Source organism: Dipodomys spectabilis, unplaced genomic scaffold (genome assembly GCF_019054845.1).
Source record: "Dipodomys spectabilis isolate Male_0828 unplaced genomic scaffold, ASM1905484v1 ptg000432l, whole genome shotgun sequence".
NCBI lineage: Eukaryota > Metazoa > Chordata > Mammalia > Rodentia > Heteromyidae > Dipodomys > Dipodomys spectabilis.
This window is the reverse complement of record NW_024871109.1, coordinates 376,362-596,957: the sequence shown is the minus strand read 5'-3', so window position 1 is coordinate 596,957 and position 220,596 is coordinate 376,362. Positions and strand designations below refer to the sequence as shown.

Below are 220,596 nucleotides of genomic sequence, written 5' to 3'. Positions count from 1 at the left end.
GGCCTAGGGGCACCCAGCAGGACAGAGGCCGCAGACAGCAGCAGCCATGTTCCCAGCATGGGGGGGGGGATCTGGAGAGGACAGAGCCCCCGCCCACTCCATCTGAGGGCGCTTAGTGTCCATCTCGGGCTGGACAGAGAACGGAGACTGAGAACTTCTGCAGGCAGAAGGCGCACCACACTGTGGCCGTCCCACATCACAAGCACAAAGACAGCAAACACCAAGATCGACTTCAAACAGAGGCCAGATTTCAGAGCCCTACCTGTCAGTGAAAGCAGCACAGCACTGGCGTGAGCTGCGCAGGTGCCCGGGCTGACTTGCTTCTAGACAGTGGCAGCGCTGCATGCCACTGGGGAGAGTCAGGGCCTCCAAAACCCCAGCGCCCCAGTGCTGGGTAGCTGTGCTGTCTGGGCTCGGGTAGGGAAGGGACTGAAGGCAACCCTGCAGCAGGAGAATTCTCCAGAGCCATCAGTGGCACTAGGATTTCTAGTTTCTCCCCAGGTCTACAGGTACCGGGATAAGCTTTGGAAAGTTCTGTCATTGGTACTGAGCATGCTCACAATGTAGCAAAAGGGGTCTTAGGACCCCGGCCTGGCCTTGATCCTCAGCTCCATCAGGGCTGCTGGAGTGTGAGAGTGAACTCTGCCTCCAGATCCTGTGTTCAGAGACCCCCGTGACAGCCCACCCAGCTGCCCTGTCAGCCATCCCTGACCGCACTGAGATGTGGCCTCACTGACTACATTTCTTGGCTTCTAGTGCCGCCTGCTGGTACTTTGTGGATCTATACCTCCTCTCCAAATGTAGATTGCAGGCAGGACTCCAGCCAAACTTGGGCCACCGTGAGTGGGAGATAGGGGTGTGTCAGCCTCAAGGTGGGCCTCAGTTTTTATGGGTTACTGACAGACACGGCGTGACGACTCTAGCATGGACTGCAGCCTGGTGGGAAGCTGGCAGATACCTCTCCTGTGGGGGCCGCTCACATGACTGCACCTGGGGGAACGGGGACTCTTCTGCACAGGGGTGCCTGGCAGATGGTTGGGGGGAGCCTGGGGAGAGGTGCAGGCTCGTGCTTCCGCAAACCCCTTAAGTCTGAGCGTGCAGGCCCGGGCCCCGCTGGGAAGGACACTGTCCCTTGCCAGTTGTGAGCCCTAGCCGCAGCCCTGACAGCGGACTCCGTGAGCTGGTCTGGGCAGCTGTGTCCTACCGGGGTGCAGGTTCTGTAGGGGTGCTGACCTTGTGGCTTGGGCAGGGTGGGCTCAGCAGGGGCACACAGCCCGGGGCAGACCGCCCTGCGCTTGGTCACGTCTCTGCCTTCCTGTGCCTGCTTCTCCACCCCACCCCCATTACCCAGCCTACGCTCTGAGCACTGGCCTGGTACTATGCTGGTCTCACCAGGAGCCAGGAGGCAGGGCCCACAGCCCAAATTCAGTGGTGTAAGGGGCTTGCTGCCCGAGGCTCTTGGCGGTCCATGCCCCGGGTGGAAGAGGGCGGCTCTCGGGTGACCCCTCACTGACCCCCAGCAGAGGGCTGCTGTGACCAGGGAGACCGGCCAGAAGCTGGCAAGGCCCAGCTCAAGTGTACAGGGCAAAGCCTGCACGGGGTCTGCAGGGGAACCTGCAGGACAGGCTTTGGGACTGACCCCAAGGGGGGGGGCAGTGAGGACGAGGGCTCCTTTCCCTCCCTGCTCCCAGCCACCCTCTGTGACTCCAGAAACCGTCTTGGGAGCAGGAGGCAGGCAGTGCTTCCCAGGACACAGGGCCCGTGGGGACGCAGAGAGCAGGCCCCAGCTCACCGAAGTCCTGGCTGGGGCAGACTGGTCCTGGGAGATGGGGACTCGGCTTGGTTTTCCTTCTAGACCACAGGACCGGAGGAATCCCAGGAGGCTACAGCCACGCCCTCCGCTCACACTCAGGGTCAGGCCTGCCTTACTGCTTGCCTGGCAAGCCTCACCCCACCCCCTCCTGCCAGACCCCACACCCAGCGCTGTGTGAAGAGCCGCAGGAAGTGTGAAGACGTGCAGCACTGTAAGCCGGTCCCCACTGGCCTGGTGGCATGTGACAGGAAGGCCCGCCCGCAGCCCACAGGGGTCACGGGGCCACTGGAGCTCAGGCATCACAGGACCATCACATGCAGTCTGTCTCCAGTGGTCTGTCTGGTGGTCTTTGTGCTTGTTCTGGGGCGCTGTCCCTGACCTTTTTTAGTTCAAGGCTAGCACTCTACCACTTGAGCCACAGTTCTACTTCTGGCTTTTCTGGTGGTTAATTGGAGATAAGGGTCTCATGGAGCTGGGTGCCGGTGGCTCACACTGTAATCCTGGCTACTGAGGAGGCTGAGATCAGAGGATCGCGGTTCAAAGCCAGCCTGGGCAGGAAAGTCTGTGAAACATCTCCAATAAAACACTAGAAAACCGGAAGTGGCGCTGTGGCTCAAGTGGCAGAGCACTAGCCTTGAGCTGAAGACTTCAGGGACAGCGCCCAGGCCCAGAGATCAAACCCCATGACAGACAAAAAAACAAAACAAACAAACAACACAACAACAACAAAAAAGAGTCACATGGACTTTCTTGCTCTGGCTGGTATTGAACTGCTGTCCTCAGATCTCATCCTCCTCAGTGGCTAGGATTGCAGGCGTGAGCGCCCTTGCAAGCTGTCTTTAAAGTTCATTTGTTGATCCTTTCAAAGGGCCAACTTTGGGTTTCTGACTGCAGTCAGTTTTCCACTTCGCTGGCATTAACTTGTTTTTGCTTCTTGCTTTGGGCCTCCTTTGCTATTCTTTCTCTAGCTTGCCAAACTCTAACCTGTTGATTTTATTTTTTTTCAGCATTTAAAAGCGTTAACTTCCTTCAAAGACTGTTTTAACTGTATCTGTCAAATTTTGACATACTTTCACTTTAATAGGTAGTTCTTTTTCAAGTCATTTTTCCTTCCACCTGTGTGCCCATGGCTCTGGGAGACATGGTTGATTCTGTATTGCTTTGAAATAGGGTCTTGCTACGGCCCAGGGCTGGCTTTGGACTCACAATGTTTCCCAAGTGCTAGGAGTACAGGCACTAATCACCATACTTGGCTTGATTCCAGTATTTGTGCTCTCTGCGGGTGCTACTGACCTGTTGAGCGTTCTTCAGTGGCTACTAAGGGTGATTTGTCTGCCAGTATCCTCTTGACCTCTGTCCTTCTGACTTCGGTGCAGCTGTTACTGAGAGGGGTGGTCAAGATGCCAAGCATGCTCGAGTCAGGTGGCTCCACCTTCTCCCAGCCCACCCTTCACTGTCTCCAGTGGTGCCTGAGGGTGTGAAGCCCACTCTGAATGTCATCAGGACACTTGTCTGCACACGGTGTCTGCCCCATCCTTCTCCCACGTCTGTGCCTCTGTCGATGGCATGATGCTGTGCTCCCCTTCCTGCCTCTGTCTTCTGAATCCCAGGATGACAGGTGCGCATCACCATGCGTGGCTAGCGTTGCTTCTGGTGCAGCGTGATAATCTGCCTCTGTGTACTTGCACAGAGGTATGTTCACACACCTCCTGCCTGTTCCCAGGGGGCAAATGCACACAGTGCTGGTGCTGAGACCCAGGACTGCGGCTTGTGCGGCCCCTCCACTCACCTCCCTCCCTCCATACTCCACTCACCTCCCTCCATCTAATCCACTCACCTCCTTCCATCTAATCTACTCACCTCCCTCCCTCCATACTCCACTCACCTCCCTCCCTCCATACTCCACTCACCTCCCTCCCTCCATACTCCACTCACCTCCTTCCATCCACACTCCACTCACCTCCTTCCATCCATACTCCACTCACCTCCCTCCATCTAATCCCCTCACCTCTCTCCCTCCATACTCCACTCACCTCCTTCCATCCATACTCCACTCACCTCCCTCCATCCATACTCCACTCACCTCCCTCCATCTAATCCCCTCACCTCTCTCCCTCCATACTCCACTCACCTCCTTCCATCCATACTCCACTCACCTCCCTCCATCCATACTCCACTCACCTCCCTCCCTCCATACTCCACTCACCTCCTTCCATCCATACTCCACTCACCTCCTTCCATTCATACTCCACTCACCTCCCTCCCTCCATACTCCACTCACCTCCCTCCATCTAATCCACTCACCTCCCTCCCTCCATACTCCACTCACCTCCTTCCATCCACACTCCACTCACCTCCTTCCATCCACACTCCACTCACCTCCTTCCATCCACACTCCACTCACCTCCATCCACACTCCACTCACCTCCTTCCATCCACACTCCACTCACCTCCCTCCCTCCATACTCCACTCACCTCCCTCCCTCCATACTCCACTCACCTCCCTCCATCCACACTCCACTCACCTCCTTCCATCCATACTCCACTCACCTCCCTCCATCCATACTCCACTCACCTCCTTCCATCCATACTCCACTCACCTCCCTCCATCTAATCCACTCACCTCCTTCCATCCATACTCCACTCACCTCCCTCCATCCACACTCCACTCACCTCCCTCCATCCACACTCCACTCACCTCCTCCCATCCACACTCCACTCACCTCCTTCCATCCACACTCCACTCACCTCCTTCCATCCACACTCCACTCACCTCCTTCCATCCACACTCCACTCACCTCCTTCCATCCACACTCCACTCACCTCCTTCCATCCATACTCCACTCACCTCCCTCCCTCCATACTCCACTCACCTCCCTCCATCCACACTCCACTCACCTCCCTCCATCCATACTCCACTCACCTCCCTCCATCCACACTCCACTCACCTCCCTCCATCCACACTCCACTCACCTCCCTCCCTCCATACTCCACTCACCTCCTTCCATCCATACTCCACTCACCTCCTTCCATCCATACTCCACTCACCTCCCTCCATCCACACTCCACTCACCTCCCTCCATCTAATCCACTCACCTCCCTCCATCCACACTCCACTCACCTCCCTCCATCTCTGCTCCCTCCAACCCACCCATGCACCCCTCATCTGCGCCCCGACCCACCCACGTACCCCTCATCTACACCCGTCTCCCATTCATCCTGCCACCTACGCTCTCTCAGGCCTTGCCTACTTGCTGACTGCCCTACCTTACCTGACTGGACATAGTGCTCTCTCCATTTTCCATACCAATGGATGCTTTCTGGTCTTGGTCTCAACTGCACTTCTCAGGGAGTCCCTCCTCACTGTGCATACTATCAACGTCTTATGCACTTACTCCCATGTGAATTGTCCTTGTGGAATGATTAAGACTGTGTGTGTCATGTCTCTATGGGTATTGGACACACTGGGCACTTGTGGCCTGTTCTTGGCGCTCCCAATGGACAGGGATGGTTGTGATAGTGACCTCTGGACAGCTCAGATACTCTTCCCTCATATAAAGCAGAGGAACGGTCCTGCTGAAGCTTGGGGTGGAGTGGACAGAGCCGCTGACCAGACGGCCCAGGGAAGTGGCAAGAACTACACTGAATGATCACTTGGTTGGCTATCCCTTCAATCTGGCAGAGCACCAGTGCTACATACTCCTTCTGTGACCGCCATGTCCTGGCGTCTGTGCAGCTCCCTTCCCACTGTGGTTTCATTTGCTCCGAGGTGCTCATTTTCAGCATACAGCCTGGAGACAAAGGCTTCTATCTACTCTGTTTTTCTGTATACTCATGTGTTCTGGTGTTCACGTTTTGCTACAGCTGTGTTGGTCACAGGCTGATGTGTGCTTGGAACACTTGGAACACTGCGCCCCTGACTGCAGTGATGTGATTTCCTTGTCCAGGCTGTTGGCATTTCTGTGAGCCTGGCCATCACTGACCTGGGGGTCACTTCTCTTCCGCACGGAGAAAGCCAGCCTGAACCCACAAGACCAAAGCTGCCTGCAGAACTGACAAGACAGTGACACCTTGTGGGGAGTGGAAGGAATAGCTCCTGAGGTCACATATCTGCGAGTTGCGTAACATGTAAAGGCATTCAATTCAAAAGGCATAATGACAGTCGTATGTGGGAAGAAAAGCTTTATTGCAGCAGAAAAGTATCTCCTTTGAAAAGCGGTGGCTGGTGGGAACCTTGGAGGGCCACGCTGCAGACCTCAGTCAGGAGACCCCAAAATGCTCCACGGCAGCGTGGCATTCCCAAGGGCTTCAGAGCGGTGGGGTCCACATTCAATGGGAAATCAGCTGAAGGACACAGACATCCACAAAATGCCCAGTGCAAGTAAAAACATCCTGCTTTACAAGGTCTGAGACTTTCCTTCACGCCACGCTGCCTGGTGAATGGAGTCCTGAGCACAGCACACATCGGACAGATGGCATTGCATCTGCTGTACAATGCACACAAAACCAACCGGGCCCCACAGAAACTCCTCCCTTTCCCCCAGGGAGCCTGCTCCTAGATGCCTTGGGGCAGCCATCCAGGACGCTTTTCTAGTGCACATCCAGCTGTGGGCATGCAACCAAGAGAACTCAGTGAGCATCAGAGATGCGCGCTCCACAGGACAGCTCATTTCTATGGACAGAAATTGTTTTGAGTGTGGCTTTACAAATATAAAAGGCTGGAACTGAAAAGACACATTACCTAACAGCAGTGCCTTTGGAAGATGGTTTACATTCATGGCTGCAATGGGATTATGTTTGTGCACATGAAGAGCTTGCTCCTTATCCACAGGACTCACTGCAAGTGTCCGTGAGGCAAGGCCGTGACCACTGTGGGCTGCGCGTAGGCGGTCCCCTGCAGAGGGTGGGTGCAAGCACACGGGACACCTCCAGCGCCCACGTGATCTTGTGTAGAAAGGCATGGCTTTCCCCAGTACGTCACCACAGAAGGAGCTGCAGAAGTGAACCACTGACACACTTCAGATGGTGCTGGAGGAGGGCCGGGTGAGGCCCCAGCAGCACCCGTCCCCACGCTACCCAGCGCAGGGCATCCTGCCTGGGCCCTGCACCCTCAGGAGGACAGTTTGGAGTAGCTGGGGGGGGACAGTTTTCGCTTCAGGTATTTGAGCACGTAGAGTGGAAGGCAGCTGACGACAGTAATGGCTGACACTTTCCACAAGAAGGTCATGGTCGTGATGAAGGCAGCGTCTGTCAGGAGGTGAAGGAGACTGAGCGTCAGTCACAGAGCTACACACCAGACTGCAGGCCAGCTGCCCACGTGCCCAGGCCACGTGCCGCAGCACTGCCACACTGGGGCTGCAGGCACACTCGGAGCCTGGAGCTGTCTCCACGCTAGCAGCACAGCAGTAATGGCTGCACACGCGGGTGTCACCATGCACTCTCAGCAGGCTCTAACCACAGTCTGGAAGACACTATCGTGCAGGAGGAACTGGAGAGCTGGCCTGGCTGTGCAGGTGCTCTTTGTAAGGCAGACCTTTATGGACTTGGGGCAGCAGGGGCAGGAGGCAGCTCCTGGCCTAGGACACAAATGCTCAGACATGCCTAGGTTTTGCTTTTGTTGACTGCACTGGGGCTTGAACTCAGGGCCCTCTACCACTTGGGCCACACCTCCAGCCTTTTTTTGCATTGTTTCTCAGACAGGGTCTAGACTGAAGTCCTTCTAGCGCTCCACGTAGCTGGTATCACAGGTGTGCAGCCCACCGCCACACCCCACTTACTTTGCTAACGTTTGTCCAGGCTGTCCTTCTGCACGGCAGTCCTTCTGACTGCTGCCTCTGGAGTCCCTGAGAGGGCAGGCAGGCCACCCCATCCCACTTCAGGCAAACCTGTCCTAAAGTAAGTGCTCTGCTGGCCCATCCCCCGGCACTCTCTGTTCACATGCTCATGAATCCGCTGGTGTGGAGAGCTATTTCAACGAGCCCCATGAGAAGAGACACGTGAAAAACCCAACATCAGTACAGTTTATTCTGCATACCGCAGAAAGCCTTTAACTCAGAAGATGGAAGAAAAAAGACCCTGACTAGGAGTTATCTAGACTGGTATAAAAATCAAGGATGCGAGGAAACAAGTGCTGTCTCTACTGGGGACAGGGCCCATAGAGGACAGGTCACAGATTACACCAGGGTTTGCCAGAAGCTGGCCCACTTCAACTTGAGTGGCCCAAGTGTTTCGGGAGGGAGAGCCTGGACCCCAAGCCCATTCACTTGGGTGGCGGCAGAGCGAGAGCTCGTGGCCATCAGCTGGAAGTGGCTGGAGGAAGATTTTTTAAAAATCAGTTAAACATATTTGTCAACACTGTTTTCCTGAATTTCTAGACTCTTAAAAAAAATAATATCACCTACCTAAGAAAGCGCCAAAAGATACTCTGCCTATACCTGTTCCAAGAGAAAACAGGAATAAGGAAATGAAGAATAAGGAGACATCAGGACATTTCAAGTGGTTAGCTACCCACTAAAGATATGCATTAAAAAGGAATAAAAGTGTCTGTGAAGTGTGGCTCTAACCCCTTCATGTCCACCACCACCTAATCTCTGACTTAGAAGCCAGCACTCAGATGCCCCACGGACCCCCTCAGGATGTGGAGCGCCTGGGGCAGGCGCGCTGGTCTACGAGGCCCACCCACTGCCGGGCCACACAATGCCACACGATGCCACTTTAACACTTTGTGATACGCAGTCGAAGGAAAGAAACGTGCTATTAAAATGAAGTGCCTTAAAAATAAATAAACGCTTCTCTGCATCTAGTGGATCATTTCACGACCATACAGGAGCGTAGCTGTGCTGTTCCAATCTGAAAGCAGCTTTTTCCTACTTGCCATCAGCATGTGTTGTGTGAGGTCCCTTGAATGCGTAACTGACTTCTGTGTCTCACCTACATGCTCAGACCCGGGTGTGGTCAGACTGGCCACAGCTCTGGAGCTCTGTGCTGTACCACAACTGCAGCCCACGAACCCCAAAGTAAGCAAACCATCCACTGTGCAGGGATGATGACGCCTGACCACACGCGGGACAACTGTCTAGGACGGTGCCTCACCACACACACACACACACACACACACACGCGTGACAACTGTCTAGGACGGTGCTTCACCACACACACACACACACGTGACAACTGTCTAGGACGGTGCCTCACCACACACACACACACACACACGTGACAACTGTCTAGGACGGTGCCTCACCACACACACACACACACACACGTGACAACTGTCTAGGACGGTGCTTCACCACACACACACACACACACACACACACGCGTGACAACTGTCTAGGACAGCGCCTCACCACACACACACACACACACGCGTGACAACTGTCTAGAACAGCGCCTCACCACACACACACACACACACGCGCGCGTGACAACTGTCTAGGACGGTGCCTCACCACACACACACACACACACACGCGTGACAACTGTCTAGAACAGCGCCTCACCACACACACACACACGCGCGTGTGACAACTGTCTAGGACGGCACCTCACCACACACACACACACGCGTGTGACAACTGTCTAGGACGGTGCCTCACCACACACACACACACACGCGTGACAACTGTCTAGAACAGCGCCTCACCACACACACACACACACACACGCGTGACAACTGTCTAGGATGGCGCCTCACCACACACACACACACACACACACACGTGACAACTGTCTAGGACAGCGCCTCACCACACACACACACGCGTGACAACTGTCTAGGACGGTGCCTCACCACACACACACACGCGTGACAACTGTCTAGGACGGTGCCTCACCACACACACACACACACGTGACAACTGTCTAGGACGGCGCCTCACCACACACACACACACACACACACACACACACACATGACAACTGTCTAGGACGGCGCCTCACCACACACACACACACACACACACACACACGCGTGACAACTGTCTAGGACGGTGCCTCACCACACACACACACACACGTGACAACTGTCTAGAACAGCGCCTCACCACACACACACACACACACACAGGCGTGACAACTGTAGAACGGTGCCTCACCACACACACACACACACATGACAACTGTCTAGGACAGTGCCTCACCACACACACACGCATGACAACTGTCTAGAACAGCGCCTCACCACACACACACACACACACGTGCGTGACAACTGTCTAGAACGGTGCCTCACCACACACACACACACACACGCATGACAACTGTCTAGAACAGCGCCTCACCACACACACACACACGTGACAACTGTCTAGGACGGTGCTTCACCACACACACACACACACGTGACAACTGTCTAGGACGGTGCCTCACCACACACACACACACACACACACGCGTGACAACTGTCTAGAACAGCGCCTCACCACACACACACGCGCGCGTGACAACTGTCTAGGACGGTGCCTCACCACACACACACACACGCGTGACAACTGTCTAGAACAGCGCCTCACCACACACACACACACACACACACGCGCGTGACAACTGTCTAGGACGGTGCCTCACCACACACACACACACGCGTGACAACTGTCTAGAACAGCGCCTCACCACACACACACACACACACACACACGCGCGCGTGACAACTGTCTAGGACGGTGCCTCACCCCCCCCACACACGCGCGTGACAACTGTCTAGGACGGTGCCTCACCCCCCCCACACACGCGCGTGACAACTGTCTAGGATGGCGCCTCACCACACACACACACACACACGCGTGACAACTGTCTAGGATGGCGCCTCACCACACACACACACACACACACGTGACAACTGTCTAGGACAGCGCCTCACCACACACACACACACACGCGTGACAACTGTCTAGGACGGTGCCTCACCACACACACACACACGTGACAACTGTCTAGGACGGCGCCTCACCACACACACACACACACACACACACGACAACTGTCTAGGACGGTGCCTCACCACACACACACACACACACACACACGACAACTGTCTAGGACGGCGCCTCACCACACACACACACACACACACACACGTGACAACTGTCTAGGACAGCGCCTCACCACACACACACACACGCGTGACAACTGTCTAGGATGGCGCCTCACCACACACACACACACACGCATGACAACTGTCTAGAACAGCGCCTCACCACACACACACGCGCGCGTGACAACTGTCTAGGACGGTGCCTCACCACACACACACACACACGCATGATAACTGTCTAGAACAGCGCCTCACCACACACACACACACACGTGCGTGACAACTGTCTAGAACGCTGCCTTACCACACACACACACACGTGACAACTGTCTAGGACGGCGCCTCACCACACACACACACACACACACAGGCGTGACAACTGTCTAGGACGGTGCCTCACCACACACACACACACACACGCATGACAACTGTCTAGAACAGCGCCTCACCACACACACACACACACGTGCGTGACAACTGTCTAGAACAGTGCCTCACCACACACACACACACATGACAACTGTCTAGGACGGCGCCTCACCACACACACACACAGGCGTGACAACTGTCTAGAACGGTGCCTCACCACACACACACACACGTGACAACTGTCTAGGACGGCGCCTCACCACACACACACACGCGCGTGTGACAACTGTCTAGGATGGTGCCTCACCACACACACACACACACGCGTGACAACTGTCTAGAACAGCGCCTCACCACACACACACGCGCGTGACAACTGTCTAGGACGGTGCCTCACCACACACACGCACACACACACACACACAGGCGTGACAACTGTCTAGAACAGCGCCTCACCACACACACACACACGCGCGCGACAACTGTCTAGGACGGCGCCTCACCACACACACGCACACACACACACACACAGGCGTGACAACTGTCTAGAACAGCGCCTCACCACACACACACGCGCGCGTGACAACTGTCTAGGACGGTGCCTCACCCCCCCGCCACACGCGTGTGACAACTGTCTAGGACGGTGCCTCACCACACACACACACACACAAACGCGTGACAAATGTCTAGGATGGCGCCTCACCACACACACACACACACACACGTGACAACTGTCTAGGACAGCGCCTCACCACACACACACACGCGTGACAACTGTCTAGGACGGTGCCTCACCACACACACACACACACACACGTGACAACTGTCTAGGACGGCGCCTCACCACACACACACACACACACGCGCGCATGACAACTGTCTAGAACAGCGCCTCACCACACACACACACACGTGCGTGACAACTGTCTAGAACGGTGCCTCACCACACACACACACACACACGCATGACAACTGTCTAGAACAGCGCCTCACCACACACACACACACACACACACACGTGACAACTGTCTAGGACGGTGCTTCACCACACACACACACACACGTGACAACTGTCTAGGATGGTGCCTCACCACACACACACACACACACACACACGCGTGACAACTGTCTAGAACAGCGCCTCACCACACACACACGCGCGCGTGACAACTGTCTAGGACGGCGCCTCACCACACACACACACGCGCGTGACAACTGTCTAGGACGGCGCCTCACCACACACACACACACACGCGCGCGTGACAACTGTCTAGGACGGTGCCTCACCCCCCCCACACACGCGTGTGACAACTGTCTAGGACGGTGCCTCACCCCCCCCCCACACACACACGTGACAACTGTCTAGGATGGCGCCTCACCACACACACACACACACACACGTGACAACTGTCTAGGACAGCGCCTCACCACACACACACACACACACACATGACAACTGTCTAGGACGGCGCCTCACCACACACACACACACACACACACACATACACACATGCGTGACAACTGTCTAGGACGGTGCCTCACCACACACACACACACACGTGACAACTGTCTAGGACGGCGCCTCACCACACACACACACACACACACACACGTGACAACTGTCTAGGACGGCGCCTCACCACACACACACACGTGCGTGACAACTGTCTAGAACAGCGCCTCACCACACACACACACACACACACACGCGTGACAACTTTCTAGGACAGTGCCTTACCACACACACACACGCGTGTGACAACTGTCTAGGACAGTGCCTCACCACACACACACACACACACACACGCGTGACAACTTTCTAGGACAGTGCCTTACCACACACACACACGCGTGTGACAACTGTCTAGGACGGTGCCTCACCACACACACACACACACACACACGCGTGACAACTGTCTAGGACAGTGCCTCACCACACACACACACACACACACACACACGCGTGACAACTGTCTAGGACAGTGCCTTACCACACACACACACGCGTGTGACAACTGTCTAGGACAGTGCCTCACCACACACACACACACACACGCGCGCGACAACTGTCTAGGATGGCGCCTCACCACACACACACACACACACACGCGTGACAACTGTCTAGGACAGTGCCTTACCACACACACACACACGCGTGTGACAACTGTCTAGGACGGTGCCTCACCACACACACACACACACGCGTGCGACAACTGTCTAGAACAGCGCCTCACCACACACACACACACACACACGCGTGACAACTTTCTAGGACAGTGCCTTACCACACACACACACGCGTGTGACAACTGTCTAGGACGGTGCCTCACCACACACACACACACACACACACGCGTGACAACTGTCTAGGACAGTGCCTCACCACACACACACACACACACACGTGACAACTGTCTAGGACAGTGCCTTACCACACACACACACACACGCGCGCGACAACTGTCTAGGATGGCGCCTCACCACACACACACACACACACACACACGCGTGACAACTGTCTAGGACGGTGCCTCACCACACACACACGCGCGCGTGACAACTGTCTAGGACGGTGCCTCACCCCCCCCCACACACACACGTGACAACTGTCTAGAACGGTGCCTCACCACACACACACACGCGCGCGTGACAACTGTCTAGGACGGTGCCTCACCACATACACACACACACGTGACAACTGTCTAGGACGGTGCCTCACCACACACACACGTGACAACTGTCTAGGACAGTGCCTCACCCCCCCCCACACACATGACAACTGTCTAGAACGGTGCCTCACCACACACACACACACGCGCGCGTGACAACTGTCTAGGAAGGTGCCTCACCACATACACACACACACACGTGACAACTGTCTAGGACGGTGTCTCACCACACACACACGCGTGACAACTGTCTAGGACGGTGTCTCACCACACACACACACGTGACAACTGTCTAGGATGGTGCCTCACCCCCCCCCCACACACACGCATGACAACTGTCTAGGACAGCGCCTCACCACACACACACACATGCGTGACAACTGTCTAGGATGGTGCCTCACCACATACACACACACGCGTGACAACTGTCTAGGACGGTGCCTCAGCACACACACACACACACACACACACACACACGTGACAACTGTCTAGGACGGTGTCTCACCACACACATGCGTGTGACAACTGTCTAGGACGGTGCCTCACCACACACACACACACACACGTGACAACTGTCTAGGACGGTGTCTCACCACACACATGCGTGTGACAACTGTCTAGGACGGTGCCTCACTGACAACTGCCAAGAATAGTGATGCGCTCTTGTCATGGTGATGGAAGACAGCTCAGGGGTGAGGTGCCACAGTTTGTCTTTTGACAATCTGAACCTATCTTAGCTCAGGAAGAGTACTGGCTCTAGGCTCAGGCTAGGGGACCACATGCCAATGTGTACCATGGATGCAGGCTGTATTCACGTTAACCAGGGATGCAGGTGGCATTAACAAGTACCATGGATGTAGGCTGTATTCACATGAACCAGGGACGCAGGCAGCATTCACACATACCAGGGATGCAGGCAGCATTCATGGGTACCAGGGATGTAGGCTGCATTCACGTGTACCAGGGATGTAGGCTGTATTCATGTGTACCAGGGATGCAGGCAGCATTCACGTGTGCCAGGGATGTAGGCTGTATTCACATGAACCAGGGACGCAGGCAGCATTCACATATACCAGGGATGCAGGCAGCATTCATGGGTACCAGGGATGTAGGCTGCATTCACGTGTACCAGGGATGCAGGCAGCATTCACACATACCAGGGATGTAGGCTGTATTCATGTGTACCAGGGATGCAGGCAGCATTCACGTGTACCAGGGATGTAGGCTGTATTCACATGAACCAGGGACGCAGGCAGCATTCACACATACCAGGGACGCAGGCAGCATTCATGGGTACCAGGGACGCAGGCTGTATTTACTCATACCAGGAATGTAGGCTATATTCACGTGTACCAGGGATGTAGGCTGTATTTACTCGTACTAGGGATGTAGGCAGCATTCACGTGTACCAGGGATGTAGGCTGTATTCACGTGTACCAGGGATGTAGGCTGTATTTACTCGTACCAGGGATGCAGGCAGCATTCACGTGTACCAGGGATGTAGGCTGTATTCACGTGTACCAGGGATGTAGGCTGTATTCACGCATACCAGGGATGCAGGCAGCATTCACGTGTACCAGGGATGCAGGCAGCATTCACGGGTACCAGGGATGTAGGCTGTATTCACGTGTACCAGGGATGCAGGCAGCATTCACGGGTACCAGGGATGTAGGCTGTATTCACGTGTACCAGGGGTGTAGGCTGTATTCACGTGTACCAGGGATGTAGGCTATATTCACGTGTACCAGGGATGCAGGCAGCATTCACGCGTACCAGGGATGTAGGCTGTATTCACGTGTACCAGGGATGTAGGCTGCTTTCACGTGTACCAGGGATGTAGGCTGTATTCACGCGTACCAGGGATGTAGGCTGTATTCACGCGTACCAGGGATGTAGGCTGCATTCACGGGTACCAGGGATGTAGGCTGCATTCACGTGTACCAGGGATGTAGGCTGCATTCACGGGTACCAGGGATGTAGGCTGCATTCACGGGTACCAGGGATGTAGGCAGCATTCACGTGTACCAGGGATGTAGGCTGTATTCATGTGTACCAGGGATGTAGGCAGCATTCACGTGTACCAGGGATGTAGGCTGTATTCACGTGTACCAGGGATGTAGGCTGTATTCACGTGTACCAGGGATGTAGGCTGCATTCACGTGTACCAGGGATGTAGGCTGTATTCACGTGTACCAGGGATGTAGGCTGTATTCACACATACCAGGGATGCAGGCAGCATTCACACATACCAGGGATGCAGGCAGCATTCACGCGTACCAGAGATGTAGGCTGCATTATGCCTCCTTTCTTTTCTTGCCCAGGAGATGGGGAGTTGGCCACACTCCATGAACCAAGAGGCCAGATGTGAAATGACTCACACAAGAGCGTCTTTTCTCTTTGTATATGTTAAAAAACCCTACGAACCATACTATAAGGAAGCACATTAACCAACTTGGCGATGACTTGGGGTCATCTGACTAACGGATGATGACATAAGCTTTGTCATTCCTCATCTTAACCAGGTGAGCGAGGGAATGGGGTGTGCGAAGGGAAGTCCTGGAATGGTGGAGTCAGAGTATTTCCGGTATGTGGGCAGAGACCAGATGGACTCTAACGGACATGCAGAGGCTGGCCAGGCCACGCAGGGAGCCCTGGCCTCTGCGGGGAAGCAGTGGCACAGGTCGCATGGAGTCGGAACCTCTTTGACTAATCCCCTCTCCACTGTAGACAACAGTGCGAATGGGGGGGGGGATAGTGACAACATTCTCACCCCATGTCCAGCACCCACCTGGCACCTCTCCCATGGTTCTCTTTCTAGGAACCGGGCTCAGGGAGCTCAAGTCCAGATGCAGTTCAAGCGCAGCTGGTGTCAGAGTGGGCCGGGCTGGTCAGGAAGACAGCGCAGACCCTATGGTGTGGAACATAGTGCTCCCCCTCACTAAGGGGTGCTTGGCCAGGCTGCTGAAGCAAGTATGTCCCAGTGCAGACAGCCCAGGGGAAGAAGCAGAGCACAGGTGTCTCTCTGTGCCCAGGCTGCCTGTCCAAAGTGCCTGCCATGGAGCAGTTATCTGCTTCCGTGGTGATGGAGCAGTGATCTGCTTTCATTGTCAAAGTACAAACAGCACAGCTGGTGTGGGAAGCATTCTTGGAAACAAATACAACTCTAACATCTTTATAAAAGGCAAGATGGTAAAGATCCTAATTCTGTAAGTCACTGTAAGTCACTGCAAGGATTTTATCTGTCACAAAAATATGCTTTCCTGTTATGAAACTTTCTAATACGGACTCTATTCTGTTCTGGGAGCTCAAACAATGTTTTAAGAAGTAGCAATAACAAATGTTAGATAAGGACTCAAAAAACTGTGAAACAACTTACCAAAATACTCATTAAGAAAAGCAAGAGAGGCCACATAGCAGCCCAGACTGAGGAACTCTGCCACAACCATCAGCCAGTGCCAGGTCCTGATGGTCAGTGCCACCATAAGCAGCTCGGTCAGGATCAGCGCGGTGAAGGAGATGGCCACTACATGGACAAACTCTGACTCGAAGAGCACCAGCGCCCCATACATGAGAATGCCACCTGGAAGACAGCAGGCAGAGTGGCCTGTTACAAGTCAGCTTTTCCCACCAACTGGAAGCCAGCAAGAAAAAGGAACACGGAAACGAGCCATTCTTAACACCTAAGACAGGGATCAGGCACACACGCTTCTCATGGACAGACATGGGTTTGGGGTAAAATAAGATGTGCACTTGCTTCACCCAGGTGTGCCCAGCAGAGGCTCACCAACTCTTCAATATCTGCAGAAAGAGCCACAGTGCCACTTGGACTGGTGTCAACGAAGAGGAGGCGTTTCATGGAATCCCTGCCATGTCCCCTAACTCTGTCTGCAACAGCCTTTCGCTTTCTAGAATTCCAGCAGAGTGGTAATGCCTTCTGGTTTTGTAATTCAGACTTCCCAAAGCCTTGCTATCATCATTCTATGAAAGAAAACCATTGTGCAGGGACACAAAGTAAAAGGTGCTTGCTACAGTTTCCTCGACTAACCTTTAATTAAAAACGGGCCAGTTTTTAGCTAATAGGTATCAAAGAAAACATACCAATGTGCCTTGTGAGAGTATCAATTTACAAGATAAAAAAAGAAGGCTTTCACTGTATTTGATGTTGTTATAATTTGTGGAGGGGAAGGGAAAAAACAATTCGTTTAACTAGGGATACAAGTGAACCCATTGCAACAATGAGACAAACAAGTCTTATGCCAAAAAACGAACTTTACAACTTTGGTGGGGGCGGGAGAGCAGGGGGGGAGGGGATGGGCAGGGGAAACAAAGGAGGAGGCTACAATGCTTGATAAGAAATGTACTCATTATCTTGCCCATGTAATTGTAACCCCTCTGTACAGTATTTTCACAATAAAAAAGAAAAAGAAGAAAAAAGAAGGCAACATTTAACTGATGATGAGATTTTAAGCTGGAATTTAAGCTGGAGGTGCAAATGCTATTGCTAAGACAAGAAAACAAAAAACAAAAACCAATCGACCAAAACTCCACAAACAACCCACTGGTTCAGTGAAGTCAGGACCCGCCTTACCTTGGTAGATGCTGATCAGAACCCAGATGAGGAAGGTTTTGAAGGACAGGGATCTTCCCTAGGAACAAACAGTAGAACCATCTCCTCAGCAGAGCAGACTGCCACCTGACTCTCAGGTTCCCAAGGAACAAGATGCTTCTCAAAAGCCTTAGGGCCTGACACCATGAACTGTCCCACTGATCTTATGGCCACTTCAGATAAGCCTGGGCCCTGCAGATGCTGTATAGCAGTGCCCATAGTTGGCTAAGATCTGCTGACGCTCAAGCCATGGCAATATGTTCCTTGGTGTGCTAGTAACTGAGGAAGTTATGTCTATAGATGAACAACTAACCAGGAGTAACCTAGATTTCCTTTGTGATAAGAATAATCTCCTTTTATTTCCTGCTCCCCCCCCAAGGTAACAGCTCTTCTGTAAAAAGGAGGCATGCCAATTACAGTAAAAAATGAGTTTCCGTTCAGGAAAAGCTGTCATGGAAGTAAATCATACAGAGACAGAATGGCTTCTTATGCACTAGGCTTTGCTTTTCCAAGTGAACCCAGGTTTGCATTAGTGGGCCAGATAAAAACGGTCCTGGTCTTCCGTTGGCCTTCCTTTACAGTGCACTAATGGAATTCCAGTGCAAGGAGACCAGTCACAGCTATACCACCTATACTCTGAGCGCTGGAGAACTGTCAGGTGATTTACACCGGGGGAGGCCCTATAGTAATGGGTTAGGACAGGCCAGGTGAGAGGCCACCAGAGCCTTGAGTTCATGCCGTCACCTCTGCTCTCAGCAGTATAGCCTCTAATCAGGCAGACACTCCATGGGAGGAGACCTGGGGCATGGGGCTTCCCTGGAGTCCTGTGCAGTCTGGGGAGAGTCCCTCAGGGTGGGTACACTGACAAGTGCCATCACAGGGGCCCAGGACATACTGCAGGAACGTGTGGTGGTAATGCCATCCTGAGTCCAGACTTGAGTCCCTGGATCAAGCCTGGAAGCTGGTAGGATGCTTATATGTATGCTGAACACCCTTGCTATGGTCCTGAGGAGGTTAGCAAAGGCAGGGGACTGAGCTGTAACCCTATGCAACCTTCCAGTTAGGCATTTACCTTGGACATGAGTGAATCCCAGTGGAGTGGCTCTGAGTCCTAGTCTCTGCTACATGGGAATGTATGGGTACTCAAATACACTGCAGCTTATTAAAAGAAATAGAAAAATGTCCACATGTTCCACCAACATAGCTTAAGCAGGGTCTTTTCATATCTATTTTCCAAGTGCATGTCTCAGACTGGCCAGTAGTGGGTGTTTGGTCTTTGGCTATAAAATTTAACTATAATTAAATACGTGGCTCATTTTACTTCAGGAATTAAAAGGAATTTAACTTTAATCTCTTGATGTAAGAGATAAGCGGTTTACTCTGTAGTCAGATTTGCTGGAGGTCGGCTGCGTATGTGAAATAATTATCAATGTGGTTGTTGGAAGTTAAAGCAGTGTCTGTGCCCTGTCTTGTTGGGAGTGCAAACACAGCAGATGTTTGCTGAAGGCACACATGGAGTCTGCACACAGGTGACTCCTGTCTCCAGTGGACTGCAGATCAATAAAAGAAAACACAACAGAATGAATATTAAAACCAAAAATAAAATAATTTAAGAAAAATAAGCCTAAGTGACTGGCTCCTGAGTGTGGATGCTTATTAATGGGTCTGACTTTAGCTCGGAGAGGAGAAATCTCACATTTAAGACGCAAATACTTTATTCATGGAAGCAATTTATCTACCATGAATTCCAGGGAACTCATAAAGCTGCTCTTCTCAGACCCAAATGTCTGTTGCTCATCTCAGACAGGGTCTTGCTTACTTGTTCAGGTACCAACCACTGGTCTCTCTAATAGGGACTGCTGTTTAAAGGGATTCTGAGTCAGTCTACTCCCATACTCTAGTCTGCCTTCCATACTCTACTCCTTGGCTCCTGACTAAATATGTATGCATCAGTTTCCTCCTCTATCAAGTAGAAATGATAATGGTATATACTTCATGTTGATTGCATAAGCCATAAAACGAAACATGCACACTACTAGAAATAAATCCTATCATTAATATACATTACTGGAAAGCAAATTTTGAATACGTATCCCTCAAAATGTAAAAAATGAAATTAATAATTTTAGGAAAGGCTAGTCTAACTTGAGATGAATAAAATTGTTAATAATGTTAAGTACCACACTGTGGTAAATGCACATGCAGATTGCAGTGGCATGCACACTGGCTGTTGCTATGATCACATATAAGCAAATGGGTAACACATGCAGGACACAGTGACATGCACTTCAGCATGCATCTATGATCACACACAGGTAAGTTACAGGTATGCTGTGGTAACATGTAGATTGCAATGATATGAAGCTGATGTGTATCAGGTAACTTATGTATAGGCTTTGGCGACATGCATGTTGGCATATATCTGATCACACATAAGCAGATCATACTCAAGCTATAGTAACATATGTGTAAGTACAGCGACAAGCTCATAGGCATGTGTCTATAGTTACACAAAAGCTGAATACAAACATCTGTGGGCAACACTTGTGTTGAGGACAGTGACATGAAATGGTATGTATACATGATCATATGTGGGCAGATGGTTTATAACCATGATCACACATGAGCAGATGCACACATAATCATGCATGGACAGATATGTTCTGTACACAGGATCAGATATGTGTCACTAGTGCTGGGACCAGGTGGGACATTCCCCTTCTTGGGGCACTGGGCTCCCTCTGCCCTGCTTATAACCATGTGTCTCATCTGTTCTCTTCTAGCCTACTTCCTCCCTCAACTTACTTTCTCTAATTCCTTCCAAGATTGCTTTTCGCAAATCCCTAATTGTAATAATTTGGGGGTAGCAGTTTGAAGCAGAAGTAATATATAGGGTTGACAAAAAAATGAGAGGAAGTGAATAGAAACTCACCAAAGGGTGAGACTGATGCTCACGGCAGTGCCGCAGAAAGAGCCCTTGTAAGTGAACTGGTCACTCTGTCACTCCCTTGACCCCTCAGATAAAAACTAGAAATGGCCTGATGGTGGCTTGGTACCCATGTTATTCTGCACTTAGCTGGAGGTAGGGACACACTGTAGTTGAGGAAATCTCAAAACTTACGAAGGAAAAGACTGCAGTTCTACAAGACACAACAGTACTAACCTGAAGAAGGCAATTCTTCCTGGGTATGGCCATTTTTAACCTTTGTTTTGAGAGAATTCAGGCCAGCCCCTGGCTGGCTAGGAGGCTGCAGACTCAGACATTTAGCAGTGACTGACCCATGTGGGCATCACGTCACTACACCTGCCACCAGTTATCCATAGTGTGTTCCAGGTCCTAACAAGTATCCCTCACTGACAAAGACAGGGGCTAGTAGCACCTGGCCAGCTCCTCATCCTTCATTTTCAAGGACTGGACACTCCTTAAAACCACCAGTCAGTGGGGCTTGTGGACTGTTCCTTAGTCTTGGGCTGCCTTCTAACAAAAGGACAGTTGGAAAAGACACTGTGGAATTGACATCATTTCTCTAAAGAGCTCTGTTGCACTGATAATGTGAACTGATTTGTCTGCTGAGGTAGCACCTGCTGGAGTCTCCACTATGAAGCTGTGGTTTTGTTTGTAACTAATGATCGAAATTGGTGGGAGTTTTTAGCTGCCTCTTTGTCCATCTCATTCCTTCACACTTATCAGTAAGGAAGAACTTTATATTAAAATGGACTTACTGGGCTGGGAAGGTGGCTCAGTGGTAGAGTGCTTGCCTTGCATGCATGAGGTCCTGGGTTCGATTCCTCAGCACCACATAAGCAAAAAGAAAAAAGCCGGAAGTGGCGCTGTGGCTCAAGTGGTAGAGCGCTAGCCTTGAGCTGAAGAGCTGAGGGACAGCACCCAGGCCCAGAGTTCAGGCCCCACAACTGGACCTCCCCCAAAAAATAAAAATAAAAAAAAATAAAATGGACTTACTAAGATTCTTATGCATTCTGTTGCTGATCTGATCTCATTCTGGCAACTAATAGCTCTCTTTCTAGTGGGATCCTGTGTGCTATTTAAACACCATCATTACTTTTGGTTTCTGGGCAATTCTTTACTTTCTGGCAATATCAGGTCTCCATGCCTGGTCCTGAACAAGCCCCTCCTCCAGGGGCCTAACTCCATTGAGGGTGGGGGGAAAGGAATAGTGCAGATCCTCTAACTAGAGATTGGAGACCCAGTTCTTTTTATGGCTACGGATGCCCAGATGCTCTCAGGCACTGACCTAGAACATGCACGTGGCTAAGTGAGGTCCACATGTGCCCATGCTTGTCTTCTCCCTACCATCTGTGTGTCAAACAGGCACACAAAACCAGGAGGAATAGTATCCTCTCTTTAGGGTACCAAAATATCTGAATGTGGAAGACCTTAACAAAAATGGAGATGTAGACATGGATGAGCCACAACTCAACCAGATGTACACATGTCCCTCATGTCCAAATGGCGTCAGGCTAAGTGACAGCCAATGTGCTGATTCCATCGACTGTACTCGTTCCCTGAGTACCTACTTTGTCAGGCACTTTCAACCCTACAAATACCTTGTTACCAGTGGAATTTATGTATCTATAGAGATGCTGGTAAGCACAACCTAAACCCTTATAAGCACTAAGACGCACATGTTTTAGCTTTCTTCTCTAATCCATGTGTGCATCTCAGCCCTGCTGCCTAACGCAGCGACCTAGCACTGTGTCCCCTGGGTCAGCACATGTGCAGTGAAACTGGTGATCTAGTTCTATGTCACCTGGGGCAGTGACACTGGTGATCTAGTGCTAGGTTTTCTTGGCAGTGACACTGGTGATCTAGTTCTAGGTTTTCTAGGGCAGTGACACTGGTGATCTAGTTCTTTGTTACCTGGGACAGTCTAGTTCTAGGTTTTCTGTGGCAGTGACAGTGGTGATCTAGTGCTAGGTTTTCTGGGGCAGTGACAGTGGTGATCTAGTTCTATGTCACCTGGGGCAGCACATGGGCAGTGACACTGATCCTTGCGTTCTGACATGGAAGGCTTGTTTCCATCTGCTACTTATGAGGTGGGATTAAGCCACATTTGCAGAGGACTGGGAAGGAGGAAAGGCATAAACTACTGCAATTATCTTCAATAACTTCCTGCAGTTTTTTTTTTTTTTACATTCCATGAACTCCAAACGGTTGCATCGTTTTAGGAACTAGATCAAAAGTATGTCTTATAGCTGTAATATGTGTAATAATCTTTCCTGGAAGTCAAAATGATATATCAGTATGATAATAACACTTGACATTTATAATCTGTCTTATGCTCTATTGCTATTTTGGTCCCAAGAGAAGTGTGTGGACATACTGAACTTCTTATAACAGATTTAAAGGTCTTACTTCATCAGATTCTTCAATAACGCCATGAAATCTAAAAGGTAACATGAAGCATCCAGCAACTCTGGCTAGTTAGTGGACAGTTGGGCTAGAGTACAGTCTGGTATTGGCCAGCTGCACTCCAGTATGGTTAGATTAGAGGTCAGCTGGGGCAGTACGCTAATCTTAATGGCCAGCTGAGTACACAGAAGGCTGTTAGTAGTCATCTGGACAAAGTATAGTCTGGTAGTTAGTGATCAGCTGGATTGGCATCGAGTTTTAATACCTCATCTAATTTTTTTTTCACCTCACCATATTTTCACAGCTTTAAAAATCTGATTGATACTTCAGGTGATCAATTATAAACCTGCACTGAATTGAGGGTTAGTAGATTTTGTTCTCAGGGCTGACTCAGTGAATACTAGCCACAGTTTGTACTGGGAGAAGTAAGATTTTTGTTTACCTGGGGTCCTTATAGGTTGTATGCTTTTAAAAATATGCTTCCACATAAAGACATGATAAACTTAAAAGCCCCCGCAGAATCTTCTACTCTTAATACAGTATCGTTTCAAGCTGAGTGGGCAGGGTTGGCTTGGCAGAGTTATGGGAAAAGATTCTTCTTCAAAATATCTGCACACAGCTGTGTGTCTCAGCAAGAGACTGATTGTCAGCCACTTTTCACATGTGATTCTGAATCCACAACCAGAGACTGAGGTGGAAAGGAAGTACTGAGTCAGTAACTCAATGGACTCCTATTTTAGAAACACTGCACTCTGCAGTGAGCGGAAGAAAAGCTGTCCCTTCAGAAGGGACATAACTAGCTACGTACATCTACAGTTGGCCAGCACCCTTGATAGGAAATCAAGGCTTGGGCTCTTCTAGCTACCGGGGAAGCCTGGAAGTCTGTTTGCTAAAATATTATATCATAAATATTATAAATATTATATCATAAATATTATAAATATTATATCATAAATATTCCACAATGGTTCCGTGTATCCTTTAAAATACTGAATTTATGCATGATATGAGCATTCTACTGCAAAACATTTGAGAGTAATTTTGTTTTCTGCAACGCTTCCTTCTTTGAGGTGTAGCTCAAAATGGAAATTTCAAAATTAACTGGAAGAAGAAATGAGGAGAGATCAGACTTATTCAAAATGCACATGTTTTCTCATTCTTGCCTAACCCAGAGGCCAGTCCTGGGGTCATACCTTGGTGAGGTCTTTGTAGAGTTCTGGGTATAGCATTGCCATTTCCGGCTTCACATCTTGGTCCAATACTAAAGAGAACACTGGGAACATGGTGTAGATAGTTGCATACCTTAGAAATCAAGAAGACTCAGTTAGGTCAAGCCTGGTAAGTGCCTAGAGCACAACCACGAATATACAAATAACACTAGAATTACAGGCATGTCACAGTTTCGAAAACCAAAACAAAATCTCATAAAAACAAAAACATGTTGGCAACCAAGTAGGAAAATCAGATATTTATACTAACAGCACAGTGGTGTAAATACCACCACACTTATTTTATTTTCTATAAGGTACAGATGCTATAGGGAAAAAAAATCCATTCAGAAATGGATTTTCCTTAGGACACTTTCCACACCTAGATCGCTGTGGACGCACAGACAGCTGCCAGTCCAACAGTGAGCCCTCCAGCGCTCTCCACAGCCATGCCCTCCTCCCCGCTTGCCCGTCACGGGCCTCCCCTCCACCTTTGTCATCTTAGGGTTACTGTTCCAGTAACCTTTGGGGACTGGCTTTCGACTTAATGCAGGTCCCTAGAGATCATGCAGGCTGTGGGTGTAGTGAGGATGCCCTCCTCTATCTGTGGGGCAGCCTAAGCGGTTGGACCATGTTATTACAAATTAAACCGTCATTATCCAGAAGATAGCTTAACACTTATTCTGGCCAGGAATGACAAATGGGACAATATGGTAGGGACATGTTTAATTTCTTTTTTCCCCTTAGTATCTATGATTTGTTGAGTTCTGTGCTAACAACTTGACACTTGTAGTCCACACAGTGCCTCTCCAAGCTCCATATTACATTTTCCTATTAGAGGAGGAAACCAGGGCTCAGGCTGCGTGTGTCCAGTGACTATAGGAGGCAGTGTACACCCGAGTCTGGGACCTGAGGCTCTCTTTTTCTTCACTGTACTATAATGCAGTTAGCAGAATAATGGCTTCCCAGATACCTACGGTCTTCCTGCAGTATGATTCTGTATCATGACTAAGCTGCGATGAGAGGTTGCCACGGCTTACTTGGATGAGCCTGACCTGACTACATGGACTTTTAAGAGAGGGAAATGCCACCGTGGAAGAACAACAGACATGCAGCTTTTGCTCTGAGAAGGGGGGTGGAGGTGGAAGGAGGTGGGAGCTCCAGGGAGGACATGCAGCATCCATCACTGGTTCTGAGTTGGGACCTCTTCTGTCACGAAAGCGGGACATGTGATACTCTGTCTTTTGCTACAGTTTGGGGGGATTCTGGGGATTCAGGGAGCTGCAGGAAGAGAGCATTTAGGATGCATTTACCTGCCTGGAGCAAGGCTGGATGTGGCAGAGGAGGACTTAGGAGGCACCTGCCTGCCTGTTCTCAGCTGGCCGGGAGAGAGGAAGGGGTTGTGTGGAAGTGTGGATGGCAGCACCCTGATAAGTCTACCTGGCTGAGGCCTGGGCTACTGCTCTTGTAAACTGCCCCTGAACCCTCTTCTCACATGCAGAATGGGGCAAGGAGAAGGGAGACCGATGCTCCGAGCAGAGCAGGCAACACTCAGTGGTTGTGGCCGTTATTTTCTTCGGTTTGAGGTGAGTGAACAAGCTTTACAGAACATGGAAGAAGAGTGGTGGAGAGCAGCTTTTATTCATGCCAAACCATTAACACTGACTGTAACTCTAGGCAAAACCACAGAGGATAAGGAAAGGGAGATTCCACGTTATTCATTGGAGAAATTCCTCTTTTGCAGACTTGGTGGGCAGGACTGCCTCAGCTGTGGTCACGGCTCCTGCCTTGCGCTTCACTTACTGCCTGTGAACAGGTGTCACCACTCCTCGTGAGCTGCGACTAGGTCATCTCGGGCATCGAGGTGGCTGGTCCCACCCCCCTATGAAGCGGTGTGGGCTCAGGCGGCTTGCAGCTGTGGCCTGCAGGTGGCACCCTCAGCACCAACTGGCCTCTGGCCCCTGCTTATTATGCCATAGGACCCTTTTACCAAATCACAGTCAGACATGATGCAGTTCCCGACACAAAGCATGGTCTCTCCATGAAACAAAATCTGCTCTGAGAATTATTTGAATATTACTTAACATTCTACACGTTTTTCCAAAATAAAATCCTCTTGTATATGATGCTGCAAGGCACCCCAAGTGCCACACTTGACTTACCCCACCATGAGGAATCCCTGGTATAGGGGGACAGATGCAAAGTAGAAGACTGAAGAAAACACAGCCTTAGAAGAGAGAACACCGGAGATTAAAAACAAAGTGCTGTCAGTCACACTCATACCCCTCTGCGTACAGCCTCTCCCAAGTGCCTGGCGCTGACACTTATTCCAGCCTGGCTGTACCAGCAAGCCACGTAGACACAGATTCTCCCCCACTGTCTCAGTCTGCTCTGGTCCTGGAGCTTGTACTCAGGGCTGGGTGCTGTTCCTCACCCTTTTTTTTGCTCAAGGCTAGCATTCTACCACTTGAGTCATGGCTCCATTTTTGGCTTTTTGGTAGTTAAGTGGAGATTAAAGAGTCTCGGGGACTTTCCTGCCTGAGCTGGCTTCAAACCATGATCCTCAGACCTCAGCTTCCTGAGTAGCCAGGGTTACAGGAGTGAGCCACTGGCACCCGGTGAGACCATTACCTTTACTGGGATATGGGGCACAAGCTGGGTACCTGCATGGTGGAGATGATGAGGCCCCTGTGCATGACAAACTGGCCAAGTGCTGCAGACCTCTTGTAGCTGTTCCGTCCATGTACCATGAGCAGCCTGCCAATGTGTCTGAACTGCGTGATGGAGAAGTCCGCTGCCAGCGAGGCCTGCTTCCCCTCCTGCAACAGAACAATAGAGACCTCTACAAAACACTGCATGCTGAGAGCCTCACACTCCAAACCTGTGTCAGAGCTTGGTCTGAATTAGAAGGGCAGGCTGCTCTTTCTGCACAACACTGGAAGCTTCACAGGGCTCATCCACCGCAGTGGCACAAACAAGGAAGGTGGAAGAGCCTACACTGGAACTCATGCACTTGTCCAAGGGTGTCTGAACATGGACATCAGTCGTTTCTCACAAATGCTCTAGAGAAGAATGACTCTAGCATTCTACTAGCAACACAAGGATTAAGTAGTGAAATAGTGTGGTACTGACCACAGGGCTGCTCACTCCCACCTGAGACCCCAGGCTTCTTCAGAACCATCTCCACAAACCTCAATAAGCACACAACTGTCCTCCTGTTTCTCACAGTTGTTGTAAGGCCCCAGAGAACAGAACAGCCAAGGAAATGCCAAACTCAAGTTGGGCTACTTTCCCAGGTCTTGTAGTATTGTTTTTGGTTTGAGCGACTCTAAAGATAACAATCAAGGCTGGCAAGAATAGAAGCCTCCACCACAGCTTGGCTGGAAGGAGACAGGGACACCGAGGCAGAGAATCGGGCATGGGAAGCAGGGAGAGGAGCTCAGGAGCTATGGAAGCAAAGAGGGGTGTGCTGGGGACCCGAGCACAGGTGAGAATGCGAAGCTACCATAAGACTTCCAAGAACAGGGGGAGGCTGGGGTTAAGGCATGAGTGCACATTTCCTACATTTTATAGGTGACCACTGGGCACAGAGTGAGGCCTTCTGCAAGGGTTCTGATGTCTCTGCTGTACCAGGGTTATGGGCTCAGGGCCCGTCAGGGTAGGGTTCTTTCCTGGGTGCTGACCAGCTACATGGGTGTGTGTGTAATGTGCACAGACAAAGGCCAACGCTACCTTTCCTTCGATCCCAATTCCACAGTCGGCTGCCTGGATCATGCTCACATCGTTTCCTCCGTCACCTGAGACGCAGAAAGGTTGGAATGAAGGAAAACATGTTTCTTTTCTACTACCCAAGGGCTATTTAGAAAACTCAAAGTAATGTATACACAAGAATCTATTTTAGAGATGATAGGCAGGAGGCTGGCCATGCCTAACATTTCACTCGCTATCGTTGAGCTCTGGAGGACGCCGCAGGGGACCAGGCGGGCTCGGCAGTGGCGCGGGCACACCCCACTCCCATGGAAGGCTGGGTAGGCTCACCAATGGCACAGGTACGCCTCCCCGTGTGCTGACGGAGCAGGGTCACGATGTGGGCTTTCTGAGTAGGCGAGCAGCGGCAGCACACCACAGCAGGGCACTGGCAAGCCAACTCTACAAACTCGTGCTCATAGTACTTCAGGCAGACCTGGAAGACAAGCCTTGTGTCTACTATCACCAAAAGGCTCTGGAATCCAGCAGCGGGGGTGGGGCAGCCATGCAGAGGCTGCCCTGGCCTTTTCTGAGTGCCACCTGTGACTGCTCCCTCCCCCTTTGTGGCACCTCTCTCCTATCCTAAGCTCATTCCCACACTGGGGAATGTGGGATGGGGAAACAAGGCCGGCTGTGCTTAGCCCTGGAAGGAAGGCATGTGCCAGGCAAAGAGCAGCTCAGACCAAGGCTAGGTGGGCCCAGTCAGGGGCCAGGAGACATCCTGAGAAGGATGACGTGACTGAGAAGATTCATGGCTTCCTCTCTGGAACAAGTGCGTAGGCCATTTCACAAAACTTCCCCAACTAGACTGTGTTCTTAGAATGACCTCACCTCTCCTTCTCAGCACTTGGTCTGATCTGTGACATCAACAATTCAAGGGGCTGGGCAGCTCCTGATTCCCCAGCTGATTGGGGAAATCCAAATCCCAAAGCTCTGTATACAGTCTGACGGCTTCCCAAGACCTCTAGGATTTCTGCCCTAGCTAATAAGGACAGGTTCTCAGACTCTTAGACAATCTAACAGCCACGCTACTGACAGTAGGAGAGTGCTATTTCCCCAGCAGTCAGCTCTGCTCCTTTAGACCCCTACATGTAGAGGACCCTTTACTAGGAGCTGTGCCACACTTCCCCCCAGCCATAGCTGGCACCCGACCAGGGTCTGCCACTGCTGCTTGTGTTCTTCTTTATTTTCTTTTTGGCTTCTGGGACAAAGAACTCCCACGCCATGTTTACATATCCCCTTTAGGACCTCTTCACACACATTTGCCTTGACGGTCCTTCCCAGTTACGTTCTTTTTTGGGGGGTGAGGGACAGGGAAGGGGCAGTACTGTGGTTTTGTACTCAGGCCTTCTGCTCTGGCTTGGCTTTTTTGCTAAGGCTGGTGCTCCCCCACTTGACTACATCTTCACTTCCAGTGCTTTTGCTGGCTAGTTGGAGGTAAGAGTCTCTTGGGTTTGTCTTCTTGGGCTGCCTTGGAACTGAGCTCCTCAGATCTCTGTCTCCTGAGTAGCTAGGATTACAAGCATGAGCCACTAGTGTGCCTGACTTAATTTGAAAAGTCCTTATTCCCCATAATGTATGTTAAAAGACTTTTTTTTTGCTAGTTACCTCAACCTTTTGAGCAACCTGACAGATATACTATAGCAAACTAAGTGTCATTTATCTTTATCACTGAACATCAATCCAATGAAATCATGACTCGAATCTACTAGAAGAATGATAGCTGAGGACCGAGAATGAACACCTCCCCCTGAACAGCAGAAACCAAACAGATACTACCTGACTTTTGAAGAACCAAACTGCAGTACTACAAATGATATGATTTGGAGACACAGTAATGAGTAGCAAAATATGAGCCTCAAGATCTTCAGCAGATGTTAGGGACAAGAAGAAGGGAAGTAGGGAACTAGGGCAGGAGGAGTCTGGCTGCTTAAACTGTATCCTGGTAAAACTTTGCCGCAGATAGGCAGCAAATACAAGTCATACCAACTGAAATGGTGGAGCAAAGAAGATGTCCCTACCTGGAGAAGGAGACCCAATGCCTCACAGCCCTCTGTGGGTGCTGTGGAGAGAAAGGCAGCACAGGCCTCCAACACTCTCTGGTTACGAGTGACAAGGTACCCACTCTAGTCCAGGCAGGTGCCCTCTGATGGCCCTGTCAAGGACTCTACTGGTCACAATCTCACAGGTATTGAGGAAACACTCCCCTGCTCACGAAGCCTTATGGGGAAGGAATTCTGAACATCATGGAATCAACCTTTGTATCCACTCAAAATACCAGATGGAATGCTCCATAAGCTGAGCTCCAATGTGATTTTGTCACGGATGCTGAGGTAGTTAAGATGGCAATGATATCTTTACTGCTTCCTCAGAGAGGCCTTCTGGCTCGCTCCTGGGTCTGGGCTGCCTCAGCGACTTGCTTACGTAGGTCAGGGTGGAAGTGGGTGCAAGTTCTGGGACAGACACAGCTCATCATCATAAGAAGCCTCAGTCTCTGCCCAGGCTTCTAGGCATGGGGCTCTGGGGAAGGTCTGTGATGATTAGGCCAGAGTCCTGTGCAGAAGCAGTGGATGGGGATTCTTAGCAGCCTGTCACCTTCATCCCCATTGGGTGTCCTACCAGTATTTGAAACAAAGAATGAAGTTACTCTGGGCATTTGTACCCAGAATCTTCCAACAGCCAGAATGAAGCCCTGGGAGAGTCTCTGACCTCCAACCTTGTGTTTCTTGTGGTCCTTCTAGGACTTCCATGCTCCCAGGTGTCTAGAGTCAAAAGGATAAGATTTGACTACAGCAATGCACTGTTCCCTGCCCCCAGCAGCTCAATATGCTTGCTGCATGGAAACAAGGACTGCAAAAGGGTGAGGCTGCTATTAACAAGGACCAGTGACCCAGAACCAGTGTTGGCCCTGAATCACTGCAGTCAACCAACCTCCGAACAGGAAGGGGCAGAGAGAGGGTCACTCAGACTTGGCCAGGACACCTCCTCAGGCCTAGCTTCTAGCATAATCACACATGTCAGTAGTGAGTAGAGAAATCTCCCAGATAGTGAGGACAGCTCAGGCTGCCTGATAAATGTGTTTCACTCAAGAAACACTGGCTACAGTGTGAAGGCTCACAGCCATGGTCTAAGCTGCTCAGGAGACAGACTTCGGGAGGATGATGATGTGAGGCCAGGTAGACAGTTAGTGAGAACCTATTTCAACCCACAGAAGCTGGTGGTGTGCACTTGTCATGCCCAGCTACATGAGAAGTATCAACAGGAGGACTGCTAGCCTGGGTATTTGAAAATAAAAAAGGGCAGGGGGCATGGCTTAAATAGTAGTATACTTGACTAGGGCCCTGAATTCAAATCCTAGTACAGCCAATTAAAAAAAAAATCCTGGGGGCTGGGAAGGTAGCTCAGTGGTAGAGCACTTGCCTTGCATGCCTGAGGCCCTGGGTTCGATTCCTCAGTACCACATAAGAAAAAAGAAAAAAGCCGGAAGTGGCGCTGTGGCTCAAGTGGTAGAGCGCTAGCCTTGAGCTGAAGAGCTTAGGGACAGTGCCCAGGCCCAGAGTTCAGGCCCCACGACCAGACCCCTTCCCCCTCACCCCCCCCCCCAAAAAAAAAGTCCTGGTCTTCTGGCATGGGAAGATAGACAGGGAGACACATGATCGGGCAGAGACAAGTCTTAGAAGATAGATGGGCAGACAATTGCTATGTTATGGACTGGCCTTACCTCAGGAGACAGACATACAGACACAGAGACAGAGACAGACACAGAGACAAGCCTTACCACAGGAGGCAGAAACATGCTCAGTGGGCGACCAGCCTCACTCCAGAAAGGAGACAGACCGAGGCGTGGACAGATGGACAGACAGACACATACACATGCAGCCCACTTACCTCCAACGAGTCCCCAGGTATGACCAGGGCACAATCGTGCTTCCTTCTAAACGCATTCAGCTCTAAATGGGCCCCTCCCCGACTGGTCACCTTCAGGGGGAAGAGCAGTGCAAATTAAAACCCCCTCTAAATGAGTGGCACAGACGGACAGGATGCTGCTGGAAGAGAAGTCCTATAATAAGGTCCTTTCAAATTTCTTCTCAGTGCTCCTCAATCTCCAGCATGCTAGGAAGCAGAAAACTCACAGAGCAAAGTGGGATACACAGGCACCACACACAGGAAATTTATAGAAAAGGCAACCACTGTTGCACAGCCGGGGAGGGTTACTGCTGTTACAAGTACATTCCCTTAAAAGAGAGCTAGACTGCCGTGGTGCTGGTGGCTTAGGTCTTTAATCCTAGCTGATTGGGGTTCAAGGTCAACCTGGGCAGAAAAGTGAGACCCCATACTCAACCCTCAACAGCTAGGCTGTCATCACAAACTATGTGGAAAGTGAGAGGCGGCAAGCTGAGAAGACTGGGGTTGCAGGCCAGTAGGGTTCAGAAAAGTCTTCAATTCCATCTCCCAGGAAGAGAGCTGGACAAGACAACCCAGCAACTACAGGAAGCCTAAGTACGTTAAGTACATGCCCTAGCAAAAAGTGAGACCCTATCCTACAAACACAAACAAACAAAAAGCTACAGAGTATCGGCCGGGGCATGGCTAACCAGTGAAGTGCCAGCACAGTAAGTGCGAGGTCCTCAGTTCTAACCCTAATACTGCCAGCCAAACAAATAACTGAGAGAGAATGACTGAGACATTTCTTGTGCTTTATGTGAGACAATGATTTACTAAGGTGATCGGCAGGGTAGGTGGATCATTGGTCTCTGGAGTTGTGACCACAGCCCCAGAGCATTCTACTTCGTAAATCAGAATGTCAGGGCCCAAGGAAGTTGAGTTTCTCTTACCACATGGGTTAGACAGGGTTTTAGTTACACACCCTTTTATAAAAAGCAGTTCAATAGACGTGCTTCTGCCACATGAACATGGTTTCTACTTTTTCCACTGGTTTTGTTTGGTTTTGAAGGACAAAGCAGTTCAAGAGAGAATGACTGAGTTGGAATACTAAAAGGTCAGGAGACTGAATGAAATGCTGTGTTAAAATGAAATGATGTCAAAAGCCCAATGGCTGGTTTTTGACATTCTTTCAGTGGAGATTTTATGGGGTATAAAAGAAATGCTATGGGAGCTGAAATAAGTTAAAATTTTCATGTGGTCCAATTAATTTCAGACTCATCTTTAAATAGGTAGGTTTTATGGTGATAAATTTAATTTGTGGTGCTATAACTCTGAAAGTCATCAAAAATTGATCGGAAGTTTTATCAGAAGCATTAATAATTTAATTGCAAATAGTAGTCTTCAGGGCCTAATTAGTGATTCTGATGGTTTAAAATAAATACATTTACATGGAAATGGTGTTGCAATAACCACTGCTGTAGGTGCAAGTGCTTCCTTCCTGCAGCACAGAAATGTGGCGTCTGCTCACCCATCAGTCAAGACTCAAGGAACTCTAGTCAGAGCTAATACATACAGTAAGCACAGGATTTTAGATCCTATCTCTCCCTGTCTTTGCACCAGTTAAGGAAGATGGTTTAATCTGGAATGCCAGTAGATAAAAACCACGATCTGGTTCTGGCACTGTTGCATTCATCTTACACCTAAGACAAAATATAGTCTTAAAAAACAGTAGACACACCCATCCCAGCTATTCAGGAGACAGAGATTGGAAGGCTAGTTTAAGAAAAAAAGTTAGCCAACAAGCCAGACATGGTGGTTCAAGTCCAAGACTTGATCTCAGGCCAAAAGCATGAGACTCTTATCTAATGAAGGGCTATGGTTACACCTCAAGTGGTAGGTAGGGAGCCTGTCTAGCAAGCATGAGGTTCTGAGTTCAGACTCCAGTGTTGCCAAAAAAAACAAGTGCATACACATTTTTGTAAGTTGAATAGAAAATGTTTACAGCATATCTATTAACAAGTAGTAATAATAATACTAATACATAAAAGCCAAATAATATTCAATTTGAAGTTTGTTCATGCTATCAAAGAGGCCTATAAAAACCACATTTAATGTAACTGAACCAATTACTGGAACGTACTCTTATACTCTGAGAAAATTTCAGTGCTACTTTTAAAAACATTATTTAATAGTTAACAAATAGCTGTATATACATCATATCAACTATACCTATGGTTGTATATAGAAAAATCACATTTTAATTTAAGATGAAACACGAAGTCCAAGTGATTTAGAAACATACTTACTGGTCTGAAAACATGAATGTCCTGTGTTCTTGACACCAGATGTGAACTTTTGGCAATGCAAGTAGCTGTCTCCAGTTTATCTCCTGTTAGCATCCATATCTATGAGAGGATTTAAACAATGAACTTTAGCACTACAACTGCACTATTCTTCAGTGTAAAAGGGTCTGCCTGTGAACAGATACTCCCATATCTGTGTTCACACAGACACACAGATAAACCAAGTGCTGTCCATCCATAAATGGCAAACCTCGAATCATTCTTAAAAAAGGAGGGGATCCTGATACACGGAGGGCAGGGGTGGACGTTGAAGACCACGAAGGCCAGTGAGACCACCCAGACACAGAAAGACCACCTAACTCTACTTAACTGAGGTACCCAGGAAAGCCAAGACTGTAAGGACAGAAAGTGGGAGATGGGCACCCGGGAGGAACAGGGAAGTAGATGCTCCACAGGGTCAGTTTTCGTTTGCAAAACTGGACAGTTCTGAGGATGGGTGGCAGTGATGGCTGCAGACCAGTGAGTGTGTCCTGAACGGGACAAAACAGTAAGTTTTGCTTTGCATTTCATACTGCAATAAAGAGTGTCCATACTGATTTATCTGGGGAAAACAGACAGGAACAGTGGGACATGTGGACACAGCCACTTAGAGCTGGGCTCACAACTCACAGCGAGGCCCAGGCAGCTGCTGGGCAACGTCTGACATCAATCTCTGCAGATGCCAAAAGGCACTATGTACTCAGCCCTCCATCCAACTCACAGGTTTTGGAAGGCAGAGCATGGAGCAGGGAGAATCAGAAGCCTGTTTTACCTTGGTAGAGTTACAGGTGGAAAATGGAGTTCCAGTGTGTCAATGGCCTACAGTTAAGCCAAAGTTATTGATATTGAATAGGTCAAATAATGTTATTTTTACACTAAAAAACTGAATATACCATAGCTAAGATATTAAACCAACCTAGATGCCCCTCAGTAGAAGAATGGATCAAGAAAATGTGGTGTATATACACAATGGAATTCTAGGCTCCCATCAGAAAGAATGACATCGCCCAATTCATAAGGAAATGGAAAGACTTGGAAAAAAATCATATTAAGTAAGCCAGACCCAAAGAAACATAGATCCTAAGGTTTCCCTCATTTGTAATAATTAGTATATATCCAGGATAGTCCGAGCAGATGAGCAGAACAGCTCAACAGCTATGTACATATGACCATATAAGATGATGCTAAGCGAAATGAACTCCAAAACATGGAAAGAAGAGGTTTTTCTTTTTCTTTTTTTTTGTTGGGCGTGGGGCTTGAACTCTATCACTTGAGTCACAGTACCACTTCCGGTTTTCTAGTGGTTTATTGGAGATAAGAGTCTCATGGACTTTCCTGCCGGGACTTGCTTTGAACTGTGATTCTCGCATCTGAGACATTTCTGCCCATGCTGGCTTCAAAGGGTAGATCCCAGCCCCTTGATTAGTTAGGATTACAGGTACAAGCCTATACTAAGGCTCACTTGTAAAATTAAATAAGCCTGGCTTATTCTTTTTTTAATTTTTTGTCAATCATGGGGCTTGAACTCTGGGCCTGGGCACTGTCCCTCAGCTCTTCAGCTCAAGGCAAGCGCTCTACCACTTGAGCTACAGCGCTACTTCTGATTACCTGAGTGGTTTATTGGAGATAAGAATCTCACAGATTTTACTGCATGGGCTGGCTTTGAACTGTGATCCTCAGATCTCATCCTCCTGAGTAGCTAGGGTTACAGGTGTGGGCCACAGGCACCTGGCTGGCTTATTCTTTTTTTTTGTCGGTCGTGGGGCTTGAACTCTGGGCCTGGGCGCTCTCCCTGCACTCTTCAGCTCAAGGCGAGCGCTCTACCGCTAGAGCCACAGCGCCATTTCCGGTTTTCTAGTGGTTTATTGGAGATAAAAGTCTCATGGATGTTCCTGCCCGGGCTGGTTTTGAACCATGATCCTCAGATCTCAGTCTCCTGAGTAGCTAGGATTACAGGTGTGAGCCACCAGTGCCCAGCTATTCTTAGCTGTTGTTTTTAATATACTATGTGATTTATTTTTTCTTTTGTGTTTTTTTTTTCCTGTAGTTTAGTCCCTGTTGTCACTGTATTTGATTTTGGTGCCCTGGGTTGTATATACATTTATCTGAATTAAGGAAGGGACAGGGAACAACAAAATGGCGAGACAAAGGACAAGGGGGGAGCCAATGCAACAGCGACACCCACAAGACAGCATGTTGGAATGGACCTGCACACCTTGAGGGGCTGGGGAGAGGGAAACTGGGAGGAAAATGAGGTGGGGGCAACAAGCTCGACAAGAAATGTACTCACTACCTTATGTATGCAACTATAACTTCTCTGTATATCACCTTGACAGTAAAATTAAAAAACCTGAATAGACATGAACATACACACATTTACATACCTACACCATAAAAGAATAAAACAGCATTTAATACATAGTGAAATATTTATGTTATACAGTAGCAGAACTTTTCCAGTAATATTCTCATTACCACTTGACTCAGACTCCTTACCTACTGTACAGAAGGACCCACTTTTGGGGACATGAGACAGAAGAGCCCAGTCACACTCATCATTCCCTCAGGAACAGTCAGCTGTGCTGGGCTCCATATCTGAGTACTCCCACTCTGTGTTGTCATTAGCATATTCCAATCAGCATTACCACACCCCAAACAATCAGAAGTCACTATGGCAAGGCCAGACAGCACTGTCACTGCTGAGCTAACTAAGGCACATAAAATCTGGCTCACCTTCCACTTGAGAGCAGCATCTAGTCAGTTCTGTGAGGTGCAGAGATGAGGTCTAGTCCTTTAGATGGAAGTCTGACACCATTTAATACTCAATCACTATAAATACCTACAGCTTCGTACCAGGACCCTGACTTCCTTAAGACCTAACATTTGCCTTTGTCCATGAGCAGGAGCTCCAGGGTACAGGTGAAGCTGCACACCCAGGATCCAGCAGTGAACGAAGCTCACTGAGTCCTCCTACTCTACGTAGGATAAAGAGCTCACAGGTCAGCCTGGACTGCTACAGGACAACGTTCACGCTCCACCTCGATGGAGACTGAGAGAAAATAAAGAACATGTGGCTGAACCACAGCCTGAGCACACCAGCCAGGGCTTCTAGGCCTCAGGCCTCCCCTCAGGGATGCGGGCATCCTAGAGCCCTGCCTCAGAAGGACAATGCTGTCCTGAGCACACCAGCCAGGGCCTCTAGGCCTCAGGCCTCCCCTCAGGGATGCGGGCGTCCTGGAGCAGAGCCCTGCCTCAGAAGGACAATGCTGTCCTGAGCACACCAGCCAGGGCCTCTAGGCCTCAGGCCTCCCCTCAGGGATGCGGGCGTCCTGGAGCAGAGCCCTGCCTCAGAAGGACAATGCTGTCCTGAGCACACCAGCCAGGGCCTCTAGGCCTCAGGCCTCCCCTCAGGGATGCGGACATCCTGGAGCCCTGCCTCAGAAGGACAATGCTGTCCTGAGCACCCCAGCCAGGGCCTCTAGGCCTCAGGCCTCCCCTCAGGGATGCGGGCGTCCTGGAGCCCTGCCTCAGAAGGACAATGCTGTCCTGAGCACCCCAGCCAGGGCCTCTAGGCCTCAGGCCTCCCCTCAGGGATGCGGGCGTCCCGGAGCCCTGCCTCAGAAGGACAATGCTGTCCTGAGCACCCCAGCCAGGGCCTCTAGGCCTCAGGCCTCCTCTCAGGGATGCGGGCGTCCTGGAGCCCTGCCTCAGAAGGACAATGCTGTCCTGTGCACACCAGCCAGGGCCTCTAGGCCTCAGGCCTCCCCTCAGGGATGCGGGCATCCTGGAGCAGAGCCCTGCCTCAGAAGGACAATGCTGTCCTGAGCGGACAGGGCCCAGGGGGTGGGAGAGGAAGGCAGAAGGAAGTCTGAAGGAGGGCCACAGGATACCCTTGGAGGTGCACTAGGAAAGAGGGTGGGAAGGTGGGGAGTAGGATGCAGCTTCACTTACGAAGCTCTGTTCAGCTTCCCATCTCACGGGAGTGTCCTGAGAACAAGTGGTTGCAGCTCTGAGGGTGGAGCACCAGGCACTACCTTGATTCCAGCGTTCCGCAGCATCTCCAACGTGGGTCTGACATCGGCCTGCAGCTGGTCCTCCACCCCAGTGAGGCAGAGCAGCTCCATCTCCCTCTCCAGGCTTTCCACCACCGCAGCCACCTTCAGCGCCCGATCGTGGATGCTCAGTTTGGCTTGACTGTATCGGCTCTAGGGGGAAGGGAGACACCGTGAGGATGGTGTCAGCTCTAGGACAGAGGGATGTACTGTGCATGTGCTCTGCTGGGCGCGCACAATCATTTCCTGGGTGGCAATTCACAATGCAGGTTGAATATCACTACATCTGAAAATCTGTAATGCTCCAATGTTAGGCGCACTGGCGTGAAACTCTAAAAGTCTCATAATTTGGGGCATTTCAGATTTCGGATTTTGAGGCTAGGGGTGCTAAACTAGTCTATGAAAATATCCCCCAATCTATGTACCAGACAAGTGTGAACCATTTCTGCTCTAAGCATGTTGAGGAGAGAAGGATGCTTGGCCCACACAAAGGACATGAAAACCCGTGGTTTCTACACACACACACTCCCTTCCCTGGAACTGGAGTGGGCGGGGCCACGGAGTTGCATGTGGCAGCAGCGGCAGCAGCCCCACCACTGCAGGGTGGACTAGAAGGACACACTTCTGTGTGGGGAAAGTGAGTCTGAGAATGGCTGACGGAAGCTGCTTACCTCAAAGTCCTGATACTGCTCTTCTGTTAGTGTCCTTTTTGCCACCACAAGGGTGCGAAGCCCCTCCCGTGCCATGTTCCCACACTGAAAGAGGAAGGACCAAGTCATCCTTTATTCCCACAAAACGAGGAGACGCTGGTGGAGTTTCAAGTCCTATCAAGCACTGCTGTCCTGTCCTCATCTCCCCAGAGGCCCCTGGGCTCCACCAGACAACAGACCGCACAACACAGCTGCATGTCACCTCTCCTCGAGGAGGAGACCCAGCACAGAGACGGAGGGACGAAGGGCGAGCAAACACAGTCGCGGGGCTCACTGGGCACTACGTGGAAAATGAACTATACAACTTGTGGGGCAGGAGAAGAGGGAAAAACAGAGAGTGATGGAATGGGTGACACTGTCCAAAAAGAACTTTACCTGACCTACGCAACTGTATATCAACTTGATAACAATAACAAATTAATGAAAAAAAGGATTCATAGGCAAAGCACACAGCACACAGCGGTTAGACAAACCTTTAGCAGAGTGCTGTTCCAGAAATATGGCCATCTTGCCATCTTGACTCTCTGGAGCTGGGACAGCTGTACCTGCCTAGCACACAACAAGCTTGGCTTCAGAGAGCGACAACAAGTTGTGAATGTGGATAAAGTAAGGAAACTGAAAGTAGCTGGGCAGGAAAGAGGCCTGGCGGGGCTGGCAAATGCCTTCCGGGGGATGCAGCTGTGAGGAGACAGGATTGCTTATGAGGCGGAAGAAGGTGGCGGTGGAAGCCTCCTGGAAGCCGCATGGGTGAGGACGGCTAGGTGGGGTGCAAGGTCTCCGTGGGGCACAGGAGAGGGTGGAAGGTCTGTGGATATACAGATCAGGAAGTAGAAGGGGTGGCACAGGCTGTAGATCAGTGAGCTAATATGGAGGATGTGAGAACCATGCTGGCATGTAGTTATATTCCCCTACAGAGGAAAACACTTAACTTGTTGCCCCAGACTTACCAAGAAACTGCCCCAACAGGGCTGTTTAGGGACCAGGTTTGTGTGCTGTCTAATACCAGAGTCTGGCAGAAAGTAAGAGCCACACAACTTTGCTCTTGTTGCTGTATTTTGCTGTCTGTGGAATCAGGCTGCTCATGTGATATGGGATCATCACTACCCTTGTATGGGCAGAGACTGGGGGTGAGGCATGGGGGACCCAGACAGACCCTGAGCCCCATGCACCTGGCTATGTGGTTCAGGACTAACTAGGCAGGGAAGGAAGAATCAAGTCTGATGAGCCTTGATTCATGTGGGAAGAAAACAGAAGTGAGTTTGGTAGGTGTGTGAAAGAAAAATGCTAATCACATTCATAGTAAGGGAATGCATTGTAGTGATGACAGAGAAGCAAAGCTCAACAGTTTAGGGGAGCGATGGTGTGAAGGCACAGGCTACCTCTGGCACAGGGCTGGTTGTAGACTGGGGTAAACCTGCTTGGGGCCGTTGGAAACCTGTTACAAGATCTAACTTGCACTGTCCAGTGAGACCCATTCCACTGCTGAACACATGACCTTCACTTGAAATGTTACCACACATCCCTACAGGGCGGACCCCTGCCTCTTCACAGACACGGGCCAGGTTTTAGGAAACCTGCAGGAACACACGTGAACAACCGTCTAAGTGGTTCTCCTACACCTGCCTTGCTACGCTTTTTAATAAAGTCTATGACAGCATCATAACAAAGACACCGGTGAAGGGTCAGAAGGGTTATCTACGAAAGGAAAATAATAGAAAGCTGAGAAAATACGTATACATAGGATTTTTAATGAAGCTATCTTTGTGAAAACAATCTGACATTATCTGTCTGTTTATTGATTTGACCTCATAAAGATAAATAAATTAAACCAGTATTTTATAATTAATTCCATGTCATTGTGACCATTCCTGTCTCTGATGAATTCAAAACGCCTGGAGGGTGGTATTGACTCTAATGCGACATCATCCTGAACAAGCGTGGTCACCGTGCTGACAGGTTATCACTGAGGCCTAAGGTGAGACAGAGCTCAGAGCACAGTAGTAACTCGGGCACCTGTTTACAATGACAACTGAGCTTACTTTTATTCTTAAGTCTAACTATCGACACAAAAACTCAACAATAAATAGACTCTCCCGAGGCTGAACAGAAATCACATTCATTTAGGGAGTACTTAATATAGGGAATGCTTGTATTTGTACCACATTTCTAGATCTAAAAAGAAAAAAATTACTATTAGATTAATATTTGAATTAAAATCTTTTTTTTGGGGGGGGGGGTCAGTCGTGGGGCTTGAACTCTTGGTCTGGGTGCTATCTCTGAGCTCTTCAGCTCATGGCTAGCGCTCGACCACTTGAGCCACAGTGCCACTTCCGAATTCTTCTGTTTATGTGGTGGTGAGGCATCGAACCCAGGACCTCATGCATGCAAGGCAAGCACTCTACCACTGAGCCACCGTCCCAGCCCTGAATTAAAACCTTAAAAATGTTTTTAATTGGGTTTACAAAACCAATATGAAAGTAAAGTATAACTTTGGTTATTTATGCATGTAGTTTTATTGTAGAATTCTCTAGTGAATGATGGATAATGCTATTTCAGTATTAATAAAATACAGACATACACATTCAGCCATGAAAAGTGGCAGTTATTTCTGTAGGAAGCAAACTGTTTATAATTAACTAAAACTTCCTACTTTATGAAAAGAACTATTAAGTACTTAACATAATTTAGTGGAAAATAATGCACCCAGATAACCTATCAGTTTCTGATATTAAATTTCAATGACTTAACTTACTCCAGAGATACTAGTATATACAAATGGGGGAAAATGCTACTTTGTCACTCTTCAGTACATTTCGTGAAACATCTGGCACAATGCCGAGAAAACTCACTCACCTCCTCCTCTAGCCAATCGTTGTACTGGACAATGGTGGACATGGCAACATCAGCACCTTTCATATAAAAAGTGATTTCTGCTGAGGACTCGTCCTGTGGTGGAGGGAAAACAGACACAGGACCAGCTGGGCTGCATCATTCCGTACAAGCAACTGCTGGCCTAATAGAAAAGGAACTGGAAAAAGGGATTCCTGGGGAGTAGCTTCTGCTGTAACTTGAATATTTTTCTGTATGAATGGCATAATAATAATAATAAAGATCAGTGTACTCCTATGCTTTGTGTGTGTGCATGTGTGTGTGTGCTGCTCCTGGAGTGCTTTCCTTAAGATTTTTTTTTTTGCTGTTCATGGGGCTTGAACTCTGGGCCTAGGTGCTGTCCCTGAGCTCTTCAGCTCAAGGTGAGTGCTCTACCAGTTGAGCCATACCCCACTTCCAGTTTTCTGGTGCTTAACTGGAGATAAAAATCTCATAGACTTTCCTGCCTGGGTTGGCTTTGAACCGTGATCCTCAGATCTCAGCTTCCTAAGTAGCTAGGATTATAGGCGTGAACCACCAGCACCAGGTTCAAAACCCTTTTCTTTTAGGGTTTCATATAATTTCATTTTCCCTCAAGAGTTCTTATCATTTCATTCAAATCTAAGTCCCAGTGAAATGCTCCATGTACAAATTCATCATGCAGTAAGAACTAGCTTTTCCTTTCCTTCACATGCCTGTGAAAGCCTGTGAGACTCTTATCTCCAATTGAGTACCTTTTTTTTTCCTACGTGAACAGGCTGAGCAGGACCTGACTGACATGGTCCGGGAGGCCTACCCTGACAATGATGCCCATCCGCTTGCTCTCAGAGGTGAAGGGGAACACCTGAAGGATGCAGTAGGTCAGGACTTGGCCACCAGGTGTCTTCAGCTGCACAGAGGTGAGGTCCCTGCTGATGAGAGTGAGCCCGACACTCTCTGTCCAGCGTACCAGCGCGACCTGAGGAGACCACAGTGCATGAGGCCTGATGTCCTAGGACATGGGGGCGGGGGGGGGGGGGGGGGGATCCAGTCACACAGCGCACCAGTACACAGAGAACTCGTCAAGGTGTGGTGGACACAGAAGCATAGAGCCTTAGACCTTCTGTTGCCTATTTCCCCAGAACCAGAAGGCTAATCCCAGGAAGGGAGCACACACTATCCACACAGAAGCCTACACTCGTCAGTTTATACTCCAGGATTCTACAGGTTCTGTCAAAGGCCAACAGTTTGAATCTGTTATCCTGACATTTTTCCTAACCTAAGAGATAAATTAGTGTTTGACTAATCGACATTACATTAATGTACCTACACAAAATAGCTGCAAATATAAAGGAGACAAGATAGCAAAAGAGACATCCAGCTATGCTCTGAGCACTGAGCTGTGAGTCTGACAACAGCAACTTGGTGTCTAGCTATTGATTTTGCCAAGATTTGCTTTTCCTCTTCTGTGAAATGGAAAACACACTTAAAAGCTGAGATGATGTAAGCCAATTCCCTGGCAATACAGATACTCAAAGAAATAGGAACTACTCTTATTTACATTTGTTATTGAAACTTAATCATTAGTGAAGGAATAACTTACTTTTATTTTAAAATGTAGCTGCATTGTTATTATTAAGGTGTTGTGCAGAGGGGTTACCATTTCATGACTCAGCTAGTGATTCAAGTCATTTTGGACAATCCATCTCCCTGCCCACAAGTTACATCACTCATGTTCCACAGTGTCTACTGACCACCATGACTGTGCTCATTCACCCGCCCACCATCACGGCCCCACGTCCTCCCTCCAAAGAAGCCAAATCAAAAACAACACCTTCATGACCACCACTAACAAAAAAACGTTTCCATTTCTAGGAATTCATTTTGATAAACAGTATTTCAAATGTTCAGAGGAGATACACCTTTGGATTCTCCCCATAAGAGTATGGTCTGTGTGTGAATGCCTACAGGTCTATACAGTTCTGTACAGGTTATCATATCCATTATCATATCTAAACAGGTTATCACATCCAGTTCTACTTTCTATTTAGCTTCCACATGAGAGAAAACATGTGCCGTTTGTCTCTCTGAGCTTGGCTTACCTCACTTACCCTGGTTTGTTCTAGGTCCATCCATTTCCCTGGAAATATTATGCTAATGACTGTATAAAAGTTCATTGTGTATAGGTACCACATTTTTTGGATCCACTCATCTACTGTAGGGCATCTAGACTGTTTCCATAACTTGACTATTGTGAAAAGTGCAATATGGAGGTGTGTCTTTATTGTATCCTGACTAGTGATGTTTTGGGTAGATGATCAAGAGTGGTATGGCTTAGTCACTGGGGGTAGCTCTATGTTTAGTTTCTTCAGAAACTTCCAAACTGTATGGTTGTTCTTGTTTACATTTCCACCAGCAGTTCAAAAGTTTTTTTTTTTTTTTCCTCCCCACATCACCCCAGCATTTGCTGTTGTTTGAATTATTGATGTTGGCCAATCTAACTGTGGTGAGATGGAATCTCAATTTTCTCCCTCCTCCCTTCCTCCCTCTCCTCCTTCCTTCCTTCTTTTTTTTTTTCTCTTTTGATCCTGGGGTTTAAACTCAGGGCCAGGGCACTGTCCCTGAGCTTCTTTGTGCTCAAGGCTAGTACTCTAACACTTGAGCCACAGCGCCACTTCCAGCTCTTTCTGTAGTTTATTGGAGATAGGAGTCTCATGGACTTTTTTGTCTAGGCTGGCGTGCAACTGAGATCTTCAGATCTCAGCTCCTGAGTAGCTAGGATTATAGGCGTGGGCCACCAGTACCTGGCTCAAAGTTGTTTTGATTTGTATTTCCTTTATGGCCAGGGATGTTGAGCATTTCCTCATGTGTTTATTTGCCATTCTTACTTCTTTGGAATAATTTTTAAGTTAGTAACATTTTAAGACAATAAGCATTTTCTGGGAAAAAAGGTTTTTAAAAGATACTTCATTCCAGGTCATTAGTTACAACATGATATAATAATATCAGGTAAAAGAACATCACTCAAGGTGCCTATGTGACCTACCCACAGAAGCTGGGCGCCAGTGGCTCACGCCTGTAATTCCTAGCTACTCAGGAGGCTGAGCACCATATGAGGATCATGGTCCAAAGCCAGCAGAGGCAGGGAAGTCTATGAGACTCTTATCTCCAATAAACCACACACAAAATTGGAAGTGGAGCTGTGGCTCAAGTGGTAGAGCCCTTGCCTCAAGCTGAAGAGCTGAGGGACAGCGCCCAGGCCCCATGATCAAAAAAAAAAAAAAGCTCCCACAGGGAACCAGGGACTGTGTAAGTCACCACAGCCTAGCAAGATCCAAACCTCCTTCCGTGGTGTCCTGAGGCTGGATCTGTCACTTGCCAGGAATATGACGTTCCCAGGAACTGGCTTGCCTGTCAGTGCAGAGCCTTCCTTTCTAAGGTGAGCAGGTGAGCTCATCTTTGCTTCAAGTTTCACCGCCATCTATACACTCATATTTTATCCTGGGTTTCGGTAATCCAAACCATTTCAAGGACATTGTAAATTCAATCTAATTAAATTCTATCTAGCTATTGTGAGCTCAATCTTACTGCATTGTGAAATTCGCATGAGGGTAAGTATATGCCCTTAGGGAGACTGTACAAAATTCCCAGCAGCTCTGGCTCAGAGCCTGGTCAGTTGGGTAGGATATGGCTGCAAGGAGCCGTACTCAACTCTGTTTCTTCACCTGTACCAAGACCATGACTGGGGACACCATTCAGGCCCCTGCAAGAAAAACAGAAAGCCCTGTAGACTCCTGGTGGGATGTCCAGCACTTTCTAGTTGTCACTGAGTGTACCCTGCTATAGATGCCACTTTTGCATGTTCTCCTAGACAGAGCAGCATTCACTTTTAAAGTCAGTTTTCTAAGTACCTAGCCATAAACTCAGGGGCAGAATGCTTCTAGAAGACTTGCAGAATCTTGGCTAGATAGCTGTTTTCTCACTTTAAACGCTAAGAGTCCCCAGCGTGTGTGGTGAGTGGCACCTTGGGGCACAGCTCCTGTCTTCCCAGGGCATTCAGGCTACAGGTGGGGCCTGGTGTCCAGGGCTATGGCCATGCCATGGGCAGGCCAGGAAGCTCACTGCTTCCTTCTCTAGGCTACTAATGGCGCGATCCTCAGTGTACACCTCACACGCCACACCGGCTCCCTACGGGCTTTCACTTCCTAAACAGCTCTCAGGGTCTTGTAAAGAAGACTCCAGTAAGTGTGGGGATTGTTTTAGAATGGGCAGTTTAAAGTTAGTACAGTTACAAATTATATGTATAATTTTTTTTGGGGGGGTCTGGTCACGGGGCCTGAACTCTGGGCCTGGGCATTGTCCCTTAGCTCTTCAGCTCAAGGCTAGCGCTCTACCACTTGAGCCACAGTGCCACTTCCGCTTTTTTCTTTTTGCTTATGTGGTGCTGAGGAATCGAACCCAGGGCCTCATGCATGCAAGGCAAGCGCTCTACCACTGAGCCATCTTCCCAGCCCCTATACGTATAATTTTCAGATACTTAAAAAGAAGTTGGCATACTGCAGTTTGTCTCTAAGTGACCTAAAACAGTTCTAGAATACCATAATTGAAAATGGAATTATAATGACCTGACATTTTCATTTGTTACAAAATCAGAAATGTATTTCTTTAAAAGAAGGAATAAGGGATAAGGACTCAGACAACTTTCCTCAACCGACGTCCTTCCTCTGTGCTCAGAAAGTGAAATGAAGTGTTGTTTGCAGTTTCAGAGCAGTAAACAACTAGCCCTGATCTACATAAGAGAGGCCTTCACCCACCACGTGACCCAAGCCTCCAATCAGAACCAGAAACCCTCACAAGCTGTGCTCCACCGAGGGGCAGAGTGCGGGCATCTCCACTGCCACCTCATCAGCCTCTGTGCTGTCTCTGGTCCTGCTCCCCACTGGCTTATTCCGCAATCCTACTTGCTGGACACAATTCAAACATCTGCTTTTTCAAGCAGCAGTAACCGTGTACAGCACCTGAATTTCTCTTCATCCCAAACTTATTTCAAAATACAAATTTCATTTAAATTAATAAATAAAACTGTAGCTATCAGGTATCAGAATGCCAAGTCAAGAATAATTATCTTGTCATGAACAACACTGTGAAATAATTAGCTTTCATATTTAGAAACCCAGTGATCTTCTTCCCTAGCGCTGAAGGTAAGGCCAGAGCACCCAGACGTACCTACCCAGCATCTGCACATACTCCAGGCTACGGGCCATGGGACAGTACAGCCACACATCACAGTACTGGCTTAAAAATTATAGTCTAGGCAGGGCGCTGGTGGATCACGCCTGTAATCCTAGCTACTCAGGAGGCTGAGATCTGAGGATCGCGGTTCAAAGCCAGCCCGGGCAGGAGAGACCTTGAGACTCCTATCTCCAATAAACCACCAGAAAACCGGAAGTGGCGCTGTAGCTCAAGTGGTAGAGTGCTCGCCTTGAGCTGAAGAGCTGAGGGACAGTGCCCAGGCCCAGAGTTCAAGCCCCATGACCAAAAAAAAAAAAAAAAAAAAAATTATAGTCTAGTACATCACATTGTTGCAATGGGTCCAAAACTAACTTTACAACTTGGGCACGGGGATGGGGATGGGGATAGAGAGAGAGAGAGAGAGGGAGAGAGGGAGAGAAGGAGAGAGGGAGAGAGAGAGAGAGAGAGGGAGAGAGAGAGAGAGAGAGGAGAGAGAGGTGTGTGTGTGTGTGTGTGTGTGTGTGTGTGTGTGTACTGGCTTAAAAATTATAGTCTAGTACATCTTTTTGTGGCAATGGGTCCAAAATGAACTTTACAACTTGGGTGCGGGAAGGGGGGGGGGTAGGAGAAACGGGAGATGGGAAGGGATAACAAAGAAGATGGCAACGAAATGTACTCATTACCTTGCTCATGTAATTGTAACTCCTCTGTACAGTATTTTCACAAAAAAAAAAAAAAAAAAAAATCACACAACAGCTAAAAAAACCAAAAATGAGTCTAGGAAAACTGACCACACAACATGTTCTCTGAGTTATCTATAACTGGAGAATTAAAATGTGTCCTTACATAGATAATACCTCACTATTTAAAACTTCTTATCAAATTGGGAAATGCACTCAACAAGTTAGAATATGGAATTTAAAGAGATACAGCAGAACATCAAGCAAAAATAAATACAAGGTCTTGATCTTGGATCTGCATTCCAACTAAGCCAGACCACATCTGACGACCTTCAACCGCTCTGCTGTAGTTTAAGGGTGCACACACTCTGGAAGACAGCCAGAATTTGACTCATAAACTTGAGGTCACCATTCTGAACATGTAATGGTTGCCTTTCCATTTTGTGAAAAATACTTGGAATGAACCTTTGGACTTATATTCGTTTTGATGGTCTCTGAAAGATCTCTTGCCTTCCTCCTAGAAGAAAACACACAAACAGTAACAAATGGAATGCCTTATGCTTATCAAAACCTGAGAGAAAGTGAAGTGTAGACATTTTCTACTTGTAAGAACAATCATGAAGAAGAGGGATGTGAGGGCTAGAACACTGCATGTGTGACTCACTGACTACGCAGAAGTGTGTGCCTTTGAGATATGAGAATATGAAGCTGGCTGTATGTACTCCAAGTTTTAAGGTTGCTACCACCTCAGCACAGGTGGTCTGGTACTTATGAGGACTACGTGCTACATGCTTAACAGTGTGTCACAGAGGAGCTGGAATTAGAACTCTTCTCTAGTCTCCAGGGTGTTATAAGAGACTAATACACTATGAGCCTAAAATCATCTACCAGTGATCCAGTACTATAATTTAGAGTCAGCTACATGCTCCAAATTACAGTACTGAAGAAGACATGTGGATGTCAGCATAGCTGATCTCTGTCTAGAGGGGAGCAGAACACATTTCTGCCATTTCCAACCCAGGATCAAAGTGAAACTTGCCGTGGTTTTTCCCAATACAACTTCTTTATAAGCTGCAAATGATCTAATACTCCAAGGTTAATTTTCAATTTACATAGTGAAAGGTTACTATTACATTGTGACCTGTAAATTGCATCTTTCCACGAATACCCTATCATCTCCTGGTGCCCCACTGCAGTCAGGACGGAGGCTTTCTATATTTGGTGACTCACATCTGTTTATTATTTAGCTTATGCTTGGTTTCACAGCCCTTTGGAACCAGCAGCTTATAACAAAAATCAGTTTATACCCAATCCAGTTTTCTATCCTTTTTTGGGGAGTGGGGGGCCAGTTGTAGAGCTTAAAACTCAGGGCTTGGGTGCTGTCCCTGAGCTCTTTTTGCTCAAGGCTAGCACTCTACCACTTTTGAGCCACAATGCCATTTCCAGTTTCCTAAAAGTCTCACAGACTTTCCTGCCTGGGCTAGCTTTGAACCACAATCCTAAGATCTCCTGAGTAGCTAGGATTACAGGCGTGAGCCAGTGCCCAGTTATCATCCAACTGTTTAAATCAGCAATCATCCCGAGGATTCTCTCTATAAAGCCAACTCTGATTAAAAAAAAAAAGTAATGGTCAAGATTTTCAAAAGACAGATGCTTACTATCCAGAAGTAACTTGCTTAGTGTTGGGCAGAGTTCTTTAAAATACTGCAGCACCTTCACTGCATCTGCTGTTAATTCCTACCTGTGTGTTCATTCAGGCAAACAAGACTAGGTGCCCCACTGAGGACAGCTGACACCTGTGGCCAGCAGCTCTACAAGTCTGGAGCTCGGAAGTCCTATCTCATGGTCTGGGGAGGAGGCAGTGGGAGGCTGAGTAGTGAAGGAAACCCCTCAAAGATTTTTCTAGTGATTTGAAAATAGCTGTACTATTCTTTGAGAAGACTCTTACATATAACTTGCATCGAGGAACAGTAAATACAGCAATGAAAGCAAAGAGAGTTGTAGTGGCATCCACAGTCTGATTCCGTTTTCCTCCAAGGTGGTCAGGCAATTACAAAATGTATACATACTTTCAGGGCTAGCAATGAAACTCATTAGTATAATATATGCCTAATGTGTTCAAGATCCTGTGTTAAACCTTTCCCTTAAGGAGGAAAATAAAAATAATGAAGTACACACACTTTCTAAAACACATCAGCTCCTGGCAAAGAGGCCAACATCATTACCAAACAGATGATGGTTCTTCCAGCCATATGTGCAGCAAACGGGAGCCCCACACAGATCCAGGAAAGCCCAGCCGCCCTAGAGCGGCCCCTTCTGGCCTCACGCCCACTATGCAGGGCAGAAAGCAGAATAATGAACATCAGGAGCAGCCCAGGGTACACTCACATGCAGCAGCAGTCAGAGGAAGAGGAGCGCGGCAACTCTCAGATAAATCAGAAGAGTTCCCGTTTCCAGTGCTTTTAAGGTAGGAGGTTAGTAGAACTCTCACGTCATGAGCACAAGTGCCCATGGCAAGTGTTCTCAGCAGGTCCTGATGTGGGTGGGGACTTCTAAATGCTGGATTCACTCTGGGTCTAGGGCGAAGGAGGCTTTCTCCCTGCATGTTGCTAGTCTGCCTTTGCATTTTTTCAAACGCAAAATTTACATCAACTGAAAGAAGTAGAAATGTGTTTGCAAATTAAAACCACTGGCTGCCGACAGAGCCTGTGCACAGGGGGTGAGGATGGCGCTGGCTTTGAGGTGGCCTTGTAGATTCACCTACACAGACCAGATCCACAAGCAGCTTAACGCTAACTAACTCAAGCCCAACTTCCGGCAACAAGTGAAGTTGAGGTACTGCCCAAACACGCTAGGTAAATTTTAAAAAATCTTTCTATGCTGTCTACACATGAGAAAAACAGAGGACAGGTGATGAGGGCAAGGCGGAAGGGGTCATGTTACTTGACTTTCCAAGCCTGAAGCTGCGGGTTTTCATTGTCACTTCTACTTTTAAGCTTGACTTGGTCCCATTTGTGAATGGAGCCCCTGGACTTCTATCCAGAAGTTCCTGCCTATGCCAATGAGTTCTGGTGTTTCCCCTTTCTTAATTCACATTTGAAGTCCCTATAGATAAGAATGCTTCACACTTTTAAGTTCACACATCTAGAAAAAGACCTCAATACTTCATAGTGCTAAGGAAGGTCTGTGTCTAGTCTCATCTTCTAGTCTCAGTGATTAATCACCACTTTCCTGCCAGTCAAACAGAGGCCAGACTTCCTATGGTGAAAAGATAAGATGGTGGAGAATACTACAGGAAATCGTCTACCAGGTCTGAACAAAAGAGGAGTTCAGGACCTTGACTCTGCACGGCTGGCTGGGATAAAGCCTGTACCATAGCTATCAAAGGTGAGAAGTTAAAGGACCACAACCTTAGGGACTCCTACCTAGTTCTACCAACAAGATGCTACTGAACGGTCCACAATGAGATCCCTATCACCTGCTGTGCGTGACGACTCTGGCGTCCTTCACCACGACAGCTGCTAGACTGCACACCAGACTAACTGCCAAATGTCAGAGAGAACCACTTAGGCCACTACTGTAAAGTAACTGTGAAAAAAGAACACAGTGCTTTAGAGAAATTCTGATCATTTACTTGGCAGTACTGTTGATACTGTCCTGTATAGTCTTAGAAACCTCACATTTTAAGTCTTGCTTCTTTTTCAATTGATGAGGCTGTTATTTTCTCCTTCGTTGACTTGTTTCACTCACTAGAAGAAAATCATGTTAACCTCAACTCTTCAGAGATACTCCTTAAAAGCAGAAGTTCATTCTCTATTTCTAGTGTATTTTGACTCCTGTTAAAAGCATTGGGAATGTCTGATTTTCAAGTGGCCACATACAGCCTGCAGAAATTTCCCGAGTCTGTAGAGTCACAGGTGGCTATAGAGTTCCTGTGCATGCTTGGGTAAGGATCACTGGGTTGGGTTTTGTTTGGTTCTGTGCTGGTCCTGGTCCTGGGGCTTGAAATCAGAGACTGGGCACTGCTCCCAAGCTTCTGTGCTCTACGACTAGTAGTGTTCTACCACTTTAAGCTTTTCTGATTAACTGGAGAGGTAAGTCTTACTATGTTGTCTGCCGGGCTAGCTTCGAACCACAATCCTTAGATCTCGGCCTCCTGAATAGCCAGGATTACAGGCGTGAGCCACAGGTGCATGGGCTCTTGGCTTTTTCCTTTCCCTTTCTTCCCTCCCTCCTTTGGTTCCTCCCTACCTCTTCTAGGTCACTTAGCCACCACTAAGTATCTTTTCTGTCACAGGCACTCCATTTGCCCGTCACACTTTTCCATGCTGTATAACCAGGCAGGAAAGCATATCCCAGAGTTCTATCTTACAGGGGAAATGAGATCCAGGGAAAGATGATTACTTTTCCTCTATAATTTCATTATCAGAAATTTCTGTGCTACTACTAGTCTTGAAAAGCTTGACAGAAATCCTCTAAGGATACTTTTCTTTTTCCATGTACTTTACAAATCATAACCTAGTCAATGACATCTCATCATTTTTGATTGTGGTTATTACAATCATCATTATAATTTAATAGAATTATTAACTTAAAATGCAATTTGATCATCTGGAAAAACTGCTAATCAATATTCACAGACAGGCAATGTAGTATTTATTCCCTAGTGGTCTTGAAGGTCACAGAGTGAAGGCTTCATGTCATGACAATGATTTGCTTCTCACAAATATATTGACAAAACCTCACAATTAGTCTTGCTTCAATAGATACACACAATAAAATGAATTTAAAAATAAAGCACACAAAATAGTAGTAGAAGGGGTGACTATAACCAAAGACCACTATATGCACGTAAGGAAGTATCACAAGAAAACTCAATATACACTAATAAAAGATAGAGCACACTACAACCACCAGGGCTTATGTCTGTAAATCTGAAAACAGTGCTGTCAACCATTTAACTAACGTTCTTCTGTTCTTAAAAAAAAATCCACTTGTGGTTTGTCATTATTTTCAGTTGATTCTTGCACACACATGCTGGAATAAGGCCAGTAATAGCTACATCTTAGAATATTATTTAATGCAGAAAATGCAGCCAAAGAAAGGGAGGGAATGCTGCTAACGAATGGCTAGTTTACAGGAGTAAACAGTCATTAATAATCATGGACAATCAATCTTTTTGCACCACAAGTAGCAGAGGTCATCCTTTGCCTTGACCACCTGCATTGATGACTTCTGTATTCTGAGGTTATGAGTTTATGTTCTTTTACGGTTGCTCATCATCCGAGTTTTAGCATGGGCTTTCTGTAAATGCACTGGACATGTACTTAAAACAGTGAAAAAGAGTGGCTTTTAATTCTGTGAAGGAATTTCCAGAGGACAGTTAACATTTGCTCAGCTGGAGTTTACTATGCTGAGCTTGTAGAGATAAATTGACAGGGTAGCAGAACTTTCTACTCTCTTAGAGAAAATGAAATATTGATCACTTATCATAAGAGACAATGACCAGGGCATAAGTAGGTTCTACTTCATGAATACAGAATCAGTGATTTTTACACTTGGACATCATCACCACCACTTTCTCTACCTTCAAATATCCCAAATATAGCACAGGTAACAGACCACTGGAAGTATTTAGTGCTTGTATCTCATAGGACTCTATTCAAAATTAATTACCTCAGATTTCCAATACTTGTTATAATAAAACTCAGCTGTGCACACGTGTAGGTAAGAGAAAAGGTCCTTTTGCTTTGAAGAAAATGAGAATCAAAGCTGCTCACATAAGGGAGAGCAGCAACTGTGATATTACAGACTCAAAAACCAGGGTACTCCACTTAGCAAATTACACTCTTTCTCAGAGTAAGATGGTACAGGTACCTCAGACCAATGGGGGCTATGGGGGATAGAGTGGTTGCACAATGTACAAAACCAGGGTCCTCAAATCACATTCTTTGAATGCAACTGCATAACGCAGAGCCACGAGCTAGGAGGGTGATAAGAATGGCGCTGATGAGGATTACATAAAACTAAAGACTCTTAAATGATAATGCTGCTTATTAACCATGTATGTTGTGATAGGTCAAAGCTGAGGTTAAACAGGAAACATCAATTGAACCATTTCCCTAAATAAAGCTCTAGGGTGCAATATTCTGAGCACTTTATTCAATAAAAAATGCTTTTAGAATGGTACTTTGGTGATTGGGAAGCACTGCTGTCATCTGTCAACCCAACAGCAGCAAAGTTCAATATGCTCTGCAATGGGCCATTCTGATGATTTTCCTGAGGCCCTGGGTCTGAACATATCACATCGATATTGTTCTTTAAAAATTATGATAAAGTCAATTGTTTTCATCCTTAAACTTAAACTATGTGTTATGATTCTGCGCAGATATCTACTGTTTGCTACCTTTAATTGTTCCAATTTCCGAACAAGTCCAAAAGTCAAATATAAGATCAACAGTTTTTCTGTTATAATTTCTCTAAACCCTTAGCTATCTTTGAATCAATGAAATCTCTCTGCTATGAATCCTTGTGTGAAGATTTAAGAGACATCATGAAAGAACTGTAAAAACCCCAGAGACTTTAAATAAAATTCACACTTCTTTTGGCATATTCAGAAGTAGCAAGTACTTCCTTTTCAACATGTAATCATATGGAATGTTGAGGATTTCTGGAACGCATAGTACAATAGAAGAAACAGTGTATCTCAGCCTTTCTATAAGAGAAAAGGAAAAGTACCTCCTTTTCCTTCCAAGAAGCAGCTACCAATGCCCTGTATGCATCTGTGTCAATATTTGGAAAGCCTAGAAGTTGGTAGTTTGTAAGTCATGCCAATCTTTCTTTTTTTTGGTAGGTCGTGGGGCTTGAACTCTGGGCTTGGGTGCTGTCCCTCAGCTCTTCAGCTCAAGGCGAGCGCTCTACCGCTTGAGCCACAGTGCCACTTTCGGTTTTATAGTCGTTTATTGGAACTAAAAGCCTCATGTACTTTCCTTGCCAGGGCTGGCTTTGAACCGTGATCCTCAAATCTCAGCCTCCTGAGTAGCCAGGATTACAGGCATGAGCCACTGGCGCCTGGCTAGTCATGCCAATCTTAACTACACATCTTGTAAGTTTTAGATTGTTGAATTGTGTATTATAGGTTCCCTACCAATATATAAAAATTTTTGACACACCCTGATTCTACCAGTCATACCAGCATGGCTATGAGAGATGTGTACATATTTACCAGCCAGCAAAATCTGTTGGTGAAGGTGGTGTAGGGAGCCTAAAGACAATACCCAGCAACTAAATGACGGAGACAAAGAGTACTACAATGAGTACCTGAGCCAAAAATGGAGCTCTACCTTCTGCATTGCCCGTTTTACTAGAAACAAGTTCTATTGTAGGATTCATGAAAACGGCCAATAGTTTAACTAATCCAAATTTTCAGATTTTGTCTGTTTTCTGAAAAGAGAGGAGTGTAAGTGTGACTCAAAAGAAGGAACAACATCAAGGCAAACTCCTTCTACACTGTGGGAACAGCCTTGCCACAGCAGAAGAACCAGGTCCTACTTGAAGTAATTCTTAGTGGCCCCTTCTTCCGCTAAGCCTGTTTTTAGATGACCACACATTCACTTCCTTTCTACCAGAAGATCAGTAGCTCCATTTCTCCTGCAGCCTGAGATCCATGAGGTCAGGAAATAGTTACTCTGACATATCAAATACAACACGATAGAGGAGATATCAGATAGAAACAACTTAAAAGAGGAAAGGTTTGTTTGGTCGCTCGTGTCAGAGGGCCGGCGTCTGCCTGCTCCCCGGTCGTGAGCGGCCGTGTGGTGGAGGCCCATGGAGGATGAGGCTGTGCACCTCAGGGCCGGCTGTAAGCAGAGACAGCGAAAGGACCAGTCACAACCTCCAAAGGCCCATCTCCTAGTGACCACGTTCACCACGAGGCCCTGCCTCCCAGTTTCTCTAACCTTCTACAGAAGATCCAGCTGGGGACCAAGCATTCAACATATAACATAAACATGTAAAGTTTCAAAATAAGAAAAGATAAGGCTAGTGTCCATCTCATAATGCAAAAAACATTTAGTCCATCTCCTAAGTCTCCTAAATCTTAATAGGTCCAGAGTGTAGAAGAAGTGCTATTTAAGGTGACATGGTAGAGAGAAAAATACCAAGGTCCAAGTGGAAAGACAAATGAGTGAGGGCCGGGAAATGGGCCAGATAGAACAGAGCTGTGAAAACCAGTGGCTGAAGCCATTCTCATAGTGAGACACTTAAAATGTGCTGAGAAAAAGAGATAGTCGAGAATGGGAACAAGATGGCGACGGGGCAGTAGGGAAACGCCACAGCTCTCTCCAACCAAAAAGAGAGTTCGAGTTCCAACCTTTAATCTCCCCAAGAGACCGACAACAACAAAAAGACGAACACTCAGAGAAAAACCAGAGGTGGAAAATAACAAAAAAAAGAAAGAGAGGAAAAGAAGAATTTCAGAACAGAGAAGAGCGAAGACCCCTCCCCCAACCTTTACTGGCCGCGCGGCAGTGCGCCAAGCCGCCGGCCAGCCGGCCCGGCGGGGGCTGCCGGAGCCACAGAGACACAGGGGGCTGCTTGCAGATCACCAGGTACCGGATTGCAGAACAGCGGATCGCCAGGAACAGAGAAACCTACCAGCCGGGAGTCTCCAGGAGGATCCCACCCCACCCATCACTCTCCACCGGAGCGGAGAGGCTCCATCCCGCCAAAGCCGCCCGGCACCAGCAGCGCCACAAAGGGACCTGTCCGCAGACCACCCGCCCAATCGCGATGGCAACTACCCGGCGGGGGGGCCGCCCAACCCAGCCCGCAACCACCCCAACTGAACTCGGATTGCAACAACAACTGACAACTGACGGACTGCAACAACAACTGACAACCTACAGGGTGAGTACCCATCAGGGGACAGGGAATCCATCAAGGGAGACCAGAGCTGGAGGGAATCCCCAGACCCTGACCTAGACTCCCTACCCCAACACCCGGACCACAGGACCCACTAAAACTGGGAACTGTTCGAGAGCTCCACCAGCCGGTGGAGCACACTCTGCTGGCCAGGCCAGAGCAAGAGCGCCCCTGGAAGGGAGCTTAAATGCTCAAGCCAGGAACAGTACCCCTGGGTCAAGACTACCAACAGTAGAAGAAATCTAAACTGTGTCCTCCAGGCTGCATAACCAAGGTGGTATACACATTAGCACAGGCCTAACGAGCGCGCTCCAGGCTGGGGCCGGAACCAGGCCAGGGGACCGGCGCCTGAACAAAGCAAAAAGGGTCAGAAGTGGGGCTGTGGCTCAAATGGTAGGGTGCCAGCCCTGAGCTGAAGAGCTGAGGGACAGCACCCAAACCTAGAGTTCAAGCCCACAACCAGCCCAAAACAAACAAACAAAAACACATCAGGAGCCCATAGCAGACTCCAGTATTTGGGAGAGTGCATCCAGAGCATCTGATCTTCCCAAGAGCACCCGCAGGAGCAAACACAAGCAGTCTAGGCTGCTCAACCCTTCCAAAGGCGGGAATTGCTACAGCAGAGAGCTGAGAATCCTAAGTGAATAGCAGCTGGAAATAGGCTCCCAACAGAGTCCAGATCAGGCACAGACTCTCTCTACCAATACAGAATCAGCAACCAAGCAAAGACAGACACACCAAAACAAGATTGAAGAGCAGTCTCCTGAACCCCCATGCGAAAATCACAGAGAAAAATCACAAGGTTTACCACTACCCAGGACAGCAAGCTCACCTCAAAAGCCAGCAGCCACGCAGGGGAGAGCCCCAGTGGGAGCAAAGCAGGAATGGAAGACAAAAACTACATCCAAGGGTTGCTGGAGGCAATGACTCAAGAAATAAAGCGAGAAATGGATCAGAAATTGAAAGAGCACAAGGATGAACTATCAAAAGATATACAGGATATCAAACAAAAATTGGATGCAAAAATAGAAGCTGCACAAACCTCAGTAAGAAGTGAGATAAACGCCAAATTAGAGGTAATGCATACTGATCTCACCTCATTGAGAGGTGAGATCAGTACTCTGAGAACCAACATTGAATCCATAAAGGGATCCATTTCCACCATGCAAACCACAATAGAAGCCACGGTCAACAGAGTGAATGAAATGGAAGGTAGAGTGTCAGATACAGAAGACAGAATACACCAACTGGACCAAAAAGTGACAGATATGGAAAAATCACTCAAATTAAACCAAAGGGAAATTCAAGAGCAAGCAGATAATGCTAAAAAATTTAACCTTCGCATAATCGGAGTGGACGAAGGTGAGGAATTCCAGAGCAAGGGAATGCAACACCTATTTAACAAGATAGTCAATGAAAATTTTCCCCACCTCAAAAACGACCATCTTAACTACATCACAAAAGCTTATCGAACACCCAACAAGCAAGATCCCAGGAGAAACACTTCTAGGCACATAATAGTAACAATGATGGATCTGAATAATAAGGAAACAATCCTGCATGCAGCAAAAATGAAGAAGGAGCTATACTACAACGGGAAAAAAATTAGAATCACTGCAGATCTCTCCACACAAACAATGAATGCAAGAAAAGCCTGGGAAAGCACCATACGAGCCCTGAGAGCCAATAACTGCCAACCCAGACTGATATACCCGGCAAAGCTAGCATTCACATTCGATGGAGAACTGAAAACTTTTAATAGCAAAGAAAAACTAAATGAATACATAAACATTAAGCCAGCATTACAAAGAATTCTAAGAGGGGGGACACAACCTGAAGAAAGCAACCAGGAACTGGGACCTGCCCCAAACAGGCATTACTCAAAGTCTAACTGAGCAAGCACAGGAGGAAAGGAAAGAAGAAAAACTTAGGAAAACGGAATGGCAGGGACAACAATGCATCTCTCTATACTTTCTCTTAATATAAATGGGCTGAATTCGCCAATTAAAAGAAAACGAACTGAGGACTGGATCAGAAAACAAGACCCATCCATCTGTTGCCTTCAGGAGACCCACCTCTCAGCCAAACATACAAACAAACTCAGAGTGAAGGGGTGGAAAAGGATCTACCAATCAAATTCCCCCAATAAGAAAGCAGGTGTAGCTATCCTGATATCTGACAAAATAAACTTTTCATTAAAATCAGTACAGAAAGACAAGGACGGACACTACATATTAATAAAGGGAACAATCCAAGAGGAGGATATAACCATCATCAACTTATATGCCCCAAATATTGGTGCACCCAGATATGTTAAACAAATGCTCTCAAACTTACAGAATAAAATAGATCCCAATACGATAATACTAGGAGACTTTAACACGCCACTCTCACCAAAGGACAGGTCTACCAACCAGAGGATTGGCAAAGAAGCTACCGAATTAAGTGAGGCCATACTTCAAGCGGAATTAACTGACATCTACCGAGTATTTCACCCTAAAACAACACAGTACACATTCTTCTCAGCAGCTCATGGAACTTTCTCCAAAATAGACCATATCATAGTTCATGCAAGGAACTTAAGCAAATACAAAGGGATCGACATAATCCCCTGTATCCTATCTGACCACAGTGGAATCAAGCTAGCTCTCAATAACAAAGCATACCGCAGAAATTTCTCTAATACATGGAAATTGAACAGCACACTCCTTAACAAGGCCTGGGTAACAGAAGAGATCAGAGAAGAAATAAAGCATTTCCTACAACTCAATGAAAATGAAAACACCTCACAAAGAAACTTGTGGGACACAGCAAAAGCAGTCCTGAGGGGCAAATTTATTGCCCTCAGTGCCCACATCAAGAGAATGGAGACAGACCAAGTAAATAATCTCATGTTGCAACTAAAACAGCTAGAAAAACAAGAAAAAATGGGACCTAAAGCTACTAGACGAAGCCAGATAACCAAATTGAGAGCAGAGATTAACCAATTAGAAAATCAGAAAACCATAACCAAAATAAACCAAACAAAAAGCTGGTTCTTTGAAAAAATAAACAAAATTGATGGCCCGTTGGCAAGATTAATTAAAAAAAGAAGAGAGGAAACCCATATTAATAGGATTAGGGATGCCACGGGAAACATCACAACACGTACCCAAGATATCCAAACAATTCTAACAGACTACTTTCAAAAGCTATACTCTCTAAAGGAAGAAAATCTGGCGGAAATGGATGCATTTTTAGAGAAATACAAGTTACCCAAACTGAGCAAAGAAGAAGTTAACCAATTAAATAAGCCAATATCCTATAATGAGATACAGGAAGCTATCAAAAGTCTTCCAACAAAAAAAAGCCCAGGACCAGATGGATTCACAGCAGAATTCTATAAGACCTTTAAAGAAGAACTAATACCCATACTCCTCAAGCTCTTCAGAGAAACAGAGAAGGAGGGAGCTATCCCAAACTCATTCTACGAAGCCAATATCACACTCATCCCCAAACCAGGCAAAGACCCAACCAAAAAGGAGAATTACAGGCCAATCTCCTTGATGAACACAGATGCAAAGATCCTTAACAAGATTCTAGCTAACAGAATCCAGAAACACATAAAAAAAATAATACACTATGATCAGGTAGGCTTCATCCCAGAGACACAGGGATGGTTTAACATACGTAAGTCAATAAATGTAATCCAGCATATCAACAGAGCCAAGGTCAAGAATCACATGATTATCGCCACAGATGCAGAAAAGGCCTTTGATAAAATTCAACATTCATTCATGCTAAAAGCTCTGGAGAAAATAGGAATAGAAGGAACATTTCTAAAAACAATAAAAGCCATTTATGACAGACCAATAGCCAATATTATACTTAATGGGGAAAAGCTACAACCAATCCTCCTAAAAACAGGAACAAGGCAAGGATGTCCACTGTCTCCACTCCTCTTCAACATAGTCCTAGAACCCTTAGCCAGGGCAATAAGGCAAGAAAAAGACATTAAAGGGATCCGCATAGGGAAAGAAGAAGTGAAACTATCCCTTTTTGCAGACGACATGATACTATACCTCCACGATCCCAAAAACTCCATCCCCAAACTTTTAGAAATCATAAGTCACTTCGGCAAAATAGCAGGATACAAAATAAACCCACAAAAATCAGTTGCCTTCCTATACACTGATAACGCACAGGAAGAGAGGGAAATAAAGGGAGCAACCCCATTCACAATAACCTCCCAAAAAATAAAATATTTAGGAATTAACCTAACCAAAGATGTAAAAGAACTATTTAATGAGAACTATAAAAAGTTAAAGAAAGAAATTGCAGAAGACACTAGGAAATGGAAAGACCTCCCATGCTCCTGGATAGGCCGACTTAATATAGTAAAGATGGTGATACTTCCAAAACTAATATACAAATTCAATGCAATTCCTATTAAAATCCCAATGTACATCACTGAAATACAGAAAACAGTCCAAAAATTTATATGGAACAACAAAAGACCTAGAATAGCCAAAACAATTCTAGGGGATAAAGACAATATGGGAGGGCTATCCATGCCGAACTTCAAACTCTACTACAGAGCTATAATCACAAAGACAGCATGGTACTGGCACAAAAACAGACCCGAAGACCAATGGAACAGAATAGAAGATCCAGATATAAATCCACAGGCCTACAGCCAGCTGATATTCGACAAAGGAGCCAAAGACGTACAATGGAAGAAACACAGTCTCTTCAACCGCTGGTGCTGGGAAAACTGGGCAGCCACATGCAGAAAACTAAAAGTGGACCCCAGCCTATCACCATGCACCAACATCAACTCAAAATGGATTAAAGACCTTAACATTAAACCTGAATCTCTGAAACTACTGCAGGACAGAGTAGGAGAGACACTTGAACTAATAGGCACAGGAAGGAACTTCCTGAACAGAGTCCCAGGGTCACAACAAGTTGGAGAGAGACTCGACAAATGGGACTACCTTAAAATAAAAAGCTTCTGCACAGCTAAATCTATCGCAACTAAGCTAGAAAGACAACCAACTAATTGGGAAAAAATATTTACCAGCAATATATCAGACAAGGGGTTAACATCCTGTATATACAGGGAACTCAAGAAACTAATCCCTCCCAAACCTAACAAACCAATTACTAAATGGGCAAGGGAACTAAAGAGGGACTTCTCAAATGAAGAAATAAAAATGGCAAAGAAACACATGAGGAAATGTTCATCATCCCTGGTGGTGAAGGAAATGCAAATAAAGACAACCCTGAGATACCACCTTACCCCAGTCAGAATGTCCCACATCCACAAATCAGCCAACGACAAATGCTGGAGGGGATGTGGAGAAAGAGGAACCCTATTACACTGCTGGTGGGAATGTACACTTATACAACCACTTTGGAAAGCAGTCTGGAGGGTCCTTAGAAAGCTAAAGATTGACCTCCCTTACGACCCAGTCATACCACTTCTAGGCATCTACCCTGAACAACAGGAACCAATATACAAGGACACGTGCACCTCCATGTTTATTGCAGCACTGTTCGCAATAGCTAGGATATGGAAACAACCTAGGTGTCCCACCACAGATGAATGGATCCAAAAATTGTGGTATCTATACACAATGGAATATTATGCAGCCATTAGAAATGACAAAATAATGGCATTTGCAGGGAAATGGATGGAGCTAGAAGGAATCATGTTGAGCGAGGTAAGCCAAGAACGAAGAGACAAACGGTACATGGTCTCCCTCATAAGTGGATGCTAAATCCAAAAGGTTAGGTGATACGACAAAACTAACAGGACTTAAGAAACAAAGAACTCCCGCTCATCTGGTTGAACCACTACTAAATATTCTCATGCTGCTGATCACAAATATGGTATATAACATGTGAACACTGTTATATATTACAGACTGTGGTAGACAATTTGCTCCAGGGAAGTTAGAATGAACTTGTGACTTTGAAATTATGTAATCATTTAATCACAATCAAAAAAAAAGAACCTCGGGGAAGGGAGGGAGGGAGGGGATGGTAGGGGGAAAACAATGGAGGGGGTAACAATGTTCAAGAGGAAGTGTACTCATAACCTCACTCATGTAACTGTAACCCTCTGTATAGTAGCTTTACAATAAAAAAAAAAAAAAAAAAAAAAAAAACCCTCACCAAAACAGAAGTTCCAGATGAAAAAAATAAATAAATAAAAAAAAAAAAAAGAGATAGTCAACTAACAGGTTCCACAAAACAGGGGACAGCCAATTAAAGAAGCCTGACAAAAACACATAAACCATACATCTGACCCTGTACTGTATTCAAACTGCTGTGTTTCTCAGGCTGCCTGCCTGCCTGCCTGCCTGCCTGCCTGCCTGCCTTCCATATCTCTCTTGTATTTTTATCCTAATAACCCTTTGTTTCTCCTATTCTCCTGTATTTATTTATTAATTTATTTTTGATGATCTTTCAGTAGTTGTACAAAGGTGTTTGTTTCAGTTAAACATGTCAATTTATGAGTATAGTAATTTTGATTAATGTTACCTTTCCACTTTCCTCCCCCTCTCCCTCCCTCCTTCCCTGTTGGTCGGTCGGTCTGTCTTCCCTAGGAAGGGATTCTGGTCTCCCATCATCATCCTTGCAGCCTCTGTTCTTAGAGGACAGTCATACGCAACTTTCATGAGCCTTAGCCCTCAGCTAAGGCTCAGCTAGAAGCTGGGACACTGCCCTGTGTCCTCACTCCAAAGAAAAGCAATCCTTGTGGCTCTTAAGCTGAACTGAAATCCATAGAGATCACACAGTTTGCGCTATGAAAATAACCTGAAACAAGATCCCTTAAGCAAGGCCAACTGACCTCATCGGGGCTGGATGCCTGGTAGGTTCGGTTCTCATCACTGAAGTCTTGATCAGCTTCGGCAAACTCTGTCTCCTCGGTGACACCAGCCCGAGCCTCATAGACAGGGGTCACATTGTGGCAAAGGGCAATGGCTTTCACTGCTTCATGGATTCGACTGCTGACACTTTTCCTAACTTTGGGGGTTGAAGCCTGGGTTCTTCTCAGTGGAGCTGAACTAGGGTTGTTACTGCCTGCTGGAGGATGCACCTTTAAAACAGAGCATGATGTAATTAGAGGCCAGGCCAAACAAGGTGGTCAGTGCAAGATTACTAGGTAGCTAGAGATAAGAAAACTACTACAGGTAAAATAAAACTAAAAGCAGGACAGAATTGTAAATATTCCAATAATACCATAAATAAATCCAACTTGTAATAATTTCTGAACTTAAATGATCTAGTTTATAGCTAACAATACCCAGATCCAGCAGCAGTGTTTTCCAAAGAAAACTTGTCCTATTTCAGTTATGTTTAGGTAAAGACCTGTTCATGACGCACGCGTGCATCTGGCTCCACTGGGCTCAGCTGGCTGTGTGGGTGAACTGTCACCCTCCAGTGGTGGCTTTCTCTTCTTTACGTCCTACCTAAGCAGGTGTCAGACAGCACTTCCCACTTCTGAGACTCACAACAGTCCTTAGAAAGCAGACTAGGGCCAGAGCCAGTAAGCCTGGGAGGGGTCAGCTTGGTGTTCAGTTGTATTGGCTCACATGATGCCCACCCAGCAGAAGAGGGGCTCAGCCATTTCCTCTCCTGCATCCTGTTGCATTCACTCATGCAAGTAAATTTCACACAAATGCCACTGAAGATGATGCATTCTACTACCAAATGTGTCTAGTGGGGAAATATAATCAGGTTAGAAAAGTTTTGTGTGAAGCTGGGAGCCAGTGGCTCACACTTACAATCCTAACTACTCAAGAGGCTGAGATCTGAGGATCACTGTTTGAAGCCAGCAGGGCAAGAAAGTCTGTAACACTCTTATTTCCAATTAAACACCAAAAAAGCTGGAAGTGGACCTTGGCTCAAGTGGTAGAGTACTAGACTTGAATGAAAGCTCAGTAATAGCACCCAGGCACACAAGTTCCAAGTCCTACGGATGGAACCAAAAAAAAAAGGAAAAAAAAAATCTGTGCTACCTTACAGCAGACCTACTAGACATCCATTCTAATAATAAACAGAATACAAATAAGGAAAAACATCAATTTCATATCTAAAGCACTCTATGATTAGCCTATAGACAGCATTTAGTAAGGATGATCTTTAAATTTTTCTTACGGTATAAGTATTAAGTATTTGTTGTCTCTATATAATAATTTTTTTCTGCTTTTAATTTTTTTCCTGGTAAAATAATAATTTACTTATAGCTATTAAAATCATATTCCTAGATAATATAAATTAACTTTAAAAACAGTTATTATCTGGTACTATTTCAATCTTGACAAAGATTCCTAAGAGAAGGGAGACTTTATTTGTTCTACTTTTTAGTTTTTTCTTCTATTAATAAATATTTTAAGCCTGGGGATGTAAGTCAATGCTTACCAAGTATGTATGTGTAGGGCACTGGGTCTGAACCCCTGCACTACAAAAAATATACATAAATGTTCTATATTATAAAAAAAAACTCCATACCTTAATGCATCACATCCACATGAGACACTCAGTGGTGTTGGTGCATATAGATATACGCTTATACAAGAACAAACATGACGTATAATAAAATATATAAACACATAAAAGAATGATTTCATGTGGCAACATCTCAGAAATAAAGTATATGACAGAATAGTATCAAACATAGAAGAGAAAGTCATTAAGATATTAAATACATTATTACAACTTTCTACACTGGGAAAGTATATTTTAGTTGAAGCAGCATCAAATCTGAAAGAGATTACTGTAACGTGTGTAGCTGCCATCACGGGCCTGGGGCTGAAGTGCTGGCCTGACACCAGGGTAAGCTCTCGCACACTGAGGCCATGTGGATCTTCACTAAAGCAGTGGCGAGTACCATATTCAAAGCAAACTAGCAAAAAGACAGAGAAGCAGCCTGAGAAGGTGAACAATTCCTGACAGATTACAATGCTGGACTTGGCATTTTATACAGGTTTAAAATGCTATTAAATTGCTAGGCTTAATGATTCTGACACAGATCTAAATTATGACAGTTTGCTAAAAGAAGTCAAATAAATGAGGGGGGGGGGGGGGAAACTCCACTATTTGTGGCCAGGACCATATCAATTATCAATTGGATCTAAACATAGTTCCTGCCCTGTCAGGAACATGGACAGTTAGGAGTGAATCACTCATGCAGCATGTCTGTTTGTAAACTTCTGCAGATGAACTCTAAGCTGTATCCTAATGTTTAAAGCAAAACAAATAATCCTTGGTCCTGTAATCTCAAACAGCTATAGTAAGATGGTAACGCCTTTTTTTAAAAGTTCTACTTACTAAGAGCATGTAATTATTTACAGGTAAAATAATGGAGGATTTGTGATTTACGTTAAAATAACCTAGGCAGAGAGAGACTGGCCATGAAGCAAGCTGCCTGCCATGCGCCATGCACACTCCAGCAACTCTGCTGGAGCTGAGTGAAAATTCCATGACTGCTCACAGCACAGCAGCACAGCATCTACTTATGTTACTGAAAAAGAAGAGAGAATGCACTGTTGGAAAGTTGAAGAAAGTGTTATTACAGAGAAAAGCAAAAGGATTGTTTTTATTGTTTAAACAACTCACTAAGCAAACGTCTATGAATAATATATGTCCAGCATGTCTTCTATAACCACACTAATGTAGAAATGTTTAGGCAATGCTGCTTCTTGATTGAGATGTTAGTAGTGATCACTCAAGGAAGCATAGAAACAGCTAACGTTATCAGAGGAGATTGCTACTGCACACATGCTCGGCTCAGAAGCACATTCATGTACCTGGGAATAGGAATTCAGGACATGGCTCTGGATCTCATCCATGGTGTCAGTTCCATAGGAGACGGTGCCCAGATGTAGTCGCTTGAATACCATCTCATTCCGAGTGAGGGTGCCTGTGAGAGTCAACAGCAACAGTGAACGGGCAGCATGCGCAATGCTGGCCGCTGCTTACGTGTGTGCAGTGTGTGTGCAACCAGGAAGCTGGGGCCCCTGCTGGAAGACGGAGTGCTCACAGAACGTTCTTTGCTATCATGCCCATTTGGGTCCTGAGGACAAGAAGTTTTCTGCCTGGTACAGCCCATTCCCCCTTAACAGTCTTTTTCTTCCCCCTTTCTTCCTGGTCCTGGGGCTTGAACTAGGCCTGGGCACTGTCCCTTCTTTTGCTCAAGACTATTTTTCTACCACTTGGCCCACAGTACCACTTCCAGCTTTTTTTCAGTAGTTTTTTGGAGAGAAGGGTCTAGTGGGCTTTCTTGCTGGGGCTTGCTTCCAATGTGATCCTCAAATCTCAGCCTCTTGTGTAGTAGTACGAGGCATGAGCCACTAGTGCCTAGCTCCTTAACAGGCATGCTGTAGTTATACAAAGAAAGCCTGGACTTGGCTTGGCAGCCAGACTTACTATTTGGCACAAATGTAACTTCTGCCTGCTATGAAAGAGAGGCATAAAATAGAAAACAGCCACTATAACTTCATAATCATGGTATAGCACACTGTAAGAGAAAGATAATAAGTAGCAGCAAATTAACATGACCTACCTGTTTTAGAAATTGTAGTTTGATAACAGGAGTTTTAGTAGAAGGAACAGATGTTCCAAATGTACCCAACCCTTAGTGTGCATTTGTACCATTTGGAACAATAGGAAATCAATCTACCAAATAGGAGATAGTTTTCTTGGGTGAGTTTCTAAAAAGAGAGCTATGGGGGTGTGCTGTTGAAGGTTTGCTCCTGAGCAACACAAGGATGGGCAGGTAAAGCTATCTAACTTACTGTACATATACAAATACAGGACAACACAGAAACAGTTCATTGCCCATGCATATGAGCGTAAGGTACTGCTTGAATCTTGCCCGCCCCCGTCCCCCCTTGGAGCTCCTGCACTTGACTCAGAGAATAGATAACAAAGATTCTACTGACACTGATATAGTGGTATGTGTGATGACCACTAAGTGTGAATACATACAGCAGTATAATAATTTTAACGAAGGCCAGGATTTTTACATGGTCACAAAATGCCCGTTACTACACTAGTTTTTATTTTCTTTGACATATGTGATATGGAAAACATACACAACTAAGCCCATATAGGTCAGTTAGGATTTGTGTGAGAGTGAAAACAGGCCATTGGCCAGGAACTTTCCACTAGAACACAACCCTCTTCAAAAAAAGGGGTCTATATTATGTAATTATAATTTGAGACCCTTCTGATAAATGCTTTTACAATGGATATGATACATTAAAGTATTACAAATCCCTAAAAGTAGCTATTGCTCATTAATTTTATAAATTTTACTTTTGCAGAGTTCTATGCAGCCCCTTCAAAGCGGCTAAACCTTAAGTAGAGGACCCTTAAGTTTCAAAGAAGCAGAAAGGAAACAATCACAATTATATAAGGACTGGTTAAATAAAGGTGAATTAACTTTAATTAGCAACTATCTAGCTTCCAAATAAAATAGGGAATACTTATAAAAATAAGCAGTTTATATAACAAGGAGCTGAGATGAAAAAATGAGCATTCTATTATCTAAAATCATACATTAAATTGTAGAAAAATAAAGCATTCACCTCTGGGTGTGAAGGTTTCACCCAGTGAAACCTTTTCCTAAAATCCACTTAACAAATATATTACACATATTAAAATATTTTTCTTTTTAGATTACTTGGTCTAACTTGCAATCCTTTTTAAGACTTCATATGCTGAGCATGAAGCAGGGCAGCTCATGACAGGCAAGTTAGGAGTAAATTCTACATCAGTCTGAAGTAGGGCTCTCATTAATACTACTTGTGTCAACCTAACTTTGGTTTTTTGTTTTGTTTGGTCGTGGGGCTTGAAGTCAAGGCCAGAGGGTATTGTTTCTGAGCTTTTTCTTTGTTAAAGGATAGCACTCTACCTCTTGATTCACAGTCACAGCTCTTACTTCTGGGTTTTTGGTGGTTAACTGGAGATAAGAGTCTCACAACTTACTTGTCCCTTACTTGTCCCAAATGGCTTCAATCCTCAGATTTCAGCCTCTTGAGTAGCTAGGATTATAGGCATGAGCCACCAGTGTCTGACCAACTCAACTTAACATTTTATTAATGAGCCATTTTATACGTAAACCTATCAAAGTAGCACTACCAGCTAAGGACGAATTCTTCAACCTATGAACTTTGGGGCATCACAGCCAGTGTCCTATAGCAAAGTCTGTGGACTATAATAAAGCTGCCGCTGGTTACGCTCCAGGGGTCAAGTGAAGGAAGGGTCAGTTTGAGAGAACTAATCCACACTCTTATTCACACTTCTAGACACACTGGTACTCACTACTTCTGGTAGTTAATATGTTTCCCCTAGATTCTTTTCCTATAAAACTGAATACAATGTCAAATGGATTAGATTCAAAAATGAAAGCCAAACTGATGGCTGCTTTGTCCTGACCCAATTACTTCCAAACTTACGTCCATAATTTCTCAACAGCATTAAATTTGTAGAGCTACATTTATTGTTAGAAACACAAGCACATTCATTTTTTTACATTTTCCAATCATTTATAAATTAAAAGAAAAGGGATTTTTAAGTACAGGAATGTTGTTTCTACCATAAAGGCAAGAGAGCAAATACTCAGGGCCAAAAATGAGGCAAAGCAAGGGAAAAAAAAGAAAAAAGACACAGAGGCACAGCCATCAGCCAGTCAGGTCCATTAGCTGATATGAGCTTGCCAAACTTAGAGGACTGCAGCAGCAGAGGGGTGCACAGACATGGTAACCAGGCCCTGCACAAAACCTGGGCAACCTGAAGATGAAGGGTTCAAAAGGCATTCATGGCGGAACAACCAGAAGCATCGTATAGTATATAACCGAGTCATCTGAAGAAACTTCCCAGAATTTATTTCTGATATGTACTTTACAAAATTGAGGTAATACAAGAAAGAAGAAATTTAGCACAAGGGTACACACCTGAGTAATGCTGCAATTGTTCTGACACTATGTTTTCCTGTTACTGTGAGCTTTTGTGAGAGATGAATTATTCACTGAGGTGAGCCATTCGTGTGTGCAGCACAGGCTGACGTGCGCAGAGACTGTGTACTGTAAATACTGTTGATAAATAAGCTCAGGACTGTTGGACCACTCCCACTGGGCTCCAGCCTCTGACCTCGGGCTTCCTTCCCTTCTAGCTCTTCATCCACTAACCTACGCTGTCCAGGCCATCAGTATCTCATTCCTCTTCACAGAATCAAGCCAGGGCTCAATCTAATTATTGCAAGTCGTTTCAAGTCATCTGATGGCAAAACAGGAACTCCTAATTCTTAGGCACATTTCGGCCCCATTAAACTACCTATAACGGAGCATATCCAAAGTAGGACACATTGCTTTATTACAAAAATTTATGGTGCTATAAAAATCTGACTTATGTAACTGTAACCCCTTTGTACATCACCGTTACAACAAAAAATACACTAAATAAACACAGCCGGTTGTAAAGGAAATTGCCAAGGGGAAAAAAAATCAAATGATGGAAATTTTTTACCTGGATGTTAGATCATGTATCTCTGAGTCACACGAGAAAATGGCATAGTAAACATGAATTCCGTGTACTATCTGCCTCATTAAAGGCAACTTCAAACAAAGATATCTCAGATACATGGAGGAAAAGTTAGCAGGCCGGGACAAGGGCAGAAGATGCTACAGCCTGCGTTACACAGCTATGCAGTTTTGGTTCATATAGTAATTATATCACTTATCTGGGGCATCATTTTTTCCAGAGATTACTGGAGAAATACCTGATATTTCCAAATGCAGTAAGTTCATAGTCAACATATATTCTCTAAAATCAAAGATACTTCCTTATAATCATTCCATTCAGATAATTTCTAAATAGTAAATCAAGAGTTCTAAAGTACACCACTTTAGCTAACTGTCCTTTTATTTGGTCCTAGCCCGAGTTGTCATTAGAATTGTATTTAAGATATGAGTTTCCTAACTTTACAATGTCATTATATTTTGATCCTTGGAGAAATCTTGGAAATAATTTTACACATGCACAAAGACCCCTGGAAGATGCTAAAGCACCAGTTATATTGTTGTATATATACAGTTAGTTGAAAATACTTTAAATGATATATGAAGCTTAGGTCTGAACTATTTCATCCTCCTTTCTGATCATATATTTTTATAGAGCTCTGTTTTTAGATCCTTAAAAACCCTTTATTCGGTTACTAAGTTGAAGCCAGAGAGATTACAAAGACAATTCAGAACAGTTTCTTAAGAATGAGCAATTTAAAAGGCTATAATTTTGGTTGTTAAATTTAGGTCTGAGTTAATTTTTATGTAAGATGCTCATTTTTTTTTTTAATACATAGATATCCAGTTAGTCCAGCACCATTTCTTTTTAAAGTCTGTCCCTTTCCCACAAAACTCTCTTGGCATCCTTGTTAAAAGATAAGTTGACCATCAATATTAGGATTTGTTTATGGCCTCTAATTGTATTCTATCAATCTGTGTCTATCTTTATATGATTCCACACTATTCTTAATGAATATGTTTAGTAGTCAGTTTAAACGTGGAGAAATGTAATTCTTTTAGTTTTATTCTTTTACAGGATGGTTTTAATTGTTCTGGGTCCCTCCCAGTATCTCTATGTGATTTACAGGAGGCCAATTTTTGCAAAGAAGGTAACCAGGATTTTACTAGGTATCATATATAACCTGTAGATACATTTGGGGAGCTTTCTTGCTGTCTTAACAATAAAAAATATTTTATGACAGTATTATAAATGGAATTGTTGTCTTCTTTTAGTTCCTTGTTATACACAGAACTGTGTTATTTTTGTATGTGGATCTTGCTTTCTTAGTAACCTTGCTTACTACTACATTTTTAAGAGATATCTCAGGACCATGCCTCATAGAACAGCTATATTTTCTACAAAACAGGCATGCCACCTCCTGTGTCATATCTAACTGTCCTGGCTAGAACTCAGCATTATGTGCAAAAGCAGACAATCCAAATGTCCATCGAATCACAAATGGATAAAGTTTGGTGTCTGTTTGTGTGTCTGTAAGGAATATGTGTGTGTATGCATGTATTTATTTATTTATTTTTGTTGGTCCTATAGCTTGAACTCTGGGCCTGGTGTTGTGCTGAAGCTTCTGTGTTCAAGTCTAGCAGTCTATCACCTGAGCCACAGCTCCTCTTCCAGCTTTTTTGGTGTTTAATAGAAATAAAGAATCTCATGGAATTTCTTGCCTGGCCTGGCTTCAAACCACGGTCCTCAGATCACAGCCTCAGATCACAGCCTCCTGAGTAGCTAGGATTACAGGTGGGTGGAAGACTCTGGTGCTTGGATGGAATGGTATTTGACAGTTTAAAAAAAAAAAAAAAATATATATATATATATAAAGCACTGACATATGTTATAACTTGGATCTACCTTAAAAACATTCTATTAAATGAAAGAAACCACAAACCTAATTATTGAATTAGTTATTATGAAGCAGTAACTAATGGGTGGCTCAGTGGTAGAGTGCTTGCCTAGCAAGTAAGTCTAAGGCCTTGACTTCAAACCCCAGAATTGCCCAAAAAACGATAACAGAAAGTTATTTTCCAGTATTTTTCATGAGTTCAACCAGTTAATGATTTCTACAGCTTTTGTCATTGTAATATGACAGAATTAACACACCTCAACGAGAAACTGTAAGAACCAGAGGAACTTGAGAACTAGATTAAAAAGGAGCCATCAAATCAGAGAATGATATGAAGTCGTTCGGGAAAGTCCTACAGGGATCACTCTCAAGGTGGCAGCGATGTAACCTGTAAGTGGACCGGGGCTGAGTGGAAGGGACACTGGGAAGCCTCTGAACAGCCTCTGAACAGATGCTACGGGGCTGTGTTTGGCCTTCCTCCCAAACTCCACCAGCCATAATAAAAGAGCAGGCAGGTGATTTCAAAACGTAAACAAAGGCAACTCGGCCTGCTTGCTCAGAACAGCACCATTTCTTATGAAGACTCTACGAGGAGAGCAGTAGCTGTGCATAATCAATGCTTACATGAAGACCAAACTTCCTTAGGCTTTATCACAACAAATGCAAACAAAACTATCCAAGTAATAAGATTTCAGTTTTTGCCAAACTTTAAGTATTGGTCATTACAACTGAGACCCACAGGAAACGAACTTTACAACTTTGGGTGGGGGGTACGGTGGGGAGGAGTGTGGGAGTAACAATGATCAACAAATAATGTACTCATTGTCTTACTCATGTAACTGTAACCCCTCTGTACAGCATCTTTACAATAAAATTTAAAAAATGGACATTTGTTATTGTGGAGTCATATATTATACTTCCTATAAAGCAGCTTGCCCGAAAGATTATAATTCTCAGTACTGTATTTGTTCAGTTACCACATGTGTGAAGTATTCCAATCAGTCCAAATACATCAAAATGTTAATTATACCACTCACATCTAAGTACACACTGTAAAGAACGACGGCTCATCCTTGCTATAACTAAATACCCCAGACATCATAACCATGCAGGAGAAACTACAGTGGTCCTGTGGTGTTGAAAATATTAACGAACCTTTCTAAATCTTACCTGTGAGATCTGCAGGCCACGGATGCACCACCTAACACATACACCCTACTCTGCTACCCTTACAACTACGAAAATATTATTTCCCTCAGATGATGCTGTCCTATGAAATTCACATATAATTCAAGTCTGAACAATAGGGCATTTGGGTAGGAAATGCTATAAATAAAATGTAGGTCCTAAAAATACCTGTTGTTTAGTGGGTGTTTGTAGTAATAGCTTTGTTCTACAGGAAGACAAAAACTCCCTAACAAAGGAATTAATGTATTGCTTTAATAAGCTGCACCCGAGTTAAGTTTTAAAATTTATGAGTTCTCTGCAGCATTGTTCTTTAAACAATGGCATTGTCAAATGCAACCATGAGAAGATTAAAGTTCTCCCAGCAGATTAAGTACAAATTATCTGTCCTCCTGTTTCAGCATCATTTGTTCATTTATCACATAACGTCTAGCATTCCTGGTCAGTGTCAATACGCTCTGCATCCTTGCAGCTAACAGATGTCTACTCTTGTCGAATGAATTGCTTTATGTTTCACGCACTGCTGGCCGCAGATGTGTCACTATAGCAACATCATTAATTTCAGATCTTACTGGAAACGTGCACTCCAATCAAACCTAATTATACCACATAGCTTTCTTGTCCACAAGAAGGAAACCATAATGCAATTATTGGGACATTTCATTTTCTATTCTGCTGTGGCAAATGAGAGGGCCACTGTGATGGACGCTTCATGTCAAAAAGCTTATTAATGAAGCACAAACCCAATTTACAATCATATGAAGGACCACCTTACAATTATGTTGGTAATGTAAGGCTCCTCAGACAACAGCTCATTCTGGATCACTTCTCTGAGAACTCAGGCCAGTTAGGAGAAGCATGAAAACTGCTAGGTTCCTGGTTCCCCTTCTGATCCCCAGAGTCAGAATTCTTCATGCTGACAGCCAGCCAGCCACGACTAGAACCTGTCTGGACTGGGGACGCCAGGGGATGGCTAACACCTGACAGGCCTCTGAGATATACACTCAGAGGCATGTAAAGAGCAAATTTAACTATGCAATTAAAATATGACATACTAGGTGGAAAGAAGTAATGATTTATGGTTCTGGAATGTAGTATCATGCCGTCAATAACAAGTGTGTACTGTCTCAACTGGACACAAAAGGGGCAAGGCAGGCTGTGTGATTTTTCTGAGATTTCTATTTCTATGTTTGTCTGATGCCCCATTATCTAGATCTCAAATGGAAGAAACTCTTTGTACTGCTGAGGGATCTTACCGAGATCATAAGTAGTTCAAGGGGCAGTCAGGATTCAATTCTATGTCTATCTGATGTCAAAAAGTCAGACACTGTGAAACATCTGTGTTTTCATAGAACAAAATAAGAAAGTGTTGCTTAGCCATTTGCAGTAAGAGGATGGTTCTATGAGCTGGTCAGTGTGGGCTTCAGGAGAGGCCGTGGCACCACCTCTGTGGTCCTAAAGAGCCGGTCCAGATCCTTTCTCTGGCAGGAGTAGTGGAAGGTCCGGTTCTGAGACCAGGTGGTAAATCTAGAGTTCCCTGGGAGACATACCAGAGCCACAGAGAAAGGCTATAGCCAGCATGTCTAAATGTGCATGGGTTGACACATGGTCCACCGTGTGATTACTGAAAAAAGTCCCAAACAATATTCCAGTCCAAACAATTTAGAAACCCCACACAGGCTGTCTTTAGAAAAGCAATGACGCACATCAGGTTCTTATCAGTATCTACTGTACAGTTTTGTATAACTCTTCTCAAATCTCACTTACCAATTACTTGGTTCAAGAAGCACATTTTGCCTCACGATCCTAGGCAAAGACTACCTACTCTACCCTGATGGAACTCAAATGCTACAGCAAACAAGAGGAAACGGTAATTAAGGAGAATCCCATTATATGCAAAATAATTTGCATTAAATGCAAAATAATTAAACATTCTGAGGGTGAATACTGTCATGAAATGTTTACTTCTAAATGACATTAGACAGAGACACAGAAAGAGAAAGAACTAACTACTTGGGCTCTCTATAGCTCTTAGTACACACTTATTTGAAATGAAGATAAAAGAACGCGTCAGTACCATAGTCGAAATGCAACTGTGGATGCTGCCTCACCAGGGCCTTGAGTAAGCACCCTGGATGCATTGTGTCCATCCCATAAGAGGATATGGTGGTCAGCCAGTCCCTGGTGTGACATCTGTACTTGGGGCCCACATAGCACAGGGCCTGTGCCTTCAGAAAGAGCAATGCTGGAGGCTGGGCTCCTGAGCTCCAGCCCACAACAGGACAGAGGCCTTAGCCTCTCCTCCGACTTATCAGGAGGGTCTCAGACCACTGGTAGTGATGGTAGAGGGTCACTGATGTTCAACAGTGAGCTGGGGTTGGAATTATCAGACAAAGATTTTGACGAAACCACCAGAGAACATTTCAATTAAAAACCTACAAATTTTCTTAAAACAAATGAAAATATAGAAAATTTCAGCAAATTGAAATGAAACCAAATGGAAATGATAGGCTGAGACAAACGCCTTAATGCACAGGCTTACTGGTAAAAGGGAGACAGTAGTTTAAGGGTCAGTAGATTCAGAATAAACCAACCGTAGGCCCCAGGCTGATCCACAAGAAGAAAAGTCAGCAACAACAAGTAGAACTGTAGAACCGTAGGGCCTGGCAATAAAGACACAGCACACTTAGCACTGGAGTCTGAGAAGCGGAGAAGGATGGTGGCTTGAAAACAAATGTGTTCAGAGAAATGATAGTTGAAAGCCTCCAAATCTGATTTAAAAAACAAAAACAAAATAACCAAATTTATAGCCCAACAACTTAGCTAATCCAAAATTGGAAAAATCTCCAGCGAGCTAGGCTCAGAGACATCATAACTGAATTTTGAAAAGCTAACAAAAAGAGAAGCTCTTGAAGGCAGCCAGACAAGTGGTACATTCTCAAAGGGGACAGAGTGACAGCTTTCCAATCTGAACCATGAAGCCAGAGGAGATATATGTCCAAGAACTGAAACGAAAAACACCTGTCAAACCCCACATCCAGTACACATGAAAAAATACTTAGGACAGATTCATGCAATCACATACACCAAGTACTTCCTTGATGCGATAGAATGCCTGTTCTCTAATTATGATGCAATGTTATTACAGTGTTCCTAAGTTTTATCTATTTATGCTACTGTATGCTGTTGCTGTACTTCTGCTCTGTTTGTATTTAGAAATGCATTAGATTTTTCTATACACTAGATCATTGGTAACCATAAACATGTGGTTGGTAAGGAGACCACTGTTGAGGAAAAACTTGAGTTGGATGCTTAGAATTCAGTATTGTACTAAAGATACTTGATTCATTTTTCCCACAATGCTGCCCAACTTCCACTAAAGACGTGGCCTTTCGATAAATCTACGCTTTTCCCTTCATCACTTAAATTACTCACATTAACTTTTGCTTTATTTTGGACATCATTTGACTTTTGGGAGACATCCTTTCATTAAGGGCAGAAAAATACTCAGCAGATCACACAATGATTTAAACATCTGCCAATAATGTGGAATGGATAGAGTTTCATAGCAACTGCTTAGTGTAATACACATGTGGGAATTGAAACTTCTTAAATTTTTTAAAAAATTAAAAATGATTATTTTTTTACCACACTCGGTCAAAAATCACATGTAATAAATCTGTGAATAAAGTGGCTTACTCTACTGGTTTTGTTAAAATGACCTAATATTCATTTGTATTAAAAATCACTTATTAGATTTCCCATGTATGCTGTTCACTACGTAAAGTTGTTTTCCTTTTGCTCTTTTATTCATTTCTGATATGCTGTTACACGTCGATTCCTGAGGACCTTCCTTTTTTGATCAGGTTTCTCTATCTGCTGAAGAAGACAAACTGTAAGGAAATCAGAACAAAAATTCCTAAATTGAACTACAGTCACAAATTCACCATGAGAGCTGACATTTACAAAAATATCCATTTACTGAGTCTTCTGTTTCATTTCTTAGTAGTCTGCCCTTTCTGGTCCTCAAGATCTTGTCCACATGTTTGACAAGTGTGTAAGTTAATGTGAGTTGGAAGGCTTATTCTCAACTTAGACCTTAGGCAGCTGTTTTGATATTTTAATCTGCAACCTGCCATTCTACTGGTTTGTTAGGTTTAGTACTTATCAGCTGATTGCTTTGTCTGATTGTCACATCTGTTCTTCTTCTAGTTGTATACCTTATTTCGATTTCCTCTTTTACTGCCATGTCATAAGCTTCTATGATAAATATTAAATTACAGTGTTGTGAACTCTACCTTCTTCTATAGTAAGAGTTTTTCCAAGATTTAATTATTAAAAATTATGTTGAATCTTGTTTTGAGATATATTTACTTAATCATGTTATATACATATTTTTTCATTTCTAGTTACTTAACAAAGGAATTTAAGTCACATATCAATAAATCAATGAGGAATTTTAACTTTTGCCTACGGCTTTTATTAGAGTAGATTCTTTTTATTTGTCCTATATTTGGTATGTTCCTAACTTGTAAGAATTATTTGACTGAAAGAGAAAATACAATATAAGGACAAGTATTTTGAGCACAAAGCTGTAGGGTAGGATGGTTGAAATAAAGCTCTTTAGAAGAATGTGATTGTTAAATCTGCATGTCTTTTAATGGTTACAAGGATCATCCTTTAAGCTGGGCACTGGTTGGCTCATGCCTGTAATATTAGCTACTCAGGAGGCTGAGATCTGAGAATTGCAGTTCAAAACCAGCCTGGACAGGAGAGTTAGAAAATACCTGTTGGATTATAGAACATTCAAAATACAAAGGTAAATAGCTAAGTTCCAGGAGCATAACATTTTGCTAACTCTGAGGATATTACACACATTAGAAGATGAAGTTATGTGAGCAGTTTTCAAAGACAGCTTTACAGTTTCGTTTTCAAACCGTAAGTGTGAACTCAACAGTTTATGATGACACCCACATCCATGTGTGGGCAAGTGCAACTAGAGTATTTTTGATTGGGTGTCATATGGCAAGCAAACGAGAGCACTACCTGTTTTGTCTGTCAGTAAGTATACCAGACGTCCCAGCTCCTCTGGTATGGTGCTGGTACGAACAACCGTGCCAGGGATACTCTCGTCTTTCATAATCATCCATCCGTATGCTGCCTTGCCCATGTCCAAGTTCACACGCAGACTGCCAAGTAAGAACATTGCTATCGTTAGTGCTTCTAATCCATATGATATAAGCACACTCATAGTATCATGTAAACAAACATATCTTATATGCATTCTTAAGTTTCATGCAAATTAGGAAGTTTGATTTCAGACCTTTGTTGTTGTTGATGTTGTTGGATGTAGGGACTGAACTCAGGGCCTACGCACTGTCCCTGAGCTTTGCTGAGCCACAGCTCCACTTCGAGTTTTCTCTTTCCTGCCCAAGCTGGATATAAACTGAGATCTTCAGATCCCAGTCTCTTGAATAGCTAGGATTACATGCGTGAGCACTAGCACCTGGTGATTTCAGACTTTTAAGATACTTAAATTTGCGGGTATTTAACAAATGGTTTTACATCCCAGATATTTTAAGGTGACAGGAAAGTGTGAGCTCCTTCCCCCTGCATGTGTTATAGAAACAGAGGAAGTAAGATTCTAAGTTCCCCCTTAAGCCCCAAAGGACTATAAGCTCAAAGGACAGTGGAATAAACATGCTTAAGGAAATAAAGTAAGGGTTATGGCAAGTAAATACAAAAAATGGGTCTTAAAGTTTATCTATTTATTTTGAATGTCTCATGTGAGTTGAATGTCGATACCCAGAAATAAGTAGGATGTGACAGGATCAATGCAGAGCTGTGTCTCTGCTTTCTAGTTATCTTTAATATTCATCCTTTATGCTGTATGATAAGACTGTAATTTAAAACACACAATGGATCATTCTACCTGAGACAACTCTGAAATAATCCCACCTAAAGTATGGAATGAAATAGATGACCTCCAGGAGAATTTTCCAGGCCTAGTAAAAGGCAGCGACATGGCACCACATACCAAAATTGTATCATCCTGCAAGTGAGCATGGTACAATTCTTCCCTATATATCATTTGGAAAATACTGTCTCTAGTTTAATGCCATAAAAACCAGCAGATACATATACCACTGAGAGGATTTGCTGAGAATCAAATTTTGGGACCTACTGATATGGCTTAGTCTATTAATAAATACATGTGTAAAAAAATCCTTAGAAATCATAATCAGTGAAGTATATATGTTAAAGAGCATTAAATATTTATAACTTGTGCCTTACCTGTCCAGAATTTACATCTTTAAAAAAACATAAAAACTAAAGTCTTTATTAAAGATAGTGGCTTACACCTGTAATCCTAGCTACTTAGGAGGCTGAGATGTAAACATTGCAGTTTGAAGCCAGCCAGGGGCAGAGAGAGGCCCTTATCTCCTACTGACTAGCAAAAAGATGGAAGTTGAAGCACAGATCAGATGGTAGAGCACCAGCCCAATTCCAGTGACAACAACCCTAAAATGCACATGGGAGCAAAAAAACCCCTAAATAGCCCTAACAATCATGAACAAAAAGAACAATGCTAGAGGTATTCCAATACCTGACCTCAAATTATTTCACAAGGCCACAGTAACACAAACTAGCCTGGCACTGAACAAAAACAGACTGGTAGACCAATGGAGTAGAATGCAAGACCCCGAAACAAAACCACACAACTAGTTATCTGATTCTTGACAAAGATGTCAAAAACATACAGTGGAGAAAAGACAGTCTTTTGAATAAATGGTGCCGGGAAAACTAAATGTCCACATGTAGGTGAGTAGAGCCCCTCTCTCACCCTGTGCAAAAGTCAAATTCAAAAACAGAGTGAAAGCAAGAGGCCCTGGGTGTTAGTAGCAATTAAAGAAACATCTTCAAGGTCCCTTTATACTCAACCATGAGCAATTTTTTGCTTAATAAAATAATTTCTGTTGTTAAAGAAAGCATCATTAGGGTACAAAAATAAATAGAACAAGCACCCACAGAAAGGTAAAAAACAGTAACATGTGTATTTCCTTAACTAAAATAATAATCCTATACAGAGAGTGGCAGTGTCACATGTACTGGTAGTCATATAGTATATTTTGATCAAGTATTAATGAAGTATCTGCTTTTTCATGCGAAAAGTCTGTAAGATGCTTATTTCAAATACTAAGCTAATAGAATAATTTTTATCACTATGCTTAACTTCCTTCTTAGCAATGCCCTAATTTATTTTATTTTATTTTTTGGCCTGTCCTAGGGCTTGAACTCAGGGCTTTGGCACTCTCCCTGAACCTCTTTGGGCTCAAGTCTAGCACTCTATCAGTTGAGCCACAGTGCTACTTCCAGCTTTTTCTGAGAAGTTTATTGGAGAAAAGGGTCTCATGGACTTTCCTATCTGGGTTGGCTTGCAAACTGTGACCTTCAAATTTCAGCATCCTGAGTAGCTAGAATTACAGGCATAAGCCACTGGCACCAGATGCAATGCCCTAATTTTGAAGAATTTCAAAACCTAGACCTCTATGCAACTGTTAAATATCAACTGAGTCACGATCTGTGGTTCCACAAAATATAGTCAAGTCTCACATTTAAAGGTTTGTGCAAACAGGTTAGTGGGGAATAAACATGAGGGCCCTTGAAGTTCATCTACTGCTTATACAGGAACTGTGAAACTGTTGTTGACCCACCCATTCCAGGTAAATGGAGGCTATTTCTGATGATTAAATGAACATTTATGACCTTTGCTGCTAGTAAATAGGAAAATGAATCACCTTGGGCCAACTGTGTGCTCACGGATGTTATCAATAAGAGCATTAAAAATCCAGTTTTTGCTATGGGAAGACATGAACTAAATTTTAGGATTTATGATTGCCTTAATGGTAGTTTCCTGTCTAAATATTTTAATCCTATAGTTACAAAAAGGACTGAGGAAGTAATTTGAGCCAAATAAAGCTGAAGTGCAGTTACCTAAGATACACAATATGATCCCATTTAGGCCCCAGGATGCTGGCTATATTCAAGCTCTAATTTGTTACAATTAAACCTCACCACTGATCACTGCCAGGTGAGCCAGTCCCCGCTCCAGCATAAGATATGCACACAATTTTCCTCAGGGAATGAATCTACCGAAATAATGCACATGCAGAGTCTGATCTGAGCAAAAGAAAACAGAAGTAATTTTCATCGGAAAAAGTCATCAAAACCTTTTCTTGTAAATTACAAAGCCAAATGGATACAGATATGCTACTTTATAAGAAGTCTTCTTAGTGTTGTTGGGTGGTACCACACATTATGTCATTTCCCTGTGTGAGCCACGCCTGCACGGCATGGAGGGGGCACCGCATCTCCAGAACTAACAGGTCCTGCTGCCTGTTGGGTAGATGACCGTCAGTGGAACAAATGCCTTTAACAAACAGAACAGTGGAGGACAACACGCTCACTCCCTTGCCTTACAGGGCAAACAAACAACATCTATTCTTCTCATCATCCTTTCTAGTCTAATCCAGTTTGGTGCTTAAATTCTTAGGCCGAGCAGTAAGGCAAGAGGAAGAAATAAAAGGAGTACCAATAGGAAAGGAAGAAGTCAAACTACTCCTATTTGCAGAGGAAATGATTCCATACTTACAAAGACCCTAACGACTCTACCAGAAATCTTTATATTTGATAAACACTTTCAGCAGATACAAGTGCAATATACAAAAATCAATAGCTTAAAAAAAACACCAACAGTGAACACGCAGAGGAAGACATCAGGAAAATAATCCCACTCACACAGTTCAAAAAGAATAAAACATCGAAGAATAAACCAAACTAAGGAAGTGAAAGACTTCTATGGTTAAAAAAAAGTAGAAAACACTGAAGAAAGAAATTAAAGAAGACATTACAAGATGGAAAGATCATCCACTTTTTACAGACTGGCAGAATTAATATTGTCAAAAGGCTCTATTACTGATAGTGATCTACAGAACCATTATAATTCCCATCACCATTGCAATGACATTTTTCACAGAAATTTTAAAAAATCCTAAAATATACATGGAAGCACACACACAAAAAAAACAACCCTAAATAGCCCAAACAATCATGAACAAAAAGAACAATGCTGGAGGTATCCTGATGCCTGACTTCAAATTATATTACAAGACCATAGTAACAAAAATCAGCCTCGTACTGAACAAAAACAAGATACATAGACTAAGGATTAGAATGTGAGACCCAGAAATAAAACCACATTACTATAGTTATCTGATTCTTGATAAAGATGTCAAAAACATACAATGGAGAGAAGATAGTCTCCTTAATAAATGGTGCTGGGAAACCTAGATGTCCACATGCTGGTGACTGAAACTATAGTCCTCTCTCTCTCACCCTGTGCAAAAGTCAATTCAAAATGAATTAAAAACCCTAATGTAAGATCTGAGGGCTTGTGGGTATGATTCAAGTAGTAGAATATCAACGCATTTGGCTCTGAGTTCAAACCTATTGCTGTCATTGTTTCCTATGACACAATTATACAGGGAAAATTCAACATACTCTGATTAAGTGCCAAATCCATAAATTCATATATTTAATAAAATATTTTTTGCTAAGCACTATGGCTCATAGCTGTAAATCTAGCTACTTCAGAAAGCTGAGTGCTGAGGACTACAGTTGGCCACTAGCCTGGGCAGGAAAGTCTGGGAGAGTTCTCTCCAATTAACCAGCAAAAAGCAGGAAGTAGTTCAAGTAGGAGAGCGGTAGCCTTGGGCACAAAAGCTCTGGGACAGTACCCAGGCCCTGAGTTCAAGCCCAAGGACAGGCACAAAAAAAAAAAAAATTAAAAATTAAAAAAAATATATTTTCTTTATTCCAGCAATAAAGAGATATTAAATAGGACTTTAAAATACTTACAATGGTATTTTAAAATATCAAGTATTTAAGAATTGCTCTAATAAGAATGGTCATTCATTTCTGTGGGGAAATGTTAATTAAGGACCTAAATTAAATTAAGAACTATGCCAAATTCATGACCAAGAAGGGTCCAAGCACTCTTGAAGAATACAAGGAAAGCCTTGTGTCAAATAATGACTTATCACAAAGGTATGTTTATGACAGGCTGCTATTTGGTCAGGAATAGACAAGCAGGCCACAGAAACAAAATCAAGTTCTCCAGACAGGCCTCAGGTGACAGAGGTGACAACAATCCCCTAGGGAAGAGTCTTTCTATGAAGGATGCTGAGATAATAAATATAGGGGGAAAATGGGGTCTGGAAACTCTAACCACATATCACATTAAAAAAACTTTCACATCACTAACTAAAAGTTTAAGTTATTCTAAAATCTGGATTTATTCTAAATTTATTTAGAATTAATATATGAAGAGCTGAGGATTAATTAGAAAGTACAAAGAGAAAATGGAAAAAATATTTTGTAAAAGATAAACAAGACAATCTTCACGTGGCCTAGAGACAAGCTCTAGTAGTCACAAAACCTCATTTTTTTAAATAAAAAAGAAACTGATAATGGATAACAAAAAGATTTTCTTCATATAAAAACAGACAATATAAATGACAGAAAAAGTTTAAAGGAACCCTCTAAAGCACGTGTTCCAACTTAACTCCGCAACATAAGAGCGCGTACTGACGTTGAACATCCGGGCTTACATGCTGGATGGCTGTTATATGGAGCTTTAGAGAGGGACAGAGAATGGTATAATAAAACCAGATTGTTCAGTCCTCTCTCTCTCTGTCATAACATTTCCAATGTGTTTAAAACCTAGAAAAGATGCTTTATCTCTCATATGGGTTCCCTACATAATCTTAGAAAGTTCTAATTTCTCTGGGTTCAAAAGGATAGAAAAAGGAGTACCTTAGCCAATCTGCTATTGAATGCCTTTTTTTCCCCTCTCGAACAGAGAAAACACTATACATGTGTATCTTCACATATATAGCTATAACGTATATAGTGACATATCTGAAAATAACAAACACATCTCATAGGGAAAAAAAAGTTACATAGCTCAGTGGTTGAGTGTGGGCCTAGCATCCATGGAAAAAAAAAGCAGCATAAACTTCTTAATGATTTTGCCTTTGTATGTTTCTTCTGGGGGAAGGGTTTGAGTAGGTCAGAAATAACACTATTTTAGATATTTTGTCCTCCCTGTGAAGAGAGAGAAGGAGCAAGGGAATAAAGGGAGATGAGAAGACTGCCCCAAAGCAGAAGGATAAAAATCAGACTGTCCGACTAAACTGCAGGAACCACGACAGCTCATGTTGCAGTATGCAACCAAGTCCACGGAATGGCACGCCATGCCTCACATCTGGAAGACAATCAAATACCCTCCTGGCCAGTGACAGCTCAAGGCCTTTCTAAGAACATACCATCAGGTACCAGTGCATAAAACAGAATGTGTTCCTCTAACAGTCAACTGTTCACTACGTCTAAGGATTAACTCTCGCTGCAAAGTTAAGTCAACATGAGGCAGCTGTGTTCTCTGAGAAGGCTGAGCGGATCTTTGATTAATGGACCTACTCTATCTCCTCTTCAGTAAAATGCTGTGCAGCCATATTCCACGCCTTCTCTCTAATATATGTCCATACTTTCCAAATAGTGAGTATCCCTTTACTATCTCTTAAAATTTCCAAATTTCCCCAAAATAATCAATTCTGAATACCACTCCTAGGTGTAACAAAGTTGAAAATACTATTTTCACTTAGCATTCTATGTAGAAGATGATGTAGTGAAGATGCTTGTCTTCAGAACCCATAAAAGGTCTTGGAAAGTTCACGGGACGTGAAAGTAACGGGAGGAAATTCCTAAGAACGTTGTGCAATCAACCTTCAGAAGTTTTTTCTGTGTCCCGCGGAGTGCCAGGCGCTCTCGACAGCCTGGCCTCCTCGAGGAGGCTCTGAGCAGGGTGCCTGCCGACTGTTTCTCAAGCCAGGGCTCTGGGCATGCCACTGGCAAGCCTCCCACAGGCATGCTCTAGCGCCTGACATACTAAAAAAATGTGTCTCAGAATGGGCACCATTATCTCTGTCAAACACATTTTTGCCACTATTGCTTGTATATGCCTCCTTTGAAGTGAAAAATCTATTTGATAAGACCATTTTCAGATTATCGACTAAAATACGGAATGTGCACAAAAGAGGTGATGCTACACAGGCCCCACGTGACTGAACTTCAGGTACGCTCTGAAGAATTAATTCTCTTGGTGGTTTTTGTTAAAAAACCACGCACAGAATTTAGGGAATATATGGTCATTTTAGAACAACAAAAGTGATTTAACCTCAAGGAAAATATAATAATAAAGTAGTTTAACAAAATTATATAAAACTCAAAATAATATTAATATACAGAAATTTTTATTAAATAGCTTAATTTTCGTAAACTTGAAGTTTTTAACAGTGTTAGAACAACAGGGGAAAATATTTTACTTTCTAGATTGCATACTTTCAAAAGTTCAAAAGTGTTTTTAGGAAATGCTGAGATGTATGGTTCTCCTTATTTTATGTTGACTTGCAAGAAGGAAAACAATGCAATGTAAACCTCAATTCACTAAATCAGTATCCTATACTTTTCACATTTCCAGTTCTCATTCCTTCTGCTACATCTGTATAATTGCATTCTCAGTGAAAAAACAAGGTAAAGTTACACTGAAACAACAAGAGATATGTGGGAGCTAAGTACAAGAGTTACATAATTCTGTCTAGTAACTCTGCACTTGACTAAGTGTGCTAAATATACAATTCTCACTGAAAAACCTGAGTAACCCAGACTTGTACATAGCCCCTTATCGTCCCCATTTTTGTAAGGACATATTTAAAAAGGATACAAAGACTGAAAAGGGGGAATGTGTTATTATGTGTATATATATGTATGTGTTTGTACCGATAAGCCTATAAACATCTAAAAGATCCTATATAATTTACCTAGATTATGACTTATTTTCTTGTATCAGGTATTTTCCATATTTATTACAAACATATCTATGAAAACAATGGAAATCAGATTTAGCAAAATTGGTATCATGGATTTACTTTTATAACTAATTAAGTTTCCCTACTAAATGGATAATGGAAAAAGGGTCTCTTCATATTATTATTTTACTACAGAAGAGATGACTGGAGAAAGTCAATAAACTATGGTAAAAACCCTAATGGAAGCAGTGCAGAAATCAGAAAGAGTAAGGTTCAGAAGCCTTCAGGAAAGTAACGTAACAGAATACTCCTTAACTGAAAAGAATAAACTAAAAGAACATAATTAATAAAAGCAAGAGAGAAGTAATTGTGATTTACCAAAAAAAAGGGACAGGACAAGGAGATGACCCTCTCAACAGAGGTGGGCGCTAGCACCTTGTACCGGCAGATGGAAGAAGGGCCAGAGAGGGAGGTGCACAGCACCAGGCAGTGCACAGCTGCAGCTGGCATGACCCTCTCTCTCCTCCTCTGCCCAGAACATGTTCCTCACATCTCCTCTGGTGGCCTTCATTCTCAAGCTCACAGCTAAACCACTACCAATCTACAAAAGCCCTTTCTCCTGAGCCCCACGGCTTCTCTGAATAGCAGGGCTCACCCAGGCATACGTACTTCACGGGTCTGTGTGTGCATTTTCCTTACACCAGCAGTGCCCAGAGCACCAGCTGCTGACTACTCTCTGACCATAGCACTCACCATATGCTACCTGCGTTACTTAGGTTGCTTATGTACAAATAAAAAGTAGTTAAGACTAAACAGGAATAATACTATGGAGCTGGGAAGGTGGCTCAGTGGTAGAGCGCTTGCCTTGCATGCCTGAGGCCCTAGGTTCGATTCCTTAGCACCACATAAGCAAAAAGAAAAAAGCCGGAAGTGGCGCTGTGGCTCAAGTGGTAGAGTGATAGCCTAGAGCTGAGGGACAGTGCCCAGGCCCAGAGTTCAGGCCCCACAACCAGATCTCCCTCTCCCCCCCACCCCACAAAAAGGAATAATACTACATCCTAAGTCTTATTTCAAACAATAATCTGTGAGATGATCGTTCGTATGTGACACTTGCATTGCTCAAAGCCCCTCTTGTCTTGGATACAGACTCTCCTGGATGTGCAGGAGGAAGCCTTGCTACGAGTACTCTCTGCTATATGGACGATGGGAGAAGTCCAGAGCCCAGAGGCGGCTGGCTGCAAGCCTAACTACAAATAGGAGGGAAAATAAAAGTAAAAGGCTGAGCAGTATGCACGCAGAATGGGAAACAGAACAGGCTAGAGTTAAAATTTTTTAAGGTCCTTACATTGCCTGAAAGAAAAGCCAAGATAAAGATAACTTTAAACTTAATAAAATTTTTAGGGAAACGATCAGAATAGAAATACAGGGACTAGTTCAGGTTAATAGAAAAAACTATAATTAAAAAGTTAGAAGCCAAGTGTGGTAGTATACTGCTGTAATCCCAGGACTCAGGAGACTGAGAGAGGACTGGGAAGGTGGCTCAGTGATAGAGTGCTTGCCTTGCATGCCTGAGGCCCTGAGTTCGATTCCTCAGCACCACATAAGCAAAAAGAAAAAAGCCGGAAGTGGCACTGTGGCTCAAGTGGTAGAGCGCTAGCCTTGAGCTGAAGAGCTGAGGGACAGAGCCCAGGCCCAGAGTTCAGGCCCCATGACCGGACCCAAAAAAAAAAAAAAAAAAAGAGACTGAGAGACTTTTGGGGACAAAGACTATGCTACAGAGCTCACTTGTGGCACTCACAGATGTGCTTGTGTGACAATTACAAAAATCTGCCTACTCTTACTTTCCCAAAGCAGGCAGGCCCTGGAGCGTCTCTGCATACCATACCATCTGACCCTGGCACTCATGCTTGAAGCCAATAGGCCAACGAGACCCCACAGTCTTGGGGCCTAATGGAGGGAAGAAGTGGTCAACAGAGACAGTGCATGGATCACAGACTACTACGAAGGCTGATAGGACACAGCCTGGTGCTGCCTGGTGGGCTCTAATAGCCTCTCTGAGGAGGTACTCAGATGAACTCGGAGTGACAGGAAGGGACTAATTATGGGTGCCTAGAATCTAGTCAAGAAGCAGTCAGTGTTCCAGGAGAGAAGAAAAGAGGCATCCTGGGCCAGACCATCAGGTAAAGCCTGCCGCTAGTGAGAGCAGCACTCCGAGGCCAGTGTAAAGAAGTGACAAAGGTCACATAGCAGTGACTCAGAAACAGCAAGGACCCCAGCAACACTGTTACCTTAACTAGCATTACAGATGGCGGGTATTCTAGAGTCAGACTTTACTCAGGACTCCTGAAGTTTTCATCATTTTTATGAAACATTTTCATCATGGACTGAAGTATTTCATTTAAAACTATCATTCCTGAAAACACATGCAATGGATTGTTGGATGTTTACATGCTAAGTCAGTTACTAAAAGACATCTAATAACTATGTTCTAACTTCTAGTTATAGAGGGCATAATTTTGAAAAGTGGTTCATATTTAAAGACTGCCTTATTCAGTATTTTATGTAACTTGAAAGATGTATTAGATCTTCCTTTTAATGTAAGTAATTTCTGTTGGTTTTGTTTTTTGAAGCAACAGCTTAGGCTGTTTTTGAACTCTAGATCCTCTGGATTCTTCCTCCTGGGTACAATCCTAGCAATACACCCAGCTTTTAGAGATTCTAAAGCCCTAGAAACATCAGCAACCAATTAAAATTACTTTTTCGATTAAATTTATGTTTTAACAAGAAGTATTTCCCACTTGTTGGAGATGACAGTGCTAACGCACCTTCACCCTACCAGGTGAAGCATGATGTCTCTAATAAAGTTGAGTGTAACCCATCAACCTTTCTAAAGAACGGGTCCTCACACCCAGCGCCCTTCTGAACACTTCTTTCACAACTCAGAAAGCAAAGTTTCAACAAAACCATTCACTATGAATCCAGAGGGTTTTTTAACATCTAATTCTTTTTTTTTTTTTTTTTTTAACTGTATTTTTTTGTCTTTTCTTTTTTGGTACTGGGGATCGAACCCAGGACGTTGCACTTGCTAGGCAAGCGCTTTGCCACTGAGCTACATCCCAGCCCAACATCTAATTCTTAAACTTACCTTATGGGAATGATGTAGGAAAAGAGGAGGAGGAACCGGAAGAGATTGCGGTACCACGGGCCTGCGAATCCCTGCAAGGTTACCATAACAACAGAGAGAACAACTAAAGCCAGAAACAGTGCCTTCGTCAGCTGATTGAGCTCAAGGTCCAGCAAACCAACCTAAAAACGAAAGCAAAATAGAAATACAGTAGTATACATCCAAGCTGGCTGTCTCTAATGTTACAAATAGTATTACACGATAATTCTTAAGGACTATATTAACCTTCATTATAACGAAATGCAAAACTATATTTTTCTCCTGAGAAACTTCTTATAGACTTAGGCAGAATTTCTAGAACATCTTCAGTAAGAACACACAATTCACTACTTGAGCTGAAGTAGATTCATGATGCTGTCACTGCCACCTGGAACCCAAGATTAAGAGTAGCAGGCCCACAGTGGGGTGTGCACTGCTTCTTGAGGGCCTCGCCTGGAAACGGCTCTTTCAGGAGCAAAGCGCCATGTCAGACCAGTGTGTCCTGTTGTCACTGGTATATCTCTGCACATCCCCCTTCAAGTTTAATTCAGACTGAGGTTCCCAAGCACCAGGACAGAGTGCATGCTAGCCTCTCCTGCCAGAGTCTTTGTAAGGATTTCTGATGAGCAAAGAGACCACACAGAATGGTAAACTTCTAATAAAGGCATGCTTGATTTCATAACCCTCTCCTCATCAGGTTCTCCAGGAACAACACGCTACGCTCAGAGTCACCCTGTGGTTGAAAATGATGGAGGGGAAATCATGTCAGTAAGAAGCAGCTCATTTTTGGTTGTTCTTTGTAAGAGTGAGCATTGGCCACATAAAACAGCCCTTGCTTTATGAGAACAGGCTCTCCTAATGCATGGAACTCCAGCTGGGCTCCGGCAGTCTCTGCGGATGATCCTGATTGCTGTTTCACACTGAAAGCCCCCAGTGCCACATAATGTGTGGGGTGGAGATGTGTGGGAGGCTGAGTGCTGCGGGAAGCTGAAATCTGTAAGCTCAGCTCAGAGCACTGGGGCTCGTGGGTCCCTGACGTCACTCACTCCTGTGTGGGCTCTGCTTCCTGGCTGTGTGACCCTGGACTGGCTGGGCCCCAATCTCCTTAATGTCAAAGAGGGATCACAGCAATTTCTTCCTCACAGGACTCTGGAGGCAGAAGTACGAGGTAGTGCTGTTGTGGTCACATGCACTGGGATCCCATTTCTCTGGTGACTAGTTATATGACCCCAAGCCTTGCTGTCCAGGTCTGTCAAATGTACTAATCCTGAGCAAGAGTGGCTGGGGGAGGTGGTGGCTGCAGCCATTGGTACAGCATGGCCTGGGAACAGGGTGTGTCCTGATTAGGAAACACCAACCACAGACTGAGTCCTGTCAAGCAAGGCATCTCCCTGAACCTCCGCTTGCCCTCATCTGGTACAACTTATTGGGAGAGAACACACCAGAGAACACACTCCTACATCAGGGCTGGAGGTGTGACGCAAATGATAAAGTACCTGTAAGGCCGAGCTCAAACCCCACCACAGACAAAAATAATTAATAACAATAATAACCCAAGACACCCTTGAAAAAACTTGAGGTAATATATACTCTTAACTCATCAATTTAAAAAGCTATTAGCGAAGCTAATATCCAGTATTTATAGTGCCTTCTGAAAACCTAACTTTGAACAACAGAAAGCTGCCTTTCCCACAACTCATAATTTTCTCTTCTATCTGTTCTGATGACTATTTGCCATGAACTCTCGAGAAACCATGACAAGCTTGAGTTAGAAAGGAAAACAAAATGTTTTCTAGAGTTTGTAACAAAAATTAAACTGTAATTTTAAAACTGTAAAATTTTAACTGTAAAATAAAGCAACATTACATGGCTATGATATTTTGTGCTAAATTATAAAGTTACAACAATGAGTTAATATTAAATTCTCTTTTTAGATTTTTACAATGTTTATATTAAATTCTTTTACCTGTAAGAAAGTCAGTGAAGAAGGAAAAATAAAATGAACACAAGTAATATATGTCGAGAGAGAGAGAAGGAGGGGGGGAGAGGGAGAGAGGGAGAGGGAGAGAGAGAGAGAGAGAGAGAGAGAGAGAGAGAGAGAGAGAGAGAGAGAGAGCATGAATTACACAATGAAAGTTTTCTTTGTTGACCAGGCTGTTTCAAATCTCCGTCTTGAAGCTGGTAACTATAAGCACACCGTGGCTTCAAAACACCATAGAAACAAGTCATCTTAACAAGGACCCCTTGTCAGCTGGTGTGTGTACCGTGCGGGTTCCACGGGAACACTGCTGGGTCAGCGAGGGCTGGGAGCACAGGGCTCCCCGGCCAGACCTTGTCCAGCTCATCCATGTGTAGTCTCACTGTCCACTTTATGTCCTCTCATTACCACTCAAGACTCCTAAGACTTCAAACTAAGCATGGGTTTTATCCAGAATATCTCCTTGTCTCTAGTGTGACCATAAGCAGGACACAGCTACTACTACTCTGCCCAGGCACAGAGCAGCACTTACAATAGCTCGTTTCCAACCGAAACCCTTTCAAGCCTGCCTTTCTTCCAAAGCACAAGTTGCTTTCTAATCCTCAGCCCTGTCCTGACTGCCTTGTCCCCCTCAGGAACATCTACAGGCCCAGCCCCATCACTGGACTCCCTCCCTCACCCTTCTCTACCTCCAGGTCTTGCACCTCAACAGTAAACCTTCCACTTCCCTAGAGAAAGAAACTCTATTCAACCCATTCTGAAAATTCCTCTCCTGTGCCGAGACTGTGCCTCCCCTGAGAGCAGGGCAGCCCCAGCCCGGCGCTGATTTATCAGCTCCATTTAAACAGCAACACAAGGAGGACAAATATCGTACAAGCTCCGCCACTTCACTACTACATGGTTTATGCTTGAATTATTGTGAAAAATAGGTTCTGGATTAAAATGAAGAAAAATTAAGCCAGGGAAGTAGAGCATGTTTCAAAGACCCGATCTTTCTGCTGTGACAAAAGCAGTCTAAGTTTCAGGCCCCACTGAGGATCAGATGAAGTCATTATTCATTCAGTCAGGGAAAAGGGACTCAATTACCTCAACCTAAAGATGCTATCAATGAATGCAAAGTGCATATTTTACTCTATTCATCCAAATCCCATTAAAAAGTGAAAGGAATGATTTAATCTGGCCTTCCAGAGTTGGTCTTTTTTTTTTTGTAATAAAATAAAAGAATTACTGTCTTGCAAAATGCATAACAACTACCTCACACTTTTATACTCTGCATCATAGCAGCAAAAGACCCAAAGCTGGGACAAATCCACTCGGAAATGAATACAAAGTTTCCTTTGCAAAAAAATGCCACATCAGAGAATGGAAACATTAAAAGCAGCCCACTGCACATGGATATTCAGATAATTCAAGGCATTAATACCTTTCTAATTGACCAAGATGGATGTAGTCAACTGTGGACCAGTGAATACCACAATTCTGAAGCCAAGTAAAATGATTTTTCTCAACCCTTTTAACTCGAAGCGAGTGATGACAACTTTTTAGTGATGAACTGTTCCTGGTGTCCTTCCAGGTGGCCTGTGCTGCAAGATGGCTGCTCTTCCCACAACAGAAGGGTACGCAGGCTATATTGTATATAATACAATCAGGACGCTGTGGTCAATTCTGACGAAGCATGATGAGGAGAAATTGTGCATTTCAACATTTGCTAGTCTTTTTTTTTTTTTTTTTTAACCATTTCTAGTTAACAATACAAAGTTAGCAGATCTCATAAAGTGGCAAGTTTTGACATGAATCTCTGCATTCTTTTAAGAGTTTCTTAAAGACCTAAACAGACCACAAACAATTCACTATGATTTTAGAGATAAAATATATTATTAATCACTTGAAGTAATTATGATTGCCTAAGAAAAGATAAATACACTAGGAAGCAATTTTCAACATTTATTGTAATTTCCTATATTAGTAAAGCAAATTTTCTTCTACTTGTCATAATATTTGTTTTATTTGAAACAACTGTGATAACAAAATTAAATACGCTACTGGAAATTTTAATCTCCAAGGGAAAATTTGTGCATAATGTCTAAGACAACCACAATGGCTCTGTAAAGGGGCTGTTCTAGGATAATGAACACAATAATTGCCTGTATAATCTAAAATGCTACTAATGGCAACGATCACAAATCCATTTAGCTCCTCTTTAATTTATGTACCAAGTTTTAAATAGCTAATGGTTCTCAGTAAAATAATGGTTTATACCAACAATAACGGGTAAATACGGTGTTCTCCTGCTTAATCAAGAAAAGATCAGTCAGGGTTCCCCTTCTTCTTTTTAAATGAACTCATGGACAAATGAGAATGAGACCTTATCTCCGTAACATAGTACCACTCTCATCCATCTCAAACTTAAAACTCTCTGCATACTACCAAAGTTCCTAAGAAATCAATGTACTCACCTAACTGAAACAAAAGTCTGATGTTATAAAACCTTTGGCCCATAAAATACGAAGCATAAATATCACTAGTGATTATGTCATTCTTGGATTAAAAGGATGTACACTTTAAAATACTCTTATCTGTCTCCTAGGTCTCTCAGTACTTACTCTTACATGGAAGCATTTTAGAATAGCAAAATGACAAGATACAATATTACAAAGAGCTAATTCAGACCCTTTCAAAAAACTACATATTATTTTAAAATGTCCTATATCTCCCTGTGGACACAACACAGTTTGAACAAGAAAGAAGCCCTTAAACCAAATCAACCCACTCAAGATTCCTCCACATCAAAAGGCGGTTGTTACATGACAGACTGCTTAAGGAAGGAACCATCATTGTTAATGTCTGTTTATCTTTTCCCAGATGAACTGTTCATGGGTCAACGCTAAAGTTCTTCATTCAGAATGAGGAACACTGATATTGGGATAACAACACGAGATTCTTACAAAAAGCATATATTCCTTTTCAATATCATTGAAGAACTCAGTTCTGTATTTTCACTTTTAGAACAATCCTAAGAAATAAGAAAAAAATGATTTTCAGATCTTTCATTTCCTTCAGAGGGAGTAGGAAAGGCCTTTTTCACTTTCTCCATTTATTTTAGTATTTGAAAATCCTGTTTTACAAAACTAAATCCTTGCTAAAATTTTAAAAAACAAATAGGTGAAACTTGTACAGTACTTCTAAGTCTTACACGAATAACTTTAAAGGAAGTTTTAATACCATATAACCTTTTTCCTTCTTCTTTGGTGTATTCATATAGTCATTCTGGATATGAGCTACTAAGTCTTAACTGTCCACAGCAAGGCAGCTGGCTGCATATTCAAGATGTGCCCACTAGTGCTTGCTACCACATCACTGATAGAGGAAGAAAAGTTTCTTTGGGCATTATACTCAATCAGTTCAATATTCTGTGCTTTAAAAGCTCTCTAAGTTAGAGATTTAGCATGACTAGGCTTAAGTTACAACATATTAACTAAAAATTTAAAAACCAAAATCTGTATTTAAACAATACACATTTTAAAATATATTATGAAAGAATACTTCATCATCTACATTCTTCACTGACCAACAAATTTTGCTTGATAATTCTTCACTTAGAATTTATGGATTTTCCTTCCTGTCTTGCTATGGTTATTATATACAATGAATTTTCTTGACTATTTCACATTTACAAAGAAAATGGGGCCCTGAGGTTTGAACTCTGGACTTGGGTGCCATCACTGAGCTCCTTTTGCTTAAGGCTAGCATTCTCTGGCTTTTTCTGTGATTTAACTGGAGATAAGAGTCTGTGAGACTTTCCTGCCTGGGCTGGTTTCAAATTATGATTCCCCACCTCAGCCTCCTGACTAGCTAGGATTATAGGTGTGAGCCACTGGCACGCCACATCGTATTTTTTTATATAAGCTAAAAAGTATCAGCACAAGGATCAGCTATGAAACAAAGGAGTAAAACTACTTTCCATACCAAAGGTAGAACACACAGGACAAGAGGAGCTTCTGACAGAGCCTCACACGAGGTGACATAGACAAAGCTCTGCGCCGCTCCAGGTGTACAGACAGCAGTGTCTGGGGGAATGACTGCTGGAACCTGCAGACACATCCCCCGCTGGCTCAGAGGTGCTGGCCTTCCTCATGCTAGCTCTAGAATCGCCTGAGACATATCCACTTGCCAGCACATCGTAAGTGTTGGTGTTGCCTGAAAGAAGCACAAGTCATACACATGTGTGCATGCCTTTTCAAAATGTGTGCCAACTTTGTTCATGTTGGATAACCTGGTGCTGCCAACTTCTGACAGCCTTTACTGATGTCAAGACTTTTATTACAATATGATTACTAATCAAAACCCACCAGATATAAGGTAATAAAGTGGCTAAGAACATTGGTAAGCTGAAACTTAATAATTATAATTCATTCAAATATTCTCATCTGTGACATATCAAAACTATACTTAAAACAAAAATGAGCCAGGAGCCTGTGGCTCATACCTGTAATCCTAGCTACTCAGGAGGCTGAGATCTGAGGATCGTGGTTCAAAGCCAACCCGGGCAGGAACCTCCATGAGACTCTTATCTCCAATAAACCACCAGAAAATTGGAAGTGGCACTGTGGCTCAAGTGGTAGAGCACTTGCTTTGAGCTGAAGAGCTGAGGGGCAGTGCCCAGGCCCAGAGTTCAAGCCCCATGGGCAACAACAACAACAACAACAAGAGGAATGAAGGGAAAGTAACTTAAAAAGAGATCATATACTATTGGGAAATTTGAGTTTTACTTTACACAAACGATATTAAAATCCATTATTATGATAGGAGGAATGAATATGAAAAATACGTTATATTCGTGTATGAAAATATTATAGTGAAATCTTACTATACATAATTAACATATGCTAATAAAATCCACCACTGACTGCTAAAATAAGCCCGTAATGTTCTAAAGCATGTCATCCCAGATCTAGATGATAATATTCCACATAGTTTATTTGGAATAAAAGTAGGGGCGACTCAACCAAAGAACGGCTCTTGTTCCACAAGTGTGCTCTGCTAAGCTGAGCACCTCTCTCGCTGAGGTCTCATGGGCACCCCATGCTCTAGAACCTGGAGCCGGCGTGTGGCGTGACCAGCAGAGGGAGCTCCAGGCTGAAGCACGGTCTTCCTGGGCCAGCCCCATGCTCTAGATGTGGAAGAAAGAACCTGGAGTGTGGCATGTATGGCACGGCATGGCATGGTGTGATGAAGACCTAAGGCCTCGCCAGCAGAGGGAGCTCCAGGCCGATGCATTGTCTTCCTGAAATCTGCTCTCAAAGAGAACCAGCTCCATCTAATTCAGACAATTCAGTACCTTAAATTAAAAGAGATTTGTTTGTGCCAGAGAGCTACCACGATAGCTTTTTTTGTCGCACAGAATTCTGGACAACATTTACAGTCCTTAACATCTTGGATAAGAAGGAATTTAAGATGTTGTAGGAGTCAGCACAGTAACACTGTACTACCAAGACTTTTTGAAGATTTAAACTTAAGTCTATAAAATTGCAACCATAGCGTGGTAAATGATTTGAATGTCCTGAATAGAAGCTGTCAATTTTAAATGGTTTTACAAAGACCACTCTCTTATTTATTTATTTAATTTTTTTTTGGGGGGGGGGGGGGTTTCCAGTAGTGGGGCCTGAACTCTGGGTCTCAGCTCTTCAGCTCAAGGACAGCGCTCTACCACTTGAGTCACAGTGCCACTTCCAGTTTTCTAGTAGTTAATTGGAGATGAGTCTCACGGCCTTTCCTGCCTGGCTGGCTTTGAACCGTGGTCCTCAGAACTCAGCCTCCGGAGTAGCTGGGATTACAGGCGTGAGCCACCGGCATCTGATAAAAGGAAGGTTCTTACCAGGAGCCTTCAGAGACGCAGGAAGAAGAGACCATGGCTTTCTTTAAAGTTATTTAAATTATTTCACCTTTTTTAAATAGCCCAACTGAAGAAATTATACTATTGGACACGTTTTTAATTTTGGAAGGTGTGTTTATGTCTCTCCTTATTACCCCTGAATGTTGCAAGTCCTTTATTTTAAATACCTTAGAGACTGCAGTGGGGTTGGATGAGGTGGGTGGAAGGATGACACATCCTTAAAATATACTCTTAGATGTCCGTTTAAATATATTTTAAGAAAGGCCTCTAAGTGATATTACCTAATAGGAAATAGTCTTGGGTATAGTTAGCCTTCTAATGCCACGGCATCCTGAAATCCTCAAGTACAATGTCTGTCTTCCTTTGAGAGAACACTGGACTCTTCAGTCAGCTAACGTAACTAGTTGGCACTTTTGGAATGGTCAGAAGATGCGATATTGAAGGGACTGCAAGTGCTCAGGAGAGGTTGGATTCACAAAAGACACGTGGAGCTGCCCCCTCCCCGGGGTCAAGTCCTTACCTGCCCACCCAAGTGCAGATGGTCAAGCAGCCTGAGCTGACATCCAGGCGAGATCCCCCTCATCAGTGCCCACCTGGACATGGTCACTTAGGAAACTGCGTGGTTGGAGAAGGTGCCTTTCTACCTGATTATTTTCCTCATACACTTGTTAGGAAAGAGAGTGGTTACATCTTTGTGAGTAAAAAGAACATTAACTTCGTAAGAGGAAGTCTTTGTAATATAATCAGTTTTATAGTGGTCACTTTCAAAACATGGACATCTATATTCTTTTTCTGACATACTGACAAGTAGAACATATCTAGTAGTTGTGCAAGGAAACTTACTAAGCACACCATTGTAAAAGGTTTTATGTAATAGTTTCCTAAAAGTCTGGTTTGACACTATGCATAGCACTCAAAGTAGCTAATCCTTCTGAGTAACAGTGCCTTTGGAAATAACAACAAAATGAACTACAAAGTATATAAAAGAGGAAATGCACAGGATGAGGTGAAATGACCCAAAGGTAGCCATCACGTCAAAGAGCATGTCCACACTGCCTCCCATGTTCCCTGCAGGCTGTGTCCACCTGTGTGATACATAGACCATTGAAGATTTCTTCCCCATTTTCCAGGTACCAGGCACCTATCACTAGGTTAAAATGATCAAGAGTGCTTTTAAATCAAAAGCCATTTTCTGACTCAAAGATGTATGACCAAAATGTTTACTGGAACCCAAGCTAGGACTGTTTTATTTAGTTCATCAAGTTCCCGGCAATTGAATTCATATGTACTGTTTATAATTACATTAAAGACAAGATATAAAAAAAAAGTGGCCAGCAGTTGAGGCCCCTCAGAATTACCATCATCTAGACCGAAGTCACTAGGTTCAGCCCAGTTTCTGCCCCACCCCCACATCAGCTTAACTAGCGATTAACAACAAGTTAATAGGAGGTAAACATTTTAATTTTTAAGACAGTGCATCAGAACATCAGATGCAAATAGCAAAGAAAGAGAAAAAAGAATGAAACTTAGTATATTCTTTTAATACTTAACTTTGAATTGGTATTTTAATTTTCAGAGTCTGAGGACTCTGATTTTCATTATTTTGTAAGGAAAGCGTAATTCAGAAAATTTGCTGAAAAATTTAAATGATACGGCAATATGGTTAAATAAACTTTTCATCTTGCTTAATCACTCTTTTATTATTAAACTGTCTTGAGAGCTGCATTATTGGTATCTTGGCAAAATGTAACACTATTTTAAACCATCTAAAATTTTTGTCTCACTTTATGTCTTCAGAGACATTTTATGAACCATTTCATACTCAATGGCTTGTAAGCAATCCCAAGAGTTGGGGATTGTGTGAAAAGTTGCTCAGATTGACAGATAAAGTGAAAAGGTCTGTATTAATTTCCAAATAAAGAAATGCATGGCGTGGTATCTCACGATGATTATACTCTAAAGTACCAATTAGAACGCATCAGAAACTAGAGCAAGTTGACACTCTACAATAAAGCAAATAATTTCCAGTTGGAGGGGCAGAAAATGTTAATATGCGATGTTCAAGACTACAAGAATCTTTGTAAAGGAAGTAGCTAATAAGGTTTAATGATGCATGTCAGGAAGCCACAGTATGTAGGGAAACACAGCTGGCTTCATTTTGTAAACTATTTGATATACACATCTTTCTCTTTCACGATTATCAGCTGTGCCAGTGCCACAGGGAACAGTTAGGCTTCAAATCAGGGTATTCTTCCTGTTCTCTAAATTACAAGTAAAATACATTAATATAACATAGTGCTACAGGCAGTGCCCTGACAAAAGCTTATCAGCTTAGGAAAGAGGATTAAAGAAGTCTTCTGCAAAATGTCTCCGAAACAATCTCACCAGTCTAAATAGGCTACTAAGCACCAGAACCATTAAAGCAAATCATAAAAAAGACAAACCACTTGGCTTCAGTGAATCAATCACCTTCACAAAACAGTTGCTATTTTTATACTTCAGGTATTAAAGCACTTCTGTTGGTGACTCCCCTCTGTCCTTGCACCCCTTCTGCAGGGTGCACGGCAGGCTCGCAAGAAGCACCTCCAAAAGGCAGTATGTGTCTTGCTCCCAACAGGCTCAGTTATGAGAGGCTGAAATGTGCAGGTGACAGCAATTAGCAGCAGATGACAGAGGCACTTTGAATTTGTACCAGATGGCAGCGAAGGGTCACTGGAAGCCAGCAAACCTTCCACAAGGAAACTGTTGTGTTAGGCAACCATCAAACTCAAAAGCTCTTAGAAACAAATTAATTATTCACCCACTAGAAGACAACTGCTAGGTCATAGCACTAATATCCAAATGCTGTTAAGGCACTGGAAGCGCACTTATTTTAAATGTAATTACACATAGTAGCTGTTAAAAATGAGCATGCCACATGACGAAAAGCTTGCCCTAACCCGAAAGAGCTAAAATCCTAGTAATTAGCAAATTGTCTTACACCAAAATAGAGTCAACAGGTTATAATGTCCTGACCCTAGAAGCAGCCCTATTCCCAGCAGGAACCTGTTCGGAAACCTCATAAGCAACTAGGCTGAAACGGTAGGTCGGAACACGACAGGAACATCAAGACCTGCCAGGACCAACAGCAGATGCCAGGACCAAGGGCAGACAAAGCACAGCTCACTCTTCTAGCCACAGCAACCTAGGAAAAGGCCTTAGAATCTGAGAGGGGGTTTGCCAACGCTTCCAGCTCAGAAGTGAAGTGTTATGATACTGTAGTTAGGCTTCAACAGAGAAGAGGAGAACTGGTAAGATTTACAGGAAGACTGCAGCCTTCCGATGGGGATGCAGATGGGCTAGTTCAGTATTGATTTCACCCATTTTTGTTTTATACAGAGGAAAAATGCTTGAGAAAGCAAAAACAGGAAATGGGTAACTCACTTCGACAAGATTATTCCACCCAAATAACTAATAATTAGCACATATCACTTAATTTTTGGTTTACATTGCTTAACAAATTTAGATGATTCACTTGTTTTCCCTTTATGACCTTAGCAACTTACAACCCAATAGCCCATCACAGTTTGCAAAGCGCCCTCACACATCTGTTACTTAGCCTTCCTGGCTTCATTCCAGCTTATTGTTTCTGACCAACGTCTCAGGGCCTGGGGTGTGACACAGACGTGGCTCCTAGCAGCTCCCAGCACCTCCTCTAGCTCCGTTTCCTTACCCATTGCTAAAAGTCAGCCAACACAGACACGCATTAGGACTGATACTAGTTTTACTCTCATTATCAGATGTGATGATCATCACATTATTAACTACCCAGGTTTTCAGTAGGCTCATGAGACAAAGGCTATATGAATCTTATTTACTACTTAAATGTGGCAAAAAAAAAAAGACCAGACTAAATAAAGCGACTTTGTGTTGTAATCCAGTGGGCTACAGGAAGAAGCAACTAGCAAAACCTCTCCTCCTCTGCCTGGCTCCCTTCCACTTGAGGAGAGCAGACTTTGACCAGAACACGCTCCACTGCACACCATGTCTGAGAAGGACTGAGATCTAGGTACCAAGGGCCACTCAGCTGGCCCTGTAAGAGGCCACAGCAGTGTACTGACATGGCCGGGAAACCATGCAGGCTTTCCAGGCTTTCAGAAGAGGCTGTCTGTTACAGCATGCACTAGAAGATCAACTGCCTCATAACACAGTGCTCTCAAGCAAACAGCAAGGTTAGAAATATATCCCCCTAAAGGATAATCATATAATGTACAGGACAAAAATTCTAAATGATAAAAAAAAAGTGAAGGAATATGTTTGAATAAGCTCTGGCCCTATTAAACAATGATGCACTGCAGGTAATCTACTTTTTCTTTAATCTCCTCTCAAAACAAGTATAAGAAATGGCACTATGATTAAAATCTAAATGAATTAATTCCTCAAAGACCACTGGAGTCCCAGTAGCATACAGAGCCATACAATCTTCCTACCACTCTGTCACCACAAGTCACCCTCGGGCCACATCCCCAGTAGCCTGGTGACAGGAGACAGGTCTGAGCCCCAGCACCAACTGGGGACACTCAGCATAGACTGGTGTGTCTTTAAATCTATGACTCGCTTTAGTGTGTGCTGGCACGGGGGCGGCTGGGCCGCACCAGCCAGCCTCTGCCTGTGCCCTCAAGGGCCACCGCAACTCTAGACACTTTCACATAAAACACCCTCAAAAGTCAGGCCAATTAGCAACACAGGCCCTTCCTCACATCTGATACATGGTTTTTACAATTCAGGAGGTGTTCGGGAGCCCTTCTCCAGAGGTCTCTTTCCTAATCTAGGCGTGCAATATACTCATAATAACTGCTACTTTAAATGTCAACTGCTGCATTTTTATTCTTATTAGGTAGGAAAAAGTGCACCTTTCTCCTTTGGTCTTTTACCTTTGCTTTTTGTTTAAAGCTATGAAAACTGCCTCTGCATCTTATGACACTGCAAGTATTTCCCCTTTTGATGGCCATTCAATTGTAAAGACAGCTTCATCACCAGGACATATTAGTCCTTAGTAGAAAGAAGAGGAGGGAGACATCCTTCCTGCTGTTCCAACTCTGTAGTAGGATGGGGAGAGAGAGTCCTGTCTAGACTAGACTGTGTCTGTCTAACAAGTTGTCTCCACCATGGTCTGGAAGAACAAAGCACCAACTGAGTCCCAGTGCTCAGGGTCAGCTGCATCCTTCAGGAAACAGCAGCAATGCGAACCATGGCAAGCTAGGGCCAGGCACTAGACTCTTTCGTTACTGGGACCCTGGTCTGGTTGCACAAGACTCAAGCAGTAACCGCCCCACACAGGAAGTTGACAACACAACACACACCACTCTGACTAAGAGTGTGTGTGAGATTACTTTGGAGTTGGCTGCTAACTTTATTAAAAAGTAGAAAACAAAAAACAAAAAGAACAGCTAGCCAGACAAAGTGAGTCTTGAGATGACAAGTGTTTGGTACCTGAACACTCCCGGATCTGTGGTTACAACACAAAGGACAGGAGCCTAATCTCTTACAGGACAACCTGTCTAGAAATGAAAAGCTCTCCTGCCATTTAAAAAAAAAAAATTGTAGCCCCCAAACAAATGGGATTTTTAGCAGCAAACAAAAAAATCAAAGTATTAAAAGTGAAAGAGCATTAAAAATTTTCAAATAAGCCAAACTAAATTCAGCCTACAAATAAACCAAAGTTGTATGAAACTTTTACAGAGAAAAATCACAAAACATTAATGAAAAGGACACATAATATTCATTGATTGCAGATTATAAGAGTTAATCCTCTCCAAAGTTCTATAGCGATTAAATGCAATCCAAATCAAACTGCCCACAGAAATCAAAGTCTTAGCACAGAAAAGGATTAATAGACCAATGCAAGAAGAGGGTCCGAGGCACACCCACTGTGCATGAGCACGTGACCTGCAGAGCTGCACTGGGCCTGGGGCCTCTGTGTGTGTGTGTGGGGGGGGGGGGGCGCGGGGCGGGGAGATGAACTAACCACTGGGGAAGAGGGCAAGTGTGAAGTGTGACCGCTGTTCAAACCACGGGTAAAAACAACTCTACAGACAAGTAAACATAAAAACTTGGAGCACATAAAAGCACATTATCTTCATGACCTGAGGGTAGAGATATTTTCTCAAATCACAACAGGAAAAGAAGACTGCCATACTGAATCACATCAGAGCCAAGAAAGGACTGCTGCTCATGAATACCATGAAGAGAGGTGGCTCACATTTGTAATTCTAGCTACTTAGGAGGCTAAGATCTGGAGGATTACAGTTTGAAGCCTACCAGGAGGAAAAAGTCTGAGAAACTCTCTCTCCAAAATAATCAGCAAAAAGCTGGACTGTAGGCAAGGCTCTCATGGTAAATACCAACCAAGGAAGCAAGCCAAACAAGCCAAAACCCAGGTACCAAGGGGTAAAAAAAAATCACCATGAAGAAAAGAAGACTAGCAAAAGAATAGGAATTAATTATACATATAAGCCAACAAAGTATTTATACTCAGATGTACATGGAACTCCTACAGAACAGTAGGCAAAAACCTAACATTTCACAGACAAATGTACTAAATATGGTATAGGTAATAATCAAGCTAAGCCACCCAGACAGCAGGCCAGTAAACACAACCTCACCACATCAGGACTGGGCACTAACAAGAGTACTCCCATACCCAGATCTCTCAAATAAAAAATTCCAGTTTTCAAGACTATTGTCAACATGGAGTGGGTTGAGATGGATCTTCTCCATTTCTCCCTACTTGGACTATTTTACTAAAATACATCCTTGCTGAACTTTCACCTTGAGAGACTCTCCTTTTTTGAGACAGATCTTGAAATTCTTTTCACATCTCAAGGACCTGTGGTTTTGTGTGGAAACTAAGAAGTTGTTCTCCAGCTGACACTGTCTGAGAAACAAAGGAGAGATTGTGTTTAGAGGGCAAAAGTGAGAACTGAGACCTACAACAGAGGGATAGCTGAGAAGTGTGGCAAGCCAGAAAGCTGACAGGGAAATATTAGGAAAACAGGTTTCAGCCCAGGCACTGTGTGTCCTGGGGGAGGGAAAGGCAAGCCTACCATGACAAGTCAGCATTGGACCAGACCGGAGTGGAAGGCGAGTGCTCCCTTGGGGAGGACCTCCTGCTTGAGACTGAGGTTACATTAGTTGTGTGCATGTAGCCTAAAACCACGCTGCACTCAAAGATGTAAACCAGCTGCAGCCCAGGGGATTCCATGTCACCCACCCATAGCATGTAGGTGGAAGACCTCTCAGCAGGGGGCCATGGAGTGGGAGAGGGTTGGGGTAAGTTCTACTGTAAGATGCAACTCAAAAGGTGGTTTTACTGGGCTTGTGAATAAGATAGTCACGCACTGCCTCCCTGCCTCTAAAAAAAAGCATCTGACAAAAGGCAAACTGCTTCTCAGACAGGAATGCCTTCTTACCACCATTAAGAGAACAGCCAAGAGCCACAGATGACCCACCACCAAGCCTCAGGAGACAAGAGGGAGCTAATGGGCAACCAGCCCATACCTGTGACTTGAGACTGTGCAGCAGTTTTCTCATCCCTTCCCTGAATTCTCCCTACATAACCTGAGGCCAATGCCTGTGCCTCAAAAGATGGCTGAAGATATACTTAACTACCCTCTTTCCAGGGCCATGTAATCAGTCTCCTGTCTCTATTCTTCACTGGCCTCTATTCTGTATTTGGGGGAAGAGCGGTTGGACCAAACATGGGACTACAGGGTTTAGGCCTAGGGTCTGAAAACCCAGTGAAGAAAAAGCACCTGACTATGACCAATTGATAGAGCCCAGGAGGTTTCACCTTGCTTAGGAAATAAACACACAGTCCTTGACCCCTGCTGGGAGAGAGCTCAGCCTAAAGAAGTTGCCAGGTGGTCAGTCAGGTCACATTCAGCTGCTTGCAAGTAGCCATCACCTGGGTAGGGGCCTTGATTACAAGAGCTGCCCCCGACATTAAAAAAAAAAAAAATCAGGTCATTTTGGTAGCTTTCAAGCTGCCTGTAAACAGGCAGACTCTACTACTGAGCCACCCAGGCTTCTCAAACGCCAACCCAGGAACCCAGGAAGCACTCAGCCACCCACAGGGTTTGAGGGAAGGACTGCCAGCAGAGCACAGGGAGACTGGAATTCTGACTTGGGAGGGTTGAGGGCATGGGGGCAGATGATCAGGGAGAAAGGAGGAGTTCAGTGCCCACCTTTCTGGTTCCTGACAATCACTGTGGCTGAGCACTTTGAGCAAGCACCTCTCACCTCACACTTGTCACAGGGGTGAAACACGACATGCCATCTGGAAGAAGGAGACCTGCAGACAGGGAACCTGAGCTCCTCAGCTCTCTGCCACTGGTACACAACTCAACATGCCATTTGTTCACCTTGTTATCAGGCACACGGCCCCAAACTTACTCTGGGCTGCTGCAAAGACAGAAACAAGGAAACCCTGTAGAGCAATTAAAAACTTGCTTCTCCACAGACTAAAAAGCACTGGATGATCAGTAGTGGCTTCTAGAACATAAAGGAAGCTTCTCAGGTGAAAGCAGCACCAAAGTGGCTACGCCTTGCTCATGCTACCTTCAACTCACATATCACACCAATCCATACAAAAGAAAATAAAAGATTCCAGTTCATTCTCATCCATAGTGGTTCTGGGAAATCCATCCTGGTGACCGAGTAAAAGTCTGCATACAGGGCTATCCCTGGTCTAGGAAGAACGTGCACGAATTGCTCCCATTACAAAGTCCTGTCTAAACACTTTAAACATTTTGCAAGTTACACACACACACACACACACACACACACACACACACACACACACACACACACACACACACACACAATTTTTGTTATTGTAATGTTTGAGGAAACTGGGTGGGGAGGAAGAGAGAATGTTAGATGGTAATACCAATTTACACCATGGGAGAATGATATGAAAACAAAACTCACCGAAAGCTCTTAAATAATAAGGAGAATTAGAGATGTGGAAAGTGAGAAAAAGCAAAGAGTCAATTGCTTAAAGTATTGCATATAACTGTGTTAAATGCCACAGCAAAATTCTTTTGAACAACTAACATACTTTAAACAATGAACAACTAACAGGTCCCCAATGTGTTGGTACTGTGGAAGGGCAAAGAGAGGTGAAGGAAGATGAATATAGTCAACATATGCTATAGACATGTATGAACTTGGAACAAAGAAGCTTATTGAGATTGGTTTGGGACAGGGAAACGAGAGGGTTGAGTGATAGAGACAGAAAGGCTGAATCTGTTCAAAGTTTATTGCATTCATGTATGGATATGGCAAACTGAACCCTCTAGTACAACTAATGGATGCAAAAAAGTCAATGCTCAACAAAACGAACACCAGAAAATGAGTACTTACAAGGGGGGAGCATGCCAAGGAGAAGGGGTAGACGAATGAAGGGAAGGGGAGAATGCAGTCAAGAATGCAAAGTACACAGTACAAAATGTTTTAAAAGGTGGTAGGGGAACAGGATGCTGAAAGGGGTGACATTGAGCAAGATGCGTTGTATTCACAAACTGCTTCGTTAAATGGCAACTGCTTTGTACAACTACTTAAAGATAATTAATAAAAGAAAAAATAAAAATTACTATCAAGATTCCTTTAAAAAATCTATTTAGAAGCTCAAAAATCTGAGCACTACCAGCCTCCAGTTTTCTTCCCTTGATGCTGGTATTGAGACTTGACTCAGGACCTGGGTACTCTCCCTTGACATTCAAGGCTGATACGTTACCACTTGAGACACAACTTCACTTCCGGCTTCTTAGTGATTAATAAGAACTAAGAGCATGACTGAATCTCCTGCCTTAGCTGGCTTCAAACTCAATTCTCAACTTACTATATAAGTAGGATTACAGGTGTGAGCTACCAGCCTCTAATGCAGTGATTTTTTTTTAAAATTAATGTTTTAAAATTGCTAGCTCTCTGCTTCTGAACATTTAGGACATTCAGGCAATGCGGTCTTCTAAATTTTCTACATGTAAAATACAGAGTGCTATAATATCACTGATATATCATAAAAGTTGACTAAGTAATTCACTAACGGTTCAAAGGGCTCTACTGAGATGGAGCTAGGATCCGAAGCCATGTGAAGAGGTCTCACTGTTCTTTCTTCTAAACTCTCTCCTTTCGGTGGAGCCATCAGAATCATACCTACACATCAGCAAAGTGAGGAGAATTCCATGTCTCAGAAGACAATCACAAGAGACTAATGCTGGTTTATATTCAATTTACTAAAATAAACTTAGCTTATAGCTAGATATTAGGATTACACCTGTAATTCTAACCTAAGGAGGCAGAGATCTGGAGAACTGGCCTAAGTGGTAAATCACCAGCTAAGAAAGCATAATGCCCTGAGTCTAACTCCAATATCACCAATAAGATAAAACGTACTATAAAAACATAACATTCTAGTTTTATCCAGTAAAGTGATAGTAAGAAATATTTAACATGCAGGACACCTGCATTATTAATTGGCTAACAATACAGCTTGATCTACACAGACAACATCACACAATAGTCAGAAGCAGGCAGGCCAAGGACAAGCAAAGGCTCCATTCTCCAAGAATAACAGACAAGAAAGAAGTACATTTTGGTTTGAAAAGCAATATTACAACATGAACCAAATAACAAATGGACACATTTTTTATACTCGTAAACTGTATTCATGTTAATGGGGAAATAACCACTCCTTATTCACTGCTAGAACTTATACAAAGATGTTTTGAGCAATGTAAATTTTACTTTACAAAAAAGGTACACATTCTGAGTCCCTTTTTTCTTTTCACTAATGTACTAAATTTAGCTTTAGGGAACTAGGGTGTGGTTCAGTGGCAGAATGCATACATAGCATACTGTATGAGATGCTAGATTTAACTTTCAACATTACAAAAACAATAAAACAACTGAATAGGCAGTTATAGCATATCATTCCAATGAAATTATACAAGTAACACAGACACTGAAAAATGTCTAGGAATCCATTTGTCTTTGTTTCAGTGAATGAACACCCACAAATTGCCTTTAAAATGGCTATGATTCTTTACACAAAAAGCCACAGTTCAGGAGTGTCTTGGAAGAGGCCTGGCACTGACTAGAGTGTAAGGATGCTTTGGCCTAGCCTCTTCCTGGCATCTAGAGGCCTCAGCAGTGGCTGCCTGCCAGCCAACGTGGCACTGCTCACTTGGCCTGCAGGAAAGAGATGAGCACCAGCATTTGCCTTCATCCGAAGGAGAGAAAATGCATCATCTGAGACCCAGATTAATTTCAGAGCAGTCATTTTTCATTATATTGTCTGAAATTAAAAACATATTAAATTGATCCATTATGAAAATTCTGTTCTCTATATTGTGCTTCAGATCATGTCTGTATCTTAAGGCTATAGAACAATTTTTGTAATTGTAATAACGAAACAAATTATTGGCTTTAACTTAAGAAAACTTAAGTTGCTTGAATGACTAAATATTCAAGCAACACAAAACATCTCTCACTAAATTGTAGCATGTACAACTTGCTCATTTCCACAGGTTAATGAACTTCATGTAGCAATGCTATATTGTGATCTTCCCATTTCTAACTTTTATATCTTTATTTTGAAGTGGTAGAAGAATCCCTGACACAGATTAGTAATGACAAAAGTCTATGCAATACAGTGTGATAAATTAACATTATTGCAATAAAAAAAAATGAGAGAGAGCAGGGTGCAGGTGGTTCATGCCTATAATCCCAGTTATTTAGGAGGCTAAGATCTGACAGAGTAGACTAAACGTGCGCCTGTACATCCATACATCTACCTACCCACTTACCCATTCACTCAACCAACCATCTACTTATTCACCTGTCTGTGTATCATTTTCCTCCTTATACGTATATCCATGCATGTATCCATGCATGTATCCATGCATGTATCCATCCATCCATCCATCCATCCATCCATCCATCCATCCATCCATCCATCCATCTGTACATTCATTTACTTTGTCTGCTCCTAGAGCCTGGAAACAAGACATCTCAACAGCAATGAGCACATTCAACTTCCAGAACCTGAATTCTACATATCATTCTTTCCTGAAAGGAACCTAGTCTGATCCCAGGGCTAATGCAAAGAAACTACAAGATGAGTCTGGTACACCAATTGATGAACAAAGTATTCAGAATAATAATTCATTGTAATCGGACAAAAAGCCAGCTGCACAGAGTTCCTACAAGCCAAAGAAGAGACAATATGAGCATCAATAAAGTAGCAGACTTTGCAAGTCTCTGAACAAAGAGTAAACCACAAGCCACCCCAAAGGCAGAACGGGCAGAGTCTGTACACAACCGGTACCTGGAACAGAGCAGGCACTCTGTAAACACCCACCGCCCTGGAGACCCCACGATCCTGCATGGCAGTTCCAGTTTCTAACTTTTTTTTTTTTTTTTTGGTCCAGTTGTGGGGCCTGAACTCTGGGCCTGGGCGCTGTCCCTCAGCTCTTCAGCTCAAGGCTAGCACTCTACCACTTGAGCCACAGCGCCACTTCCGGCTTTTTTTTTTTCTTTTTGCTTATGTGGTGCTGAGGAATCGAACCCAGGGCCTCAGGCATGCAAGGCAAGCACTCTACCACTGAGCCAACTTCCCAGCCCTCCAGTTTCTAACTTTTATAAAGGTATGTCCACCTTCTCCACAAACCAAGTGAACTAACTTCCTGTTATGTCTTCTTTTAACTCTTTGTGCAGCTCTTAAACATCTACTGTGTGAGCAGTGTGGAAGACAAGAATGAGTTCCTGTCTTTGGGGCATTTAAAACTTTGGTGGGAGGCAGTGACAATCAATGAAACAGCTGATAAGAGCTGCCTCATGTTTTCAGGCAGCGTTTACTATCACCTGTCTTGGGATGAATGGGAGGAGAATGAAGGGGGAGAAGAAGGAGGGGGACTAAGGGGAAAGGAAGCGAGAGGAAGGGAAGAAGGAGTGGAGGGAAAGTGGGAAGGAAGAACAGGGCTTGTGGAACACAATGATGATGCTACTATTTATCAACAGCTATTTTAGAACAGTTTCAGGTAGGAACAAAAAAAAAGTCTTTAATCTGTATTTCCAAACCATGACTCTGGTTGGGATGTGGAGAACAAAGTGAGAGGCAAGCACCAATCTGTTCTACTGTTTGGGTAGGAGACGCTACAGCCCAAGTTAGGAACATGGACTCAGATGAGGCCTCCAGGAAGAAGGGAAGGAGTTGATGTGTATGAAAGGGGTGTGTGATTTGTGCTACCACAGGGAGAAGTAGGGGCATTATGGAGGACAGTCAGTGATTCCACAAAAGGTTCTGCAAAAGTGTTTTCAAGGTGAAGACATACAAGGTCAAATGGTTTCAGTAGAAAAGGAGGGGGAGAAGAAAGAGAAGGCAGCCCCAGACACAGGTCCAGAGAGCAAAAGCCCCTACAGTGGAACAAGGAGGAGACACATGTAGTCCAGTGACTGCCCAATGTTGGGTGTTGCCAACTGGAGGACAAAGAGAATGAACACCCAGGTAAACTGAGACCAGCTGTGCTGGCCACTCATGGAACATATTCATTTAGCAAGTATTTATTGAGACTAATATTCTTCTTGTGTATGTGCACTTGGTACCTGGGTACTGTCCTGGAGCATTTTTGCTTAAAGCTAGCAATCGACCACTTGAGCCACTCCGTGGACCGACTACTCTCTTTTTGGTGGTTAGTTTTAAGGAGTCTTATGGACTTTCCTGCCCAGGCTGACTTTGAACTATGATGCTCAGATTTCAACCTCTTGAGTAGCTAGGATTACAGGTGTGAACCACCAGGAAAAAACTGGCATTTTAAACTTGGCTTGAATTTAAAAATTTAAAGTTGTTACTTCCTATTGAAGATGCTACTGCCAAAAAAGGGACTTACATTGTAAGCTGCATATGCATTCTCAAAGTTCTATGGAAATCATCTATATGATGTCAGTTTAAATCCTTAAACTATGAATTTAAGTCCTTTTAATAAAATTCTCCTTGTTTCAAAACAAGCAAATATGCTTGAGCTCTATTTGCTTCAAAAACCTAGGCAAAAAATGATGGTAACAGTTCTCTGATTTAAAAATTTAGGAGTTTTACAAGTAAATGAGCAAATTCACAAGTGCCCTGAGACACCACCCTCCTTGGTTTTCTATGAGTCTTCCCTCTTGGAACAGAACATGAGCCCAGGGAGCTTGGTAACTGTACCAGGTCCTTAGCGGGCAGACACCACCGGGCCCCTGAAGGAGCCTGGAGCCTCGTGCCCCGCCTGCAGATCCAGGCCAGCCGCACCCTCAGGGTTAATTTGTATGCCCAAACCAAACTCTCACAACACCTAACACCCAATGAAAGGAGGCTGCCAACTGATGGCACTTCTAACTGGTTTTGAGCATCTGCAGAACAAACTAGGTCGTGTTCCTCATGCACACCACCTCATTTTAATTCTCTCAGCAACGTGGCAGGGAGGTGTCTGTAGCATGCTATGAGGGACATTATGGTGGGATAGGGCAGGCAGCAGCCCAGCAACCAGGTCCAGAGCTCTTTCCACAGGCCACCTGGCCACAGAAAAGGTTTCAACTACTTTTTACTCCACTGTGTAAATTGAAGGCTCTGCTCACTGAGACAGGAGGCAAGTCAGTCTTCACTCACATTGAAGATGAAAAAACACACTTTGTAGTTGAATGTAGCTATAGTGTGGCCACACAATCAAAGGCAGTCACATCGGGGCGTAACCCAAAAGGTGAAGATGCATCTTGCCTATGTGTTGCAGGAAAACTTCACTGACAGCTTGTTTAATTGCTAATTTGTTTTTGAGCCATGAAATACTATGATGTTAATATTCATAACTGTTATCCAAAAAGGCATTCCAAGAATCTTTTGCCTGTGCAGACTGACTACATACTATATTCTACAACATGCAGCTCATAAGAACATACACTTGAGATGGAAAGTGTATTACCAAAGAGGGCAAATATCAGAAAACAAAAATAATACTATGATTGTATGAAACCACAAGAAAAGTAAACTACTCTATTGTAACATTTTAATATAGAAAAACAGAACTCTTAAATTATTAATAAATGGTTCTTTTAAAATAATAAAGCTATTCTCCTAAACTGCCTTGATATTTCAACATGCAAAGTATACTACTATTCTATTGTCTAAAAATGCCTTTGCAATAATTCAAGTAGTGAGAAGTGGCTCTAATTCATGTAATGGCACATGTCACCTGTCTCTCTATCAATGAGACATTTGAAAGCATCTTTTTATTAAAAACACAAATCAATATGCTCCAGGGATTACAATAACTGCTTGAAGCAATTTGTATTATCATTTTATCCTTGATGCTCTTGCTCTGAGCAACTTATTATTATGAACGGCGTGAAAATGGCAACCTGTCACAATTGATTTTTCTTAAACTCCTGTAAGAATTTTCCCTCCGTAAATGTAATCAAGTATCATCTTATTAAATATGTCTTCAGCTAGGTTTTATAAAGCAGTCCATTACTCAAGCTGCACTCCTTGTAATTTAAACTTTCACTAAATATCACTGTAAAATTGCTTAGCAATAAAAACTTTTGATTTGTTCACAGTTTTTAAAGAAAACTTCCAACTCTGATTAGAGCTCAACCCCTCAGTAAGCACCAAGATGAGAGAAAAGTATCTGACCCTGAGCTTTAAGACTTTATTTTTATCGTAGAATTTTCATCCATCCAACAAAATTACAGGATTTATGTTTAATCTGTCTGAATAAAACATGTCACACTTAAAAATTCCAGTAATCTCAGAAAAAGATACAAAGATGTATTTTTTCCAATAAAATGGAATTATTTAATTTCAAGAAGCAGTTTTTAAGAACAGATCTACAAGAATGAGTCAAAATATGACAATAGCCAGTTATAGTCTAACATATATACACAAGAATTTTTTCCATCTTAGCTAATAGTGACAAGAGCAGAGAGAGTTTCTCTACTTGGTGTGTGTTGTGGTCCCAGGTATTGACTCAGGATGCCCAGGGCCTGTGCAGATACACAGTCATCACACAGTTGCAATGCAGGTAATGCCAGCCCAGGGAGTCAACTTTACAGTCAGGGCCAACAACAGCAAGTGTCACAGACCCAAGCTCAGTATCACTTAGCAGCCAGACAAAATTCTTTTAACTTTTAAAAAGCACAATTAGCGAGCAATATGCATCCATAGCCACACACAGAAAAGGACAAGTCAAGAGCTTATTAGGCCTTGCAGTGGTCACGATTCTCCTTAGTTCTTATATGTTTGAAAACAATATATCACAATAACTATTTTTTTAAGAAAGCTTCTAGACAAGAACAAGGCAGCCAAAATGCAGAGAAAAAGGTGAATTAGCCAAAAGATTTCTGGAGACATTAGCTAAAGCAAATAAAGTTTAAGATTATTGTATAACGCAACTGGTGAAACGATTATCTATTATTCATCTGTTCAGCGCTAGAGGGTTAAAAACCACGAACACTAGTCCTCAAGAACCCTCTAGTGTAGAGGGGAAAATGGCAACCCTGACCTAAGCAAAATGAGAAAAGGGGCCAACGGGAGTCATTGTCTCCCAGGGAGGGAGAGGTGAGAGGAGCACACTGGAATAGCCTTCGTGAGGTAAGGGTCCCTCCGAGTAAGACCCGGGGTTGCTAGTGGGACTTGTGAGCACGAGGACAGTGGAGAGCTTCAGGGAGAGCCACCGGGGCTGGAGACTTAGGGTGCTGAGAACACACTTCCACTTGCTGTCATCATGTCCACCCAGATGGGCTCGGTTGAGAACAGTCTCATCAGCTACTAGGCCTGGCCTTTGCTGGGAACTGCCCGGTGGGTTTCAAGTTTCGGGCAGATCTACAGAATGCCAATATATTAGAGAGTATCTGCTCCTTTAGCCATTCTTGTATTATTTAACAGCCTAGCTAGTAACTCCCTGAAGAAGGGCTGCCTGCACCGTAGGAGACCTGTGAAATGACACTGTGGTTGTCGTGAAGTAGCAAGCAGAGATGAGCCCACAACAGTGAACTCAGGGGAGAAGAAGCAAGTCTGAACAAGCTTGAAAAGAGAAGAACACTAACACAGCATCTCTAACTGCCTGTGTAGTCGTTGAGGAGTGTATGAAAGATAAACTCCTAGACAAACTGGAACACATGAAATGATAGCTGCTTAACCCTTACATAGGGGTTGCTGTACCCTTGAAATGGTGGTAGAAAAATACACTTTGAAAGAAAGGAAATCAGCTCCTCCAAATGTGCACTCACTTTTAAGACCCTATCTCAACAAAAAAGCTGGGTAAAGTAGCATATACTTTTCACCCAGCTACTGTGGAAGCATAAATAGGAGGATGGACAAAAGGAAAGACTCTATATTAAAAATCACAATATATAAGTAAATACTTCAGTATGTTAACTGAAACATGATTCAGGGGAGAACTCAGATGGTCTAATTCCTTAGAAGGGTTCATGCCCAAGCCAACAAAATAAATACCAGGAAGCCAGTACCTGAAGAGGAGATGGGGGTCAAGGGGAGAAGGGTAGACGAATGAAGAGGGGGAACTGCTGTCACACGACAAGTTCTAATGGCAGTGCAGGGACTGTTAGCAGAAAATACAAATATATGATCTTATTCTCAACAATCACATGTGGGTACTGTTGGCATTTTATGGATAAGGAGATTAAGAATTTGAATTAAGCCATTGTAAAGTACATAGTGGGGGGGAAGCCTGGGTTCCTATCCAGACAGCAGTACCCAAGGGCCAGATTTTTCCCCACAGTACTAAGCCTTGAACTCATGGCCTTGTTTGCTTGGCTAGTGCTCTACCACTTGAGCCATGCCACCAGTATGTTTTAATTACAGTATGTTTCATTACAGAGTCTCAAAAACTTTTCTGTCCAAGCTGGCTTAGAACCCAAATCCTCCATATCTCAGCTTCTTGAGTCACTAGGCTTATAGGAGTGAGCCACTGGAACCCAAAATTCTTAACCAAGACCTTAAACAAGAGAACACTTAATTTTTCTGAACCAAAACTATGTAAAAAGCTCAAGGAACCAAAAAATAAAGGCTATGCATGGAGAATGACTAAAAGAAAAACAACAGGAAATCAGTTAAGCTGTAAAATAAGGTGGAACAATATAGCTTTTAAGATTTTAAATGTAATGTTTAAAATTAAATTTACCCTAAAATGTCATAAACATAAAAGTATTGATTATACAAAAGTCCTTGAATCTGCATGTCCATCAGAATATTCTATTTGCTCATCTGAGAATCAGCAACACACTTCACGTGCACGTTTTGTGAAGTGCACTGCCCGTGTGCATGGGTGAGTGAGCCTGCCAATGCCCCTCACAGACAGACAGCAGGTGTGGGTTGTTCTACTGTACCACAGACCCAATGCAGAGGGCTGGTGATGTTTTCCTAATTTTTGAAGGGCTAACTGTAAAATAGGATTTAGCTGAAGATAATGCCATCCATATCTTTTTAAGGGATTATTTCATTTCTAATGTTTTGAAACAAACTTTTGAGTACAAGTCAAATCTTTATAAGTACCTACTCGCTGAGATGTGAATCCATATGAATACTGTCCTTAAATACACAGATTATATTTATATATAAAATAAAAATGAATAAAGTAGTAAAGAAACTTCTCATTAACTTATATTAGAACATACTGTGACTTTATGTTTTATATATACACTATGTTCCTGCGGTAGTTATATGCAATATACATATATATATTCCTATTAGCTTTTGTTGTCATTTAACTTATAAATTCATGCAGACTGCATAACTCTAGAATATAGTCAAATAGTCTCTAAGATTTAAATTTGTTCTTATACAAAGGCGAAATAAATAAAACTGCTTTAATAATATAATATCAAGGAAAGTATAAAAAATTAATAATTTATTTTAAAAATAAAGTATTAACATAAAGAATGCAAATTATAAAATAAATGGAAAATGAGAAATTGGAGACCTACAATTAACTGTCAAATTATAGGCAAATCATACATCGAACAATGCAAACTTAAGACACAAAAAACTGTGATTAGGCTGGAGGAGATAAATTTGGAAATTCATCACTATGAAAATGTTGATTTATAAACACAGAGAACTCATATCCTAATCACTGGCATTTCTGAGTGTTTCATATTATCTATTAAGTACTTGGATGAGCTATTCAGCACTACATAGACTTTCTTAATGACGAAAAAAAAATCAAGTTCATTAAAGCAGTCATTCCTTGAACTAGCCTACCTTATTTTTTGGATTGGATGTGTTCATTACACTTCGAGTCTCTTTTCCAGTATAAATGACAACACCTATTACAGTACCTGCAAAAAACATGAAAGCGGTCCTTGTAGAAATACTTTAAAGGAAAGCAAAGAGATAACACTTTCTATTTAAATGTCTTAGCAGAAAGCTTATTACACTATACAAAGTCATATACATTTATCTATGTAATTTTGCTACTTCAAGAAAATCTTTTCTTTGTTGTTGATGCTGGGTTTTGTTGTTTGTTGTTGTTGGTTGTGGGTCTTGAACTCTGGGCCTGGGCACTGTCCCTGAGAGCAAATGCTCTACCACTTGAGCCACAGCGCCACTCCCAGTTTTCTTGTGGTTTATTGGAGATAAGAGTCTCACGGACTTTCCTGCCCCTTTCCTGCCCGGGCTGGCTTTGAATCGCGATCCTCAGATCTCAGCTTCGTGAGTAGTGAGGACAACAGGCATGAGCCACCATCGCCCAGCATTAAGAAAATCTTATTTCAACCTTTAAAATAACTTTAGAACAAGTCAAATGATTTGTCAAATAATACAAATTTATCCATAGGTTAACATGAGAAAATTCACTATTCTTCCTGACGATAGGAGTGAAATGGTACTGAAAGAGTTAACTCATGGCTGATGTTACCTAGAGAGACTGTGTACTGGCTCCTCTAACTGAAAGTGAGCTCACCAGAACCGGTGAGGAATCTGTGGCTGCTTCAGATGCATATTACCAAGATGACGTCTGAATGTAAAAAACAGTATTTGAATTCATATTTAGATAATCATCTATGTATATTTGGGATAGTCTGGTTTCTCATTTTGCATGTAAAAACGACCTAATTTTAAACTGATGAGAATGACAAAATACCCTTAGATTGGCCCACAGGTTGGAAAAGTCAGGGCACTCGTATCTGGACTGCCAAAATTAAAACTATGGCATGGGTCTCTCTAGAAATATAGCCACTCACAGTTTATATTCTTAACTTTTTTTTTTTTTTTTTTTTGTCAGTCACGGGCCTGAACTCTGGGCCTGGATGCTATCCCTCAGCTCTTCAGCTCAAGGCTAGCGCTCGACCACTTGAGCCACAGCGCAACTTCTGGCTTTTTCTGCTTATGTGGTGCTGAGGAATTGAACCCAGGGCCTCATGCATGCAAGGCAAGCACTCTACCACTGAGCCACCTTCCCAGCCCCTATTCTTAACTCTTGTCCCTAAGTTTTTTAGATTTTGAAGGCAAAAGCACAAAGTGAGAAAGACTACATAAACCACTGAAATGAATAACTATAGAAAATAACTCTAAAAACAGTTACAAATTTACATAAAAACTCATCGAGGGGAAGATGCAAGATGATCCTGTCTCAAAAACAAACAAAAAAACAACAAAAAATTCTTTGTTGTCACATTATTTAAAATTGAAATTTAGCAAATTGCATGTCAAATTGAAATAAACATAAAAATTATCTCTTGGCTTGACATGAGTACTGACAGCTGCACATTACATACTGTTTACCCTCTAGCAAGCTTAGAAAGGTGGAAGGCACCAGCTAGTGTTCTTCAGCAGTGGTGTGTCTGAGGTTACACCCTTCTGTTGTGACTGTGCACGCACCACAGCTTCTGTCTGCTGAATTTCTGGTGAGTGTGGTTATCCCACATGGGTGTGGAAGATTCAATTACACAAGTGCTGCTTTAGGTGCTATGATCTACACAAAGGTCCAAGATGAAGTAGTACATTTAGTGTACAGAAAAATAGCTGTGTAATGAGGTGACACTATTTAAAAAACTTCTAAAAATTTTGTATCATAAAATTATTTCAATCTTCAAGCAAGATGAAATATTAAAACTGGTTAGATGCCAGTAGCTTACGCCTATAAATTCCAGTGAAGAGGCTGAGATCTGAGGATCAAGGTTTGAAGCCACCCAGGGCAGGAATATCTGTGAAGACTCTTATCTTACCACCAAAAATCCAGAAGTGGGGCTATGGCTCAAGTCATAGAACACTAGCATTAAGTAAAAAGCTCAGGGACAGCGGGGCACTGGTGGCTCACACCTGTAATCCTAGCTACTCAGGGGGGTGAGATCTGAGGATCAAGGTTCAAAGCCAGACCCGGCAGGAAAGTCCGTGAGACTCTTATCTCCAATTAACCATTAGTAAACTGAAAGTGGTGCTGTGGCTCAAGTTGTAGAGCACTCGCCTTGAGCTGAAGAGCTCAGGTACAGTGCCCAGGCCAAGTTCAAGTCCCATGACTGCCCATCCAAAAAAGCTCAGGGATAGAGCCCAGACCCTGAGTTCAAGGCCCACCCAGGACTGGTACAAACAAATAATTAAATGTTAAATATGACTACTAATATTTTCTTCCTATTTTTTCAGTTTAATGCAATCAAAATATGAAAGTACTACTAAAGTTCAAGAATCACAGTAACAAGGCACATTCATATATGTATATATACATATATATATACATGTATGTATACATATATATATATATATATATATATATTTTTTTTTTTTTTTTTTTGGTTCTAGTCGTGGGGCCTGAACTCTGCACCTGGGCGCTGTCCCTCAGCTCTTCAGCTCAAGGCCAGCGCTCTACCACTTGAGCCACAGCACCACTTCCGGCTTTTTTCTTTTTGCTTATGTGGTGCTGAGGAATCGAACCCAGGGCCTCATGCATGCAAGGCAAGCGCTCTACCACTGAGCCACCTTCCCAGCCCCTCCAATATTTTTTTAATAGTAGCAGAATCAACAAGTCTCAGAGAAGTCATCAAAATTATCAAGCTCAAAACCCCTGTCCCCAAAGCCAAAGTAGATAAGGAACAATATCGATTCTAGGCTGATAATAAAATTTATAGTTCCCAAATTAAGTGTAAGAAGCAGAAAAATTAAACAGAAGCACAGTACACATAATGAGATTTAACATGAGTTTGATTCTACAGCTGTCCATCTATTAACATGTGCTGAAGATGCTCATACTTATTTTCCCACTGATACGTCACTAAATGACTACCCACTATGATTGCCAAGGGTGTTCCTGTTCTGAGTCTGGCTAACATTGCTAGAACTAGTACAGGACTCACGAGATACGCTCCATTCTTTTGGACAAAATGTATGTATTTATAGACTACTACAGGTTAAATGACTAAAAAACCCCTGCATAAAGAAATGCAGCGTGAGGGTATAATGACTGTACTCAAAGTATATATTGTATACATACATGAAAAGGTCACAATGAAATCTATCATTTTATACAATTAAAGAATGTTCTGAGACCATATACTTGCCTATGTCAGTCTTCAAAACAAATTACAGAACAGTTTTTAAACTGACACACACAAGGATAATAAGATATTACACATTCTCAGATTATACCAGATAATACAAAACCAAACACAATTTAGATTTCCAAGTAAATTAATACATATCTATGTATAGAATTAAGCTCCCCTCAGCTTGGCTTCAGCCCTGGGGGCTTCTACATTAAAATTAATTCAGAAACATGTATATTAAAACCATAACCACAAAAAATTCTAACACGTAAATATCATGCCACAAAATCCCTTACAGTGATGGTAATATAATATCTATAATTAATTCAAAATGTCTGTATCAAGGCAATGTTTTTCACTGAGTGCTGATAACTCATGACTGTGATCCTACATCGGGAGAAAGTTTAGGTCTGAGGACTAATATTCAAAACCAGCTCTGGCAGAAAAGCCCAAGAGACTCTATCTTCAGTAAACCAACTAAATGGCTAGACTGCTGGCCAGGCTCAAGTGGTAGAGTGTCAGCCATGAGCAAGAACTCAAGGCACTGGCTCCTCCATATAAGAAAATACTTTGTTTTAAAGAAAGAAAACATTTTAAAAGACCTGTAACTACTTAATCTAGAAAACCAGTGGTCCATATTTGCATACTTCAAGTTGAGTATAATTGGTTGAAAAAAGAACATAAAAAGACCCAGACATTGGCAGGAAAAAACTTCTTCACGCTTGTCTTAGGGTCACAGTTCACGGTCATGTTTATGGGTAAAGATAAACATGATTTTAAAAAAGCTTGCATCTTACAAATACTCAAACACCATCTAGACATGAAAGTTAACCTTCCTGAGGGGATAATCTACAATAATCTATGTCCCCTCTGAGAAGACCAAACAGCCTGGTAGATTTAATGCTACATGGCATAAATAATAAGAAAGGGCTGCAACATGGAAAATGTCTTAGAATGCTTAAGTCATTAATGTCTCTTCATAAGGTATGCAGCTAGCAGCTGTTGTATGACAAGCTCATCCAGAGATAAAAGGTTGGAGAGAAAGCATTTTCGGGAAATTATGTGGTGTCTCAGAAGCATGGAGCTCAGATTGCTCTGTCTCTTTGGATGATTCTTGAATAAAAACTATACATAATAGCTGGGGCTAGCGGCTCATACTTGTAACACTCAGAAGGCTGAGATCTGAGTTCAAAGCCAGCCCAGACAGGGAAGTCTATGAGACTTAACCACCAAAAAGCTGGAATTGGAACTGTAGTTGAAGGGGCAGAGTGCCAGCTTCAAACAAAGCAGCCCAATCTCTGAGTTCAAATCCCAGGATCAGCACAGACACACAAAACTATACATACTATACTAAAGCCAGAAAATGTTGTTTCTGCCCAAAACTTGAGCTTCTGTACCCCAAATTCCAGGTGTTTTCTGATGAACTATTCTTATAAGTTCTGATGAACTATTCTTAGCAAGTTCTGATGAACTATTCTTAGTAGGTTCTGATGAACTACTCTTAGTAAGTTCTGAGGGCCAAGCTTTCAAGGAAGCTAGGAGGAAGATGCCAGGGTTCTGTCCGTGGACATGGAAAGACAACTCTGGTATAGCGCTTCATCTTAGGGGCAAGACTCAAAGTGACCTTAACACCCTGGCAATTCATAGATGTTGGCAGTGCAAATGCCAACCGCGACACAAAGAAAGCTTAAGGACGAGACTGTAAGCCTATCTAATACTGCAGGTTTCCTCAGAGAAGCCTGGACCACATCTATAAAGCTAAGTTTGTATAGCAAACTACACTTCTGTGTGATATATAGAGCAGGTATGTATCCTGATGTCTTTCTAACCAAACTATAAGCTGCCTAATGGCAGGCTCCATTACTATTTCATCCCAGACAGAGCCTTTAGAGGAGGGCAGGTATTCTGCTCAAAACCACTGTGAGAATGCGAGGTCCTAGGATAGAAAGTAACCAGCACTGGGCGACACTGAGAAAACAGGCAATCCTAGAGTGACCCAGCACGTCCACGTCTCACCAGCTTCACTGCCCTCTCATCATATGCCCTGTACCATCATCAACATCAACTGACCTCTGCCAGGACTCCCTCTGAACACCATCATTAATGTCAGTGTTGACACTGTGACCTTGACAGGGCGATGATCACATGTCCAATACATTCCACAGAAATTTCTTGAAAAACCTTTTTTCCTCAACCACTGGAAATACTCCACAATCTTCCAATTTCCCTTAGGTGTAATTCTGAATCTTTACCCTGACCTTAAGGCCTTAGGATCTATTTCTGCTGCCTGCAAGGTCTCCTCTCACTCTTTTCTCATCACCCATCCAGCCTGGTTCCTGTTTGTCAGATAAGTAAGAATTGCTAAGAGCCACCTAATGTTACCACCGGCCTCCCTAGCTCTGCGGTGGCGTCTCTCGTGAAAGCTGCGTGCCTCGGGCTCTCAGGGACATCTGAGAAGGCTGTTTAGAGTACCTGGGCAGCATCAAGCATCCTCTATCTGTGGGAAGTCGCATTGAAGGAGAACTTCTTTCTCACCTGAGGCAACCACAGTGCTAGCCCACAATGTGTTTTCTATGCTGAGACTTTCATGAATGGGAGGGTCACTGTCTTCCTGTTCAGGGAAGAAAAAAAAATTAGAAAATTAACAATTTTATAACTCTTTGTTTTGTTTAAATCTCTGGAGTCCTAAGAAGAAATGTGTCCACGTTCTAGATATAACAATTCAAGCAGTAAAAGGTTACTGCAAATGTGAGTTTTAAGAGGAAAGAGAAGCTGAGCAGCAGTGGCTCATGTCTGTAATCCTAGCTACTCAGGAGGCTGAGATCTTAAGATCAAGGTTCAAAGCCAGACTGGCAGGAAGTCTGTGAGACTCGTATCTACAATTAAGCACCAAAAAAGCTTAAAGTGCAGTTGTGTGTGGCTCAAGTGACAAAGCAAAAAGAGTTCAGAGAAATTTAATTTTCTATTTCCCTTCTCTCCCCTCTTCATAATGGTACTGGGACCTGAACTCCAAGCCTCACTTTCTCCTTCAGCATTTTGCTCATTGTTGATGTTCTACCACTTGAGCCACCTTTCCACTTTTGGCTTTTTTCTGGTTATTAGGAGATAAAAGTCTCTTATTAGAGTTGTCTGTCCAGGCTGATTCTGAATCAGGATCTTCAAATTTCAGCCTCTTGGGTAGCTAGGGTTACAGGCGTGGGGCATTAGTCTCCTACTTAAATGTTTTTTGATCAAATTTAATTTTCAAAAGTGGTTTGACCCATTGCTTCATCTTATATATCCGAATAGAAACCCAGTGGTTATCAAGCTTCTTGCACTCCAGGAATTGTATTCAGATTGCAAATAGTTTTTCCAGTGCCAAGAAAGAGGGAGTTCCTCGAGGACCTGAATAAATATCAGCCCTTAAGTCTCAGAATGTATGGATATGTAAACTATAACATTATTGTTCAAAATAAAAATAATGACCCTGAGAACATTGACTATTTAGTTTACCTCTGCCTTTGTTACATGCTATGTAGGCAGAAGAGTCATTTAGACATGGATTCAGTATTAGTTACATGATATGTAAACAGAGAAGTCATTCACACATGCATTCAGTATCTTAAGACACACCATGCATAAACAGCACACATCCAAGATCTCAATAGATATCATGCCTATGCTAACATGTATTGTACATTTTAACAGACAGCATGCCTACGTTAGTATGAGAGATATTTTTTAAAGTTTTTAAAGTTTTTGTGTTTTTTTTGTTGTTGTTGTTGGGCTTGGGCTTGAACTCTGGGCTTGGGCCCTGTCTCTGTGCTCTTCAGCTCAAGGCGAGTGCTCTACCGCTTGAGCCACAGCACCACTTCCGGCTTTCTAGTGGTTTATTGGAGTTAAGAGTCATGGACTTTGCTGCCCTGGCTGGCTTTGAACCGTGATCCTCAGATCTCAGCCTCCTGAGTAGCTAGGATTACAGGCATGAGCCACCGGTGCCCGGCTTAAAGTTTTTTTTGGAGGGAAATACTTTTTCCAAACTCAGGTCCTCACACTGAGCTTTGATCCACCTACTACAGGCTTCCTATCATTGCTGGGCTCACAGGTGCATTCCACTGCAACCAAATGCCCGTTAGTCAAAGTCTCAAAGCCTTTGGCATTTCTCCAGGCCAGCACGGTACTGCCTTCCCTACCCATTCAGTCTCCCACATAGCTTAGGATGACAAGCACCTTCACTGTACCCAGATATGTACTGCAAAGGTTTCTGGTGATTTTTCAGTCTGAGATAGCCTGAAATGACAGCTTCTCCCAGTGTTCACCTTTCAAGTAGCTACGAATTACAGGCATGAGCCACTGGTACCTAGTAATTTGGGACTTTTTTTCATACACTAGTCGAAGATTCATTGTGACATTTCAACACATGATCAAACTAACCCCCTGTCACTCTCGCTTACCAACTATCCTCTTTCTTAAGACAATGTCAAAAGTTTAAGTGTTCTATTTCATACGTGCTCAAAGTACTACAGCCATATTCACACTCATTTACCTTGCCACTGATATAAGTCTGGAAACTTATGTACGTTTTAGTATATAGTATTTTCCCTCTATGTCAAATCCCAGAAGAAGGGCATTTGTTTATAATTTCAAGCTGGCAGCCAGCCCTGGATCATGCCCTGAGGAGGCTGAAAGCTGAGGATCACAGTTCAAAGCCAAGCAGAGCAGGACTCTGATCCCCAATAAACCACCCAAGGAGCTGCATGTAGAGCCATGGCTCACGTGATGAGGGAGAGAGAGCTTTGGAGGGGAAAGAAAAAAAAAGGCTCAGGGACAACACCTAGGCCCTGAGTTCAAGTCCCAGGACTGGCATAAAAAATAAACTAGTAATTTTAACTGAACTGCAAATAAAAAGGTTCCATATAATTTCATTTTAGAATTTCATTTGATTTCCTACATTCTGTAATTTTTTTCTACTTTTCACACAGTGATGCATTAAAGAATGTACAATTACTCTCTCTGCTCTTTTCTAGCTCTTTCTCAGCTCTTTCCTTCTCTTTCCCAGCTCCCTTCTCTCTCTGCTCTCTGCTCTTTTCTAGCTCTTTCTCAGCTCTTTCCTTCTCTTCTCCTTCCTGGCTCTCTCTCTTTCCCAGCTCTCCCAGCTCTCTTTCCCAGGCCTTTCCCCACTTCGTGGAGGACCAAGATGGCCTGGTGCCAGCCGGAATAATGAATAAACCTACCCCTTACCTGAAAAAAAAAAAAGAATGTACAATTATTATGAAGACTAATAACAATTCTATGATAGTAATGGCAGACTTCAAACATTTAATATTTTGGTAATATCAAAAAATTATTCTAAAGGAGAGCTCTTTTACCATTCTTATGTACCAAATAAAAAATATTGAGAAGATGGGAAGATTTTTTTTTTTTGTCAGTCCTAGGGCTTGAACTCTGGACCTGGGCGCTGTCCCTGAGCTCTTCAGCTCAAGGTGAACACTCTACCACTTGAGCCACAGTGCCACTTCTGGTTTTCTGTTGGTTAACATGGACTTTTCCTGCTGGAGCTGGCTTTGAACTGTGATCCTCAGATCTCAGCCTTCTGAGTAGCTAGGATGACAGGCATGAGTCACTGGTGCCTGGCTCAGGAAGAAATTTATCTCTATTACTTTTGGTTTCCTTCTCCATAAGACTTGAAAAGGAAAAATCTGATTTGTGGAGAAAATTCAGTACGTTCCAAGCTGTTTTCTCAATAATGTACCCTATTTAACAACAATGGCAATCTACTTCATAAAGGTGAGTATTTTGACTAGAAAAGGCATGAACAGGGCTGGGAAGGTGGCTCAGTGGTAGAGTGCTTGCCTTGCGTGCATGAGGCCCTGGGTTCAATTCCTCTGCACCACATAAGCAGAAAAGGCCGGAAGTGGCACTATGGCTCAAGTGGCAGAGCACTTGAGCTGAAGAGCTGAGGGACGCGTGTTCAAGCCAAGTCTCTTGGAGGCTGGGAAACGGGTAAAAATGAGGGAGGGGATAAGGGTTCAAAAAGTATTCATGACCTTACCTATGAAATTGTAACCTCTCTGTAATCACCTTTACAATAAAATGTTGTTTTTTTTTTTTAAAAGACATAAACAATGGTCAGTGTGCTGTGGCACTTGAAAAGATTAAACCACAGTATGATGGCAGGGCACTGGTGGCTTAAGTCTACTTGGGAAGCAGAGATTATGAGCCTATGGTTCCAGGCCAGCCTGGGCATAAAAGTTTGACAGATTCTCTTAACAATGTCTAGGCATGGTGATATGTTATTATCCCAGCTACTGCAAAACATAATGGGTGGGCACAGGTGGCAAGCACCTGTCATCACCAACAGCGTGGGGAAGGACAAGTAGGAGGATTACAACACAGGTCAGACCAGGCAAAAGTGAGAGCCTACTTCAAAAACAACAAGGGGGCTGGGAAGGTGGCTCAGTGGTAGAGCGCTTGCCTTGCATGCCTGAGGCCCTGGGTTCCATTCCTCAGCACCACATAAGCAAAAAAAAAAAAAAAAAAAAGAAAAAAGCCAGAAGTGGCGATGTGGCTCAAGTGGTAGAGCACTAGCCTTGAGCTGAAGAGCTGAGGGACAGCACCCAGGCCCAGAGTTCAGGTCCCACGACTGGACCCCCCCCCCCCAAAAAAAAAACAAGGTAAAAAGGGCTGGATGTGTGAATCACTAGTAAAGCACCTGTCTTGCAAATATCAAAGCTCTAAATTCAATCGAGGAAGGGATGGAGGGAGGGAGGGAGGGGATGGGAGGGGAGGAGAGGACAGGAGGGAACAGAAGGAGAAAAGAGGGGAGGAAATAAGTTTCTAAAGGACTACAAAAGTGCTAATACTTTGTGACAGGCTACTTTCAAACATAGTTTTAAGACAATGCCTAGGTGTTGAACAATACATGAAATTCGGATCAGGAAGAATAATATGAGCTGCTCTACCACACAGAACACTGAATACTAAAGACTCTGACTTCTTATTTCAGTATTTAAACTGATACTCAAAGGTATATTTTCTCCTTTTTATTACAATATAAAAAATAAGTAAGGACTGGGAAGGTGGCTTAGCAGTGGAGTGCTTGCCTAACTTTCAAGAAGCCCTAGATTTGATTCCTCAGTACTACATAAACAGAAAAGGCCTGAAGTAGTGCTGTGACTCAAGTGGTAGAGTGCCAGCCTTGAGTGAAAGAAAGCTCAGGAATAGTGCCTAGGCCCTGAGTTCAAGCCCCAGGACTGGCGAAAATAAAAATAAATGAGTAAATAAGCATTGATTTTTAACACTGTTCACTTGATGAATTTCAGTAGTTAAAATGAATTGTACCTTGTAGTTATAAAGCTAGTTATTTGATCTTTTTCTTTCTTCTTATAGGAAAAATGGACACAAAATAAGTATTTCTCATCTTAAATAACCCAAGACTACAGACTAATATAATTAAAATAAGAAAAAGGAAAGCATTACAAATGTGCAATGGGGGGTACAGCGCTTGCCTTGCATGCATGAGGCCATGGGTTGGATTCCTCAGCACCACATAAGCAGGAAAAAAAAGCCAGAAGTGGTGCTATGGTTCAAATGGTAGCGTGCTAGCCTTGAGCTGAAGAGCTGAGGGACAGCGCCCAGGCCCAGAGTTCGGGCCCCAGGACCAGATCCAAAAAAAAAACAAAAACAAACAAACAAAACTGTGGAATGGGAGCAATGAAAGGACATTTATTTGAACTGCACTCATTCAGTACTTGCAATAACTCATACAAGGTAAATATAAATGTAAATTAAGGCCCTCACATAAGTTTTGTTTTTTTTTTTAATCAGCCCAGTCACCTGAAGCGATTCGCCATCTTTCATCCATGTGCACAGTATATTCAATTCTGTTCTGATGAGTGCCAATTCCCACCCCACTGCCACCTGCTTGCCACAGTCCTCTAAAAGAAAACTGGAGTTGCTAGATATCTAGCCACAGTGCCCCGCTGGCACATATGAATTAATGTTGGAGCCACAGGTATCTCTGGTGACCTTAACTTTCCCTAAATGACTGGAAGGGCAGGTAAAGCACAGGCACTGCAGGTGCCCTAAGACATTTCTGCAGGTGCCCTAAGGCATTTTGTTGTTAGGAGCCCCTTCCCTGCTGTGGCTAAGCCACAACAATCACATATACACCTGTTTGGCAGCTAAAGGGTGTTAGCCTGAGGGGGAGAAACAGTTATAGACCTCCTCTTGGAGTAATGGGACTGTTCCTATGCTTCTCAATCAGTGAGGTATTTTCACCTTGATAGACCTCCTCAAGACTAGATCTTATAGGGTAAAAAAGGCAAACATTTCTGGAGTGTCCAAACATTTTCTGAGTGGCTTTCCTAAGAATCCTCAAAAGTGAGATTGAAAAGGGGCAACCAAACCACACCAGCTGTTGGCAAAGGCAGCTCTGCGGTAGGAGGGAGAGGAGGCCATGGGCGGGCGATGATAAGGCTTCATTCTTTTCTCCTGGAGAAATCATAACGCCCCAAATAGTCCACAACAGGCCCCACTAATTAAGATAATGATCCTATGTCTCCCTTATCTAGCATACTCCCCATACCAAGGCCAACTATCACCTTAACAAGAGTAATGATCACTATATGACCTTTCACAGAAAGTATCAGCTATGCAGATGCCGGCCTTTATAACATAGCCTGCCCTTGCCTAAATGGTACAAGTATGTGACCTCCTGCACCCAGGCACAGCAGTGCAGGCAAAGTCACCAAACCATCTGGGGAGGACTACAGGAATGGGCCCTAACTGTGCACCTGTTAATAACCCTCCTTGGCTGGAAGATAAAATTCTCTAAGAGTGTTCTGATGGTCAACATTCCCTAAACTGCCTGCTTCAGCACACTTTCTCACTTGGCTAATAAATATTTTCTTGCTATCTTCCTACCCTCAGTATTTTGTGTGTGTGTGTGTGTGTGTGTTTTCTTGCTATCTTCCTACCCTCAGTATTTTGTGTGTGTGTGTGTGTGTGTGTGTGTGTGTGTGTGTGTGTGTGTGTGTATGTGTGTTTTGTTTTCATTTTTGTTTTGCTATGCTGGGTGAGTGACTTAATCTTACAGATTCACCCAATGAACTGAGCAACACTCTACCCACTAGTAACAAACCTACAGTGAAGGAGACTGCTCATGTCTGCTTTCTGCTGCTAAAATAACAAACTACCACAGACTAGGGAATTTATAAATAAAAGGAAATTTGACTCATGGTTCTGGAAATAAGAAAGTGCAAGATTGGAGCTATTTCTAATGAAGGACTTCTTGCTACATTTAACAAGGCAGAAGGTACCCTACAGTAAATATATGTGTGACTGGGAGAGGGAGCTATTTCTAATGAAGGACTTCTTGCTACATTTAACAAGGCAGAAGGTACCCTACAGTAAATATATGTGTGACTGGGAGAGGGGAAGGGAGCCAAACTCTTGCTTTGATCAGGAACCCACTCTGGTGATAACAGAACCACTTCTACAACAGTGACCTTCACTCATCACGCAAGTCCTCCTGCATAACCACCTCTTAAAGGTCCTTGTCCAACACTGCTACATTAAGGGTCAAGTTCCCAGCATGTGGACTTGGGACACAGTCAAACCAGAGCACTGAGGAAATTACGTGCACTTTGCAGCTTCCCCTGATCTAATTAAGAAAATGCAGCAGGATGTGACAGTGAATGAATACTTAAAAATCCTTGAGTATCCCCTTTTCTATTAAGCAAAACAGCCTTAAGGAGTAAATGTAGAATGCACACAATTAAAAAGGTCAATACTAGCAAATGATTAAGCTTCTTCCTTCTTAGGACAATCAGATTGAAAGTTGGCTAAAACAGAGGCAACTTCACTTCCACGTGTGAAATACATATTGTACTCATTAAGCCTACCTTTGGCCCTCAGCTCCACCCAGACCTGCTGGCCCCTCCCTCCCCCCCCCCCCCCACCTAGACCCACCTGAGCTCCCATCTACCTCACTTCCTCGTCAGCTGCTGCTGCTGCTGCTATCTAGATAGTGGAGGCTGCCATGCGCTCTCTCTCCAGGGCAAATATGGCTCCTCTAATAAACCTTGCACTAATCTTTCTCCTGTGCCTGCCTGCCTCCACATGGTCCCCTGGCATGGGTGTGATGGATCCTCTCACTGATCCTTTCATGTATAATTTCACAAAAATCTAAATCCTCAGGCTCTGAATATGTGGATTCAGTCAAGAGATTTAAAAAAAAAATCTTTGGGGAAAAAAATTCCAGAAAGATCCAAAAAGCCAAACTTGAATATTCCATGCTCCAAGAACTTGACTGAGTCCATGTGAACGAGATGTGTGCGCACACTATGCTGTAGCCTCCAGCCTCCCTCAATCTTTCTCGAGCAGTGGTTTGCCATGTTACCTTCGGGTACATTTTAGTAGTGCTAGACCTACAATGCTTGCATCTGTACTAAGTATACACATGCTTTAATTCCATGTCCTTCTTGTCTACTACATAACTATTTACGCAGTATTTGCACCGAGTTAGATACCAGAAGTATTCTAGAGATTTTGAAAGTGTATGAGAGAATGTATGTCAATTATTTTACAGTTTTACACACTTCATTTAAGCATGTATAGATTTTGGTTCCCTAAGAAGGGGTAGGCCTTACACCATCCACCCAAGGACAAGGACAGATGACCGTGCAGTGAAAGAAGACTCCCTCCCTATTCCCTTCTGCCAGAAGTCCAAGCTCAAAAGGACCTCCCTGTATCTAATGAAGTAGGTATCCCATGGCAATCCCGTTCCAAGACTTAGAAACAAAGATGCCCCATTTTCTAAGTCAAACTGTGCATACTGCTGTCTTCTCACACTGCTGAACCCAGGACCCAGGCACAAGAATGTGGGCATGACAAAGAAACTCCAAGTCCAAGCAGGGAGCATTCAGTGATCATGTCCCAAATACGTCTACTCCGTTTAACCTTAGATTTAAATCTTAGATACATTACTGTCCTCAGTATTCACTAAATTCCTCCCCCAAAGCCCAATGAATAAAGCAAAAACACACATGGTGTAACCCTTTGATTTCTGCCAGCTGAACTCTGGCTCTCTATTGCTTTGATTTTCAAGGAGAATTCTTGGTCCACATTGTCTTCCTCAAGGCTCTTAAAGTTACTACTCTGCTCTGACCCTGTTCTGTGGGCTGAGAGTAAGGTGCCAAGCTGACTTCCTTCCAAAAGGCAATCAGGAATACTGGATCTTTGAAATCTGTCGCTTCCTGATGGTTTGCACATCTTTTGTTTTCTCATTTTCTCCCCACCACAGTGTACTTTCATATCTCTTCCTGGGTACACTGTCAGCAAGGCCTTCACTTCTCAGATGCTCATGCTCTTCTATGTTTTCCTGAGCTCAGTTAGAACTCATTTACATTTTCTATTCTTGAGTTAATCCCTAACTTATTATGTTCTATATTACCTAGTTGGTTAACTATATTTAAGTGAGATTTATTAGGTTTGTTGCACTGTTAAGACATTGCTTTGCCTTAGAGTTCTTGTTTCTGTTTTTCATTTTGATTTTTTTTTTTTTTTTTTAGAGGATTTGGATGGTTCTGGGGAGGTTTGGGGGCTTGAACTCAGGGCCTGGGCACTGTCCCTGAGCACTTTAGGTCAAGGCTAGCACTCTGAGCCACAGCACCACTTCTGATTTTCTGGCGGTTAACTAGAAGAGTATTAAGGACTTTCCTGCCAGAGCTGGCTTTGAACTGTAATCCTCAGATCTCGGCCTACTGGGTAGCTAGGATTATAGGCGTGAGCCACCAGCACCCAGCTTAGATCTTTTTTTCTTTTCTTTTTTTTTTTGGTCAGTAATGGGGTTTGAGCTCTGGGCCTGGGCGCTGTCCCTCAGCTCTTCAGCTCAAGGCGAGCTCTACCACTTGAGCCACAGCATCACCTCCACTTTTCTGGTGGTTAATTGGAGATAAGAGTCTCATAGACTTTCCTGCCTGGGCTGGCTTTGAACCACGATCCTCATATCTCAACCTCCTGAGGAGCTAGGATTATAGGCATGAGCTACCAATGCCAGGCTTAGAATTTGTTACAAGATTTGTTTTTCACTATCTGCTTCCCTTCCTCTTTCCCTCCCTGCTTCTCTTCCTTCTTTTTTTTTCTCTCTCTCTTCCCTTCTATCTTCTTTCTCTGGTCCCTTCTATCATAATAATGAATGTTGATTGAACCTGCTATAGTAGAGGATTCTATTCTAAGAAGGGAAGCTGGAATGTGTTCATGTCTACCATACATTAAAGCCTAATATCTTCTATGAACTACCATTTCTGGGAGTGGTATGACAATGTCCATTCTAAATGTCACTGTCTTATCTAAGAAAGGTCAATTTCATTCTTTTCTTTCTTATCAGGGCTCCTAGAAACACCAACCATCTATGGAAATACCCTGTACATGTATGTCCCCCAAATGGCCACCTCTGATTAGCATGTTTTAGTTCATTTGCTAGCCAAGAGAGAAGACCCAGGACCCCACCTGGGAGCTCCTCTTCTGAAGGCAGACCCCCTCTATGATGCCAGTGTCTTTGGACAATCTCCTGTCCTCTGCTATGTCCTGACTATGGACATTCCCCTCACTTCCAGTGTGCAGAATTTTCTGTCTCACATGTATGTGGCACATATGAGCTGTAAGTGGTCCTATATACCCTTATCATTGGCTGGTACAGTGCTGGAAGGCTGTGAGGACATATACAAACTTAGATGGGCTCAACTAACCTAAGGAACCAGGAAGTCTAAGGTATCCTTTGAAGCTCACCAGAGTTACCATTTCTCTTCTAAGCTGAAAGTCCTTACAGTCTTCTTCTGATAATCTGGATAGCTTCTGCTTCTACATCTCCTACAACAGCATAGAACTCCCTCGCCACACACTCCCCCCTTCAGGGTTATGACCAGACTACTCTCAATTTTTAGACCTTGAAATGCTTCTACGTTGTCTAGCAAATACCTCTGACTTGTAGGAAATCATAAGCAATATAAACCAGAAAGAAAAAGGAAGGAAAGGAGGAAAGAAAATAATATTCCAAATTCTTTTTTTTTTTTTTTAAGTGTCAGTCCTAGGGCCTGGACCCTGACCCTAAGCTATTATTCAAGGCTAGTGCCCTATCACTGAGCCACAGCTCCATCTTTTTGGTGGTTAACTGAAGAGTCACATGGACTTTCCTGCCTGGCTGGATTTGAATCATGGTCCTCAGACCTCAGCCTCCTGAGTAGCTAGGATTACAGGTATGAACCAGTGGCAACCAGCATTGATATTCCAAATTCTTAACAGTGATTATATTCAAACTTTTTGTATAAACAAAAATACCTATTTATAATACTTTTTCTTATATATGACCTTTCAAAAGAATTTGTTTTTATCAAAATAATTTTTTGTAAAAGAACAGAAAGAGCTGTATTTTGAAACTCATTTCATAATCCTTACCACTTGGACACACTTCCTCCTATTCTATAAAGTGACATCCACCTCTCCACAGACTCTAAACAATCTTACAGGTCCCCTCATTTGCATATGCACGGTTTGTATATAAGATGTCACTTAAGTTCTGTAAGTGGTTTCTCAGATGATGACACTGCCTGCCAATTTCGTGTGACCAAAAGAGTGAAACAACAGAAATCTTCTAAAGATGGTTGCATCAATTAAAAATAAACCATAGACACATATTAAAATCCCTTACTGCAAGTCATTTATGGTATGTTATTAGCTAATAAAATAAATAGAAGCTAAAAAAAAAGATACTGAATTCTTCCAATCCTAGTAGACAGGTGTAGAGGAGCTTAAAGACCTTTAAAGAGTTTACCAAACGCCGTAACAAAATGAATGTGGAATAAAATACATTTAGTACTTGAAGAAATGTTCAAATAAGCATACACTCAAATGATTCAATAGCTAGAAATGATGCAAACATCGTAGCATACCAACTATTATTGAAAGCCAAATGAATTGCTAAACTATATCATTATACTGACTCATGTAGTAGGTGAAAAGATTTTACCAAATGCTAACTATGTCAAGAAATCAGAAAATCTGCACTGAAGTACCTCACAGGAATACGAGTAACAAAAACACACCCAAGAATTTGGCACTTCCTCTAGCTTTTCCCTTTTTAGTCCAAAGCTTCTGTGCAAATTACTCTAGACTGAATTATTCTCTCAGAACAAGGGCCTACTACCTTTAATTTATGATGAAAATGGTTACTGTTAAACTGAATAAAATATTTTAACTCACCCTGGTAAATGTCCCTTCAAAACTATGAATATCCAGTTGTGGCTTCTGAGCATAAACATAAGCACTGATAGAAAAAAGATCCTGGAATACAAAAAGAAAAGAAAAGGATTAATTTCAATGTTACATTGAAATACATTGACTTGGAATTTTTTAAATCACTAATTAAAATTATTCATGTATTATGTGCTAGAGGTTTTTTTGTTTTTGATGGTGCAAGGGTTTAGACTCAGGGCTTCGTGCTTACCAGTTATCAGTCTAAACTCCTGACACGTGGCAATCATACCCTGTGACCTTAGCCAGATCTGCAGGTCAAGAGGACATCGCCAGGAAGGTGAACCTTTCCAGCCTACAAAGACAGAACCCTTGCTCCCTCACCAGTCCCCAAGGACATCTCATGTGCTTGCTGTGGCTTGTAGCAGTGGACCAAGAGTCTGAGGTTCCTGACATTGGTAAGGCAATTTGGATACTGCGTTCTCCAGCTGAGAAAGCAATGTTCTCCAGGCCACTCCCAAGACATATGGCTGGGATGAAAGGAGTGGGGATGATCACAGAAAGATCTTGTAAAGTTCTGGAAATTCAGGGTCTCCTCTTGACCTGATTCTTAAACATGTGTCCTTCTGGCCAGGTTAGGTTACATAAAAAATTTCTCCTCTGAAAGCATGCTTTTGTCCTCCCTGCGTGCAATCCCAGGTGAGACGTCAGGGGAGGTTAGGGACATGACAAGACTGACAGATGGAATGCCGCGGTTTCGTAACAACCAAACCTTGGAGAGGGGGGTATGAATGACTTCGTCATGACTGTCTGGAGGTTTTCCCTCAGTTTGTCTAGCTGGTAAGCTCAAATGGCACATGACAGAACAGAAGTTTAAGACCAGCTCTGTAGTGGATGGACTGTGTTTTAACTGACTAAGGACATGTCTAATGAGACAGAGGGAAGAGGGACTCAACTCTCCCCAGGGCACTGGGGAAGGAGCTGGACAGTAGGAAGAAGTGTTCAATGCTGTTAAGCACTGTTAGATACCGTGAAGTTTAGTGTTAAGCTTCCTTTATTGTAAGTACTCTAAAAAGTGTTGTCTCTGTGAGTGGAGGAGACCCAGCGAGGGAACCACTCAGGCCTCTGAATGGCAGCAGGAACACCTTCCCTTGCACCTAGCAGCGTGGAATGGGGACTGCAAACCTGCCCACTAGGCAGCCCTTTCTCTGGTGTGGGATGTCACATATCAAATATGAGTTGACTGTCCCATCAGCATTGGACTACCTCCTCTGGGCTCTCAACAGAGGCAGAAACTCATTTTATTTGAGTGTACTGGTCAAGTTTCATTGCATGAATGAGAAGAGTTCTAGGCTGGGAAGATGGCTCAGTGGTAGAGCGCTTGCCTTGCATGCTTGAGGCCCTGGGTTCGATTCCTCAGCACCACATAAGCAAAAAGAAAAAAGCCGGAAGTGTCGCTGTGGCTCAAGTGGTAGAGCGCTAGCCTTGAGCTGAAGAGCTGAGAGACAGCGCCCAGGCCCAGAGTTCAGGCCCCATAACTGGACCCAAAAACAGAAGAGTTCTAGGTCCTACAGTAACACAACACAAGGCATCCAAAGACAAGAGGTTCATTACTGAACCTCCAAAATCACTCTGGATTGATACTGAAACAATCTTTTGTGAAAGATGCCTCTATGAGGAGGACCAAGACTGCAGGTGATAAAAGGTGGTGCTCAGGGCATGCGGGGCACTTCCACAGGGCAGCTGCCCTGCAAACCCTGAAGCCCAGCTGCAGCCCAGGGTCTCAGACTCAGGGAGGACACTGCTGCCTCACCTGCTCCTGCTTCTCAGATCCTTCTGAGTGCACCCAACTGTGGAAGCTAACTGCCAATCCTTCCGGGAAGGGGAAACAGGAACTACTTGTCCACTCACCAGGGAACAGAGGCTAGTCTGATGGAACAGAGCTGAACATACTCCAACAGGGTTGTGACTGCAGCTTAGACCACACAGAAACAACTTACAGTCAAGTTAAGCTGCAGCTAGTTTACAACATAAAGTAACTTGAGAGTTGTAGAAAAAGGTCCAAAGCGTCCAATAAATTGCCAGAATAACCTATGGATACAGCAAATCTGAAAATGAATCCTACTTATCTTATTTATATTTATTAACTTACTTTTTTTTTACTTTTTTTGCTAGGCAGACATTCTACCACAGAGCCACAACTTTAAGGTACCTACCCAGATTTTGACCAGCCTGTTTAACATCTTATCATAGGTGGGATGACTGTACACTACCATGCCTTTTTGTTCAGATGGAATCTTACAGGCTTTTTGCCTGAGCTGAACTGGAATTGCAAACCTCCCCATCTTAGCCTCCTTTGTAGCTAAGAAGATAAGCATGCATCACCTTGTCCAGCTACAGCTGAGAAGGGGTTTTATAAACTTTTCTTCCTGGGCTAGTCTCAAACTGTGATTCCTCCCCATCTAACCCCCCATTCTCAGCCTCCTAAGTAGCTAGAAATAAAGGTGTGAGCCACCAGTACTCAGCAGAATAACTCCTTATTTAAATACTATACCATCAGAATGATTTTCAAAACATGAACCTTTCATACCAGAGCCTACGTTTTAAAACGGAAAAAAAAAAAAAAGCTGGCAACAATCCTCATTTCTCCATGCACATGAATATTTAGAAGAGTGTGTTTCATCTCGTATATTAGACATCAAATGACTGAATAATGACACAATAATGAGAATGTCATTTGAAGCTTTTCATGATAATTTAAAAATCATTCTGAAGTTTCCAATAATCTAGGAAAGCCTCTGCTATTAGGTCAAGGGCAACATTTGTTCACATTAGTTAAAGGTCATTAAAATACATCCTTAATCATAACATGTGGTTCATTACAAATAAAATTGCCTTTCATTCAATAAAACTAATTAAATGTAAATGGTATTGTTTACTGCTATATGGATCTTTTGAAATAAATCAGCAAGTCATGATTTATTGAAAATTACTGACTCTCATGATTGTTAATAAATTTGCTTCATCACAAAAGCAAGAAAACTATTTCCCAAATGTCTACTATGTCTGTGATCACTACCTCCCCCATGTTAGTGTCTGTGATCACTACCTCTCCCATGTCAGTGTCTGTGATCAGTACCTCCCCCATGTCAGTGTCTGTGATCACTACCTCTCTCAAGTCAGTGTCTGTGGTCAGTGCTCCACGACAGTGTCTGTGATCAGTACCTCCCCCATGTCAGCGTCTGTGATCAGTGCTCCCCACGTCAGTGTCTGTGGTCAGTGCTCCCCACGTCAGTGTCTGTGATCAGTGCTCCCCACGTCAGTGTCTGTGGTCAATGCTCCCCACGTCAGTGTCTGTGGTCAGCGCTGCCCACGTCAGTGTCTGTGGTCAGTGCTCCCCATGTCAGTGTCTGTGATCAGTGCTCCCCACGTCAGTGTCTGTGGTCAGTGCTCCATGTCAGTGTCTGTGGTCAGTGCTGCCCACGTCAGTGTCTGTGGTCAGTGCTCCCCACGTCAGTGTCTGTGATCAGTGCTCCATGTCAGTGTCTGTGGTCAGTGCTCTCCACGTCAGTGTCTGTGGTCAGTGCTCCCCACGTCAGTGTCTGTGGTCAGTGCTCCATGTCAGTGTCTGTGATCAGTGCTCTCCATGTCAGTGTCTGTGATCAGTGCTCCCCACGTCAGTGTCTGTGATCAGTGCTCCCCACGTCAGTGTCTGTGGTCAGTGCTCCCCACGTCAGTGTCTGTGGTCAGTGCTCCATGTCAGTGTCTGTGATCAGTGCTCTCCATGTCAGTGTCTGTGATCAGTGCTCCATGTCAGTGTCTGTGGTCAGTGCTCCACGTCAGTGTCTGTGATCAGTGCTCCATGTCAGTGTCTGTGGTCAGTGCTCCATGTCAGTGTCTGTGGTCAGTGCTCCATGTCAGTGTCTGTGATCAGTGCTCCCCACGTCAGTGTCTGTGATCAGTGCTCCCCACGTCAGTGTCTGTGGTCAGTGCTCCCCACGTCAGTGTCTGTGGTCAGTGCTCCATGTCAGTGTCTGTGGTCAATGCTCCCCACGTCAGTGTCTGTGGTCAGTGCTCCCCACGTCAGTGTCTGTGATCAGTGCTCCATGTCAGTGTCTGTGGTCAGTGCTCCACGTCAGTGTCTGTGGTCAGTGCTCCATGTCAGTGTCTGTGGTCAGTGCTCCACGTCAGTGTCTGTAATCAGTGCTCCATGTCAGTGTCTGTGGTCAGTGCTCCCCACGTCAGTGTCTGTGATCAGTGCTCCATGTCAGTGTCTGTGGTCAGTGCTCCATGTCAGTGTCTGTGGTCAGTGCTCCACGTCAGTGTCTGTGGTCAGTGCTCCACGTCAGTGTCTGTGGTCAGTGCTCCACGTCAGTGTCTGTGGTCAGTGCTCCACGTCAGTGTCTGTGGTCAGTGCTCCATGTCAGTGTCTGTGATCAGTGCTCCATGTCAGTGTCTGTGATCAGTGCTCCCCACGTCAGTGTCTGTGGTCAGTGCTCCCCACGTCAGTGTCTGTGATCAGTGCTCCCCACGTCAGTGTCTGTGGTCAGTGCTCCATGTCAGTGTCAGTGATCAGTGCTCCCCACGTCAGTGTCTGTGATCAGTGCTCCACATCAGTGTCTGTGATCAGTGCTCTCCATGTCAGTGTCTGTGATCAGTGCTCCCCACGTCAGTGTCTGTGATCAGTGCTCCCCACGTCAGTGTCTGTGGACAGTGCTCCCCACGTCAGTGTCTGTGGTCAGTGCTCCATGTCAGTGTCTGTGGTCAGTGCTCCCCACGTCAGTGTCTGTGGTCAGTGCTCCCCACGTCAGTGTCTGTGATCAGTGCTCCCCACGTCAGTGTCTGTGATCAGTGCTCCCCACGTCAGTGTCTGTGGTCAGTGCTCCCCACGTCAGTGTCTGTGATCAGTGCTCCATGTCAGTGTCTGTGGTCAGTGCTCCCCACGTCAGTGTCTGTGATCAGTGCTCCCCACGTCAGTGTCTGTGGTCAGTGCTCCCCACATCAGTGTCTGTGGTCAGTGCTCCATGTCAGTGTCTGTGGTCAGTGCTCCCCACGTCAGTGTCTGTGATCAGTGCTCCCCACGTCAGTGTCTGTGGTCAGTGCTCCCCACGTCAGTGTCTGTGGTCAGTGCTGCCCACGTCAGTGTCTGTGATCAGTGCTCTCCATGTCAGTGTCTGTGATCAGTGCTCCATGTCAGTGTCTGTGGTCAGTGCTCCATGTCAGTGTCTGTGGTCAGTGCTCCATGTCAGTGTCTGTGGTCAGTGCTCCCCACGTCAGTGTCTGTGATCAGTGCTCCCCACGTCAGTGTCTGTGGTCAGTGCTCCCCACGTCAGTGTCTGTGGTCAGTGCTCCATGTCAGTGTCTGTGATCAGTGCTCCCCACGTCAGTGTCTGTGATCAGTGCTCCATGTCAGTGTCTGTGGTCAGTGCTCCACGTCAGTGTCTGTGATCAGTGCTGCCCACGTCAGTGTCTGTGGTCAATGCTCCCCACGTCAGTGTCTGTGGTCAGCGCTGCCCACGTCAGTGTCTGTGGTCAGTGCTCCCCATGTCAGTGTCTGTGATCAGTGCTGCCCACGTCAGTGTCTGTGGTCAGTGCTGCCCACGTCAGTGTCTGTGATCAGTGCTCCCCACGTCAGTGTCTGTGATCAGTGCTCTCCATGTCAGTGTCTGTGGTCAGTGCTCCATGTCAGTGTCTGTGGTCAGTGCTCCATGTCAGTGTCTGTGGTCAGTGCTCCATGTCAGTGTCTGTGGTCAGTGCTCCCCACGTCAGTGTCTGTGATCAGTGCTCCCCACGTCAGTGTCTGTGATCAGTGCTCCATGTCAGTGTCTGTGATCAGTGCTCCCCACGTCAGTGTCTGTGATCAGTGCTCCCCACGTCAGTGTCTGTGATCAGTGCTCCATGTCAGTGTCTGTGGTCAGTGCTCTCCACATCAGTGTCTGTGGTCAGTGCTGCATGTCAGTGTCTGTGGTCAGTGCTCTCCACGTCAGTGTCTGTGATCAGTGCTCCCCACGTCAGTGTCTGTGATCAGTGCTCCCCACGTCAGTGTCTGTGGTCAGTGCTCCATGTCAGTGTCTGTGGTCAGTGCTCCCCACGTCAGTGTCTGTGATCAGTGCTCCCCACGTCAGTGTCTGTGATCAGTGCTCCCCACGTCAGTGTCTGTGGTCAGTGCTCCCCACGTCAGTGTCTGTGATCAGTGCTCCATGTCAGTGTCTGTGGTCAGTGCTCCCCACGTCAGTGTCTGTGATCAGTGCTCCCCACATCAGTGTCTGTGGTCAGTGCTCCCCACGTCAGTGTCTGTGATCAGTGCTCCATGTCAGTGTCTGTGATCAGTGCTCCCCACGTCAGTGTCTGTGATCAGTGTTCCCCACGTCAGTGTCTGTGGTCAGTGCTCCACGTCAGTGTCTGTGATCAGTGCTCCATGTCAGTGTCTGTGGTCAGTGCTCCATGTCAGTGTCTGTGGTCAGTGCTCCATGTCAGTGTCTGTGGTCAGTGCTCCCCCATGTCAGTGTCTGTGGTCAGTGCTGCCCACGTCAGTGTCTGTGGTCAGTGCTCCATGTCAGTGTCTGTGGTCAGTGCTCCATGTCAGTGTCTGTGGTCAGTGCTCCACGTCAGTGTCTGTGGTCAGTGCTCCCCATGTCAGTGTCTGTGGTCAGTGCTCCACGTCAGTGTCTGTGGTCAGTGCTCCATGTCAGTGTCTGTGATCAGTGCTCCCCACGTCAGTGTCTGTGGTCAGTGCTCCATGTCAGTGTCTGTGGTCAGTGCTCCACGTCAGTGTCTGTGATCAGTGCTCCACGTCAGTGTCTGTGGTCAGTGCTCCCCACGTCAGTGTCTGTGGTCAGTGCTCCATGTCAGTGTCTGTGGTCAGTGCTCCCCACGTCAGTGTCTGTGGTCAGTGCTCCCCACGTCAGTGTCTGTGATCAGTGCTCCCCACGTCAGTGTCTGTGGTCAGTGCTCCATGTCAGTGTCTGTGGTCAGTGCTCCATGTCAGTGTCTGTGATCAGTGCTCCATGTCAGTGTCTGTGGTCAGTGCTGCCCACGTCAGTGTCTGTGGTCAGTGCTGCCCACGTCAGTGTCTGTGGTCAGTGCTCCCCACGTCAGTGTCTGTGGTCAGTGCTCCCAATGTCAGTGTCTGTGGTCAGTGCTCCCCACGTCAGTGTCTGTGGTCAGTGCTCCCCATGTCAGTGTCTGTGGTCAGTACTGCCACTCCTCACCCCACCCCCCCAGCCCCGCCCGGCAGTGCCTGGATTCATGCCCTCCCTCCACCCCCCAAGCAGTGCCTGGGATCTGTGCTTTCCCCAGTCTTGTGCATGTCCACAATAAAATTCAGAGCCACTTTGAAACCACTTTAAAATACTTGTAGGTCCTATTACATAAATATGCCTAGCTACTACTATGAAAATCTAATGAAGAACGTGTAAACCTGTCATGTCTAGTGGCCTGTCTCAAATCCCCAGAATGCCTGGAGGCAGGAAAATGGTGACTTCCTTGGTAGCCTGGGCTATATAGCAAGACGGTCTCAAGGAAGCAACATGAAACAAAAACTACCAAAATCTTTCATGAAACATACAGCAATAAATACCCGCTAGAGAAAAGAGCATACAGGCACTGTCTCACAGGACAAGCATGTAGGGAGAAGCCAGGGGAGGGAAGGGTGATGCAGCACCAGGACACGGTGGATCACATGTGAATGGCAGCCAGAGGTGAGGGGTAAATTATGAGGGGCTCTCTTCTGTTTTATGAGTAATGAAAAATTACCCTATACTTCCTTTACAAGGAATGCAATCTAAGAGAGAGGACTGAAAAGTGTCTGAGGGAAGACGAGATTAGGGCTAATATGCTCTGCTAGAAGAAGAAAACATTAACCTGGTCAACTCCAGCCTTCCTGGACGGAGGTATCCTCATGAAACAAACAGTTGTTTTAATTTTAGTTAAAATTAGAACCGTCATGTAACTTGTTTAGTCAATAGGCAGTTGTTGCTCATTAAAACTTAATCAAGAAATTCTACAAGCAATGTTTTATTAACTAATATGATACTTGCCCTCTCGCAAAGGACAACACACAGGAACAGCAACTCTGCAACCACAGAGCCCACAAATGGCTGTGTGACCACCCTGGCCATTCTTACATCAAGATGAACACCTTACAGACAGGAGAGAGACACATGCTCTGAGTTCAGGAGACAGAGACCAGAGCTCATGGAAACTGGCCTGCTAAATTTGTAGATGCTAGGAAAAAGGTAGGGAGATAAAAATCTGCAGAAATCCAGAGGGCTCAACTAGCATCTGTTCGTGATGCCAACACTATACCTGCCTTTACCCTGGGCTACAGAGGCTGAAGGCCCAGAGGTTGCAGATTAGGAAGGGAACAGGGTTCCATTGTATTTGGGGTTTTGGCAGTAATGAGGCTTAAACTCAATGACTTGGACTTGCTAAGACCCCCCCCAAGACCTTTTTGGGACATGATTTTTCAGATAGGGTCTCATGTTTTTGCCTCAGACGTGCTCTGGACCTTTGTCTCCCGGTGCAGCTAAGATCGATCACAGTCGCAAAGAAACACACTTAATGTTGTCTGTTGAGATGGGGGTCTCACTAACTTCTTGCCTGGGCTGGCCTCAAACACTGCTCCTCCGACTTGCTGAGTATCAGGGGATATAGGCATACACCACCATGCCTTGCTGTTTTGACTAGTCAAGAGTTTAGAGGAACCTTTAAAGGGGTGTAATGGATTGCCAAGAGCCAGGGAGGCCAGCCCTCCCTAGCAGTAAGACTAAGTACGTGTGAAAGTGCACAGGACTTTGACTCACTCCAGCAAAATTTAAGAGCAAGACTTAAGAAGATAAAGCTAGGAGGGTGCTAGTGGCTCACACAATTTCCAAAATAAACTTCTGACCTGGGGACAGAGGGTGACATAATGTCCACAGGAGATGTATACAGAATAGGCTAGGATGTGGCTCAGTATAGAGTACTTGCCTAGCATGAGCAAAGCCCTGAGTGTAACCCCCAGGCTAGCAAAGTATCTCCTAAGTCCTATCTTTCTCTCTCTCTCTCTCTCTCTCTCTCTCTCTCTCTCTCTCTCTCTCTCTCTCACACACACACACACACACACACACACACAAAGAGAAGAATATTTCTGTGTCCAGGACAGGAAAAACTAAAAGTGGGCTGCATATCTGCATATATCTGGTTTTATACTATATACATATTTTCAAGCGGTAAACACCAACAAGAAATAGCAAGGGTGAGGAACAAAATAAAAAGCTACCATTACAGCGCTCACCTGTCATCCAGCTATGCAGAAAGCATAAATAAATAGGAGGATAGTGGTCTAGGTTCCCCAAGCATAAATTCCAGACCCTATCTCAAAAACAACCAGAGCAAAAAGGGTTGGGTGTATGTGTGTGGCTCAATGGTTAGAACACCTACTTAACAAAGATACAAAACACATAGGTAATAAATTCTAACTCAGGAACTACCTGAAATATGGGGCCACACTAAAATGCCTGAATAAACAAACCACCCCCAAATCCTCACCATGCCAAATATACTTCATTTCCAAAAAGTCTAGCACAAAGAAGAACGTCCTACCGGCCTTGATGATTACAGCCTGTGTGCAATAGGGCAGCTAGTCCTGCCCTAACACAACCAGATGAAACAGAGCCACTCATCTGTGAGTACTCACCTTCCTTCCCTTGACCAACACTGCTTGGGCAAACAATACTCTTAGACAATCTGTCTTCCTTTACCATTCACAACATGCCAGAATATCATACAAGACAAAGTTCTCCACACTGAGATCACCATTACACATAAATGAATACAAGGTAAACACCAAATGGACTTGCAGCAGGGAATGGAAGGGGAGGGCCAGTTAGACCCAGGAGCAAACCTGGCTCCAACTCTTCGCAAACCAATACCTTAATGCATTAGGGCAAGAATGGCTGCCGTATTCCACAAAACGAGGGAGTAAATCAGCTAGCAAAAGGGGATTGAGTCATACAATCTCCCCCCACTTCGAGAAAGTTATCAAGTGGACAGGAACATTCAAAAGTACCTAAAACAGATTATGAGCTGGGAAACACCTAAGTTATTTTGGCATCACTTTTCCTAAGGAATAAAAATGATACGCATATCGTCAATACATTAAATAAGTTACAGGTGTCAACAGAAGCATCCCTACCACCCAGATGCCGCTGTTAACGAATGAAAGGTTGCACCATCTTGAGAATGCTCACCCCCAGCGCAGGTAGCCGTTGAGTGCAGCTCACTGCCACCTTCAGCTTCCAGTCGGTCTCACCATCTAGCTGGTCCGTCCTAATAAAACACGAACCTTGAAGGCAGAGGGGAAACCATGAACACTATGGAACAACTGCATGGGAGAAATGTCTCCTGAGCTCTAAGTGCTATCAATGCACATCTCAAAAGGAAGTTCCCAGAACAAAGAACTTTACAGCTTTCATTTTACAGAATATATCTGACTTTTGCAAAGAACGAGTCTGGGGAAAAGACAGTCATTAAATTTTTAAATCACATATTCTGCTTGGTGCTCTTGCCTATTAAAGTGTTTTACGTAGCTGTATGTGTATGTGCACGCATGCATGCACATGCATGTGTTTCTATAACAATGGGGACTGAATCCAGAGCTTCAGGTAAACTTAGAGAAACTGAGCTGTACCCCTAATCCTAGTAATTAGCCTTGCCTAATAATATTAGCTGTTATTTTTTTAAGTTACATAGATCATTTTTACTTTTAACATGATTGGATAATAAAATATACATTAAAAACCTCCAAGAATGTGATATTACCTTGCTAAAAAAATGTTACAATTACCACAATAAAAAAGGGTATTGAAATAAAGGTATAGCTACAATGAAATGCAACAACAAATTTCAAATATGAAGAAATATCAAATAACAAAAAGCTATTTATCCTCAGACCATGCCACAACACCCTCTTTTTAGAATCTACCCTACAGACAGAATAGCAAATACACAAAGTGACATTTGCAATACTGTTTACAACAAAAAAAGGCTAAGGAAAGATGACTAAAGAAGTAGCTGAATAAAGTTGTACATGCAACAATTAAAAAAGCAAGAGGGCTGGGAAGGTGGCTCAGTGGTAGAGCGCTTGCCTTGCATGCCTGAGGCCCTGGGTTCGATTCCTCAGCACCACATAAGCAGAAAAGAAAAAAAAAGCCGGAAGTGGTGCTGTGGCTCAAGTGGCAGAGCGCTAGCCTCGAGCTTAAGAGCTGAGGGACAGCGCCCAGGCCCAGAGTTCAGGCCCCACGACCAGACCCAAAAAAACAAAAAAGCAAGAAACAAAACAAAAGCAGATCTCAGTATCTTACTATGGAAAGAAAATAAAGTACAGAACAGTATATATAAAGTCCTACCTTTCAGGTAAGAACAATGGAAGGGGAGAGAAAGGAAAAGAAGGTGAGGGAGAGAGAGTGTATGTGTATGTGTGTGTATGTGTGTATATACATGAGGTTTTTAATGTGCATCTATATGTAAGTAGCTGTGTATCCAATGTATCTGTGTATTTGTTATCTGTTTATATGCTGCATCCTTGTTAGTGTACATGTAGTTCTCTGTATGCACCTGTGCTGTTTACATGTATGTGCTCATGAACATCTATTACTATGTGCTCATAGGAGCATGCATATAGTAGTATATATTTACATATATGTGTTTATGCAAGTCTTTTGTGCATGCATATAGCTTAAGGCATCTACATGAAAGTCTATGCACATCCGTTTAGGTGCATGCATCCCTGTGTGTCTTCATGTAGGTAGATGTGGGTACACAAATATCTGTGATCTATGCGCTTTGTGTATACACAGTCTTTCATGTTCACAAATATCTGTGATCTCGGTGCTTTTTGTGTACACACATCTTCATATGTACACAAGCATATCTGGTATACATAGACAGGTTCATTGGAAAATCATAATACTTTACAAAATTAAAAACACAATTACACTAAACTTTAAAAAAACAATTCTTAGGATTTAGGGAAGCAGATAAAACATAACAAATTCATGTTTAATTGCAAAGAGAATTAATTTGCATGACTTTTCCAATTTAGGAGAAAAATTGGCAGTACTCAGCTTTGAACTCAGGGCCTTAGGCTTGTCAGGCAGATACTCTACCACATTTTCTTTTGCTAAATTCTGAGAGGATTTCACATGTATCTCTGGATGGTACAGATCACAATGCTCCTATATACACTTCTTATACAAAGCTACCATGATAGATGTGCTCCACTATACCCAGATTTTTGTGTTTTTGTTTTTTTATTGACTGAGATGGTTATTGCAAACATTTTGCCCAGGTTGGCTTTGAACCACAATACTCTCCAACTCAGGCTTCTGAGTACCTAGGTTTACAGGCATAAGCCTCTGGTACCCAGAGAGATACCAGTTTTAATATGTCCATGTTGCTCTGAGTTTGTATTCTAAAATTGAAGTAACAGGTAAGACTCGAGAATCTCTTTAATTTCTAACACTGTTTCTGAAAGTGAGACCAATATAAGCATATTAAACTTTGCAAAATGTATGGGTGACTTTCTTTAAAAGAAACATTTCATGTTAACTAATTAGATGCTGTATGTAAAATTTAGGAGGAAGATGACAGGCTTTTTCCTAAGCATAGTTAATATTATTAAATTCCTACTGAGGGATATGACTAGAGATCAGGGTGTTGCAGAAAAATCCTAAGTGGGGAAAAATTGAACCTAGTCTAATAATTTTTTCACAGAAACACTAAATACAACTCATGTGAGCTGAAGCTCAACAAAAGTGAATTATTAAACGGGTCCACTTATATCCTATTACAGACTCCTTACCATGTCTTCATTTTATTTTGTATAACTGACAAGAGTAGACAGGAGAGGCCAGGTTTAACGACCATCAAATTAAGATCAGCTATGTCACACTGGAGAGTCCCATCAAGTGGTGATGTGTATCAAGCAGCACCAGGAGGAGGCCTGCAGAGCTTACAGATGCACTGCTCTGAGGGATGGGCCACAGTGGATGACCAACCAAAGGAAAGCAGACACCGGCTTTGCAGATGTAAGAGCAGATCATCGGCCATTAAACTTAATTTTTAAATCATTTGTATGACTTAATGACTCTGAATGAAAATTTCCATCTGGCAAGATGAATAGTACTACAGAGACAACCTGGATGAATACAATATCATTTACCAACCCTCGGGCCCACTAACAGGTGACAGCTGAGGTACTGTAATAAGTCACAAACACATAAACTATAATGTCATCACTTAGGATACAAGTGAAAAAGATATTGGCATTTATAAGAGATTGATGAAAATTAGTTCTAAAGCATTAATTTCTCCTAATACCACTGAAAGAACTATGTGCACTCAAGAGATATTTGATCTGAATTAAGAAACTGATGAAGCAATTGATTAATTGGAATTTAAGCCATCAGTCACCAGATCTATCAACAGCTTCATTTACACTCTAAACAATCCTCTGATGGCTCAATAGAGTGACTCCTCACAAATACATAGTCCAAATGGGGCCACCACGGGCCAACTCACACGGCTCTAGTGACGAGCCCTGCTACCCAGCCTACCCACCATGCCACACTTACGCTCGGCGCTTACCACGGTTAAACAGTTCACTGTAATATGCAATATGTATAAAAAGTATCATCAGATAATATAAAAAATTTGCATGTTTTCTGAAAAGTAATCAATAAGAAAACTTGAAATCAAGCCAGGCGCAGGTAGCTCATGCCTGTAATCCTAGCTACTAAGGAAGCTGAGATCTGAGGATCGTGGTTCAAAGCCAGCCTGGGCAGGAAAGTCCAAGAGACTCTCATCTCCAATAAACCACCAGAAAGCAGGAAGTGGCGCTGTGGCTCAAGTGGTAGAGCGCTCGCCTTGAGCTGAAGAGCTGAGGGACAGTGCCCAGGCCCAGAGTTCAAGCCCCACGACCGACAAAAAATAAAAAAAAAGAACAACTGAAGAATGCAATAGACCCAACAGGTTTAAACAGTGAAGTCCTCAACTCAGATGCATTAATAACTGCCAAGGAGTATTAAAAAAACCAAAACTTTAGTGTAGTCCAGGTACGGCGGTTCATGCTGGCTATCTGTGAAAAGACTGGGAGGAAGGGATTTGAGGCTGGTCCAGGGAAACATTAATGATGCTCCCCAGTCTCAACTAACAAGCTAGGCATGGTGGTGGGTACTTGTCATCCCAGCTACATGGGAATAGACAGAATCATGACTCGAGTCAGCCCAGGCAAAAATGCCAAACTCCATTTGAAAATATAGAAAACAAAAGGGCTGGAGACATGGCTCAAGGAGTAAACATCTGCTAGGAGGGGCAAGGCACTAAGTTCAAACACAAACACCACACACAAAAAAACTGTTACACAACTACGCTATAAACACTTTCCTGAGGATGAGGCAGAAATTGCAAGGGTGCTTGAAGGGTCCACGACTATCACCCTGGAGAATCATGGTACCACAATAGATTAACAAGGGAGAAACAGCAAGTCTAGAATATCATAACCAGACAGTGCTCATGTTTAAGGGCAAGCAGGGTACTCACTCACCTAATGTCTTAGGGCACCTTTCCTTCTCTTTGACTCATCATACCAGAGCAATAATATTAGAAAAGACTATTGGGAAGCTGAAGAAAATTTCCAGAACTGCTGGTAATGATATAAGATTTTAAGCCAGACATTTGGTTCTCCACTCTCATGATCTCTTTGCTAAAAAATGGACATGTCTAATCATCTTCCAGCTCTACAATTCTAGATGTTGTTCTTAATTTATTCCTAACACAAACCTTTTAATTAACTCAAAGTATTTCTATACTGGCAATATTATTTTCAATCATATGTATACTTCTACCTAAATTATTGAAAGAACAATTACAATAAAAGCATCTCTAAAACACAAATATCAATTTACTTACTACACTGGAAATGTTTGGAAAACAAGAAAAAGCATTCAAACATAAATAATAGGGAATGTTAAGGATGATGTTAAAACCTCCGAAATCTACTTAACAGCGATTAGAATACCAGCAAGAACTGCAGAAAGCAATTAAAACTCTTTATGTAAAGCAAAAAAAGTCAGGTAGCAAACATATACACACAAAATATAACAGAGAACAGAGCAAAAGGTCAGATGCAAATCCTACCTTATCAGCAATTACACTAAATAGAAAAGGGCTAAAGCCTCCCGTTTAATGAAAGGTGGAGACTGACTAAAGTCTTCATTAAGCCCATGGCCACTAACCTCTACCAGGCCGATGTGAAGTTAGCTGACTACGATAACTGAAGTCCTAGAAGAGGTGAGTGGTTTCTTCAAAGAACAGGCAGAGCACACATGTAGGTATGCGTGGGAAGAACGTCGAGAGTAGCCAAGGTAGGAGACTATGAGACAACCCTTCTGCTCAGAGAGGAGTGACTAGCGAAGAGTGAATGGTCAAGTGGCAAAGACAGGCAGTGGCCACACCAGTAAGTCTGACAAAGCTGCTTTTAAGAGGAGGACTAGGCAGGAGAAAGAGTTTGGGTCACAGGGAGACCCTGCTGGGTCACAGGGCATCAACTGTGTGAGGTCTCCTCAGCAGAGCTCTGAAGCCTTCTGAACTTGAAAACCAGAAAAACAGGACAACAGAACACAGTGTACACAGGGATGCTAACAGCAGTTACAGGAGCGCCTATTTACTAAGAGGCATATATCAACTGTGTGCATCTTGATGTGTTGTAAATTTCCTAAATAAAGCAGACCAGAAAATAAAAGCAAAAGATTGCACTGGGAAAAAAAATCAAGATGCAACTATATACTGACTATAAAAGACATATTTTACATTCAAAGTCATAGTAGGTTTAAGGTAAGACAGGCGTGCATTCCAAAAAAACTAAACCTCACATACAATGACATACTTGAAAGAGAAATACATGTGGCAGCAAAGAGTTGCAAACTGTACTACTTGGCTTTCAACATAGGCAAGATGACAGAGACACCAAAGACGTGGAGAATGCTGCAGAATGCCAGAGTGGAGACCATGCTCCAGGGCACGTAGAGCACATCAAGGATGTGCCACGGGACAAAACACAACCAAGGAAAATAAAGGGAATCATAAAATATTTTTAAGAGATAAGAAAATACAAAAATCAACATACCAAACCTTATAGAACACAGTAGAAATGGAAATACAACTGAGAAAACTATTTTAAAAAGTTCTTTGAAAATATAACAATGACAAACTTTTAGCTAGTTACTAAGAAAACAAGAGTCAAATTATTAAAATCAAGATCAGAGAAGGAGGCACCACTACCATCATTATAAAAATAAAAAGAACTGTAAAGGAATGCTAAGAATGGTATGGAACAAATTAGATAACCTAGATAAAGTGGAGAGATTCCTAAAACATTACTACTAAAATTGACCCAAGAGAAAATAAGACTACTGAATAGGTTTCTAGCAAAGAAACTGAATTAGTAACAATAATTTTTAAAACACAGGCTGGGAAGTTGGCTTAGTAGTAGAATGCTTGCCGAGAATTCATGAAGCACTGGGTTCAATTCTTCAGTACCACATAAACAGAAAAAGCTGTAAGTGGTGCTGTGGCTCAAGTGGTAGTGCGCTAGCCTTGAGCAAAAAGAAGCTCAAGGACAGTGCCCAGGCCCTTAGTTCAAGCCCCAAGTCTGGAAAAAAAAAAAAGTGTAGTTCCAGAGATTTTCTAGGGGAATTCTACTAAACATTTATAAAAGAATTAATTCTTCACAAACATCCAAAAAATGAAAAAGGATGGAATATTTCTTGCCTCATAGGGCTAGAATTTACTATTTGTCCTGACAGGTGTTTATGGCTAAGATAATCAGCATTTTGGGGTGATCTGGTCTGAAAAGCTCCCATGTTTAGCTACACTAGACACAATGAGCTGTGAATCAAACCTACTGTTATAATGCCACATGGTCTCACTGCACTATTAGTAGGAAAACTTGCAGTAGGAAAAAATAAATTACAGTCTAATACTGCCAAATACTACTACTTGCAAAAAGAATCAGTAAGAAGCCTCCCCAAATGAAGAGCAATTCAGGTGAGATACAGGTTAAGGAAAGATCAGCCACTAAAATGCCCCAACGTGCAACTTCAGCACTTAGCAGTGTAAGTTTATTAAGACTCTCCTTCCCTGCCTGTTTTCTTTTCCTTTCATCCTCTCCCTCTTCCTCTCTCACACAAAACCCATTTGGTAGTGCACCTAGAGGAAAATCGCTCAATTACCTGAAGCCAAGCTGTATGTTTCTTGTTATAATTTGTGGAGGGGAAGGGAAAAAACAAATCATTTAAATAGGGATACAGGTGGATCCATTGCAACAATGAGACTTTTCAACTTTGGTGGGGTGGGGAGGAGGGTTGGGTAGGAGGGTAGGGGGAGGATGGGAAGGGGAAGCAAAGGAGGAGGCTACAATGCTTGATAAGAAATGTACTCATTATCTTGCCCACGTAATTGTAACCCCTCTGTACAGTATTTTCACAATAATATATATATATATATATATATTTTTTTTTTTTAAAGAGTTTCCAAAGCTACCCTAGTTTCCTAGCCAGCAGCAGATAGGAAAAAAAAAAAGTGGTGAAGGAAGGGGAAGTGAAGCCCAGGGTTCATGATTTTCAGTCCCCCCCCCGCACAGTGACAGGGCAAGAAGAGGAGAGAGATAAGCTGTGTCACCAAGAGGAAAGAAATTAGTTGGAGTCCAGGTGAAGTAGCTCATGTCTTTAATTTCAGCTACATGGTGGCTGCAGGAAGGAGGACAGAAGTCTGAAGCCAGTCCCAGGCAAAATTATGAGATTCTACTTGGAAAATAACTAAAAACACAAAATGGCTTAGAGGCCCAAGTGGCGTAATACCTGCCTAGCAAGCACTTGCACTGAGTTCAAAAGCCGTACTGCAGCAGCAATAATAATAATTAATAATAATAATAAAACAGTATGGGGAAAAGGAAGAAATAAAAGGGATGGAAGGAAGGAAGGAAAGGAGAAAGAGCTACAGAAAGGGAGACAAAAAAAAATGAAAAAGAAAGAAAAGACTAGAAAGGAAATGAGCTGTGAAAGCAGATAGACAGTCTCTGCCAGTGAAGAAATACCATCTACCTAGGGCCAGAGTGGGTCCTCAGGGATAGGGAGCTCTTCTGTGGATGACAGACCCGCCAATAAGGTACACAGCCATAACTACAGTCCACTATTTTTTTCTCTACCATCTAACTTCAAATGTTCCTTTTAAAAGTGTTGTTAAAAGCCAGGTGCCAGTGGCTCATGTCTGCAACCCTAGTTATCTAAGAGACTGAAACTGAGAGGACCATGGTTTGAGGCCAGCCTGGGCAGAAAGTCTGTTGCAAGTATGGTCTCTGAGTTCAAACCTCAGTACAATCAATCAATCAATCAGCAAATCAATAAACAAAAGCATGCTTCATAAGTAAAGAAAAAATTAAATCAACAACTCCAAAATTCAACTCAGGCTCATTTTGTTTTGTTAGTCCTGGGGCTTGAACACAGGGCCTGGGTGCTGTCCCTAAGCTTCTTTTGCTCAAGGCTAGTGCTCTACTACTTGAGCCACAGTGCCACTGGTCTTTTGGGAGTAGTTTATTGGAGATACGTCTCTTGAACTTTGTCCTGGCTGGCTTCAAACTGCAGTCCTCAGATCTCAGCCTACTGAGTAGCTAGGATAACAGGTGTGAGCCACTGGCACCTGGCTCAGCACTGTTCTTTATAGAGTATTCATACTACAACTAATAATAATTAATATAGGTGCTCAGTGGCTGGTCTGACCAGTAAATCACAAGCACGGGGCAGAAGGAGTTCTGAATGCTCCTAGGTTTGCTACCACATCACATCACTAAGAACTGCCCCAAGAGTCGGGAAGTAACGTGTCCAGACTCCTGACATACTTCTCTACTTGACCCATGAGATCCCTGTAGAGAACACAGCTCATCTAAGCTTGCTTTTTCCTATGACTCTACAGCATTTCACCCAGGCAAAACTGTCTGTCTCTTCCACACCTTAACAACTATTTTCACTGTTACAGAACCTGCATAATCATTCACTGCCTAACTATGGACTTACATAAATAGATAAAAACCATGATTCCCCCTCTTGAAAGCTCCAATGGCTCTAGATTGCTTTTGACGGCTGGGAAGGTGGCTCAGTGGTAGAGCGCTTGCCTTGCATGCCTGAGGCCCTAGGTTCAATTCCTCAGCACCACATAAGCAAAAAGAAAAAAAGCCGGAAGTGGCGCTGTGGCTCAAGTGGTAGAGCGCTAGCCTTGAGCTGAAGAGCTGAGGGACAGCGCCCAGGCCCAGAGTTCAGGCCCCACGACCGGACCAAAAAAAAAAAAAAACACTTAATAATTTAGATTGCTTTTGAATTCTAAGCAACACAGTGCTAGGTACAAAACAGGTGATAAATAATTGTTTGCTGAACTGATGAATAAAAATGCAAATGCAAATAACAGACCAATTTTGAAGGACAACACTGAATCAGTCTTCAATTATGTATCTGAATGAAAACACTGCTTGAAAGGTTGGAGGCAGGGTTCAGGTGGTAGACTAGCAAGCTCAAGGCCCTGAGTTCTAAAGCCGATACTGCCAAAAAGCAAAAAATGGGTTCTAGAAGGTTTACATTAAACCAAACATATCAAACTGTAAAGTTATTTTTAAAATATCAACAATTACATATGATTTTAAAATTAATAAATTCAAAATACTATCAAGGAGAAATTTTCACTGGCATCAATTTTACTTTTTTTTTTATTTTTGGTCGGTTGTGGGGCTTGAACTCTGGACCTGGGTGCTATTCCTCAGCTCTTCAGCTCAAACTAAGCGCTCTACCACTTGAGCCACAGCGCCACTTCCGGTTTTCTGGTGGTGTATTGGAAATAAGAGTTTCACAGACATTCCTGCCCGGGCTGGCTTTGAACCTAGATCCTCAGATCTCAGCCTCCTGAGTAGCTAGGATTAAGGAGTAAACCACTGGCGCCAGGCTTTACTTTTTATTTTTAACATAAAAATCAAAGTGCCAAAATACTAAATCAGTAACAATATAAAAGAAATAAAAAATAAGAATACCTGCTTTCTCTGACGTTCTAAGAAACACCATGTCAGATGGAATTCTTTGATTCTGCAAAAGGTAATATAAAATATTAATTATATATACTGACATATATTAACACAATTCCATTCCAAAGTAGAAATAGCTAATAAAACAACTAGAAGGTTTGAACTAAAAATTTGCTTAACGTTTTTTATTTACTTGTAAAAACTTAATATTCTGATCCATATTTTACTTGGACCACTGATACTGTTAACCATCAGTGAACCTTGTTGATGGCATCTAGCACTGACATACAAAACACTTCATGTATGCAAAGTGTTAAATACTCCAAGTTATACAGTTCTGTCACACCTTAGTCATATACAACATAGCACTTGGTGGCTGTGGGCACTGGTGGCTCACGCATGTAAGTCTAGCAGCTCAGGACGTTAAGATCTGAGAATTGAGGTTTGGAGTAGGTCTAGGAGAGATTCTTAACTTCAACTGACCAGCAAAAAAGATGGAAGTGGAGATAGAACTCAAATAGAGCACCAGTTATGTGCGAAAAAGCCTAATGAAAGCTTGAGGCTCTGAGTTCAAGCCCTATCACCAGCAAAACAAAAACAAAACTATCCTATTCTGTCTACCAAAAGGCTCTGGAAAATGAGAACAAGACTGTCCCAAAGTCAACCACAAAAAAGAGAACATCATAAATAACACAATAGACAGGCATGAATAAGCAAATGTGAGGTTAGGCAAACAAAAGCATCACAAATGTGGATCTATACTTCCATGAGACAAGAAAGGAAGCAATTCAAAGATATCCTATGACATGTAAGAACTTTTACAAGTCACTATTTGTTATGACTATTACTAATAATTCTGTCAACTGGAAAACCTAAAGGAAAAATTTTTAAAAAAAATTAAATAAATTGAAAAAACTACTTCACATGTATCTGTTTTGATAAGAACTAAATAAAGGCCAGGTACAGTGGTTCACACCTGTAATCCCAGATACCCCAAAGGCAGAGATCAGGAACATTGAGGTTCAAGGCCAGCCTGGGCAAAAAGTGAAATTCTCATCGAAAACAATCAATTTGGGTGTACTGATTCATAACTGTAGGAGGCATGCAGGAGGATCATGTGGTATAGTGCTTGAATAGCATGCTAAAGGCCTTGTTCTTAAACTCCTGTAATACCAAAACAAACAAAAACCTAGGTAAACATCTAGACAAATATAATGATGAAACGGCCTTTAGCCGTAAAGATGACATATTAAGGTCAAACAAAGACACTTTGGACAAAACTATTTCTAAGGTTATATCTAGTTAAGATCAACAGTCTCCCATGGAAGAAGTCACAGTGGAAATTAGAAAAAAAATCAATTGAAAGGTAATAAAATATTCAACAAGAGAATGAGTAGAAAGCCAAAATCAGAAAAGATATAAAGAGGAAAATATCCCTATTAACACACAACAGAAAAAGAAGCTAAAAATAAAGAAAATATATTCACTAGAAAGCCAAGAAACAAAAAAGCCAAAAAAAAATACAAAATAACTGAATATGGAGCAAAGATTCATGACAAGAATCATCATTATACAGATACATACAGAGGTAAATATATATAGTTATGTACCTGTAGTAATATTCATTTCAATAACAAAAATAAACATTAAAATAAACTAATAAAGCTATCAAGACCTCTACATAAAAATACAAATTATGAACGAAACTGAATCCAACACATCATGTTCAGAAATTAAGATGCATAATGCTGCAAAAAAAAGCCTAATGTCCATAAATTGAGTCATATGTTCAACACAAATCCAATTTTAAAAAACAACTTGGCCTGTTTTCTTTTTGATGGAAATTGACAAGATTTTCCTCATGTATACAGGAAAAGGCCAGATCAAGAAAGACCAAAACAGGCTTCAGGATTACAACCTATCGAATATTAAGATTATACCAGAGGAATTCAGACAAGATGGCATCACACCGAGATAAAACAGTTATGCCAATCAAAACTAGAGGGTCTAGAAATAAGCCCATCCATAAATGGACACCAGATTATGAGGCCTTGACACTATCACTTTGTGTGGAAATTATGATCTTTTCAACAGTGCTGAGAAATCTGAATACCTGCAGGGGAAGAGTATGTCTACTCACATTTCAAATATACAAAGGGGGGAGGGGGGGAGATGTGTGTGTGTGTAAAGACCCACTCAGATGACAGAAGCACCACTCATAAAACACAACCTTTGAATCGGCCCGCCTTTCATGGAACATGGACAAAAGGCACTTTTAAGCACACTCACGTGCACCCAACTTTTTAAACAGCTTCATCTGTGTCAAAGGATCATGAATTTCAAACTGTAATTTTAGACTCTATGAATATACAATAGGTCAACAATGTCTTAACTACTGTAACTCTATATTATGTTTTGAAGTAGAAAAGTATGAATATGCAAACTTGTTCATCTTCAAAATTGTTTTAGCGATTCTGGGCCTGCTACATTTCCAAATAAATTCTACAAGAAGCTTGTTGATTCCTTAAAAGAAATTAGCTGGTACCTGGAACTCAAAAAATTAAATCCCCCAACAACAAATTCTCAAAGAAACAACTGCCCAATAAATAAGTGGGCTAAAGACTTAAAGAGAAAACTTCTCTGAAGAGGAAAGAAGGATGGCCAATAGACACATGAAGAAATGCTCAACCTCTCTAGCCATAAAAGAAATGCAAATCAAAACAACATTGAGATACCGCCTCACCCCAGTTAGAATGGCTATAATCAAGAATTCTAATCACAACAGATGCTGGAGGGGATGTGGACAGAAGGGAACCCTACTGCATTGTTGCTGGGAGTGTAAACTTGTTCAACCACTTTGGAAAGTAGTATGGAGGTTCCTCAAATGACTCCACATAGAGCTCCCCTATGGCCCAGCAATCCCACTTTTAGGCATTTACCCAAAGGATCACAAACAAGTCCACACTAAATCTACCAGCACAACCATGTTTACTGCAGCATTATTTACCATAGCTAAGATATGGAACCAACCCAGCTACCCCTCAGTAGATGAATGGATCAAGAAAATGTGATATATATACACAATGGAATTCTATGCCTTCATCAGAAAGAATGACATGGCCCCATTTGTTAGGAAATGGAAAGACTTGGAAAAAATTATATTAAGTGAAGTAAGCCAGGCCCAAAGAAACATAGGTCCCATGGTTTCCCTTATTTGCAATAACTAGTATATGTCTGAGACAAGCAGAAAAGGTCAGATAAGTTGATGTTAGGTGAAATGAACCCCAAGATAAGTATTCAAATGTTTTTTTCTTTCATGCAATTGTTTCTAACATATTTATAAGATGATTTCTATGCTGCTTTGTATGTCTCTCCCCCACAGTATAACCCCTGCTCTCACTGTATTTGATGTTGGTATAATTTGTGGAGGGGAAGGGCAAAAACAAATCGTTTAAATAGGGATACAGATGGACCCCATTGCAACAATGAGATGTACAAGTCACTAAGTCGAAAAACAAACTTTACAACTTTGGCCATGAGGCAGGGGTTGGGGGAGGGTTGGGAGGGGAGGATGAGAAGGGATGGGAAGGGGAAACAAAGGAGGAAGAAACAATGCTTGATCAGAAATGTACTTATTATCTTGCCCATGTAATTGTAAACCCTCTGTACCGTATTTTCACAATTAAAAAAAAAAGAAATTAGCTGGATTTTGAGATCAATAGCATCAACCTATATAATAATTTGAGAAGAACTACTGTCTTAAAACATCAATATTTGTATCTAGCTAGGCATGCTGGTTCATGCCTGTAATCCCAATTACTCAGTAGCAAAGACAGAAGGACTGTGGTTGAGGCTAGTCTGGGCAAAAAGTTAGCAAAGCTTCCATCTCAACCAACAAGCCAATCGCAGAAGCTATGGAGGCACAGGGAAGGGACCATGGTCTGATGCCAGCCCAGGCAAAAAAAGCAAGACACTATCTGAAAAATAACTAAAACAAAAAGCTCCGGAAGCATGGCTCAAATAGAGTGCTTACATACGAGTACAATTATGAGTTCAATTCAGTGCTGCCCAAAGGAAAGAGAAAAAAAATTATTTAGCTGTATGGTATGTCTTTCTGTTTACTCAGATCTGTTTAATGTATTTCAACAATGTTTTATAGTTCTCAAAATACAAGTTTGGCACTTCTGTTAAATCTATTCCTAAGTATTCTTTTCTTTTGATCCTCTTCCAAATGGAATTTTTTCTTAATTTCAATTACTCTTCATTCCTTATGTATTATTTTCTACAAAATACTCACACAGTAAACTGGGTAATTTCCAGTAACGACTGGACATTACTGAAAGGCTTGAGTACAGGGTCTGTGTCTTCTTAACCCGTGTGGCTGTACAGTGGCCCCTAATTCAATTCAGGGGCTCTGAAGTGTTCTGAGTTTGGCTATTAAGAATAACGCAGCCAGGCACTGGTGGCTTACACCTGTAATCCTAGCTACTATGGAGTCTGAGATCTAAGGATCTTGGTTTGAAGTCAGCCAAGCAGGAAAGTCCATGAGACTTTTATCTCCAAATAACCACCAAAAAAGCCCTAAGTGGAGCTGTGGTTCAAGTGGTAGAGGACTAGCCTCAAGCAAAAAAACAAAGGGACAGAGCTCAGGCTGTGAGTGCAAGTCCCAGAACTAGCATGCACAGAAAAAAATGCATTATGTAATTATTTTGGTAGAGGATTTTGTAAAACACAAATTAACATTTTTCTGTGGAGAGTTTAATTGCTCAGTTACATGACAGTTGAATAGTTTTTTTAAAAGAAACTGTCAGATAATTTTCCAGAATAACTATACCATTTGATACTTCTAAAACAATGTGAAAGTGATCTCATTATATTTTAGCCATTCTGGTAAGTGTGGCGCTATAATTCCTAACTTTCATTTCAATTTCCTGATAACACTGATTATCTATAGAGCTAATTCTTTTACCTACTTTTGAATTTTTTTTAAATGTGGAATTGAATTTTTTAATGTGGAATTTTGAGTTTTTATATATTACAGATACAATCCATATTGGGTACATGGTTTAGGTTTACTAATGTTTTCTGCCAATCTGTTGACTTTTTTTTTTTTTTGGCAGGGCCTGGGCCTTGAACTCTGGGCCTGGGCACTGACCCTAAGTTCCTTTTGTTCAAGGATAGCTCTTTACCACTTGAGCCAGCGCACCATTTCTGGCTTAATTTTTCATTAATTGGAGATGAGTCACATGGACTTTCCCACCCAGGCTGGCTTCGAACTGCGATCCTCAGATCTCAGCCTCCTGAGTAGCCAGGATTACAGGCATGAGCTACCACTCTCAGCTTGTGGCCTTATTTTTAAAACCATATTCACAACTGGTCAAAAAGCACGCTTAATTTTTTTTTCCAGTACTGCGGTTTGAACTAGCTAGCTAGTTCACTTGCTCTTGCTCTCTCCTCTCTCCATCTTAGCTAGCCCTTCTCAGCTCTAGGCTAGGGTTCTATCATTTGAACCACACCTTGGTTCTGTCCTTCTGATAGTTAATTGGAGACAAGAGTGTAGTGGATTTATTTGCCCACTCTGACTTCAAATCTCAATTCTTAGATCTTGATATCTCAGCCTGCTGAGTTGTTAGAATTATAAATGTGAGCCACCAGTACTCGGCTATTTTCAATTTTAGTGAGATGCCAGTTTCAATTTTTCTTTTTTTTTTTTGGTCGGCCATGGGGCTTGAACTCTGGGCCTGGGCGCTGTCCCTCAGCTCTTCAGCTCAAGGGCACCACTTCCGGTTTTTCTGGTGGTTATTGGAGATAGGAGTCTCACGGTCTCTCCTGCCCGGGCTGGCTTTGAACCGCGATCCTCAGATCTCAGCCTCCTGAGTAGCTAGGATTACAGGCGTGAGCAACCAGCACCCAGCTAACAATTTTTTTGGGGGGGTGGGGGGGGTCCGGTCGTGGGGCCTGAACTCTGGGCCTGGCGCTGTCCCTCAGCTCTTCAGCTCAAGGCTAGCGCTCTACCACTTAAGCCACAGCGCCACTTCCGGCTTCTTTTTGCTTATGTGGTGCTGAGGAATCGAACCCAGGGCCTCGAGCATGCAAGGCAAGCGCTCTACCATTGAGCTACCTTCCCAGCCCCCAATTTTTCTTTTACTTAATGTTCTTTTGATATAGTCTAATAACTATTTGCTTATCCCTAGATTCTGAACATTTTCTATGTGTTTCTGGAAAGTCTTCTATTTTTACATTTTACATTAAGTACATGAATGTTCTAGTTCAATTTGTTGAAAAAGCAACCATTTTATAATCTGTTTTTGTGCCCTTGTCAGAAGTCACTTCTACAAATTTGAACAGGTCTGTTTGTATCTCCTTATGGATTCTTTGGGGACTGTTTCCCCCTCTCCTACCTACATGATGATAGGTATGAATCCATTTAACTGGCCTTAAACCAGGAGAGTGGTCCTTCCTACTGTCCTAGCCTTGTCAGGACTGCTTTGTTAGGCCAGAGCCTGTGCCTTCCTCAAGTAGCTTTGGAATAAGATTGTCTATGTCTTTAAGAGGAAAAGGAGAGAAAAAACTTTCTGCAATCTTGAGAGGAAGTATGTAAGGCCTGTTGGTACAATTTTTGGAAAACTGTGGGAGGAATGCCTCAGTCCAAAAAAATAACGTGTCTATTTACTTAAGTAGTGTTTAATTTCAGTTATCAACATATTATTGATAGATTTTATTTTTGCTGAATGTTAAAAAGTATTGTATTTCTCTTCCTTCGTTCTTCCACATGGGGATAGAGCACTTCAAAAATGGTGTTAATACTTTTATGTGTTGATCTTATAGCTTGACACCTTGATGAACTTAGTTTCAGGAGATGTTTTTGGTTCATTTGCTTCTCTAACAAATCCCTTCAGATTTCTACACTCACTAGCACATCACTTGCAAATAGTGACATTGTAAACTTCCTTTCCAACTGGTACATCTTTAACCTCCCTACCATATCAACCTTCAAATAGTGACAGTGTTATTCCTTCTTACCCAATTGGCACATCTTTAACCTGCTTTCCTGTCCTACTAGAGAGACAAGTTCTTACTCATTATCACACTCAGACAGGAGCATATGTCTGACCTGACTAAGAGGGTATGCTTGTTTGCAAAGAGCATGGTTTCTCAACATATGTTAGTTGTAAAAAAGGGCTTCTTTGTGAGAGTTCCTATGTGCATAAAATATGCTTGGATCCAATTCATACTATTACTCATCTTTCCTCCCCATTTTAAAAAAGTAATTAACAGGTTCATTTTTGTTTTCATGCATGTATATAAAATACTTAGATCATATCCCACCCTCTCCTTCACTCTTTGTCTTCCTTCTCCCACTGGCTCCCACACACAAATACAACCTGTTTTACATTCTTGTCATTCATTTTTAAGGACCAGATTCTGCAGCAGAGACAAAACATGTAGTATCTGTCTCCCTCAGTAGGGCTCATTTTGCCTAACATTATATTGAACTCTAGAATAATTCAAAACACTAAAATATTTTGCAAGTATCTGTTTGGTTGCTATTACATCATGCTTAATTTTTAAAAGACATTGCATCTTTAGGGAAAAAAAGAAAACTAGTATACTCTTACAAATGGCTTATTTAAATCAACAGAGATAAACAAAGAGAGTAGATGGAAAGCCACAAAGACACTAACACTGTGAAGAAAAGGACACAAGTGGTGTATTCAGAGGGGACCAGGCAGAGGCAGCAACCAGAGTGAATGCCACACATGCAGACTGTCTACTTAGTCCACTCAGACCACCAGCCACCCTAAGCAGTTCCATACTTTAATCCACTGTTTCTCTACGGCTTCTTCCCACCAATATATCTGTTCTTTCCTAGTTCTTTTCTGTTTTACTTCCACTCATCTTATACTCTTCATTTTTTTTTTGGGGGGGGGGTCCGGTCGTGGGGCCTGAACTCTGGGCCTGGGCGCTGTCCCTCAGCTCTTCAGTTCAAGGCTAGCACTCTACCACTTGAGCCACAGTGCCACTTTCAGCTTTTTGTTTTTTGCTTATGTGGTGCTGAGGAATTGAACCCAGGGCCTCATGCACACAAGGCAAGCGCTCTACCACTGAGCCACCTTCCCAGCCCCATACTCTTCAAATTTTTAAGTCCATGAAGATGCTATATGCAAATACATATATATTGACTATATGTGAAATATGTATGTGAATATATAAATATGTAAATCTGTAGACTATACAGCTACCTGAACAAGTAAGCTCCAGAAAAAAAGTAGGTATTACTAGTACATTCTTATACAATTCTGTTGTCAAATGGCATAATTCTGATATTGCCACTCTAAACAGTTAACACATGTTATTTTGAACAAAATATAATTTTACCTACATACACTGAAATATACTTTAGCAAAACAGAACATACAAAATTTGGATTTTTATTCAAGTATAACAAATTTTATACAAACATATCAGGATTTAAAATGTCAGTCTCAAACTTTCTTCAAATCAGGCTAAATGTGAATGGGTGATATATACGTGTGTATATATGTGTATAAGACATATGAAAAAATTCACCAACCTTTTCCACTATGATTAGGTCCCCAACCTGTATGTCTGAACTCTTAACTTGCACTTTACCTTAAAAAAAAAAAAAAGACGTATAATCAGCTCAAGGAAACAAAGATCATAATTACTTCAACAATAACTCTAGGGCAAAAACATAATTTGTGACTTTTTCAGACAAAGGTTTTTAGCTAACAGCCAGAGGTAAGTTTAAATAAGTTTACAAAAACTAACAGTACCAGCCATATAGTGACATTTAGACTCATAATTAATGTCACTTGTAATTCATCACTTTAGTAAACTACCAAACACAATTAATTAATAAAAAGACATCAATAATTTGTTCGTGATAATTTAGAAAGAGATTCCATTTGGAACGTTTCCCCATATTTAGTGTTTCAGTTCTCTGCCAAGTTACCAATGATCAGGAACATTATTAGATAGTTGGAGATACAAAATTACCTAAATTAATATTGTGGATAGCACTGACTGGCACAAAACTCACAAAAAAAGAAATAATGTAAATCATACATAGAATCATCCTCCACTAGTGGCGGCATTGCAGACACCAAAAGATCTGAAAACGAGGACCTAAAGCTTTATTTTTAAGAGATTTTCCTATGTAATGTATTGAGTATATCCTTACATTATCTAAATAATATCTGATGCGCCATAGTCATCTATGAAATTGATCATATATGCTTAAATATATACACTTGAATGTATAAGCTGACTATATATACTTAAATGTTATATACAGTATGACAGAACAGATAAGCATTTGAACAGACAAAACTGATACACTTTACTCCCCCTCCTCTGCCTTAGCCTTCCTCATTCCTTCCATCTCATTCCCACATAGGAAGATCAAAAACCTTTTGGGTCTATTTGTACATTTTTGTAACTATTGTATCAACACGTGAAAAAGTTCATTTGTGATTTTCACATATAGTTTATTCTCAAGCTAACGGAACCAGAAGTAATTTTCATATTACTTTATCAAAAATTAATACTATTGTCATTTACTGATTTTTAAATGCATCTCCAATGTATTATAAAACCTTTTCTAAATACCTCAAAGTAACTGGGCTTCATTAACATCATGTTTTTCTAAAGACTTGTTTTTTTTATTATACAGTTATCTTTTTCCAATTACACAAACCCTAAGAGGTGGAGCTAAAGTTTATTATCCAAATGTATCAATGTTCTTTAGAATGACATATGAAAAAAATCTTTTTTTTTTTTTTTTGGGGGGGGGGGGGGGGGTCCGGTCGTGGGGTCTGAACTCTGGGCCTGGGCACTGTCCCTCAGCTCTTCAGCTCAAGGCTAGCGCTCTACCACTTGAGCCACAGCGCCACTTCTAGCTTTTTTCTTTTTGCTTATGTGTGCTGAGGAATCGAACCCAGGGCCTCATGCATGCAAGGCAAGCGCTCTACCACTGAGCCACCTTCCCAGCCCTGAAACAAATCTTAACACAGCTGCCTAACTGATAAGTATATGCCTATATAGTGCCTGAAAACTCAGAAAAATGTCTGTTGTAATTATGGTCACTTCAAAATTTAGGTCTCTGCTCTTACTATTGTTGCTATAGCAGAGTACCAAACAATAAAGGTGCAGCACTGCTATCAGGCCTCCTGAGCACTACTTCACAGAATTCTTGTATTATCTGCCAATTTCACATTCTCTCCTAGTTATCTAGCTTTTACTTCCTTCTACATTTTTACTTTCTTTGCAATAAACATTTGAGAAAAGAAACACCTACAGTCATAAGACAAAATAAATATAGTAAATAAGTCTAAAATACTTTGAAACACAGAAAACGTTTTATTTTTTAAGTTTACATTTTCCAGATACTGATTAATCTGTCATATGGTGACAAACATGGAATATATTAATAGCCTTTAACATTTAATAATGAACATTTTTTATATTTATTTATTCTTGTTGGTCGTGGGACTCGAACTCTGGGTCTGGGTGCTGTCGCTCAGTTCTTAGCTCAAGGCTAGCACTCTACCACTTGAGACACTGAGCTACTTCTGGTTTTCAGAGTGGTTTATTGAAGAGTCTCATAGACTTTCCTGCCCAGGCTGGCTTTGAACCGCAATCCTCAGATCTCAGCCTCCTGAGTAGCTAGGATTACAGGCATGAGCCACCAGCGCCTGGCTCAACATTTATTTTTAACATTATACAGTGACAATAAAAGCTTGCATGTGATTATATGTCTAAGGGGAAAAGGTTATGGTAAAATACAGCATCAAAAGTTCCCCAAATAGCCAGGTGTGGTGGTCAACTAAAGACCTGGGCTCCATAGCAAGTTTCAAGAGAGACCCTGTCTACAAGGGGAAAAAAGTTCTCAAAACATGACTGAAACAACACTAAACACTGGAAAGCCTAGCCACTACAGGACACAGTGGTACATGCGTATAACCCCTCCACCACTCAGAAGACTGACAGGGAAGGATTACTTGAGCCTAGGAATTTGATACCAGCCTGGGCAACAAAGGGAATCTGTCTTTAAGGGAAAAAAGAAAAGGTAAACACAGTATTGTAACAGAAAATAGAGTTGTATACCAGTGGCTCATGCCTATAATCCTAGCTACTCAGGAGGCTAAGACTGATACCTGTCTATAAATTCACAGAGCTCAACAACAAACACTCACATTTAATAATTTGAGGGCACACTTGATAGAAGGAAGCTCTGAAAAGACAAAGACCTGGAGGATTGTGATTCAAAGCCAGACCCGTCAGAAAAGCCTGTGAGACTCCATCTACAATTAGGCAGCAATAAGCTGAGCTAGAATGTGGGAAAATGCCAGCCATGCGCAAGTAAGCTGAGCAAGAGCACAAGGTCCTGAGTTCAAGCCCTAGTACCAGCAAAAAATAATAACAGTATGGTTATCTGCCTACAAATCTGTTTAGTAGGAGTACATGTGTTTACGTTTTGAAGACGTGTCAATGGACGTCTTGAACAGCATCTGCCTTACCCTGAAGGGACTGTTTGCACCTCCCTGGTGCCTTCCTCACCTCAGTGACTTCTCTCTGTCCGCATCAGAGGTCCTTCCTGGCACTAGAGGAGATGAAGGGGAGACAGCTGTCCATAGCCTCCCTGCGGCGGAGGCCTGGTGACCCTGGCCTTTCTCTGTTTTTCTTGAACAGTCCACGTGCACACTAAAAAACTGATTTCTGGTGAGCATCCTGCTAACTAAGCTGACAAACTGTCCCAGAAACAGGTTAATGTCAGAGGCCAAACAGTCTGTAAGCACATATAAAACAAGTAACTGCCACTTGTCTTCCCAGACTGCACAGGTAAACATCACACTGCGTGTGGGAAGGGGCACTCAAAACTTAGTCATTTCAATGTACATTTGGTAGAAGCAAGCTCTGAACATACAAAGATGCTTCAATGTGAAAGCTAGGATTTAAGTTAATAATATTTTTTTCTTTGAAAATTTCCTATTACCAATTAACATTCATATAGGAAGTCATATAGTTCGGACCTTTTATTTATTTATTTATTTATTTTTTTGGTCGGTCATGGGGTCTGAACTCTGGACCTGGGCGCTGTCCCTCAGCTCTTCAGCTCAAGGCTGGCACTCTACCACGTGAGCCACAGCGCCACTTCCAGCTCTTTTTCTTTTTGCTTATGTGGTGCTGAGGAATCAAAGCCAGGGCCTCAGGCATGCAAGGCAAGTGTTCTAAGACCTTTTGTTTTTTAATGAACAAGTTAATAGAGAATATTACCAGATTGTTGCTGCAACCTTCAAGCTAGATACTTCTAAATGAGGTTTTTACACTCATCCTCCACCATCCCGGGCTTCTCATGAACCCAGAGACAAGAGCCCAAGGAGACTACAGCACAACCCCGAGCTACAACATGCAACAGGCTGGTCTGCTACAGGGCTCAGCCCTAGTGTTCTGCTGAGCCAAGCAGTCTGAGAGAATTTTGTTCACCTAAAGCAAATTCTGTATCACATAAAGAAAATTCTATATCACAAAGAAGCAAGAGTTCATGACCCACAATAAAGAGAGATAGAGGTATTTTGCTACTGGGCCAGAAGACACAACATTACTGATGCCTCAAACATAAAATCACACTACACTAAAACAGTAGGAAAAAAAATGAGATCATAGAAGTACTGTGAGAACAGTACTTGTACTGTTCACTTGTACTGAAAGTAAATAGACATCCTAAGATGAAGGCAAAATAGTAAGGTTAAAAAAAATCTGTAGAAGTTTAAAAAAAAAATCTGAGCCGGGTCCAGTGGCTCACATCTATAATCCTACCTACTCAGGAAGCTGAGATCGGAAGATTGTGGTTCAAAGCCAGCTGGGGCAGGAAAGTCTGTGAGTCTTTTATCTCTAATTAACCACACACACACACACACACACACACACACACACACACACACACACACACACACACACACACACACACACACACACACACACACACACACACACACACACACACACACACACACACACACACACACACACACACACACACACACACACAGAGTCTGTGAGTCTTTTATCTCTAATTAACCACACCCACACCCACACCCACCCACACACACACACACCCGCATTCCAAAAAAAGCTGGAAGTAGAACTATGGCTCTGGCCTTAAGCAAAATGAAGTTTGGGAAAATGCTCAGGCCCTGAGTACAAGACACACACACACACACACACACACACAAATGCTCAGGCCCTGAGTACAAGCCCCAGGACTAGCACCAAAAAAAAAAAAAAAAAAAAAAAAAAAAAAAGCCTTGTATTGATCATATGGACAAGAATGTCAGGAAGTGAAGGTGGGCATCCATTAGTCAACGTCAGCCATCCAGAGAGCAGGCCTCACAGGGCACACCAGAACAAGCCTGTAATCCCAGTATGATGGAGCAGAGACAAGAGAGCCCCTGGAAAGCCCAGATGACATGAAGTCTGGACTACATAATGGAGACCCTGGATTTCCTAGCCACATCTTGCCTCAAATAGATAATATGTACACGTGTACACACACACACACACACACAAATTGTCAGGCCTAATTTTCACAACTAACCAAGGCATTCTGCATTTATTTACTAAATCGATTTATCTACTTATTCCTGAGCAGCAGTACTGTAAACAAGGAACCTACCTTACAGAGTAGAGGTAACCAGCACAACTACAAAAGGGAGGAGCTTCTGGGACAGATGTATGAGGGAAAGAGAAGGACAGGAGGCCAGGGAAAACACCTATGATTTGAAGCTTGTGAATTCCTATTTCTGGGATTATCTACTAAATGTAAATACTGAATGTATTTGAGCCACAGTTGACTGCAGAGAACTGTGGAAACACTACTGGGTTATAAAAAATACACATAAGTGATTCTTAATGATTCTCATTTCATTCTAGTTGATCTAAACTGTTACAGAAATGGACAAATAGGAGTCATCACTGCATAACAACCAGTCATGAGTGCTTGTCTGAGTATAGGATACTGGATTACAGTAATTCTAAAGGACTTCAAGCCCATCAACTACTCAGCAATTTCTGATGGGACAACTCAACTGCAATCTGGTATTCAACTGAAAAAAAGAAAAAGAAGAAGCAGCAGCAAGCAAAAATATGTCAGATCATAAACATCGATTGCCTTTTGTCATTTCCTCTGAAAGGGCACAATCCAGAAAAGTATGTAAGAGGCACTAAAGAGGGGTTCACTTACATTTTCAAGGACTAATGATTACTCATAAATGGCTTAAATTTTACTATAAGATGACAAAATATCATGATATATAAATCTTTAATATAAAAAAGACTAAGTTTTCAACACGTTATACAAAGTGCTTTGCTAAACACAAATCAAAGACACTTAAACCATAGGAACAGAGTACTCTGCTATACCCTACATGAATGTATGTGTTCCTTTCCAGCAAGTGGACTAGAACTACAGAGAAGCGTATTATAGAGACGTCTGCACTCTCTATAACAATCTTTCTCTCTCTCTTTCTCTCTCTCTCATACACACACACACCACCACCACCACCACCACACAGCAATTTACAGAAGGTTAAAAACAACAGACTTTCATCACTATCATTTGAATACCTGAAAATATGCAAAACACAAGGCAGAACTACTCCAAGAAACAGCTAAGATCTGCTGGAAAACAATCATCACAAGCTGTAGGAGAGAACCATAGCACAAAATTAACTCAGTTTCCATTCTAAATATAAAGTATCAGGTTAGTTGTAGGTTTAAGTTTGGAGTAAATACCAAAAGTGACAAGACTTGATCCTTCTAAGAACTAATAGCTAATTAAAGCAATAAATTAAAAACAGAATTTATACTATCTGCCTAGAACACTTCAGGACGTCTTTATTTTTTTTTTAATTTAATTTTATTTTATTTGTGAACATACTGTACAGAGGGGTTACAATTACATGGGCAGGATAATGTGTACATTTCTTACCAAGCATTGCCGACTCCTCCTTTGGTTTACCCTTCACATCCCTTCCCAGCCTCCCCCCTCCCCCCCAATCCCAATCCTTCTCCTTCTCCCCTCTTCCCCCCTACCCCCCCCCACTGACGTTGTAAAGCTCGTTTTGGACATGACAACTTGTACTTCTCATTGTTGCAACAGGTCCACCTGTATCCTTAAACAACTGGTTTTCCCCCATCTCCTCCACAAGTTATACTGACATCAAATATAGTGAAAGCAGGGATTATACTGTGGGGGAGGGACATACAACAAAGCAACAAAGAGATAATCTTATAAATGCGTTAGAAACACATGCATGAAAGAAAAAAACATTAAAATACATATCTAAGGGTTCATTTTCCTGACATCACATTATCTGACGTTTTCCGCTTGACTCATACATATACTAGATATTGCAAATAAGGGAAACCATGGGATCTATGTTTCTTTGGGCCTGGCTTACTTCACTTAATATAATTTTTTCCAAGTTTTTCCATTTCCTAACAAATGGGGCAATGTCATTCTTTCTGATGGAGGCATAGAATTCCATTGTGTATATATACCACATTTTCTTGATCCATTCATCTACTGAGGGGCATCTGGGTTGGTTCCATATCTTAGCTATGGTAAATAATGCTGCAATAAACATTGTTGTGCTGGTAGCTTTAGTGTGGTCTTGTTTGTAAACATTTGGGTAAATGCCCAAAAGTGGGATTGCTGGGTCATAGGGGAGTTCTATGTGAAGTCTTTTGAGGAACCTCCATACTGCTTTCCAAAGTGGTTGAACAAGTTTACATTCCCACCAACAATGAAGTAAGGTTCCTTTCTGTCCACATCCCCTCCAGCATCTGTTGTTGTTAGAGTTCTTGATTTTCGCCGTTCTAACTGGGGTGAGGTGATATCTCAATGTCGTTTTGAATTGCATTTCTTTTATGGCTAGGGATGTTGAACATTTCTTCATGTGTCTATTGGCCATTCTTCTTTCTTCTTCAGAGAAGTTTCTTTTTAAGTCTTTCGCCCACTTATTTATTGGGCAGTTGTTTCTTTGAGGATTTGTTGTTGAGGGGTTTAATTTTTTGAGTTCCAAGTATATTTTAGATATGAGACCCTTGTCCGTTGTAAATCAATGGCTTTTCTGTATGCCAACAATGAGAAAAGTGTGGCTGAAATTAGGAAAGCAACTCCATTTGTAATAGCCCCACAAAAAATAAAATACCTAGGGATTAACTTAACTAAAGAAGTGAAGGACCTCTATGACGAAAACTTTAAAATCTTGAAAAAGGAAATCAACACAGAACTAAAAAAATGGCAAAGCCTCCCATGCTCCTGGATTGGAAAGATTAACATCATGAAAATGGCAATACTTCCCAAGGCTATCTACAAATTCAACGCAATACCTATCAAAATTCCAACCTCATTCTTCAAGGAAATAGAAGAGGCAATCCAAAAATTCATATGGAACAATAAAAGACCCCGAATAGCAAAAACGCTCCTCAACGGAAAGAACACTGCTGGAGGAATATCAATACCAAATTTCAAACTCTACTATAAAGCCATAGTAATCAAAACAGCTTGGTATTGGCATAAGAACAGACCTCAGGACCAATGGAATAGAATTGAAAACCCAGAAATGAACCTACAGACCTATAGCCATCTAATCTTCGATAAGGGAGCTAAAACAATAGAATGGAAGAAAGACAGCCTCTTCAGTAAATGGTGCTGGCAAAACTGGTTAAATACATGTAGAAAACTAAAGCTAGATCCTTATATATCACCCTGCACCAGAATCAACTCCAAATGGATCAAAGATCTTGAAGTCAAAGCAGACACTCTGAAAACATTACAGGATGGAATAGGAGAAACCCTAGGTCTCCTTGGCTCAGGCCGAAATTTTTTGAATAGAGACCCGGAAACACAACAAATCAAAGAAAGGTTGGACAAATGGGATTGCATAAAGTTGCAGAGCTTCTGCAGGGCAAATGACATAGCTAGCAAGATCAATAGAAAGCCCACAGATTGGGAGAAGATCTTTACTTCAGGACGTCTTTAAAACATAAGACTAGTTTATGTTTCACTCTTATGAGGCCATCACATTGCCTAACATTCAGTATGCACTTAGAAAATAGTTGTGGATGTTAGTTATGTCCTCCATTTTGACTCAACAACCTCCTTCTCAGGTACTCAGCCCATTCCCCCAAATCAGGTGCCAGACCAGGGTTAGGTAAACCCTTAACTCCCACCCCAGCACCCACAGCCTCCAGCTGCAGCAGCAGTTGCCTCCTAACCGCAATGCAACTTTTGCAACAGTAAACCCTGCCCTGGCTACATGCTATCTTTGGGCCCCAGCTGCAACTGCAGAGTACTCTTCACTCCTAGTATTGAGACCCCCTTTGCACAAAGACCAGCATTGCGCCCAGCCCAAACGGCACAGCCTTGTCAGCGTGGTGACAATAAACTGCTGTACGGGGCCTGATGTCCATGTGGGCCTCTGGGCTGGAGCTTTCAGTGGAAATGAACTGTTACAACCAAGACAAACACTTTTACACATCTTGTAGCAAGGGAAAAAATCAAAAGGGACTGCTGCCATGGCTTCACTCCACTTTAGGGGTTCTGCAAAAACTGCTGGCAGGTAAAAAGATCCACTCCATCTTCCTTTCTACTCTGCCTGTGGCACTGCCTTGCAGAAGAGAGATGACAAAAAGAGAAGTATTCATAAACAAGGAGAAATAACAGCAACTGCCTTGGATAATGCTCACATCGACAGGAGGCTTGTAGGAAAGTAAAGCGAAGAGCCAAGCCAAAATCCTTCAAAGGTGACTATAGTTAAAGAGTCTATTTAAAATATTTTATACTTCTATAAACAAAGTATCTTCAAGATTAAAATAAATGGCTTTCCTTCACAAAAGAGAAAAAACAGACATTTTTTTCAATTCATTTCTATAAGGATATGCTTCAGATCCCCAAATATAAAAAAAAAAACTCAAACATTGTCTCAGATAACACAACAATCCACAGTAAAGCACTGAAATCACTATAGTCTAATGCCATTCAAATAGGTTATTTGTAAAATATTAGAACTTGAAACACTAATTAGTAAGTATCCCTGATCAAAGGATATCAACTTTACACCGTATTCAATAATAAATGCAGATGGATTTTTGCACTCTTGATTTCACTTGTCAAATATGTACCTCAAATTACCCACTCTCAAAGCACAGTTGATAGAACTGGGTTAGAGATCAGAATGGCTCGAGTTCACGCAGTGGCTCTACTGAAGACGGGTGATTTAGCAGCAGCCTTGGGTGTGGACATCTCTTTAACTGAGATGACCTGCCATGGGTGATGGTAGCTGTCCTATGATTATTATCTGACACATAAGAAAGTATTATGCAGCTATCACTCAACAATCACGTGTAAACTTCTTACTTCTTCTATGCAGCAGTGTGATGACTTTTTTGAAAAAGTAAATTTCCAACTGCATTTGAAATAAACCTATCTAGATTTATTTTTGAAATACCTTAAGATCAGGTACCACAGAAAAGTAAAAAAAAAAAAAAGTATGTATTCTTCAACTCATACCATTTTTAGTGAACTACGCATCACATAAAAATTGATACAACAAACTCTAGTGAGTTCCAAAGCAATTTCATCATAACAGAAGAGAAGTCCACACTCCTTAAGCAGTTACTCTCTGTTCTTTCATTCAGCCCAAGCCAGCCCAACTCTATTTCCACTAACTAACCTATTTGGGCTATTTAACAGGAGTGAAATCATACAGCATGTGACCTGTGTCTGGCTTCTTTCATATAGCATGTTTTTAAGACTTTTCCATGTTGTACATATGTCAATCTTTCACTACTTTCATGCATGAGTAACTAACTTGTTTATCCACTCATCCACTGATGGGAGACTAGGGTTGTTTTCATCTTTTGGCTGTTATGAGTAGTGTGATGACAAACTGATTGGAAACCCGTTTCAAATTTTATGTTTAAGTATGTAAGAAATGATAAACTCATTTTCCATTTACTGAAGCATTTACATTCCCACCAGCAATATACCAAGATTCTACTTTCTCTAGGGCTTCTCCAGGTCTCCTTATTTTACAATTTTTTTAAATGATAGCCTACCTAGTAGTGTTTGGTAGTGTCTTTGTGTGACTTTTAGGTAATTTTCTCTGTGCATTTAATTAAGCATCCTTTCATGTTTATTGGCTTTTTTCTAGCTTCTTAGAGAAATTTCTAATCAGATCCTTTGCCTGTTTTGAATGATATCTTTTTGTAGTAGAATTTAAAAGAGCTCTTTAGACGGGCTACAAGCTGGACCCTTACAAGAGATGATTTACAAACAGCTTTCTCCTTGTCTATACTCAAGTTTGTAAGTCCTTACGCCTTCTCAGATGTTTATCTGGAAATATCTTAATTTCTTCAGTTTTGACTGGTGATGTAGTTGATAGTTTTTGTCTCCTAGCTTAAAGCAGTGCCCACTCCCTTCAGCCCCAGGGCTCCGCTTATCTCTGCACAGGGACCAACTGCTTTTATCTTCCCGCTTGGAAAATGTCTATTTGTCATCATGTCTGAACAGTTTTGATCATCTTGCAGTGTGGACCTCTTTGTGCTTATTCTTTTTGGGACTCACAGAACCTACTCAATGTATAGTTAGTTACCTTAAAAAAAAAAAAAAAATCAAGTTTGGAAAGGGTCTGGTCCTTATCCTTTATTCTCTACTCTTTCTCCTTCTCCTCTCCTAGGATTCCAATGATGTATCTGTCAGTGTATTTAATATTGTTCCACAAGTCTCTGAAAAGCTGCTCATTTTTCTTCATTTGTCCTGTTCCTCAAATGGGATCACTTCAACTAACCTAGGTTAGTGATCAAAGTCATTGACTCTTCAGCTTGTTTTAATCTGCTACTGAAACCCTCCACTGCATTTTTCTTGTCATTTTTCCTACTTTCCAGCTCCAGGATTCATTTGCATCCTTTACTGATGGTCTCTACAGGTTCATATATCATTCTCCTGAAAGCTTCCTCCATTTCTTCATAGCTTCCTTTAGCTTCTTCAGCATATTTAAGATGGTTAATTTAAATTTTGGGTCTGGAAGTTCAATGCCTGGGCTTTAACAGAATTAGTCCCTATTAAATTATTTAGTGAAGGCTTCTTTGCATGTTTCATAATTTTTAATGGAAAAAAAATATCATTTCAGACATTTTTACCTATTCCATATCTGTTGCTTTCTAGATGTTGTAGCTCTTTTTGATTAGTGGTTTCCCTAAAGCAAGTAATCTGTGGTATATGGTCCCTAGTCTCTCTTCCATAAGCTTCTTAACAAGTGTTTTCAGAGATTTCTTTGAATGTGAAACAGGGAATGAGGGAAACAAAACAAAACTTTTCCTAGTTTAGCTAGGTGCTCTATCCCTCTTCAGGACATAGTGAAATGGGCAATGCTGTCTGCAACACTGCTCTGGCTTTCACTTTCGACTTCACTAAGCTTAGACACACCATAGGCCAAAGAACTTCTGGGGTCTGTTCTGAGCATTACTCTAGCTCTCTGCCTATATGTGGCACTCAAAGCTCTTAAGAATACACAGGCATTTTTGAACGTTCAAATCTCCCAAAGACATTCTCTCTTCAGCATTTGCTACGTTACTTAGCATTTGACTTTGTGATATAGGGCTCAATCACAATCCTTTCTCCCAGTCTACTGTGGCTGTTCATTATCCTAACATACATGTTAAAAGATGACCACTGTTCTTCTACTCTTCTGTCCTGAGGGATTTTCCATATTAAGTGAGCAAAAGACCAACACCCTGAGCACTCCTCAAAGGGTATCTATAGACTGGTTAGTGAGACTAACACCATTCCTTTCAACTAAGTTCTATTCTTCAAACTAGGCTGTGGAATGCCATCTTCAAAACTTCCTGAAGAAGGCTTGGGGCCAGGTCAGTCATAGGAAAGATCCAAAAGCTTCCTACCATTTTTTAAGTTGCCCTTCAGATTCAGAAATCATGTAGGTGCTGTAAAACTAACTTTGACTATTCTTCAGGATTCTGACAAAGTTAGTTGTAGAAGTTTCTGCATGATTTTTCAGTATTTCTGTGGAAAGACAGGCACAGAGAGCTGACTACTCTTTTTTATCACCACTCACATAATTTTCTGCTGTACAATGTATATACTACTCAGACCAAATGCCACAGTTAAACCAATTTTTTAAATAAGCTAGGATCTGTACTGTATTTTTAAAGATACAATGTAAAGTTAGGTCTAATTTACCTGACCATCTGGGTGTTTTTACACAAAACTAAAGCTTACATATTCTTTTCTATGACTCATCTTTTTTTTATCTACCATGCCACTATTTCAAGGGTTATAACTTAATCATTTTTAATTCATTGGTGAAAGAAGTCTTTTCAACAAATAGCATTAGACAGCTTAATATTCATGTAAAAGAATTTTGATCTGTATCTCATACCACATAAGAAATGGTATATGAAAAATGAATCAAAGCACTTAAATGTAAGAGTTAACCTAAAAAATTTCTAGAAGAAAGTAAGGAGGTTATGTAAAGTTGAGCTAATCAATACCAGTTCAATAATACCTTGGAACTACATATCCACAGACACTAAGAGTTTACTGTATCAGCCATGGTAAATCTGACAAGTGATTTATTCCATAATATCTAAAGAACTCTTGTAAACTCAGCTACTAAAAGACAAACGGCCCAAGTTGGTGTTTGTTGTTGTTTTTAATAGGTAAGGGAGAAAGCATAATGTGTGTGACTACAAATCCCAGCTATGCAGGAGGTCAAGATGAGAGGGTAACAGTTGGAAGCTAGCTCAGGCAAAAAGCTAAAGGACCCTATTTTTTTTTTTTAAATTAGACATAGTGGTACATCTGTAATACCAGTTACAGGTAGGAGGATTGCAGGATGAGGTCAGTCAGGACTATTTGGGAGATCCTATCTGAAAAGCAAACTAAAGTAAAAAGGGTAAACTGCTTGCTTAGCAAGCACAGATCCCTGAGTTTAAACCACCACAAAAGGAGTAACCTCAACAATTACTCTAAGAAGGCGTACAAACAGCCAATAGACACATAAAATGACATTCTTATTAGTCATCAAGGTGCAATTCAAAAACCTACTATTTCATAACAATGACCACAATAAAAAAGTAACAACAATCAAAGAGGCAGACATTAAGTAAAGCTGAAATCCTGTGCACTGTTGCTGGGAATGCAAAATGATGCAGCCAAGTATAAAAACAGGATGGCAATTCTTCCAAATACTAAATACAGAGTTATTGTCTAATTTTACTACTAAGAATAGGTCAAAAAGAAACTGAAACAATGCTCATACAAGAGCTGATGTATAAATGTTCACAACAGTCACAAAAGAGAAACCACCCAAATGTCCACCTGCTGACGAATGGTTAAGTGTAGAGGCTCACACAGTGGAATAGGTTCATCTCAGCCACAACAAAGTACTCAGTCACACCGCAACACAGGCAAGCCCTGAAAACATGGCAAGTGAAAGAAGCCAAAAAGAAACCACAAAAGAATGCACAGTGGATATAAATTTATGTACAATGCTCACAGAATAGGCAAAATGATAAACACAAAAGGAAGATGTGTTCCTTGGTGCTTAGATGGAAAAGGAAGCATTATATAAATATTATACAATTTAATGTTATATAGAATATGTCTGTGTGCAGATGTTTCTGAATAAAAAAATTAAAGTATAGGGGTGGGAAGGTGGCCCAGTGGTAGAGCTCTTGCCTTGCATGCATGAGGCCCTGGGTTCGATTCCTCAGTACCACATAAGCAAAAAGAAAAAAAGCCGGAAGTGGCACTGTGGCTCAAGTGGTAGAGCACTAGCATTGAGCTGAGGGACAGCGGCCAGGCCCAGAGTTCAGGCCCCATGAACGGACCAAAAAAAAAAAAAAAATTCAAAGTATATACACATAAACCATAAACAAATAAATATAAAGATATGCATTCAGGGTGTTTTTCGTTTTCCTTGAATGTTAAATATGCTCCAAAATAGACAGGGAAGGCTGCATAACTTCATGAATGGAGCAAAAATTACTGAGCTAGTGAATTATAGTGAATTATATCCCAAATGAACTATGAAAAAAATTCTGAAGGGATTGTTTTAGGAAAATAATTAATCTGTGAAATCCATTCTGAAGTTTATCTGAGTCCACGTGAACTTCATTTCTAAGTAGATACTAGGGTCACTGTGAATTCCTCTCCAATGCCTCCATCACTGTCACACTTCAATGTCATTTCTCACTGTCACAGTGCCAGTTAGGAGTAGCTTCCCCCATGTCCTCATTTTCTACTATAAATGTAAAAAAACAAGCAAGTCAGGTTTTTAGGAGATTAAGTTAAAAATGGTTAAAGTCCTAGATGACTTCATGCAAGTGTTGTATATATATGCACGCACACACACACACACACACACACACACACACACACACACACTTGCATACCTAGCAAGTATGCACTTATCGCCACACTGGAGAGTAACATTTATTCCAGGGAAGTTCCTGGAATAAGCCTTTTTACTGAAGTACAGTTTAACGCCATGATAGATACAGCTGGCCTTTATGGGAACATTTTAAATATAAGAGATTTCAGATAAAGTGATCTTACACTTCAGAGAAAATATGTATGCATCAGAAGTTTCACGTGTCTAAGTACAGATGTTCATGTCTGTATAAAAAAATTAAAAGTATATAAACATAAACTATAAACAAATAAATATAAACATACGTTCACATCCAGAGAATGAATACAATTCTACCCTTAAGTTGCATGTATGATATAAACATTAGACACCATATATAATCACATAATGTTGTTTTCAAGAACAGAATGAAGACATGTTTTCTTTCATCATGTTAACTGTAAAATGATTATTTCACTAAGTAAACGCTGGGTACTTAAAAAGTGTCATACTAACCTCTTACTGTAAGCTTGCTGTACAGCTGTGAATTCATTTCCTTGTCTCTCTGAAAACGCCGAAATTCATCAATCGCTTCACGAGTGATAGTAACAGCCAAGACAAACCCCTATTTAAAAAGGCAAACTATATTACAAACACAGAAAACAAGCTTTCCTTCTCCCCTTCAATCAATCACCTCTGAAGCAATACAAAAATAAACAACAAAATGCTATAGAGACACATAAAACACACTAAACAATTCACAACCCTATGGTCAGGCACAGTGGCTCAAATCCATTCATTGCAGCTACTGGGGAAGCAGTGAATATGTGGGAAGAGGGGGAAATCACAGCCTGAAGGCTGCCTCGACAAGCAGGAAGGCACTATCTCAATAAACAAGCCCACAATCCTAGCCTTGTAGAGAGAATGGTAGGAAGAATACAGTTCAAGGTTGGCCTAGGCAAAAGCAAGAGTCACTATCTAAAAAAATAACCTAAAACAAAAGGGGCTAAGGATATGGCTCAAGTAGTAGTATACCAGATAAACAAAAATTTGCCCACAGTACCACCATAAAGAAAGGTCCCCGTGTAATTGTAACCTCTCTGTATGGTATTTTCACAATAATTTTTTTTAAAAAGAAAGGTCTTAGAGTCTCATAATTTTTAGAATATCTAAGAGAATGCCCAAGAAATAAAATAAAATTCCTATCATATGTACATATGTACTTCAATCCAAATAACAAAAAAATACTTAGTAAATTAAAGGAAATTACTCAGTAAACTGATGAATTCTATAAAAACTTAGCCATTCAAATGCAAAATTAACTATAAAGTCTCCAATACTTTCTGCATTAAAATATTTCTTCTCACAGAATCAAAGCATTTATGAATACAAAACAATTCCCAGATAGAATACTCACTAATCGGTTTTCTTACCCAGTGCATTATTCAAACAAGAGGACTAGAGAACAAAAGTATAGTGCTTTTTCCTATCATGTTTTAAGTAAACACCCGGATAGATGAGTGCTATTCTAAATAAAACTTCTACACACCTTCAACCTGTTCTGAAACATGCTGCACCACTAACATGTGGTAGTGTCTCTTTTAAAAGTTGCAAATGTAACTCGTGATACATTACAAGGATATTCTTCCAAGTGAATTGCCCATGATTAAATGAAGTATCTTCAGTAGGCTTCTTATTGCTGATAACCTTGTTTTGATAATACTATAAATAATCAAGACACTGGATTGACTTCCACTGAAAATCCAACAATTTTTACTTCAACCAAATGGCTGTAAGCAGATCACTGGAAAAATGTGTGCTATGGTCACTGAAATCATTTCTTCTCCAGTATCTTACTGAAAAAAACTCTTGTGTGTAGAATGACCTACAAACATCAGACAGAGGGTGCAGTTCTTCCCAACTGAGTCCCTGCATCTCTTCATATGCCCTCTCCCCTAATCAGAAACATTTCCACATTATTTTTAATTCCTCTGACACAGCGTTCCTTGGGCCCTTTAACCAACTATCCATCCCTATGAACACCAAATGTTCTCCTTCTTTAGTCTACATTGTGTGCCATGGAGACCTTCCGACGCTCCATTGCCCTTGACCCATCCCATCTTCCCTCACTGCAGCACAAGTCAAGCTGCCTTCTAACAAGGCAGATGTCCCAGTTCTTTGTGTGTTAGCCATTGTTCACCCTCCCGTTCCCCTCTCCACTCCTATGGCTTCCTGGATGGCACCTCCTGCCAAGTTTCTTTGATGACTGAGCACCCTACCCAGTCACAGCCAAGTTCTCCAGCTATTCCACTGCCTCAACCAGGGCTGATGTCCTCCAAGTGCTCGCTGTGTTCCCCACACCAAGGACTCCAGCCTGACCACTCTGTGTGGCAAGGCCGCTGGGCTGGTGTCATCCTCTGCTCTTCATCCTGCATGAGCCAGTGCTCCCTCCCCCAGCCACAATCCCCTCAAACTCATTCTTCAAGGAACAGAAATGTTCCATTACTCCTTACTGTTCATGTTCTTTCACAGAAACACAATGCTGCCCCAACCTGATGGACACACAGATTTCTCACCCCACTTCCTGCTCCAAACTGCTTTACCCTCCTACCCCAGGGGACTGTGAAGAACCTCATTAGGTCTCTATTTTCGGTGCTTACTGGTGGGTCTACTGGGAGAAGGGTACTAAAGGAACTCCTGGGTCCCCTGAGAGTAAAGTGAAGTAGGACCTGCACTTAGGTACCTTAGCAACTGACCCTTTCCTAATTAACAGCCTTATTAACTTATTCACATGTCATACAACTAATCCCTGAATACAAGGTACTCTGGGTGCGTTGACAATATTGAGCAGCCTCAGTCACATCCCATTCCCTCTCCAACCCTGTTCCCTCCGTAGCAACGACTGAATAATCTGTTCTCTGTCTCTATGGATTCACATATGCTAGATAACATGTATTTGATCAGTATTTTGAGTAATTGCTAAGCTCTTCTCTAACGTGGTTGAATGACTTTCTGATCCCACTAGCAAAGAATGAGGTTTCTTCATACTCTCTTCAATTCACTTCCTAATGACAAGAAAGCAGGTCATTTTTTCTGGTATTCATAGGTTACCTGGCTATTTCCTTTGGGTAAATGTCTGTTAACATCCTCCCTCAATCTTTTAACTAAGTTTTCCCTTAGTTGTTGAGTTATAAAAGTTATTTATTCATTTGTATAAAATGTTTTGTTCAATGTGTAACTTGTAAATATGACCTTATATTTTCTCCAATTAAGAATTATCTTCTTTCTTAATGTTGTCCTCTGCTGCACAAAAGTTTTAAAATTTGATAAATTTAAATTACCTATTTTTTCTTTGTCACTGGGGCTTTTGGTATCTATTGTTTTCTTTTAGGAATCTTGATTAGTGTTGGCTCTTACATTTAGGTCTACAAGCCATTTTAAGTTACTTTTTGTGTTCAATATAAGGTAGGAGTCTAACTTTGTTCTTTTGCTAACATTCTTTGAAGATTATAGGATAAAGTCCTCCAATAAAAATGCTCATTCCATTTGTAAGCTCCTTGATATTTATTAACAAACAACTCTCTCAAAGGTCAGCACAGATATTTATATTAACAGTGGGTAAATGCCAGAGCATATCATAGATGACTATGCTCGGCATCAATGCCTATTTCAAACTCGCTAATTAAGTACATAAAAAAATGTATGCATTCATCCACTAACTACTTTGTATTTATGTCCCATCTAACATTAGTTTCATTCACCCTACAATTAAGTCTACATGAGTGAACACTGAACTTGCCCTAGAACAAGATCTTTCCCCTAGGAAACAAACTAGGGACAAGTCTCTAGTTGAGGAAGAGGCCTACTTAAGAGCAGACCACTAGGACTTCCAAATCTGAAGGTCACAGAGTAGGGAAAACTGAACAATGTACTCTTCCCCAAAGGGAGACATTTTACTGGTTATGTTGTCTGTCCAGATATTTCTATCATCAAAGGAAGCAGTACAGTTTTCTATTATCTATACAAGCTGAAAACTAATGAAAGCTATCAAGATATACTCAGTGGTAAGTACCATCAACCTTTCAAAAACTCCATGCCCTCCCTGAGCTATCAAATAGAAACATCCTGTATAGCATCAAATACTTTGAAGCCTTCACTATCAGGAGAGTAATTCAACTGACCACACCAGCCCAGCAAATATCATGGGCACAAAAGGAAGCAGGGCTAGTCAGACGGGTGCAAAAAACCCAAAGTAGGGCTCTTCATAACTCTTGCAGCTGAGAGAATCTAGAAACTCCAGGAGCACTTCAGGCAATGTGCTGCCAATATGCTATCCAGAGGGTATGAAAGAATTAAATGATAGGTCCCTGTGTACTCTTTTAACATATTCAATGATCCACAACAACAACTTCACATTTAAAGTCTAATCAGCTACTAAACATTATCAGCAACACAGCTGAATTTCAAAAGTCTTTTTTTACCAGAGGAGCCCAGTAGGTGTAGAGGTAGCCTATTTTCAATGCCGGCACAAACTGTGAGCAGGACACTACCAGAAAATACAGATTCAAGAAAAACTTGAACTGTTCATACAAAACCTAAAAAGAAAAGGAGAAAATGAACACAATCCCTTCAAGAAAGATTTACAATATTATCAAATTAAATTCTGCACAATACGCAAATATACATCCATCAAACAGGGAGACTGTGCTGATCCACAGTAAACTTAATTTTGACATTGGGTTTATAAGGCTAATCCAAATACAAAGAAAGTTAGTTATTCCCCAATAATATTTAAAATAAACTGGGGAAAAGAAACGCCATTTCTAGCTTTGCATATTTACCTAAATGTTTACATGCACATAAAATAAATGATAGTGAAGTTTTCCTAAATTTAGCAAGTCAGGAAGTACACAAATTTGTAAAATATCAATTTCAAAACTCATAATGGAAAGTCTAATCAACCTTAGATTTATGAAATTTTTTAAGTAAATAACACACTTTTTAACACTGACATTCTAACTCTATAAAGATGGAGTGAACAAGCAAAGAAGCATATGCACATCTTCATGAGAAACTTACCAATATGTCTCCCTCAAAATATAAAAAATATAAAATATAAAAATATAAATATAAAAATATAAAAATAACAGAACCATTTTCAGGAAGACATCAATCTACACATACTGTAATCTCTTTTTGGTTGTACTGAGGTCTGAACTCAGGATACTAAGCTTGCTTGCTGAGTTGGAGCTCTATCATCTGAACTATACCTCCAGCCTCTGCTTTTTGTTTTGTGTTGGTTATTTTAGAGATGGCATTTTGCAAACTTTTCTGCTATCTGGACTGGCTTCAAACCACAATCCTCCAGATTTCAGCCTCCTAATAGCAAGCATTACAGACATTGGCCACCAACACTCCAATTCTATAGTCTTTTAACACTACTTTTAAATATAAAATATATCTCATCAATCAAATTTTAGAAATTCCAACAGTATAAGATTTTATATTTGTTTTTCCATTCAAATAGTTATCTCTCTTTAAAAAAAAAGAACAAAAAAAGTTATCTCTAAAAGAACAAAAAAAGTTATCTCTAAGGAAGAAAAATTCAAACAGTAATAGTTCAAATGGCACACTATTATTAAGAATGATTCAACTATCATACTCTAATTTTAAAATTCAAAATAAGTATTTACCCTTGGCCTAAAGTGCCTTGACCCCAGTTTCTATATAATGAACTTACCTTCAACATCATACAATTATGTGTGTGATGAAAAACTCAGCTACACTGGTAATATATTTATAATCATGTTCAACTGCTGTCTAAAAATGTTTTGAATTAATTCATAAATTAATCTCAGCAGGAAAGTAAGTTCTCTTCTCCCTCAGCAGTTTCCTAAAATCTCAGCATAAATTATATCTATTAGCAATTCAGAAATTGCCATTCATGCTAAAAATGGCATAGAATTCCTACCGTGTAATTACCAAATGTTTCTAAAATACTACATTTTAGATTAAAAGACTAATTTCAGGGACATGCCAGGAAAAAATTATGTACATGGCACCAGTTGTATAGACGTATACATCAACAGGTACCCTCAGGACACAATCAACCTACGCAGGCTATGTGAATCTACACTGACCAAACTTAAGCTGCACTACTGGCTCTAACCCACCATACTTAACTGTATACTGAATGAACTGGCTGACCTTCCAGAAAATGTATACTGCTTAGCAAATCAGTGAGTATTTAATAATTCAAACCTAAGGAGAAAAGAGTGACTTCATTCAATAAAGATGAGAATGATTATCTATCTGAAAGATTAATTTACATTTTATTATCCCAACAAAAGATCAGTCTTCTGATTATGGAGCCTTTAGCTTTGTGTGTTTTAATAAAACACAAAACAAAACAACAACACATTAGATACAAAACATTTGGCAGCCAGTGACTGGATAGGGACTGAAGAATAACCAATGTCCAGTACAAAGTCAGCATGATTTTTTAAACCCAAATATACAAGATAGAATAGCTTTTATCTCATGTAATCAAGAGCTTTCCTTACAAAACAGAATAGGAATTAAGAGTTAGAAGATGAGAAAAATTTTGATACTGAAATATCTGATATATATGATGGCCGAATTTTCTTTCAACAGGTCACCCTTGTTATTCTAACTTCTAAGTATCTAATGTTAAAAGAAAATAAAAGCTTATACATGAAAACGTGTATATGTGTGTTATTCAGCACTAACTTCCTTTGCCTTCAAAAAGATACATAAATCTCGTAGATTAAAAAATTATAAGCTGGGTACCAGTGACACATGTCTGTAATCTTAACTATTCAGGAGGCTGAGATCTGAGGATCGCAGTTCAAAGCCAGTCGGGGCAGAAAAGTCCATGAGACTCTTATCTCTGATGAGCCACCAGAAAATCGGAAGTGGCGCTGTGGTTCAAGTGGTAGAGCATTTTTGTCTTGAGCTGAAGAGCTCAGGGACAACGCTCAGGCCAGAGTTCAAGCCCAGGACCAACAACAACAACAAAAATTTACATGCTACTTTTCTCTCCAAATTCCTAGTCCTTAAACTTAGGATTTTTTTTATCAGTTAATTTTCCTTTTCTTCATTTTATGCTATTTATATTGCTACACTAACCCAAAATATGTTTATGAAAAACTGAAGGCAATAATCAAATTGTACATTTTTGTGAGATGTCATTAAAAATGCAAATGAATTGTTTAGCAAATAATCAGAGTCTCCGCGGGTATTTTCACAAGACAAAGGGAGCTAGCAAGCCCTGACATATAAGCATTCTTTAATGATGCAGTGGTCTTACCCCAGGTATAAAGGTAAACACATTGTATTTTTGATTTTTTATAGAATTCCTGGGATGTTTTTCTTCACACTTTTCTGGACATCCAAGCCATACTGTACGAGCTTTCAGTTCTTTCTTTCTTTGACACACATTTACCAGCCAATCACAGCAGCTGCATGAAACAAAAGAACATACATGCCTTTAGAGAAAAGAAAGTTTAAATGAATTCCACACACTAAATACTGGTGCTTACCAGACACCAACAGCAGTCTATCCAATACCAATCTGTGAGTGAAGTTTTTCTCAGCATAGGTTGGTTAAACAGATTCAAATGTAGCAATAAAATAGTGAATGTCTTGTATATATGTACAATGGCTTCTAGAACCCTAGCAGAATTATCATACCTGTTTATAGACACTCTTTCTGGTAAAATAAAACTTTTAATATTCAGCAGCAATCAGTACTGTACATATTGAGAAAAAGATAGCTATAGGTTACCGGTAATTCTCAGTCTACCCATTTAGTGATTCAACAATAAATATCCTTAGATATCAACCATTCGATTGCCCTTCTCTGAAATAATCTTTCTCACTCTTCATAGCGACTTTTCCAGTATTACTAACCAAAGACTTATGATTCAATTTAATATCTAAAACGGATACCAAAGCTCAATGTGATAATCTAACAATAATGACAATTTAGTTGTGCTTCCTCATTAACTCTCTTCCTCAATGCAATATGCATTTCCACTTTATATTCTGTCCTCCTGAATAGTGGTAGGCATGGCCAGGAAGGTTTAGAGTCTCCAGGAGTGGATGTGAGGGACCAACATGACACTAACTTTTATCTAAAAGAGGGCTGGGGTAGCTCAAAAGGTAGAGCACTAGACTATCAAGGAAAAGGTCCTGCACTCAATTCATCCTTATTCTAAGCACAAAACAGCCATGAATTTAAACTTTACTATTAAAAAGGCTCATGCCTTTAATCCTAGCTACTCAGGAGGCTGAGATCTGAGGATAGCAGTTCAAAGCCAGCCCAGGCAGAAAAGTCATTTGCAGGTAAGTAGATGGACCTGGTGAAAACGATATTCAGTGAAGTAAGCTAGACTCATAGAGTCAGAGGGTGTATGTTTTCTCTCAGGTGTTGCTATTAGATCTAAACTATAAACATACCTCAGGACCATACACTATATACACAATCAAACTGATTGAAGAATAGTAAATGTAAGAGTGAGATGCCCTGGTGTAACCCATTTGAACAGTTAACACACAATTCAGTGAAGTAAATGCCAACATACTGAAACATGTCTTGACTCAGATGTGGGTGGGGACTAAAAGAAGGAGGGTGAAAGCTAGGTGCAGGTGGCTCACATACTGGTAATCCTAGTTACTCAGGAGGCTTAGATTTTAGAATTGAGATTCAAAGCTGCCCAAGCAGACAAACTAGAGCAACTCTTATCTCTAGTTAACCACCAAAAAGCCAAAAATGGAGCTGTAACTCAAGTGGTTGAGTGCTAGGCCCCCAGATCCTGAGTTAACCACCCCCCCAACACAAACAAAAGGAGGGTATAAAGAATGAAAAGAAGAATGGTGGCTTGGTAGAGCCACAGTACTCAAATGTGAAAACTTGAAGAGATGGATGGACAGGAAGGTAACTGCCCAAGATGTACTGTTCACACACCGACACGTTAAATTGAAACTGAATTGGAGCAAAGGCCTACCACCAACATGGAGACACACACTGGGTCTGAGATACATCATCATATATGCTAACCTTGTATAATCATGCCTTCTTACGCTGATTGTACTAATTTCTATTTCCAGCAACAGTGTATTAGGGATCCTTTCCCCCTACTCCTCACCAATATCCGCTGTTTGTATTCTTCTTGATGGAAGCCATCCAATTAGCGTGAGATGAAATCTCAATGCTGTTTTTATGTGCATTTCCTTTATGGAAGCTGAACATTTCTCCATTCTTCTTTACCACTGAATGAATACATTCACAGTAGGCTTGAGGTCTGAAAAGCCTGGACTATTCTAAAACTGTTAACTTAACAGCCAGAGAATAATTCCCAGACAGGAAGACAGGTAGTCTCAAAGTTAAGACTAAAGGCCGTAACCAGGAAGAACTTGTTCAGTGATAGAGCGCTTGCCTCACATGTGGAAGGCCCTGGGTTCAATCTGCAACACCACTATAAAAAATGTTAAGGAGCAATAACTCCAAGGATTAAAAAGTGTATTATCATAACAGCAAAAAAGAACATGCAAACTTTATTGAGTAGTAGAAGGGAAACAAAATTATTAAAGATTTTTGAGGCAAAATAATGTGAAAAAATAATGTGGAAAAAAAAAGAGCACCTAAGTCTTTGGAAGAACGTATCTGTGAGCTTTACTTTAAAAAAAAAAATCTATATATGCTAAATACTTTCCAAATTATTGAGAAAAATACTTTCCCACTTATATATTCATTACCAAGTTCAATACTAGGTAAACACAATGCACACTTACACTTTTACTTCAATGTTTTAGAATTAGCAATATCTCTATCATCAAAGTAGTATTTAATATTAAATAAGACATTTTTAAGCATACCAAGATTCTGTCTTCTAAAATTTCAGTCATAACTAATTCTCAATATGCAGACAGGCTCCTTCTCATACCCCTCAAATTAAACAATTATGGCATTCAGTAACAAGGTAACTTCAGTTACCAAAACAAAGCAACACAGTCCTCGTGTTTTCTTAAAAGATGAGCACTTTCTCATGCTCCTGCACCCCCAAAAGGTTTACAAATTAATTGAAAATGTGAAGGCTATTTAGAACCAAGAATAATCCCAGCATTTGATATCCCAGGCCCTTCTCCCTTCATATGGAAATACCATTCCTGGCTCCACTTTCCTTGGGACAAAGTGATGTTTGATAACAAGTGAAATGTAAATCTCGTGAGAAAGACCATCAACTCAGATCATAGAACAACATAATCAATTATCCTGTGACAACTACAGGAACATGCATTAACTCACATCAAAGAAAATTAAAAGAGACTTTTAAGAAGGGATTTAAAATATTTCAAGTTTCTTTTCAAACTCTCCAAGTTGGAATCTTTGCCAAATAATAAAACAAGAAAGTGAATTCTAAGACATAAAAAATTAGAGCCCATTCAGTTTCTGAAGTTAAAAATATCTCAAAAATGAGCCTTAACTACTCTAAGATCTACAATAGAAACATATTGAAATATTTACCACTCATTTATACTTGTTACAACCTATTTGTATTGAGATATTTCCTTTCTATAATTAATTATATATGTCTTCTCTTAGGATCATATCTAATAATTTTAATAAAATATATTTAATAATGTTTGGTAGTTAGGAAATAAACTGCAAACATTCAAAACTAAAAATCTGTAGGCAATGAATAAATAAAAACAAGCTAACCACTGAGTGTACAATTTTCTTTATATGATACAATTTCTAATTTCCATAGCAATTTCTCTGTGTGGCAGGTGCCTACTGAGCAAGAAGAGTCTGTGGATATCTCAGGTTACTTCCTGTCCCAGATGGCAATAAGGCATTCATTAGCACCCCATCAACTGATTAGAGTCAGCTAAGACAATTTAGCTAGCTTTTCCCTCAGGATCACAATTTATGTTTACTTTATAGACACATCTAGCATTCATAAGGAATTCTCCCAAATTCCTCCATCTCCAAAGGGCAGTTTGTGTACCACACCTCATGAGCTAACCTAAAAATCAAGTCCGTTTACAAGAACAACTTTTTTGCAAACTTCCAAAAAATAAAAAGGATAATAGACAATATATTTTTCTACAGTTACTTAATTTCCTTTTATAGACAAAGAAATATAAACTTCTAGTGGCCACAAAGGTACTGACTCTAACTTTGAACAACAGAGAGACAGTGAGAGTTCTAATTCATTGACAGGCTCTGCTTAAGTCACTGGGGCATCACTCAGCAGTATCTCTTCACATCTGGAGGGGTGGGCATAGTGTCTGAGACACACAAAATGTGCTTTATCTACCAGACAAATCTAAGACAAATCAAACCAATTTATTTCATGTCCAGAAAAATCTGTGTGAAATTTGAGTTTTAACTTGCTGGTTAAAGTAAAAGAATCATATTCCAAATTAAAAAATTAAGGCTGATTAATTATTAAATTGCATTTCATAGGATTAGAAAAGAACGCCATTTACAAATGATGGTCCAGTAACCAGGTTTAGTTCTGCCATGCATTTAAATCACTAGTTTTCTCCAGGTATTAACCACTAGCATCTCATAAAAAAAAATGAATTCTTCCTTTTCAGGTCAGCACTGTGTGATTTTTAATTAATGTCATTAATACTATTGGATAAAAGAATGTTTAGTATTTATATGAACATATGTGAGCACTCCTACTAAATATACCAGGAGCTAAGCGTATAAATAAACTTCATGTACACAATAATCAGGGTAGCCAATGGATGACAAACCTGGCACAGAGGAACTTCCATCCACCACAGACAAACCATTCCACTCCTCTTTTCCTTCGTGTAATTCTTGCTCGTGGTAATGTGTGGTAATCACTTTCATCATTCTCAAAGCCTTCTTCAGACATCATTAGTGGCATTTCATCCAAATGGGCAGACTCATCCTCCAGCTGGTATCTAGTAAAAGTAAGACAATAGAACTTAGCCAAGCGAAGTAGTCTTCTGTTACCAAATGTTTCATGTAGGCCAATATCTGGCCTAATTTTACCAATCACCCTCTCTAACTCAAGTAAACTGCATTCAGCTGAGGCAAACCATTATAACAATACACAGGATATCTCTATCCTTTGTTTAGGAAACAAGAGCCAAAGTAAAAAGGTAGGTAAATAATAGGCTATGCAGGAGTCCTAGGTTAACAAAGCCTACAACATTTGTGCTGTAAATACAATCTCAGAGCAGCCTCTGGCACATACTGTTGGTTAACAGCATAAACAACGCTGCCCAATATCCACTCCATCGACTCAATTCAGAATATTCCTCTCAAATCTGAAATGTTACCACTAGCCAAAAATGTACGCTGCCAAGTAACACCTATACACTGTTACACAACTTCAGAGTCATCGAAGTTCTAGAAGTGGCTTTTGACAAAACATGGTTGTCCATACATGGAAAGCTCCGAATGCCATCATAGGTTTTGTTGTCAGTCAACATACTGATATACACAAGGAATGATTATATGTCCTGTTTATTCTGTCTATGTTACTCCTTTCACTAAAACGTTCTATTCAATAAAAACAATCTCCATAACTAGCATGTGTTTTGGAGCTCAACAGTCATCTTCTGACTCCATATAAAAAGCAATCTAGGGCTGGGAAAATGGCTCAGTGGTAGAATGCTTTCCTTGCATGCATGAGGCCCTGGGCTCAATTCCTCAGCACCACATAGGCAGAAAAAGCCAGAAGTGGCCCTGTGGGTCAAGTGGTAGAGTGCTAGCCTTGAGATGAAGAGCTGAGGGACAGCTCTCAGGACCAGATCTCAGGCCCCACTAGCAGCAAAAAAAAAAAAAAAAAAAAAAAAATGCAATCCACCCACCTTGAATTCATATACTGTTTTGTAGAATGGGAACTTCTTCCTACAACTACTTAAATAATAATTTTAAAATGCTAAGAAAAAAAAAGCAATCTACCATTCATACTGTCTTCAGTCACAATCACAACCTTTTTTGGGACCAATCACTTTTTCAGAAAGTATGTGGTGACTCAAAAGCTGTCAATTTTACATAAAACTTTTGTGAAAGATATCATCTAGATTTGAAAAATGAAAAAGCAGGCTGCTATAAGCAGTTACTTAAGCTGAAATCTTCCCTCACATCCTCCAAAATTCATATGAAGAATAAAAAGAGCATAGACCAACAAGAATAGAATGCTGAAACTCAATTTACATGTACAGAGCCAATTACACACAAAGGAATATCCAGGAAAAAGCCTGTGGCTTCTCATGGAGCCCAAGGGCAGCTAACTACATGTTTAAAGTGCTAAGAAAAAGAGAGAAAGAAAAACAAACAAACCAACCTATCAATCCAGAATGCTATGTCCAACAAAGATATACTCAGATCAAGGAAAACTAAGGATCTGTCAGCAGATGTATCCTGAAAGAATGCTAAAGTTTCAGGATGATTAAAAATTACATCAGAAGGAAACCTAAAATTTAGGAATAAAGGAAGGGACTATCCAAAGTAAACACAATAATACTGTGTGGTTAAATTTTAAATGTAAATAGATCATAATTAAGGAGGGCTAGATGGTTCTAAACATGAAATTCAGATGATAGCACTAATACTGGCCAAAGAAGATAGCTATGTATATAGCAGTTCTGTGAGTGGGATTGCTCAGCAGGGGCACTATTAACATACAGACCACACAGATTAATGCACACAACACATACATCTTTGTTGTGGAAGACTCTCCAAGGAATGCAGAATGTTCAAGCAGCAACCCAGTCTGGAGGCACTACGCTCCTGACACAATGAAGAATGTCTCCAAACACAGTCAAAAGGTACCAAGCATACAAAACACTACCTACAGGCAGTACTTAATAAAACGGTATATATTAGAAGATAAAAAGTAGGGTGGGAGACCAGGAGCCATGGCTCATGCCTACAATCCCAGCTACACAGCAGGCTGAGAGATCTGAGGATTGCGGCGCGAAGACAGCCTGTGCAGAAACATCTGTGAGACTTTTATTGCCAATTAACCACCAAAAAAAAAAAAAAAAATAGCACTTTGGCTCAACTGGTAGAGCACTAGCCTAGCCGTGAGCAAAACAACTCAGACCCTGAATCAAAGTCCCAGGACTAGCACCAAAAAAAAAAAAAAAAAAAAAGGTAGAAAGGATAAAGAATACATGGTGCAAACACTAACCAAAAGAAAGCTAAATTAAGATAAAACAAAGAAAACAAAATATTCTGCCACACAGCCTGGCTCTGGTGGTTTATGACTGTAATTCTAGATATTCAGAAGGCTGAGACCTAAAGAATCCTTATTTGAGGCCAGCCAAGACAGAAAAGTTCACTAAACTTTATCTCTAAAACAATCAGCAAAAAGCAGGGCTGGAGGTGTGGATCAAGTGGTAGAGTAGCAGCCTAACAAGTTAACCCAAAAAGAAAAACAAAAACAAACTCTTCCCAAGGTGATACTGCAGTAACAAGAGGATTAGATCACAAGATCTAATAATCTTGCACCTTGCTCCAGAGCTTCCAAGTATATGAAGAGAAGACCAATGGAAGGAGAAATAGACAAAAGAAAAGTACTTGACACAGAAGTACTTGACCAAAATTATTTTCAACAAAAATGATAAGACAAATGTCAGGATACAACCATTAGTGCTGGCCAACCTGTCCTAACTGGCATTTACACAGGAAACATTAGTTAACAACAGCAGAATACAGTATGTTCAAGTGCACAGGGAACATCACCCCAAAGACTTCATTCTGGATCATAACACCAATATTGACAAATCTAAACTGAACATTATAGGACAATGTTGTCTTATCAAAATACACTAATCAATAAAAGAAATTATGTCTTGAAAACTCTCAGATACTTTTAAGAAACAAACATACTTTCAAATAATCCATGAGCCAAAGAGGAACAGCCAAATGCTTGTATATAAAGCAAAATAACTAGTTCATTCAAAAGTACCAAGACAGGTGCTGGTGGTTCATGCCTGTAATCCTAGCTACTCAGGAGGCTGAGATCTAAGGATCAAGGTTCAAAGCCATGCCGGGCAGGGAAGTGTGAGACTGTTATCTCAAATTAACCACCAGTAAACCAGAAGTGGTGCTGTAGCTCAAGTGGTAGAGCACTCGCCTTGAGCTGAAGAACTGAGGGACAGTGCCCAGGCCCAGAGTTCAAGCCCCATGACCAACCAAAAAAAAAAAGTACCAATTATTTAAAGAACAGGTTTGTCATTAAGCTCAAAATCCAAAATGGCAAATAATAACTCCCCAGGGCTTCTTCAGCTGAGAGACCATGAAAAATAAGTTACCTTGATGACAACAGCTGAAAGTTACTAAGTGTTGGTTTTGGCCAGACACTACCAATGTCTGCACAAGGCACCATCAAAGAAAAGAAAACTTAAAGCCAGTAAGACACTGGGGGAAAATATTTGCAACTTATGACAGAAAACAGTAATTTTTTATAAACAGTTCTTACAAAAAATAAAAAGCAAACAGTGCAAATGGAAAACGAGGAAAGACAATTCATAAATATAACTGCACTGAAGGAACCGCACCAGACTCCAGCACTCTTCCAAGAGACACTTAAGTGAGGTACCTCCTAAGAATCAAGGACACAGCAGTACACGAGGCACACAAAGCTCTGCTTACAGGGGCTTACATGCAGACAAGATGGAAGCAAGAAAATGAAGAAGACATGTGCAAAGGGAGAAGAGCTGGGAAGAAAACAGAGCAGGTAGGATGACCAGAAGTGACTGGAGAGGTCTTCCTTGGATCACCCTAGAGGCCACCCCAAAAAGTAAAGCAGCCAACTTCATAAAAGTCAAGGAAAACTGGCGCAGGGTGCAGAGACCTAGAAGAAAATGGAGAGGGCTGGAGAGGCAGCAGTACACAGAGCACTTGTGCTGCGGAGACGTGCAAGGACAGGCACTCAACATCCGCCAAGCTTGTGGAGATGAAATCGCAAGCCTTTTCATTACTGTAAAGTAATATACTTCAATTTCAACCACAGGTTCTAACTACCTATGGAGATTAAATACATACACAAAATTTATCCACAAAGATGACCATCACTGTACTGTGCTGCTTAAAGGAGGAATGAAGGAAATGGAACTCTTAAAACATATGATAGAATACAGTACTGCCACTAAGAATAAATAAGAAAAAGAGCAGTTATTTTCACCCTCACTCAACATCCTATTTCACTGATCAAAATGCTATTCATTTCAATGTCTCATTAAGACATTCTAAAACTAATTCCACAATGGATATCATCACAGAACATTCTTACAACATGCAAACTACATTTTAATTATTTAAGAGGGAAAATATAGATTCATGAAATAAGCCTAAAACATTATTTTCCTTTGGAAACTTCATTTTCCTTATTGTTCTTTTATAATAAAATCAAGCAAAAATAAATACTTGTATAGATGGAATCGCTATTCAAGGCACATCTTAACATATTATAATATTATATACAAAATGAGACTTTATCAAGTACTTTCAGCAATCATGTTGCACATTACCAAAAGTCATAATCCTATCAAGTTTAATGCTGGAAATGCAGTGAGTTCTGGAAGCTAATGAATATGAGCAATATCACATTTACTAACCTTGACTTTAGAAATGCAGCCTTTGAACTAGCAAGCAATTTATTCCACTTCCAAAGCAATTCTCCTATTGTATTGAAATTTTTATCTCAGTATTTAAAAACAGTAAGATGATGAATAATGGATTTTTCTGAGACAGGATAAGCAGAAAATCTTAAGTGTCTTTGTTGCTTGGTGTCCTACACACTTAATTGATTTGTCACTCAAGAGAAATCAACGTTTCCAGCAATTAAGTATAATTCTGGAGACATTTTTTTAAACGAGTAAAAACAATGCGAACAAAGACAACAGAAAAGATGATACAAACCCAAGAGTAGTGCCATACCAAGAAAGAGGACAGCTACATCTGCTGCAGCCAAAGGCTTTTAAAAACTTAAGGAATTTTCAACGGAACACTCAAGTACTAGAAGATACTAATTTACATGTAACGAAGTAAAAGTAGGTCAATGCAATAAGCTTAAATTCGCATTTACCTTAAGTATCTCATATTTGTTTCCATTTGGATGAGAAACATTTTGAGAAGTCAATCAACATAAAGTAAGACATCTTTTTTCCCTCCTGGGCCTGGAGCTTTAACTCTGGACCAGGGCACTGTTCTTGAGCCTTTCTGTGCTAAAGGCTAGCACTCTATCACTTGATCCAAAGCGCCACTTCCAGCTTTTTTGAGTAGTATATTGGAGAGAGAGCCTCATGGACTTTCCTGCTAGCGCCAGCTTCAAACTTAAATCCTCAGATCTCAGCCTTCTGAGCAGCTAGGATTACAAGTGTGAGCCTATAATGCTCAAAGCTTCTTTAAGAAAAATAAACATTTCCTCTTTGCCTGTAAACTAATAAAAAAAAAGCTAAGCAACCAAATTGAATACCATGTGCATATTTCCTTCTTCAAATAAAGCCACCAAGTTCAATTATGTCAATTATGATAATTAGTAAACCACAGGTGAGGAGACAGGTGATCTGGCCCAAATGTTTCTTTCGGTTCCCTCCAAATTCAGGTGATGAAAGCTTAATCCTTATACAGCAGCACTGGGACATGGTGCCTAACTGGAAGAGTTCCTTCCCATCACTGGGCACCCTCATGCATGTGAATGCACTATCAAAAAAGGCTTACAGGAGTGAATTTACTCTTTCCTGATCTTCTGCCATGTGAAGACATGGCAAGAACAACTGGCCAGATGTTTGCCCCTTGGTTTTGGACTTCCCAGCCTCCAGACTTGTTAGAAATAAATTTTTGTCCTTTATAAATTACTAACAGACTAAAACTAATGGTAAAAGAGCAAGGGAATCATAAGAAAATGTAATTAATTAAATGGTGCCTGAAGAGCATCCTATGACTTTAGGAGCCAAAACAAGCAAAAGAGAAAGGACTAGCCAGTCCTATAAACTGAGGGGTGATCCCCCATCCAACTCTGCACCAATTCCTTCAAATAAGAAATTATACTCCTTCATTTCCTACAGAGGGGACAGAAAATGTTTTTCTATCTCTTTTTTTTTTTTTTTGTCGGCTGTGGAGCTTGAACTCTGGGTTTGGGCACTGTCTCTTAGCTCTCCAGCTCAAGGCAAGCTCTCTACCTCTTGAGCCACAGCGCCACTTCTGGTTTTCTAGTGGTTTATTGGAGATAAGAGTCTCATGGAGTTTCCTGCCTAGGCTGTCTTTGAACTGCGATTCTCAGATCTCAGCCTCCTGAGTAGCTAGGATTACAGGCTTGAGCCACTGGCACCCAGCTCTCTCTATTTTATCCTCTAAAACTAAATAAATCCTTGCTAAAACTTAAAAAACAAAACACATAAATTGAGACAAAGTTCCGAATTGGAGTTGATTGTGCAATATTCAATATTTCATATATAAAAATCCAGAAATTTGAAGTTTCATTGCCAGTTAGCTCAGGATAGAAAAGCTCCCTATTATCAACTGTATCTTCATGCTCTTAGATGGGGGGTGGAAGGGGATTAAACACCGACAGGTGTAAATAATTTCTTGTAGTTGAGTGAACCATGGATTCTTTAAAAAAAAAATATTCTTATAAATCTTAATAATTCTTAATTCTTAAAAATTCATCTTAAGATTGAGGCTGAGGTTGAAGATACAGCTCTATGGTACAACACTTGCCTAATACACAGGCCCCTGGGAGGAAGAGGGGGCTACTTAGAGGATGTATCATGTTATAATGGAAAAAGAAAAAGATTTTCTTCAACTGTGCACCATTAAAATTAAGGAAAAGTTTCTTTCCTATTTTTTTTGGTCAGTTGTGGGGCTTGAACTCTGGGCCTAGGCACTATCCCTCAGCTCTTCAGCTCAAGGCTAGTTGCTCTATCACTTGAGCCACATCGCCACTTCTGTTTTTCTGGTGGTTAATTGGAGATAAGAGTCTCACAGACTTTCCTGCTCGGGCTGGCTTTAAACAGTGATCCTCAGATCTCAGCCTCCTGAGTATCTAGGATTATTGGTGTGAGAAGTTTCATTTTTACAACTAGAATATTTACCAACAATAGGAAACACATCACAACAACTAGCACACCAAGGATGCCCATGGGATTCCTCTCTGTTTTCTTTTGTTGTTGTTACTGTTTGGTCAGGTGTGGGCCTTGAACTAAAAGCCTGAGCACTGAGCTTTTCTACTCAATGCTATAGCTCTACTACTTTGAGCCACAGCTCCACTTCTGATTTTCTGGTAGTTAATTGAAGATAAGAGTCTCAAGGACTTTCCTGCCTAGGCTGGCTTTGAACCTCAGATCTCAGCCTCCTGAGTAGCTAGGATTACAGGCATGAACCACTGGGGTTCCACCACCAGGGCCCCTCTCTATTTCTAGACTTTAACATGGCTACCCTGTTTCGATTTAGCACAAAGGTCCTGGTTTATATTTGGCCTGTGGTGCCAATGACATGGGCTATGATCTTTGGCATGCTTTGTTTAGGTAGTGACTAATAGGGCTCTTATTGTACTCTGCAGGATTGGTAAGAGAAGGGGGCTGCCCCGGCCTAATGTCTCTTGGCAAGGGTGATAGTTCCTTCGCAAGGCACTGTATGAGGCACCCCTTCACATATGCCTCCTTAACCTCCTTGTAGTATCTCTTGGTAAAAGAGGAGTCTTGGGACCACTTGGGCTGTCTTGCTGGTGCCACATACATCTATGGTATCTTGGGCAGGGGCAGGAGCCTCAGGAAATGGATATTCAGAAGTTTCCCAGATTGGGCACCTCAGGTTATGGGGCTGCATTTGTCAGTGCTGCCTAGCCATCTCTCTCACGGGCAAGAGGAATTATAGAACTTGAAAACATGAGTAGAATGTACACAATTTGAACAAAGAGAAAAAGTACTGAGCAAATATGGAAGTCTACAAGAATTACATACCAATGTAAGATCCAATGTTCCTATCACTGGAAATGTAAACAGAGGATAGTGGGAACAAAAGAACTGTTAAAGAAATAATGGATAAGAAGTCAAAAAAGAAATAGAAAGAGACAAAAAACACAAAACAAAAACCACACGTTGAAGCTTAATGAATACTAAACGATCTAAGTACAAAGAAATCCACGACAGGGCCAACCAAAATTACATTTCTGAAAATCTAAGACAAACTAAAAGCTTGCTAGCAACCATAGATAAATGACACAAACTTGACTGACAGTATGCTACTAATAGGAAACCATGGAGAAGAAAATGCTAGATTTTTCAAGTCCCTGTTAACCAGGAACAATTTTTATTCCAATAAAACATTTTTATGTGATAGAAATTTTATATGATAGAAATTTAAAGCCTAGTGCAGGGAGCTCTTTAAACAGAAGGGAAAAATAAGGAATCCTAGAACATCGAATAGTACAAACAATAATATGCATACATGCAACAGACTATCATCATCATGAATTTATAGATCATATTTGATGAGCAAAACAGAAACTATAACACCACCTGGTCCTTGGGAAAGGGCATATAATATGGGGGTCCTAAATGGAAATGTTTCCATACTTTTCCAAAGTAGCAGAACAATATACCAAGTTGATAAACCACATGTGTATAACATAACATCTAGAGAAAACACTTGAAAGCTATACAGACTATCAGGAAAGTTTTAACCTAAGATGAAAACAAGAGAAACATGGTAATGAGAAGCAGAGATAACAGAAAACAGATTAATAAAATGCCACACTTAAGTGCTAATGTATCAACAGTTACCTTAAATTTAAAAGGTGGAAATACACCTTTTCAAAAGACAAAGAACAGCAGAGAAGATAAGACCATGATCCAAGAAGACATTTCTTCACTTCAACAACACAAATTAGGCTGAAAGCTAATACTATGTAAACATTTACGCCAAAAAAAAATTAAGTAAATGGGTACTCAAAGACAGAGAAATATGGCATCACAATAAAACAATCTGCACAGAGAACATAGGATCCCTAATGTTTGCACCAACTCCAGAGCTTCAAGACACATAAAGCAAAATGTAACAAAACCCTATAAAACGGGTAGCCTCTCTCTAAATAGCCACCTCCGTAATGAACCACTTACAGTATCTATCGTACAGTAAAGCTGAGCAGGAAGGGAGAAACGGTAGTTCTGGAGAACACTTCTAGCCAAGTACTCTGGGAAAGGGTGCCTCTGTATCCCAGCGTCCCACAAATACGGCTCCCTATTTCACAGATAAGGAGGTAGGCCTCGGGGTTTAAATGTTACCTGCGTGCAGACAGCTACTAACTAAATGAACTGATTCATTTCCGTCCTCTAACTTACAATACGAACTGCGGGGTTCTCGGTTAGTCTCTCGAACTGCCCAAGCAAACCGGCGACCATTCCAAGAGCTCAGCCAGCGAGGCGAGGAGCCTTGAGGCGTGTCTGCCGCTCCTCAAGGTCTCATGCCTTCCTCCACACTCCAACTATTCGGTACCGACTACTCTCCCTTTAAGCGTGTCTTTTATAAAGCACGGTGCTGTTTGTGGGGGGCAGAAGTAAGTTAAACTCGCGCTAAGTCCACGGGGTTCACCCGGGCGTGAGGCTTCCCGGCGCGACGCGGGCGCTGCGCCTCTGCCCGGGCTGGTCCAGGGCAGCGTCTCCGGCCCGCGGCGGGGCGGGGCGGAGAGCTGCGCCTGCCGCCGGGGCCGGCCGGGCCGGGGCACCGCGCCCGGGGGAGGCGGGCGGGCGTCGGCGGGGCTCGGGGGAGCGGAGCCCCCGGCCGGCCCGCAGCCCGGTCCGGCCCGCCGAGCCCGGCCCCGCCCCGCCGCCCCGCCGCGCCGCGGAGGGTCGCCAGCCCGCCCGCCGTTACCTGCCGCGCCGGTCGGCCCCCGGGCCGGGCCCCGCGACGCTGTAGTAGGCCGCGCGTTTGTGGCTGGCCGCCGCCGCCGCCGCGCCGCGCACGGGATACAGAGGGATGTGGTCCGCCATGCTCCGCCGCCCCTCCCCGCTCCCCTCAGCTCCACCGAGCCGCCACGCCCTCCCGCCCGCTCCCCTCAGCGCGGGCCCGGCAGAGGCGCTGACGCCCGGCCCTCCCTCCCGCGCGTCGCCGCCCGATGGCGTCACCGAGCCGCGGGGGCAGCAGCCGGGAGGCGTGGCCGCACGCGGTCCTGACCCCGCCTCTCGTCGGCGTCTGATGACGTCATGAGTGTCGTCCCCGCCCCGCGAGGCGACTGGTGACATCACCGAGCGTCGCGGCCGAGGTGCGGGAGGCGTGACGTCCCGGGTCCGCCTCTGCCCTGTGCGCACGCGTGGCGGGCGGCGCCGGAGCGACGGGTGTCGGCGCGTCTCTGGCCCCGGCGCCGTCGGGGCGGAGCCCTGCCGAGTCCGACGACCGCGGCCCGGCCAGGCGGTTCCCTCGCCAGGCTGGTCCGTAAGCTTTAAACCCTTCCAGAAAAATCTTACGGGAACAAAATGTGGAAAACTTGGGAACACCGACGGCCCGTGGTCTGACTCCGCCGGCGCCCTCGAGTCTGGCCGAAGCTTCGCGAACCTTCTTTTCCGTCTGGCTTCCCATTTTCCACTAGAAGCGTCTCAGCGTTCGGCAGCCCCGCGAACCTCCCGCGGCTCCGGAGCCGCGCGGCCAGGAAGTCCGCGGGCCGGGCCCCCCGCCGTCGGGCGGCGCCCCAGGGACGGGACAGGCACCCGGGCCCGCCGCCGCTGCCCGGCCCCCCTTGGCCGTGCCGTCCGAACGTGACCCGAGGCAGCGCTGGCGGTGCGGTGGCTGGCGGTGGCGGCCCCCAAAGTGGGCCTGTGCAGCACCAGAACTCCCCTCGGCGGGGCCTCAAGGCCGGCTGTGACCGGACAGCAGAACCCTGATGGTGTTTCTCGACACTGCCCGAAAAGAGATGGCTGATGGTTTCTGTCCCGAGTCCTCACGCTGACACCGTGGTCAGCATTCACAAGAAGCACACCCCCAACACTGGTGGCAAAGGGGGGTGGGGGGAGCCCTGCTGCCTCCCTTCCACCTTTCCTGAGTGTGTCGGCGACCAGCCGAGAACTGGGCTTACACTGAGAGATGGCGGACCCCGGACTTGAACAGAAAAGGCAAATACCAAACAGGTGGATCTGTGCAAGGCATTGGAAGCCACCACGGTGACCCACCCATGCAAGATGTGGCCACCTTGTCCATCTCTCATGACCAGTGAGGGAGCCTGGGATTTGCTCAGGCCCCCTGGTTTGTCTTGATCTTGCAGCAGATGACCCGTACATATACTTAATCAGCAATATTGGTGTGACTGTCATAAAATTTCAGTTCATTTTTAAGAAAGAGTGCAAAAGAGTCACTGACTTGTATGGTTATAAGAAATCTCACTGAGATGGCCAGGAGAATCCTGAAACGCTGATAGCAGAGTTCATTGTCGCTGGACACGAGCCAGTCTCCTTCCATCTGGGAGTGTGTACACCACCAAAAGATGCCTTCCAAACTGTTGTAAGCGCACAGTGCCATTTTATTAACTGTGGTCAAATTGTAGTGCAACAGAACCCTACAACTTTTTCATCTTGCAAAACTAAAGCTCCGTACCCTGTGAACACTACCTCCCCCAACCTCTGTTCCTAAGAGTTTGACAACTTTAGGCCCCTGGATTCAAGTCCAGCTCTGAACTGTAGTTGGCTGCAGGCCATTCACTATGTCTTCAAGTCCATCTAGCAGACAGCCTGACACACCGTCTTGACTCGTGTAGTGTCTGAGCACCACCTGGCTCCCCTCCAGGACACCTTTCTCTTTAAGGCCTCTCAGCTGGCTCACCCTGCTCTGGCTACATGTCTTCTTTTTTTTTCAACATAGTGGAATTCCAAGCTTAACTCAGACACATTCCCCAAATCTGTCCCTTGCTCTGACCCTGTGTGGGCCTGCCCATGGTTAGACAAAATGCGCCATGTTCTCAGAGCCAACCCTAAGCACAGGGTCTGGCATGCATTTTCCTGGAAGAAGACTGGTGAGAACAGTAGCTGATGTCCCCCCACTGTGTCCTGTGCTGGGTACTGGCCAGGGCCTGTCTTCCCATGCACAGCACCTTAAGCATGTGAGTGAAGCCGTCTTCAGACCCCTTGTCAAATCCTGCCTGCAGGTTGGTCTTGCTGTTGGGAGAGACTCCTGAAGCCCAACCACACCTTCCCAACAGGAGCTGAGTAGAGGTAGGGTTCTCCACATACAGTACCGGAATGAATGACCCTTCCTTTTCATTTTGAACTATTTACCCACAATCCTGTGCATAACGACATTTCCCCTTCACAACACTCGTCTTCTAGTCATTATCTTGTGAGGAGAAAAAAAAAGTGCCTCCTCGCTTGCCTCCCTCTGCCATCCCTGCCCTCTGCAGTGCGGGTGGGTCGCAGGGACGTTCCGGACATGGCATTTCTCACTCTGCTAGTTGAAGCTCTGAGTCAGTTTCACCTCTCATTTCACACTTGATACTACTAATCTTTGAAAATGTATCTCTGACTTTGGCGAAAATGAGCATTATACCAGACATTTCCTAATTCATAATTTATAGGTGTCTCATTCATAACTGCCTCTTCCCCATTCCAAGCTCATGGAACATGCAGGAGAGGAGAGGTGGTAATTATTCATAATAACTTTATTAGGTATAATTTGCATCTATCTTCAGAAAAGACAGAGTGATGTTTCTGGGAACTGCATATTAAATACAAGTGCTTATGCTTGACCCTGCCCTGATCCATTCCCTGCACAGCAGTGTCCTTTCTTCCTGGAAAGGACAGGTACAATTTGTCACCACACAAATTATACTGTACTTGCTGTTGACATTCTTTTATCAGATAAATTACTTGTACCTATTATGTTGAAGGAAGTTTACATGAAAATTTCATATTGTGAAAATCTTAGCTTAAGTTGAGACTAAAAAGAGTGGAGAGAAAGCATAGGTTCTGTTGGTTCTATCGGTGGCTGGTTTCTAGCAAAAAAGCCAACAGTGTGCAGCGCGGCTCACACCCTTACTATTGTGCCTCATCTGTCCAGATTAAGCCTGGGAGCAGAGTCTCACCTGCCCAGCCCTGCATCCACCCCTGGCCTCAAGGACAGGACACAGCTGGTGATCTGTTTCCCCTTCTACTTTTAGACATTAAGCAGGGTTTGGAACTTAATCACAAAAGTTTTAGAAAATGTGTTATGGGGCTGGGAAGGTGGCTCAGTGGTAGAGTGCTTGCCTTGCATGCATGAGGCCCTGGGTTCGATTCCTCAGCACCACATAAGCAAAAAGGAAAAAAGCCAGAAGTGGCACTGTGGCTCAAGTGGTAGAGTGCTAGCCTTGAGCTGAAGAGCTGAGGGACAGCGCCCAGGCCCAGAGTTCAGGCCCCACAACCGGACCCCCCCCCCCCAAAAAAAAAAGAAAATGTGTTATGGCATGACAAATTTACCCTTGAAATCCCTTAAATACATCCCCAGTGATACGTGGGCTCAATATTTGAGCAAAGACAAAAGGATATGTGCTAGTGTTACCTGTCTTTGAGAGAGAGAAAAACAAAAAGAGAATTCCCTAGCTGCAGAAGAACAATACATACTCATTGTAGAAATTTTTTTTAACTTTTAGAAAGTTAAAAAAAAAAAGCTGGATGCCAATTGCTTACACCTGTAATTCTAGCTACTCAGGAGGCTGAGGTCTGAGGATTGCTGTTCAAAGCCAGACCAGGCAATAGGGCAAGTCCGTGAGACTCTTATCTCCAATAACTACTCAGAAAAAGCAAGAAGAGATGCTATGGCTCAAGTGGTAAAGCACTAGCCTTGAGCACAAAGATGCTCAAAGATAGTGCCCAGGCCCTGAGTTCAAGCCTCAAGACCAGCAAAAAAAAAAAAAGAAGAAAGTTTAAAAAAAAAAAAAGTATTAAAAAAAAAATAAATCACTGTAAGAACTTTTGTGGAATGTTCCATACATTTTACTATGCACAATCATGCTTTGTGCAGTAAGAATAAAATCATACTCATTTTTCTCAAAGCATATAAAGCTGCTGTGGGAAAATGCAGTTCTGTTTGACATGTTCATTAACAATTTTATCCTACATGTGTGTGGAAGATGTGTGTGTGTGTGGAGGGGGGGGGTTATGTGTGAAAATTGTAGATGGCTAATGGCCAAAGACACTCACAGGAAAGTAACCATTTTGTCCACTGTCTTACATACCTTTGCAACTGCATTCATTCATTTTCTGAGTCTTTGACGCATTTTCAGCACTTTGTTTGTAAGCACATGCACAGTTTGGCCAGGTAGATGGGAAATGTGGTCTTAGACACCAGCTGTGTATTTAATGTCATGGGCAGGCCGGTCATACCAGTAGTCTCCTTGGCTGTGTCTTCATCTGTGATGTGAAAACATCAACACCAGCCTCACCAGGCTTTTATGAGAAGTAAAGGAGATGATAGAGTTTAAGCACCTAGCCTAGCACCAATTCCAAAGTATGTAATCTAAGACGTGGCTGGCACTATATTTTTATCATTACCACAAAAACATAAAAACCATGCCACGCACAGACTATCATTGGAAGATACAATAGTGGTGTGATGTGTGATTTTTAGTGAACTAATAAGCAATAAAGTGCAAAAAGCTCAAAGCTGGTACTTTGCCTTTGATTACTGAACTGCAGAAGTGGGCGATGAAGGCAGTGCCTTCCCACCTTACCATAATGGCGTGGACAGGCAGCACTGGCAGGGGCAGGGCCGGCCCTGGTCCTGCCTCTCCACTGTTTCCTTTGCCTTGTCACTCACTCTACAAAATAGGAAAGCTATGAAGCAATACTCTAGCCCCCACCTTTCTGGTAGAGAGGTGTGCTATACCTGCACTGTTACTTCATTTGCCTGTTTTGTTCCACAAGAAATTGGATTTGCCTGTCGCTGGTGGCTCACGCCTGAAATCCTAGCAACTCTGGAGGCTGAGATCTGAGGATTGTGGTTCAAAGCTAGCCCTGGCAGCAAAGTCCGTGAGACTCTTAGCTTCAATAAACCACCAGAAAACCAGAAGTGGTGCTGTGGCTCAAGTGGTAGAGCGCTCACTTTGAGCTGAAGAGCTCAGGGACAGTGCCCAGGTGCAGAGTTCAAGCCCCACGACCAAAAAGAAAAAAAGGAAAAGAAAAGAAATTGGATTCAACCAGGTTCAAAATATCTTCAGTCTTCCTGTTTTATCAAATTTTGTGAATGAATCAGTTTGCCTCTGTACAATGGAGTGTAGACAGAGTTGGCTTAGAGACAGAATTATGCCGGTGTTTTGAGATGTGTTACCAGGAAATCAACCATAGAAAGAACCCAGTTTTTCTTATGGATGATAAATTGATTGTATGTAAAAATGCTGTTATGGGAAATTTGTGGTCTGATTTCTACTGTGGGAAAAGAAAACATCAAATAATCAGGATAATTGTTTTCCTAGTTGATATGTAAGAGGAACTCAATCGACCTTAAAAAGTGAAATAACAACCAAAACGTCTACAGAATAAAGCTTGCTAATTAGAGTTAGAAGCAAATCAAAATTTAAACCAGTGTAAACAAGCTTTTTTCTGAATTATAAGAGGGCACTCTCAGTCTTGAAATCTATAGAATATGAGACAGACTATTTTCAAATGGGCAAACAAGCCTACAGCACTATAGGTGGGAAACAGGAAATGCAACTTGATGTATGTATGAACACATTTTAAGCTGACAGGACAGACTACAAAATAAACACTTAGGATGCGTCTAATGTTGTGTTTGTTTAACCAGCAGAGGCCACGTGAGTTCCATCATGCTCAGTGGGATGTAGGAGAAAATTAGAACCTAGACTCACCTCCAGTCTATAGAGACAGCGGAGAGGCTGTGGCCAAGTCTCCCCTAGGGAGGAGTGCTAGACTACAGTAGAAATACCAAGCTTTCCCCATTGCTGGACCCTGGGGATGGCAATTTAAGCTGTAGAATGATACATTCATTGTGGATCTACAATTGTTAAAATTATAAAGTTTCAGGAGACAGATCTGAGGAGTCATGTTTTGAAGCCAGCTGGGCAGAAAAGTCCATGAGACTCTTACCTCCAATGAACTACCACAAAGCTGGAAGTGGAGCTGTTGCTCAAGTGATAGAGTACTTGCTTCTCTAGAGTAAAAAAGCTCAGGAACCGTGCCTAGGCCCTGATTTCAAGCCCCAGGGCCAGCACACACACACACACACACACACACACACACACACACACACACACACACACACACACACACACACACACACACACACACACACACACACACACACACACAGAGTAAACAAAATTATAAAAGTAATCTCTCATGGACCATTGCTCTATGATTCCATATAGGTGAATGGTCCGGAAGAAGGGTACCTGTGTGGAAAGAAGATTTGTGGCTGCACCAGCAGGTAGAGGTAGGTGGGAATGGAGGAGGGCGGGATGACATGGGGGCCTGGACGTTATTGCTATGATTATAGACTATCTTGAGGAAAAGAAACAGCTCTAAAGTCAGATTGTGGTAAGGATTGAATGCCTTTGAATATACTATAACCATTGAACGGTATACTTTATATATATTTATTTATTATATATGACAGGATCTTGCTAGTTAAGGTAACGAGTTCAGGATGGGCTTAAACTTGTTATCTTTGTGCCTCCACCTCTTGAGTGCTGGAATTATGGACATGCACTCAAGATACACTTAAATGGATGACTTCTGTGTTATATAATTCATATTCCAATAAAGATGTAAAAAAGTCTGATGGCAACTTTTTTACTTTAGTGTGCAGTTAATAAGCTTAGTATTTGATCTGATCTCCAGGATGGCTTGTTTGTTTACCACTGAGCAAGCTTATTTAGGAAAAGCTAGATTTTCATATTAATTGTACTAAATAATGTACAGATGTGTTACTAGTTTCCGTCACGTTAGAATGCAAAAAATATTTCAGCTTTCATTTGTTTTTAAACTAAAAGGCTTGGTCTGTTGATTTTAGATATGTCATGATGGAAATGTAATGTTTACTTATTCCAGATGTTGCTCCTATAATATAAATGTAAATCAGAAAAAGCAAGGCTGGTCTAGTATTCTGTTATGTGACAGCCACTTCACCACATTACCTCACTTCCTATCTTTAGCTGGCTAATTGCAAATATTCTCCACTGTACTTTAAGAGCCTGCTATTCTGTCCTGTTTAGGTTTTGAGTAGAAATAGGCCCAAAGTGACTTGAACTAGAGTTTGGTGGCTAGAATGAGGTTGACTGGGACTCTGGATTTGCTGAGGTCCAGAAGTCTGGAGTGAGTGACGAGCTCTGTATTCGTTCCCTTCCTTTAATGCTAGCTGAGGCCAGGGTGGTCTTTCTAACGGGAAAACCTGGGCATGCCATTCCTGGTCTGGAATCCAGTAGTGGCCCACGGCACTTGAGAGATGTTCAAGTCCACGGCACACTGACCACCGGCTGCAGCTCCTGCAGCCACTCCTTCCCTGGACTACTAGTTCTCGTGGGCTCTGCAGGATCAGAGTCTTAGGGCCCATGACAGCCAACAGGACAAGCCAGGTCCCATGATGTAGAGGGGAGTTTCTACCTAAATTACCTCTCCTCCGGAGGCCTTCATGCCTCTCGCGATCATAGGTACAGTCGCTCTGCTTCCGTAGCCCAGTGGATAACACACAGAGTCGGATGCAGGCAGCGGCATCCAGGGCTGGAGTGTAGGTAGGAGGGGCTGATGGCTGCAGATCACTGGCAGCATTGAGCCCCCTGTTGCTTACCTACTTGTGTATCCCCAGTACTCCAAGCAAACCAGTTCTCTAGGCTCCTCCATGTGCTTTGCTGTGAGCATGCTCCAGTCTCTTGTCGGTGCTGAATCAGAATGTAGTTTCCTATCAGAGGTCATCCCCTTCTTAACACCCTGCGGCACCCCTCTCGGATACCTCTTCCTCTGTGAAGCCTGCCAGCATTTATGGGTCACCTGGCACAATGGCAGGGCCTCGTGAGCATTTTTCTCTGCTCAGGTGTCTTATTTATTCCTCACAGAAAGCAACAGTGTCTCCGGTGACTTCCTTTGCAGTCTCTGGTGACTCTCACTCTTGCCCCAAAGAAGTTCTGACTAATATTAGTTGAATCTCACTGGCAAACTTCATCTCTCTTTCCCCAATTGTCTGTGGTACTGGTTGTTGGCACGGTACTGAGCAACACCTGTTCTGTGTGCTGCAGGACACACAGCTACTGTTCACTGAAGTGCTAACATTTTCCCTGTTGATTTCTGATTTGAATAGTGACAGAGAATAAACCAAAGGCTGAATTAACCCCTTCTTGGATGGGAGTTTCTGAGAATCCAAAACTAGTAAGTTGTCACAATCCTACTTTTCAGATGTTCCTAGCACATTTGAACAAAATCAGAATGGGTCTGAGACTCAGTGCCCCAAGGCTAAGTGCTGAGACCGGTTGGCCAACATCGCTGGCATGGCGGACAGGATGGCTTCCATCTAAACAGACTCTATCATGTTTTCCAAAGATGTGCTCCAACATCCAGCCAACATTGGTACCAGGACTTCCTACTTACACGGGCCTCTAATTGACTCCATCCTGTTCAATGCATATTGGTAATATAGAACAACCAGCCAACTATCTATGTTCCTTCTTCAAAAGTTGGCTTTGTGGTAGCTTATGATACGAGTAATGTTATTTTCCTCTCACAATTGTTATTTTTATTAGTAATTCAATTCTTCTGCTGCAAATTTTTGACAGAAATGTCTGACTGTAGAAAATATACTTCAGAAAGTATTTCAGGTGTCTCTGAAAGAGTATGGATACCAGAATCAAGTTTTGGGAGCTATAAGATAGCTCAGCATTTAAGAGCATGCTTTGGAAAAAGACACCTGGGTTCATTCTTCCTGGTCCCATTTGCTGGCTCTAAGATCTTTTATCTTTGAGTATCAGTTTCCTGATCTAAAGAGTGGGGATAATAATGGGAGAGACTTCACAGGATTTATGTGATAATTAAATAAGATAATGCCTATAAAGCACTTAGCCAGTGCTGACTCATTAGCAAACGCATAACAAATACTAGTGATCACCACAACATATTGACTCATGCTCATTGCATTGTCTCCTTCAAGGCATCCTTCTCCTTATTTCTTCAGCTCAGATATTAGAGTTGCTAAGAATCATGTCACACATCAAGTCAGCCTCCAAGAGACAATAGCCAGCAAGACAGGGCATCAAACTGACATGATAATCACTGGACTATATTGATGTTCCCCAGAGCCTTGGAATTATAGTAATATCCACTGTTATTAGAGTGCGCACCGTGCCTCTCCTCCTCTTCCTTTATAGAAAGTTGCTAATACACTTTGTGAATATTTCATTACTTTGAGTCGTTCACTAATGCTCAGTGCTCTAGAAGGAGGAACAGAGCAGCTTTCTTACACACACACACACACACACACACACCTCACATCTCAAAATAAAAAAAAATCCCCATTAAAGAATATTAATACTCATGAATTAAGAAAAACAAAAGGAGAAATTGTCTGGAATAAATTCAGATCACCCTTTGATTCTGTCCAGTGAAACGTATAAATGATTGCTCCATTAAACAGAGGCAGTGTGGACAGGAGTAGAGGTTCCAGCTCACAGCCAGGGCTTTCTTCCTGGTGGCTGGCCACTGGCCGGCCCTCGGTGAGGGCCTCACCTGTCCTCAGCTGAGTGACAATGACTTTTCACTGTAATCCCAAAGCATAAAATCACACCGCAGCAGTTGTTTCCTTCCCCAAAAGAAAAGAAAGGATGAGACCAAAAGATCAGATGAACAGAATAAACTATAGACAGGAGTTTCGCTTTTGTTCTGAGAGGCCATGTGATTTCAAAATGGGCTCCCAGGGAATTGAAGTGCAAAGCATTTACATTTAAACATGTTTGGTAGGGTTGACACAATGGAGTGGCTGTGGTTTGCTTGTGTTCATTTAAATATTTTGTCCTCAATGAGTCGGAACACTGTGGAAATCCAAAGAAACCATTAGAACACAGCATTCTGTTGTACTTATTTAGCATCCAGCTGTGAGAGCCAAACAGGCATCTACACCCTAAGCCCCTGCAGTAGAGCCTCCCACCCTGGGGCCCAGGTATATCCCTGGGAGCATCTTGCTATGGGTCATCCGAGCCAAAAGAAGGCTAAAGAAGCAGTTCACACCAACTTTAAGTACCATAAAGTTTGAAAACTGGAGTAATGAAACAAGACACAAAACTATTGGTCCCGCATGTGATCCCTGGGACTATTTTGTGTGTGGGTACATTTGTGTATGTGGACTGCACGTCCAGGCATAATAGAAAGAAAGTTGTAAATATGGTAGGAAACCATTTGGGTGACTCCCTCATCCCCATTTTACATTTACTTGTATCTGCCACCTTGCCAACAAGAAACACAAATAACATTAAAGGTTAACAGCTTTTAAATACAATTTTATGACAAGGAAAATTTCAAAAAATATCCCGGTTACAAATAAAAAATTCAAGTTCATAAATCCTTGTGAAGAAATCCATTTACTATAAAAAATGCCCAAAGCAAAATCCTTTTCCAGATGATGGTACTTTGGAGGGGAAGGCACTGCAATCTGTATGTCCATTCCTGTGGTCTATCGAAACAGTGGAATATTAGTCAACCTTAAAGAGAACGCAGTACTGATATGCCACAATGCAGCTGAGGTTTATGCTATGTGGAAGAAGCCAGGTCTGGTGCCCACATACTGCCTGATTTGATTTATATCTGGAAATGTTCACAACAGGAAACACTATAGGAAAAGACAGACAATTGCTGGTTACTTAGGGTTGGACAGTTTTGTGGCATTCTGTTTTGATGGCTCTCCTGGCATAGCTCTTAGTTGTACCCAAGTTACAGTCTACCTGGATCAGGTTTGCGTCTCCATTCTCTTGCTTTCTACTTAAGACAATTCAGCATGTATATGCTGAAATTTATGCATGCATATAAAGTGCTTTGACATATTTCTCCTGGTTACCATCTCCTACTAGCATTCCTCTCCATTCCACATAGGACCTGTTTTATATTCCTGACATCCATATTTTATATTGAATTTCATGGTGATCGTTCATATGTGTCTATTACATTAATCAAATTTACCCTTCGGTTAACTAACTCTTTCACCTGCCCCTCCCTCATGAGTTTCCTTTCATGCCAGCTTGATAGAGAGACACAATATATTTAAATATTCTTCGCCCTCTAGCATTCTCTTTTCTTCTCTTCACTCCCTAGTCCCCACAAACAGCTCCACAGTTGTAGTTCTTTCTATGCACATGATGCTGTATATATGGATACCCATGCTCGGCTTTTAGGTATAGCTTCTACAGATGAGAGGAATCTCCTTCAGAGCCCAGATTATTTTGGTCAACCTGATCATCCCCAGTTCTTATTTACCTGCAAATGAAATAATTTCATTCCTTTTTTTTTTTTTTATCAGTCATGGGGCCTGAACTCTGGGCCTGGGCGCTGTCCCTCAGCTCTTCAGCTCAAGGTTAGTGCTCTACCACTTGAGCCACAGCACCACTTCTAGCTTTTTCTGCTTATGTGGTCCTAAGGAATCAAACCCAGGGCCTCATGCGTGCAAGACAAGCACTCTGCCACTGAACCACCTTCCCAGCCCAATTTCATTCCTTTCTATGGCTCCACTGTAGGAGCTGTTTCTATCCCATGGCTCTTGTGAATGCAGCTTCAACAAACATGGGTGTGACGTGGGCTCATGTACCCTGACTTCAATCCTCTTGGATATATGTCCCAAGAGTGGGGTCACTGGATCGCATGGTAGTTCTATTTTTTCAATTTGTTGTTGTTGTTTTTTGAGGAACCTCTGCATTACTTCATTGTAACTGCTCTAACTTTCACTCCCACCAACAGTGTCATAGGGGTTCGTTTCCACCTGCATCTCCACCTCTCTTGTTTTGTATTTGTTTATGATGGCCATTCTGACTGGCATGAGGCAAAACCTTCGTGTCTCCCTCAGGGCCTTATAGTTTTCATCCAGGAGGTCCTTTACCTTCTTTGTTAAGTTTATACCTAAGTATTTTTTGAGGCTATTAAAATGAAACTGTTTTCCTGATTTATTTCTCAGCTGGTTGTTGATATATAGAAAAGCGGCTGGGTTTTGTTTGTTGGTTTTATATCCTGCTATTTTACCAAAAGTATTTATCATATCTACAAGCTTTTAATAGAATTTTTAAAGTCCTTTAAATATCATATCATCTGTAAATAGGGATATTTTAACTTGTTCCTTCCCTTTTTGGATCCTTTTGATTTCTCTGAATTGCCTCATTCTCTGGCTAGGAATTCCAGAGCTATATTGAATAAGAGTGAAAGTGGACAACCTTGTCCCACTCCCAAGTTTAGAGGAAATGCCTGCAGTTTTTCCCATTTCATAGGAAGTCGGCTATACGTTTGTCACATATAGCCTGTATTATGTTTAGGTACAGTTTCTTCAGAATAAAACCCTTTTTATTCTGAAGAACCCTCTGGTTCTTGTTTTGGCCCTGTTTATATGGGGCATCACACTTAACAGTTTATGGAGTTTGAACGGTCTTGGCATCTTTGGAGTCAAAGCAACTTCATGGTATGTGTCCTTTTCAATGTGTTATTGGACTCAGTCTACAGTAATTTTATTGGAAATGTATCTATGTTCATCAAAGAGACTGGTATGTAATTTCTTTTAGTTGTGTCCTTATCTGGTTTTGTAATGAGCCTCATAGAATGACTTGACAATGCTCCTTCCCTTTTTAAGGAAAAATTCAAGGAATGTCAGTGGTAGCATTTCTTGGAAGGTCTGGTGGAATTTGGAAATGAACCCATTAGATCCTCAGCTTTTCTTTGTTGGCAGACTGTTCTGCACCTGTTTCACTGCTTGCTGTCGATCTGTTTATTTGGTTTATACCATCTTGGTTCAATTTGCTAAGTGAAGTACATATAAAAATGTGTCCATTTCTTCTAGGTTTTGCAGTTTATTTGAAGAAAGGTTTTCAAAGAATTCCCTTATACACTATATATCCTTAGTATTTGTCGTGATATTGCCATCTTAATTTTAATTTTGTATGTTTGAGTCTTTTCTTTCTTTTAGTCAGCTTGACTAAGGATTTATCGATCTTTTTGTATCATTGATTCTTTGTGTTGGGGTGTGTGTGTGTGTGTGTGTGTGTGTGTGTGTGTGTGTGTGTGTGTGTGTGTGTGCACCTGCACATTTGTTTGGGACTTGAACTCAAGGCCTGGGCACTGTCCATGAGCTTTTTTGCTCAAGGCCAGTGCTCTACCACTTGAGTCACAGCTTCACTTTGTATTGTTAGTAGTTAAGTGTAGATAAGAGTCTCACACACTTTCCTGCCCCCTCAGACTTTGAATGGCAGTCCTGAGATCTCAGCCTCCTGCGTGGCTAGATTATATGAGCCATCAGATTTGGGGTTTAGCTTTTGTAGGAGCTTGAGGTACCTCATAGTTTACTTGTTTGAAATTTCTGTAGTGTTATTTTTTTAATGTGAGCACTCATAGCTATAAACTTATCACTGTCTTTGCTGTGTCCCTAGGGTTAAGTAGGCTGTGCTGTCCTTTTCGTTAGATTCTAGGATCTTTAGGACTCACTAGTCATTCAGAAATAGGTTGCTCAGTCTCCATGTATTTGAATATTTTCTGTGGTTTCTTTGGCTGTTGAGCTCTGCCTTTATACCATTATAGTCTGATATAATCAAGGCATTGATTTCCATTTTTAATATTTGTTAAGGTTTGCTTCATGTCCTAGAATATGATATATCTTGGAGAAAGTTCCATAGGCTGTTGAGAAAAAAAACATATGTTTTGTGGAGCTGCTGGATAAAAACTATAGCTGTCTGTCTACTCTATTTACATGATCTATAGGGTCATTTAATTTTGAAGTTTCTTTGTTGAATTTTTTCTGAAAACCTAGTGGTGAGAGTGGGGTATTGAAATCTCCCATTATGATTTTGTTGGAGTCTATGTTTGTTCTAATTCTAGTAGTGTTTGTTTAATTCCCTTGAGCTCAATGATTGAGGTTTCACTGTCATTATGACTTTTTGTTGTGTGATTATTGATATTTGGGTGTTAAGTATTATTTTTCATCTCTCCTTTCCTTCTTTATTGGGATTTGCTTATTTGAAGTCAGTTTGTGGTTTGGGGGTTTCAGTCCCCTGAAGTCTTTTTGTTGGATTATTCTCTGTGTTCTGCAGGACTATTACCTGAGTTGCTGTTCTATTCCTCACCACTGGCCTGAGGGTATAACTTGGCAATAATTAATTCACTAATTCAGTACAAAAGCAGATATTTACATAAAGTAAAATACTGTTGGTGACCTTATCTATAAGGAAAAGAAAAGTTCTTTGTGTAGAAGTTAAAAGTTAGGTTTAAAATAAGGAGGTAAGGGAAGAAATATGGAAGGAGGAAGATGGGAGAAGGGAATGAGGGCCGCAGGTGTGTGCAATGCCAGGTGTGGAATGTAGTTAGTTGTTGTCCTGACAGAGGCTTGTCCTGTCAAGGACAAGGGATAGGAAAGGGAAGAATAAAGAAGGTGATGGAATTAGCCACCAGTAGAATGGTTTGTAAGTGAGAAATAGGAAGAGCAAAAAGAAGAAGAGAAGAATGACAGGATAATGAAGTGATACACCTGAAAAAATTGTTAAAGAAAAAATACTCAGTGTTTCTTTGTTGTTAAGGAAGATGAGCACCGACAGGCTCTGTTTCCAAGGTGGGGGTGCTCCCATGTCTGTGCCGCGCGCCAGGTCCTGGCTGAGCCGGGCTACAGGGCAGGGAGCTGGGCAGCTGTGAGGTGAGGCTGGACAGGGTCTGTGGAATAGCAGAAGCCCCCCGGAGCTGCTCTGTGTGCCGAGGCTCAGTGGCATGTTCTGGGCACGTGAAGTGACAGTTGGGAGCGGGTGGGAGTGCTCTGAGCACACTCGTGGGTCAGAAATCCCTGTCACCCCTGGAGTCCCCACTTTGCCCCGCCCCAGGAGGCCCAAGGCTGCTCTGCTCCTTTAACAGAACCAACCCACAAACTGACTTCAAGTTCTGTGGAGAACTTTCCCCTTTCCACCTTGGCTATTCATTTAATGCTTTCTTTGGAAGGGGCATTTCAGAGTGCTTCCCTTTACTGGTCCTAACTTTCATAGGCTGCGATTCCTGAGGAAATGTGTGTGTGTGTGTGTGAATCTGGGCTGAAAGATCTTTTCTCTCAGCTTTTGAAATAAAACATCCTGCCCTTCTCTCCAGGCTCTTGAGGTCCTTGGTGGGAAGTCTGCCTCCATTCAACCTCCCGCAATCCATGCAGTCCATAAAGCACCACTCCTGTCCAACTGCTTCCAGACATTTGGTCTTTGGTTTGTAGAAGTGTTACTATGATGTCACGTGGGGGGGGGCGAAGGTCATCCTGCCTGGGGCTTTCCCAGCTGCACTATCATCCCATGGGTCTCCTTGCTCAGCTCGGGTGACTTTTCAAGGTTATTTGTGTTTTGCTTTCCAGGTCATTGATTCTTCTGACCACTCCATTAACCAAGCTTTCGATCAGTATTGATATTTTCTAGATCTAAGATTACTCACGATTCTTCTTTTATATTCTATTTATTTTCCAAGGTCTTCCTTCTTTTTTTTTTTTTTTTTTTTTTTTTTATTGTAAAGCTACTATACAGAGGGTCACAGTTACATGAGTGAGGTTATGAGTACACTTCCTCTTGAACATTGTTACCCCCTCCATTGTTTTCCCCCTACCATCCCCTCCCTCCCTCCCTTCCCCGAGGTTCTTTTTTTTTTTTTTTTTTTTGATTGTGATTAAATGATTACATAATTTCAAAGTCACAAGTTCATTCTAACTTCCCTGGAGCAAATTGTCTACCACAGTCTGTAATATATAACAGTGTTCACATGTTATATACCATATTTGTGATCAGCAGCATGAGGATATTTAGTAGTGGTTCAACCAGATGAGCGGGAGTTCTTTGTTTCTTAAGTCCTGTTAGTTTGTCGTATCACTAACCTTTTGGATTTAGCATCCACTTATGAGGGAGACCATGTACCGTTTGTCTCTTCGTTCTTGGCTTACCTCGCTCAACATGATTCCTTCTAGCTCCATCCATTTCCCTGCAAATGCCATTATTTTGTCATTTCTAATGGCTGCATAATATTCCATTGTGTATAGATACCACAATTTTTGGATCCATTCATCTGTGGTGGGGCACCTAGGTTGTTTCCATATCCTAGCTATTGCGAACAGTGCTGCAATAAACATGGAGGTGCACGTGTCCTTGTATATTGGTTCCTGTTGTTCAGGGTAGATGCCTAGAAGTGGTATGACTGGGTCGTAAGGGAGGTCAATCTTTAGCTTTCTAAGGACCCTCCAGACTGCTTTCCAAAGTGGTTGTATAAGTGTACATTCCCACCAGCAGTGTAATAGGGTTCCTCTTTCTCCACATCCCCTCCAGCATTTGTCGTTGGCTGATTTGTGGATGTGGGACATTCTGACTGGGGTAAGGTGGTATCTCAGGGTTGTCTTTATTTGCATTTCCTTCACCACCAGGGATGATGAACATTTCCTCATGTGTTTCTTTGCCATTTTTATTTCTTCATTTGAGAAGTCCCTCTTTAGTTCCCTTGCCCATTTAGTAATTGGTTTGTTAGGTTTGGGAGGGATTAGTTTCTTGAGTTCCCTGTATATACAGGATGTTAACCCCTTGTCTGATATATTGCTGGTAAATATTTTTTCCCAATTAGTTGGTTGTCTTTCTAGCTTAGTTGCGATAGATTTAGCTGTGCAGAAGCTTTTTATTTTAAGGTAGTCCCATTTGTCGAGTCTCTCTCCAACTTGTTGTGACCCTGGGACTCTGTTCAGGAAGTTCCTTCCTGTGCCTATTAGTTCAAGTGTCTCTCCTACTCTGTCCTGCAGTAGTTTCAGAGATTCAGGTTTAATGTTAAGGTCTTTAATCCATTTTGAGTTGATGTTGGTGCATGGTGATAGGCTGGGGTCCACTTTTAGTTTTCTGCATGTGGCTGCCCAGTTTTCCCAGCACCAGCGGTTGAAGAGGCTGTGTTTCTTCCATTGTATGTCTTTGGCTCCTTTGTCGAATATCAGCTGGCTGTAGGCCTGTGGATTTATATCTGGATCTTCTATTCTGTTCCATTGGTCTTCGGGTCTGTTTTTGTGCCAGTACCATGCTGTCTTTGTGATTATAGCTCTGTAGTAGAGTTTGAAGTTCGGCATGGATAGCCCTCCCATATTGTCTTTATCCCCTAGAATTGTTTTGGCTATTCTAGGTCTTTTGTTGTTCCATATAAATTTTTGGACTGTTTTCTGTATTTCAGTGATGTACGTCATTGGGATTTTAATAGGAATTGCATTGAATTTGTATATTAATTTTGGAAGTATCACCATCTTTACTATATTAAGTCGGCCTATCCAGGAGCATGGGAGGTCTTTCCATTTCCTAGTGTCTTCTGCAATTTCTTTCTTTAACTTTTTATAGTTCTCATTAAATAGTTCTTTTACATCTTTGGTTAGGTTAATTCCTAAATATTTTATTTTTTGGGAGGTTATTGTGAATGGGGTTGCTCCCTTTATTTCCCTCTCTTCCTGTGCGTTATCAGTGTATAGGAAGGCAACTGATTTTTGTGGGTTTATTTTGTATCCTGCTATTTTGCCGAAGTGACTTATGATTTCTAAAAGTTTGGGGATGGAGTTTTTGGGATCGTGGAGGTATAGTATCATGTCGTCTGCAAAAAGGGATAGTTTCACTTCTTCTTTCCCTATGCGGATCCCTTTAATGTCTTTTTCTTGCCTTATTGCCCTGGCTAAGGGTTCTAGGACTATGTTGAAGAGGAGTGGAGACAGTGGACATCCTTGCCTTGTTCCTGTTTTTAGGAGGATTGGTTGTAGCTTTTCCCCATTAAGTATAATATTGGCTATTGGTCTGTCATAAATGGCTTTTATTGTTTTTAGAAATGTTCCTTCTATTCCTATTTTCTCCAGAGCTTTTAGCATGAATGAATGTTGAATTTTATCAAAGGCCTTTTCTGCATCTGTGGCGATAATCATGTGATTCTTGACCTTGGCTCTGTTGATATGCTGGATTACATTTATTGACTTACGTATGTTAAACCATCCCTGTGTCTCTGGGATGAAGCCTACCTGATCATAGTGTATTATTTTTTTTATGTGTTTCTGGATTCTGTTAGCTAGAATCTTGTTAAGGATCTTTGCATCTGTGTTCATCAAGGAGATTGGCCTGTAATTCTCCTTTTTGGTTGGGTCTTTGCCTGGTTTGGGGATGAGTGTGATATTGGCTTCGTAGAATGAGTTTGGGATAGCTCCCTCCTTCTCTGTTTCTCTGAAGAGCTTGAGGAGTATGGGTATTAGTTCTTCTTTAAAGGTCTTATAGAATTCTGCTGTGAATCCATCTGGTCCTGGGCTTTTTTTTGTTGGAAGACTTTTGATAGCTTCCTGTATCTCATTATAGGATATTGGCTTATTTAATTGGTTAACTTCTTCTTTGCTCAGTTTGGGTAACTTGTATTTCTCTAAAAATGCATCCATTTCCGCCAGATTTTCTTCCTTTAGAGAGTATAGCTTTTGAAAGTAGTCTGTTAGAATTGTTTGGATATCTTGGGTACGTGTTGTGATGTTTCCCGTGGCATCCCTAATCCTATTAATATGGGTTTCCTCTCTTCTTTTTTTAATTAATCTTGCCAACGGGCCATCAATTTTGTTTATTTTTTCAAAGAACCAGCTTTTTGTTTGGTTTATTTTGGTTATGGTTTTCTGATTTTCTAATTGGTTAATCTCTGCTCTCAATTTGGTTATCTGGCTTCGTCTAGTAGCTTTAGGTCCCATTTTTTCTTGTTTTTCTAGCTGTTTTAGTTGCAACATGAGATTATTTACTTGGTCTGTCTCCATTCTCTTGATGTGGGCACTGAGGGCAATAAATTTGCCCCTCAGGACTGCTTTTGCTGTGTCCCACAAGTTTCTTTGTGAGGTGTTTTCATTTTCATTGAGTTCTAGGAAATGCTTTATTTCTTCTCTGATCTCTTCTGTTACCCAGGCCTTGTTAAGGAGTGTGCTGTTCAATTTCCATGTATTAGAGAAATTTCTGCGGTATGCTTTGTTATTGAGAGCTAGCTTGATTCCACTGTGGTCAGATAGGATACAGGGGATTATGTCGATCCCTTTGTATTTGCTTAAGTTCCTTGAATGAACTATGATATGGTCTATTTTGGAGAAAGTTCCATGAGCTGCTGAGAAGAATGTGTACTGTGTTGTTTTAGGGTGAAATACTCGGTAGATGTCAGTTAATTCCGCTTGAAGTATGGCCTCACTTAATTCGGTAGCTTCTTTGCCAATCCTCTGGTTGGTAGACCTGTCCTTTGGTGAGAGTGGCGTGTTAAAGTCTCCTAGTATTATCCTATTGGGATCTATTTTATTCTGTAAGTTTGAGAGCATTTGTTTAACATATCTGGGTGCACCGATATTTGGGGCATATAAGTTGATGATGGTTATATCCTCCTCTTGGATTGTTCCCTTTATTAATATGTAATGTCCGTCCTTGTCTTTCTGTACTGATTTTAATGAAAAGTTTATTTTGTCAGATATCAGGATAGCTACACCTGCTTTCTTATTGGGGGAATTTGATTGGTAGATCCTTTTCCACCCCTTCACTCTGAGTTTGTTTGTATGTTTGGCTGAGAGGTGGGTCTCCTGAAGGCAACAGATGGATGGGTCTTGTTTTCTGATCCAGTCCTCAGTTCGTTTTCTTTTAATTGGCGAATTCAGCCCATTTATATTAAGAGAAAGTATAGAGAGATGCATTGTTGTCCCTGCCATTCCGTTTTCCTAAGTTTTTCTTCTTTCCTTTCCTCCTGTGCTTGCTCAGTTAGACTTTGAGTAATGCCTGTTTGGGGCAGGTCCCAGTTCCTGGTTGCTTTCTTCAGGTTGTGTCCCCCCTCTTAGAATTCTTTGTAATGCTGGCTTAATGTTTATGTATTCATTTAGTTTTTCTTTGCTATTAAAAGTTTTCAGTTCTCCATCGAATGTGAATGCTAGCTTTGCCGGGTATATCAGTCTGGGTTGGCAGTTATTGGCTCTCAGGGCTCGTATGGTGCTTTCCCAGGCTTTTCTTGCATTCATT

General features: G+C 42.7%; 1 protein-coding gene across 2 annotated transcripts; it reads right to left on the bottom strand.

Moving 5' to 3' along the window:
• Window positions 1-5,980: 5,980 nt before the first annotated feature.
• Window positions 5,981-200,425, bottom strand: Atp9b (ATPase phospholipid transporting 9B (putative)). Of its 2 annotated transcripts, XM_042668321.1 has the most exons (30): window positions 200,307-200,425; window positions 190,205-190,378; window positions 185,742-185,892; window positions 182,893-183,006; window positions 178,928-179,036; window positions 163,525-163,583; window positions 154,959-155,010; window positions 145,078-145,172; window positions 134,855-134,935; window positions 123,149-123,224; window positions 117,339-117,415; window positions 90,156-90,316; window positions 79,131-79,273; window positions 67,288-67,400; window positions 64,326-64,574; window positions 43,471-43,632; window positions 42,660-42,752; window positions 39,768-39,851; window positions 39,079-39,249; window positions 35,009-35,107; window positions 32,706-32,795; window positions 29,109-29,253; window positions 28,803-28,867; window positions 27,734-27,889; window positions 27,233-27,297; window positions 25,056-25,164; window positions 18,474-18,531; window positions 17,262-17,465; window positions 8,215-8,247; window positions 5,981-7,060 (listed from the first exon to the last, which is right to left on the bottom strand). In XM_042668321.1, exons 1-30 carry the CDS (start codon window positions 200,423-200,425, stop codon window positions 6,924-6,926), a joined length of 3,444 nt encoding a protein of 1,147 aa, XP_042524255.1. In that variant the 3' UTR covers window positions 5,981-6,923. The 2 variants fall into 2 exon arrangements, with proteins under 2 accessions (XP_042524255.1, XP_042524256.1); XM_042668322.1 differs by lacking the exon at window positions 8,215-8,247.
• Window positions 200,426-220,596: the final 20,171 nt, after the last annotated feature.

Coding starts and splice junctions, on each gene's coding strand:
- Atp9b (XM_042668321.1), bottom strand. CDS start 200,425: ATGGCGGACCACATCCCTCTGTATCCCGTGCGCGGCGCGGCGGCGGCG. Junction 185,893..190,204: donor TGGAAGTTCCTCTGTGCCAG/GTTTGTCATCCA, acceptor TGTTTCATGCAG/CTGCTGTGATTGGCTGGTAA. Junction 27,298..27,733: donor TCATCATCTCCACCATGCAG/GTACCCAGCTTG, acceptor CTCTCTTCTAAG/GCTGTGTTTTCTTCAGTCTT.